The sequence below is a fragment of the Bos taurus genome, chromosome 1 (genome assembly GCF_002263795.3).
Source record: "Bos taurus isolate L1 Dominette 01449 registration number 42190680 breed Hereford chromosome 1, ARS-UCD2.0, whole genome shotgun sequence".
Lineage (NCBI taxonomy): Eukaryota > Metazoa > Chordata > Mammalia > Artiodactyla > Bovidae > Bos > Bos taurus.
The window spans coordinates 129,766,748-130,055,105 of NC_037328.1; the positions used below are offsets into that span (position 1 = coordinate 129,766,748).

General features: G+C 44.8%; 1 protein-coding gene, 1 long non-coding RNA gene and 1 other non-coding gene across 3 annotated transcripts; 2 read left to right on the forward strand and 1 right to left on the reverse strand.

Moving 5' to 3' along the window:
- The first annotated feature begins 35,152 nt into the window (after positions 1–35,152).
- On the forward strand, positions 35,153–35,225 carry TRNAG-CCC (transfer RNA glycine (anticodon CCC)). The gene has a single exon. It is a non-coding gene; the product is annotated as a tRNA-Gly (tRNA).
- A 31,974-nt stretch (positions 35,226–67,199) lies between these two features.
- On the reverse strand, positions 67,200–208,950 carry LOC112447798 (uncharacterized). Its single transcript, XR_003036028.2, has 4 exons — positions 208,692–208,950; positions 207,661–207,787; positions 82,527–82,593; positions 67,200–67,568 (listed from the first exon to the last, which is right to left on the reverse strand). It is a non-coding gene; the product is annotated as an uncharacterized lncRNA (long non-coding RNA).
- A 57,037-nt stretch (positions 208,951–265,987) lies between these two features.
- PRR23B (proline rich 23B) lies at positions 265,988–267,360 on the forward strand. The gene has a single exon (XM_002685069.6). The coding sequence runs from the start codon at positions 266,294–266,296 to the stop codon at positions 267,071–267,073; it is 780 nt and encodes a 259-aa protein (XP_002685115.4). The 5' UTR covers positions 265,988–266,293; the 3' UTR covers positions 267,074–267,360.
- The last annotated feature ends 20,998 nt before the right edge of the window (positions 267,361–288,358 follow it).

Consider the following 288,358-nt stretch of genomic DNA (forward strand, 5'->3'; position numbering starts at 1 on the left):
TTTATTTCTAATCAGTCTAACCAGAAGTTTATCAACTTTGATTTCTCAAAGATCCAGTTTTTGGTTCTTGTTTTGTTTTGCTATTGTTCTTCTGTTTTATATTGATTTCTGTGTTGATTTTCTGTTTACTCTCTTTATTCTGCTTCTTTTTCTAGTTTCTTAAGGTGGAAACTGAGGTTGTTTTGAGATCTTTCTTTTTCTCCAATATAAGCATTTCATGCTATAAGTTTCCTCTTAAGAATTGCTTTGTCAACATCCCGTAAATTTTTATATGTTGTTTTCTTTATAATTCAAATCAAAATAACTTAAAATTTTTCTTTTTAAAACTTCTTCTTTAATCATGGGTTATTTACTAGTATGTTACTTGGCTGCTCTATATTTGGTATTTTTCCAGATATTTGCCTGTTATTAATTTCTAATTTAATTCTATTATGGTCATAGAATATATTTTGTATGACTTGAAACTTTTTAAATTTATTGAGACTTGTATTTTGTCCCAGAATACAGTCCATCTTAGTAAATATGCAGTGTACATTTGATTATCTTTTTGTTTTTAACTTCTAGTTCAATTCCATGGTGACCTGAGAGTAGGCATTGTATGATTTCTATTCTTTTAAGTGTGTTAAGGTGTGTTCTATGGCCCAGAATGTGATCTATTTTGGTGAATGTTCCATGTGAGCTTGAGAAGAATGTGTATCCTACTATTGTTGGAGGAAGTAGTCAACAGATGTCAACTATAGCCAGTTGACGGATGGTGCTTTTGAGTACAACTATGTCCTTACTGGATCTGTCCATTTTGTTAAAGGGGTACTGAATTCTCCAACTATAACAGTGGATTCATCCTATTTTTTTCTTGCAGTTCTATGTTTTGTTTCACACGTTTTGACACACACACACTAAGGATTATCATGACTTCTTGGAGAACTGGCCCCTTTATCATATGCCATACCCTTTTTTATCCCTGATAACTTTTCTTGCTCTAAATTCTGCTCTGTCTGAAATATAACTATTCTCACTGTCTTTTGATTAGTGTTAACAAGGTGTGGGGTTCCCAGGTGGCACTAGTTGTAAAGAACCTGCCTGCTAATGCAGGTGACATAAGAGACATGAGTTCGTTCCCTGAGTCGGGAAGATCCCCTGCAGGAGGGTACAGCAACCCACTTAAGCATCCTCGCCTGGAGAATCCCATGGACAGAGGAACCTGGTGGGCTACAGTCCATAGAGTCACAAAGAGTCGGACATGACTGAAGCAATGCAGCAGCAGCAGCAGCAGCAGCAGCAAAGTGTATCTTTCTCCATACTTTTAATCTATATGTGTCTTTATATACAATATAAAGAGGGGTTTCTTATAGGCTACATGTAGTTGTGTCTTGCTTTTTAATCTACTCTGACCATCTCTGTCTTCATTTAGTATATTTAAACCATTGCCATTTAAAGCATTTATTGATAATGCTGGATTAATACCAACCACATTTTTTACTATTTTCTATTTGTTGCCCTTGTTCTTTGTTCCTATTTTTGCCTTCCAGTCTTTTTCTGCCTTTAATGATTTTAATTGAACATTATGTGTTTCCATTTTCTTTCTAAGGGTACAAGTTATATTTCTTTTCATAGTGGCTGCCTTAGAGTTTGCAATATATAGTTACAACTAATCTAAATCCACTTTAAAATAACACCACACAACTTCATGGGTAGTGTGAGTACATTATAGTAACAAAGGTATTTCTTCCCATCCTTTGTATCACAGCCATCATTCACTTCACTTATACATTAATCTACTATATTGTTGCTTTATTTTGAACAAACTGTCATCTGTTAGATCAATTAAGAATAAGAAAAAGGAAAGATTTTCTTTTACCTTCACTTACTCTTTCTCCAATGCTCTTCCTTTCTTTATGCAGATCTATCAAGATTGCCGGGAGAAATACCAATAACCTCAGATATGCAGATGACACCACCCTTATGGCAGAAAGTGAAGAGGAACTAAAAAGCCACTTGATGAAAGTGAAAGAGGAGAGTGAAAAAGTTGGCTTAAAGCTCAACATTCAGAAAATGAAGATCATGGCATCTGGTCCCATCACTTCATGGGAAATAGATGGGGAAACAGTGGAAACAGCGTCAGACTTTATTTTGGGGGGCTCCAAAATCACTGCAGATGGTGATTGCAGCCATGAAATTAAAAGACGCTTACTCCTTGGAAGGAAAGTTATGACCAACCTAGATAGCATATTCAAAAGCAGAGATATTACTTTGCCAACAAAGGTCCGTCTAGTCAAGGCTATGGTTTTTCCTGTGGTCATGTATGGATGTGAGAGTTGGACTGTGAAGAAAGCTGAGTGCCGAAGAATTGATGCTTTTGAAGTGTGGTGTTGGAGAAGACTCTTGAGAGTCCCTTGGACTGCAAGGAGATCCAACCAGTCCATTCTAAAGATCAGACTTGGGTGTTCTTTGGAAGGAATGATGCTAAAGCTGAAACTCCAGTACTTTGGCCACCTCATGCGAAGAGTTGACTCATTGGAAAAGACTCTGATACTGGGAGGGATTGGGGGCAGGAGGAGAAGGGGACAACAGAGGATGAAATGGCTGGATGGCATCACCGACTCAATGGACGTGAGTTTGAGTGAACTCCGGGAGTTGGTGATAGACAGGGAAGCCTGGTGTGCTGCGATTCACGGGGTCGCAAAGAGTCAGACATGACTGAGGGACTGAACTGAACTGAACTGAAGCTTCTGACTTAATTCATTTTACTTCTCTAAAGAACTTCTTTTAACATTTCTTGCAAGGTAAGTCTACTGGCAACAAATTCCCTCAATTTTTGTTTTTCTGAAAAAGTCCTTATTTGCCTTCATTTTTGAAGGATAATTTTTGAGGATACAAAATTCTAGATTTTTGCATTTTTCTTTTCCTCTTAACACAAATATGTCACTGCACTGTTTGTTTGTTTGCATGGTTTCTGAGGAGAAGTCTGCTGTAATTCTTATCTTTGCTTTTCCATTGGTAAGGTGTTTTTCCTCTGGCTTCATTCAAGACTTTGTATTCAGTTTCTGCAGTTTGTGTATGAAACACTTCAGTGTTAATTGTTGGGATTTATCCTGCTGGGTGTTTTATGAGCTTCTTGGATCTGTGGTTTGGTGTGACATTAATTTGGGAGAAACGCTCAGTCGTTATTGTTTCACATATTTCTTGTACTCCTTTCTTTTTCCTGTCCTTCTGGTATTCCTGTGACACGTACGTTACATGACTTGTAGTTTCTCCATAGTTCTGTGACAGTCTGTTTTTTTTTTTCTTCCAGTCTCTCTTTTCTCCTTACTTTTCCATTCTGCAAGTTTCTATTGACATATTCTCAAGGGTAGAGACTCTTTCCTCAGCCATGATAAATCCAGTCTACTTAGTCATCAAAGGTATTCTTCATTTTTGTCACAGATTTTTGATCTCTGGTATTTCTTTTTGACTTTTTCTTAGAATTTCCATCTCTCTCCCTACATTGCCAATTTATTCTTTCATGCTGCCTACTTATCTATCAGAGACCTCAACGTGTTAATCGTTGTTGTTTTAAATTCCTCTTCTAATAGTTCCAACATTTCTGCTGTATGTGATTCTGGTTCTGATGCATGTATTGGCTCATCAAACTTTTTTCCTCTTTAGCATGTTTTGTCATTTTTTCTTGATAGACATAATACACTGAGTAAAATGAATTGTTGTAAATAGGCCTTTAGTACTGTGGTGGTGAGGTGTGGAGGGAGAGGAAGTGTTCTAGAGTCCTGTGATTAGGGATTGGTCTCTAAGTGAGCCTGTGCCTCTGTGAACTTTACATGTACTTAGCAGTTTCTCCTCTACACTGTTAGGTGTGGCAGGATGGCTAGCAGGAAGCAGAGTTCCGTATTTTCCCTCCCCCAGATCATCTAGGCTCTGATAAAACCCTAGCAGGTTCAGTTCAGTTCAGTTGCTCAGTCGTGTCCGACTCTTTGTGACCCCATGAATTACAGCACGCCAGGCCTCCCTGTCCATCACCAACTCCTGGAATTCACTCAAACTCATGTGCATCGAGTCGGTGATGCCATCCAGCCATCTCATCCTCTGTCATCCTCTTCTCCTCCTGCCCCCAATCCCTCCCAGCATCAGAGTCTTTTCCAATGAGTCAACTCTTCGCATGAGGTGGCCAAAGTACTGGAGTTTCAGCTTTAGCATCATTCCTTCCAAAGAACATCCAGGACTGATCTCCTTTAGAATGTGGTTAGGTTCTGACAAAATAGTTTCTCTTGAGCTCAGGCCTCATAATGAAAACAATGGGATTCCCTAGTGGTTCAGTGGTTAAGAATATGTCTGCCAATGCAGGGGGCCAAGGGTAACTAAGCCCATGCATCACAACAATCATAGCCCATATGCCCTAGAATCCGTGCCCAGCAACAAAAGAAGCCACCACAATGAGAAGCTCATGCACTGCAACCAGAGAGTAGCTCCCACTTACCATAGAAAGGCCACAGAAAGGCCAAATACAGGAATGAAGACCCAGTGCAACCATAAAGAAACAAATAAATTAAATGTGAAAAACTAAAGAACACAGTGTTCTGGTAGATTTCAAAATGGTTACTTTCCCCATACCCCTGAAGGAAGCAGGTGGGGATTTTTCTCTGATATTTATTGTGAAAATGTAACAGAGAACAACTCTGACTCCATATCAGATCTATTTCATTAGCACCTACCTTTGTGCTGTCTTGCCTGGGCTTAGTCTGCCGTTTCTGCACCTTTGTAAAGGAAGGTTGATTATAGCCTGAAACACATAGGATAGTCCCTTCTCAAGGCTCCACCCTCCAGGATTGACCTTTAAAAGAATAACACTTCTCATTCATACAGAGATAAAAAGTTGCAGGTCTGAGGATAACATTTTTCTTGTTGGAAATTTACATGAACACCATGAACAGATCTACGTGGACATCTGCAAGAACAAAGGATTGTCACACCCTCTCTGAGTCTGGCTGACATCAAGGAGTCTGCAACAACCAGCCACACCCCTCCCATTTTAGTACAAAGCAAACCTGAATTCTAACTCAGGTAAGATGGTTCAGTGGGGCACGAGTCTACCACCTTGTCAATCTGCTGGGTTTCCTGAAAAACTCACTATTCCTTGTCCCAACACCCCGTCTCTTGATTCATGGTGAGCAGTATGAGCTTGGACTCGTAACAAGAACCTGGTCCAACTTCTGGAGGTAAAACTCACAGAAGTCTGAAGGTCACCCTATGATTCTGTCCACCTAGAGTTTTTAACCCTCATGCTTGTCCACACTGAACCTCCAGCCATTTTTCTGACTTCTGTGCTGGTTCCTACAGAAGTTGTGATTCTATGTATGTATCCACCTGTCTCTCCAATTTGGGGGTAGCAGTTTGCCCTGTAACCTCACTTCTCTGACATACCTAAGAAGATCTGTTGATTTTCAGTTTGTTCGGCCTTTTAATTATTAGGATAGAGTAATGACTTCCAAACCCCTTACACACTGAACCAGAAATCTGTTAGGTTTTATTTGTCTAAACTGTTCATGATCTTTCTTTTCTGCTTTTTTCCAAAGTAATAATTTTTTAATGATCCACTTTATATACCTTGTTGGCTTATCATATTTTTATTTTAGTAATCGTTTTAGGATAGTATAAATCTATTACACAGCACATTCGTGTGATGTTACCTCAGAATTATTTGTTTTCTCCCCTCCAGTATTTATGCTATTATGGCAACCCACTCCAGTGTTCTCGCCTGGAGAATCCCAAGGCCTGGGGAGCCTGGTGGGCTGCCGTCTATGGGGTCACACAGAGTCGGACACGACTGAAGCGACTTAGCAGCAGCAGCATATATTTTATGTATATATCTATATATATTTTCCATATAATGCATGGTTACTATTTTTCTTTATATTTTAATACTTTAGTTTTGAAAGCATTTTTAGGTTTATAGAAAAACTGTACTAAAAAGTACAGAATTCCCATATACCCTCTCTGGACTCCCACCACCAGTTTCCCCTATTATTAACATTTTGCATATGTTACCATTAATGAACCAATCTTGATACATTTTTTAAAAGTAATGCTCATAGTTTAAGGCTCACACTTTGAATTGAAAATTCTACGGGTTTTGACAAATGCATGTTACACACCCACCATGACAGCATCATTTAGGATAGTTTCACTGATCCACCTCTCCTCCTCCTCCCCCTAACCCTTAACACACAATGCGTTTTTCACAGTGTCCCATAGTCGGAATCATAAAGTATAGAGCTTTTTTAGACTGGCTTCTTTCACTTAGCAACATTCATTTAACATCCCTCCATGTCTTTCTGTGGTTTGATAGCTCATTTCTTGCCACTGAAAAAATTCTATTGCCTGGATGCACCATAGTTTTGTTTATCCATTCACCTATTTAAAGACATCTTAGTGAAATGAAGTCACTTTACCCTCTAAGCCACCGGGGAAGCCCTGCTGCTGCTGCTGCTGCTGCTGCTGCTAAGTCACCTCAGTCGTGTCCGACTCTGTGGGACCCCATAGATGGCAGCCCACCAGGCTCCCCCGTCCCTGGGATTCTCCAGGCAAGAACACTGGAGTGGGTTGCCATTTCCTTCTCTAATGCATGAAAGTGAAAAGTGAAAGTGAAGTCGCTCAGTCATGTCCGACTCTCCGCAACCCCATGGACTGCAGCCCACCAGGCTCCTCCATCTATGGGATTTTCCAGGCAAGAGTACTGGAGTGGGGTGCCATCGCCTTCTCCGAGGGAAGCCCTAAAGACATCTTAATTGCTTCCAATCAAGGATTCCCATATTAACATTCATATCCACATTTTTGTGTGGACATAAACTTCAACTACTTAGGTAAATACCTAGGAACATGATTGCTGGATAGTGTGGTGAGAATATATTTAGTTTAATAACAAACTACCAAACTCTCTTAGAGTGTCTATACCATTTTTCACTCCCAACAATTATCTTTTAAATATATTTAAGCAGTAAGAATATATAGATATATACACACATACCCATACATGCCATTTCTAGTGCTCTTCATTCGTTTGTGGATAACCAGATTTTCATCTGGCCGGTAGGAGGTGCTCTGGGTTCCGGTCCAGGGCCCAGCTCTGGAGGATGACGGGATGCACGTTATCCCGGGAAGACACTAGGTGGCGCTGTGGGACTGCTGTCGGGATCCAGGCCCCGGGCGATTGGTCTTCCCAGGCGGCACAGCCCTGGAGGAATCCTTTCCCACCTGGTCCTCTGGGAAGCCAGGGCGGCCCCTCTCCCTGTTTCGCTTCTCTCGGAATGATACAGCTCACGTCTTCCTTTTTCATGCAGCTTCTTTGTTCCTTTTCCACCGGTCCTGCGGGCAGAGACTCTGCCACCCTCCCTCCTTCCCGGAGAGACATGAGGTCTCTGAGGATGGAGGAGACAGTGGGAGCAGACAGGAGCAGCGGTTCTGGAAAAGCCAGAGGCACGTCTACTTCCTAAATGCCCAAAGGCCACATCCAGGCATAAGAACCCTCTTTCTAATTCTGGAGGCTTGGTGATTAATTTCTGCAACCCTGTCTTTGGGGAGACTTGCGTTTCTAAAAGGGTCTGTTCTGAGGAGCCAGAGGGCCACCTCCTCCCACCTGGCATCAAGGAACCCTGCTTCCACCCACAAGGCTTGGCTGTGGAGCTTTCAGTGTGGGTTAACAGAGAGAGTGGGGGTTGGGGAACGTCAGCCCTGGCAGCAAGTGCAACCTCTGCAAAGCGGGTCATTTACAATCAGTCAGCATGACGACTCCTCTGAGGCTCCTGTGCAGAATGGGGAGAGGAAACCCTGTGCTGGAGGGCTGCAGTGAGGAATGAGTGTGTCTCCTGGACTGCTCCGTCTGCTGGGAAACTCCGGACACCTATGTGATGTGGTTATCACAAAACAGTAATGAATTTGGACAGCACTGAGACGTGAACAAAATGGCTGGTGAGGGCAGCTGAGGGCCGGGGAGGCCACAGGAGGGTGGAAGGGAGAGGTGGGTCTTGAGCCAGGCAGTCAGGATGAAGGGGCTGGGGGTGAGTCCCCAGGAGCAGGGGGATTGCAATGTGTATGGTGAGTGGGGCCTGGTCCATAGGCTGGAAGGGGAGGACAGAGCCTGAGATGGGGCCTGAGTGCCTGGCTGCTGAATCTGAACCATCAGAGAACATCAACCCATGAAGGGCAGCCCTTGGAAAGAGCCGTCTGACAGCAGTGGAGTGAGGGATGGGAAGGCGGCCTGGAGGCTATGGTGATCGGTGGGCTTTTACTCTTTTCTTAATTGTGACTTTGGAAACACTGTCCCTCCTCTAACCTTTCCTGACTACGGAAACGAGCTTGAGAGTTGAGGCTTGCTGGGCTTCTCTGTCTCTGGGGGGCAGGACTGGCCGGGATGCGCTAGGCAGCCCTTGACAGATGACCCAGGGCTGTTCACGCACATGTTCCCATCTGCACTGACTCACGGACAGTATCTCTAAGGCTTCAGCCCCACGTCCCAGCAAGGCAGGGAGCCCAGCTGAGGCCTGTCTGGGTTGTCTCAGGAGACAGGCTGGTTATGGAACCCATGACAGTGCACCCCAACACACACACACCACACACACATACACTTGATGAAATTGGGCTATTTCTGCCCTGAGGGAAAGCCATACAAACCACAGGGCCACGTGATGTGCCAACACCCCTGGGTGTCACCTCTTCTGCCACCTACCAGAAGAAGGCACTGCAGCCACTGGCCCGTCCTGCGCAGTGTGGCGGGACGGCCTTCCTTGGTATCTCCTCTGCAGCAGCCTTATCGCTGAGCCTTGGAACTGCTGGCCACGAGACCTTGGCTGGCCAGAGGTCTGGGGCAGTGGGCTCTTCCCCTGGGGAGCCAAAGGAGGCACCTGAAATCGCTTGCCTTTCCCAGCCCGTGGCTGACAATTTTTCTGAAAGACCAGCATTCCCATCACTGTTGATGGCTTTGGGTAAAATGTCCCTTGAATGTTAACTCTGAACCTCAGCAACTCTGACCACAGGAGGAGGGGCTGGGCTGGCCTGAGGATGTATTTGAGAGCTACCTCCCTGGAGGAAACCTCAAATCTGAGTTTCTTTCTGTGCATCCTGGGCCTGTCTCCTTCATGGAGAAGACAGAGGAAGGTGGCAGACTCAGGATGATGGAAGAGTTGGTTAGGTGGGTTCTGGCTTACTGAGATTTAGGTTCTGAGCTCTGGGAGCAACTCCCTGTGTCATGTGACTTTCCCTCCCCAAGGGAGGCAGGCAAGACCAGAAACGAGGCAGAGAAGCCTCTGTGTGCACGGGACAGCCCCCTACAAGCCCTGTGCTCAATTTTCCCGTCTGTAATATGGGGACGACAGCACACAAAGGCACTTCATGGGGTCATCGTGGGGATTAATCAGTAGATGTAAAATAATTTGGAAAAGTGCAATGCACCATTTAGTGAAGGTAGTATTTATGTTTTCCAGTGGAAAAAAGCAGCAGTATCTTCTCACTGCAGAGAAGTAAAACCTCAGTCCCTGGAGCCAAGTGAGTCCAAGAAATGAAGCCAAAAGCAAACCTGGAAGGTGGTGGCTGGAGTTCTCCATGAGGAGGCCTTTGAAGTGAGAGCTGTCCCTCCCTCCAAGGGCTCCAGCAGCACCCCCCTCCGCACTTGATGAAAGGGGAGACGGGCTCTGTTGTGGTTTGACACATGCCCCAGATGTCAGGTTGCGACTCCACTTGGCAGTTAGCTCCCTGAGGTGGCAGCTGTATGGAGGGGAAAGGCCTGGGTTTGGAATCAGGGTGAATGGTGCCAGTGCTAGCCGTGCCCCACACAACTTCTCTGTGCTGCTTTCTTTTGTGAATAAAGTGGGTGTGATACCTGCTCAGGCCACCTCAGTAGGGCTGCCAGGTTTAGCAAATGCAAATCAAGGATACCCAGATCAATGTGAATTTCAGATAATGAACATATAATCTTTCAGTACAAGCATGTCCCATGCAATACCTGAGACATACTAACACTAAACAAATTATTTGATGTGTACCTGAAATTCAAACGTTCCTGTATTTTATTTGGCAACTCTAGTCCCTTGGGAGACTTTACTGGGGTCAACCTGGGTGAAAGTGCTTCGAACTGTAAATGCTTTGAAAGTACATGCTGGGAGGTATTCTGAAAAGAGGGTGGACAGTTAACTTTGGTAACCAAAATGGCCTTTTATCTTGAAATTCCTAAGGCCTCCTTCCTGCAACCACAGCTACCCCCACTGCAGTGGAATCTCTTGTTCTCTAAAGGGCTCTCCTGCCCTTCTAACCCCTGCTGTCCTCTGCTCTCGTGTCTCCTTCGTCCCCACCCACTGGAGAGGCTCCTTGGGTTCGTGGAGGCTGAAGTCATTTTCTGCTCTGAGTCCTGCCCACTGGGCTCAATCTACCTTGGGTTTGCTGTGACTTTGACTTTCAACCCACTCCAGTGTTCTTGCCTGGAGAACCCCAGGGACGGGGAAGCCTGGTGGGCTGCCGTCTCTGGAGTCGCACAGAGTCGGACACGACTGAAGTGACTTAGTGTGACTTTCATGGAGTGTGTGATGCAGTGAGAGGCTCCTGGGTCCATTCTACAGCCCTGGCTGGAGCGTGTGCTCTGCTGTGGAAGTAGAGACTGTGGGCAGGGTGCTTCTGTCTCAGCTTCAGAGTCCTCATCGATACAATGGGAAGCTGCTAGCCCGAGCTCATCTTTAAGACAGGAAAAGAAGACGATGACAGCAAAGCACCTAGGGTGGAGCCAGGCCCCCAGGGGCACACAGCAGGCTAGCTGCCACTTCCACCTGTTCACTCTGCCCTCCACCATGCCAGGCTGGCCTACTGGCAGCCCCCCAAGTGTTCCATTTGAGGCAAGGCTCTCACTCACCTCCCCTTATCAGTCTTCACACTCTCAAGGAGTCCAGGCCATCAGCTTTGCCGGCTTCTGTATCCCCAGTGCCCATCTGTCTGCCTTCCCCACACTGCACTGGACACCCTCACTTATGATGGGAACCTGGTCACCATTGTTGTCCCACACATGCAGCAGAGAAACAGACAAACTCAGGGGACACTGCCTCGGTCACACCACCAAGACTATTCCCTTCCCTCCCCTTTCAGAAATTCAGTCACCTTAGGGAAGCAGGGCAGGTGCCCGAGGTGGAGATGGGGCTCTCTGCCGCTTCCCTGTGGGACCCAAGTGGCTTTCAGGACAAAGTGTATCTGGAATGGGGGTCAGTAAAGGATGATGACAAGAAGGAGGATTCGGGGTCTCCTGTTTCTGTTCTCTCAGCCCCAAGTGCTGTGCTGTGCCAAGTCATTTCAGTCATGTCTGACTCTGCAACCCTATGAATGGTAGCCCACTAGGCTCCTCTGTCCATGGGATTCTCCAGGCAAGAATACTGGAGTGGGTTGCCATTTCCTCCTCCAGGGGATCTTCCTGACCCAGGGATCAAACCAGAGTCTCTCAAGTCTCCTGAAGTTGGGGCCAAGTATCCACTAGAAAGGGCAGGGTGAAGGGTTAGGAGCCCTGGCCCGTGCTTACCCCCACTGGGCTGCAGCATCTCCACACACATGGACTATCCTCCAGAACTGTTCACTCATTCACCCAACACACAAACTTCTGGTGGGACTGGGGCACACACGGAGGCGAAGGACACGTCACTGCTGTGGCGGGACCTCCAGGCCCCAGCAAGAGAGAGGGACGGAAATGAGGCAGATGCAATGCATGTGGGAAGAACCAGGATGGAGGGAGGCTTGGGTCCCTCAGGATAGTGTCAGGAGGATGGTGAGGCTCCCAACGGTGCACAGACCCATGGGTGTGCAGAATAATAGAGAAGCTACATATGCCTCGATCAGTTGACAAAACTGTTAAAGTTGGCCATCACAAATGCTAGTAAAGGTGGGGAGCAATAGGAATGCTCACACCTTGCCAGTGAGAGGCTAGTTTAAAACTATGCAAAAACCACTGGAAATGCCCATTTCCAGGACTGCAGGAGAAATTCCACTCCCAGGTCTGTGCACCAAGACGGCTGCATCAGGCCTCTCCTGGCTGCACAGTGCACCATAGCCTGAGATCCAAACACCCACCAGCGCCATCAGCACTAGTCACGTGTGGCAGGGTCACATGATGGAAGGCTGCACAGCTATGAAAATGCACAGGAGATAACAACCTCATGCAGTAGCAGGAACGAACCTCACAGACACAGACATAAAACGGGATACGCATGATTCCATTTCAACCAGATTTTAGCACAAGCAAAACAAAACCATGTTGTTTCAAGGCTGCACACATGGGTGTTACAACCCTACACACCGAAGCTGTGACTATCACTAGTCAGAATGGTAGCTTCCTCCAGGGCAGAGCTTTTGCACTGGGGTGAATTTGCCCTCACCTGCCCAGAGAAGTATTTGAACTTTGTGCGGGACGGGGGACTGTGCTACCAGTCAGAGATGCTGCTAAACATAGGATGCGCAGGACAGCCCGTCCCCCCATACACACATCCCCATAGAATTATCCTGCCCAAATCTCACCTTTCTGCTCTGGAGACACCCTGATCCAGGGGACCAGGGTGGCGGTGGGGGAAAAGGGGGCTCACCCAGGATTCTAAAATCCTGGAAATGTACAAGGGTGGTCATTTTATATATAACCCAGGTGGCACTAGTGGTAAAGAACATGTCTGCCAACACAGGAGACTTAAGAGATGTGAGTTTGATCCCTGGATCGGGAAGATCCCCTGGAGGAGGACATGGCAACCCACCCCAGTATTCTTGCCTGGGAAATCCCATGAACAGAGGAGCCTGATGGGCTATAGCCCATGGGCTCACAAAGAGTCAGACACTCAGTTCAGTTCAGTCACTCAGTCGTGTCCGACTCTTTGCAACTCCATGGACCACAGCACGCCAGGTTTCCCTGTCTATCACCAACTCCTGGAGTTTACTCAAACTCATGTCCATGGACTTAGTGCTGCCATTGAACCACCTTATCCTCTGTCGTCCCTTTCTCCTCCTGCCTTCTATCTTTCCCAGCATCAGGATCTTTTCCAGTGAATCGGTTTTTCACATCAGGTGGCCAAAGTATTGGAATTTCAGCTTCAGCATTAGTCCTTCCAATGAATATTTAGGACTGATTTCCTTTAGGATTGACTGGTTGGATCTCCTTGCAGTCCAAGAGAGTCTCAAAAGTCTTCTCCAACACCACAGTTCAAAAGCATCAATTCTTTGGCGCTCAGCTTTCTTTATAGTTCAACTCTCACACCCATACATGACTATTGGAAAAACCATAGCTTTGACTAGATGGACCTTTGTTGGCAAAGTACTGTCACTCCTTTTTACTATGCTGTCTCGGTTGGTCATAGGTTTTCTTCAAAGGAGCAAGTGTCTTTTAGTTTCATGGCTGCAGTCACCATCTGCAGGGATTTTGGAGCCCCGAAAAATAGTCTGTCACTGTTTCCATTGTTTCCCCATCTATATGCCATGAAGTGATGGGACCAGATGCCATGATCTTAGTTTTCTGAATGTTGAGCTTTAAGCCAACTTTTTCACTTTCCTCTTTCACTTTCATCAAGAGGTTCTTTAGTTCTTCTTCACTTTCTGCCGTAAGGGTGGTGTCATCTACATATCTGAGGTGATTGATATTTCTCCTGGCAATCTTGATTCCAGTTTGTGCTTAACCCAGCCCGACATTTTGCATGATGTACTCTGCATATAAGTTAAATAAGCAGGGTGACAATATACAGCCTTGACATTCTCCTTTTCCTATTTGGAACCAGTCTATTGTTCCATATACAGTTCTAACTGTTGCTTCTTGACCTGCATACAGATTTCTCAGGAGTCTGGTCAGGTGGTCTGGTATTCCCATCTTTTTAAGAATTTTCCAGTTTGTTGTGATCCACACAGTCAAATGCTTTGACATAGTCAATAAAGCAGAAGCAGATATTTTTCTGGAACTCTTGCTTTTTTGATGATCCAGCGGATGTTGGAAATTTCATCTCTGGCTCCTCTGGCTTTTCTAAATCCAGCTTGAACATCTGGAAGTTCACCGTTCACGTACTATTGAAGCCTGGCTTGGAGAATTTTGAGCATTACTTTGCTAGCTTGTGAGAAGAATACAATTGTGTGGTAGTTTGAACATTCTTTAGCATTGCTTTTCTTTGGGATACTAAGTGACTAACATGTTCATAAACTCTACGTAATGGTTTATACCTTTAAAAGAAGCACTTCCTGTAAACAATCTGCCTGCAATGCAGAAGTAAAGTGAAGTTGCTCAGTTATGTCCGACTCTTTGCAACCCCAGGGGCTGTAGATTGCAAGGCTCCCCCATCCATGGGATATTCCAGGCAAGAGTACTGGAGTGGGTTGCCATTTCCTTCTCCAGGGGATCTTCCCGACCGAGGGATAGAACCTGGGTCTCCCACATTGCAGGCAGACTCTACCGTCTGAGCCACAAGGGCAGCCACAGAAGACTTAGGTCCAATTCCCAGGTCAGGGAGATACCCTGGAGTAGGAAATGGCAACCCACTCCAGTAGGCTAGACTGGACAATTTCATGGACAGAGGAGCCTGGCAGGCTACAGTCCATGGGGTCGCAGAGAGTCAGACACGACTGAGTGACTAACACTACAACAATGGTTTATACAAGCCAAGAATAATTCCAGAGCATGCAGTTGGGCACTCGCAGGATGAGTGGGGAGGCCCATGAGATGAGGTCAGTCTTGTTGTCCAGGTGAAACAGGAGGCCAGGGACCAGTACTGTTGCTGGGATACCCTTTGGAAAGCATTTCGAAGACCTAGGCAGTCTGACATGTGTCCTCAACACTCCTCCAAAAAACCAGTACACAGAGGGGCTCCCCATGCTGAGGATGAGCGCCCTGCCCAATGAGGTGGGTTCTCCAGGCCCCACTGCACTGTGGGGTACAGCAGGGGAAACGGGGCCCTGGTGGACAGATGGCCAACCAGCTGCCTTCTCTCTGCTCAGGAGGGTCTGGGTTTCCTGGGCTTCATCAAGGCATTTGGGGGGCTGTGAGGAAGTAGATCTTTGTGGTGCTTGGATTCCCCCAGACAAGGTCTGAATGTTTACAACCCAAGATTAGTGAGGAAGGCAGCAGTAAAGTGTACTGGAATTCAGACTCAGACCTGGGTTTGAATCTGCGCTTGCCAGTTATAAGTGTGATGACCTTGGGCAAGCTACTTGATTTTGTTGAAATTCAGTTTCATCCTGTATAAAAAATAGAAAAAGAGGTGATTTAGTTATAGTGTTGGCAGAGAAAAAGATGAAATAACGTAGGTAAGAAGGCTAGGTCATTGAAGAAGATCCTGATACTGGGAAAGATTGAAGGTAAAAGGAGAAGAGGGCAGCAGAGGATGAGATGGTTAGAGGATGAGATGGTTAGACAGCATCACCAATGTGAGCAAACTCTGGGAGATAGTGAAGGACAGAGAAGCCTGGTGTGCTGCAGTCCGTGGGGTCACAAAGAGTTGGACACAACTTAGCAACTGAACAACAACAACACAGATGGCCAGACTAACTTCAAGGGCCCAAGTAGCAGCTGTTAAGTGGAAGCCATGACTGGCAGCTGGGAACCACTGCCGCCATACTGAGTAGCACACAGGTGATGGCTGTTTTGGGCTCCACCAACCTGCTCTGTGTCAACTGCCATAGTCAGGCCTCTTGTGTCTGCCTGTTTTCCTGCTAATGTCCCTTTTACTAATTTAAAAACCACTAGCCCCATTAACAGAGAAGGCAATGGCACCCCACTCAAGTACTCTTGCCTGGAAAATCCCATGGATGGAGGAGCCTGGTAGGCTGCAGTTCATGGGGTCACTAAGATTTGGATACGACTGAGCGACTTCACTTTCACTTTTCACTCTCATGCATTGGAGAAGGAAATGGCAACCCACTCCAGTGTTCTTGCCTGGAGAATCCCAGGGACGGAGGAGCTTGGTGGGCTGCCGTCTATGGGGTCGCACAGAGTCGGACACGACTGAAGTGACTTAGCAGTAGCAGTAGCAGCCCCATTAAGGAACCAAGGAAGGAGTTTGGCTCCAAGCCTGAGCCAAGACTTTGGAAGAAGACTGGGAACCAACTCCAATGGGTGGTGGCATGAGATCACACATTAATCGGAAATTTAGGGCCCCCTGGTTCTGCTTCCACCACCTTCACCTGCTCCCCAGACTCTAGCCGGTGTCAGAGCCTCTGTTTTGTTTTTACTAAAAAAATCTTGTGTTCTATTAGTCAAGATCCCAGCAGGCAAGATATGGAACACTCAAATTAAGATGATTTGAATGGACCATTCCAACAGACCATTCGAACATCAAACATCATGCACAGGTGTAGGGCCACCACAGAGACAGTGCAGACTCTGAAAGTGGGAGTATTGAATGGTCACCAGAACTTGGAAGGGAGAATAGTCCAGACAAGACTGCCTTGAGGAACCTGTGACCTAAGTCCAAAGGTACCCATAGCATGCAGCAACCCTACAGGATCTGCCAAAGAAATAAATACTCCCACTAACCTTCCTCCTCCTTTCAATCTTCTGCTGGTGCCTGGCATTGGCCAAATCTAATAGGAAGACAACTGGCAAGGGTATGTCCATGCAGCTCATTCTAGTCAGCCTCCTGGATGGGGAAGACAGTACCCAGAGATATCCAGTACAGGGGTGTGAGGAGCTCTACTTGGGGACTCTGGTGATGGGTCTCTGCCTCATATGTAGATCTTGGGAAGACTCTGTTTCGAGTCTGAGTGATATCTTTAAAATCAGCTTTCTAAAGGTATAATTGAGACACAATAAAATTATCTCATCCATGCTAAGTAATACATTGTGATAATAATGTATATCCATTTATATACCCATGTAACCGTGGCCATGATCAACATACAGAACATTATCATCACTTTAAAGTACTCTGTGCCTGTTCCCAGTGATGCTCACTTCCACTTTGGCTCTAAGCAATTGATGATCTGCCTTCTATCATTTCAAAAATTAGATTCATCTTTTTTAGAGATTCATAAATGGAAGAATACACTGTGTAATTTCCTGTGTCTGATTTCTTTCCCTCTGCATTATTTTGAGATTTATCCATGTTACCGTGTATACCAGCTGTTCGTCAGTGTCATTCCTGATTGGTATCCCATGTACTAATATGGCACAATTTATTCCTTCACCTGTTGATGGCCACTGAGGAAAAAGAAAGAGAGTTCCAGAAAAACATCTATTTCTGCTTTATTGACTATGCCAAAGCCTTTGACTGTGTGGATCACAATAAACTGTGGAAAATTCTGAAAGAGATGGGAATACCAGACCACCTGACCTGCCTCTTGAGAAACCTATATGCAGGTCAGGAAGCAACAGTTAGAACTGGACATGGAACAACAGACTGGTTCCAAATAGGAAAAGGAGTACGTCAAGGCTGTATATTGTCACCCTGCTTATTTAACTTATATGCAGAGTATATCGTGAGAAATGCTGGGCTGGAAGAAGCACAAGCTGGAATCAAGATTTCCGGGAGAAATATCAATAACCTCAGATATGCAGATGACACCACACTTATGGCAGAAAGTGAAGAGGAATTAAAAAGCATCTTGATGAAAGTGAAAGAGGAGAGTGAAAAAGTTGGCTTAAAGCTCAACATTCAGAAAACTAAGATCATGGCATCTGATCCCATCACTTCATGGCAAATAGATGGGGAAACAGTGTCAGACTTTATTTTGGGGGGCTCCTAAATCACTGCAGATGGTGGCTGCAGTCATGAAATTAAAAGACACTTACTCCTTGGAAGGAAAGTTATGACCAACCTAGATAGCATATTAAAAAGCAGAAATATTACTCTGCCAACAAAGGTCTGTCTAGTCAAGGCTATGGTTTTTCCAGTGGTCATGTATGGATATGAGAGTTGGACTGTGAAGAAAGCTGAGTGCCGAAGAATTGATGCTTTTGAACTGTGGTGTTGGAGAAGACTCTTAAGAGTCCTTTGGACTGCAAGGAAATCCAACCAGTCCATCCTAAAGGAGATCAGTCCTGGGTATTCATTGGAAGGACTGATGCTGAGACTGAAACTCCAATACTTTGGCCACCTCATGAGAAGAGTTGACTCATTGGAAAAGACCCTGATGCTGGGAGGGATTGGGGGCAGGAGGAGAAGGGGACGACAGAGGATGAGATGGCTGGATGGCATCACCGACTCGACGCACATGAGTTTGAGTGAACTCCAAGAGTTGGTGATGGACAGGGAGGCCTGACATGCTGCAATTCATGGGGCCGCAAAGAGTCGGGCATGAGTGAGCGACTGAACTGAACTGATCTGAGGTTGTTATTGTGTGTACACTAAGTTGCTTCAGTTGTGTCCAACTCTGTGCAACCTATGGACTGTAGCCTACCAGGCTCCTCTGTCCATGGGATTCTCCAGGCAAGAATGTGGAGTGGATTGCCATGCCCTTCTTCAGAGGAGGTTGTTTTTAGATTTTTACTATTGTGAATAAAGCTTCTATGAACATTTGCATACATGAGAGACAGATAATTTCATTTCTCTCAGGTAAATCCCTGTGAGTAGGATTGCTGGATCATTTTGTAAGTGTTGTTAAACTTTATAAGAAACTGTCAAACCGTCTGCTAAAGTGGCTGTATCTTTTTGCAGACCACCAGCAAAGCAGGAGCATTCCAGTTGTTCCACAGCCTCACCAACACTTGGTATGGTCAGTCTTTTTAACTTTAGGCTTCCTAACCAGGTGGTGGGGAGGGGGTGCAGTGATATCTCACTGTGATTGAATTTTAATTTCTCTATGACTAATGATATACAGCATCTTTCCATGTGCCTGCTGGCTATTTAGATATCTTCTTTTGTGAGGTATCTATTCAAATCTCTTGCTCATTTCTTTTTTTGTATACTTATTAGTGAGTTTGTTGCTCCCCATCTAGTTTGCTTTCTGGCCTCTTATCAATGCATTTGAAGGTCAGAAGTTTTTGATTTTTCGTTGAGTCTCTTCTTAAACATGACTTTGGCCTGGGTAAGAAGGTGGGTTTCTCTCAGCCGTGCTCTACTCCAAGGTGGAGACACACATGCCCAGGTCTCTCATCCCATCAGTTCTCACAGGACTGCCTGGCTGGAAAAACGGCCTCCTTGTCAGATGAGAGGAACCCAAGAGAGCACTCTGCTTCTTCCTTCAGCTTAAAACAGACACAAAGTGCTACACTGGGGGCCCTCAGGTGCCAAGGCTGCAGCACCCAGACCAAGTCCTCCTTGGGCGGTAGGCTTTGGTCCACGACACCCTTCACAGGCATCTCCTTCCTAAACCCTCATGACCACCTGCGTGTGGGGTCATTGTCTCCAGTGGGCAGATGCAGACACTGAAGTACGAGTGGGCATGTCCATCCAGCAATCCCACTACTCGGCATATACCCTGAGGAAACCAAAATTGAAAAAGACACATGTATCCCAGTGTTCATTGCAGCACTGTTTACAATAGCCAGAACATGGAAGCAAGATGAATGAATAAAGAAGCTGTGGTACATATATACAATGGAATAGTACTCAGTCATAAAAAAGGAACATGTTTGAGTCAATTCTAATGAAGTGGACGAACCTAGAGCCTATTATACAGAGTGAAGTACGTCAGAAAGGGAAATAGAAATATCATATACTGACTCATATTTATGGAATCTAGAAAGATGGTACTGATAAAATTGTTTTCAGGACCGCAATGGAGAAACAGACACAGAGAACAAACTTAAGGACACAGTGGAGGGGACGAGGGAGAGGGTGAGATGTATGGAGAGAGTAACATGGAAACTTATATTACCATATGTCAAATAGACAGCCAATGGGACTGTGCCTGTATGACTCAGGGAACCCAAACAGGGGCTCTTTGACAATCTAGAAGGGTGTGATGGGGAGGGAGATGGGAGGGAGGCTCAGGAGGGAGGGACATGGGTGTACCTATGGCTGATTTTTATTGATGTTTGACGGAAAACAACAAAACTCTGTGAAGTAATTATCCTTCAATTAAAAAAATAAATAAAGTGGCCAAAAAAAAAAAAAAAGAGAGAGAGATGAAAAACATCTTTTTGACAGAGCCAATTTAACATAAGCATTGTTAACCAGGAACTGCAGAACTGAAAAGGCAAAAGGAAATACTGAGATATCACAGAAGTAGTAACAGCAGGGATGTGTAAAGAACTCCTGCAACTCAATAACAAGAAAGCAATCCAATTTCTAAAAATAGGCAGTGGATTTCGACAGACACTGCAAGGAAAATATAGGAATGGCAAAGAAGCACATGAAAAAAATGCTCAATATTGGTAATAACCCCCAGGGCTGGGGAAACAAAGATGAGACTTTGGGGTTATAAAGATCTAGATACTTGGAGGAGGGGCCTCTGGGGTTGGGACCCAGACCTTAAGGGACACAAGGCCTGTGTCTGGGCCTGTGGAGGACACAGACAAGGAACCAGCAGTCGCTGCTGGAGTGCAAGGCCACTACTGATGGGAGTGGGGAGCCAGAAAAGCAGAAAGCACAGAGCTGGGCAACCTAGCTCCCCAAGACACGGCACCCTCTTCAGCTGAAGTCTTCCTGAGGCAAGGCTGTTAGGGGCCCTGATGAAATCTTTATTTGCAGTTTTCTCCTGAGACTAGCCTCTCTGTTGTAACAGCTGCAAGCAAGCCACCACTCCCTCCACCTCTGTGAGTCCTTTATTCTCAGAAGTTTCCAGAGGGTGGGGTCGCACCCTAGAATCTAAGGTGGACGGAAGAGCTGTAAGATGGGGAGTATGGGCTGCTCTACCAGGCATCTGCAGGCAGATCCAGCCTGGGTGGTCACTGGCAGGACAGCCCCCCACCCCCGCCACCCACTTGCTCCACCCCTTCCCTTCTGATCCACACAGCCGTGCAGCTGCTGAGCTGCACATATGGCGGCCTCTGAGCCAGCCTCCACTGCGAGCCCCGAACCCCAAGCTCTCAGGCCCTCTGACACCACCACATCTCTCTAATGAACCCACATGTGGTCTGATCTGTGAAGACTCAAGTGAGGGGCCCCAACTTTGGGCGCAACAGCCTTGGCCTCAAATCCTAACTCTGCTGCAAGCTGGCCGCATGAAGGTGGGCACGGCACTCAGCGTCTCTGCTCCTCCTTGTGATGTGTCACACTAGGGGACACTGGTATGTGTGGCCTGGTGGGAGGCCAGGTGTCACAGCTGGTGCAGCGCCAGGTGTATGGCTGATGCTCACGCAAGGGCACTGTGGTAATTAGAGCTACCTTCAGATTTAGGACTTCCAGGGCCTCTGTTGGTCCTCTGCCCACCTCCTGGGTCTAAACACCAGGTATAAATGCTTTCCAATTTCTCACCTAGCCCTGCAGTTGCCCCCTTGTCCACGGTTCCACACCATTCAGCCCTGCCAGCCACAGACCAGATGAATTCCCTGGCCCAGCCTAAGCTGCTGTGGTCCAGTTCTGGACAAGAGTCACTGACCCATCTCAGACACCTTGAGCAGAGGGCCCATCCAGGTGCCTACCTGGTCAGCAGCTCCTGGCCGTTCCTCTCCCCACCACAACTAGGGGCTGTAAGCCTGCAGCCCTGGCTGGCTCCTCCCCCTTTCCGCTCCAGCACCCACAGGCAGGGGACGTCTGCCGCCTCCACTTTGATCAGGACCGGGGGGTGCTCAGCAGTTGGTTTGGGACCATCTCTATGATGCATTCTGACAGCCTCGGCCAAGCATATGCTTTAAATCCTCAAGAGAAGGGGTCTTTTTAAGTGGAGAGGAAGCCCACCGCATACAGCCTTCAAAGGGCTCTCTGGACAAATCAGGATGCATGAAGAAGACCCCTGGCCCTGTTGCCTGTGTGCAAGTTCAAAGTGGCTCAAGAGAGAAGATTCTGGGCCTGTCTTCCAGTCCAAACAGCAACACTGGAATCGGGTCCCAGCCTTTCTTAGTCTCCCCGTCCCAGGGTTCAACCTCCTGAAACTGTCCCCATGGCCAGTCCCTTTGAGCTGGTCCCCCGATTCTCCTTCATCATCTGCCTTAAGCAGAACTTGCATTTCTTCTAATGGCTTTGGAAGGACTTAGATAACTTGTTACTGACACACCTGGAAAAACTTAATGAGATTTCAACTCTGTACTTCTGAAAATCAATGATATCCAGCCACAAGGACTTGGACAGCAGGCAAAATATTGCAGACAAAGAGATTTCACCCCCTTCTTTTTCTGTTATTAGTCCCCCTGTTCCTGTCAATAGGAACACATCATTGAGAGGCAATGCCACCTTGGGGTCACGGCTCTCCGGCTGACAGCAGGGTCAGCTGCTCCCATGACGGCGCTCAGAGCAAGGCCGGGCCTCCAGGAAGGCAAGGAAGGAACCTTCCCTGGAGCTGGCGTGTCCTTCTGTGTTTAATTTTCCCACAAGTCAGCTCTGATTAAGGGGGACGGCCTCATGTTTCGTGCAGTCAGAGCCGAGTTCTGAGAGCACCTTGCGGGGGCGGGGGAAGCCCCCTGGCTGGCGGGTGGGGGCCTGGGGGGTAGCTGCTCGCCGGGTCACCCCCGGCACACACGTCTGCTACCTATCAGAGCTCATCGGAGCAACGACCCTCCGGACGCTGAGATCATCTGACAGCTTTCTCCTAATGAGACCCAGGGCTGCTCCCAGGCTAGATTCGGGAGGCTGGGTGGAGAGGAACCCCCACCAACCTGGAGAAACATCCCCAAGGGAGGCAAGATGTCCTCCCATAAGCCTGTTTCTTGTGTGAAATGGACCCAGCATCCTAGGAGCAGTTGCCTTGTGTTCCCCTTTCTACCTAAGATCACTGCTCCTCGGGTCCCTCCAGGTGAAGACAGAACTCTCAAGGCCTACTGTTCCTGACACTTGGCATCTCTGTTGCTGGTTCACTCCCAATGACTTCGGGCGGCTGCAGGAGGAGGCAGGTTCAGTTCTTATCTCCAAGAACCTGCAGTCCTCCTGGAGAGTCATGATCAATGCCCACAGAACCAGGAGGGCCCATGTCACCACAGAAAAGGGGAGTTCTGTGCACAGTGGTACCCAGCTAAAAGCATACGTCAGACCATGCATCTTCCTCCCAAAGATGCTCTCCTGCATCTCATTTCACCCAAGAAAAAAATCCAGACTCTTCTCCAAGACACTCCAGTCCCTGCCCAGGTGGGTTCTGGCCAGGGTGATTTTCTTTAATTTTTTCAAATGCAAACTACAACCCCTGGGGCCAGCTCTATTGTCTGGAATTCTCTTTCTCCAGATCATCATAAGGCTATGCCATCTCATCATTAAAGTTTCAGCCCCAAATGCCATCTCCTCCAGTTATACTGTCACCCTGCTTATTTAACTTATATGCAGAGTACATCATGTGAAATGCTGGGCCAGATGAACCACAGGTTGGAATCAAGATTGCCAGAAGAAATATTAAGAACCTCAGATATGCAGATGATATCACTTTAATGGCAGAAAGTGCTCTTAAAGCCTCTTGATGAGGGTGAAAGAGGAGAGTGAAAGGCTGGCCTAAAACACAACATTCAAAAACTAAGATCATGGTCCCATCACTTCATGGCAAATAGATGAGAAAAAGTGGAAACAGTGTCAGATTTTATTTTCTTGGGCTCCAAAATCACTGCGGAGAGTGACTTGACTGCAGCCACAAAATTAAAAGATGCTTGATCCTTGGAATAAAGCTGTGACAAATCTAGACAGCATATTAAAAAGGCAGAGATATCACTTTATCAACAAAGGTCCAAATAGTCGAAGCTATGGTTTTTCCAATAGTCATGTATAGATGTGAGAGGTGGACCATAAAGAAGGCTGAGCACTAAAGAACTGATGAGTTTGAACTATGGTGTTAGAGAACTCTTGAGCGTCCCTTGGTCTGCAAGGAGATCAAACCAGTCAACCCTAAAGGAAATCAGTCCTGAATATTCATTATGATGAATACTGATGCTGAAGCTGAAGCTCCAATACTTTGGCCACCTAATGCAGAGAGCCGACTCATTAGAAAAGACGGTGATGCTGGGAAAGACTGAGGGGAGGAGGAGAAGGGGGCGACAGAGGATGAGATGGTTGGATGGCATCACTGACTCAATGGACATGAGTTTGACCAAACTCCAGGAGATAGTGACGGACAGGGAAGCCTGGTGTGCAGCAGTCCACAGGGTTGCAAAGAGTCAGACATGACTTAGCGAGTGAACAAAAGACCAACCCCTATACACAAAGCTCTCTCCCCAGGCACTCCTGGTAGCTCCAACTCAATGCAAAGGCCATGATATCTTTCCTACTGATTGCTTTCTGAATGATCTCACAGACTTCCTACTAGAATGTAGCTCCACGAGAGCAGGGACCCCATCTCTCTTGTTCTCTACCATATCCTAGAATGCAAGGTCGTTTGATGAGTCTAACAGGGGAGACTTATTAAATATCCCATGGGTATGTGATGGAAAATGGAATAAGGAAATCTATATACAGTAGCTGTTTTGAAATGCTCCCAACTACCCACATCAGCACCCAGAGTGCTGTAAAAGTGACCTCAGTTCCTCCATCTGACAACACATGGGAATGAGCCTCAATTCATTGTAAATAAATGGGACTGTTTCAAGATTAAGCATGGACCACTTGGTAAGGATCAAGTGTGACACATAGTGAGTGTTCCACAACTTGGAGTTTCATCTCTACCCCATAATCACCACCACCACCACCATCTAACTGCAGTTAGCACGGACCCACTCTAAACCCTCTTTGTTGTCACTGAGCATTTGCTATGTGAAGCTTCCTTTTCTGGCTCCCTCTCCTTGTTTCATCTCACTTGAACCACTAGCAAATACTGCTGGTTTCCCGGCCCAACCTTTCTCCCTGCTAATAGATCCCTGATTAGCTGACAATAGATGTCCTAATCTTAAGAAAAGTGGATGCAGAAATCGGTCTGAGGAGTGGGCACATAAAGCCATCTCTGGTCAAGCTTCTGGAAGAAGTTTCCTTACCAGAAAAGAGAGGCACATGAGCTAGACTTAAATAAAGTTGAATGAGAATGTGATGTCTGGAGTTGTAGCAGTGATCTTGTGACTGTGAGGCAACATGCATATGGGGACAAAAATGTTAATAACGTGCTGAGGACAAGGAAATAGAAAGCTAGACAGAGCCTTCTTGCTTGATGACATCTTAAAGCTACTGAAACGACTTTGAATACCTGTTTCTTCAGTCTTCCTGTTAAGTATCAACATTTTCTAGGTCACCCTTAAGTTGTTGCTGCTCTGCTAAGTCGCTTCAGTAGTGTCCGACTCTGTGCAACCCCATAGACGGCAGCCTACCAGACTCCCTTGTCCCTGGGATTCTCAAGGCAAGAACACTGGAGTGGGTTGCCATTTCCTTCTCCAATGCATGAAAGTGAAAAGTGAAAGGGAAGTCACTCAGTCGTGTCCAACTCTCAGCGACCCCATGGACTGCAGCCTACCAGGCTCCTCTGTCCATGGGATTTTCCAGGCAAGAGTCCTGGAGTGGGGTGCCATTGCCTTTTCTGAAGTTAAGTTGTTACTTCAGCCAAAAGATAAGATAGCAAATATCGCTTTAGGCCATCTACGGAGCTCTAATCTGGCAGTCCTTGCCGCAGTGTGTACTCCAGTGGCCGCACACCCTCTCTATGAGGCACATCCCTATGCCTCTATGAGGCAACCCATCCTTGCCCTCCCTCCACTCTCTGCCACTGAAGAAAGGAAGCACGCTGGAGAACATACAGTAATCAGAATGGGAGAACAGGGAGCATAGCACACCCTTCTCCCACTTGAAGGGAGAAGGATGTGGGGGATACCTGTCCTCAGAGACCTACTTCTGGGCATTTAAAATGATAAAATGATTAAAAATAATAAACGGTGAGTTCTCTGAGAGAAGAAAAGCAACTTTATATGTGAGATACTATGCCTGAAGCATACATTTATGACCAAACATGAGATAATCTTGCTTTGTGTTTACATGGTACACACTGCCTATAACCCCAAAGTGAGACTTTTATATTTTCTGTAATAGATTTCCTCTAGCAGGATAGTGGAGGGAAACATAGGTGACTGAGTTTAACAATGAGAGGAATCACAGTCTCTCAGTATATAGTCTTTATCTCTCTTTTTCTTCCTAAATCAGCTTCTAAGAGTAGGAGAAAGCTTGTGTCCTCCTTTAGTGGAGGGAGGGTCCTCAGGAAAGAGAGACATAAGGCCCGGAATTGTTCCCTCTATGTACTGCTGTCTTCTTCTGATGGTGCTTCGGGCTCAGAACTCATGGTTTTTCCTTCAGCATCATCAGTGCCTGCTGGGATTCCCTACCTCAGCCCCTGGTCCAGTTCTCAGTGATGCTGTGAGCCTGTGTCTCAGCCACGTGTGGCCCCAGCTCAACCTTCCCATCGTGGTCTCTCCTCTGGGGTCACTTTGACCCTCACCATGGCAACCCTCTGGCTGCCCCCCCACCCCCAACCGCCCACATATCTCAGTGGGAGCTTGTGAACAACTCCAAATTCCTCTAGAGGAGGCAAAGGAGACCGTCCACCATTTGCGTATTTGCCCTGAGGGTGTGATCAACATGGCTGAACTAGACAAGAAAAACTTCCTGGAGGAGGAGGGCCTGAAGCTTAGCCCTGAAGGGTGGTAATCCTTGGTTGGCATGCTCAATGACTCAGAGGCAGGATGAGTTTGCTGAGAACATGCCCTTGCCCTGGGGTCTCCCTGATGAGTCTCTACCTAAACCTCCAAGACTCAGATCCAAAGGTCTCTGACATTCTGTCAACATCGCTGACATGGACTCTATGACAATCATGGGAAAACACAAGCCCTCCTCCATCAGAGACTCTGGATGTCCCTCCCAGCTTAGCCCTGGCAGCCACAGGTTTGCACTGCAGTGGCCCTAATGCCTTGTAGCTAAGGCCTGATCCTTTGATTTTGAGTAAAAAGACCTCCTCATGGCCCTTTAAAATCAATCCCCTGGGCTTTTTTTTCCTTTAGCTGCAGCATGAGGAATCTAGTTTCTTAACCAGGGATCAAACCTAGGCCCCTTGTATTGGGAGGGTGGAATTCTAGCCACTGGACCGCCAGGGAAGTCTCCTCTAGGCTTTCAATCAGTTGACCTTGCGTCACTCAGGAGGGCTGCACCTCCAATCCTTGGGAGGCAGACCCACCCTTGTCCTGATTCATGCTTCCATATTCATCTCTCTGCTGTGTGGCCTTGGCAAGCTTCTTCACCTCTCTAGGCTGGTTTCCTCACTTCTGCTGTATCTCTCCCAAAGGTCTGAGGATTACAAATGTTCACACACATCACACATACAGCACAGAGTAAGAACTCAGCTAATGGCAGTTATTACTGTATCTCTTCACACCATATCACTGAGGCAGGTCCTTGTCCTTTTCTCCCTATGAGCAAGGCTGTGCCAGGCTGCAAGCAGTCATGACAGGTATATCACAGAAGACACTCTCTCTCTCGGCTTTGCAGGTGGCTCAATGGTAAAGAATCTGCCTGCCAATGCAGGAGACATGGGTTTGATCCCTAGGTTGGAAAAATCGCCTGGAGGAAGAAATGGCAACCCACTCCAGTATTTGTGTTCATGGAGAATCCCATGGACATGACTTGGTGAAAGAGCACACACGCACATCTCTCTCATGGAGGCATTGCTGTCCCCAGACCTCCAGGCCCTCTGCACCCTGCTGGGATGCCCCTGCTTGCTCTTTGTCCCTTGTGGGGAACAGCAGGGCACTCTGGGAACACTCGGCCTGTCTCGTCACCCAGAGTTCTGTTGTGCCCAGCACCCTCAGCTCCTCTGACTTGCCTCCCTGCTCTCGTCTCCCGTCTCTCCCCACCAGCATGGGCATACAGCCACATGCACACATGCTCTCGTACATGTACACAGATGCACATGACCACTGGCTCTCTCGTGCACGGAGTGACCTTCTGGAACCCATGGGCTGGGGACTGCCCACACTAAGATGCCTCAAACACACAGGGGGAAATGTATTTAAGTGGCATCCGGAGATGAAGAGGCCAGTCCCCTCACGCCAGGAGAATGAGAGCTGGCCGTGTGGGTGGCTTAGCTCAGAACAGCGTAGAGGTGAGGGATACTGGCTCCTTGCCATACACAGGAGGGTTCAGATCATATCCATTTCACTTCCTAGTCATGTGGCCTCCAGCACGTTACTCACCCTCCCTGAGTTTCCACCACCGCCGCCTCTGAGCTCTGAAGACACGAGGACCCACCTCTGAGCAGGGCTGCAAGACTCAATCCAGATAATGTGTATAAAATACCGAGCACACAGCAGGCATATGGCGAGCAATCAACGAGCAGAACAGCTTTTTACTATCAGAATCAGGCCCTCCAAGAACAGGAAATAAATGAAGGCCAGAGGAGCCAACAAGGGCTGTGTGGAGGGCCTAGATACTGACACCGCTTGCAAAGAGGTCAGAAGCTAGTACCATGCAGGTATGGGAAATGGAATTTACACACACAGTCCTGTTTGGCAAAGGGTTTGTCCTGCGGGTTGAAGGGCTTTCAGAGGATGTTCTAAGCCCGGAGGGAATCCTGTTTAAAATCCTCTTACCCCAAACTCCTTTGAAACTGGTCTGAGGCCTTGGTTTCAGTGAGCACATCTGGGAGTGTGACAAGGTCCCAGGCCGCAGGGCACAGTCCTACTGAAAGGCCCAACACTACCCACATCACAGGGGAATCCGGAACAACGGACCCTGAGACCCACAAACCTGGTCAGGATCCCAGCTCCCCACTTACTGGCCACCTGACCTTAGACAAAGCAATTCACCTCCTTGATGGGACAGGCAAACAGCAGGTGCTCAGTGATGGTTTTCAGTAGCCACCACTCCAGTACCAGCCCAGCTCCCGGTTCTGCTTCCCGCCCGGGATTTAACCCCCGCTCTGAGGATCGGGCCCCACGTGGTCACTGTCCGTGGTGTGCCTCCCCTCCATGTGAACGCTAACGTTCTACTCCTCTCCGGAAGAATTCAAAGGGCCCTGGAAACTTGTTTATTAGGAAAAGCTGTGGGAGTCTGTCCTGCTTGGTGGAGGCGCTGACCTCTCCCATCCTTCCCTGCATATTTCTCCCCAGCGACATCTTTTCATGTTCCCTGGCTCACTCGGGTGAGTCACAGATCTGTAAATCCCAACCACAGAAAGCTTGGCAAAGTATGTTAGGTGTTTATTGGAAGGGGAAGGAGGAAAATGATCAAAACATTGGCTGTAGCTCTCGTCTCTGAAATTTGCAAGAGCAAGTTTTAAAATCTGTGCTGGAAGCATCTAAACTCATGGAGCACTTTTTTTTTTTTTTTTTTAAACCACAATAAGGATAAGACCGTATCTATTCTTTCGTTACAATCAGATCTTTAGGCTGCCTTTGTATAGTGCCAGATATCCCAGTGAAATACCAAGAAATGCAGTTCTGTTTTTAGTTTCCCCATTTAGACAGAACCCTGGTGATACAAACACAGGCTGTAGTTCTCTACATACCCCATGCCTTTGCTGATGCTGTTCCCACCATCTGTAACTCCTTTCCACAAACACCAGTTCAGTTCAGTTGCTCAGTCATGTCTGACTCTTTGCACCAGAGGGGAGTGTTTTTACTCCATTTGCTGCTACTCTGTGTCAGGCCCTGGGCTAGGTCCTGGGACACAGAGATGAACCAGGCACTGATCTCAAAAATTAGTGAAGAAAAGAAGCTAATGGAGGAGGAGGCCCAGTTTGGGCTTTGATGGATGAATAGAAGTTCTCCAAACCAACAAAGAAGGGAAGACCCTTCTCATGTGAGCACATCAACTCATCCTCAAAGACCTGGATCCTGTCTCCTCCTTTGGGAAATGTCTCCTCTTGCTGAGTTGGTGACCCCTCTCTGTATCCACACTGACCTGGTACACCCCCTCCCTTGCCCACTCCTTCCTGAGTTGTTTATCTGCCTGGTGGTCTAGACTGGGGGGTTGGCAAGTAGACATTATTTCCTCTCTGCATCTGATGGCCACTCCAGACCTGCCACAGGGCGGGTTCATGAGATGTTTGGTGGTGGTCTTAAGCTGAGCTTCACCACTGTCAGGAGGCAAGAACTGACGCGGCCACAGGGCATTCTGAGAGCGCTGACTGCTGTTTTGTCAGAGAATCTACACCTGAACCCCACCCGCCAAGTCCCTGTGGCTTCAAGCATCTGAGCCCTGAAGGGGTCTGGGTGGGATTAACCCCTGGATCCCAGCCTCATTCCAGCATCCGTGGTTTGGGGGTGGTAGTGGGGGGGTCCTATTCAATCAAGGAAGAAAATATGCTTTGAAATGAAAACGCTTCTCTTTCTGATCTGCCTGGGTCTCCTTTCTCCAGCCTCCTTAGTATGCATGAATTCAGCCCCCATTTCGAGACGCCCCCTCAGCATCTTCTCCATGCGGATGGGGTTGGAGCAGGCTCCCTCCCCTTGCCCGCCTCTGGTTCTTTCCAAAGACAAATTGCTTACATCTGTCAAGGCTTTTCTGATTAATAGAAGAATACGCCATGGGATGTCATCAGGGGTTCGGAGGGTTTTGATCAAAGAGGGAGGGGGGCCGGGCCACACACCCCTGTTGGTTCATTTATCAGGTCAGTTCAGCGCCTTTCCTCCTGAGTGCCCCTGGCAAAGGCCTGCCCACCAGGCCACCATCAGCTCCCACGCCCTCTCTGGAGCAGAGAGGGACGCAGAGAGGAAACAGTGCTCCAGTGGGGGAGCCAGAGGCAAGGAGAAAGGGAGAGGAACCAGTCTAGGGTGGCTTGGGTATTGAACAGGGCAGTGGGTCCCAAGATCTTCCTCATTTCCGGGCAGCCACTGGGATGAGCATCTCCCAGGCAATTCCCCAAAGCAAGGGATGAGAGGGAGGGAGGAAAAAAGAAGGGGCCAGAGGATGAATGAATAAATCAAAGAGAGACTGCAGGAATGAGGAATCTAAGAAAAGAACAAATGCAGGAGGGGAGGGAGGGTTGAATTAATGAGTCACTAAGCATCTGAATGGGCGCAAGAATTTATAGTCCTCACAAAAGTTGCTTTTATAACACAGAGTCATCTCTCATTCTTTCTTCCATTTATCTGCTGGCTGGTGTCAACAAGACATGGCTTGGAGGAGCAACAGGAAGGCAACTTGGAGGAAATTCAGGCTTCCCCTGGGTCAGTGTATCTAACAGCCTCTGGGAGCTGGGTGAGGACAGGTGATGGGGGGCGGCTGGGTGACTGATGCCAAGTAAGGGCAGCACATGGGCCTGCCTCTCAGCTCAGCCCCCTCCTGCACAGCCCGGTCCCCGAGGGGTGGCTGGTGTCCATCACGGGCTCCGCGTGGCCTCAGCTGCAAGGTCACTGGCCACCATTCTCCCAAAGCTCACCTCTGCAGAGACTTTGCGATGGCAACCGCAGAGAGCCTTGTAGGGTAAGCCTTCGGTCGACTTTGGAGGCTGCTAAATTAGGCTCTGAGGATTTAGATTAGCCTAATTTAATGACACGGATGACTGGCTGGATTGAAGTTCTTGCTATAGTTTTTTTTTTCTTTCAACTTGCTCAACAATTATTCCCTCAAGTTAGTTGCAGATGCAGCCTGCCTGGCAATTATAATCCATTCCTTACTGAGCAGTGAGGAGACCCAAGATGCTGGCCACATCCACACGCAGACCGCCCAGGCAGGGGGGCCACAGCTGGAGGGAGGGCAGTGCCACCAGCCGTGACTGTGCCACAACGTGGAACTTGGGAGGGAGGGCCCAGAGCATCCTGCTGGGCTGGGCTAGCTGTCCTGGAGGCTGGCAGGTGACAGACATAGCTGCATGTTTCGTGACGGGGGGGTGACTCTCTCCACCCCCTGCTCTCAGCCCAGAAGGAGCATCCCACACAGACAGGCAATGCACAGGCACGCAGTCACAAAAGACAGATGGACACAGCCAGGATGAGACACACACGGGTGCTCAGTCACGGTCAGACACAGGCATATAGACCTGCAGATGCAGACTTAAACCACAAGGCAGGACACCCATACACAGAGACGCACCAGCTCTGCGACCCTGATATCCCCCTGTTCTAAGCCTAGCCGGGGAGGCACATGGGTAAACAGGCCAGAGCATCATCTCCTGTCAGGGCTGTGATGGAGGGGGCTGTGGAGTCTGGAGGAGATCAGGGTGTCTCTGAGTTCTTCCCAGAGAATGCATGCTAAATCACTTCAATCATGTCTGACTCTTCACGATTCCGTGGACTGTAGCCTGCCAGGCTTCTCTGTCCATGGAATTCTCTAGGCAAGAATACTGGAGTGGGTTGCCATGCCCTTCTCCAAGGGATCTTCCCAATCCAGGGGTCGAGCCCACGTCTCTTATGTCTCCTGCATTGGCAGGCAGGTTCTTTACCACTCATGCCAACTGGAAAGCCAGGGATTAGGTGAAAATGGCAGGAAGGCCATTGCCAGTGTAAGGAGGAACCCAGGTCAAGACCCAAGTACAACAGGGAGAAGCTATGTTCAGAGAAGGGAGGTTCACACAGTATGACCTGCCCACAAAGAGGGCATGTGAAGGGAGTCACATGCTGGTCCCTCTGCCCCAGCAATTCAGCCTCAACCTACAGGCACTGACGCCGCTGTGATTCACATTAAAAACACTCTTTCCCTCTGAGTAGGGGGCCAACTGGGGGCTTCCCAGGACTGGCCAACTGCACTGGCTGTGGCTGCCGACCTTCCTCACCACTGCTGGTTTCCAGTCCCTTCAGAGGCTGGATCAGCCCCCAGAGGAAGGGTGCTTTCTGGAAACACTCACGACTGTCTGTGGGGCCATGGCCTCACACCCTGCCTGAGCCCAGAACAAGGCTGCCAACAGGGTTTCAGAGTCTTCAGTCTTGATTTCATTTGTCCAGGGCACATGCCAGGGGCTCTGCCAGGTGTGAGGCCCTACACGATGGCCAGTTCCTAGAGGGATCTGTCGCTCACGTGCCAAGTGAGCAAAGCCAGGCAACTCCCCAACATCCATGTCCCAGGGACTCGGGCCCTAGTCCAGGCTCTCCCTGGAGGGCCCACTCCCAACACTCTTCCCTACCTTCCATCCTCCCCCTAGAGAACTCTTACTTGCCCTTCCAGACCAAGATAAAGTATCATCTCTTCCACAATGCTCCTCTGAACTCCCACCCTCGCTGTCCCCAAGGTAGTTCCTCCATGCTTCCCTCTGTCCAGCCTTATCTAACAGCAGACTCATTGTCTGGTTACTTGGAGGTCTCTCCAGAGACCCTGAGAGCTCTTCCTCTCTGGGGTCAGCTTCCTCTCTGCAGGGTCAGGAACTATGTATTAGCTATCTAGTGCTACATAACAAACTATCCCCAAACTTAGTGACTCAAAACAACGGTTATGGGTCAGTTTGCAGGTTTCCAGAAGTGAGAAATTTAGCACAACAAGGACATCTTGTCCACAGAATTTGGGGCCTCAGCTTGGGTCTGGAACTGTCAAAAGATCATTCACCATGGCTGGTGAGAACCAGCTGGGCGCTTCCATGTAGCTTGGGCTTTCTCTCAATATGATGTCTAAGTGCCAAGGACCAGCATCCCAGGAGAGGGAGACAGAGACAGACAGGAAGAAACTATATCATTTCTATGACCTAAAATTGGAAGCCATATAGCATCACTATTCTGTTGATGAATATGGCCTCACATATGTATCCAGAGTCAAGGGGAATAAACACTTCTTGGTGGAAGGAGAAATAGTCACACTGTAGGGAAAGCTCGTGGGGTAGGATAAACACTGAGGTGTGGCCATGTTTGGAAAATACAATTTGCAGTAATCAGTGTCCAGCAGGTGCTAAATGAAGGCCTGGTGAGTAAATGAATGAGTGAAAGGAATGAATGAATGACTCTTGTTCTGCACTTCACATCTCTTCTCTGTCCTCACGCAACGCTCAGTTAAGATGCCAACCAACTCTGACAAGCCTCAGGGCAAGTCACAGCCCCTTCTTTCATTCTGGAAGCTAAGAGGCCATGAAATCCCTTCCCAGTTCCGAGTTCTCAGACTTGTCCTAGAGTCTCAGTCACTGTGGCTTCAGGGAACAGGGCCATGGAGAAGAGGATTGGTGAGGCTGCCGGGGGTGGAAGGGATGTGATTTCCTTGCTGATCCACAGACAGGGTTTCAGGAAGCAGGTCTATAAAACTAAAATACTAGGAGAAAATTTCCTTTGCAAGGTCTTCAAGGTTTTGATAACTGTCTCTGTTACTTAATATTCTTAGGATAAAAAGTGTTACTTGTACAAGTTGATTGTATTTTCTGAACTTGAATTTTTGTTTTTCTCTCTTATTCACCTTTCTAGGCACTCTCTGTTCTCATCTTCCTAGAGGTAACCAGTATTCTGATGGTGACAGAGGAAGTGGAGTGGGGTTGACTACTTTAGAAAGTAACATTCATAGTAAGATCTAAAGGAACAAGATGAAGCTATTCAAAGAGGCAAAGGAAAAGTGTGAAGTACACAGGTCCTGAAGCAGGAATAAGTTTGCTATGTTGAAGAAAAAAATTGAATAATAGAATAAGTGATATAGGACACAGCATGAGTTAAAGGAGGGGAGTTAGACAATTATACAAAGTTCTATAATACAGGCCACGGTGAACTTTGGATTTTACTCTTAAGTGAGATCAGAAGCACAGAAGAATTTCAAACAGAAGGGCAACATTATTGAGCTTGAATTTTTATTACTGTGTGCTTCCTCAGCTTTTCTTACTAATAACAGAACACACTGAGACCTTAAAAGGTCAGGCTCTGAAGAAGGAAATGGCAGCCGACCAGTATTCTTGCCTGGAAAATCCCATAGACAGAGCAGCCTGGAGGGCTACAGTTATTGGAGTCGCAAAGAGTCAGACATGACTTGGCATCTCAACAACAACAACACCTTGTTTTCTTTGAAATCCTAACTCTATAATTACAATCACTGTATCATAACTAAACCTGCTGTCTTGCTTTCTGCGGGAAGGTTGATACCACACCACAGCTCTCATCAATGATACTTCTGATGCTATTTTCCTTAAGAGGCATATTGAAACAAATATGGGATCAAGGTTCCCTAGTGTAACGCCTCTGGGGAAAGATTTGGCCAGATCTTTGTTTTTTGGGCTGTAGGTGACTAGGGAATGTAGGCAAGATCCCTCCCAACAATCACCCAGCAGTTCCATCGTGTGAGCTGGTTAAAAAATATTTTCTTAGGGGACTTCCCTGATGGTCCAGTGGCTAAGACTCTGCACTCCCAATGCAGAGGGCCCAGGTCTGATCCCTGGTCAGGGAACTAGATCCCACATGCCACAACTAAGAGTTCATATGGGGCAATTAAGATGCAGCATAGCCAAATAAATAAATATAAAAAAATATACATACACATATACTTGGACATATTCTTAACCCATCAGAAACCTGGAACAAATAAAATATTTGATATTTAAAATAAGGCCAGGCTCTAGTGCTTTGCAAGCACTGTTTCTGTAATAGGGCAAATGTGACTCACGCATGGTCATCAGAGACTCCCTCCACCCGCCATACTATGATGGTAACCAGTGGGAAAGAACAGAAAAGCCTTTGGTGAGGGAGGAGCAGGCTACTGGGAGGGTTGAGGGGAAGAGGAAAGCAACTTTGAGGACCTTTCTGGTGAGCTATGGAACAGATCTCCTGTGACATTCTTGAAGAGAGAGAGTGGAGACTGAGATACTTTTCACAGTGACTTTCGGCTCTTGGACCGAGCTTGCTTGCACATGACTGCACAGAATCTGAGCCAGAGGGACACTGGAGATTGTGAGGGTTGCATCTCACTTTGACCTCACGACAGTGAAAGAAACAGAAACGCTCATCCTTTCCTTTCAACAGCTGAGAAGAGTCAGAGGCCGACCTTAAACAACATGCCTAAGGCCATAGCACTGAGGGGTGGCCAAGCCAGGGCTACAAACCCAAGCTCTCTGATCTGGAGGCTGATCTCTTAGTGATATGACCACTATGTGAGACCACCTCTTAAATGCCCTAAGTAGGAACTGGAGGAGCACAAACATTCCACGAGAAAGCCGGGCCAGGGGTTATTTCCCCGGTGGGAGAGGAAGGGCTTCCAGTCCCTACCTACTCAGGTGCCACCTTCTCTGGGAGTTACCTGTGAGTACCCCAGCTCACAACATATAGAAACAGGTGCTGATCTTGTCACCTCTGCCTGAACCTTATCTCCCTCAGTGCAGGGACCACACCTGCCCTGCTCTCTCCCCAACAGGAACAGCCAGCCCAGCCCCAAGCACATGGAAAGTGTCCACTAGAACCCTGGACTGAACTGCGGGGAGGGGGCAGGGATTAATCTGAGCTTTAGAGGGAGCTTTTAAGAAAGTCAAATCTGGTAACACAAATTCCAACATCCCAAATTTAGCCTCAGCTGCTCTAATGTTCTCAGCTCTCCCTTTTGCATTTGCTTTGTTGAATGAAAGTCTGGGGCATCTGTAAAATGAACTAGGATCATCTGATAGAGCCAGGGTTCCTGTCCCTTCCAGACCCAGGCCTCCTCTCAACTAATCATCGCATGCTCACACACACACACACACACACACTACACACATTCTAAGCCATGTTTCTGAGGGCCCCACTCTCAGTTCAGTTCAGTTCAGTCACTCAGTCGTGTCCGACTCTTTGCGACCCCATGAATTGCAGCACGCCAGGCCTCCCTTTCCATCACCAACTCCCGGAGTTTACTCAAACTCATGTCCATCAAGTCCGTGATGCCATCTAGCCATCTCATCCTCTGTCGTTCCCTTTTCCTCCTGCCCCCAATCCCTCCCAGCATCAGAGTCTTTTCCAATGAGTCAACTCTTCGCATGAGGTGGCCAAAGTATTAGAGTTTCAGCTTTAGCATCATTCCTTCCAAAGAAATCCCAGGGCTGATCGCCTTCAGAATGGACTGGTTGGATCTCCTTGCAGTCCATGGGACTCTCAATAGTCTTCTCCAACACCACAGTTCAAAAGCATCAATTCTTCGGCGCTCAGCCTTCTTCACAGTCCAACTTTCACATCCATACATGACCACTGGAAAAACCATAGCCTTGACTAGACGGACCTTTGTTGGCAAAGTAGCGTCTCTGCTTTTGAATATGCTATCTAGGTTGGTCATAACTTTCCTTCCAAGGAGTAAGCGTCTTTTAATTTCATGGCTGCAATCACCATCTACAGTGATTTTGGAGCCCAAAAAAATAAATTCTGACACTGTTTCCCCATCTATTTCCCATGAAGTGATGGGACCAGATGCCATGATCTTAGTAACCCCCAAACTTGTTGGCATGACACACACAACAGTCTTCCCTAAGAAGTGGGATCTGGATCCACTTCTACCCGTCCTCCATCCCCTCTCATCACTCCTTGCTTTGAGTCCTAAGGTAAGTTCTTAACCTCTCTAAGCCTCCATTGCTGCAACTTAGAACAGGGGCAATAAGAAAGCCTGGCATGGGACTTCCCTGGTGGTCCAGTGGCTGATACTCTGCGCTCCCAATGCAGGGGGCCCGGGTCCGATCCTGGTCAGAGAACTATGTACACATGCCGAAACTAAGAGATTACAAGCCACAACTATAAAAGAAAAGTCCCACGTGTTGAAAATCCCAAAGGTGGAAGATCCTGGGTGTGACAACTGAGACCCAGCACAGTCTAAATGAATAAATAAATATTTTACAAACTTCCCTGGTGGTGCAGTGGATAAGAATCCTGGCAATGCAGATGTGGGTTCAATCCCTGGCCCAGGAAGATTTCACACGCGTTGGAGCAACTAAGCCCATGTGCCACAACTGCTGAGCCCATGCAACGAGAGAAGCCACCAATGAGAAGCCCACACACCACAACGAAGAGTAGACGCAGCCTTTGGCAACTAGAGAAAGCCTGAGCAAAGCAGCAAAGATGCAGCACAGTCAAAAATAAATAAATCTAAAAAAAATGAATGCCTGGCACATGGTAGTAACTCATTCAAGAGTTGTGGAATGAATGAAAAATATTAATATCTATTTTGTAGGGCCATTGAAGGGGCCGTGCACACAGGGAGCACTCAATAAGTAGCAGTTGCACTGTTATAAAAGATGTGGAAGGACCAAAATACACTGCACTGAGAGTCTGTGTTGCCCCAAGAGTCTTCATGCCTTTCACAGCCAACATTCCTTACTGTTTCTGCATAACCACATCTCCCTGTGATCTAAGCATTATGAAGAAACAGTAACAAACAAACAAAACACAAAACCAAAGCAACCAGAGCCAAGTAACTCCATAACTGTCCCCTGTGACCACACACATGCCAAGCATAGCTTAGCGAGGCCGGTCCAGCCACCATGGAGAGGCAGAAGTGGCGATGAGATCCAGCCAAGGAAACCTGAGACTGCTCCCGGGGGGTGGGCACCAAGGCAGCCAGGGTGAGCAGGGTGACAGACAGGCCTGTGTGCACATCTGCCCAGCTAGTGCCAGGGGTACAACTCTGCCCCACGTGTCTGTGGGTAAGCGGGAAGGGGGCTCGGGAGTGAGCTGAACAGGGAATCACTGCACCAGAAGAGGACCATGCAGAGGTCAGGTTTCCACCCCATGGAGCCCACCATCAACCCCACCCCCACCCCCGCCACATGGTGGCTATTGCTTCTCCACTGACTCTTGGGGGTCTTGCTCTGCACCTGGGGCTCTCCTCTCTGCCTTGCCCCACTGCTCATGGTAAATTTCCCCAGGGGGCAGGCCAAGGGCTGGGGCAGGTCCCAAGTGGGCTCCAACTGCCCATCCTACCAACATCTGTGTGTACATCTGAGTGGTTCTTGGGAAAGGACCCACGATGACAAGATAAGCACTCAACAGAAAGGTGCTACCATCATTGCTGATGCAGTCCAGCCCCTCTGGAGCCCGCCCAGCTGGGGATCACAGTCTCCTGTGTGCAACTTCTGTCCACTCACTCCCTAAGCCAGCAGCCTGCCTGGGGTGCAAGTAGTGGGACCCTCAGCCCCCCAAGAGGTGGGTGTCTGTGTTGGGGATATAGCCTGGATTTGATGGACCTGCCAAAGCCTGGTGCTCTGGACCCGGCCAAGCATCCTGGACCATGCATGCAGGAGGCTTCTCCCAACTCTCCAGCCATCCCAATGGATCACAACCCCAGACCTGAACTCAGACCACTTCTAGCCTGGTGGCTTTGCTTTCTCCCACCTATTCAGCACAGCACTTTCTGGGTGACACGGACTTTATCTGGCTTTGCAGAAGGGACAAGGAGAAGGATAACTCTTGGCCAGCAGAGACATGCTTTTGGTGGGCCTGCTCCTTCCTTGGGAGTCAACTCGGAGGCCTGGAGGGTCTAGGCCCTCCCTGAGTAACTGGCAAAGTGGGCTCGGCTGGCTATGTGCAAAAGTACCCACCAGAAAAGTAGCACTCTACACCCCTACTCCTCTACACACATAGCTCTCTCCAGTGAGGGTGGGCTGAAGCACAGCCCCATGCCCCCACACCAGGGCAGAGTCTTCCAGGTCAGTTCAGTGCCTGGGCACCCATGACTGCTCCTTACTCCTCCCCTCCCTGGGCCTGTGAGAGTAGAGAGGGCTTGGGGCTGCCCCATCCTCCCAGCCTGGACAGGCACCAACCCCAGAATGTTCACTTCTGTTCACTGTTGCGGCTGGTTGATTCATTGCTTTTTTTTTTTTAATCAACTATACAAGTAGAGCTAAATCTGTAGAAAATTATGTAATCAGAAAAGTGCAGAGAGAGGCAAACACCATTATGGGATTTTCCCTTCCAGTCTTTAACCCCCCTGTTCTTTTTTAAAAACACAATTGAAATCCTAAGTATTTCTCATTCTGCTCTTCTATACCTAGTTCCCCTTTCCTGCACCCTTGGGCTTCACCTTATATCAGCAAGATTTCCCTCATCTCACCAAACTCTCTTTGTAAACACCATTTTTAGAGGCTGCATGGTCTTCCCTCACTGGGCTGACCAGGGTGTGTATGGACATTCCCCTCATGTAAGCTTTGTTCACTCGGTTTGTGGTATTGCAAAAGCAATGACATGGAAAGCTCTGCCTGCATTCCAAAATGTTTCCCTGGGATAGATTCCTAGAAGTGGCACTGTTGGGCAAGGTGTGAGGATATTTTTAGGGCTCTTGGTCTCAGTCGCCCAATCGCCTCTCAGTTTACACTTGATAAGCAGAGCCTTCAACACACTGTGCCTGGTGCCAGTGACCCAGGACCCCCGACCACAGACCTTGCTGCTCTGAACCCGTCATCTTGCCTCCACTATCAATTCTGGGATGTCTAAACCCTAAATAGCCTCCTTTCTCCCATACCCCCAAAGGCCACCTTCCCCCCACATAAAAAAAAAACTGTGCTTTATTGACTATGCAAAAGCCTTTGACTGTGTGGATCACAATAAACTGTGGAAAATTCTGAAAGAGATGGGAATACCAGACCGCCTGACCTGCCTCTTGAGAAACCTGTATGCAGGTCAGGAAGCAACAGTTAGAACTGGACATGGAACAACAGACTGGTTCCAAATAGGAAAAGGAGTACATCAAGGCTGTATATTGTCACCCTGCTTATTTAACTTCTATGCAGAGTACAAGATGATTGAAATGCTGGAAGAAGCACAAGCTGGAATCAAGATTTCCAGGAGAAATATCAATAACCTCAGATGTGTAGATGACACCACCCTTATGGCAGAAAGTGAAGAACTAAAGAGCCTCTTGATGAAAGTGAAAGAGGAGTGTGAAAAAGTTGGCTTAAAGCTCAAATTTCAGAAAACTAAGATCATGGCATCTGGTCCCCATCACTTCATGGGAAATAGATGAGGAAACAGCGGAAACAGTGTCAGACTTTATTTTTGGGGGCTCCAAAATCACTGCAGATGGTGATTGAAGACATGAAATTAAAAGATGCTTACTCCTTGGAAGGAAAGTTATGACCAACCTAGATAGCATATTCAAAAGCAGAGATATTACTTTGTCAACAAAGGTCCATCTAGTCAAGGCTATGGTTTTTCCAGTGGTCATGTATGGGTGTGAGAGTTGGACTATAAAGAAAGCTGAGCACCAAAGAATTGATACTTTTGAACTGTGGTGTTGGGAAGACTATTGAGAGTCCCTTGGACTGCAAGGAAATCCAACCAGTCCATCCTAAAGGAGATCAGTCCTGGGTGTTCATTGGAAGGACTGATGTTTAAGCTGAAACTCCAATACTTTGGCTACCTCATGCAAAGAGTTGACTCATTGGAAAAGACCCTGATGCTGGGAGGGATTGGGGGCAAGAGGAGAAGGGGACGACAGAGGATGAGGTGGCTGGATGGCATCACCAACTCGATGGACGTGAGTTTGGGTAAACTCCGGGAGTTGGTGATGGACAGGGAGGCCTGGCGTGTTGCAATTCATGGGGTTGCAAAGAGTCAGACACAACTGAGTGACTAAACTGAACTGAAACATGTTTGGAAAGCGTTCTTGGCCCAGGAGATTAGAATAGCAGTTCCAGAACCCCTCTGTCACCGGTGAGCTGGGAACTCAGGCCTCGGGTTTTCACAGGTCACAAAGGGCACCTGAACTGGATCATCCCCAAGGCCCCCGGCCAGGGGCACAGGCTGGAAGTACAGGAGTCAAGAGTCCTGACTGGGCTGTCCATTGGCCTTGGCTCATGTCCCAGCTTTCACCACTTGCCAGCGGCATGCTCTTAGGTAAATTATTTAGTAAAAGCCTCGATCCTATATTCTGTAAAATGGGAGGGAAGGAAATTAAATTACCTCTCAAGGTATTATGATGGTTGAACGTAATTATATACTGAAAAATTTCATATTGGGAAAATAAGAACAGTGCCTGGCAGAGAGGAAATACAACAGAAAAGGTTTGATGCTATTGCATTTGCAGACATGAACACAACCAGAGGGGTCCTCTGTGGTTGATATGAGCAGTCAGGAGAGGGTCAGTGCTCCCAGCCCACAGCAGCATGGTAACCTAGCAGCTGTCATCCCCATCTTGGTCTGACCAGAGGTCTGGCTGCGCTGCGCCCCTTGGGCTCTGAAACACGATGCTTCCCTGGGAGGGGAGTTGAAGGCCGCTACACCAGGTGGTTATCAAGGCCTAGGCCGCCAGGAGGCTTGGGAACATAATCTCCGGAAAGAGACTGAACTCACTCTCTGGGGAACAAGGACACCAGGCTCTGATAAGCCTGGTCGAGCAGATGAGAGGAACTGTACCTGGGGGCTTGGGAAGAACCTGGCTGACGTGGCCTGCAGGCATCTCCCGGGGGCTTCAGCGAGTTGGAAGCTAGATCCTTAAACCTAGGTGGTGGAAGGTGGCAGCGAGATGGGAACAGAATCCTCTCTGTGGGCTGGGGATGGAGAGAAAGAGCCAGGATCAGAAACGTGCTTTATCGCCAGGGTCCAGCCACAAGCCCAGCATCCAGCCACGGGGCGCAGCCAGGGCCTTCCGGGTGACTGGGTGGCTGGATCAGGGTGGCTCATGCTCTCAGGGGAAGGCGTCATGGTTTGAGCCAATGGGTGTCCTGCTCAGCAGCAACAGGAATGCTGCTTCCAGGACAGGATGTCCTCATGGGGGAGCGTGGGTGGGAGTGACCCTCCGCATTTTACAGATTCCAATGGGAAACTGAGGTTGAGAGCAGTCAGAAAAGGTGCCTGACGGGACAAAGTGAATCAGGGGTCAAACAACATGTGAACACAAGTCTCCCACGCCTCCTTTTCCTGAGCAGGGCTTGTGGCTTCACCAGCCTGTCACAAAAGGGAACAAGAACCCTGGAAGCAGTGGATGTGTTCAAGTTGGCAGCATAAATCAAGTGAAATGATTCTATGTCACAGGAATTAAGTTTCTGTGGCAAACTCTGTTTCTTAGTGGGGAACATCAGAAAGTAGCTGCTAGGAGGTATCTTCTTTCTCGCTGGCTGGAAACTCAACATTTAGGCAACAGCCATTAATGTCCACTTCAATGGGCCCTGTTACCTAGGGAGGTGCCACTCTCTCTCTCTCTCTTTCTCTTTGCTAAGAGAACCCTGGTTTTGGTCAAGTCTCCATCTCCCTCATGTCTGGCTCCATCAAGGCACGATCATTAGTCTAAGCCAGTGGTTCCCAAACCATGCACCAAGGCCCCTAAAGGAGGAGCAGTGAATTCACTCCAGCACCAAGTGATAACTGATATTTTTAAGGGAAATGCAGTGATGTCTGAGAGAATCATGAGAACTGCTAGCTCAAGGCACTTCACAGTTTTCACAGCAATAACACCATACCTTGTAAAGCCCGGTTCTCAGTGATTGCCATCATAAAAAGTACCACAAGAAATCTATATAAATAGGAAAACAGGATGTGGGGTCCAATCTAACGCCTAGATTGAGAAGGTATGCAGTGCCCATCAGGCACACACAACTTACTAGTAAATAGTTGTGGTTAATTAGCCAAAAAGGACCTACTGTACGGCACATGGAATTCTGTTCAATATTATGTGGCAGCCTGGATGGGAAAGGGGTTCAGGGGAGAATGGATTCACGTATATATATGGATGAATCCCTTCACTGTTCACCTGAAAACTACCACAACACTGTTAATTGGCTGAATACAAAACAAAAAGTTTAAAGTTTGAAAAAAACAACAAAAATAGTTGCAGTTAATTAGAAATGACATAAAAAGACTTTTTTTCAGTTTACTTTTCAAATGGCTACTGAGTTGCTAGGCCATAAATACTTATTAAATTGTTCATACCTAATTAATAAGGAAAACTGTTTGGTATTTCTTAATTTTTAAAAAAAATTTTTGGCCAAACCCATGGCATGTGGGATCTTAGCTCTCCCACCAGGGTTCACACCCATGACGGCTGCAATGGAAGCTCGGAGTCTTAACCACTGGACCGCCAGGCAAGTCCCTATTTATTGTTTTGTTTGTTTGGTTGGTTGGTTGAAGATGCCACGGAAAACTACTGAGGCACTACAGGTGCTATAATTGAGAAAGTCTGGAAACCTCTGTGCTCTGCTGTGCTTAGTCACTCAGTCATGTCCGACTCTGCAACCCCATGGACTGTAGCCCACCAGGCTCCTCTGTCCATGGGGATTCTCCAGGCAAGAATACTGGAGTGGGTTGCCATGCCCTCCTCGAGGGGATCTTCCCAACCCAGGGATCGAACCCAGGTCTCGCGCATTGTAGACAGATTCTTTACTGTCTGAACCACCAGAGAAGCCCTGGAAACCTCTGCCCTAAGCTAATAAGAATCGGCCACTTGTGCCTGGCACCTGTCCATGGGGGCCACTGTCCCCATGAGACTGAAGATAGGGACACATGTGGTATGGTTGGGGAACTGACTCTCTCACCCTCCTGCAGGGTGAAAACAGACTGGAACACACACACAAGTGCTACCGGGGAGCACCTTGTGAATTCAGGGAACGGCCCTCACCCTGGCACCTGTACGGAGGACAGCAGAGCAGAGGGACAGGAGACCTGAGCCCCTGATACCATCACTGAGCTGCGGGACCTGTCCCCCCTGCCTCTAGCCTTCCTGCCGTGGGAAACAAGACGTTTCCTACTGACTAAAGTATGTGAGTCAGACTGTGCTGCTTGCAGCGCATAGCATTCCAAGGTATAAACACAGGCACAGTGATTCGGGCCGCGTGAGAGGACCTAGGGATGCGGAGAGGGGCAGCAGGGCCCTCCCCTCGAGCAGTCACGGGGCAGGGAGTCGCTGCAAGACTCCCTGTGGTCAAAGTCTATACAAAGCTCTCCGGGGATGGGGCCCGGAGGACTGCTCTTCTCAGGGAAAGAGTGAGGGCAGCAGGTGCAGGAGTCTTTGGGGGGGCACTCTCTTCTGGCACCAACCATGCATGTGGCACTCTGCACTGAGCTCCCTGTTCCCACGTGTTTCCTTCACGCACCGGAGCTCCGTGAGGGCAAGAACTCAGAACTCACACAGTGCAACCTCAGCCAATAAGCTCCTGTACAACAGTGCATTAAGCAAACAGAAAGGACTGTAGGAGTTAAACGAAGAAGAGGGTTAGGGAAGAGAGAGGGCCTCCAGGAGGAGAGACCAGCATGGGTAAACGCGTGGATGTGTATTGACATAATATAGTAAGGGCCTGGCTGCTGCTGATGCTGACCATCAGTCCCTTCCCTGGGGCAGCTCTCAGCTTAGTGCCGACAAAGGCTTGATGGAGGCTGTATGTCTAATTCCAAACGCAGGGCCAAGGAGGATGCTCCGAGGGAGAATAACAGGGAGCCTGCTTTAGACTGGGGGTCAGGGAAGGCCTCCTGAGGAGGTGATACCCAAGCTTCATTGTGAAAGCACGAGGAGGAGCCAGCCAGGTGGAGCGGGGAAGTACGCTTCAGAGAGAGGGGAAAGGGCAGCAGAGGCCTCAAAGTGCAGATGCTTAGCAAGTGCAAGAACAGAAGAGAACAAGCCAGAGCTGCCAGACTTAGCGGCACCCATGCACACAAGTCAAATGTGAATTTCAAGTCACAAGTCACAAGCCAAATGAGGAAGCAAACACTTCCCCATTTTAAGTATGGGTTGGTCAAAAAATTTGCTCAGATTTCTCTATACAACGTATCAGAAAAACGTGAATGAACTTTTTGGCTGACCCAATATGTCCCAGAAATGGTATGGACCTAATAGAAGCAGAAGATATTAAGAAGAGGTGGCAAGAATATGCAGAAGAACTATACAAACCAAGCTCTTAATGACCCAGATACCCATGATGGTGTGATCACTCACCTAGAGCCAGACATCCTGGAATTCGGTCAAGTGGACTTTAGGAAGCATCACAACAAATAAAGCTAGTGGAGGTGATGGAATTCCAGCTGAGATACTTCAAATCCTAAAATATGATGCTGTGAAAGTGCTGCACTCAATATGCCAGCACATTTGTGGCCACAGGACTGGAAAAGGTCCGTTTTCATTCCAACCCCAAAGAAATTCTGCGCTGAAGAATGATCAAACTACCACACAATTGAACTAATTTCACATGCTAGCAAAGTAACACTCAAAATTCTCTAAGCCAGGCTTCATCAGTGTATTAACTGAGAACTTCCAGACAAGCTGGATTTAGAAAAGGCAGAGGAACCAGAGATCAAATTTCTAACATCCACTGGATCATAAAAAAAGCAAGAGAATTCCAGAAAAAAACATTTACTTCTGCCTCATTGACTACACTAAAGCCTTTTACTGTGTGGTCAGTGACACAACAAACTGGAAAATTCTTAAAGAGATGGGAATACCAGACCACCTTACCTGCCCCTGAGAAATCTGTATGCAGGTCAAGAAGCAACAGTTAGAACTGGACATGGAACAACAGACTGGTTCTAAATAGGGAAAGGAGTATATCAAGGCTGTATATTGTCACCCTGCTTATTTAACTTATATGCAGAGTACATCATGCAAAATGCCGGGCTGGATGACGATCAGTTTTAAGCAGAGTTGTGGCATCAGTAGAGCCAATGTGGCAATGTGGGTAACCGCAGGGACTGAGATCCAGAAAAGCTGGATCTGGTCTGGCTCTGCCACTGGAAGCTTCGTAGTCTCCACTGAGCTATCAAGCATTCTGTGAGTCTATTTCCTTATCTGTAAAATGGGCGTGATGCTACCCCCACCCCCCTCCACCGGGTTGACGTGTGCACACCCGTTAGAAGAGTTGCCAAACCTGTCTGCTCTCACTGGCACTGTCTCCAAAAGATCACCCTGGCTCTGTAGGGAACATTGCAGGGAGAGAGAGGAGACCAGAAACGAGGCAGGGAGACCACAGAGGAGGCTGTCCCGGGGGAGTGACACTGACTGTAAGGTGGAGGCATGGTGGAACAAGGCTCCACATGCATATCAGGAAGGCATGAAACCAGACGTTCCCTCTTCTCCCGACTGCTCTGGCTGCTCCGGGTAGGCAGAACAAACCCGTCCTGCCCTTCCAGTGGCCATTAGGGTGAAGGGGGGCCCTCCCAGACGCCAGGAGCCCTGGCCAGCTAGAGAGTGGCCTCTACCCTCCAGTGGCCTTCACGCTTCTCCCTTCCTACAGAGGCAGGAGTTGGCTCCGGGAGCGTCTGTCTCCATGGATCAAAAGGCACTCTACATGCAAATCAAGAAGGAAATTACAACAATGTGAAGCAGACTTGCCTTCTATTTCTGGCACCTTGGTAACTTTAGAAAGTCCTGAAAGATTTACATGGTTTGTCAGTTAAGGAGAATTCCATCCCCCTTTCAGAGTGAGCCACGCCTGCCGAGCTCCTGCCCAAACACTCATGCATTTGAGACGTGCATGGCTGCCAAAGAGGGTGCAGATGGGAAACCACAGCTCACTGCTCACTGCAGAGCCTCAGGCCCAGAGAGCCTGGCTGGCCTGCCAGTCCAGCCCCTCTCTGCTCCCCGTGGGTCACAGCAGCACTCCAGCCATAGCGGCACTCTTATCTGGGATCCAACAGGGGGCGCCAGAGACTGCTTGGGACAGTGAATACAGGCCAGCCAGGAAACTGGCTAGAAGGTTCCAGACCTGGGATCTGATCCCAGGAGCAGCAAAGATGATCACCGTACACTCACAGTGAGCCCTTTCTTCCCATCTGCCTTACAACAAAAAGCAGAGAGATACACACTCTCAAATGACTGGACGAACCCACCGTGAACACACCTTCATCCCCACATACACAGAATATTATAACAGCTTCCAGGTTGCCTCCCAGCTGAGATTGACTAGCAATGTCTGCTAGGGGACAGGAGGTGGGAGTGTGCTAGGCTTTACTCATTCACAGACAGGACAAATCTTGGAAAAGAAAGTTATCAGTGTTCATTAGTTCAAAGAGTTACAGTAGTCCCTGCAGCTCCATAAAAGCTAAGCTTGGTACTGAAGGCCCTGTGCAATCTGTACCCCACCTCCCTGGCAACCTTGATTCCCACCAGTCACCTGCTGGCCTGGCTGCCCCTTGGTGGGCCTCCAACATGCCTTCAATAGATCCAATGTAGCTCTGCCCTCTAGGGTCTGCCTGATGGGAACACATTCTCTTTGCCTTTCCAAAGTCCTCTAGCCCCAACTCAAGGCCAGGGACCCATCTGTGATCAGAAGGCCCAAGCAACCCACCTCTGATCGGCTTCTGGAGCACCTAACCATTCATGGCTTTTCTAAGCCACCGCTTGGTTAATGCCTGGAGAATCACTTGTCTTTTGTGCACGTGAAGTTTGCTTATCTAGACCATAAGCTCCCTGATGACAGGAATGCTGCTTTGTACTTCCCTGAAGAAAGGAGGCAAAACACTTAACTCTGTGCCAAGAACATTCCTGGGGATTTTCACCCATCCTTCCACTCAAGTCTGCTAATAATCTCATGATGTATGACCACCTTCATTTTACAAATGGTGAAATAAAGGTTATATGACTTATCCAAGATCATATATCTAACAAATGCCAGGGGCATGGATTCAGACTCTGAACCCCCTGATTTCAAATCCAGACCTCTTATGCCCTGTTCCAGGATTCCTCCCACCGAGAACCACATTTCCACAGGGGACTCTGAATGGGGCAGTGCTGACCCCCAACCAAAGTGCCTGACACTCAAAAAAAGGTTATGGTCTGATACAGGTCTCAATGCTGAATGGGACATGAGGAGGCAGATGGTGGAGGGGCTTATTGGGTGGTGGGATTTGCCCAGCTCTCTACCCATCTCACTTACCAGGTGTCTGCCAATTTCACCTGTTGAAACCTAACCTGGCTGGTAAGCCACCCAGACCATGCATTTCCTTCTTACTTTCCACCTGCTCCCTCCCTCTGCTCCCGAGCTTCAGTCTTCCACCATCCTGGTGATTCAGCCTTGAACTGCCTAGGCCATACCACTGCTTCAACCACACGGACAAGTCAGAACTACCCGTCACTTGTGCCCTCGGTTTATCTTTAGAAGAAGAATGACTGAAAGGACCTCCACTGGCCAGGATGATTGTTTTGACAGTTTTTTATTGTGCATAAAATTGCATCATTGTTTTGTTTAACATTGAAAGGAGTTAAACTGCTATGAACTTAATGCGCCACCCCCTGTAAACCATTAGGTCCCTTCTGTGTTCCTGACTTTATAAGTCTGTTTCCCTCAGAGGAACATCTGTTGTATACTTAAATGACCTTAGTTCAAAGGCACGATCAACAAAAAATTCTTAACTCCACTAGGAAGCATTTGAGGGTATCCGTTACTCCATGCTGGTCGCGGTATTAGGGGCTTCTCCACCAACAGCTGTGCACATCTGCCTGCGCGGGCCGAGGCCCCTCTCTTTCTGCACATCATTAAAGATGTTCAAGCCCGATTTTCGGCCTCATTCCCGCTCTGACCCATGCAAGCAAGTCTCGCCAAAATCTCCATTTTATGGGCATCGATAGCCAGGCCTCTACTCACATATAATTTCTACCCTGCGTGCGGAGGGAGTGTGATGAAAGATGAGCAAGGGGTGCTCTGCTAATCCTTGGAAAGAACATGAATGAGCATTAGGAATTTCGAGCAACTTGACAAATGTAGGAAAAACAGATTGTCCTGAGCCAAACGCAGAGGAATTTGAGGAGAAAAATGAGCCTGTTGCCGAGAAAGATTACAAGGAGACACCATCTTGGAGGCCATAAAAATCCTATTGGAAACAGAAATGGTGAGGCAGCGGGCTTTCTGGCTTTTGCCTTGATTAGCTCATCCTGATGTTATCCCCATTTTCCAGATGAGTTGACGGACACTGAGAGCTCCTGACTTGAGGAGCGGAGGGCCCAGGCATCTGCCTCCTGCCATCCAGTCTACGGTGGCTGCTGCGTAGGTTAAAAGGAACCTGACTCAGCTTAGAGAGAGGAAGACGATGATGGTGAGGGACTTTAAACGTCTCTTCTTCCAGTTCATCTGCTTTGGGCTCGGCTCTCAGTGAGTCTCTATGAAGTTAGCTGACTGTCGCTATTTTTCTTACTGTTTAGTCAGATTTTCCAGGGGATGTGACTTTTTGAGGATGTGCTGATGGCCACTGCACTGAGTATCAGGGACATTTTGAGCTGAGTTTCTCCAGGAGGCTGAGGACCGGTAGACTGTGCAGGTTGGCCTTGCTCTGGGGCCGAGCTGTCCAGTCTGGCTGGGGACTTGTCCTGGAGAAGAGGCAACTGGGCCCCAGCTCAGGTTTCAGGCTTTGTCTGGGGGCCCTTCCCTAAAAGGGTCATCGGGTTTTCACACACATGGGAACCTTCATGGGTTGTTGAAACTTTTCTGGAAGTTGGTGGATTTTTGCAAGGCTGGTTCACGGAATTATGCCTTCTTGCAGTTGGGAAAAGCACTGCTAAAAATAAAGGAGAGTTTGGGTTTCGCCTTATTTGGAGAGGCCTGGCCTGCACAACCTCCCTCTTCCTATGTTATCTTTTAGAGAAAGTTGAAGAGCTTTATTCACGCACATAGACGTGCACGCACGCACGTGCACACACACATACAGTGTCTTTAAAAGTATAGATCAAATTCCATTGCCAAGAGTTTCAGAGATTGCTGGAATCTCTTCACTGGACCACAGTGTTACAATATTTACTCTCTGATGCTGGTAGCATGTGGACCCATCTGAGTCAGAGGAACCTCAAGGGGTTTGTCTGCTTTGGTCACTAAAATGTTAGTTGAAAGAGAATAGGACCCATAGCCCTGTTACTCTTTAATTTGTCCATTCAGTTTATCAGTCAGCCAGCCAAAGATGATGGAAGCCCATCTGTGTCAGGCCCCATGGTGGGCTTTAAAGAAATGGAGATGAACTGAGTCAGGATTCTACTCTAAAGGAACCAAGGTAACAGTGACTGGAAGTGGAGATGGAAAGGGGAGAGCTGCAGACCACAAAAGCCTCCTGACCTGGCCTGGGGATAAGAGACGGGCTGCCGCAGCTGAGTTTTAGGATCCAGGTGAGAACAGAGACAGAAGAAGAAGAGACTTCCGAGAAGAGGGAACAGCACTGCAAAGGCCTGGGGCGCTTGGAGGATTGTAAGCGGCTCCCTGGGCTCAGTTGGCTGATGCAGGATGAGGTGGGCACATCCGGACACGTGGCCAGCACTCGGGTGAGGCAAGTGAAGACTAAATAGATAGGATCCAACCCTGCCCTTGTACGATTTCCCTTACTCCCCTCTAATCCTGGCCCTGTCCATGTCTTTGTTCAAAATTTCATTTATCATGGATTTTTTTGCATCAATTTTGATTCTAAAAAAGATGGCACTAAAACATTATTTATCTTGATTATTGGGCTTATGGATGCTCTCTTAAATTTTGTTCCAGAGGTGAACATCTTTCTCGTCTTCCCCTAGTTCATTCAAGAGAAGGGGCTTGTGAAGTGGGCAGGACTGCGACCCAGAGGGGGCCCTCTCAGTTCAGAACTTTGTCATTCACCCTGAAGGCAGCAAGGAGTCACTGAAGATTGTAAAGCAGGGAAGGCATGCCATTGGATGTGATGTAGAAAATCTTCCATGGAACTTCCTTGGTGACGCAGTGGCTAAGACTCTGTGCTCCCCGTGCAGCGGGCCCGAGTTCAATCTTTGGTCAGGGAACTAGATCCCACATGCAACAATTAAAGATCCCACGTGCCATGAACTAAAAGATCCTGCGTACCACAATGCAGATCGAAGATTCCATGTGCTGCCACTAATATCAGGCGCAGCCAAAGAAATAAATATTTTTAAAAAGAAAAGAAAATCTCCCAGCAGCAGCAGCAAGGTGGAGGGGGGCAGGGAGGTGGGGTGATTAGAAGCAAGAAGATGGTGAGGAGTGAGTCCTAGAATCCTAGGTGAGTGGTGATAAGGGCCCATGTCAAGGCTAGGGGAATGGGGTTTGAAAGGAAGAATTGAAGGGGAGCAACACACCCTGCAGACTCTCCAACAGTCCCAGCACCCAGCTTCCCTGGCTCCCCTGGACAAAAGAGCAGACAAAGAATTCCCAGGCCCTCTGGTAGGGAGAACAAGATGTGGGGCTTGGAACAGCCTGATGGCCTGGCTGTAGCTGCCTAGGGCTGCACCAGGCTCCTGCTATGCCCACCCCACAGGGGGTGCTGCCCTGCTTCCCGTGGAGTAGAGGCCCCCTGTAGGGCTCCCACCCCTCCCCCAGCACCCCACACCGCCCCCCACAGCCTACCCAGCAGGGGCCCAGGGACTGCAAGCAGGACAGGGGTCCAGTGGCAAGGCTCTGAGCCCCACATACAGGCATGCAGACACACAGGCAGGCAGGTGGGAGGAGGTCTGGTCCCCATTAGGAGCCATTTGCTTGTGGTATCAGGCCAGTGGGGCTGTGGGCTGGTTAACAGGCATGGCCGCTGGCTGCTGGAAGGGGCTGCTGCCTTGAAATTGCACTGATTATGCTCTAATTTCCCCTGCTCCATGCAGGGGGCCCTGAGGACGGCCTAATGCAGGGTGGCAGGCGTGGTAGCCCAAGACAGTACATCCCTCTTCACTAAACACACAGAGTTTCTTCTCTCCAGCCGCTTCCTACAGATAATGCAATTTACTGTCCCTGACGTCTGATTACATTTCACCTCCTCCAAGAAGCCTTCCTGCCCTGCCCTGACCCCAGGGCTCTGCCATTAGACACATCTGGGTCCCTTCCTTCTTCGTCTATGTCCCTCCCCCCACCAAGAACCTCTCAGCCTCTCTCAGATGCAGTTTCTGTAGCAGGAGAGGACTCCGCAAGGCAAACATGGGGTGACAATGACAGGGTGACATAATGAAGGGACACTTTGCTCAGGACAGCCCTGCCTTTCTAAGAGCAGGCTTGGCCTTCACATCCAGATGACCCCTCCACCCCACTCCCCACTGCCCTGCCAAGTTTGACTTATTTCTCTGAAACCACGGAGGAGGAACCTGTACCTTCCCTCACCTCCCCCACCCTCCACCTCCCTGCTCCCCGCCCCTCCCCGCCCCACCCCGCCCCGCCTCAACAAAGAATCCAGACTTCCAGACCGGCCTTGTAATTCCCACCATACCCACAGGAGAGGAAAGTGGAGATAAAGCCTGCTGGCCAGGCGATGACCTTGATGACGCTCCCACTGGGGTGGCGGTGGGGCTGGCCTGGGTTTCCGAGGTGCCCATTTGTAGCTGGGGAACTTGCAAATCCACCACCCCTCCACCAGCCCGGTCCTCTTTGCTCAAGGGCTGGCTGCCTCCTTGCTCTCTTCTCTCTCCCCCTCTCCATCACTGAGCTCCCAGTAGAACCTCACAGCCAGCTAGGCTCTCCTTTTCTCCCTTTGGCATTTCTCTGGCTGCTGCTTCTTCATCTTCTTTTTCTCCACCAACCCATACCTCCCAAGCTTCCAGCTCTTTTCCCTCTTCACTCAACAATACTCATTAAATAGTCAACATACATTTTTTTTAAGGGCCTACAGGCCTTATGTGTCATGGACTCTGCTAGGGGGTGGGCATGGAAGGGTGGGCTCACACAGGGGATGTTCTAGTGGGTGTTCTCCTGTCCTCTGTCATTTACTGACTTGTCTTAGGAGTCTTTCTTGGGCTAAGAGGGAGGTCAGGGCTACTCTATAACCACAGAGGGGAGCAGACAAAGCCAGGCCTCTGGAAGACCATCTTTTCCTCTCTCCCACATCTGCCCAGGGATGCAGAGGCCCCTGTCTGCCCTTCTCCTCCTCCCCCCTTACCACCTTCCAGGGGTTGTTCCTGCCCCAATAAGATTGGGAGTGAATGGGGAAGAGGAGACCTCCTTTCTCAGGCAACTGCTTCTTTGGGCTAGGATGCTGACTAGCCAGAGAGGAACACGAGGAGCGAGGGGCCGGGTCACCGCCAAGTCAGGCCCAGAAGGCACTGCTTCCCCCGCTGGCCTGGCCGCCAGCCGCCGACCGTTTCAAAGGGCCTGATAAACAGCTTGGCGGCCTTGTCTCCCCCACAGGCTGCTCAGGAGCACGGCTGGGAGAGGCAGCACCCAGGGTAAGGTGTTCCTCTGCTGGGTCAAGGTGCTCCAGGCTCCATTCTGGGCCCCCAGAGCTGGCCGCCTTCTGGCAAACAGCTGCGATCCCCGCCTGACCCCACAAGGCCCATCTGTTCACAGTTAAGGGTCAGCGCCCATTCAGGAAGCGGGGCCCAGCAGCACACGCTCAGGCGCCCATGCGTGTGTTCCAGGGCCTGGGTACACCCGGGCACACACGTGACAGCACACAGTCACCCACATGTGCCCACCGTCACAGAAACACATATACATGTTCAGATCACTGAGAATATGTTCAGCCCAGGAATTATACAGCCAAGTAGATTGGAGGAGGCAGGAGGAACTCTTTCAACTGAAAAATAAAATATAGGCTAAGGAGGTTCAGAAACAGCTTTGAAAGGAAAAAAAAAAATTGGAAGGAGCTAAGCCAACATCTTAGTGCTCTTGATGCTATCGGATTGAACTGAGCCAACACAGGGGCTCAGTCCTGCTCCTCAGAGGGGTGTTCCCTCAGGGGCACACCGCCCCTCCACCCTACAGGGCCCAGCCATGCATTCTATGAAAGTCGAGACCAAGCCTCAGCCTCCACTTCCTTCTTTTTTTAAAAAAATTCATTTATTTTAATTGAAGGATAATTACAATATTGTATTGGTTTCTACCATATATCCACAGGGATCAGCCATCACTATTTCCTTCTAAGGCCTGTGCCTCTGAGCATGGGTGGAGTAGACATGGGCTTCAGGAAGAGACCTAGGTGTCAAGAGGCCTGCCCAGCCCAAGGTGGCTAGTGCAGCCCCTTTAGGTCCCAGAGCAGGACGAAGCCTCTCCAGCTCCTCATTTCACAAAAGCAAAGGCTGCCGAGAGAGTGGCAGAGGCTGTCAGCATAGCCCAGCAGGCCTGCAGCAGTTAGGATGGTAACCAGGACCTCTTGGCTCCTCACCTCTCACCCTCTCCTCCTATAGTTCAGCTGGCTTTTGGGAGGCCCTGGCCTGGATCAGCAGCATCAGGGGGCAGAGGTGGCCCTGCCCCGGGCATGCCCAGGTCTATCTTGACCCTTCCATGAACAGGCTCTGAACTAATCCCATGGTTGCTGGCCACTTACTTGAGTATCCTGAGGCGTCCGGGAGTATGGTAGCCCAGCACACAGCCTCCGGGGCCAGACTGCCTGCATTCAAGTCCTAGTTCTGCTACTGGCCAGGGTGTGACCACCACCCTGTCTCAGTGTATCCTTCTTTAAAATGGGAGTGATAATCCCATTCGGCAAAGTCCTTGTAAGATTTCAATAAGAGAGAGTTCCCTGGTAGCCTAGAGGTTAGGACTCAGGGTTTTCACTGCAAGGGGCCAAGGTTCAAACTCCGGCCAGAGTTCAGTCCCTGGTTGGGGAACTGATCCCGCAAGCCATGCAGTAGGCCAAAATTTAAATTTCAGTAAATTAATGTAGGTAAAGTGACTGGGACCCAGTAAAAGCTCAGATGTCACTATAGTACTCCTAGATTCAACCCTGATTGGATCAGTGTGAGCCCCCTTCACTTCCTTTAGTGTACGCAGCCCAGCTCTTCCTGTGCCCCAGAGGGTGGAGAGCAAAAGGACTTCAGGCAGTGGTTTTAAAGTGTAAGCCCCAGACCAATGGCATCGCGTGGGAACTAGTCAGAAATGCAAATTATGGGTCCCACCACAGACCTATAATTTAGATGCTTAGGATGGGGCCCAGTGATATTTTAATGAGCCCTCCAGGTGATCTGATGACTGCTCAAGGTTAAGAAGCCCTGGTGAAGATGTACATGCCACTTGGGCAGCAGGTCCGACACCTGCCTTGTGTCAGCGTTTTATGGCTTTGCCCACAAACACTCATCACTGGGCCCTGCACTTGATCCCAGCACTGTGGTCACCATACCTGCTCCTATCCTGCAAGCACCAGCCTTGCGCCACCCACCATGACCTCTACCGCCCATATGCTGGGGCCTTGCCTGCTCCTGCCTCCAGCCACGTGCACCCCAACCTCTACCCCACACTCAGCCTTTGTCCAGCTGGGCCTGGCCCAGCCCTGGAGGGGGAGACTCAGGCACTTGACTTCAAAGCCTTGTCAGAGGGAGCCTGGTTTGCAGTGGAGGTCAAAGATAAACCAAGAAACAAATCGGCCAGAAAATGTGTGTTGGGGGAAGCTGCCCAGAGCTCCGGGGGAGGTGAGGTGGGGCGGGGGGAGGTGGGCTGGGCTTGTTCTGCACCCCTTCCTGCAGGAGCCCTTTCAGCAGTCCAGGCCACGCTGGACACCCTTCTGCAAGGCAACCTGAGGGGGAGCCTGGACCCCGCCGATCCCACTCCCACCCAACCCCCATCTGAGTCTGAACTGCATTTGTTCTGGCCTGATCTCCTGCATCCCCACTCAACAGAAACATGTGCTCAGAGCTGGACTGACACTTGCCTGGACCCAGGAGCAACTTGGTGGAGGAAACACAGCCAGGTGGGAGTAGAACAGAGTCCAGGTGGACCCAGGTGTCCAGGGCAGGCGCTGCCCTTTAGATGGCATGGAGCCGCCTGCTCCACCCACTGCCCTCCCGGGTTTCAGGCATCTGTCCTTCCCCAGTGTGCCACAATGCCCTGCGCTGCTGTGGCTATGTCCATAGCCCAGGCCCCATCTATGTTCTTCTGTTACAGGGGTGCCCCTCAGGAGCACGTGAGTGGGGTGAAGGCCTGTGAGTTCCATCCTACACCAGAGCAGGGCACAGCTGGTAGGGTGGGGGACCATTCTAGTGTTAACTGCCCGCACACACACCGAAATCTAACATGCTTGGCTACGGCTGGGGGCATGCCAGGGGCTGACAAGGACTCTGGGCTTGGTGGGGCCACCACAAGAAACAGGGCTGCCCCCCAAGTATCAGTGGGGAGGGAGTGGGGCCCAACCATGGGCTGATAACTTTGTGTGCACAGGTTATTGTGCTTAACCCTGGGACCCTGTTGCCAAGGTAGGCGCTGCTGTCCCCTTTCACACAAAGGCTGCGTGGGGCCCAACGTGGCTTGGTCAGAGAGCAGCTGGGAATGGAGCCTCAGTGCTCCCACTAGCCTTTGCTATGGTTGAGTGGCAACAGAGCAGCTTCCTCAGGCGCTGGCTCATCCTGCAGCCTACGCATTGACAGGGCTGGCACTGTCCTTGGCAGCTACATGGAAGCCCTGGACCTCTGGCTGCTCGCAAAGCCCACGCGTGACTATCACGTCCAAGGTGAGCCAGTGAGGAGAGCTTATCACCACCACTGTTCCCACTTTCAAGTGAGAAAGCAGGTTCAGGGAGGTGTCCTGCCCAGGTCTGCCCTACCGGCAAGCTGGGAAGCTGGAATGGGAGCCCAGCTTAGACAGAGAGACACCCAGGGTTCAGATAAGCCGAGATGGGAGTAGGGGCCAGGGGTCCTGAGGTGGGAGTGGGAGTGTGCTTTTTGCCATGAGAGTGTGAACCAACATTATTTAAAACAAACTACAAACTGTACAGCCCAGCACAAAGCATACGACACACACCCGGCCAAGTCCTCGCCCCCTCCAGGGGTAACCGCTGTCATCAGACGCTGCAGCGCCTTCCAGGGCTTTTCTCTGTACTTACACATATCCACAAGTGCCTCAGGGCTTCCCAGGGGGCTCAGTGGTACAGAATCACCTGCCAATGCAGGAGACGAGGTTCAGTCCCTGGGTCAGGAAGACCCCCTGGAGTTGGAAATGGCAACCCACTCCAGTACTCTTGCCTGGGAAATCCCATGGACAGAGGAGCCTAGCCGGCACTTTATCATGAATCAGGCGCCTTCTGAGGACTCTGCTATCTCTCACTCCTCAGAACTGACCAGTGGACAGAGGAGGGAGACCAGTAAATTGGCTCAGAGGCCCCATCCAAAGTCCTGGATCAACTGAGTCGAGAAGCCAAGCTGAGAGCCTGTCCCACACCTGCCTGTACCAGGCACTTCCCTTAAGAGGCCCACAACCCAGGGGAGAGGCGGGCCCACAGGCACATCTCCTGTCCTGGCTGCCAGAGCTCCTGGCAGGAAAGCCATCCAGAGCGGATGCCGCACACTCAGCATGCCAGCATCTGCCAGTGGCATGACCTGGCCTGAATCTCCCCCAGTGAAGAAAAGAGAGATGGCCCCTATCCTCACCCATTCTGGCTGTCTTCCTGCAGGCCCAGAGAGGGCAACTGCCATGTTCTGCCAGGATCTTGCCTCCAGGAGGCTCCCAGGATCTTCCTCCAGGGTGAATGGCTTCCTCTGGCAGGGCCCATGGGGCATGTCGGAGGCTGCCGTGGGGTGAGGGGTGGGGTGAGTGGAGACAGCTGCCGCCCCTCTGTTGTGGGGCTGGCGGTGAAGAGCCGGCGTGCAGATAATTGGGGTGACGTCCTGGTACACTGACAAGACCCACTTCCAGATGGTGCTGAGGGCCCACTTAGAACAATTAGCCAGGGGAGATGACTCCACCTGCTATTTTTAGAGGGTACCACATCTGGAGGTGGTATCTTTCGGCTGGAGATGTCTGCACCAAAGGCCGGGGGATTTGCATCATCTTCCGTGATGGACTCATCACGATTTCTCCACCACGTTTTCAGGCCTTCAGATGACAGGTCATTCTGGTGCTCTGTGCAGGGGGCCTGGCCTTGGGGCAGACTCTAGAAATATCCTCCGATCACTGCTCAGTGCTGTGCTAAGAGCAGAGGACAGGACCTGGGCAGACCGGCTTCCTTTGGAGACATGAATTCCAGCTCTGTCCACAGGGCGTGGTGCTGAGCAGCTGGGCAATCAGGCCTCCTGCGTGGCTAGGGGTGCTTATCTGGGTTCGTATGTTGGGATCTGTATGTTGGGGATGCAGCTGATATATCACCCCAGCATCCCCAAACAGCAGGCCACAGACAGTGAGACCTAGAGATCAGATGGGGACTTGGGGAGTCAGACAGATGGGAGCTGAAGCCCCAGCCCAGCTGTGGCCTTGGAGAGGCAATGTCACCCCCTGTACCTCACTTCCCACCTGTAGCAGGAGGAGACCTGCTACAGAGTAGAGCTAAACTAAACATATTGCAGAGGAAAGTGTGGATTTACACACCCAGACCCTAGGGGACAAAGTGGTGCCTTTCTTGGTCTTACAATCTAATTTGGCTCTTGACCCCTGAGTTCATTGCTGGTAAGCAGTCATCCAGCCATTTCACAGGAGACTCAGTCTCTGTGGGACTTTCTAGCTCCAATTCTTGGTCAGCCTAGCAGTCCTCTCCCTCTCTTCCTTCTCTGTCCTCGGGGGCAGTGGGGGAGGGGTGTGTGTGAAAGCTCCACCCACCAGCTGCCTCTCTTGAAGGCTGCTACTGGCCCTGGAGGTTCCTTATCTAGTCCTTGTTCACTGGCCTCTGGCCATGCTGTGACTGCTGGTGCCACCGGTCTCAGCTCACCAAGTACATGTGGTCACTCCATGTCCTTCTTGTTCTGACTCAGGATATCTCCAGATCTGCCCGCCCTGCTCTCACCCATGTGGGGCCCAGCAAAATCACAGATGCTCCCTCGTACCACCTCTGGCATCTTTCCGCGTCCCCTGCCCCACCTCTCTCCCCTTTCCCCTCATCACCCTGCTAACCCTCACCTCTCAAAGCCATGCTTGTTTCTGGCTGCCAGTCTACTCCAAACCACATCCTCCTCTGCAACAGCCTGGCGGAAGACCACACTCAGACAACCCATCATGCACAGGACTCTGGACATCTGTGGGCATCCTCTCATGTCTCACACTGGTGGACCCTGTCCTGTCCTCCAACCTTCCAGGACTGGGCCCCCAGCTGTGCCCCCTACAGTGAAGCAAAGGGAGTGTTTCTATGACCTTCTCATACTCTCTGGTATTCTCTAAGGTTTATAAATCAACACAGATAACTCAATTTTAACAAAAGTCTTTCTGATTTTTCTTAAAGATAAATATGTCTTTGACAAATAAGTATCCCTTCACTCCCTGGCCAGAAAGGTAGGACTGAGCAGTGGTTAAAATTAAGTAGAGATTTGATTAAACTTCGGAAAAGGAAGGACATAACAAAGATAAGAGCAGAAATAAATAAAATGGAGATGCAAAAAGCAACACAAAAGATCAATGAAACTGAGAGCTAATTTTGTGAAAAAATGCAAAACAGACCTTTAATTGACTCACCAAGAAAAAAATAAGAGAGGACTCAAATAAAATCAAAACTTTAAGAGGAGACATTGCAACTGACACATACCCAAAACAGAGGATCATAAGAGACTACTATAAACAATTATAAGCCACAAATTGAACAATGTAGAAGAAACTGATAAATTCCTAGAAACATACAAACTACCAAGACAGAATCATGAAGAAATAGAAAATCTGGACAGACCAATTACTAGTAAGAGATTAAATCAATAATCAAAAACCTTCCAACAAACAAAAGTCTAGGACCAGATGGCTTCACTGCTGAATTCTACCATTTAAAGAACAATTAATACCAATCCTTCTCAAACTCTTCCAAAAAAATAGAGGAGGAGGGAATATTTCCAAACTTATTTTACGAGGCCAACATTTCCCTGATACCAAAACCAGACAAGGACACTACAAGAAAAAAGAATTACAGGCCAATATCCCTGAGAAAGATAGATGTAAAAATCCTCAATAAAAACACTAGCAAACGGAATTTAACAACACACTAAAAGGATCATACACCACGATCAAATGGGATGCATTCCAAGGCTGCAAGGATAGGCCACATCTGCAAATCAATCAATGTGATATACCACATAGAAAAAATGAAGGCTGAAAATCATACAGCCATCTCAACAGATGCAGAGAAAGCACCTGACAAATTCAACATCTATTCATGATTAAAAAACACTCTCACCAAACTGGGTACAGAGGGAAAATATCACAACTTAATAAGTGCCAGGTATGACAAGCCCACAGCTAACATCGTATTAAAGCCAAGAGCTTTTCCTTTAAGATCAGGAACCAGACACAGATGTCCACTCTCACCAGATTTATTCACTCTAGTCAGGAATTTCTAGCAAGAGTAATCAGGCAAGAAAAGTAAATAAATAAAAGACATCCAAATTGGAAAGGAAGAAGTAAAACTGTCTCTATTTGCAGATGACATATATAGAAAACTCTATAAAGATGCAATCTGTTAGAAATATTAAGAATACATGAATTCATTAACATTGCAAGATACAAAATGAATATACAAAAATCACTTGTACTTTGACACATTAACAATGAACTATCAATCAAGGAGATCCAACCAGTCCATTCTAAAGGAGATCAGCCCTGGATTTCTTTGGAAGGAACGATGCTAAAGCTGAAACTCCAGTACTTTGGCCACCTCATGTGAAGAGTTGACTCATTGGAAAAGACTCTGATGCTGGGAGGGATTTGGGGCAAGAGGAGACAGGGACGACAGAGGATGAGATGGCTGGATGGCATCACTGACTCGATGGACATGAGTCTGAGTGAACTCCAGGAGTTGGTGATGGACAGGGAGGCCTGGCGTGCTGCGATTCATGGGGTTGCAAAGAGTCGGACACGACTGAGCAACTGATTTGATCTGATCTGATCAATTAAGAAAACAAACTAACTTAGAATTGCTTAAAATAATCAAATACCTAGGAATAAATTTAACCAAGGAAGTAAAAGGTATGTTCCATGAAAATTATAAGGCAGTGATGAAATAAACTAAAGATACAAATAAATGCAAAAATATTGCATGCTCATGGAATGGAAGAATTAATAGTTAAAATTTCCATACTACTCCAAACAATCTACAGATTAAATGCAATCCCTATCAAATTTCCAATGGCATTTTTCACAGAAACAGAACAATCCTAAAATTTGTATGGAACCTCAAAGACCCCAAACAGCCAAAGCAATCTTGAGAAAGATGACCAAAGTTGGAGGAATGACCTTTCCTGATTTCAAACTGCATTACAAAGCTACAGGAATCAAAATAGTATGGCATTGGCATAAAAACAGACAAATAGATCAATGAAACAGAATAATGAACTGAGAAATAAAACCATCCATATATTGTCAGTTTATTTACAACAAAGGAGCCAGGAATGTAGACTGGGGAAAGGACAGCCTCTGCAATAAGTGGTTCTGGGAACACAGGATAGCCACATGCAAAAGAATAAAACTGGACACCATCTTATATGACATGCAAAAATCAACTCCAAATGGTTTAAAGACTTGAATGTAAGGTCTAAACCACAAAACTCACAAAAGAAAAAAGGCGTAAGGTCCTGGATATTGGTCTTGGTAATGATTTTTTGGATCTGACACCAAAAGAAATGGCAATAGAAGCAAAATTAAACAAGTGGCACTACATCAAGCTAAAAAGCTTCTGCAGAGCAAAGGAAACCATCTATAAGAGGCTAATATAAAAGAACCTTATACAATTCAAGAGCAAAAAAATAGATGAAAAAAATTTTAAATAAAAAAACACAAAAACAAAACATTCAATTATAATTAAAAATGACCAAAGGAAGTGAAAAGGCATTTTTCCAAAGAAGATATACAAATGTGGTCCCAATGGAAAAGTGTGAAGTTTCCTCAAAAAAATTTAAAGTAGAACTACCATATAATCCAGCAATTCTTCTTTTAGGTATATATCAAAGACAACAAAATCACTATCCCAAAGAGATTTCTGCAGCGTTCTCTACAGCATTATTTATAATAGGCAAGACACCGAAGCAACCTAAGCGTCCATCAACAGATGACTGGATAAAGACAATGCAGTAAACACACAGTGGAGTATTACTCAGCCACATAAAGGAAGAAGTCCTGTGACAACACAGATGGACCTGGAGGGAAATATGCTAAGTGAAGTACCTCAGAGAAGAACAAATACTGTGTGATTTCATTTATATGCATAATCTAAAAAATAAAAAATTGAACTCATAGAAAAAGAAGACAGAGGCAGGGGTTGGAGGGAAATGGATAAATATGCCCAAAGGTACAAACTTCCAATAATGAGATTAAATTCTAGGAATGTAATGAACAGCATGGTGACTATGGTTAACAACACTATATTTATAGTTGAAGGTTGTTGAGAGTATATAGGAAAAGTTCTCATTATAAGAAAACAGTCTATAACTATGTGAGGTAAAGGATACTAACTAAACTTATTATGGTGATCATTTTGTCATATATACACCAAATGATTATGCTATATACCTTAAACTATTACAATCTTGTATGTCAATCACATCTCAAGATTGGGGGAAATAAACAGGTTACTCAACAATCCCACTTTTATGAAAAGAAAAAAAATGTATATATTAGTTACATTGAATCTAAGGTATCATTGATGATTAAATGCACCATTTTTATTCACCAAGAAAATAAAAACCAAAAAATGCTCCCAATTAAACCATAATGAACTACAGATTACAGGATACATCATGATTTCAGAGATGTTAAAATGACATGGGTATCCTCAAATTGGTAAAATGCTACACTGTCGTTTTCCTTTCATTCATTGTAAAATAAACGCCCTCCCGACCACCAGCGAAGAAAGTGTGGAATTTCAATTCAAATCCCCACTTGGCTCCTTACGTTGACCTGGGTGGATTCTTACCCCTCTTCAGCTTCAGTGTAGCAGCTCTAAACGGGAATACTAACCATGCCCCCTCCTAGGACTGCTGGGAGAGCTAACTGCACCCAGCGCAGCACCTAGCACTGTAGAGGGCTCAGCAGAGGACGAGCAAGGCTGTCACTACTACTGTTGTGCTTGTCCCACCGACAGAGCCAAGCCAGATGGACTCATTCCCAAGAGAATATGGCCTCTCACACGCCCTCCAACTAGGCCCTGAGCACTCTCCATCCATTTTTCTGTAAAAAATGCCATTGTCCTCCAGATGAAATGGGCTACTTTAGGCCAGGAATTTTTCTTTGCAAGAGACAGAAGGGAGACAGGAGTCTAGAAGCACCTGGTTTCCAGGCCACCAAGGCGGGAGGTGCCCTGGGGGCACACAACCAGGTTGTTAGAAGCAGCCTCCTGGGGGCTCAGGACCAGAGGCCATGAGCCTCCAGGGTGGCAAAAAGGGGGTGCCAGGCAGGCGGCAGTGGGATCTATGCCCCTCCAGGCTGCTACCCACAGTGGGTGCACAGCTGAGCCATCTCTGAGAGCCTGACATCACCCAAGTTAGGACCCGGCCCCAAACAGGAGGAAATAAAGAGTTACATTCTCACCCAAACCCACTGGAGCTGTGGAGAGACCCGGAAGTGGGCAGCACAAGGTGGAAAGAACTTCCTCACCAGTTCACACTTGCCAGTCACACCTGCTCTAATATCATCCACTCTGGGCGTAGGTAGGGCTTGTGAGCCCTGTAATCAGATGAAAAATCAGAAGCTCAGAGACCTCCAGTGATTTGTCTGTCACAATACAAGTGGGGGTGGGGGAACTGGAGTCCATGGGCACACTGGCCTTTAGGTATGTAATTTTCCCACTGAAAAGCCAGTCAGTAATGTGTCAGCAAGAAGGTGAGCATTCACTAACAGGAATGTAAGAGATGGCCATTTTTGTCGAGCAAAACTTGTAAAATACCCAGTAGTTTCTTATGTTTTAGCCAATATTTAGGGTCATATGCTGGAGAAGGCAATGGCAACCTACTCCAGTACTCTTGCCTGAAAAATCCCATTGATGGAAGAGCCTGGTGGGCTGCCATCTATGGGGTCGTGAAGAGTCGGACACGAATGAAGTGACTTAGCAGCAGCCATACACTACACTGCCCTCGATGCTCCAAAACTGAATTCAGAGACATCTTTTAGCCACCTCAGTTTAGTCACATCGCTTGTTTTCAGAAGCTCAAAGGCACTGGTAATCCTTTATTGTGAAATATCTATACAAAAGAGTGCATTAACATAAGTATATAACAATAGGAACAATAACAAATGTATATATACTTAAAAGTAACGTCTTTGATGTTCTGCAGTTTTACCAAAATACATGTGGTTGTGAATTATTACTTGTTTGAAATTTCTTGTGTTTCTTAGATCTGAGTTTTGGTGTCTTTTAGCAATTCTTGGAACATGTCAGCCATTATTTCTTTGAAGACTGCCATTGCCCTATTATTTCTACAATTATCTCCTTTTGGAACTCCATGGAAATATGTGAGCTCTTCACACCTATACTTTATGTCTCTTAACTTTGCTTTCCTCTTGTCCATTTCTGTGTCTGGATTGCATACTAGATTGTTTCTTAAGAATTATCTTATCAGTGCATTCATTTTCTCTTCAGCTGTATCTAATTTTATTGTGTCTACTTCTGTGTCTATTGTAAATTCATCCACTGAATTTTCCACTTCGATTATCGTATTTTTTCCTAGAAATTCTTTCTGATATTTTATAAATCTGCACTAAAAATAATGTCTTTGGAATTCCCTGATGGTTCAGGGATTAAGACTCTGTACTCTCACTGCCAAGGGCCTGGGTTCAATCCCTGGTTGGGGGACTAAGACCCATGTGCTGCACAGTGTGATTGGAAAAATAAATAAAAAACAAAAACAAACAAAAAAACTGTGCTGTGGTAATATTCCAAACCTTTCTTTTATAGCTTAAAACACACTGAGTGAGTGAGTGAGTGAAGTCGCTCAGTCGTGTCTGACTCTTTGCGACCCCATAGACTGTAGCCCACCAGGCTCCTCCTTCCATGGGATTCTCCAAGCAAGAGTACGGGAGTGGGTTGCCATTTCCTTCTCTAGAGGATCTTCCCAACCCAGGGATCGAACCCGTGTCTCCTGCACTCCTAAAACTCATTAGGCATAGTTATTTCTCACATCTGCTCATTTTAGTATCTTTAGTCCTTGAAGGTCTGCTTTTGCAGTCTGCTGTACCTGCTGATTCCTATTCAGGGTGCCTGTTTCCTGGTATGATTCTGGGACTTCTTGACTTGAACTGAAATGTTCCTGGGAACTATAATCTACCAAGAAATTTTTGAACCTGGGCTGAATTTGGCCTCCTACAGAGAGAACCAGTCTTTGTTTTTGCTGGTCACTTGTGGGAAGCATTAACATAGGACCATTTTAAACTAGATTCTCTACTTCAAGATTTCAGATTACACATGAATGTGTTGTGAGAGTCAGCTTTTAATTACCAGAAAGGGGTATTTTCTCCTACCTGCACAGGGCCAGGTTGTCCTTGCTCTCACTTCTATGGAGTGAAGTTCATTTCCTGGTTACTCTTATACTGATGGTATAGCCTTTGGGGCCCCGCTCCACATGGAGATTCTTTAAACTGCCCACTTGGGCAGGCCCTAGGATTTACCTATATTCTCCCATTCCCCACTCAGCATCAACAGGGAGCCTTAAGATCCTGAAACAAAAGCCAGCACTGTGCCCCATGCCTATGTCCACACTCTTCATTCAGTTTCAATCTCTGATTCCTTACTTTCTTGCCAGCTCAGTAGTATAATTTTAAAAACATTTTATCTGATATATTGTTGTTTTCATCTGAAAAGTTGTTCAGGACATTTAAGGCATCATTGGGACTCCCGGGCAGTCCAGTGGTTAGGACTCCATGCTTCCACTGCAGTGGGCACAAGTTTGATTCCTGGTTGGGGAACTAAGATCTCTCAAGCCACAGAGCAGCCAAAAAAAAAAAAAAGGCATCACTGCTTCAGAAATGAGACCTCCACAGACATTTTGGGTAAAATATAAAACATTCCCTGTCTCAAAGATGGATTTAAGCAAATTTGGGCTGCTGGCAAATATTTTTCTAAAATACCACTTTCCCTTCTCTTTCTTCTTTTCAGTAACTCTCCCCGATACTTAATTCTCATTGTTGCTCTTTCCCTCCCCTTGATAGAAATGAATGAATAAACTACTGCTAATGTATTAATGACTTAAAACAGTTGATCCCCATCCCTTGGAATATCACAGATCACACTTACTATGTAACATATTAGGAAGAATCTTAAATTTTTTCTTCCTTAAAGATTTACAATCTGATTTATTTGTTTATTTATTTAGGGGGACTTTCACTGCTTTTTTTCAATTAATTTACTTTAATTGGAGGCTAATTACTTTACAATATTGTAGTGGTTTTTGCCATACATTGACATGAATCAGCCATGGGTATACACGTGTCCCCCATCTTGAACCCCCCTCCCATCTCCCTCCCCATCCCATCCCTCTGGGTTGTCCCAGTGCATCAGCTTTGAGTGCCCTGTTTCATGCACTGAACTTGAACTGGTGACCTATTTCACATATGGTAATATACATGTTTCAGTGCTATTCTCTCACATCATCCCACTCTCACCTTCTCCCACAGAGTCCAAAAGTCTGTTCTATATGATTTATTTTTAATTGAAGAAAATTGTTTCACAATATTGTGTTGGCCTCTGCCATACAACAACATAAGTCAGCCATAGATATACATGTGTCCCCTCCCTCCCACCCCTTTAAGCTGTCACAGAGCCCCAGTTTGAGTTCCCTGAGTCATATAGCAAATACCATTGGTTATCTATTTTACACATGGCAATGGCACCCCACTCCAGTACTCTTGCCTGGAAAATCCCCCTGGTAGGCTGCAGTCCATGGGGTCGCTAAGAGTCAGACATGACCAAGTGACTTCACTTTCACTTTTCACTTTCATGCATTGGAGAAGGAAATGACAACCCACTCCAGTGTTCTTGCCTGGAGAATCCCAGGGACGGGGAGCCTGGTGGGCTGCCATCTATGGGGTCGCACAGAGTTGGACACGACTGAGGTGACTTAGCAGCAGCAGCAGCAGCAGTGTATATGCTTCCATGTTCCTCTCTCCATTTGTCCCACCTGGAGAGGACACAGTTTGAGTGAAGGAGTGACTCTGATTTCCATTCCAGAATACTGTCAGTCAGGGACTCCCCACACACACACTCCCCTCCCCCTGCCCATAGGCATAAAGACCACTCCCTTGAGAGAGCCCCCTCTGTACTCTAGAGACCAGGCTGTACAAGGCAGGTCAAGGATGCATATGTTCAGCTGTGAGATGGGCAGCCACACTCACAGGTTCCTAGGGGCATGCAGACCCCTCACCCAGCAGACCCACCATGGCCATGGAAGGATGCACATTAGCACAGCAGATCTTGCCAAAGCTGCCAGCACGGTGAATGCTGAGCTCACAGCAGGTGGCTTTTCACAAACCCGTGTACACAGCCTGCTCTCCTCCCCCAGCTCTGACCAGCGCTTCCCATCCTCTTGCTCCTGGCAGGGCCGGGGGGCATCAGAGAGGTAGAGTGACTGATGGATGCAGGAAGAAAAATGGATTCTAGTGTTCTCAGCATGGAGAGCTTTTAACTCTAGCTTCTGAGTCCTGCTTAAAGTACATGTGTCAATGTGAGAGCCAGGGAGAATGTACGAGGCCCTCACATGGCCTCTGATCCACACAGTGATGAGAGCCCCCAGTATTCTCTGCCCATCCCTGCGGGGAGCTGCCCTCTCATCCACCCTGGCTTCCTATACGAGGCAAATTTGCGGGTCCCAGACAATCTGCTCCTTCCCCAGTAGGAGGGATCCAGGGATGTAATCTTGGCAGACTTCCAGCATTCCCTTAAGAGACTTTAGCACTTCCTCTACATGCACTGAAGCTGCTCTATTTATATATTGCTGCATAATGAACCACCCCCAAACTTAGTGGCTTATAACAGCAATTATCATTAATTTTGCTTATGAATATGCAATATAGGTAGAGCTTGGTGGGGAAAGTTCATATTTGCTCACCAGCTGGGGCAACTCAACAAGGGCTGGAGGATCCACGTCCAAGATAACCTTCAAGGCTGGAAAGTCACTGCCACCTACTGGCTGGGGCTTCCTCATGGCATGGTGGCTGGGTTCAAAGAATAAATGTTCCCAAATGTCCAGGCAGAGACCACAAGACTTCCTATGATCTAGCCTCAGAAGTCCAGGACATCATCTCTGCTGAATCCTCAGTCACTAATGGCCAACCCAGACTCAAGGGAAAGGCAGTTAGACACCACTCTCAATTAGAACAGTAAGAAATGATAACCCTGTATGCGAGACAGCAAAAGAGACACAGATGTATTGAACAGTCTTTTGGACTCTGTGGGAGAGGGCGAGGGCAGGAATGATATGGGAGAATGGCATTGAAACATGTAAATTATCATATGTGAAACCAATCGCCAGTCCAGGTTGGATGCATGAGACAGGGTGCTCGGGGCTGGGGCACTGGGATGACCCAGAGGGATGGGAGGTGGGAGGTGGGTTCAGGATGGGGAACACATGTACACCCATGGTGGATTCAAGTCAATGTATGGCAAAACCAATACAATATTGTAAAGTAAAATAACTAAAATAACTAAATTATTTTTAAAAATAAAAAAAAGAACAGTAAGAAAGAAGATGTAGCCATCTTTAATTTACTACACAAGTCTGGGTGATGAGGACTGTTTCAGAATTTCAGTGTGAGTGTGTGTGTGACAGAGAGAGAGAGAGAGAGAGAGAGAGAGAATTGGGAATAGGCAATCATTTATTCATTTCTTCAACAAGCACTTTTGAGCATCTCCACAGGGTCATTCAAGACATGTCCACACTCTCCAGGAGCTCCCAGTCATGTGGGAGAAGCAGATATGGATGGATGAACGTGGATATTTATCCATTCAATCTACATTGTTTGAGCACCTATTAAGCACTAGGCCTGGTGCTGGGGTACAGGGTGACCAAGTTGGGCAGGCCCTATCCTTACAAAGGTCACAGTTTGTCAGAGCAGATAGACTTAAAAGCTGTTATTTCAGTGAGTATTGTGAGGGCTTGGAGCAGAGCTGCACGGGGCAGGGATGGTCTCTGGCAGGCAGGTGTGCTGCTGTCTTGCTGGGAAAGTGGCGTTCAGCAGAATCCTTCAGTAGGCGTCTATGCAGTTGAAGTGGGGGAAGCAAGTGGGTTGCTGGTAGGGGGGACCATCCACATGAAGGCTCATGTGCAAGAAGGGGTGAGAAGCTCTTCAGGGCTTCAGAGATGTTCAGTGTGGTGTGTGCTTGCATGTGTACAGACTGTATATGCCTGGGTGTATATATCCATGTGTGTGCACAAGGGAAGTATGTGAGAGTCTGTGTGTGTAAGTGTGCATGTAAGTGCATGCATGTGTGGGTTTGGAGGAACACCAGGACCTCCTCCCCTGCACCTGGCCTAAGATGAGAAGTGTGCCCACTCTGCTGAGGTCTAGGGAACAGCACTCCCACTCTGCTGCCATACATCTCAGGGCACCCATGGCCCATCTCTTTTTACACTCTGGCCTGTAGTGGACAGATGCCACTAGCTCCCCTCTCAGGCACCTGTTGACATGCCATGATTGGCATGTAGCATGGAAAAGGAGAGGCAAGCTCTGGGCCCAGCCTCAAGGTGACCAGTCCACCTTCTCCTCCAGCCTGCTGGAAGACCTTGGGACCTCCCACCTCCTCCACCTCTCACCACCTCCTGGAGCTGAATCTGACCCCAACTCATGGAAGTGACCATGCCTCTGATCAGACTGGCCTGCCAGTGGCAGCCTGGACCAGACCTTGTGCATCTCTGGGCTACAGAATTCTCCATTTTGAGAGAGGAGAACCCACCCTGTGAAGAAGAGGCTCATTCCCATGTGAGTCAGGCAACTCTACCCCAAAGTCATGTATATAAAAGCTCTTCAAGACCCATTCTCTAGTTTCAGGTCTATATCCCCCTTGTGAGTGGGGTGAGGAGCTAGAAAGGGGTAGGCAGAGGAGGTGGGAAGGTGAGGCACGAGGCTGGGTCTTCCTGGGTTCAGTCTGGTAGATGGCCCCAAGAGAAAGCTGTCCCAGTCCCACGTTTCCACTTCACTTACTCCTCAGCAGCACATCAGGGTGAGAAAGAAGAGGGGATAGATAATAATCAGAGTAGTAATAACAGTCTCAAAACTGTTCTAATCATTTTTCTTTTTTTGCCCTTCTATTACCCTACAGGCATTGTCTTTCTGTCTGGACTTGGTTCAACTGCATGTTGATCACATGATCAATAGCAAAAGTTAACATGACTTTCACTAAATAAAAGTTTCTCTCTCACACAAAAGAAACTCAGCATCAGGCAGCCTAGGTCTGATTAAAATGACTTCATAAAGTTGGCAGGGACCCAGGCTCCCTCCAGTTCACTGCTCTGCAATCATCTTCATGTCCAAAGATGGCTGCTAGAGCTCCAGCCATCACATCTGTAAACAAGGCAGCTCTTTAAGTTGTTGTTGTTAAAAAAAAAAAAAAAAGAATTTACTGAGGTATAATTTATCTAAAATAAAATGCATATATGTTAAATAGTTTTGTAAATTCTGACAAATTTAAATACCCATGTAATCACCACTGCAATTAAGACATACAACATTCCCATCTCCCTAGAGGGCTTCCCTGGGTGGCTCAGATGGTAAAGAATATGCCTGCAATATAGGGGATCTGGGTTCAATCCCTAGGTTAGGAAGATCCCCTGGAGAAGGAAATAGCAACCCACTCCAGTATTCTTCCCTGGAGAACTCCCTCAGACAAAGGAGCTTGGTGGGTTACAGTCCATGGGGCCAAACACAACTGAGCAATGAACACTTTCACTTTCACCTCCCTAGAAAGTTCTCTCATGTTCCTGTAGTCAGTGTCCCCTTTGACATTTCCTGTTTTAGAACTTTATACAAATGCAGTAATTTACTATTTACTCTTCTGTGTCTGAATTCTTTCACTCAGCATAGTGCTTTTGCGGTTTACCCATGTTGTTGTTTATATCAGTGGTTTGTTCCTTTTTATTACTGAGTGGTAGTCCACAGTATGAATGGTCCATTGTTTATTCACATGCTGGTAGACATTTGCTTCTTTCTTCTCCATCCTTTTTAGGAGACTTTCTAGAAGTTCCATGTAACATTTCCTTTGGATTTCAAAACAGTCACATGGCCACACCTAGAAGTACAGCTCTTTAGTTGGGTGGAAGTGGGATTTTTTTCTAGGAGGAAGAGGGGGTGGATGTTGATGACAGGAGTGGGCTCATTTGACTGACTGAGAAACCAAGATCCAAAGAAGCAGTGATTCCCCTAAGGTCACCTAGGTCCTCATGACACAGGTGGGTCAAAGCTCCAGATTTAGGGCCTTTTCAATCTGTCCAAGAAGACCACTTCACATCTAGCAGGTATTCCCCATTGGCCAATGCCCACAGAGTCTGGGGCATGGGGTGAGAGTACCATGAAGGAGCTAGCTGGTGTCAGGGAAAAGGGATTAACACTGATGTCAGGGAGCATTTAACTGGGCATTCACTAACCACCAGGCCCACATAACGGTAAAGCCATCCAGTAAGCTAGTCACTCCCGTTAGCCCCATTTCTCAGATGAGTAAACCACATTTAGAGAGGTTAAGCAACTTGTCTGGGGTCACACAGCTAGCAAATGGCATTGATAGGTTCTAGACCTTCAGTTCTGTCAAAGGCGGGATCCAACCACCGAGAGAAATATCCTTTCCAAGAGGTAGAGGAGGTTCTATCTTAGACCTGTAAACAAACAGCCCGTCCAGAGGCCTGCCTATGGGCCTCAGGGGCCTGCCACCGACTCCTACGCTCCTAATTCACTCAGGACCTTTTCTCATAACTCTGCTTTCCTCCATTTCATGCCTATAACGTATTAACATAAACAACGGTGCTGACAGCAGCTCAGTTCTAACTGGCTCATGCTGGAATCTGACTGATGATTTTCATCAGGGAAAAAGACTAAACAGGTTAAGATGATTAAATTTTCTTAAACCTACAGCTAAGCCTAATCAAAGCCATTTGTGCAGAGGTGTGTGTGTGTTTTCCTTTGCTGGAAGGTTGATTGGCAGTTTAGAATAGATGAGAATGACTGCTGGGGGAACTGAGTTAAAATAAAGCATTTTCCACAACTTCCAGACATGAGTACAGCCCACTTCCACTTCCCTGTCTAGGCTGGAAATATCATTTTCCCTGAGAAACGTCTGATGATGAAAATGAAATTCAGAGTCTACATTTCATCCTCTCCCTGTTTTCCCCCTCAAGTTGAATCCTTTTATAATTAGAGCTGTCTGTGTTGAAGGACCAGGGAAAGGCCATAGCTTCCTCATTTCCAGGAGCTGGAAGGGTAGGCAGCCTCCCACACAGCCTGCCCATATCGTCTTTGGCAAAGCCTTTCCCCTCTCTGGGCCCTGGCCACCCTGTCTATACAATGGGGAGGCTAGCCCTCAGGATCTCCTGTTTTTGATGCCCAAGCAGTGGAGGAGGGGCACAGCAACCAGCAAAATCAACCCCCTTCTGTATGATGTTCTTTGTCACGCAAAGTTCTTAAGAGGGCTTACTAATTATGTCATAACCTACCTGGATACTGAAGGGCCTGAATGGGCCACAGGGTCCACATAGGTGACGCAGAGAGAAGGAGCCTCTGATTGTGGTTCTAAGACATTACTGGCTGAACGTTTCACAGTCTATAACATCAGACATCAAAACATTAACCACCCCATCTATCCACTGGGAATGCTTCTGTAGGTGCTTACAGACACCCACTCTCAGCACAGTATAGCTTCCTAAGGATGGCTGTGCACCCCCTGACCTCTTCAACCCCTTTCTCAGTGCCCCCTAAGCTGTTCTCCTCATAGTCACATACTGCTCAGCTTCCCTTGTCCCAGAAGGCAGGTCCTGTCAAGAAAGTTTGAGTCCTGGTACCTCCCTCTGCATTCACATGGCCCACAGGAAACTCTCATGTGAGGCTGCTATACTGCCACTGCCCCTCCCCCCACCTCCATGGGCCCCTCCAGCTAACCTTCAAGTCCTTGGGAAAAAGGCAGCAGTCTCCATGTTCAAAATCATCCCCCAACTCCAGGGGATGTATGCCATAATCAATCTCGCTGCCTTCCCTTTGCTTCATGAAGCAAAATAGCCTATGGGTTTCTGAAGCTTGGCAAATATTTCGCCAGGGCCTGGTGTTGGACTTTCGCTCCGACAGCTCATTCCTAACTTCTGTAAGTACTTCTGAAGCCCTATTAACCTGTTTAGGGAGGGCACTCCCACTGCCCCCATGGAGTAGTAGACAGGACACAAAAACTCCTGAGTTCCTTTCAGATCTAGATGCTCTTTTACATAGGCTGGAGGCAGATAATGAAGGTGAGTGTTCACGGGACCATTTCTGCTACCTTTCAGTAATCTGCACAGGTGTGACTCCCATCTTACCTTGTAATGTATTTTTTTCAACTTTGGGACTTAAATCAATCTTCTAAAACATATTATATTACATAGTTTTGAGGGTATTTTCCAGTACTTTTTCCTGGAAAAAGAAAAGCAAACTAAACCCAAAGCAAGCAGACGGAACTAAAGACAGTGAAGACAGAGATTAGAAAAACAATAGAAAAAAATCAACAATCCAAAAGTTAATCTTTGAAAAGATCAACAAAATTGGCAAACTTTTAGCTAGCCAGGCCAAGAAAAAAAGGGAGAAAGCTCAAATAACTAAAATCAGAAATGAAAGAGGAGACATCACTAACAGGTTACCTTACAGAAATAAAAAGGACTCTAAGTAAATACTACAAATGACCATATGCCAACAAATTAGATAATTTTATTGAAACAAATTCCTAGAAAGACAACTATCCAAACTGACCCAAGAAGAAATAGAAATCTGAATGCTGCTAAGTCACTTCAGTCATGTCTGACTCTGTGCGACCCCATAGACGGCAGCCAACCAGGCTCCCCCATCCCTGGGATTCTCAAGGCAAGAACACTGGAGTGGGTTGCCATTTCCTTCTCCAATGCATGAAAGTGAAAAGTGAAAGTGAAGTCTCTCAGTCATGTCCGACTCTTAGCGACCCCATGGACTGCAGCCTACCAGGCTCCTCCGCCCATGGGATTTTCCAGGCAAGAGTACTGGAGTGGGGTGCCACTGCCTTCTGAATAGACTATAACAAAAAAAGAGAGTTAATCATTTTAAAACTTCTCACAAAGAAACATCCAGCTGCAGATGGCTTCGCTGGTGCATTCTACCAATTACTGAAAGAATAATTAATATCAATCCTTCACAAAATCTTCCAAAAATAGAAGAGGCAGAAACATTTTCCAATTATGTGAGACTAGAATTTCCTCCGGAGAAGGCAGTGGCACCCCACTCCAGTACTCTTGCCTGGAAAATCCCAGGGGCAGAGGAGCCTGGTAGGCTGCAGTCCACGCGGTCACTAAGAGTCAAACACGACTGAGCAACTTCACTTTCACTTTTCACTTTCATGCCTTGGAAATGCATGAAATGCATTCCCACTCCAGTGTTCTTGCCTGGAGAATCCCAGGGACAGGGGAGCCTGGTGGGCTTCAGTCTATGGGGTCGCACAGAGTTGGACATGACTGAAGCAACTTAGCAGCAGCAGCAGCAGAATTTCCTCAATACCAAAACCAAGTTTTCACAAGAAAACTATAAATCACTATCTCTTATGAATACAGATCCAAAATCTCTCAACAGAACACTAGCAAACTGAATCTAGCAACAAATAAAAAGAATTATACATGACAATCAAGCAGAATTTATTCCAGGAAAACGAAGTTAAATATGTCAAAATCAATGAATGTAACACACCATATTAATATGGTTCAGTTCAGTTGCTCAGTCGTGTCCCACTCGCTGCGACCCCATGAACCACAGAACTCCAGGCCTCCCTGTCCATCACCAACTCCTGGAGTCCATCCAAACCCATGTCCATTGAGTTGGTGATGCCATCCAACCGTCTCATCCTCTGTCGTCCCCTTCTCCTCCTGCCCTCAATCTTTCCCAGCATCAGGGTCTTTGCTAATGAGTCAGCTCTTCGCATCAGATGGCCAAAGTATTGGAGTTTCAGCTTCAACATTAGTCCTACCAATGAACACTCAGGACTGATCTCCTTTAGGATGGAGTGGTTGGATCTCCTTGCAGTCCAAGGGACTCTCAAGAGTCTTCTCCAACACCACAGTCCAAAAGCATCAATTCTTCAGCACTCAGCCTTCTTCACAGTCCAACACTCACATCCATACATGACTAATGGAAAAACCATAGCCTTGACTAGACGGACCTTTGTTGGCGAAGTAATATCTCTGCGTTTTAATATGCTGTCTAGGTGGGTCATAACTTTCCTTCCAAGGAGTAAGCGTCTTTTAATTTCATGGCTGCAATCACCATCTGCAGTGATTTTGGAGCCCAGAAAAATAAAGTCAGCCACTGCTTCCACTGTTTCCCCATCTATTTGCCATGAAGTAATGGGACCAGATGCCATGATCTCAGTTTTCTGAATGTTGAGCTTTAAGCCAACTTTTTCACTCTCTTCTTTCACTTTCATCAAGAGGTTTTTTAGTTCCTCTTCACTTTCTGCCATAAAGGTGGTGTCATCTGCATATCTGAGGTTACTGATATTTCCCCTGGCAATCTTGATTCCAGCTTGTGCTTCTTCCAGTCCAGCGTTTCTCATGATGTACTCTGCATATAAGTTAAATAAGCAGGGTGACAATATACAGCCTTGATGTACTCCTTTTCCTATTTGGAACCAGTCTGTTCCAAATAAATAAGTTCCATATACAGTTCTAACTGTTGTTTCCTGACCTGCATATAGGTTTCTCAAGAGGCAGGTCAAGTGTTCTGGTATTCCCTTCTCTTTCAGAATTTTCACAGTTTATTGTGATCCACACAGTCAAAGGCTTTGGCATAGTCAATAAAGCAGAAATAGATGTTTTTTTGGAACTCTCTTGCTTTTCCATGATCCAGCAGATGTTGGCAATTTGATCTGTGGTTCCTCTGCCTATTCTAAAACCAGCTGAACATCTGGAAGTTCATGGCTCACATATTGCTGAAGCCTGGCTTGGAGAGAGGACCAAATTTAAAACACACACACACACACACACACACACACACACACACGACTATTCAACAGACACAGAAAAAGGATTTGGTAAAATCCAAAAGTGAGGGGACAAAAAAGGTGATCTAGGCAGAGAAAATAATCTAAAAAGTCACAAGGGAAAAAGTTTTATTGAGGAGATACACTAGAAGTAAAGGAGATATTTTCAGAAAGGAGATGAGAGGGCCAATCTATAGAGAATCTTAAAATCCAGTTTAAAGGATCAAGCGGGGACCCATGAGGGTTTCGAGTAGAACTCTGACATAATGCAAGTGGCATTCTAGTAAGCTAATCTAGACCAAATTAATCAATGATAAATTTGCATACACCAGTGTGACTCTAAGGTACAGAACAATAATCACAAACATTTTCTGAAGGATGAGTTGCAATCTAATTAAGTCCCAGAGAGGATCCATGCTTTGAGGCTGGAAGGATATATAAGTTTCAAGGCCCTCTTTAGAAAAGGGAAATAAAATTACAAATCAAAATTAGGTACAAAAATGAATTTATATTTAAAATGAACAAAGTAATTACAGTATGTTCATGGGCTACTCCAAGCCATCGGATACAAGCCAGAGTGATGAGGGAGGAATCTTAACCAAGGCCGTTATTATATCTAACTTCTGGAAACTGTACAAACACATATCAAAATGAAAACACACTGTATGGGATCCCCACAAGTGAGACAACCTGGAGCTTGAACCTCCTCTGCCTTCTGGTGAATCTGCCCACAAGTGTGCTGCAGCCAGTGTGTATGGGCTCCTGAGAAGTAGCTACTAGCACCCAGCTTAACATTGAGTGATGTCGGGGTGGTAGCTTGTGATCAGCCTTGGTGGGAGTATTTATATTCGTGAAAGAGAAAGTCACTCAGTCCTGTCTGACTCTTTGCAACCCCATTGACTATACAGTCCATGGAATTCTCCAGGCCAGAATACTGGAGTGGGTAGCCATTCCCTTCTCCAGGGGATCTTCCCAACCCAGGGATCGAATCCAGGTCTCCTGCATTGCTGGTGGATTCTTTACCAGCTGAGCCACCAGAGAAGCCCAAGAATACTAGAGTGGTTAGCCTATTCCTTCTCCAGGGGATCTTCCCGACCCAGGAATAGAGTTGGGGTCTCCCGCATTGCAGGCAGATTCTTTACCAGCTGAACTACCAGGGAAGCTCATTTACACCAGAGAAATGGCCAAATGCTACAAATTAGAGCATCTCCCCATCCCCAGAAAGTTGCTGTTAAACATTTCCCAGCACTCCACTGAATCTACTTCTATTTATAGGTAAAGTATATATCCAGTTCTGGTCCTTGGCACAAACTCTCTGTCACTGGCCATCATAGCTGGACTATTCAGAGGTCAGAGTCATTAGATTTAATATCAGGAGAGATCTCAGAGCCTTCTGTTTGTGCAGACTACTCACCGCACTGTAGCCCCTTCACTCTCTCATCTTCTCTGTCCCTCACCCACAGAACACCCCAAGGCAGCCCCATCAGCATTACCATGTGGGTGAAATGAGAACACTTCAGATCAGAAGTGTGAGCTTTTTCTCTAGGGCCAATAAGATCAAGGAGACAGGATCACAGGGGAAGGAGACTCTTTAAGCTTCTGGCCTTGGATTCCTGCATGACAATGATCTAAAATTGAACCATGCCCTGACCCATCATAACAATGCCATGGCCCTATGCGTGAGGTGACCTGTGTCTCCTGGATTAGGTGCCATTTCCGGCCTTCAGCACTGTCAGAGCAGTGAGGCCCTAAGTTTCCACCTCTGTGCCCATATCTCCTCTCATTTTCCCTAAATATGCTCACCTCCAGTTCTAAGGAGCCCCTCGTTCCAATATGATGGGCTAAGGAAAGGAGGCCGTGCTCCCCTCCCTGTGGTCTCCACAGTTCACAGGCTTTGACCCTCTCCCTACTCTCCATCCCTCTCCACAGAGAGAGGCCTCAGGTTTTACCGGGCCTCCATACAGCCAGTCTTTTCCATCCTTCCTCTGGACCTGCAGGCCCATTTCACAGTTAGGGAAACTGAGGCTCAGAAGTCAGAAGTCACACTGAGGCCTGTCTGACTCCAATGTCCATGCCCTTTCCATTTTACTAAGTTGCCTCTTAAACAGATATGAATTCTGTTTCCTGCCAGCATGGAGCCAGATCTCTATGTAGAAAGCATTCCCAACCTCACCACAGGGTCCAGAATGCCCACAATTCCCAGGGTGGTCACCCACAGCTTTAGGGCTGTGGGATGAATAGGTGGGAAGGAGACGGGCTTCCCAAGTGGTACAGTGGTAAAAAATCTGCCTGATAATGCAACAGATGCAAGAGACATGGGTTCAAACCCTGGGTCAGGAAGTTCCCCTGGAGGAGGGCAAGGAAACCCACTCCAGTATTCTTGCCTGGAAAACTCCATGGAGAGAGGAGCCTGGAGGGCTACAGGCCATGGGGTCACAAAGAGTCAGACGTGGCTGAGCGCATGCACGCACGCGCACACACACACACATACACACAACCACACACACATGAATAAGCAGGAGAGCACACAGGATAAAGACAAGGAAGAAAAGGGGTTAGGTAGGAATAGGGAAGTGTCCTGGGTTTGTAGCCTGAAGACATAAATGAATGGTACTCAGTGGGCCATATCTGGTTCCTGCCCATCTCTAGGGATGCTCACATCTAGGTGTGTGCAGCATCTATCAGCCTGAGCTATGACTACCTGTGAGTACAGCTTCCGAGGACCCTTTGAGAATAAGCACTCAATACTAGCAGCAGAGGGGCTTCTCTGGTGGTTCAGTGGTTAAGAATCAATCTTCCAATGCAGGGGACATGGGTTCCATTCCTGGTCAGAGAACTAAGCTCCCACATGCCGTGGGGTAACTAAGCCCACAGACTGCAACAAAAAGATCTCACATGCTGCGACAAAGATCCCGTGTGCCACAACTAAGACCTGACATAGCCAAAATTAAAATTAAAAACATTTTTTAAAAATATCAGTGGTTAAGGGACTGTGTTTTGAGCCAAAAGATGTAGGTTTGAATCCTGTCTCCACTACTAACTAGCCATAGGACCAAGGGGAAGTCACCTAGCCTCTCTGAGGTTCAGTGTCCCTCCCTGTAACATGGAGACAATAGAAGCACACACCTCATGGGTTATCAGGGGGGTGAAGGGAGATAATGCACATAAAGTGCTTAATAGCTGGCATAAAGGACCCATGCTGCTGCTGCTAAGTCTCTTCAGTCGTGTCCAACTCTGTGCGAGCCCATAGACGGCAGCCAACCAGGCTCCTCCGTCCCTGGGATTCTCCAGGCAAGAACACTGGAGTGGGTTGCCATTTCCTTCTCCAATGCATGAAAGTGAAAAGTGAAAGTGCAGTTGCTCAGTCGTGTTCGACTCTTCGCCACCCCATGGACTGCAGCCTACCAGGCTCCTCCACCCACGGGATTTTCCAGGCAAGAGTACTAGAGTGGGGTGTCATTGCCTTCTCCAAAAGAAGCCATACACAATGGTTATTACTATTATCATTAAGCAAGGAGTATACCTGACAAATGTTTGCTGGCTGAATGAACAGCAGTTATCCAGCAAGCCAGGAAGGAGAGGCCAGCTCACATGGCTATGACTTCCAGGTGAGGTCATGGCACACAAGCCCAAACTCCCAGCTCAGCCTGGTCAACTTACTTAACCCCTGTGCTTCAGTCTCCTCATCTGTAAAATAGAGTCAATAACAGTATCTAAGATAGAATCCACCTGCCATGTGTGAGACCTGGGCTCGAACCCTGGGTTGGGAAGATCCCCTGGAGAAGGGCATGGTAACCCACTCCAGTATTCTTGCCTGGAGAATCCCAATGGACAGAGGAGCCTGGTGGGCTATAGTCCATGGGGTTGCAAAGAGTCAGACATGAGCAACTAAGCACATCAACTAACAAGATAGAAAGATAGATAGGAAGGCAGATAGATATAAACACGTACAGACGGAATATTTTTAAGGATTAAATTAATTAACATTTGTAAAGAACTGAGAACAGTGCTTGGCACATTTCAAGTGCTATTCAGTGTGAGATACTGCTGTGACCCAGGTGTCAGCCTATGGCTATCGGCCAAGAGGACACTGGGCCTCGAGACAGAATTACTCCCTCCAGAAACTTTGTCCCCATACAGGTCTCCCACAGCTGCCAGACCTCTGTCATCCATACCACTGGCCCTACCACTCACCCTGCTCAGATTTCCAATTATTTGTCCTGTTTTGAATTCAAGTGGGATATTAGTGGCGAGTCTGGCTTTATTAATGGCGGTGTCTTTAGTGTGATCGACTTTCTCCTTCACTCCTCGCTCTCACTCTAAGAAGCTCTGTTTCCTTTAATTAAGCCCCGTGCTAAGTGCTGAGCAGGTGACGTGGGTCTGGAAAGGCCTTTGTTCTGGGCTTAGGCGCTTTCTCATGGGCTGGAGATTGGAGAGACAGTGCGCTGCAGCCTTTGAAGTCTGACATCCATCCCCACAATCAGAGGAGTGGGACAGTGTGGAGAGCCAGACCCAAGAGGCAGGAGCCCGGCTCTCTCCCCAGTCTGCCTCCTTAGATCTGTGAAGTGGGGGTGGGGTGCAGGAGAGTGTCTCTGCTTCTGCTCCCAGCACCATGACACTTGGCATCTACTGAGGATTAGAAGATGACAAGAAAACAGGAGTTTCAATAGCCAAAGATATCCGAACGGAAGTGAGGCTTAACGAAAGCAGCTCAAACGTTGCATTACCCAGCCTGGGGTTGAATCCTAGCCCTGCTGTGCCTTGACAAGTTGCTCAGGCATACTGAGCCTCAACTGCCTTCTCTGTATAATGGGGTGATGGAATCTACCTCATACAGAGAGCATTCAGGAGCCACCTTAACGCGACCTCTGCTGTGCAACAAGTTTCCTGTTTGAAGGACACCGTTATTTCCAGTCTCCCCTGTCCTGCAGGGCTGCCAGCACCTCTGCTTCTCCTGATCACCAAGACAGAATTAATCCTACTGTTCTTTGCACATGTCTCTGTGCCTTTCGCGGATGGATGCATGCACATATCATCACATGCATCCCACACTCTATCAAATGATGGTGACGTGTCTGTTTTTCCAGCCACAACCTGCTTCTTTACCATCTCTGGCAGCTGAGTGAAGAGGGAGGCAGGCTCTGTAAACAGTAGGCACTGGAAGACTGAACCAGGTGAGTTGAGCCCTATTCATTGTCCAGTAAGCCATCACCACAGGTGCCAAGCAGACTCTCTCACCTAGGTGAGACAGACCTGCACTTGTTGTAGGGCTTTAAGCCTTTCTAAGCACCATTAGAAAAATGAGAGCCAAGGTGGGTGATTCACTGTTAAGTGAAGACACAGAGGTTGAGTGTAAAGCCCCCAGCACAGAAATACCAAAGAAATGTCTCAAAATTGGTTTTGATGCCACAAAGGACTCGGATAATAAATGCCAGGGTGAACACGACTGTCTCATGAAGACAAGCATTGGCACCTGTGTGCCCTCCCTCACTGTGTGGTGGGAAAGCTCCATCACCCTCAGCTGGCTCCCAAACGCCCACAGGTGTCCCCAGACAACCACTGCCTGAGTCCACCTGATCTCCCAGCTGAGAGACCTGCTACAGAGTGGACAGGACGAGAGAGCCAGACCTCTGTCAGGTGCTGAAGAGCAGCTCTGGACCCTCTTTCCCAGAGTTCTGGGGCAAAGGGCCTCAATGCTCCTTATTCCGATTGGCACTGCCACCAAGTTCACCATTCATCCCGTCACCCTCCCCTAGTGGCCCTTCTCACTGCCTCCACGAAGTCCTGCCCAGTCTTTTATCTCTCGCCCGCTCCTGCACCAGAGGCTTCTGGAGCCCTGTGGTTGTAGTGATTCTCCACGGCACATGGTATTTCTTCCTCTCAACCCCAGAGGGCAGTTTGGCACAGCTTCTCTTACCTTCCCTCCAAGATTGTGAGCTCCCCGGGGCTAGGTCTGCTCCGATTCTTCTGTGTGTCCCCACCACCTAGAAGAGCCAACACAGAGCAGGCCGTTGGGGAAAAGCCAGAAAAACTGGCTTCAGTCACAGAACTATGTCCAGAAATATTCTTTCGGTTTTGGTTTTGATAGTCTACAAATTTCATTCAGTTCCGAAAGTGCTTACTCGTCTAGAAGTGCCTAGACATCAGTCCTGTGCCTACTGTGCAAGTTAGAATGATAGGTTTCTGTAAAAGACCGAGACTCAAACTGGCAAAACAAATGAAAGGAGGTAGGTTCTGGACTAAAGTGTGTGTGAGTCACCCACCGCTGGATTCGGGTGCTTGACTGCGGATCTTCTACGTTCCTCTCTCCATTTCCTATGGTATTGGCTTCACTTTCAGGGGAGCTAATTCCACAGAATGACCAGATGGCCACCAAGAGCTTCAGCTTTTGATTCTACCACTTTAGCAATTCCAGATAACTTAAAACTCTCGTAATAGCTAAGAGTAGCTGCCATCCAAGGAGGCCTCTCATTGGCCCAGCATGGACCCGCCCCTGAACAAATCACTGTGGCTGTTGGGAGTGGTTCTCTTGATTGGCCACATCTGCATCACGTGCCCACCCGCTGCTGGGAGGACCCTGGTCTGCCCTGCCCACGTGGACTGAAACTCGGATGGGCAGTTTCCCCAGGGGAAATCAGGTTACTCTTTCCATAAGGAGAAAGGACCATTGTCAGGCAAAAGCAATTATTACTCACCAGAGTGCCTACATTAAATAAGGCAAGTAAAGTAACAAGTCTAGATTGCAAATTAACATCCAAAAAACTTTAGGAAAGAGCACACGAGGCAAAAATAAATAAATAAATAAAAAGCCAAGCTAATGAAAGTCTAAATAAGAGCCAGCTCTATCTAATGGAAGCCTGATCGTGTGTCACAGACCTTCAGAATCGTTGGAACTGAAGTGAAAGCAGGCTGGAGCAGTCGGGAAGGCTTCCTGGAAGAAGAGGTGGGGCTTAAAGGACTGGCAGGCCCAAGATAAACAGGGGATGCTGCTGGCCTTCCATGTCCTAGGAGGACACTGAGCTGTCGCAGGACTGTGCTGGGGCCGGGGAGGGAAGGTGGGTGGATGAAGGGTTAGAAGGGATGTAGAGGGCTGGAGAGCCTCGGCCCCTCCAATGGGCTTGGCTCCACCCACAGGACCTGGGCCAGCGAGATCAAAATCTAATTTACCCATTAGACGCGTTTCTTCTGTACAAATCAAATCACGAGCTATTTTTCCACATCGTAAATATTGTTTTAAACTCTTGCTCATAGGCAATTAGATTACAAGCATCGCCTGGTGAGCTATACGCCAGTGTGTTTGGCGGGCCTCTGGTTGCTTTGCGAGCGCTTTCCTTTTGAAATGTTTCCCAATGATTTTTAAAGGTCTTTGAAATCCTCTCCCTTACTGATGCGTGAGGGCTCTTGTCTATGGCCATTAATCTCCATAACAGCCCAAGAGAGACTGTCTCATCTGTGTTCATTTCCAAACGGCTTCGTTGAACTCCACACCCTCCTTATTTCTCCCTGTGGAGAAATAAGTTCCGTCACTCCTCACTCACTAGCTCTGTCCCTCCCCGACCCCAACCCCACCCCCTATCTTTGTGTGCCCAGGGAAGTACAGACCTGAGCATCAGCCCACAGGAGACCTTCATTCCAGCGCCAAGACCTTCACTCATTTTGAGCAAGTTAGTCCACTTATCTTCCCTGACCTCAGTTTGACTTCTGTAGAATGGGTTTTGGTGGTGGTGTTCAGTCGCTAAGTCATGTCCAACTCTTTGGGAATCTAGTGGGCTGTTGAAGGCAGGCTCCTCTATCCATGGGATTTCCCAGGTAGGAATACTGGAGTGGGTTGCCATTTCCTTCTCCAGGGGATCTTCCCCACCCAGGGCTCAAACCCTCACCTTCTGTATTGGCAGGTGTATTCTTTACCACTGAGTCATCAGGGAAGTGTAGTATGGAGTTAATTCTTGCCTAACCCTGCTGCTGCTAAGTCGCTTCAGCCGTGCTGAATCTGTGCGACCCTATAGACAGTAGCCCACCAGGCTCTTCCATCCCTGGGATTCTTCAGGCAAGAACATTGGAGTGGGTTGCCATTTCCTTCTCCATGCCTAACCGTGCTGCTGCTACTGCTGCTAAGTCGCTTCAATCATGTCTGACTCTGTGCGACCCAATAGATGGCAGCCCACCAGGCTCCCCTGTCCCTGGGATAGCCTAACCCTAGTGGCCCCTTTTTCTTCTTTGCTGGCCTTACTAAGCTTGCACAGCTGACTAGGCTTTTGTTCTTTCTTTTCTCACCAGTGCTTCCTTCCTTTTCAGACCAGCCCCTCAACCTTTTATATGCCTTCCACCTTGGCTCCTCTTGGGCTCTGCCCCAGGGGTGGGTGCTCCTTCCTTGAGACCCACATAACCCCAGCCTGACCTGGCTGAGCTCCCAGCCACCTCCTCCAGAAGTGCAGCGCGATGACCTTGGCCCTCTGTTATCTATCTCTTTTCTGGACATCCACCCCATGCTGCTGCTGCTGCTGCTAAGTCGCTTCAGTCGTGTCCGACTCTGTGTGACCCCATAGACGGCAGCGCACCAGGCTCCCCCGTCCCTGGGATTCTCCAGGCAAGAACACTGGAGTGGGTTGCCATTTCCTTCTCCAATGCATGAAAGTGAAAAGTGAAAGTGAAGTCGCTCAGTCATGTCCGACCCTCAGCAACCCCATGGACTACAGCCTACCAGGCTCCTCTGGCCATGGGCCATGCAACACAGTTTAGTTCCTGATGATAGGAATAGCTATAACCACCTTTTACTGAGCACCTACTATGTGCCAGGCACAATGGTAGAGACTATGTACACTACACCTTTCAGTCTTCCCAACAGTCCTGCACTGTATGTGTTATTATTCCTATTAGGAAACTGAGGTTCAGAGAGGTAAAGTACCATCCCTAGTTCACACAATCTATAATGGCTGAGCCAGAAGTTTCTGCCTAAGAAGAATGATCTTGTACTGACCTTCTGCTGTGTCAGGCAGGGGCTGCGCCTCCTGTAATCCCAACAGCACCCATAATGAAGTAGGTAGTGTTACCCTTGTTTCATAGAAGAGAAAACAAAGTGGCATCTCCCATCTGTAACTCCTCAGCTGGAGTGAGAGTCAAAGTCAAATCTGCTGACTCCTCCTTCTCCTATCCTCCCCCCAAACCACACAGAGCCCCAGAGGTGTAGTTGCCTTGTTCCCAGATGGGAAGACAGCCCCACCTCCCAAGCTACTGGCCAACCCTCCCAGAGACAGTGCACCCTCTCTGAGCTGGGAGGTCAGAAGCCCACACTCACAGAGAAGGGTCCAGAGAGCATGACAAAATGTGCAATCTCTTCCAAAGGGCTTTTCCTTCCTTCCTCCCTTCCTTCCATATCTACTTAAGGAGCAGGACTCTGGACAAGGGTGTATCCAGTTCTGTGTCTCTCCATGTTTCAGAAGGACAAAGTTCTATCTCCCAGCCAAGAGCTTTCTGGGGAAGTGCTCCCAGGGCTGCAGTTCTCCCGGAGAAGATGTGCCTGAGAGGCAGCAGTGACACTGACACCGTGAGGCCGTACACCAGTGGGCCAGGCTGGGGACAGAGTCCGGGGGCTCCCCAGCCCCTGCACCGAATGGAGGGACAGGAACAAGGGTTTCCACAGTAGTATCTGTCCCCAGGGAATGTCAGCCCAGTCCTGAGAGGGCGGATGGTCTGGACTTTGTGGGCTTTGTAAAGTTGTGAAAGCAATAAAGGGCCTCCCCCGCCCTGCTAGTTCATGGGTCTCCCGTGTCCCTGGTGGGGCCCCTCTGTGTGCCTGAGTTTGCAAGATGACCTCCTTGTAGCAAAGGCAGCCTCTTCCCAAAGGTCTGACTCTCGCTACCCCGTTTATCCCTCCCCGAAGTTGCTTTTCCTAGGCTGAGCTTTGACCTCCACTAAAGGGCACTATGAGAAGCTGCCTCATGGAACCTCCTTTGGTCACGGTTGAGGGATGTTGTTCCTGAGGGTAACACAGATCACATCATCTCATCCTCACAATACTGATTTCCAACAGTCCTCTCAATCCCAACATCAGGAGCTCATAATTTTTAATTTAGTGGAAATTATGAATCCTATGGGCTTCCCAGGTAATGCTAGTGGTAAAGAACCCACCTGCCAATGAAGGAGACATAAGAGACTTGGGTTTGATCCTTGGGAAGATTGGCTCCATTTCTCTCCAATTAGAATCAGAAAACACCAGAACTGAAAGGCATTGTTTAGATAGCATCTAGTCCAGCCCCTCTATTTTGCTCATGGGACGCTGGAGGACCAGGAAGGGAAAGGGTCTGGACTGTGGTTGCATAGCCATCTAAGAGCCTTCATGACTCCAGCTAAGACCTCTCTCCTCAACTCCAGACTCATCTCTGACTTCCCACCTGACACATCCAGTTAGGTGGCTCAAATTGAGCATGTCTTGGTCTTTCCTTCAGACTGTTGCCTGATGCAGTCTTTCTGCCTCTCTTGTTAATGTGAACTCTACATTTCCAATTGCAAAAATTGAAAAATTTGGCATCCTTAACTTACTCTCCCCCTTTCTTCTTCTTCTCTAATTCTCCTTCCCCCTCCTTCTCCTCTTCCCTCTCCTTTTTATTCTCCCTCTGTCCCTCTCTCTTTCTTTCTCTCCCCTCCCCCCAATCACCACATTCGGTCTATGATCAGATCCTATCATCCAGATTTTCACCACTTGTCACCCCCTGGCTCAGGCCACCATCTCCTCTTGCCTGAGTTGTCTCCTCACTGTTTCTTTTGCTTTTGCCCTCAGCCCCTCGATCTATTCTGAACATGAAAACCAGAGTGGAAACATAAGTTGCCCTCTAATACCTAGATAGCATATTAAAAAGCAGAGACATTACTTTGCCAACAAAGGTCCATCTAGTCAAGGCTATGGTTTTTCCAGTGGTCATGTATGGATGTAAGAGTTGGACTGTGAAGAAAGCTGAGAGCTGAAGAATTGATGCTTTTGAACTGTGGTGTTGGAGAAGACTATTGAGAGTCCCTTGGACTGCAAGGAGATCCAACCAGTCCATCCTAAAGGAGATAAGTCCTGGATGTTCATTGGAAGGACTGACACTGAGGCTGAAACTCCAATACTTTGGCCACCTCATGCAAAGAGTTGACTCACTGGAAAAGACTCTGATGCTGGGAGGGATAGGGGGCAGGAGAAGAAGGGGACGACAGAGGATGAGATGGCTGGATGGCATCACCGACTCGAAGGACATGAGTTTGAGTGAACTCCGGGAGTTGGTGATGGACAGGGAGGCCTGGCGTGCTGTGATTCATGGGGTTGCAAAGAGTTGGATACGACTGAGCGACTGAACTGACTGAACTGAATAGCTTCCAGTTTTGCTCAGGAAAATGCAGAGTCCTCTTTATGATCCACAGACCCTCTATGATTTGCTCTCTGCTTCCCTCACCTCTCTGACCTTATCTTGTACCCTTCTCCCCTCATCCACTCCCCTCCAGCCAAACCTGCTCCTCTTGATATCTCCCCTTTACATCGGCTGTTCCCGCTGACAGATGTTCTTCCCCCAACATCCACAGGGCTAGCTCCTCACTTATTCTAGGTCTTTACTCAGAATTTACCCTCTTATCTCATATATATGGTAACACAATTTTCAACAAGCATCCCAAGACCATTCAGTGAGGAAAGGGCAGTCTTTTCAACCAATGACGCTAGGAGAGCTGGACATCCACCTGCAAGAGAATGAAGTTGGACTGTGACCTTACATCATATATTAAAAGTAACCCAAAATGGATCAAAGACCTAAGCCTAAGAGCTAAAACCATAAAACAGAAGAAAGTGAGAGAAAAGCTTCATGATGTTGAATTTGGCAATGATCTCTTGGATATGACACCAAAAGCACAAGCAATAACAACAACAAAAAAAAAACGATTAACTGGACTTGATCAAAATTTAACACTTTTGTGCATCAAAAGACACTATCAGTTGAGTGAAAAGATAGCCCATAGAATGGGAGAAAATATTTGCAAGTACATATCTAATATGGGATTAATACCCAGAATATATAAAGAATTCCTAAAACTCTGCAATAAAAAAAGCAAACAACATAAAATGAGCAAACAGCTTGAATAGACATTTCTCCAAAGAAAATATGTGTGCCAATGAGCACACAAAAGATGTTCAATATCATTAATCATTAAGGAATGCAAACCAAAGCCACAAAACCTACTTCATACCCATCAGGATGCCTCTCATATAAATACACACATATTTTATAAAATTTATAAACTTCTAATATAGATATACATATATATTGTATATGTAAGTAAGTGATAGTCATTCAGTTCAACTCTTTGTGACCTCATGGACTGTAGCCCGCCAGGCTCTTCTGTCTATGGGATTTTTCAGGCAAGAATATTGGAGTGGGTTGTTGTTTTCTCCTCTAGGGGATCTTCCTGACTCAAAGATCAAACTGTCTCCTGTGGCTCCTGCATTAGCAGGCAGACTCTTTACCACTGAGCCACCTGGGAAGCCCCATAAGACCATGAAAAGAAAGAAAAATGAAAGTGAACAGTCATGTCTGACTCTTTGCGACCCCATGGACACCAGGCTCCTCCGTCCATGGGATTTTCTAGGCAAGGGTACTGGAGTGGGTTGCGATTTCCTTCTCCATGGAAACTTCCCGACCCAGGGATCGAACCCAGGTCTCCCACATTGTAGACAGACGCTTTACCATCTGAGCCACCAAAGAAGTCCATACGACCATATGACCAAGCAATTCTGCTTCCAGCTATATACACAAAAGAACTAAGATCAGGGACTCAGAGAGTTATTTGTACTCTCATGTTCATAGCAGCAGTATTCTCAGTAGCCAGAGGCGGAAGCAATTCAAATGTCCATTGTTAGATAACTAGATAAAAAAAAAAAATGTGGTGTATCCACACCATGGAATAAGAGTTACTATTTAATGGGTACAGAGTTTCAGCATAAGGTGATGAAAAAGTTCTGGAGATGGATGGTGGTACCATGTAAATGTACTGGATGCCACTGAACTGCACACTTAAAATAGTTAAAATTTTATTTTAGGTATATTTTACCTCAACAAACCAAATACATTCTAAAAATTACCTCCTCACCGAGGCACTCCCTGGCCACTCTCTCTAAAATTTCTACTCCTCCCCTGACAGGATATTTCACATCTCCTTTCCCTGCTTTATTTTTTCTTCTTAGTGCTTATGACTATCAAATAATTACCATTTTGACCTCTTTTGTTGTTTACTGCTACCTCCCCCACCCCATCAGAAACTACTAGCATATAAGCTCAGTGTAGGCAGAGATGTTTGTCTGTTTACTGATGCATTCCAGCACCCAGACTGGTGTTCGGCAGGTACATAAATGTGTGTTGAATGAATGTGAGGCACCAAGGCTGTTGGAGGCCAAGAAGAAGATGCCTCAGCTCATTTCTAGCAAATTCACAGTTCCCTGGAGAGGCTCTGACCCTATAAAGGGGTCAGGACCCTGGAGGCACTTCCAAGCTTCTACTCCCCTCAACTCCTCCCTGCCTAGGGAGCTCAGCTAGGAGACTATCTGTGTGATTGCCAGAAGTGAGGGGTGGTTATGGGAACAGAGCTTATTGGAGCCTCAAGAGAAACCAGGAAGGATCCTCCCCTCCTGCTTCAAACACTTCCCAGTCCCCTGTAGGAGGTGGCTGATCAGCCAACCTCTGAGCCAACAAGATAGCTATGGGCATTTACTGGGCGCTCACTGTGTGTCCAGGTCCTTACTGAGGTTAGCGGACCAACAAGAAAACTACTCAGCCTCTCTTGTTGTACTGGAGGATGGACACACACGGACACACAGGCAACTGATACAGGTGAGAACTGAGTGCTCCACTGTAGGGCGTAGGCCAGGCAGCCTTTCCCGCGGTTCTTATCCCCTTGTATGCAGTCAGAGGACGTACACTCCTGTTTCAACTTGTCCGCATCTGTCCCCAGGTAAACATGCTCTGCTGGCCATTTACACCTTAGTGAGAAGTTAACCTAAATGTTCTTTCTTACCAAGGGGTTTCACATCTAATATTTATCTTCTCAGTAAAATTTCTCATGTCCTAAGAAGTGAATCTGAGGCCTTAGGTGCAGTTGAGGCAAGAACTATTCATGGAGAGTTCTCCTTCTTGAAATGGGACCCTGGGGGACCTCTGGGTGCTAGTATAGCCCTGTAGTCAGGGAAGAGGTGATCACCATGAACTGGGGCAGAGTGGGATGTACCCAAGGAGGAGGTTCCTGTCCCAGAACAAGGCAAATGAAGACAACTGAATACAGCAGTGAGAGGTGGTGAGGTCATAAGCCAGCTGGTTAAAGCCAAGATTTAAGGGAAGAGGCCATGTTTTCCTCCTAATAACTCAGGTTTCTGGCCTGATCAATGGATATCCATGGAGCCTTCTTGTGCCAGGCCCTGAGCTAAGCACTGGGGTCACCAACACATCAGATGTTGTCCCCACCCAGACACAGCCCTCAGCCCAGGCATAAGAGGCCATAAGCAAAGAGGAAGGCTGAGGCAGGAGAGCACTGGGGAGCCCAGAGAAGGAGCTCCTTGCTCAGCCTTCAGGATCAGGGAGGACCTCTCGGAAGGGGGACAATGTCCAGGCTGGGTCCTGAAGGCTTAATGACAATTGGGCAGTTGCAGAGGTAAAGAAGGAAAATCCCAACCTGGAGGTTAGCATGTCCAGAGGCCTCATGACCACTGCTTGGTGGCTGGGGGTCCAGCGGGGTGCAGGGAGAGAGAATGATGAGATAAAGAAGGTGGTGGTGGGAGCTAGATTGTGGGAATCTTGGGTGTAATGTTGATGATGTGAGCTTTCTGCTTGAGTCCAGAGTTTTAGGCAGGCAGGTGCTATAGTCAGACACACGACTTGCAAGGTTTTTCCTACTGCTCTATGGAGAGTGGGTGGAGTGGGGGTGGGAGAGGAGACTGGAGCTTATGGAATCATTTGGGAAGTTACTGAGCAGTCTAGCCAAGAAGAAATCAGATGTTGGTACCTGAGGTGGAGGAGACTGTTAAGGACAAGCCTGAGTTTGTGGGTCGGGCAGCTGAGTGAGTGATAGCACCAGTCCCTGGGTCTAAGGTGAGGAGGAATTGATGCAAATGCTTTTGAAGTGTGGAGGTAAGATATCTGCTGGACACTCAGGTGGAAACCTATGAAGGTTTGGAGCTCAGAGGAAAGAGCTAAAATACAGGTTTGAGAGCTACCCGCGCATCAAGGGTAACAGAAGCCAGGACTAGGAACGTGATCCTACAAAGAAGGTGGAGCAATGGGAAGAGAGTTCAGGAAGCACTTCTAGGAATCCCACAACTCGAGACTGGGCAAAGAAAGACCCCCAAAGCTGATGAAAGAGCAGCCAGAAAGGCCAGTTCTGGGGGTGAAAAAACTGCACAGCCATTGGCAGGGCTAGTCATTCAGTCATTCAACAAACATGTATTTGGGAGCTTGTGATTGAAAGGCATGCAGAGCAGAGCTGAGAACTGCTTCCTGCCTAGGGAACTCAGTCATCCACTACAGCCCGCCTTGGTCAGAGATCACTCCAAACCCGGTAGCAAAGGGGCTCCCACAGCCCTTCCGCCCACTCTCCTTCCTCCCCAGACCATTTGTCCCCTTTGTGCCTGCAGATGGTGTAGCTTCTGGAGTTAGACTACATGGACTGAATCTCATCTCAGCCACTTGCAAGTTCTGTGACCCTTGGCAAATTACTTAACTTCTCTGAGCCCTAATGATCCCATCTATGAAATGAGGACAATGGCTGATTCTCCAGGTGTTTAGATGATCAAGGATTATATATATCAGATCAGATCAGTCGCTCAGTCATGTCCAACTCTTTGCGACCCCATGAATCGCAGCACGCCAGGCCTCCCTGTCCATCACCAACTCCCGGAGTTCACTGAGACTCACTTCCATCGAGTCAGTGATGCCATCCAGCCATCTCATTCTCTGTCGTCCCCTTCTCCTCCTGCCCCCAATCCCTCCCAGCATCAGTCTTTTCCAATGAGTCAACTCTTCACATGAGGTGACCAAAGTACTGGAGTTTCAGATTTAGCATCATTCCTTCCAAAGAAATCCCAGGCTGATCTCCTGCAGAACGGACTGGTTGGATCTCCTTGCAGTCCAAGGGACTCTCAAGAGTCTTCTCCAACACCACAGATCAAGAGCATCACTTCTTCAGCGCTCAGCCTTCTTCACAGTCCAACTCTCACATCCATACATGACCACAGGAAAAACCATAGCCTTGACTAGATGGACCTTTGTTGGCAAAGTAATGTCTCTGCTTTTGAATATGCTATCTAGGTTGGTCATAACTTTCCTTCCAAGGAGTAAGTGTCTTTTAATTTCATGGCTGCAGTCACCATCTGTAGTGATTTTGGAGCCCAGAAAAATAAAGTCTGACACTGTTTCCCCTGTTTCTCCATCTATTTCCCATGAAGTGATGGGACCAGATGCCATGATCTTCGTTTTCTGAATGTTGAGCTTTAAGCCAACTTTTTCACTCTCCACTTTCACTTTTATCAAGAGGCTTTTGAGTTCCTCTTCACTTTCTGCCATAAGGGTGGTGTCATCTGCATATCTGAGGTGATTGATATTTCTCCCGGCAATCTTGATTCCAACTTGTGTTTCTTCCAGTCCAGCGTTTCTCATGATGTACTCTGCATATAAGTTAAATAAACAGGGTGACAATATACAGCCTTGATGAACTCCTTTTCCTATTTGGAACCAGTCTGTTGTTCCATGTCCAGTTCTAACTGTTGCTTCCTGACCTGCATACAAATTTCTCAAGAGGCAGATCAGGTGTTCTGGTATTCCCATCTCTTTCAGAATTTTCCACAGTTTATTGTGATCCACACAGTCAAAGGCTTTGGCAAAGTCAATAAAGCAGAAATAGATGCTTTTTTGGAACTCTCTTGCTTTTTCCATGATCCAGCAGATGTTGGCAATTTGATCTGTGGTTCTTCTGCCTTTTCTAAAACCAGCTTGAATATCAGGAAGTTCACGGTTCACATATTGCTGAAGCCTGGCTTGGAGAATTTTGAGCATTACTTTACTAGCGTGTGAGATGAGTACTATTGTGCGGTAGTTTGAGCATTCTTTGGCATTGCCAGCACCCAGTAGAGCTCCTGGCTTCATATCCTCTCTTCTTTGTTTGAACAAACATCCACTGAGTGTCTCCTACGTTTCCAGACACTGGACCAAGCCTGGGAATACAAAGATGAAGACCAGGATTGCTTCTCGTAGGGAACTAACAGTTCAGTAAAAGAAACAGCAAATAACCGACAATGGATGTCCAGTGAGATCTCTGCCCTGGAGCTGAAGCTTGGAGCGGAGGTAGGGGGGCCCTGGGCTCTACTCCAGTTCTCCTCTCACTTGCTGTGCGACCATGAGCAATAACTTAGCCTCTTAAGCTCCAGGTTCATCTGTAAAACAGAGATAATCACACCTGCAAGGTACTGGCCACTGTGAGGAGATTCACAGGAAGGAGAGGTGGTTGAAATGTCCAAAATTCAGGACATTTATTTCAGTTTCTGGGAACTGTGAGGAGACGCTGAAATGGAGGCAGGAAGTAACAAACAATTGGAAAGAGAGAAACATAGCCAGCAAGAGAACAAGCCAGGGATCATTGCCCTCTGGCTCCCACGGCCTCTGTCCCCAGCTCTATCGACATTAAAGGGAGAGCTGAGGACTTCCCAAACCAAAAGGGAAAACAAGTGCATTCTTGAGATTAGCTGAGGCAAACAAGAGCCAGGAGAGCCTCACGTTCCCATGGACCCCGCCCAGGCCATCCCCAGGAGAAGGCCTGGGGCAGCAGCAGGGTGGAGGGAGGCCAGGGTTGTGGAGGGGCCACACCGGTGAGAGAGTACCTCTGGCACCCACTCTGGCCCCAGGAGCCAGGTTCTGAGCTTCTGTTCTGTTTTCCATGGCCCAGGGCTCCGTGCTCAGCTGGGCTCAGCAAGTATTTCCTGATAGCTAGACTCCTTCAGCCTCCAGACACCTGTCGTGCCTGCCGGGGACCAGAGCAGAGCTGGCAACAGTCTAGGGGGACACAAACACAGCAACCAAGCCATGGCTCTTTTCAGTTCCCTGAGTCCCTGTGTGCCTGCGAAGTGGGGTGGGTCTGGCCTGAGATGGGTTTAAGAACCTGGGATCAGAAGGAGCCCCAAGGCTTACTTCCCAGCAAGGGCAGTCACAGAAAACCCCCAGACCCCAGACAAGTAGAGGACTGCTGGTCAAGATGGATGGTCAAGGAACTTTCCTGGTGGTCCAGGGTCTAGGACTCTTCACTTGCAACGCAGGGGGCCCGGGCTCAGTCCCTGGTCAGGGAACTAGATCCCCCATGCCACAGCTAAAGGTCCTGTGAGCCTCAATGAAGATCAAAGATTCAGAGTGCTGCTGCTAAGACCCAATTCAGGCAAATATATATATCTATATATAAAAGATGAACAGTCAAGGGTCCACTGCTGACCCAGAGGTCAGCACCTCTGGTCTCTGAAGGGCTACTGCAGCCCTAGCAATTGTCATCTCTGGCCATTTCTGGGCAGGGCACCCTGTCTGGGGTGGGAGGAAGAGGGCTGAAGTGGGGAGTTTTGACCCTGGCTCCTCTCACCTCTCCAGATTCCAGCAGTGCCCCAACTCAGCAGAAAAGTCAGAACTATCATATTTCTTCCCCCGTAAAAAGGGTTAAAGACTTCCCCAGCTCCCCTCTCAGGATGTAGTGTCTGAGAAGAGCACAGGCCCTTCTCTATGGGCTGTCATGGAAGGAAAGGCCCCTACCTGTTATTCTCTTGAGCCAGAATGGAGCCCTGAGAATCCCAAGAGAGCTGAAGGGGCAAGCCCCATCCTTGAGTGACCATACAGGCGACAGACAACAACAGACCAAGGGGCTACCCTATGTCTCTAGAAACAGCCTTGTGCCCATGGGGAAGGTTGGGTGGGGCAGCCTGAAGCACATCTCCAAGACAGCAATAGTAACAGCAGTGCCCCAGGAGAGTAACAAAGAACTAAGGGCATGCTGCCTTGGCTGTGGTGAAGCCATTAAAAGAATTCTAGCGTGCTTCTCACAGGCAGGTAGCAAACCTTAAGCTTCTGAATGCTGGGTTTCTTCTCCCATGGGGAATTCAGAGTTGTGTGGTAGGAAAACCAAAGAGAGAGATGTTGCCTGGAGTCAACATCAAATAAGCTTTGTTTTTAAAGGTCCACATTTATGGAGGTGGACATGGGATAAAGAGGAAGAGGAGAAAGAAGTATAGCAGAAGGGGAGAAAGAAGAGGGAAGGAGGAGGAAGGGAGGAAACGAGGAAGGAGCAGGGCAGGAGGGGAAGGGACATGAGGAGAGATTCTGAGACCTGGTGATCAGAGTTCTGTGGGTAGAAGAAGGAAGGCGTTCAGTCCACTGGTGCACAAAGCTGTTGTGACAGACCATGGGGTGGCCATAGGGCTGTCCAGACTTTGAGTTCTAAGTCCTGTGTCCTTGCCAAACACAGAGGAGGTCCCTGTGGTAAGGCTTGCTGGGGGAGATGGAAGCATCTGATACAAGTGAGCAGAGCTGCTGCCTTTGAACTGATGTGGCGGGTCCTTTCCCAGGGGGTGTCTGGGCAGCTGCCATGGGATCTGCAGAAAAGAGGCCTTGTCACCATAAACTTCTGGGGCTGCAGAGCCCTGGGGTCCTGCTTCTCTCAGGGGAGGGAGAAGGAGCCTGAACCCATAAAAAGTGATCTTTCTTGGTTCACAGGTTTTGTACATCAATTCACAGGTTTTGTACATCAATTCACAGTTGTTTTATACTCAGTGGATACTGAGTTACTATTCTGTGTGGTTTCTATCTGCTGGATATTTAATAAAAATATATTTAAACAATAAATTAATTTTTAATGATAAAATAATAATGGAGATTGCATCAAGATGGCACATTGAGCACATGTGTCTGCCTGTCCTTCCATAAATCCTTAAAATGATCAACACACACATGTGCACACATGCACACACACGCACATCACTAGAAGTGGTGCCAGTGATGACCAGAAATGAAGATAAATTTTTAAAAGACAGAACACAGACGGGATTAGACCAGTGGAAAGAAAACCAGTCAAAGACATTCAATGGGGGACCACTGTGAAACTATGGCACAATTCCAGGGTTGCTCCAAGCTCAGGATGAGTCTCCATATTCCTGTCTGTTGTTGTTCAGTCGCTCAGTCATGTCTGACTCTTTGCAACCCCATGAACTGCAACAGGTCAGACTTCCCTGTCCTTCACCATCTTCCAGAACTTGCCCAAACTCATGTCCATTGAGTTGCTGATGCCATCCTACCATCTCATCCTCTGTTGTCCCCTTCTCCTCCTGCTTTCAATCTTTCCCAGCATCAGGGTCTTTTCCAATGAGTCAGCTCTTCACATCAGGTGGCCAAAATATTGGCGCTTCAGCTTCAGCATCAGTTCTTCCAATGAATATTCAGGATTGATTTCCTTTAATATTGACTGGTTTGATCTCCTTGCAGTTCAAGGGACTCTCGAGTCTTCTCTAGCACCACAGTTCAAAAGCATCAGTTCCTTGGCATTCAGCCTTTTTTATTGTCCAGCTCCAACATCTGTACATGACTACTGGAAAAACCATCGTTTTGACTGTATGGACCTTTGTAAAAGGCAAAATAATGTCTCTGCTTTTTAATATGCTGTCTAGGTTTGTCACTGTTTTTCTTCCAAGGAGCAAGTGTCTTTTAATTTCATGGCTGCAGTCACTGTCCACAGTGATTTTGAAGCCCAAGAAAATAAAGTCTGTCACTGTTTTCATTGTTTCTACCATCTAGTTGCCATGAAGTGATGGGACCAGATACCATGATGTTCATATTTTGAATGTTGAGTTTTAAGCCAGCTTTTTCACCCTCCTCTTTCACCTTCATCAAGAGATGCATACCATTTTTACACACCTCTCTTCTCTGTACTCACATTTATCCCTCCTTCTGAAAAGAAATTACCAGAAGCAGAACAAACAGCATCTACAGGTCAGAAGACAGGAAATCTCAAAATCAAAGAAAAGTACACATAGAAGAATCACCAATATATGAAAGAAAGACACCAAAGTCAACAAATGGTATGATATCTGAGGAAAGACAGTTAACAAGCAATCTGAAAGCAGCCATAAAAGTATATAAATGTCCTCAGAGGGATAAGAGAGGATAATTGAAATAATTAATAATTATTCATTGAAATAACTGAAAGCAAAGTATTGAAACATAAGCAACAAAAGTGACCATTACAAAAGACAATCAAAGGTTTTGGAAATGAAAAATATGACCATCAAAGTTTTAAAACAATTAAACACACTAAGTCTAAATCCAAAACGGACAAAGCTGAGGAGTAAATTTGTATGCTAAAAGGATGTTCTGATTTCACAACTTAGGACCAAAGTATAAATGACAAGAAAGTATAAAAAGAATCATTATAGTCAATTCTTATATTTAATATTATTGTATTGTACACTTGAAAGTCGCTAAAAGAACAGTCTAAAAAACTCTGACAAGAAAAAGATGTTTTTGGTAAATATGTATGGTGATGAATGTTAGTTAACTAGACTTACTGCGGTGATCATTTCACGCTGTGTTCAAATATCAATTCATTACATTGTACACTTGAAGCTAATGTGAATTAAAAAAGAATAATTAAGAAATATGTATAAATTCCAGTATCTAGTAAGAGTTCTAGGAGAAGAGAACAGAGGCAAAAAGGGGGTGGGGGTGAGGCAATTGTTGAGGAAGTAGAAGATACAGCATCCTTCTAAAAAGGCAAGCCAACACAGATGCAGGCTCATGCTCTGGAACCCACCCCTGGAGACACCCCAGAAGTCAAACAGCAGGTGGTAAGACTTCCAAACTGATGTATAAACTCTGAGATGACCACACCACTCCAGGGCAACAAAAGGCAGTTACATTATGAAGTGTGTGTTGGGAGAAGGGGGATGAAAACTGGCAGCTCAGAGCATAAAAGTGAAACAACATGAATGGGAGACAGGATGGGGGGAGGTTTTGGACTGTCCTTTTCTCTCTCCCACATTTCTCTGGAAATAAAACGTCTTTTCCTTGACTCCTATAAGGCAGAAAGACAGGAAAGTGAAAGTGAAAGTGTTAGTTGCTGGGTCATGTCCCACTCTTTGCAACAGTGGACTATAGCCCACCAGGCTCCTCTGTCCACGGAATTTTCCAGACAAGAATACTGGAGTGGGTTCCCATTTCCTTCTTCTGGGAATCTTCCTGATCCAGGAATAGAACCTGGGTCTCTTGCTGTTCAGGTGGATTCTTTACTCTCTGAGCCACCAGGGAAGCCCAGAAAAACAGGAACGAGGTACTACTGAGATGGCTTTCAAGTCCCACTGGGGTGTGGAGTAGTAGTAGAAATGGGTGAAGAAATACTGGCTGGCTTCTGCTTTCTCTCCTCCCCTCCTAACCTCCACAGCCAAGTGGCCAGATGGTTGCAGTTTATATGGTCAGGTTGGCACAAACCAGCAGTGCCAGGGTACAGATGGAGACTGTAACTCCAGACATCCCTTGCTCTGTAACTCACCCACCTCATCTCCCCCTGTCCAAACACATTAGGAGAAGGGACAGAACTACTCTCCTCAGTTACTATCTCCCCGTTTCATCAGTGTAGCTAAATAATACTCCCAGGGATTCATAAGGACAAATACGAAGGCGTCTAAGGAGCATGACTGCTATAAGGAAAAGACTGACCAATCTCTACCAGGTACAACAAAATGATGGGAAAATAAAATGACTTGAAATAGATATATTAAACTTCTTCAAAGACATGTGGAAGATACTGGAAACAAAAAGCAGGAACTAGATGGCCCAAATGAAAATCACCTGAAAATCTTGGGTAAGACACACATAGTAATTGGAACAAAGAACTCAATGAACAGATGGGATAGCAGAATAGTTACAGCTGAAGAAAGAATTTGCATATTCAGTGACCACGTTGAGGAGCTCACCCAGAAGGTATCATGAAGGAATTGGCAAATATGAAAGATAGGTTCAGAGATTAAAAAGTAAGAGGAAAAAATATCAACCTATACAACAAGTGAACGCCCATAAATAAGGACAAAAATAAACAAAGGAAGAAATACTTGAAGAAATAATGACTGAGGATTCCACAGAATTAGAGAAAGATAAGATCTCAGGTGGAAAGGACATGCAAATTGAAAGCAATGTAAATAAGAAAAAAAAAACTTTTCACATTACAATGAAAATAAAGAATACCAAAGACAAAAAGAAAAAAATTTTAAGTAGCTAAAGAGAATAAACAAATTATCTACAAAGAAACAAGAATCAAACTGCCATTAGCCTTCTCAACAACAACATGGAATGCAAGAAGATAAGAGACCATTATTTTCAAAGTGCTGACATCAAAGAACTTGAACCCAGAATAATATACCTAACAAAACTGTCATTTAAATGTGAGGGTGGGGACTTCCCCGGTGGTCTAGTGGTTAAGACTTCACCTTTCAATGCAGGGATGTGGGTTCAATACCTCACTGGGGTGCTAAGATCCCACATGTCTCATAGCCAAAAAACCAAAACATAAAACAGAAGCAGTATTGTAACAAATTCAAAAAAGATTTTTTAAATGGTCCACATTTTTTAAAAAAAATCTTAAAAAAAAAATGTGATGATCAATCATACAAAAATCTGCATACTTTACCACAAACCCTCACTGAAATAACTCCTGGAGAACATACTCAGAAATAGAGAAATAGGTACTGGAGAATTCTATAAAATATGAATAGAGTTGTCAAATATAAGAAAAAACACAGAAACAACAACACCACATCTGGCTAAATATGAATTTCAGATAAGCAATAAATATTTTTTAGTATAAATATCTCATATGCAGCATTCAAATTTAACTGGGTATCCTGTATCTTATCTGGCAACCCTAGATATGGGATATAAATATGGATAAATAAATTAATAAAGTTAATTATAGTCTAAATAAGAAAAGCTCTAGTAAGTCAAAAGGGGTATTCATGGAACTCCAGAATTAAAATTCTAGATGAAATATATGATGAGAGGTAGAGGGAGACAACCAAAAGGTAGTAAAAGAGGACTAAGGAAATTGTCACATTCAGGGGAAAGATGGAGAAGACTGGCAATTAGCATAAGTTGACAAGTTAGAGGCAAACACATAAGAATAAATATAGGATGCACAATATTCACATCAGCAGCAGAAAATTCGACTTATCCAATGGCATTCAGGAAAGGAGAAAACAGAAACAATACAAATGGAAAGTAAATAAAAAACAGGACACACAAAAGTCAAAATAAGTCCCAACATAACATTAGTTGTAGTAAGCTGTGTACTCAGATTAAATTCATCAATCAAAAGACAGACTATCAGAATGGATCTCTTAAAAAAATCAAATAATATATTTCTCAGAAGAAAATATTTCAAACAGAAGAATATATAAAATTTGAAAAAAACAGGGTTGAACAAAATACTATATGCAAATATGAACCAAAAGTAAATCAGACTGTCAACTTTAATATGAGATTAAGTAGATGTTAATACAAAAATTTCATAAACAGAAAAAAAACTACAAGATAGAAGGACTATTAAATCTATAAGATTATTAAAGACTATTAAATCTATAAGAAATTATATATATGTAGATAAAGATATACAAAATATATCAATGACCTCAAAATATACAATGACCAATAGAGAAAAATAGATGTCAACAATTTTAGTTGGGAGATTTTGATATACTCTTCTCAGAAACTGATATATCAAGCAGAAATAAAAATATTAGTATAACTAAAGATTAAAATTTACAGTTAAATTTTATGGAAGACTTGTATCTGATTTCTAGTACATGTAAAACCCATAGGCCATAGCTAACTGGTACTTAGAAAAATTTTTAATAGATTTAAATACATTCATCAGACTACAAATGAAGTGTAGGCATTAAAATTAAGAAGCTTGAAGAATGTATATGTACTTTCAAAGCAAAAATAAGAAAAATAAGGGTAGAAATCAGTAATAGAAAATACAAATAAAACAATAGAAAATATTTAAGCTGGTTTTTAAAGACACAAATAAAATGGGCAAACTCATCAAGACTAATAAAGGAAAAAAGAGAAAAGTATAAGCAAACAGGATGAAAAAGGAAGAAATAATTACAGTTACAACAGAGATTATTATTATTTTTTTTAATCTTTTGGCCATACCACATGGTATGCAGGATCTCAGTTCCCCGATCAGGAATCAAATCCTCAACCCCTGCATTGGCAGCATGGAGTCTTAACCACTGGACCGCTAGGGAAGCCCCAAAATAATTTTTTAATAAAGAAAAATATGTGACAGCAATACAGAAAGTTGGAAAGAATTTACATTGTCAAATGCGGTAAAAGACAAACTGAAAATAAAATAGACGTTAAAAAACAGATATTATATAATGAAAGACTACTTTCGTTGCTACTGCCTTCTTCAACTACCAAGAAAAATCTGAGGCTTACATGACTTTAAGAAGAGGCCAACACAATTAAGAAATTGTTAAAGTCTGTATTATACAAGTTGTTCTAAAAAAATAGAAAGAAGGAAGGGCTATCCAACTCATTTCGTGAGACTGGAATCATTTATCCATGATTTCAAAGCCAGATATGGACCTTATAAGGAAAGAAAATAAGACAGTAATAGCTAGTACTCTGAATCCAAAAATGTATTTAAAAGAATACATTATAATGAAATAAAATTTTAAAATTAATGTATCCATACATTAATGGACTGAAAAAGAAAATTACATTATTCTGTACTTAGGTGCAAAAAAAGCACAGCCTAACCATTTATGATAAAAGGCCTCAGAAAACTAAGAAGAGCTGGAACTTCCTTACCCTGACAATTATTATAGATTATAACATGGAGTAAACCTTAAACTCCATTGAAAACATTTAGACACATCCTCTCTAATACCAGCAAGCAATTAAAGATGTCCATCATCACTGCTTTAACTAGGTATTACCTAGTTCTGGCAGTCCCAGCCTGCAGAGTAAAACAAGAAAAAGAAATGAGGTAAAAGACAGGAAGAGAAAGAATAAGACTCATTATTTGCATATACCTTGATTATCAGCATAGAAAATGCAACAGAACTAAATAAACAATAGAAATAATAGGAGAGTCTGGCAAAGTTGCCAGATACAAAATCAACTTCCAAAAAATCAATACTATTCCCTACAGCAGCAGCAATCAACTAAACTACAATAATAAAACAAGATGCCATTCACAGTAGCAGCAGAAAGAGCAAAGTATCCAGGGATTATCCTGGCAAACAATATACAGCAAAAGATACCCTGGAAAAAGTGAATATGCTGGAAAAAGTGGCAGGCTGGGAGGAGATATTTGTAGCGATTAATATCAGAATTTTAAAGGAACTATTGCAAATTAAAGAGAGCAATTAAAACCTGGTTGACTAACAATTTTATGAAAAGATATTTAACCTCATTAGTAATTAGAAAAAGATCAATCAAACAAAATAAGAGAGGCAACAGAGTAGTAAAAATCATAAAATTGAATAATAACAAATAACATAAATGGTGTGCACAGGAAGAAACTCGGTTTCAGCACCTACACTTGGGTAGTACACTAATGCTGAAGAATAATCTGGAAGCAATTAATGAAATTTGGTATGCATATTCCCTATCAACTATCAGCTCCATTCCTGATACTTCTCTGGCAAAGTCGGTGCACAGCTCCATTACACATTATAGGAGTGTGTACACACTGCTATATTTAAAACATATAACCAACAAGGACCTACTATATAGCACAGGGAACTCTGCTCAACATACTGTAATAACTTAGATGGAAAAAGAATTTGAAAAAGAACAGACACTTGTACATGTATAACTGAATCACTTTGCTCTGCAACTGAAACTAACACAACATTGTTAATCAACTACACACTAATATAAAATAATTTTTTAAAAATAAAGTTAAAAAAAAACATATATAAGGATGCTTTTTCACACCGTTATTTCTCATAGGGGACAAACTAGGATTTAACCACTAAGAAAATGGACAAACAAAACATATGCAAATAGCAAAAGGAACCATGTTGGGATACATATGTTTGAAAATGTGTTGAGTGACAAAAAAGAAAAGAAACTGAAAGAGGTCTGCACCTTATCACTTATGTAAATTTCAAATACACACATACACACAAAATACACAGCAACTGTTAAATATTTCAAAAGCTTATCCTTCCAAAAGCCCCAGGCAAGGACAACCAACAGAAACAATAGACAAATATTAAAACTAAAAGAGAATTTAGCAAGTTAGATATAATATCAAGTTACAAAACTCAGTAGCATTCTCTAAACTAGAAACGTGACAATAAAATAAGACATCACTCAGGATTGTAACAAAAACTCTCCTTTAAGAATTATCTTAACAGGAAATGTACAATACCACCACTGAAGGACATGCAGAAGATCTGAATAAATACACGTCCCACACTTGTACTTGGAAAACTATAAGACACTGAAAAAAGAAACTGAAGATGACATAAACAGATGGAAAGACATATTGTGTTCATGGATTGGAAGAATTAATACTGTTAAAATGCCATACAAATTCAATGCAATCCCTATCAAAATACCAATGGAATTTTTCACAAAACTTGAACAAATAATTTAAAAATATGGATGGAAACACAAAAGATCCCGAGTAGCCAAAACAATATTGAGAAAACAGAACAGAGCTGGAGATATCACAGTCCCTGGCTTCAGACCAAACTACAAAGCTATAGTAATCAAAATAGCATGCTGCTACTGCTGCTGCTAAGTCGCTTCAGTCGTGTCTGACTCTGTGTGACCCCATAGATGGCCTCCTACCAGGCTCCTCTGTCCCTGGGATTCTCCAGGCAAGAACACTGGAGTGGGTTGCCATTTCCTTCTCCAATGCATGAAAGTGAAAAGTGAAAGTGAAGTCTCTTGGTCGTGTCTGACTCTTAGTGACCTCATGGACTGCAGCCTACCAGGCTCCTCCGTCCACGGGATTTTCCAGGCAAGAGTCCTGGAGCAGGGTGCCATTGCATGGTATGGCATAAAAACAGACACAAAGATCAATGGAATAGGATGGACAGTCCAGAAATAAGCCCATGCACTCAGGCCCAATAATCTATGAAAAAGGAAGCAAGAATATACAACGGAGAAAGACAGTCTCTTCAATAAATGATGCTGGGAAAGTTGGAAAGCTACGTGTAGAAGAATGAAATTAGAAAATTTTCCCTCACCATTTACAAAAAAAAACTCAAAACTGATTAAAGACCTAAATGTAAGACCTAAAACCATAAAATTTCTAGAAGAAAACATAGGCAGAACAGTCTCTGACATAAGTGTAGCAATATTTTGTGGATCTGTCTCCTAAGGCAAGGGCAACAAAAGCAAAAAATAAACAAATAGAACCTAATTAAACTTAAAACTTTTTGCACAGCAAAGAAAACCACTGACAAAACAAAAAGACAACCTACTGAATGGGAGAAAATATTTGGAAATTATATGACTGACAAGGATTTAATATCCCAGCATGTATACAGCTCATACAACTCAATATATAAAAAATAAGCAACCCCATTAAAAATTTGGCAGAGGACCTGAATAGATATTTTTCCAAAGAGGATATACAGATGGCAAACAGGCACATGAAAAGATTCTCAATGTTGTTAATCATCAGAGAAACGCAAATCAAAACAAAAATGAGATACTTGTCAGAATGGCTATTATTAAAAAGACAAATGTTGGTGATGATAATAAACACTGGTGAGGATATAGAGAGAAAGGAACCCTGTACTGTTGGTGAGAATGTAAATAGGTATAGACACGGTGGAAACAGCATGGAGTCTCCTCAAAACACTAAAAAATAGAATTACCATATGATCCAGCAGTTCTACTCCTGGGTATAAATCCAAATAAAACGAAAACACTCATCTGAAAAGATACATGCACCCCAATGTTCATAGTAGCATTATTTACAATAGCCAAGATAGGGAAGCAACCTAAGTGTCCATCAACAGATGAACTGATAAAGAAGATGTAATATATCTGTACAATAGAACACAATTAAGCCATAAAAAAAGAATGAGATGTTCCCATTTACAATAACATAGAATGACCTGGTGAGTATTACACTAAGTGAAATAAATCAGACAGAGAAAGACAAATACTGTATGCTATCACTTATATATGGAACCTAAAACATAAAGCTAATTAGTGAACATGACAAAAAAGTTTAAACAGATTCACAGATACAGACAACACACTAATGGTTACCAGTGGGCACAGGAAAGTGAGGAGGGGCAACATAGGGGCATGGGACTAAGAGGCACAAGTTAGTACGTATAAAAGAAATATGCTATACGAGTATACTGTACAGCACAGGGAATATGGCCAATACAATAACTATCAGTTCATTTCAGTTGCTTGGTCTTGTCCGACTCTTTGCGACCCCATGAATTGCAGCACGCCAGGCCTCCCTGTCCATCACCAACTCCTGGAGTTCACTCAAACTCACATCCATCAGGTCGGTGCTGCCATTCAGCCCTCTCATCCTCTGTCCTCCCCTTCTCCTCCTGCCCCCAATTCCTCCCAGCATCAGAGTCTTTTCCAATGAGTCAACTCTTCACATGAGGTGGCCAAAGTACTGGAGTTTCAGCTTTAGCATCATTCTTTCCAAAGAACACCCAAGACTGATCTCCTTTAGAATGGACTGGTTGGATCTCCTTGCAGTCCAAGGGACTCTCAAGAGTCTTCTCCAACACCACAGTTCAAAAGCATCAATTCTCCGGCGCTCAGCTTTCTTCACAGTCCAACTCTCACGTCCATACATGATCACTGGAAAAACCATAGCCTTGACTAGACGGACCTTTGTTGGCAAAGTAATGTCTCTGCTTTTGAATATGCTATCCAGGTTGGTCATAACTTTCCTTCCAAGGAGGAAGCATCTTTTAATTTCATGGCTGCAATCAATCTGCAGTGACTTTGGAGCCCCCCAAAATAAAGTCTGACACTGTTTCCCCTGTTTTCCCATCTATTTCCCATGAAGTGATGGGACCAGATGCCATTATCTTCGTTTTCTGAATGTTGAGCTTTAAGCCAACTTTTTCACTCTCTTCTTTCACTTTCATCAAGACGCTTTTTAGTTCCTCTTCACTTTCTGCCATAATGGTGGTGTCATCTGCATATCTGAGGTTATTGATATTTCTCCCGGCAATCTTGATTCCAGCTTGTGCTTCTTCCAGCCCAGCATTTCTCATGATGTACTCTGCATATAAGTTAAATAAGCAGGGTGACAATATACAGCCTTGACATACTCCTTCTCCTATTTGGAGCCAGTCTGTTGTCCCATGTCCGGTTCTAACTGTCACTTCCTAACCTGCATACAGGTTTCTCAAGAGGCAGGTCAGGTGGTCTGGTATTCCCATCTCTTTCAGAATTTTCCACAGTTTATTGTGATCCACACAGTCAAAGGCTTTGGCATAGTCAATAAAGCAGAAATAGATGCTTTTCTGGAACTCTCTTGCTTTTTCCATGATCCAGCAGATGTTGGCAATTTGATCTCTGGTTCCTCTGCCTTTTCTAAAACCAGCTTGAACATCTGGAAGTTCACGGTTCATGTACTGTTGAAGCCTGACTTGGAGAATTTTGAGCATTACTTTACTAGTATGTGAGATGAGTACAATTGTGCGGTAGTTTGAGCATTCTTTGGCATTGCCTTTCTTTGGGATTGGAATGAAAACTGACCTTTTCCAGTCCTGTGGCCACTGCTGAGTTTTCCAAATTTGCTGGCATATTGAGTGCAGCACTTTGACAGCATCATCTTCCAGGATTTGAAATAGTTCAACTGGAATTCCATCACCTCCACTAGCTTTGTTCATAGTGATGCTTTCTAAGGCCCACTTGACTTCACATTCCAGGATGTCTGGCTCTAGGTCAGTGATCACACCATCGTGATCATCTGGGTCATGAAGATCTTTTTTGTACAGTTCTTCTGTGTTTTCTGAGTCCCTTGGACTGCAAGGAGATCCAACCAGTCCATTCTGAAGGAGATCAGCCCTGGGATTTCTTTGGAAGGAATGATGCTAAAGCTGAAACTCCAGTACTTTGGCCACCTCATGTGAAGAGTTGACTCATTGGAAAAGACTCTGATGCTGGGAGGGATTGGGGCAAGAGGAGAAGGGGACGACAGAGGATGAGATGGCTGGATGGTATCACTGACTCGATGGACGTGAGTCTGGGTGAACTCCGGGAGTTGGTGATGGACAGGGAGGCCTGGCGTGCTGCAATTCATGGGGTCACAAAGAGTCAGACACGACTGAGCGGCTGATCTGATCTGATCTGATCTGTGTTTTCTTGCCACCTCTTCTTAATATCTTCTGCTTCTGTTAGGTCCATACCATTTCTGTCCTTTATCGAGCCCATCTTTGCATGAAGTGTTCCCTTGGTATCTCTAATTTTGTTGAAGAGATCTCTAGTTTTTCCCATTTTGTTGTTTTCCTCTATTTCTTTGCATTGATCGCTGAGGAAGGCTTTCTTATCTCTCCTTGCTATTCTTTGAAACTCTGCATTCGGATGCTTATATCCTTCCTTTTCTCCTTTGCTTTTGGCTTCTCTTCTTTTCACAGCTATTTGTAAGGCCTCCCCAGACAGCCATTTTGCTTTTTTGCATTTCTTTTCCATGGGGATGGTCTTGATCCCTGTCTCCTGTACAGTGTCACAAACCTCTGTCTATAGTTCATCAGGCACTCTATCTATCAGATCTAGTCCCTTAAATCTATTTCTCACTTTCACTGTATATTCATAAGGGATTTGATTTAGGGCATACCTGAATGGTCTAGTGGTTTTCCCTACTTTCTTCAATGCAGTATAATGTATAAAATTTTTGAGTCACTATCTTGTACACTTGAAACTAATATTGTAAATCAACTGCACCTCAATTAAAAAAAAATTAAAACACCAGTGCTCAGAGAAATTAAGACACACAAGCTTTGAAGTGTTAAGGGTATAAGTTGAAAACATCTTCACAGATGAACAAGCCTACACATTTTATAAGAGCACATAGAAATGTCCAAAGATGAGGAGAAAGGAGTTGAAGTAGTTGAGGGAACAAAATGGAATAAATAAAAGAAGAGGGGTGCCCTGAAGAGACAAATAATGATAATGTTCATGGACTGAGGAGTCTGATAAATTCACTTCTGCATTTGAGGTCTAGAAAAAGAGGAAAAAATATGCACAGAAACAAACACACTGTATAGGACAGGGATACACACCAAAAGCAGTGGAATGTATGCCAGAGGAGAGTGGGGGTGGGAGTGTACATTAGTGATAGAAAGTGAAAGTGGAAGTCGCTCAGTTGTGTCCGACTCTTTGCAATCCCATGCACATGCAGTCCACGGCCAGACTACTGGAGTGCGTAGCCTTTCCTTTCTCCAGGGGAATCTTCCCAACCCAGGGATCGAACCCAGGTCTCCCACTTTGCAGGCAGATTCTTTATCAGCTGAGCCACAAGGGAAGCCCAAGAATACTGGAGTGGGTAGCCTATTCCTTCTCCAGGGGATCTTCCCAACCCAGGAATCGAACCTGGGGTCTCCTGCATTGCAGGCAGATTCTTTACCAACTTAGTTATCAGGGAAGCCCCCAGATTAGTGATAAGAGAGGGGGGAAATGGTGAAACTAAACACCAAATGTTCAAAGAAAAGGAAGAAATAGTAAAAGACAATTTCCCAAAGTTAAAGACCCCAAAATTAAAAAGATAAAGCAAGTGCTAAATTGGCTGAAAATGAGTATCAGTGAATGCAATGATAAATAGTAAATAAGTGGTAAATAATTCTCACATCATAGTTTCACAAAGAATTCTTTTTATTTCTAGATACTCTCAGAGAAGAAAAAAATAATACGTAGAGGAATAAAAACTGTATTAAGAAGAGACTTTTTACAAGCAACACTAAATGCAAGAAAATAATGGAGAAATAATGTATTGTGGATTAAATTAAATCAAATAAAAGATGTTGAATCTAAAGTTGTATACCTAGCCAAACAATTATTCCAATGTGAAGGCAGACTACAAGCATTTTCATATATCCAAGGATTCAGAAGGTATTTCATCTATAGAGCCCTCTCTAAATAATAGAAGATGGACTCCAGAACAAAAGAAAGATGTTACCAATGCTATACATGAATGGAATATCTTTACATGTTGGCAATAAAAATTTATACACAACCACAGAATAAAAATGAAGCTAAGGAAACTTTATCAGTACAACAACAAATAAGGAAGAAAAACACACACACAAAAGACAAGATGTTAGGAATGCATTCATAAATTTAAATAATTTGATAAATTTTAAATAATTTTAATAAATTAAAATATTTTCTTCAAAAGTACAGATCTGATGGCAAAAAGAAAAGGAAAGTATCAAAGGAATGGAAAAACAACATTCCCCTCCACATACCCTGCCCCAAAAGAAGTGAAAAAGTGAAGAAGTGAAGTTGCTCAGTCGTGTCCAACTCTTTGCGACCCCATGGACTGCAGCCTCCCAGGCTCCTCCATCCATGGGATTTTCCAGGCAATAGTACTGGAGTGGGTTGCCATTTCCTTCTCCAGGGAATCTCCCAGGCCAGGGATTGAACCCCGGTCTCCCGCATTGTAGACAGATGCTTTACCATCTGAACAAGAGGAAAGTTTAAAGGCCAATAAGCATGTTCAACTCCATGGAAATGCAAATGAAAACAACAAACAATATTTTGTTTTTCATCTGACAGATGGGCAAATATTTTAAAGTAGTAACAAAATCGAGTACTGATGAGGAAGTAGAGAGAAGGGTCTTGTTTTGCTGGGGGGACAGTGGTACAGCCATTAGCAGAATTCACTAGAAGTGCAAATACAAAATATATTATTACATGATTCAGAGATTCCACTTATTGGTACACACCAAAGAGATGCCCTCCCATGTGTAATCAGAGAGGTGAATGATGCAGTGTCTGGAGAAAGATCTAGCAATATTTAGCCATGTACAAGGATGTATCTGGCAGCTTTGTTTTTAATAGTAGAAAAATGAGAAACTACGTAAATGTCCGTCACTGAGTAAATATACAAATAAAAGGTGGTGTTTTATTATAAGAGCATTCTGTGTGCTGTGTGTTGTGCTAAGTCACTTCAGTCTACATAGATGTTAAAATAAAAGAAGAAGATCTATATATACCAACAAGGTGAGTTTTTTAAAAACAGAGTGTGAGTTTAAAATGAAATGGGCAGAATGCTACATCAAGTATAACAACACTTATGTAGACTTAAAACTATAAAAATCTTACTGTATACTATTTAGGAATGGCCTGAATACTGTAAAAGTGCAAGAAATACATGGAAGGAGCATCCACCAAATTCATGCTAGTGGGAGCTTCAGGTACTCTGGGGCAGACAGGGAATGTAAGTGAAGACACCCTTTAGGTCTAACTGTGATGTTTTATTTCTTAACATAAAAGAAAAAGGAAGATGTCAATGGTTATTGATTATGGGTTGTGTGAATCCGTGTGCCCTTTATATCTTTGTACTCTTCCATTTTCTTTTAAAAAAGAAACCTTCTCAAGAGAAAAAAATATATATAAAGCAAATTATAAAGAAAACAGATGTGACAGTATTAATATCAGAAAACAGAATGCTTGACCAAAAAGAAAAAAAAAAAAAAGGGACATTTAAAGGGACAAAGAGGGATGTTTTATACTGATTAATAAATACCTTGAAGATTTATATCATGAATCTTTATACACCTAACTCAAAAATTAAAAACACATAAAGCAAAACCAGAAAGCAAAAGGAGAAACAGACAAATTATCAAAATAGGAGACTTTAGTACTTTGCCCTCAGAAATCAACAAATTGAGTAGAAAAAATAAGTAGAGGCATAAATGAATAACTTTCTTGCTCTAATAGTTATAAATAGAACTTAATAATCAACAAACTAACAATATCCATTTTCCCCAAACATACATGAGCAATTAGAGGAAATTAATCATCATGCTACAGAAATTTTTTTCACAATTCCAAAAAGCAAAATCATATGGATCTCATTCATTGGTTTACTAGTTACTGGAAAAACAAAGTGAGGAAAAACAGAAGACGGAAGAAGAGAGTAAAGCAGGAAAGAGAAGCTACACCATAATTTAATATGGGTTCCAGGAGCTTCAAAGAGGAGGGCTGATACTGTGCACAACTTCACTGTTCCTCCTGAGGAGCCCTCTCTTAGCACCATCTTGGTCTGGGTTCTGGGGACACACGTATGGACATGATACAGTCCCTGCCCTCAGGGAGCCCACAGGCTAGAGTAGGAAGAGAAAGCAGTGCCCCACACGGCACAGGGACCAAGAAAGTCATCTTCTATCCCCTGAAATTGACAGCAGAAAAGCAACAGTAGAGATTCTGTTGTGGTCCTCACACAGGAGCTCCAAAATAAACAATTGGAGCTTGCCTAAACACTGCCTCCTCAGTTCTTACTTAAGATCTAAATGGTTGTTGGAGAAAGGCAGAAAAGTTTCTAAACTCTTAATGAAAGTTAGACTTTCTAAGGGAAGGGGTTTGGAGGTGGAAGGGTGGAGAGAGAAGTGATAAGAGAAGAAACAGACTTATTGATACTCTAACAAGAAATAAACAAAAATTTGGATTGGGCTCCATTCCAACCACCTCCCACTACATCTCTTCCTGTTGGGGAGAATTTTCTGAGTAAATGTACCTGTAAACAGCTAACAATTTTGGTTCTGTTCTAAATGCCTGAAATATTCTCTCATTACTTCTTGACTGGTTCAAGAATCCCAAATACTTCACGGTGGTCTAAGATTCAGACACGATGGGAGGAGCACTTTATGGAAAGGACACTGGGCAATTTCTGGACTTAAAGAAAGTAGCCCATTCCTTCAATTCTGGGACGTCTATTCCACACTTCAGTTCAGTTCAGTCACTCAGTCGTGTCCAACTCTTAACGACCCCATGGACTGCAGCAGGCCAGGCTTCCCTGTCCATCACCAACTCCTGGAGCCTACTCAAACTCATGTCCATCACATCGGTGATGCCATCCAACCATCTCATGCTCTGTCACCCCTTCTCCTCCCACCTTCAATCTTTCCCAGCATCAGAGTCTTTTCCAATGAGTCAGTTCTTCACATCAGGTGGCCAAACATCAGCCCTTCCAATGAATATTCAGGACTCATTTCCTTTAGGATGGACTAGTTGGATGTCCTTGAAGTCCAAGGGACTCTCAAGAGTCTTCTCCAACACCACAGTTCAAAAACATCAATTTTTTGGTGCTCAGCTTTCTTTATAGTCCAACTCTCACATCCATACATGACTACTGGAAAAACCATAGCTTTGACTAGACAGACCTTTGTTGGTAAAGTAATGTCTCTGCTTTTTAATATGCTATCTAGGTTGGTCATAGCTTTTCTTCCAAGAAGCAAGCGTCTTTTAATTTCATGGCTGCAGTCACCATCTGCAATAATTCTGGAGCCCACGAAAATAAAGTCTGTCGCTGTTTCCATTGTTTCCCCATCTATTTGCCATGAAATGATGGGACTGGATGCCATGATCTTAGTTTTCTGAATGTTGAGCTTTAAGCCAACTTTTTCACACTCCTCTTTCACTTTCAAGAGGCTCTTCAGTTCTTCTTCACTTTCTGCCATAAAGGTGGTGTCATTTGTGTATCTGAGGTTATTGGTATTTTTCCCAGCAATCCTGATTCCAGTTTGTGCTTCATCCAGCCCAGCATTTTGCATGATGTGCTCTGCATATAAGTTAAATAAGTAGGGTGACGATATACAGCTTTGACATACTCCTTTCCTGATTTGGAATCAGTCTGTTGTTTCATGTCCAGTTCTAACTGTTGCTTCTTGACCTGCATACAGATTTCTCAGGAGGCAGGTCAGGTGGTCTGGTATTCCCATCTCTTTCAGAATTTTCCACAGGTTATTGTGATCCACACAGTCAAAGGCTTTGGTGTAGTCAATAAAGCAAAAGTAAATGTTTTTCTGGAGTTTGCTAATTCACAATAAGGCCCCATGGCATGAGGCCATATGTTCCTGACATAGATTGACACAGAGACACAGAGTAGGTACTCATCAATGTTTTATGTTGTTGCTGCCTTTTTTTTTGGTGTGGGGGCGGGGGGGCGTTGCACCTTATGGTATGCAGGATCTTAGTTCCCCAACCAAGGATTGAACCCACACACCTGCACTGGAAATGCAGAATCTTAACCACTGGACCCCAGGAAAGTCCCTGAGGGAGGAATGAAACACAGATTCCAGAAACAACAGTCTCTGATGTGGCCTAATGACTTGGCTGCAACCTAGTCTGTCTTTGTTTCCCAGGAAGTCTGTGCCACTAAGACTTTTGCTCCCTCTGACTTGAGCCCCGCATCAGAGACACTCACATCACTAGAGAGACTGAAGGACCAGATTGATCTTAGAATGGGAGATGGCATCAGGCTTGTAGGGTCATAGCTTCTCTGGGAAGACCTTCCCATGAGGACAGACTCATGCTCTAAGTCTTGGTAAAGAATTATCTTGGTCACTGAGAGCCCAGGAGAAAGCAGTGGGTGAAACTGGAGGAGATTCTAATGGAGTCATGGGTCTTTAAGTGTTTCTCCATGGTCACGTTTTTTTGATATGGAATCACATGCTTTGATAAGGAACAGCCCCAGGAGGCACTGGGGCAATGAACTCATCTTGCTCTCCAGCTGCCTTTGCAGAAGAACCTTTATTTTCTTCTACCAAAGCAATGTTATACACATTGAACTAAAATATTTCTCTGCTGATGGAGCTAATGCCCTATCACAGACAAGATCCACCAGTCTGATTTGACAGAAGGTCAGTAAGTAGAGAATAGCTTACATGGCAATAAAGTTATGGGAGAAATTGATTAAAGTCAGTCCTACACATGTGCAGTTACAGACCAAAGTTTAAAAAGAAAAAAAAAAAAAAAAAACTCCCCTTGGAATGAAACCAAATGATCGCCTGGATCCTAAAGTGAAGCGATATTGTTCCAATTTTTCCTTTATCAGACAAAAGGAAAGGTCTTTCCACATAGCCTTTTGACATAGAGCTAATTTAAAGAAGATTTGGGAGTATGATGCCGGATCAGATGCCTTTACCAAATTCCTTGCTGTTTTCATTTGAAATCTCTCATTTATGCTCAAATTTCCAATTGGAAATTTAATGACTTTTTCTTTAAGGGAAGTTGGCAAGCTGAGTTGGTTTAAATACAAATCTCCCAAAGGTAAAAGATCAGACATCATTATAAAAATAGAAAATATTCCCATTGTCCTTTCGAGATGTTTCTCCTAGAAGACGTGAAGATGTTTCTGAACAGCAGATGCGTTTTGGTAAAACAAAGTTGAAAAATATGTGAAACTCTTGACACTGGAATTGCTTCCTGAGCTGTGTCAAGTTATGTGGCTGCCCAGAGTAACTGAGACCATTCTCTTTGTGACCATCCTATTCTATTTATATAAACTCATTGGAAAATGCCCCAGTTCCCTGGTGGTTCAGACGGTAAAAAATCTGCCTGCAATGCAGGAGACCCAGGTTCCATCCCTAGGTCAGGAAGATCCCCTGGAGAAGGAAATGGCTACCCACTCCAGTATTCTTGCCTGGAGAATTCTATGGACAGAGGAGCTTGGCAGGCTACAGACCATTGGGGCACAAAGAGTTGCACACAACTGAGAGACTAACACACACGACAGAAATACTGGTCATTTGCTGCCTGATGATTCACACTGCCACTCCGCAGAAGTCCTTTCCCTCCAGCAGCCCCATGTGTCAAATGGGAAGGCTGGTCCATAACATTTAGGGGCTCTTTAAGCATGGACATCCTCTGAGTTCATGGCATTTAACATATCAAATGAGTTTTGCATTCATCTATTATGGACCTTTTTATTTTCAACTAGCAAAATATTAAATTGTTCTATAAATAAACAAATATAAAAAAAACTTTAAAAGTCAAATTGTTGACTCTTTTCTCAAATTAGATATGGGTCATTCGGAGCAATCAAATAACAACCAGTCTTCCACTAGCAGCTCAAACTGTCCTGAGATGAAGTGTTTCTCTGCCTCTGCCCCACCCAAGCTGGTTTAAGCCCAATTCAAAACCCTGATTATTTTAAAGAATAAGGAAATAAATGAGATATGTTGAAATGGCCATTCTAGCCCCTTATTAACAGAGACTGCCTCAACATTTATACAGAAGAGGATCAGGGCAGAAATTTGTTAAGAACACAGGGAAGTGGCTAGGAGATTTGCCTCAGAGCTAAGGTTGCTTAATAAGGACATGGAATTGTCTTAGATTGTAATTTACTTCTTTATTTATTATTTATTTGACCTATTTATCTACCTGAGACTTTACTTTCGGTGGTTGGGAGGAAGGTGCTGATGGAAATTTGGAAAGTACTCTTCCCAAGCCTCCCCTTGACTCCACGCATGATAATTGATGGTGAGGTGGCTGAGGATTTCCTCGCAGGGTGTCCCACCCAGAGATATCTAGGACAGATAGGAAATGTCCTTTCTTTTCTGTCTGCATAGTTCCAGATGGCACAGTCATCGAAGTCAAAGGGAGTGCTGTGTTGGGGGTGACTGTGTGCGCATATGTGTTGCCGGCAGGGGCCAGTGCACAGTGCTTGCTTGGGGGGCTCAGTGGAGTAAAGGACAAAACAGAAGGAGGGCTGCAGCGGTGGGCAGAGCTGGGTTTGATCCTAGGTATTGGGGGCAGGTTCTGCTGAAGACCTTTATGCCATCAATGAGCCACTTAATCTTCTCATCTGAAAGAAGGGAGTCCCCTCCCTCCCCCACAGGCTTGTCTGGTTACCTAGATCTCCACAAATGGTTGAATCGTGTCCCACGTTCCTCTCTTTGTTATATGGGCCCGTCTCATGCCGGCCTCCCCAGCCTCGTGGCAGGCTCTGATCTCCTCCCACAAACACAAGGAACACATTTTCTCTGTCCTCCCAAAGCAGTCGAACAAGTCCATGCAAGTGACCCCTGACTTTACCTAAAGTGGAGCCAGGGATAATCACAGTCACTCTGTACCTCCATCAGGGGACACCGGGCACCCGTGCACAGAAGAGGGGAGAGTCAGTGAGGGTGGAGGAGTCCTGGGGCAAATGTTAGGTCAGGACAGACAGGACCTCAAATCGGTTTTGCCACTCAGACACCAAGGATCCTTGAGTCCTGACAAACCTGGCCTTTTCAGACCCTGCTGATGATGACTGGGGTTGGGAGAGTCAGGTTAAATTTCCTGATCTGCTTGTCCCAGCCTGACTGGGGCCCTTTCTCATTCAAACTGCAAGTCCCAGCGAGGGTTGTTGGTGTGTCCGTGAGAGTGTGTGTATGTGTACAAACACACATGTGCAGACACCCGTCTGCACACAGATATGACAAACATGACAGCTTCTCAGGTCAAAGCTAGTTTCAACCTGTTAACAAAAGAGGGAGAACACAGCAAAGATAACCCAAAACACATTTGCACTTAGTGCTTATTTGAAATGAAATTAGAAAATCGGCTTCAAATATGAAAAACACCTTTGTGAGATAAGAGCTTTAAAAAAACCCCTCAATTTTAAAGAAAATAATTCCCTGATAAACTGACCAAACAAGAATACTAGAAGCCATAAAACAGCAATATTTTGAAACGTTAGGCAAAAGGTACGTTTAGAATATATCCACGGAATTTACCAATGTCATATATACCACATATGTACCAATTAAATACAATAGCTATTAAATAACACTGAGATCAATAATCACATCATCCCTTTCTTCTGCTGTACTTTCATTTTGTGGGGCACCTTTTCATTCGGCATCTAGTAAACTTTTGCAGCCCTCCAAAATGCAAGCTGATCAAATTAATATGATGTAAAATGAATGCAATATCCTTATAAATATTTATATGTAAAGTCTGAACTTGGAGGCCAGAATAATGTTACATCGACTCTGAAAAACCACTGGGTTTGCATCTTCCCAGCTCATTCTAGTCTTCTAGCACCGTGTGGCAGCAATGTGTTTTCTCAGAAAAGTCAACTAATTTTAGAGAAAATTCATCTTTTTTCATTTCTTAACCTGGCCCATGAGAGATAACAGTTCACCTAGGTTTCAACATCTGCTGAGAGGAAGATTAAAAACAAAATCCTAATTTCTGGTGTGTTCTTGTTGTTGGAAAAAAATATCAGCTAGCGAGTATTATTAGCTATCTTCGAGTTGACAAGAATGCAGGATTAAGTTTCTTTAAGGCAATTACACTTTTGATGACCCCTCTGCATATAAAACATGTTAGCTAATGGGGGTGCAGAGGGGCAGCTTAAGTGTTTGATCAGGAAATCCTGCGTGAGCATATTGGATGGAAATTTGATTAGTGGCCTTAGTGACGGGCGATCAGATCCTCCGGGTCTGCACAATCAGATCTGGCAGCACTTGCCTTCTTGCCTCTTTGAAGGAGGCGAACATTTGTACAGAATCAAGACAGTGCTGGGTCCTTGGGTTTTGGTTTTTTTTTTCTTCTGGGTCCTTTCCTTTAAGTTATTGCAGACTAAAGCCTGAAAAGTACCTTTTATTTTCTTTGAACAATATGTTTGCAGTTACCTTCATGTTGTAGAATAAAATAAAAATCGGCCTTTCTCTGAAAATTTGAGGTCAGAGGAAGCAGAAATGAAAAATTGAGAGTCAGAAGGGACCTCAAAGAACATCCTTGTAAGCAAAGCTAACACTCACACAGTACTCATTACACCTCACTGCCACCTTGCTGCAAAGATATCCACACATTCATCCTCACAACGCCCCTGTTTTACCGAGGAGGAAATTCACACAGTACAGTGAAGTGACCCAGGGTCATCTGGTGGGGATTCGAACCCAGGCAGCTGGGCTCCTGACCCGGGCTCTTGACCACTCCACACATTCTGCACTTCTGCTTCCCCAGTGATATAAGTGGGAAAACTGAGCTCCCAGAGAAGATATGAATCTCCCAGAGTGAATCAGCTATGATTTAAACTACAATCTTTTTTAATCGTTCGATGTTCTTCTCTCATGCCACCTGAACTTCTAAATTTCACCTTCCTCTGTTAACCTGGACAAAACAGAATCTGTTCTAGGTGCTTTCCATCCATCACGCCAGACAGTGTGCAAATGACCCCCAGAAATGGATACTATTTCTGTTTTACAGATCAGAGAAGCTGTGTCTTAGAGAGGTTACGTGACTTGTCTGTGGTCACACAGCAAGAAACAGAAAAGAGATTTCATCTCACATCCGTCTCACTCCTTTCCACTTTCCTTCTGAGAAAAAGTGAAGCTGGGAGGAAAGAATAATCCCAGCAATATTTAGGGGTCAAACAGGAGCTAAAACAGTTAGTTTGCATTGTGCAAATTTCATGCATTTGTTTAGCATGAGGAATAGGACTTCACGTTAGGTGTATTGTTTTTAGTTAAACCAATAGGTATTCTCCATGTGCCTAAACCCCAGTCAGCCAGGTGAGGCATGGCATTAGCAAGAAGTAATGGCCAGATTCAGCCTTTAAAAGATGCATTTAAAAAAATGCAGGAAAAAAAGTCACATGCGCATAGGCACGCAGGACGTGACACATAAACATCATACAGTCTATGTTTCACTCTATTTTTCATATGGACTCTAAGCTTCCCAGATCCTCCCCTCCGGTGTGAACCATATAACTGGATACTTTTACAAAGGAAATGAAACAAAACAATCCTGAAATCTCTTAGTAACAAAAACGATCCAGGTAGGTTCTGGCATCAGACTGACCCTGAGTCACAGAAAAGTCAATTAATTGTGATGGCCATAATGGATCGATTATTCTGGGAAATCTCCGACATGACTTCAGCCCAGCAGGCTGACAAGGAGACACACATCAAATGAGCTAGCCCTTTCCAAGGGAGCAACAGCAGGGGGTGGGAGACCCACGAGCACGGCCACTCACCTCAGACAGTGTGGTCCCGACACTCAGGGAGATCGGCGCATGTCCCTTCCTCAGCTGGGAGGCTGGATTCTGCCACTTTCAAATATCTTGCTTCTTGTCAGTTAATAATTATGCAAGTGAAATATATTTTGCAAAACCAATACAATATTGTAAAGTTAAAAAATTAAATTAAATTAAAAAATTTAAAAAAAATACAATACGAAACTAAAACAGCAACTTGTATTTTTTGCAGAGTGATGGGGCAACACATAGATTTTAATCCATGCCCAAATGACTCAAATTCATTTTCTTCAGATTTCAATGTTTCACTTTTCTTTAATGTTTTTTATCTACTATAAAAATAACTCAAAGAGCAAAAGATGAAAGGCTCATCCATCTAGATACCCAGAGAGAACCACCATTAACATGAATAGTGCATTTTACTCTGGACATTTTCAGTCTAATATATAATTATAATCATTGGGCATAATCACAATTGCTACACTAATTTTTGAAAAAGCATTGTTGATATTTTTCTGATTATAAAATCAATATAAGCCCTTAGAGGATGTTCAGGGTAAGTAAACAGAAGAGTATAAAGATGAAAATTCCCTGTAGCCTACCCCTCTACAAGAAGCCCTCCTAATGAGAATCCCTGGCTCTGAACCGCTCCCCTCTCCAGCCCTTGGGTCCTCAGTTCCGGGGCCTGGCTGTGCCATCCGTCTCCATGTCCTGGGACAGGGGACAAGGGGGCTGTCCTCACATCAGTGCTCCAAGCGCCTCCACCAGGTCCAGGCTGCCAGCCCCTCAGCCCTGGGGCCACACACCCGCCCTGCGGTCGTTCATCTTCTTGGCTACCTTATGTCAAAATATTCATACTTGTTTTTGCCTTGTTAGCTAATGTCCTTTGCCGGCCACTACCCCCTCTGCGGTCGTACCCCATTTTAAATATTATGGTCCTAATTACAGCAGATGATTGTTGAATGACCAAACAGGGCGGACAGACCGTGATCACACTCCAGAGGCCCAGCCTCTCTCTTACAAAATGGGACTCTTTTTTTTTTTTTTTTTTAACACCATCCAATGATGTCACCCGTTTGCGGTTTCTCTGGGACTTTATTAAAATGTTTGTGACGGAGCCAATGTAAACCATCCTAAATCCAACACAGAGCTGAAAGGACTGATTTTAGGGAATGTGAAGATATGGATCATTGGGCCTGTCGAAGCCCCATCTTGAGCCAATTATTGGTGTCATCTTGAGCCAATTTAATCAATCCAAGAGGGATTGGGGGGTAGAAGGGGGCTCGGGCAGGGGTTGTGAGCGTTGGTCAAATGTGCTGGCTCAAATGTGTGTGTCATGAAAGCAACTGGGCCCCCACTTTGTGGATTTCAGTCCCTGCTTTACTTGCACTTTCATCCCAGGGTACCCGCTGATACCCAGTTTCAGCCTCATTATGGGGTCAGTTTGAAATCCTTGAGTAGTCCTGGCCCAGATTTGAGAAAGGAAGCCCCCAAATCTTCAAGACCATTTCTCATTGGGGAGAGAATGTCAGGGGTGCAGAACCCACTAGACACTACCGACATTCAGGTCATTGAGGGGACCCAACTGGACCACAAAAGGGCCTGCAGCGCTCACAGTGGAAATGCTTAGAAACAGAACCCAGCCGCGAAGCAGCCTTGAGTACTTACCTATTGTTGAGTTGCTCTTTCTTTTTATCTTTTTTTTTTTAATTTTTATTGAGGTACAGTTGATTACAATGCTGTGTTAGTTTCAGCTGTACAGCAAAGTGAATCTGTTATACATACACATAGATCCACTCTTTTTTAAGATTCTTTCCCCATATAGGCCATTACAAAGTATTGACTAGAGTTCTTTGTGCTATAGAGAGAGTCCTCATTAGCTATCTGTTTTATATGTAGTGTTGTGTATATGTCAAGCCCAATCTCCCAATTTACCCCTCCTTCCCTTACCCCAGTAACCATAAGTTTATCTTCTATTGTCATATTGAGTGAAGTCGGTCAGACGGAGAAAGACAAATATCATATGATATTGCTTATATGCGGAATCTAAAAAAAGGCTACAAATGAACTTATCTACAAAACAGAAATAGAGTTTCTCTTTATCTTTTAATTGAGTGGCCAGCACTACAAATCATAAACTGGATGGTTATCTTCACTTAAAACAACAACAACAACAACAAAAAAAACATTGACTGGAAAGAAAAGACCCTGAGACACCAGTACCAGAAATATTTGGTGTCAGGAGCGGAAGCCACATCAGCCTCCAGTTTTACACTCTGTGCCTTGAGTGGGTGACATAAATACAGGTAAGACAATTTTACTTTTTTCTTTGCAAATCCACAGAGAATGATCAACATCTGTGGCATGCAATTATTACTCATATCTTATTTCTCCACAGATATATTTTTACTTCTCCATGCCCCAGAAAGGATGTAAAGAGGTGGTACCCAGACCTGGCATATTTGATTAGCTGCCCCATCCTGAGTTCTCCCATCTATCTAGGTTTCAAAGGGCTGCTTCTCCTTCTTCTCCAGAGGCAACTCTTCACATTTTTTTATGATATAAAAAGAGTGCAGGCTGTCTAGTGTGTGTACTTTCTGTGTTTTGATGGCTAACATCCGTGAGTATGCTCAGTCAGTTCTCCAGAACCGGCTATTTGTCTTGGATATAACGCTGTGCGAGGCTGCGCGGTTTGGAAAGGTTACCACGGCAGTGAGCCTTGTCACAGTGCATCTCTGTGCAAGCTCGAGTCGATGGTGTGGAATGTGCACCGATAACACAATTGTTTTCAACCCACAAAATTGACGAGAAAGGCGCTCTTCAGTTCTGGAATGCAGGCTTGCTGTCAGTTCACAAAGGAGGTATCCAAAATCTTACGCCAGGAATGAAAGAATACGAGTCAGACAATCGCCTTGATGTTCCCAAATTTAATTACTTTAAAGAACTCTGCTTCCCCATCACCAAATTATTTTTCAGAAAACAATGGATATTGGATTCATCTCTTCCCATCATATGTATTCTGAAAGCTGTTTGGATTAAAACTGACTTTCCTTCTATTTTTACTTGTTTCCAAAGACTTTGATTGCTAAAGTTTTCATTTTTGTAAACCTAATGGGCTTCTGGAACAATCCAGGAGCATTGTTTACTCTGAACGTGCTCAAAACAAATCCCAAAGCAACTTTAATCGTTGCCACCTCCAAGGAAAGATGAGGAAACACAATTCTGGGATGGGCTGGCTTGGTTCATCAAATCAGTATCTCCACTGGAGAATGTGTTAGTCTGTTTAGAAGTCAGGCTAATCCTACCTTTCAGTTATGGAAGGAAATGGATTTTAGATTCAAGACTCAAGGTGGGTCCTCTAACTGCAAGATCAAATGTTCTGGTGCTTTCAACAAGCAAATGCTACTGCCTTTCTCAAGGCAGAGGCCAGCCGGGACTGCGGGCTTCATAAACAACACTCTGCTATTTATTGGAGCTGCCCACCCGAATCCAAATCTTCCTCTCTTCAATCGCGGCCTGTTTACCGCAGCTTAAACGGGGTTCTGCAGCCCTGCCTGGGTCTGCAATTTATTACTTGCTGAGAGAGCTCAGACCCAGAGTTTAAATGTCCCTAGCTGAAAGTTTATACCAGTCAGGACAGAAAATTATTCTCTCTGCCTAGGTTGAAGCACATTACTTCTTTATTGAATTAATTATGATAAGGATCATAACTTTAAACGAGGGGTGAGGTGCTGGCTTTCCGCTGGGATTGCTTGGAGCAATTTTCATCCAAGCATTTTTGTGGAGTTATTGAGTCTGGCAGGTCTGAACTTTGGAGAGGAGTAACTTTCTCCAGAACTTGAAAGGGCTTGGACATTGATCCAGGCAAAGCTGTACCAGATTCCATGTTTTGAGACAGGGAAATTTGCACTGCATGCTGAACAAATAACCGCGGGACCGGATGAAAGACAGCTCGGGAACTCCTCATGTGGCCTTGAGCTTGGCCTTTCCTTGACAGAGCTGGCCTGGGGAGGGCAAGGACAGACAGGGACAGGCAGGTCCCCAGCAAGCCCATCTTCCCCTGCCTCTTAATTCTAGAAGGGCTGCAGGGCTGTGCAAGCAGCGGGCTGGTCCTGATGCACAGACGATGGTGGGCTGAACAGCACAGGACGCTTGCTCCAAGGTCAAGTGGATCTGGGTCTAATTCTGCTTTGGCCACTCTCTAGTGCCGGAATACGAAGAGTGTCCCTTCCCTTCTTTGTTTCACCCCACATCACTGGACTATTTACAGAAGTCAGTTTGTTTATGTATAATATATGTTTTTTAGAATATATGGGGCTTCCCAGGTGGCTCAATGGTAAAGAATCCGCCTGCCAACTCAGGAGACACAAGTTCAATCCCTGGGACAGGAAGATGCCCTGGAGGAGGAAAGGGCAACCTGCTCCAGTATTCTTGCCTGGAAAATCACAAGGACAGGGGAGCCTAGCGGGCTACAGTCCATGGGTTGCAAAGAGTCAGATACAACTGAGCACGAACACACACAATATAGAATACATAGATGTTCTGTATACACACACACGCGCACACACACGTATATCTAGTACTTATTTGGGATTATTTAAAGGTAGTCATGGTTACTACTCTCATTATGTTCAGGAAAATGGAAAAGTTCAGCCAGACCAATGTCTCATATCTCTTCCAGCTAAAATCTTCCACTCCCACCCAGGTGACAAAGCTTTGTAGGTCTCTGGCTCCCAGTCCAGGAACACGCTGTCCATAGTCCTCACCCTTGGGTCCCTGCCTTCAGTAGTTCGGGGCCTGGCCTTGAGTTCCAGCCTCCTCAGAAGCTCAGCTCTACTCTGAGAGAGGAGCCTGCCACCCCAGGAGCTCAAACCAGCAGATCCTGACCGTGGCAGTTCCATTTTGGAGAGGTTTTATTTCTGCTGCTTCTGAGGGGCGGTATACCTCCAAGTCCCACCCGGAGACCTGCCTGCCGCGGATCCACCAGTGTTGTCCAGAGCAGGCCAACCAGGCAGTCAGCCAGTTAGCCAATCCAGGGGCCAGTGGGCGGAGCGGTCTGGGGTTCTAGCTGCTCAGCTGTGAACAAGTCCACCCTGAGGCCCCCTGCAGGCAGGACATACACTGTTGCCACAACAGCTCTTCCCTGTACCCCCACCCCACCACCTCAAAGCGCACTTTTCATCCCATAATTCATGCCCCCATCTTTGGAGTCTACATGGGTTATTGGAGCCTTCTCTGAATGGGGTGATCCATGGTTTTAATCTGTCAAAAGGAGGGTACCACAGCTGGGATCATGGCAAGGGCCAGGGACAGTGAACAGGGGCTAGGCTCAGGTGTACTGCCAGCAGCCTGCCCGGCACCCCCCGCCACTCCCTCAGGGCCAGGCCCTGGCTCCTCAGGCCTGCCCCAGCCAAGCCTCTGAATGAGGAGGGTCCCTTCCCCTCCACAGGGTTAGCCAGGGGTGAATGTGGGACAAATATCAGATTTCTCAGTGTCCTGCAGTGCGAGGCAGACGACAAGATTATTACCTCTCCAAGGGGATACAGGCTGAAAATATCAGCAGGTTCCAGGAGGGTTTTGAGAGTTTTGTGGAATGCGATAGCGTAGGAACATGACTGATCCTGGACGGGGTGTCCTGCCCTGTCTTTTAGCACCTGTTCTCATTCAAGGGTCCAACCTTCTTTGAGAAAGAAACATATAAAGGTGTTCACACTAAAATGTAAATGATTCTTCATGTGTTACACTGCATAAGGGTTTTTCACAGAAAACATATAAGTAGAAATTTTCATTGTAATTCTGCAGTCACTGCCTTCTCTGATATACAAATGTGCAGAGACACACACTGACATACACAAACCACACACACAAACACATATGCACATACAAACACACATGTCTCTCCATCCAAACCCTTACCCCAACCCTGAGTACCCTGGACCCTCTCTCCCTACTGGCATTTACCCCATGGACTGTAGCCCACCAGCCTCCTCTGTCCAGGGAATTTCCCAGGCAAGAATACTGGAGCAGCTTGCCATTTCCTCCTCCAGGGGATCTTCCTGACCCAGGGATCAAACCCACGTCTCTTGCATTTCCTGCACTGGCAGCGACAATATGCCCTACAATCCACTAAAGCACCCCCCTACTTGGTTTCCCTAATTTTCTTCAGTGCATCCTTCAATCCTAGCCCAGTTGCCATTTCCCAGGAAGCTCTCAGAGACTCTCTCTCCGTCTCTCTGGGCTGCATTAGCAGTTGTTCCCAGCCCGCTATGCTCATCCAGTGCAGCCCTCCCCACCCTGAGTGATCATCATTTGGTTCCCGGCCTCACTCTCCCATGAAACTGTCAGCTCCTGAAGGCAGAACCGGGGTTTCATTCTGCATTTCATCCCTAATGCTTCTTTCTTCCTAAGAAATAAAGTCAGAACTCCTGGCAGGGATGTGGAGCAAGGCACACACAGAGGCACTCCTGAGTGTGACACAGTTATGCACCCAGAGGCACCCCAAAGACAAAAAGGCACTCACCAATTTCCTAAAAATCTTTCCGACCATAGCTCTGACAAAGAGAACGAAAGCTTGAAGAAGGACTGACGCTGAAGCTGAAACTCCAATACTTTGGCCACCTGATGCAAAGAACTGAGTCATTGGAAAAGACCCTGATGCTGGGAAAGATTGAGGGCAGGAGGACAAGGGGACGACAGAGGATGAGATGGTTGGTTGCCATCACCGACTCGATGGACATGCATTTGAGCAGGCTGTGGGAGTTGGTGATGGACAGGGAAGCCTGGCATACTGCAGTCCACGGGGTCACAAAGAGTCAGACACAACTGAGTGATTGAATTGAACTGAACTGTGCCTCTCAGCATGTCACTGGGGCTTCCCTGGTGGCTCAGATGATAAGGAATCCACCTGCAATGCAGGAGACCAGGCTTTGAATCCCAGGTTGGGAAGATCCCTTGGAGAAGGGAAAGGCAACCACTCCAGTATTCTTGTCTGGATAATCCCACAGAGGAGCCTGGTAGGCCACAGTCCATGGGGTCACAAAGAGTTTGACACAACTGAGCGACTAACACTTTGCTTTAAAAAATAAATTAGCTGAAAAATGTGAAAATTGGCCAGTGAATAAATATGTGGTACTAAGCTGTGACCTCTCAGACCTGTGGCAGCTCCCACTCCTGCAGATGGAGGGCTCCCAGCCCATCCACCTCACTAAGTATCCCTAGAGGCAGATGGACAGCTTCTCAGGCCACGCGCGTTAACTCATGATTTCACAACAGCACAGCCTCCCTTGTTCTGTCACCTGGACCTGAAACTTCAGCTCCTTCCTTTCTGCCACCCTCAGCACAAGGCCTGCTCAGAGCCATCCTCAAAGATTTTTAGGATGACGGGCTGCCAGGGCAGACCTGCCACAGGCCACCTTTGGCCATGCCCACCTGCCCACACACCACACTCAGGCCTGGGAGACTGTAGGGTAAAAGGGCCAAGAGCATTGGCCCTGGAGGTGCTCTGCTGCTGCTGCTGCTGCTGCGTCACTTCAGTCATGTCTGATTCTGTGTGACCCCATAGACCGCAGCCCACCTGGCTCCGTCGTTCCTGGGATTCTCCAGGCAAGAACACTGGAGTGGGTTGCCATTTCCTTCTCCAATGCATGAAAGTGAAAAGTCAAAGTGAAGTTGCTTAGTCGTGTCCGACTCTTAGCAACCCCATGGATTGCAGCCTACCAGACTCCTCCGTCCATGGGGTTTACCAGGCAAGAGTACTGGAGTGCGTTGCCATTACCTTCTCTGAAATAAAGATCAAACACCCCATAAGGTTGGTTCTAATATGATTCCCATTTTTCAGATGAGGAAACAGAGGTATATAGAAAGCATCCTTGCTCAAGGATGTTCCACAGCTAGTTGTGAAACACAGCAAGGGTTGTCTAGCCAAGACCCTCCCCACTTAGTGAAGATTGGCCCAGAGGGACCTCAAAAGCCAGAGCAGCTGCTCCTTCATATCCCTGTAAAGGACCAGGTCATAGACAATCAGTGGAAGCTCCTCTCCAAGTGAGCTCTGCAAGAAGTGAGCAGGGTGCCCGCTACCTCCTCCCCGCCCCCACCCATCCTCATGGCTCTTGGCCCAGCAGCCTGTGTTTACATTTCTCCCTCAATCTGGAGACTGCAGATTGAAATTATCTCCTCTCGGCTATGTCAGCCTGTCCTGAGCCTTGCTCCCAGCCCCAGCACCTCCCAGTAAGCCCAAGGCAGCCACAGCTGGGGTCTGATAAAGTCAGTTCTGTCTCATAGGTTTCTGATGGGTTGGGAGAAAGAAGACCGCCCCCCCTTTCCCCAACACTGCAAACGTAACTTCTCAGCCAGCAGCCCTCCCTGCCTGGGGACTGAGGGGAAGCAGAGGGCCACCCACCCCACCCCAGCCCCAGCACCCTCTGGGAGCCACAGAGGTGCTCATACCAGGACCGTCAGGAGAGTAGTCTGTGGCTGGCCCCAGGCCCCCATACTGCAGCCCAGGTCACCTAGTGGGCAGGTGATTTCCAGGGAAGTGGAGAGATTCAGTGCCCCCTCACTTTAGATTCTCTTTTCTCATGACCTTTCTCACTATCTCTGTGATACAAGCACTTGCTGTGAAACCTGGAGGCAGTTCCCTTCCTTCTCTGGGCCTCAGTTACTTTATCTATTCAGTGAGGGACTAGGGTAGATGTTTTGGGGGAATGTGAAGGGATCTGCCTTGAGCCAGGCTCTTTTAAGCTCCCTGAGGTCGGTCTTCATGCCCAACACCTAGCAAAAAACCTGGCACTCAGTAGGTGCCCAAGGAGTGTTTGTTGATGGAATGAATAATGAATGTCCTACCTGTTCCCCTCCTCTGCCAGCGATGACTTCTCTTTCTCTTCTCAGCACTCTCATGCACCCCACTATACCTTGGAACCCATCTCTAGGCCATATCTTGATCTATGGAAAGATCTTTTCCCATTTCTGTTCTCAGTATGGGGTCTCAATAAAAATCATTTACTGCATTGTGGGAACTTGATACACTCTGGCTGTTACCATCATTAAAATGTCAGATATGCTCGTCCATACTAAAATTTTAATAGTTAATAGACAATGAGCAGGTCTCTCTTTTTTATTCTTAGTGTTTATTCTTGTTGTAGAGTTTCCAAGTCAGTTCTATTTATTTTCTTTCTTAAAATTTTATTATCGGGGTATAATTGCTTTCAATGTTGTGTGGATTTCTGCTGTACAACAAAGCAAATCAGCTGTGTATATACATGTATCCCCGCCCTCTTCAGCCTCCTTCCCACCATCCCTCCATCCCACCCCTCTAGGTCATCACAGAGCCCCGAGCTGAGGTCTGTTTTCTACAAGGCTTCTAAGAAGGGCCAGTCCCAGAGAACAAGTCTCTAAGCACATCTCTCATGTGCTACAGCAGGCTCTAGCCTGGTTCCCAGGTGTGGGAAGGAAGGCAGGCTGGTGTTCCTGCGGGAACACAGGGTCCTAAGGCTAAGGTCCATGTCTCAGAAAGCCAGAGGAGGCAGAGCAAGGGCAGAAACTTGTCAGCCAGCCAAGCTATAAGGAAACGTCCCTGTGATGAGAGACCACATACTCACCATCCCCTGAAACAATGATGATAATAGAGCCAATTGTGGAAATGCAGGCAGAGAAGCCTAGGATGGGGTCAGCCCAAGCTAAGCCAGGCAAACAATTTGTAGCAGGAACCTATGCCTGACCTAGAACCAGGCACCAAGTCTGAGGAATTTGCAAAGAGCTAAACCAGGCTCCCGAACAGCTTCTCAGGTGGCGCAGTGGTAAAGAATCCGCTTGCCAATGCAAGAGACACAAGAGTCGCAGGGTTCAATCCCTGGGTCAGGAAGATTCCCTGGAGTGGGAAATGGCAACCCGCTCCAGTGTTCTTGCCTGGAAAATCCCATGAAGAGAGAAGCCTGGTGGGTTACAGTCCATAGAGTAGCAAAGAGCTGGACACAACTGAGCATGAGCACACACACAAACCAGACTGTTTGCCTGGCTCAGCCCGGGCTGACCCCATCCCAGGCTTCTCTGCCTGCATTTCCACCATTGGCTCTATTACCATCACCGTTTCAAGGGATGGTGAATACATGGCTTTCTGAGACATGGACCTCAGCCTTAGGAGGAAGGGCCATGGTGAGTACATGGCCCCTCAGCACAGTGATGGTAATAGAGCCAATGGTGGAAATACAGAAAGCCATTCATTGTAGCTTGGCTGGCTGGCAAGTTTCTGCCCCCGCTGTGCCTCCTCTGGCTTTCTGAGACACAGACCTCAGCCTTAGGACCCTCTATTCCTGCTGGAACGCTGAGCAACATGTCCATAATATAAAACAATTATAGATGCAATGGTTGAGTGCTAGACTACGGCATGGTTGGTACTGAACTCCTACCCTTACTTCAAAATCCTGATAAGGATTCCTGCTCCTGGAGGTATTATGGATTTGATATTCTAAAGATAAACAAACTTCTGGTTTTAAAAAATAAGTAATGGATGAAATATATCAAACAATCTTTTTAAAAGCAGAGCTGAACTTGGCAAAAAACAAAGACTCTCCAAAGGTCAAAGGAGAAGAGAGGCTTCCAGCCTGGAGAGCCAGTGCCACACCAGGCCAGCTCCCCAGTATTTGCTGATGCCAGCACACTGGAACCTCAGGGTTTACTGGCAACAGAGGGGACAAGGCCTTGGGCACATGTGTGATTGGATCCCCTACGCCACTCCTCTCCCACACACAGAAGTTGACGTCTTTGAAAGGTTATACTCTCAGTGAAAGGTTAAACTAGAAAAAAAAATCTGCCCACCATCAAAGAGAGACAAGATAGCTTAGGCCCAAGATTTGATCTTAGGCTTGGATCCAAGTGGACAAAAAGGAAAAGTAAAAGAATAAAGGCTGCTGACAATTCATAACCATATCCCTGAACTCCACAGGTCTGGGTCAAATTTATACTATCTGCTTGGTCCAGGAAACCCCAAGTCAAGAAATTAAAGTAGTCCCAGACCAGCAGTGCTCTGTGGCAGCTGGCAGAGGAAAGCAAATTCCTCTGGAGGAATCAGTCATCAGTCCAGGCCCCACAGGTTCCTCCCAGGTTTACAGTGGTCAACAGAGCTTGCACTCAGTCAGAAAGGTGTTAAGACACATGAGAGACAGTAAGTGGGAATCATCAGAATCTGGAGTAGAATTATACTCAGAAGGACTTGAGACATTGGAATGATTAGGTACAACAATATGAAATAAGTAAGTCTAAAATGTTCAACAAAGTAAAACAATGAATTGAAAACTCAAGCAGAGACTAATAAAAATGGCCAGTCTATTTGATAAACAGATGGATGAATAGACAGATAAAATTTCTTAAACCGGAAATTCAAATACTTGAAATTTAAAGCCCAATGAATTGGTTAAACAGTTGAATGGAGAATTCCTGAGCTGTAAGACAAATCTAAAGAAATGTTATTCTGATTGATTTGTGGATAATGGAAGAATCCTTGCATCCCTGGGATGATCCCATTCAATCGTGGTGTATGATCCTTTTAATGTATTATTAGACTTGGTTTGCTAGTATTTTTGTGTCTATGGGCCTGTAATTTTCTTTTCTTTTGTAATATCTTTGTCTAGTTTTGGTATCCAGGTGACAGTGGCCTCATAGAATGAGCTTGGGAGTGTTCCTTCCTCTGCAATTTTTGGGAAGAACTTCAGGATACGTGTTAACTCTTCTCTAAATGTTTGACAGAATTTGTCTGTGAGGCACCTGGTCCTGGACTTTCGTTTCTTGGGAGTTTTCAAATCACTGTTTCAATTTCAGTACTTGTGATTGGTTTGTTCATATTTTTACTTCTTCTTGTTTCAGTATTAAAAGGTTGTATCTTTCTAAGAATTTGGCCATTTCTTATAGGTCATCCATTTTATTGGCATATAGTTGCTTGTAGTAGCCTGTTATGATCCTTTGTATTTCTGTGGTGTCAATTGTAACTTCTCTTTTTTGATTTCTAGTTTTATTGATTTAAGCCTTCTCTCTTTTTAACATCAGTAATTATTAGAGATTGGAGAAGGAAATGGCAACCCACTCCAGTATTCTTGCCTGGAGAATCCCAGGGACAGAGGAGCCTAGTGGGCTGCTATCTATGGGGTGGCACAGAGTTGGACACGACTGAAGCGACTTAGCAGCAGCAGCAGAAATTATTAGAGAAATGCAAATCAAAGCTACAACGAGGTATCACCTCACACTGGTCAGAATGGCCATCATCAAAAGTCTACAAACAATAAACACTGGAAACGGTGTAGAGAAAAGGGAACCCTCCTGCACCGTTGGTGGGAATGGAAATTTGTACAACCACTACGGAGAAGAGTATGGAAATTCCTTTAAAAACTAAAAATAGAACTGCCTTATGATCTAGCAATCCAACTCCTAGGCATATATTCAGAGAAAACACTAACTTGAAAAGACACATGCACCCCAGTGTTCATAGCAGGACTATTCACAGCAGCTAAGACATGGAAGCAACCTAAATGTCCCTCGACAGAGGAATGGATAAAGAAGATATTGGCTTCCCTGGTGGCTCAGGTGGGAATCTGCCTGCAATGCAGGAGACCCAGGTCCAATCCCTGGGTGGGGAAGATCCCCTGGAGAAGGAAATGGCAACCCACTCCAGTATTCCTGCCTGGAAATCCTATGGACAGAGGAGCCTGTTGGGCTACAGTTCATTGGGTCACAAGAACTGGACACGACTGAGCAACTAACACACACAGTGGCATATTACTCTGTCCTAAAAAAGGATACAGTAGACTTCCCTGGTGGTCCAGTGGTTAAGAATCGCCTGCCAATGCACGGGACACAGTTTCAGTCTCCAGTCTGGGAAGATCCTACACGCCTCGGGGCAATGCACCACAACTACTGAGCCCCTACTCTACAGCCTACAAGCCACAACTACTGTGCCCAATGCCTGGAGCCTGTGCTCTGCAACATCAGAAGCCATGGCAACGAAAAGCCTGCACACTTATCAAAGAACAGCCCGCACCTGCCACACTAGAGAGCCCACCAGCGCAACTGATCCAGTGCAATAAAAGAAAAAAGAATGAAGTAATGCCATTCATAGTCACACAAATGGATGTAGAGATTGTCACATTAAATGAAGTCAGATAAAGATAAATATCATATGATATCACTCATATATGGAATATAATTTTAAAAAATAATACAAAATGAACTTATTTTTAAAAAAGAAACAGTTATAAATTTTCAAAACAAACTTGTTACTACAAAAGGAGAAATGTGGAGGGGGGAGAGATAAATTAGGGGCTTGAGATTAATGTACATACACTACTATATATAAGATAGATAACCAACAAGGACCTATAGCACTGGGAACTTTACTCACTATTATGTTATAACCTATATGAGAAAATAATCTGAAAAAGAATGAATATACATATACATATAACTGAATCACTTTGCTGTACACGGGAAACTAACACAACATTGTAAATCAACTACACTCCAATACAATTTTTTTTAAAAAAGAAATGTTATAGTGCAGCCCAGAGATTAAAAACATGAAAACTATAAGAGACACTTAGAGACATGGAGGAAAAAATAAGAAGATCTAAAGTATGGCTAATTAGAGTTCCTGAAGATACAATTTAGGGGCAAGCAATACAAGAGAAGACTCTATACATGGACATCACCAGATGGTCAACACTGAAATCAGATTGATTATATTCTTTGCAGCCAAAGATGGAGAAGCTCTATACAGTCAGCAAAAACAAGACTGGGAGCTGACTGTAGCTCAGATCATGAACATCAGATCATGGCATCCTTATTTCCAAATTCAGACTTAAATTGAAGAAAGTAGGGAAAACCACTAGACCATTCAGGTATGACCTAAATCAAATCCCTTATGATTATACAGTGGAAGTGAGAAATACATTTAAGGGACTAGATTGATAGACAGAGTGCCTGATGAACTATGGAATGAGGTTCGTGACATTGTACAGGAGACAGGGGTCAAGACCATCCCCATGGAAAAGAAATGCAAAAAAGCAAAATGGCTGTCTGGGGAGGCCTTACAAATAGCTGTGAAAAGAAGAGAAGCCAAAAGCAAAGGAGAAAAGGAAAGATATAAGCATCTGAATGCAGAATTTCAAAGAATAGCAAGGATAGATAAGAAAGCCTTCTTCAGTGATCAATGCAAAAAATAGAGGAAAACAACAGAATGGGAAAGACTAGAGATCTCTTCAAGAAAATTTGAGATACCAAGGGAACATTTCATGCAAAGATGGGCTCGATAAAGGACAGAAATGGTATGGACCTAACAGAAGATGTTAAGAAGAGGTGGCAAGAATACACAGAAGAACTGTACAAAAAAGATCTTCATGACCAAGATAATCACGATGGTGTGATCACTCACGTAGAGCCAGACATCCTGGAATGTGAAGTCCAGTGGGCCTTAGAAAGCATCACTACAAACAAAGCTAGAGGAGGTGATGGAATTCCAGTTGAGCTATTTCAAATCCTGAAAGATGATGCTGTGAAAGTGTTGCACTCAATATGCCAGCAAATTTGGAAAACTCAGCAGTGGCCACAGGACTGGAAAAGGTCAGTTTTCATTCCAATCCCAAATAATGGCAATGCCAAAGAATGCTCAAACTACCGCACGATTGCACTCATCTCACATGCTAGTAAAGTAATGCTCAAAATTCTCCAAGCCAGGCTTCAGCAGTACGTGAACTGTGAACTTCCAGATGTTCAAGCTGGTTTTAGAAAAGGCAGAGGAACCAGAGATCAAATTGCCAACATCTGCTGGATCATGGAAAAAGCAAGAGAGTTCCAGAAAAACATCTATTTCTGCTTTATTGACTATGCCAAAGCCTTTGACTGTGTGGATCACAATAAACTGTGGAAAATTCTGAAAGAGATGGGAATACCAGACCACCTGACCTGCCTCTTGAGAAATCCGTATGCAGGTCAGGAAGCAACAGTTAGAACGGGACATGGAACAACAGACTGGTTCCAAATAGGAAAAGGAGTTCGTCAGGGCTGTATACTGTCACCCTGCTTATTTAACTTCTATGCAGAGTACATCATGAGAAAGGCTGGACTGGAAGAAGCACAAGCTGGAATCAAGACTGCCAGGGGAAATATCAATCACCTCAGATATGCAGATGACACCACCCTTATGGCAGAAAGTGAAGAGGAACTCAAAAGCCTCTTGATGAAAATGAAAGAGGAGAGTGAAAAAGTTGGCTTAAAGCTCAACATTCAGAAAACTAAGATCATGGCATCTGGTCCTATCACTTCATGGCAAATAGATGGGGAAACAGTGGAAACAGTGTCAGACTTTATTTTTGGGGGGCTCCAAAATCACTGCAGATGGTGACTGCAGCCATGAAATTAAAAGACACTTACTCCTTGGAAGGAAAGTTATGACCAACCTAGATAGCATATTGAAAAGCAGAGATATTACTTTGCCAACAAAGGTCTGTCTAGTCAAGACTATGGTTTTTCCAGTGGTCATGTATGGATGTGAGAGTTGGACTGTGAAGAAAGCTGAGCACTGAAGAATTGATGCTTTTGAAGTGTGGTGTTGGAGAAGACTCTTGAGAGTCCCTTGGACTGCAAGGAGATCCAACCAGTCCATTCTAAAGGAGATCAGCCCTGGGTGTTCACTGAAGGACTGATGCTAAAGCTGAAACTCCCATACTTGGGCCACTTCATGCGAAGAGTTGACTCATTGGAAAAGACTCTGATGCTGGGAGGGATTGGGGGCAGGAGGAGAAGGGGACGATAAAGGATGAGATGGCTGGATGGCATCACCGACTCAATGGACATGAGTTTGAGTGAACTCCAGGAGTTGGTGAGGGACAGGGAGGCCTGGCATGCTGCGATTCATGGGGTCACAAAGAGTTGGACACAACTGAGCGACTGAACTGAACTGAATAAGTACGGCATGAAAGATGGGATGAGGGTGATAACCTTCAAGCTTGGCTATCTGTTAAAAGTTTAAGAGTAGCCACTAAAATGAGAGTCAAACTTCCTAAATCAATTGAGAAAGAAAGCAGAATTTTTAAAAAAAAATTTGAATAAAAGTTAAGCAAGACACGAATAGTCCTGACCTTGAGGAGTTCAGAGCCTCCTCAAGAGGACTCTGAGTACAAGGGACAAGCAAATAAGGACATAATTCTGCTGATAATATTTTAAATGTGTAAGGTCAAGTGTTGATGAGAACATGGAAACTATGGGGAAGTAGGTTGTGACAGTCACAGCCCCCATGCGTATAAGTTGTTCCGGTTGCTTGCGACGGTCATTTGCCATTTCATCCCTGGAATCCTCCTCTCACTGCCTGGCCCCAAAGCCATTCACCCACTTGCAGTTGTCTGAAGGGGGCATACTTAGGCATTATGTGAATATCAAAGCCCCTGAAACAAGCTAAATACCTGTGAACAAAGAATGGACAAAACTGTAGTTTAGCTATAACATAGAATATTTCTCCACAGTGAAAAGGAAGACCGGATAGATCTACTATGGTCTAATATTAAATATCTAATATCAAATACTCACCCGATACACACACACACACACTCACCCGCCATACCCCACACATCACATGCCAAACAGCACTCTCACAGGCCCAGGACAGGACCCTAGCACTTCACAACTGTGCAATAAACATGGATGGACTGAACTGAACTGAGTTGGGGGAAGTACCACAGAGAGGAATCAAGAGAAACAGATTATGAGCCAGGAGGAGCCTCCAGCAGCAATAGAACAAGACGGAAGAAAGTCCCCGGCTGGCACTACAAGGATGCTTCATCCCCAAGTGAAGGGGCAGAAGCAGAGGAGAAACCCACAGACCCAAGCACATCTGGTGCCCAGGTGCTTATACTCCCCCCAAGCCCACATCCGAGGTGATCTGGAGTTGGGGACGAGTCCCAGGCTGGCTGAGGCTGGGAGGAGAAGGCTGGAAGAGGCTCAGGCAGCAAGCCCCAGCCTTGCCTCCTCCCTGCACTATCAGCCCTTGTCTTCCTGTTTGACCAAACTTGTCAAGTATGTTTTTGAAAGCCCCTATCTTTGGGAAGACTTATGGGGAATGAGGGGGTCCAAATCTCTCAGCAGGCCACTGTGACCACCCAGCCCACGGCTCTGCACCTCTGCTCTGAGCTCCCAGAGGCTGGAAGGTCTGCAATACTTGGACCACAGTTCCTAGCAGGCTTCTCTCCCGAGGGAAGCCTGCAGAGTTATATAAATCAGGCATGTGAGTGTGAGCGTGTGTGTGAGTCTGTGCATGGGTGTTCACGCACACTCTAACTTGGTTGCTACCCAACCACATAGAAAATAATACCACATTATGTTCTGGGCACATAGTGGAGATGAATCAGCTCCTTTCCATGTTCCAGTCCTGACTACTGGTCATGACTTTTCACTCACCGTTCTGTACATCCTATGGAACATTATTATATCCATACACATAACAGACTGTTTCTCATTGCTAAGCTTTTACTCAGAGCTCTTTCTCCTGCCTGGAACTCCTTTCCACTCTTACCTGGTTAGCATTTACCTGTCTTTCAGGTTTGGCTTCTGGGAGGTTTTCTTTGTCACCCCTCCATGCCTAGTTGGACTAGATGTCTCTTTAGGATTTCCATCATGCCCTGGATTATGTCTACTGTGAAACTTACAGCAATACTAAAATCAACATTTATGCAGCACTTTCTGTGTTCCAGGAGTGGTACTAAACAGTCAACATGCATTAATATTTTTACTCTCCATAACATCCCTGTCAAATGGGATAGCTTCTAGTTACCTTCCTGAGTCATTTTCTCTCCTTCTTTACTAACTTAACTCTAATTCTGTTGAGAATATGAATGTGCCCAGCTTAATAATCAGTTAATAATCACCAGTCCCATCACTTCACGGCAAATAGATGGGGAAACAACGGAAACAGTGAGAGATTTCATTTTCTTGGGCTCCAAAATCACTGCAGATGGTTACTGCAGCCATGAAATTAAAAGACACTTGCTCCTCATGAAAAAAAGCTAACACAAACCTAGACAGCATATTAAAAATCAGAGACGTTACTTGACAACAAAGGTCCATCTAGTCAAAGCTATGATTTTTCCAGTAGTTATGTATGGATGTGAGAGTTAGACCATAAAGAAAGCTGAGCGCTGAAGAATTGATGCTTTTGAACTGTGGTGTTGGAGAAGACTCTTGAGAGTCCCTTGGACTGCAAGGAGATCCAACCAGTCAGTCCTAAAGGAAATCAGTCCTGAATATTCATTGGAAGGACTGATGATGAAGCTGAAGCTCCAATATTTTGGCCTGATTGGAAGAACTGACTCATTGGAAAGGACCCTGATGCTGGGGAAAATTGAAGGTAGGAGGAGAAGGGGATGACAAAGGATGAGATAGTTGGATGGAATCACTGACTTGATGGACATGAGTTTGAGCAAGCTCTGGGAGTTAGTGATGGACAGGGAAGCCTGGCATGCTGGAGTCCATGGGGTCTCAAAGAGTCGGACACAAGTGAGCAACTGAACTGAATAGCTTAATAATAACATTTCATATTCATAACTCTGCAATTAAATTCTGACAATGAGATGCAGGTAGAAGTTGCTGGGGGAAAATTATGGGACTATCTTTTAAAGGGTGGCTGATGCAGCTGGAAAGCACATGTTGCCCTTCCTCTTTCATAGTCCTTGCAGCCTAGAATGCTAACATGATGGCTTGAACCACGACAGTCATCTTGAAACCATGAGACAAACACTCTAAAAAAGGTGAAGGAGAAAAAGAGGACTTTCACCTTTGATACAACCAAGTGAACTCTTACTGGACCCAGTGATAATCCAATAACCATTAATTCTGGACAAAATTAAAAATATTAATACAACTATCGAAAGGTACTGGAGAGTGACCAAAAGCAAGCAGATTCTAGAGGAGAGTTGGCATGTGGAAGAAAGGATGGGGCATAAGTCATTTCCCATTTTTATGGCTTTTAGCTTGAAGACAGTTCAAAGTCAACTTGAACAGACACTGAGCCATGTCTGAGCTGTGATGAGCCATAAGCACCATGAGATGTGACCAAATTTCTTAAGGAAAATGCATAGTTTTCTGACTTAAAGAATCAGAAGATACAGTTCAGGAAGACCTTAGCTGCTGCAAAGTGAAAGGGGAATCTCCTTTCTAAGGATAGATCTGAAGACAAGGAGCTGAATTCTATACATAAATTCTGTCAAACCATGGGTCACTGCTGACCCATGCACTCATGGAGCCGGATCAAAGCTGCCTAGTTGAGGATAAAAGAACTCAGTGAGATTTGTGTTGCTGCCCCAGAAAAAGAGTTTGCAGTTTGAATCCAACCCAGTTAATGACTAGCTAAAACAAACAAACAAACAAAAAAATCAACATTCTCCATAAGAACGTAACAAAATCCAGTGCCTCCACAATATTATACTCACAGGGTGTAGGATACAATTAAAAATACATTACTTAACATATGAAGAACAGGAAAGTGTGATCAATTCTCAAGGAAAAAGACAAATAATGGAGATGTGTATGTTGGGATTAGCAGACAAGGATTTTAAAGCAACTATTATAATTAGCATGAAAGATGTAAGAAGTATATGCTAGTAATGAATAAAGATGGGAACAGAAATTTGCACTGTTGCCTCTGGCCTGAGTGACTCTGAGCAGAGTTGGGACTGAGAGAAGACAAAGGGAGAAAGATAGGGGAAAGAAAAAGAAAAGGAAGGAAAAGGAAAAAGGAGAGGTGAGGAGTAGAGAGAGCAAATTGGAGAGAAAAGTGCAAGGACAGGGAGCCCATCAGTTGCAGTGGCCGGAGAATAGTGTCCTGGGAAGGGATGGCCAGTCCGCCACAGGTCTCCTGACCCCTGTGACCTGAGAGTCGCCCCTCATCAGGATGCCTCTGTCCTCATCCTGTCACCCTGTACCACGCTCAGGAGCATTGCTTACTCTGTGACCTCCAACTCCACCTTCCTCTAATATTGCTACACCCAGGCAGGGACATTCCAATACTCATCCAAGTGCAGGGAGAGGAACAGGGAAACAAAGGCAGATTCTACTATGAACTATGAGAGCCACAAGACAGGACTCATTCTGTACAGCAGCAAAGCCCCTTCTCATCCTTGCTTCTAGCTCCCATCTATGAGGTGGACACCATCAAGCCTGAACTCATGTAGACTTGCTCCCAGGAGGGCTCTATCTGGACAGCTGGACCCCCAGCCAGCACTACCCAGACATGCCTTCATTGTGAAGGGCAACAAGACTACAGTGTTGACAGGGGTCTTGGGGTTCTGGGAGGACTCTGGGTCTACTCAGAGAAATGAAGAACCTCAAGGTATGTTTTCTCCAAATGCAGTCATAGCCCTTTGTCCACTGGCAGTAGCAAACAGAACAAACACAGACATCAGCACCTAAGCCATGTTTGCATCCCCTTCTCCCAGGCAACTTCACAGCTGATTTCTGTCCCTCATAATGGTTCCAGAGGGTTGCCAGAACACAGGGGTTCCCTCCCACTTTACATAGGTGAAAACTGAGGCCCTCGGAAGTTAAGAGGTGAATATCAGTTTGCACAGTGATGTATAAAACATAGCAGATGTAGGCCTACAACCTAGAAGTCCTGTGCCCCAGCCTGAGCTCTGATCCCACTAACCAGAGAGTCAGGCACCTCCCCTCCATCCCATTTCCCCACACTCCTACTACTGCATGCTCATTTCCAGTCAGCTATGAGCTCTGAGGGCTTCCCTGGTGGCTCAGTGGCAAAGAATCTGCCAACGCAGAAGATGCAGCTTCCATACCTGGGTTGGGAAGATCCCCTGGGGAAGAAAATGGCAATCCACTCCAGTATTCTTGCCAAGGAAATCCCATGGACAGAGGAGCCTGGTGGGCTACAATCTATGACTCGCAAAAAGAGTCAGACATGACTTATCAACTAAATTACACCAACAACATGAGCTCTTAGAAGGTAAAGACTGTGTCCCTTCACGGCTGTCTCCAGCAGCTAGCATGGAGCAGACTGAGACTTTGGAAGAATGATATAAAAGCTGAAATCAGCCTTGGAAAGAGAAGACTAAACTATAGTGAAAGGTGGACATTTTCTAGTAGTCACTCCTTCTCTCCAAACGAGCATTTGACTGCAACCCACTCCAGCACTGGAGACCACCAGCATGAACACAACACATGACATCTTTAGGCAAAAGAAATTGAAACCAACTCATTCGGTTGGCCGCTTTCTTTTTTTTTTTTTAACATCCCTCTAAAAACAGGCAGGCAAAGCAATTGGCTCAGAACCTGGAGAGCTGGAATGCATTTAGGGACTCTGAAATTGTCCGACCGGAACCTACACATCTAGAGACCCCACCTCGTTTCCCAGGCCCTGACAAGCTGATTGAGCTGCGACAGGAAGAGTATCTGGCGGGTGATTGCAGACTATCCAGTGTCAGCTCATTGTTCCGGGAGGAAGCTGTCAGGACCAGACCTCCCGGGAGTGCCCGGGGCCTCTGGTTCTTATTTTTCCCTTTGTAGGTGGGAAGATGCTAGAGGTGGCAGTGGGGCAGCCATCATCCTTTCTCCCACCCAACTGGACACTCCCAGTCAGATGTCATCAGGCCAGGGTCTCCACACTCCCAACTCCCAGAGACATCAGATAATGGGAAGAGGGGTGACCTACGCTGTTTTCCCCTGGGTTCCCTTAAAAACAAAAGTGGTGTGCTATTTTATTGTGGTAAAAAAAACCACCGTCTTAAAATGTTAAGTGCACAATATAATACTGCATTGTTGACTATAGGTACAATGTTGTGTAGCAGACCTTTAAAACTTGTTTATCTTGCTTAACAGAAAAATTTATGACTGTTGATTAGTAATTCATTTCTCCTTCCTCAAGCCCCTGGCAATCTCCATTCCACTCTTTGATTTAAGTGGAATCAGGCAGCATTTGTCGTTCTGTGACTGGCTTATTTCACTTTGCATAATGTCCTCAAGGTTCACCCGTGTTGTTGCACATTGCAGGATTTCCTTTTTTGAGGCTGAATAATATTACATTGTATGTGTATACCATATTTTCTTTATTGATTTACCTGTAAATGAACATTTAGACGTTTTCACATCTTGGCTATTTTAAATAGTGCTGTGGCAAACACTAAAGTGCTAATATCTTGTCAAGATCCTGATTTTAATTCTTTTAGATAAATACCAGAAGTGGGATTACTGGTTCTATTTTTAAAATATTAAGGAATCTCCATACTATATCTTGTAGTGGCTGCATTGTTTTGCACTTCGAGAAACAGTATGCAAGGGTTCCAATCTCTCCACATCCTCACCAGTACTCAAATTGCCAGCATCTGTTGGATCGTAGAAAAGGCAAGAGAGTTCCAGAAAAAATCTACTTCTGCTTTACTGACTACACCAAATCCTTTGACTGTGTGGATCACAACAAACTGTGGAAAATTCTTAAAGAGACGGAATACCAGACCACCTTACCTGCCTCCCAAGAATCTGTATGCAGGTCAAGAACCAACAGTTAGAACCAGACATGGAACAATGACCTGGTTCCAAATTGGGAAACGAGTGTGTCAAGGCTGTATATTGACACCCTGCTTATTTAACTTGTATGCAGAGCACATCATATAAAATGCCAGGCTGGATGAAGCACAAGCTGGAATCAAGACTGCTAGGAGAAATATTAATAACCTCAGATATGCAGATGCCACCATCCTTATGGCAGAAAGCGAAGAAGAAGTGAAGAGCCTCTTGATGAAAGAGAAAGAGAGTGAAAAAGTTGGCTTAAAACTCAACATTCAAAATACAAAAATCATGGCATCTGGTCCCATCACTTCATGACAAATAGATGGAGAAACAATGGAAACAGTGTCAGACTTTATTTTGGGGGGCTCTGAAATCACTGCAGATGGTGATTGCAGCCATGAAATCAAAAGACACTTGCTCCTTGGAAGAAAAGCTATGACCAACCTAGACAGCATATTAAAAAGCAAAGACATCACTTTGCCAACAAAGGTCCATCTAGTTAAAGCTATGGTTTTTCCAGTAGTCATGTATGGATATGAGAGTTGGACCATAAAGAAAGCTATGCGCCAAAGAATTGACGTTTTTTACCTGTGATGTTGGAGAAGACTCTTGAGAGTCCCTTGGACTGCAAGATCAAACCAGTCAATCCTAAAGGAAATCAGTCCTGAATATTCATTGGAAGGACTGATGCTGAAGCTGAAGCTCCAATACTTTGGCCATCTTATGGGAAGAACTGACTCATTGGAAAAGACCTTGATGCTGGGAAAGATTGAAGACAGGAGGAGAAGGGGATGCCAGAGGATGAGACGGTTAGATGGCATCACCAATTCGATGGAATTGAATGGACTTGCTTTTGGCAAGCTCCGGGAGTTGGTGATGGACAGGGAAGCCTAGAGTGCTGCAGTCCATGGGGCTGCAAAGAGTCGGACACAACTGAGTGACTGAATTGAACTCACCAATATCTTTTGTCTTTTTTTTAATATATATAATAGCCATCCTGAAGGTGTGAAGTGACATCTCATTGTGGGTTTGATTTACATTTCCCTGATTAGTGATGTTGAGCATCTTTTCATATACCTGTTGACTATTTTTATGTCTTTCATATATAGCAAGGATACCCCCTCTCACCACTTCTTTTTTTTTTAGAGAGTTAAAGATCAAATATCTATTTTCACTTCAATATTAAAACATTCTAGGTTCACAAAGTTTTCATGTATTTTTTAAACATTTCTCATTCTTTCTAAAAAATTTTTACTGGAGTAGTTGATTTACAAGTTGTGTTAGTTTCAGATGTATAGCAAAGTGAATCAATTACCCATCACTTCTATTCAACATAGTACTGGAAGTCCTCACCAGAGAAATTAGTCAAGAAAAAAAAATAACCCAAGGCTTAAATGTTGGGGGTTTTGGACAAATATGTTTTTTTGTAGTTTTCTGTGTCCTATTTAAGAACCTTGTCTTATTCCAGGGTCATGCAAATCTCTATTTTATTCTAGAAGCTTTTGTTTTATTTTTATTGACTGATAATTGGCATGCAGTATTATATTAGTTTCAGGTGTACAACACAGTGATTCAATATTTTTATATATTACGAAATGATCTCCAAATATCTAGTTACTGTCTCTCACCATGAAAAATTATTACAATATTATTGACTATATTCCTTATGTTGCATATTATATCCCTATGACTTCTTTATTTATTTTCTAACCGGAAGTTTGTATCTCTTAATCCCCTTCACCGATTTTACCTGTCTGCCTCCTTCTGTCACCTCCGGCAACAACCCATTTGTTCTCTGTATCTATGAGTCTGTTTCTGCTCTCTTGTTTGTTCATTTGTGGTTTTTCTTTTATTCCACATATAAGTGAAATTGTATGGTATCTGTCTTTCTCTGTCTGACTTATTTTACAGAGTACAATGCCCTCTAGGTCCACCTACATTGTCCCAAATGGCAAGATGTCATTCATTTTTATGGTGGAGTAATATTCCATTTTATACATACCATAATTTCTTTATTCACTCATCTAATGAGAGACACATAGGTTGTTTTCAAATCTTTGTAAATAATGCTGCAATGGACAAAGCTCTCTCTATATATATATTTGAATTGTGGTTTTGTTTTCCTTGGATAAAGTACCAGAAGTAGAAATGCTAGATCGTATGGTAATTCAATTTTTAATTTTTTGAGAAACCTCCATACTGTTTTCCGTGGTGGTTCCATCAATTTACATTCTCATCAACAGTGCATGAAGGTTCCCTTTTTCTCCACATCCTTTCCAATATTTGCTATTTCTTGTCTTTTTCATAACAGCTATCCGACAAGTGACATTGTGATATCTCATTGTGGTTTTGACTTGCATTTCTCTGATGATTAGTGACTTTGAACTTCTTTTCATGTGTCTGTTGGCTATCTATATATCTTCTTTGGAAAAATGTCTCTTTTTTAGGTCTTCTGCTCATTTTTTAATTGGGGCATTTGGTACTTTGCTATTGAATTGTATGAGTTCTTAAATATTTTGCATATCCATGCCTTATTGGATATATTGTTTGCAAATACTTCTCCGATTCACTAGATTGTCTTTTCATTTTGTTTTGTTCACTTTGCTTGCTTTATTGATTAACTTTCCACCTTTAGGTCTGTCTTCCTTCTTAATTTTATATAGTGTGATGTGTTTTTTTCTTTTGCTTTTGTTTTAATTTGTGCTTTCTATACAGACATCCAATTCCTTTAGTATTAGTTATGGCAAACATGATCCTTTCCACCACCAAATTGCAGTGGCATCTTTCTTGTAAATCAAGGAACCACATATTGGGTCTTTCTATTTTGTTCCATTAGTTAATTTTTCTATCCTTAAACCTGAACTGGGCCTAAAGAAGAATCAGGAAAGAACCCTCCCACACACACACCTCTCCCTTTCCTCCCAGCAGGTCTCTGGGACCTCCAGGTGTCCCCTTAGCATTCAGAATGGACTCTGCAAGCCCCATCCACCTACTTCCTCACCTCCCTTCACCCAGAGCAGGACATAGGAGATGGGCATCACTTATGTGGGGTGGGAACAAGAGTGGGATGGGATGGTATACTGCCAGTGATCTAGAGGTCGAGGAAAGCTGACCTCACAGGGTGCCCCTCCCAGTCCAGACCCAAGGACCTGATACTTTCTTCCCTGGGATCATGTCATACTTGACAGAATTTCAAACAATCCTGTTTCAGGGCTTAAGAAGTATAAACTAATAAACACTTTAACACCTTCAGATGCTGCAATCTGGGTATAAAGAGTCACAGGAAAGACCAAAGAGGGGAGACAAGGCCTCCTGCCCAGACAAATCAGAGCTCTTTTGTAGATCTTGCCAGTTCAAGGCCACCACTCTAAACTCACTCTGAGCCACTGGGAATTACCCCATAGCACTCACTCTATGTCCAGTAACTTAAAACTACACCCTTTGTCATCCTCATTAAGTCTTGACCTAAAAAGCCTCTCCCTCCAGACACAGTTCAATACAATGCCTGGACCACATGGATTCTACCTGGGTGTTACAGAAAACAGCTTGGTATCCAAACTGAACCAAACCAGATAAGCTCCTTTTGGAGCTGATGGTCTTGCTGGTATGTTCTATATTTTCAACCATGGAGCCTGGGACTGGGAATTCTTCTCTCTTATCACCATCCCTTCTCCCAAATCCCAAACCCATACCTACACTGAACCAATGGTCCCAACTGGTAGCTGACCATTCTCAGCAACTGAGCCCCACTCATTCGCCCAGACACTGGAAAGTGACCCATCCTTCAAATGTCTGTCTCCCCACAAAGCTTCTCTGATGACTTCAGTGGGGGCAGCAAGCCACTCCCTGAATTCAGGGACCATGATATTCCTTTCTCATAGTACACACTGTCCTGTAACTATCCTGTTTGTTTTGTTCTGTTTGTGCTTCTTGAGACTAGGGGCCAGGTCTTCCTATTCTTAGTAACAACTTCTGCTCCTTGAACATTTCTTGGAACATTATGGAAAGACTGACAGACTAAGTACTACCTCCTGGATCATTCCTGCCCCCTCACCATGCCTGCAAGGTCCTGTGGGCCGGTCCCTTGGATCCCCAGCAACCCTGGATAGCAAGGTCCTTTGACAGTCAGTGGGAAGCTGTTAGTCTAACTCTGGGTGAGGAACACCTTTGCTCAGGAGCAAACTCAAAGAGTGGCTATTTGGATAAGCCTTTGTCTAGGTCTGGCAACTCCAAGGAGCTGGGCCAGAGGAAACCCCCCAGGGGTGTGTGGTATGGACATCGAATTTGGCATACAGCATGCTGGAGGAATCCAGCCAGAAAGGCAGCCTGCCTGCCTGCTCACTGGCCTCTCTCTCCTAAGTCCAGAACATTTGCAGAGTCAGGAGCTTTGGCACAAGGCGGCTCCCACCCTTGCCGGCATGGGTTTATGGATATTAAAAATGTGCTGATGTGAATCACCATGCAAACACGCTTCACTAGAAGCACTGCGTGCGGGAACACTGGTCCTTTTATCGTCTCCTCCACCTCTGTTGGAAACACTCACCCACGGATGATGCGGAGATTAGTGGGGCGTCAGGCTGCTCCGTGTATTTAGGCCGCCTGTCAGCTCCCATCAGCCACGGCTAGGAGGGCAGAGAGGCTGGGACACACCTCAGTGCCCCTGCCCAGGCCCCGCGGGCAGAGTCTGGGGCAGGAGAGTGGCTTGGGAGTGGAGACAACATTCCTAGTCCAACATTTTCTCCGGTATCCAGGCTGCAGCCATTGACATAGTAACATGGCGGCCGGCACCTCTAAAACACAATCTGCCGGCTTGGCAGAGAGCATCAGTAAAAGTTCAAACCCTTCTTCCTATGGGACAGCCACTTGGACCCTCCCTTCTCTGTGAGGTTGCCAGATACAACATAGTCCCATGAGAAGGGTGGAAGATGGGCTAGACAGCCCTGCCTTCCAGGAGGCCTCAGTGTATGCAGGAAGGTGTCAGATCGGGACACAGACATTCTGAGAATGCTGCAGTGGAGGATTTAGTTGTTCAGAGGTCCCCTCTGCTGGGAAATCTGGGAAGGCAACATGGAAGAGGATGTGCTGGAACTGAGTCTTGATCCACAGCTAGGTTTTAAACAAACTGAGACAGGGAGATGGCATTCCAGGTGGCAGGAAAGGCCTGAGCAAATGTGGGGAAGTGGGAGAGCACCGCATCAGGGACCAAGGGCTTTCCCCTCTCTGTGCATCCATTCTCAGTACCACCTTGGCCCCAGGCTGCCTGCCATCATCCTGAGCATCATATCCAAGCCCAATCATGACCAGAAGCAGAAGAGATTTCTCTTCCTGTGCATCCTGGAGCTGCCCCACAAGGGCCTAGAGCTTCTTACCCGCTGGGAAAGGAGGCCAATCTGAGGGAAGAGTCATGGGCAGGGGGAAGGGGCCTGTCTGGACCTATCTCTGACTAGGGTCCTCCTGGACCATCTTGGACCAGGGTACTCAGGGAAAATCTGGCCCACGCTGTCATGCCTTATCTAATGCCTTCCATATTCACGCTGTGGTCCAGACTCCCCAGGTACCCTGCTGAGGGCACAGGCCATGTCTCATCCATTGTTGTTGCTGTTTTAGTCATGAAACCATGTAGTCTGACTCTTTTGTGACCCCATGGACTGTAGCCTGCCTGGCTCCTCTGTCCACAGGATTTCCCAATCAAGAATATTGGAGTGGGTTGCCATTTCCTTCTCCAGGGGATCTTTCCCACCCAGGGATCAAACCCACATCTCATGTATTGGCAGGCATATTCTTTCCCGCTAAGTCACCAGGGAAGCCATGTCTTATACATATCTGCCCACAGTGTAGCATGCTGTTTGGTTCATAAGAGACTCCAAGGACCTCATCTGGAAATCAGGGGGTCATGATGCCCATACCCATGGGGTTGCTGTTAGCCGCTACTAGGGGTCACTGTATCACACGGCTGCCAGAGCCTGTATCCACAAGGAGGAAAATGGGAGCTGGGGTGTTTGCCACACGTAGCGGTCAAGTGAGTGGGGGCCAACATTTATGGGGCTCTTACCATGTTATATTGCAGCCAAACTATTTCAATCAACACTTCCAATCCTTAATAGAGAGGTGGGGCTCTATATTATCGCCACCTGAGGAAACGGGCACAGAGAGTTAAATATCCTAATGTCACACTGGTGGCCAGGGGCAGGGTGGGATGAAAACCCTGTTGGTTGGCCTCGGAGCCTGTGTGCTAAGCCATTGTACTCCTCAACCCCAGAGAAGACCACACACTGGACATGTGTAGAAAGTACCTTCAAAATCCAGACCCTCAGAAGAAGCAGACATACAGCACAGCAGAGCCAGCAAGGGCACCCTCCTCACCTGCCTAACCTGCCGCTCTATTTCTCAAAGACCCCCCACACTGGTCCTGCCCAGCTGTCTGTCTTGGGCCCGGTGCGCTTGCTCTGTGCCCCCTGCCTTTCCGAGAGAGAGGCCCCACCTGCCCTCCATGAGAGACATGGGGATGGTTGGTAGCTACATCAGGGAGGTGCCCACAGGGTTGATACAGCTCTGGGCATGAACCTGGCCAACTCTCTTGGCCCTTTGCTGATGACTGGGTACAAGCTGAACTGAGGGCTCTTTTTAGGATCTCCATATAGAGTGCCCCTTATAGGAAGCACTAACCAGACTCTTAGAGAAGCCAATGGCACCCCACTCCAGTACTCTTGCCTGGAAAATCCCATGGATGGAGGAGCCTGGTGGGCTGCCATCTATGGGGTCACACAGAGTCAGACACAACTGAAGCGACTTAGCAGCAGCAGCAGCAGCAACCAGACTCTAAAGCCCCTGCAGGGAAATGAATCTCCCTCCCACCACCCAAAAGGAGGGAAGAGGAGGAGCTAAACCTCAGAGTCCAGAGGGGGTTCATCAAACGTCTAGAACTCCCCTGAGGGCTTGCCCTGGGCCCAGGGACTATCATGGGAAGACCAGGGCATCCAACATTCACCCTGTATGTGTTAAGTTGCTTAGTCATGTTCAACTCTTTGCAATCCCATGGATTGTAGCCTGCCAGGCTCTTCTGTCCATGAAATTCTCCAGGCAAGAATACTGGAATGGGCTGCCATTTCTTTCTCCAGGAGATCTTCTGGATCCAGGGATCGAACCGGGGTCTCCTGCCCTGCAGGCAGATTCTTTACCATTTGAGCCATCAGGGAAGCCCTAACATCCACCATAGCTAGAAGTAAACACATACCCCTTGGTCGGCAGAGAGGAGGGGATGGGAAATTTCACTATGTGAAATTCTTTCCTTTGGGTTAAACCCAATGCATATCAGTTAGGGTCTTTTCTTTAAGGTAATTTTGAGGCATTAGAGAAAAGGTTGGGCTTTCTAGGTGGCACTAGTGGTAAAGAACCCACCTGCCAATGCAGGAGACATAAGAGACATGAGTTCAATCCCTGAGTTGGGAAGATCCCTTGGAGGAGGGCATGGCAACCCACTCCAGTATTCATGCCTGGTGAATCCCATGGACAGAGGAGCCTGGCAGACTACAGTCCATGGGGTCGCAGAGAGTCAGTCATGACTGAAGCGACCTAGCACACATGCAGAGAAAAAGTGAAGGGCCAGTGCATTTTAAAAAGGACAACAAGGTCTTCAAACATTCCAACATAGAACTTAGGTTAAGTTTTAATAGAAAAATCATGTTTTTAACTACCTACCAGTTAATGAACTTTCAACCAGACATCTCCAGGTACATATGATACCCTAGGCAGATGAGTCCTGTTAATAACTCTTGGCTTCCAGAACTCCTCCACACTTGGTTGTGCATCTCTGGTGGTGCGGCCAGAGTTCAGAACCAATTTTAGGACTCAGAATCTCAGAAACAGAAAGAATCCCAGGGGTCACTCAATACAATAGTCATCATCTTGTCACCATTTTATTCCTGGGAAATCTGATGACATCAATGCCAATCACCACTGGTTGGACGAGGACAGGCTAATCCCTGGGACTGTGCAGAGCTGTGGTCCAATTTCAGCCAACCACCAAACTGCCTCAGATAACCTGGTGCTCCTCGTTTGGGTTAAACACAGGATTTCTGATCAGTTTCTCAAAACATTAATACTAAAAACAGTTTCATGCTACATTTATTTCCATCTAGCAACCCCAAAGCATCTTGGACCTGGCCTAACCAACTCCAGAGACTGCCCAGCAGCCCTGGAGCACATCAAGACTGTGTATGGAAGCCCTGCAAACACACCATGTGGCCATGTGGCCCACAGAAAGAGGTTGATTTCAGGCCATCAGCCGCGGCAGGGACAGGAAGGGACTGGGCGTGGGGTCAGACACAGGCTTCCCGGAGCTTTCTCACTTGAGACCAGTTTGGTCCCTTTGAAGTCTATGACTGCTGAATTTCCCTCTTCATCTGGCTTCCTGGCCAGGCCACTGAGATAGACCAGGTGGTGGGGCTCTGTGACTGTCTTCCAAGCCAACACCCAGCAGCCGGGGCCAAGTGTGAGAGAACAGGCTGTGGAGGACCAAAGTCAAAGCTGCTTAGGGACCCAAGTGCAGCAAGGGGCATTCCTTTCATTCTAGGAGAGAGCAGCTCTGGAATGGCTCAGAGACACATGGAGGGAAGGACCACCCGAGGCTAAGGGCGGACTGTGGGAAGGCCCCCTTAAAGGCAGACCCAGGTGATACAAACGTCTTCTCAGCCTTTCCTGAGGCCCACTCCTCACCCTGCCCCCAGATGCTGTGCCAAGCGCCTCTGGTACCTTCTGTAAGTTTCCCAGGCAGTTTGCTGTGTGGATCCCAGGTCTTTGCTACAAGCCAAGAAACCTGCGTCCAGGTCTTAGATTTGCCCCCACTCTTACCATGTGACCTTCAGAAACTCTCTTTTCACTCTCCAGGCCTCAGTTTCCTCAGGAATCAAATACAGGAGTGAAGGAAGCAGGTATTATACATATCAAAGTATAGGTATTCTCTGTTAGATGCATTCGCTGTACCTGTTGCTTCACGTGCATTATTTTTTTGATCTTGATTAAAAACTTTCTTTGTATTAAAAACAAAAGAGATCTTCATGACCCAGATAACCATGATGGCATAATTACTCACCTAGAGCCAGACATGCTGGAATCCAAAATCAAGCAGGCCTTAGGAAGCATCACTATGAACAAAGCTAGTGGAGGTGATGGAATTCCAACTGAGCTATTTCAAATCCTAAAAGATGATGCTGTCAAAGTGCTGCACTCAATATGCCAACAAATTTGCAAAACTCAGCAGTTCCAGAAAACTGGAAAAGGCCAGTTTTCATTCCAATCCCAAAGAAAGCCAATGTCAAAGAATGTTCAAACTACCACACAATTGCACTTATCTCACACGCTAGCAAAGTAATGCTCAAAATTCTCCAAGCCAGGCTTCAACAGTACATGAACCATGAACTTCCAGATGTTCAAGCTGGATTTAGAAAAGGCAGAGGAAGCAGAGCTCAAATTGCCAACATTCGCTGGATGATAGAAAAAGCAAGAGAGTTCCAGAAAAACATCTACTTCTGCTTTATTGACTATGCCAAAGCCTTTGACCATGTGGATCACAACAAAATGTGGAAAAGTCTTCAAGAGACAGAAATACCAGACCACCTTACCTGCCTCCTGAAAAATTTGTATGCAGGTCAAGAAGCAGCAGAACGAGACATGGAACAACAGACTGGTTCCAAATTGGGAAAGGAGTACGTCAAGGCTGTACACTGTCACCCTGCTTATTTAACTTATATGCAGAGTATATCATGCAAAATGCCAGGCTGGATGAAGCACAAGCTGGAATCAAGATTGCCAGGAGAAATATCAATAACCTCAGATACACAGAAGACACCACCCTTATGGCAGAAAGCAAAGAACTAAAGAGCCTCTTGATGAAAGTGAAAGAGAAGAATGAAAAAGCTGGCTTAAAACTCAACATTCAGAAAACTAAGATCATGGCATCCGGTCCCATCACTCCATGGCAAATAAAAGGGGAAACAATGGAAACAGTGACAGACTTTAATTTTTTGACTCAAAAATCACTGCAGATGGTGACTGCTGCCATGAAATGAAAAGATGCTTGCTCCTTGGAAGAAAAACTATGACAAACGTAGACAGCATATTAAAAAGCAGAGACAATGCTTTGCAACAAAGGTCCATCTAGTTAAAGCTATGGTTTTTCCAGTAGTCATGTATAGATGTGAGAGTTGGACCATAAAGAAAGCTGAGCACTGAAGAATTGATGCTTTTGAACTGTGGTGTTGGAGAAGATTCTTGAGAGTCCCTTGAACTGCAAGGAGATCCAACCAGTCCATCCTAAAGGAAATGAGTCCTGAATATTCATTGGAAGGACTAAGCTGAAGCTGAAACTCCAATACTTTGGCCACCTGATGGGAAGAACTGACTCCTTGGAAAAGACCCTGATGCTGGGAAAGATTGAAGGCAGGAGGAGAAGGGGACGACAGAGGATGAGATGGTTGGATGGCATCACTGACTTGATGGGCATGGATTTGAGCAAGCTCTGGCAGTTGGTGATGGACAGGGAAGCCTGGGATGTTGCAGTCCATGGGGTCACAGATTTGGACACAACTGAGCAACTAAACTAAACTGAAAAACTTTCTATTAATAGAGCTTGATATTTTATGAGGGTTTACCATTAGCCAGATACTGTGCCAGGCACTTTATATGTATTAACTCACTTCATCCTCACAACAACCCTCTGATGAAATCCTATTTTTCTGTCCTTTTATAGAGAGGAAACTGGAGCACAGACATTTCAGTGACTTTCCAAGTCTTACTGATATGGGTGGGGAACTTGAATCTGGGGGTACAACTCCAGAGCTAATGTATATGACATGGACCAAAAAAGAGCGCCCTCCTCAGGTAGTCGTGAGCATGAGATGAGTGGTAGAGAACTTCATACAAGATACAGACATGCTTAATGGCTGTGATCTCTTTGTCTCATTGTTATGCTCATTTTCCCCTTCCTGTTCAGAGGGCAAGGCAGCAGACCCAGGTGTCCAACACTAACAGCAGTGCCCTCTTACCTCACCTGCCTCCATTCATTCAGTTCTAGGTTTGGTTCAGTCATGTCTGACTCTTTGCAACCCCATGGACTGCAAAACTCCAGGCTTCCCTATCCAGAACCAACTACTGGAGCTTGTGCAAACCCATACACATCGAGTTGGTGACGCCACCCAACCATCTCATCCTCTGTTGTCCCCTTCTCCTCCTGCCCTCAATCTTTCCCAGCATCAGGGTCTTTTCCAAGAAGTCAGTTCTTCCCATCAGGTGGCCAAAGTATTGGAGCTTCAGCTTCAGCTCAGTCCTTCCAATGAATATTCAGGACTCATTTCCTTTAGGACTGACTGGTTTGATCTCCTTGCAGTCCGAGGCACTCTCAAGAGTCTTCTCCAACATCACAGTTAAAAAGCATCAATTCTTTGGCGCTCAGCCTTCTTTATGGTCCAACTCTCACATCCATATATGAGTACTGGAAAAGCCATAGCTTTGACTAGATGGACCTTTGTTGGCAAAGTAATGTCTCTGCTTTTTAATATGCCGTCTAGGTTGGTCATAGCTTTTCTTCCAAGGAGCAAGTGTCTTTGGATTTCATGGCTGCAGTCACCATCTGCAATGATTTTGGAGCCCAAGAAAATAAAGTCTGTCACTGTTTCCATTGTTTCCCCATTTATTTGCCATGAAGTAATGAGACCAGATGCCATGATCTTAGTTTTTTGAATGTTGAGTTTTAAGCCAGCTTTTCACTCTCCTCTTTCATTTTCATCAAGAGGCTCTTTAGTTCCTCTTCACTTTCTGCCATAAGCGTGTGTCATATGCATATCTGAGGTTATTAATATTTTTCCTGGCAATCTTGATTTTAGCTTGTGCTTCATCCAGCCTAGCATTTCGTATGATGTACTATGCACATCACCCTAAAGGAAATCAGTCCTGAATATTCATTGGAAGGACTGATGCTGAAGCTGAAACTCCAATACTTTGGCCACCTGATTTGAAGAACTGACTCATTGGAAAAGACCCTGATGCTGGGAAAGATTGAAGGAAGCCAGATAAGGGGACGACAGAGGATGAGATGGTTGCATGGCATCACCGACTCAATGGACATGAGTTTGAATAAACTCTGGGAGTTGGTGATGGACAGGGAGGCCTGGCATGCTGCAGTCCACAAAGAGTCAGATATTACTGAGGGACTGAACTGAACTGAACTAAACTCTGGATATAAATTAAACAAACAGGCTGACAATATACAGCCTAGATGTACTCCTCTCCCAATTTGGAACCAGATTTCCCATTTTGGAAACACAATAAAGGATAGAAATGGTATGGACCTAATAGAAGCAGAAGATATTAAGAAGAGGTGGTAAGAATACACAGAACTATGCAAAAAAGATCTTAATGACCCAGATAACCACGATGGTGTGATCATTCACCTAAAGCCATACATCCTGGAGCACGAAGTCAAGTGGGCCTTAGGAAGCATCACTATGAACAAAGCTAGTGGAGGTGATGGAATTCCAGTTGAGCTATTTCAAATCCTAAAAGATGATGCTGTGAAAGTGCTGCACTCAATATGCCAGCAAATTTGCAAAACTCAGCAGCGGCCACAGGACTGAAAAAGGTCAGTTTTCATTCCAATCCCAAAGAAAGCCAATGTCAAAGAATGTTCAGACTCCACACAATTGCACTTATCTCACACGCTAGCAAAGTAATGCTCAAAATTCTCCAAGCCAGGCTTCAAGAGTATGTGAACCATTAACTTCCAGATGTTCAAGCTGGATTTAGAAAAAGCAGAGCTCAAATTGCCAACATTCACTGGATGACAGAAAAAGCAAGAGAGTTCCAGAAAAATATCTACTTCTGCTTTATTGACTATGCCAAAGCCTTTGACCATGTGGATCACAACAAAATGTGGAAAACTCTTCAAGAGATAGAAATATCAGACCACCTTACCTTCCTCCTGAGAAACCTGTATGCAGGTCAAGAAGCAACAGTTAGAACCAGACATGGAACAACAGACTGGTTCCAAATAGGGAAAGGAGTACGTCAGTTCAACATACCCCCAGCTAAGACCAGTAGTGTACCCCACTACCTGCCTGATTTCCCCATTTTCTACCCTTCTGCTTTGGAGATTCCTCCTGGGTTCACTCCCTCTCCCCAAGGTCAAAGGCCCTTCCACCAAGGAGACACATGATTACCACCCACTCTGGTAGAGCAGACCTCTACCAGACTGACCACAGCTTTGAGAGATCTTTCTATAGGAGCACATCAGTCCTGGAGAGAGGTACTGGTGAAGTTCCAAGAGAGGGCTCCCAGGAGCAGCAAGGGCAGAGGTGGTAGGGAGGTCTCCTGGGAATGTCGGTGACCAGGGTCATCATCTGAAAGCCCAGCAGTCCTTGAGCCTGGGAAAGCACTTGGCTTCAGGGTTTTTGGTAGAGGAAGATTTTCCAGTTTGGGATTAAAAAAAAAAAAACAAAACCAACTCCTTTTGTGTTTGTGTGTGTATATAGGCAGATGGATTGTTATTGTTGTTTTTTAGTTGCTAAGTCATGTCCGACTCTTTGCAACCCCATGGACTATAGCCTGCCAGGCTCCTCTCTCCATGGGATTTCCCAGGCAAGAATACTGGAGTGAGTTGCCATTTCCTTCTCCAGGGGATCTTCCCGACCCCCCTAGGGATCAAGCCTGAGTCTCCTGCATTGGCAGGTGAATTCTTTACCACTGAGCCACCAAGGAACTCATATAAATACACATGCCAAGAAAGAGAGGAGAGAGATCTTAAAAATCACTATAATCTTCTTTAATATTATCGTGTATATTCTCCTAGACTTGCTCCATGATAAAAAGGAAACCTCAAAAAATTAAAAATAGGACTACCATATGACCTAACAAGTCCACTTCTGGGTATTTATCTGAAGGACACAAAATTGCTATCTTGAAAAGACACCTGCATCCCCAAGTTCACTGCAGCATTCTTTACAATAGCCAAGACATGAAAACAACCTAAGTGTCCACGGACTGATGAACAGATAAAGAAAATATGGCATTCATATACAATGGAATATTATTTAGCCACAAAAGGAAGGACATCCTGCCCTTTGCAATCACACAGGTAGAACTTGAGAGCATTATGCTAAGTGAAATAAGTTAGAGAAGACAAATACTTTATGATCTCACTTGTACGTGGAATCTAAAAATAAAAAAAACTGAACTCGTAGAAACAGATTAGTGGTTGTCAGAGTCGGGAGTTGGGAGGTGGACAAAATGAGTGAAGGTGGTTGAAAGGTACAAACTTTCAGTTACAAAATGAGTAAGTCCCTGGGATGCAATTACAGCATGGTGACTACAGCTAACAGTACCACACTGTTGACTTTAAAGTTGCCAAGGGACTCTCCTGGTGATCCAGTGGTTAAGAATTTGCCTTGCTACTCAGGAGACTCAGGCTTGATCCCTGCTCAGGGAACTAAGGTCTCACATGCTGCAGAGCAACTAAGCCACACACCACAACCAAAGAGTCTGTGGGCCACAAAGAAGGATCCCACATGCCACAGTTAAGGCCTGACACAGCTGAATAACTAAATAATATTTTTTAAGTCCATAAACAATAAATGCAGAGAAAAGGGAACTCTATGCTATGCAAACTAGTATAGCCACTATGGAGAATAGTGAGGAGATTCCTTAAAAAGCTGGAAATAGAACTGCCATATGACCCAGCAATCCCACTGCTGGGCATACACACCAAGGAAACCAGAATTGAAAGAGACATGTGTACCCCAGTGTTCATTGCAGCACTGTTTACAATAGCTAGGACAGGTAGGCCTTGCATGCTGTGATTCATGGGGTCGCAAAGAGTCAGACATGACTGAGCAACTGAACTGAACTGAACTGAACTGAGGACATGGAAGCAACCTAGATGTCCATCGGCAAACGAATGGATAAGAAAGCTGTGGTACACAAACACAATGGAATATTCAGTTCAGTTCAGTTCAGACGCTTAGTTGTGTCCGACTCTTTGCGACCCCATGAATCACAGCACGCCAGGCCTCCCTGTCCATTACCAACTCCCGGAGTTCACTCAGACTCACATCCATCGAGTCAGTGATGCCATCCAGCCATCTCATCCTCTGTCATCCCCTTCTCCTCCTGCCCCCAATCCCTCCCAGCATCAGAGTCTTTTCCAATGAGTCAACTCTTCGCATGAGGTGGCCACAGTACTGGAGTTTCAGCTTTAGCATCAGTCCTTCCAAAGAAATCCCAGGGCTGATCTCCTTAAGAATGGACTGGTTGGATCTCCTTGCAGTCCAAGGGACTCTCAACAGTCTTCTCCAACACCACAGTTCAAAAGCATCAATTCTTCAGCGCTCAGCCTTCTTCACAGTCCAACTCTCACATCCATACATGACCACAGGAAAAACCATAGCCTTGACTAGACAAAACTTTGTTGGCAAAGTAACTCAGCTTTAAAAAGAATGCATTTGAATCAGTTCTAATGAAGTGGATGAAACTAGAGCCTATTATACAGAGTGAAGTAAGTCAGAAAGAAAAACACCAATACAGTATAATAAAGCATATATATGAAATTTAGAAAGATGGTAACGATGACCCTATATGCGAGACAGCAAAAGAGACACAGATGTAAAGAAGAGACTTTTGGACTCAATGGGAGAAGGTGAGGGTGGGATGATTTGAGAGAATAGCATTGAAACATGTATATTATCATATGTGAAATAGATTGCCACTCCAGGTTTGATGCATGAGACAGGGCGCTCAGGGCCGGGTGCACTGGGACAACCCTGAGGGATGGGATGGGGAGGGAGGTGGGAAGGGGATCAGCATGGGGGACACACGTATACCCATGGCTGATTCATGTCAATGTATGGCAAAAACCACCACAATATTGTAAAGTAATTAGCCTCCAATTAAAGTAAATACATTAATTTACCAAAAAAAAAAAAAAAAGTTGCCAAGAGAGTAGATCTTAAAAGTTTTCATCACAGGGGAAAAAGTAACTATATGAAGTGATGGATGTTAACTAAACTTGCTGTGGCAATAATATTGCAATATGCTGCTGCTGCTGCTAAGTCGCTTCAGTCGTGTCTGACTCTGTGCAACCCCATAAGACAGCAGCCCACCAGGCTCTGCCGTCCCTGGGATTCTCCAGGCAAGAACACTGGAGTGGGTTGCCATTTCCTTCTCCAATGCGTGAAAGTGAAAAGTGAAAGTGAAGTCGCTCAGTCGCGTCTGACTCGTAGCGACCCCATGGACTGCAGCCTACCAGGCTCCTTCATCCATGGGATTTTTCTAGGCAAGAGTACTGGAGTGGCTTGCCATTGCCTTCTCCAATATTGCAATACATACATATATAAAATCATTATGCTGTATACCTGAAACTAATACACTATTATATGTTAATTACATCTCAGTAGAACTGGAGGGAGGGATAAAGATATCATTTTTTTTAATTAGAATAATATTGTGGTTACAGTTTTGTGTCCAATTTTTTTCTTCAATAAATTTCACATTGCCTGAGATTTTTCATATTACTTAACAATTTCTAGAGTCTGCTTTGTTGTGGCAGACACTACAGACTGGCTATTCAACAGTCACTTGGTTTAATGACTACCCCTCTACTCCCTTAACTTCCTCATTAAAGAATCTGGAAAGCCACAAATTCTTACCTTCCCAGACTCCTGCAGGTAGGATTGGCCATGTGACACAGTCTGGCCAATAGGAATAAGCAGAACTCACTGAGTGGGCCCCTTATAAAAAAGACATAGACTCGTTCCCATCTGTTTCCTGTTTCTTCTTTCTTCCTTTCTGGAATGCTAGTCATATCTGGAGGGGTGGTAACCATCCCATGACAATAAGGATGAAAAGAAGGGAACTAGATGGAGTCTGGTTTCTTAACCATATCCTTGGGCTGCTGCATTAGCCTGGAACTGCCTACTTCTAGACTTCTTGTTATCGGGTGATGAAGACATCCTAGGTGTTAAAGCTACTGTTAGTCACATTTTCAATCCCTTGCAGATGAATGCAACCCAAGTGCATAGCATTCTATCATATGATTGTATCACAAGGTAATATTAAAAATTCCCTGCTGATTTACTGCTACTATAAATAACTTTGTAATGAATAACCCTCAAAACATCTTTAGGTGTTTCTCCAATTATTTACTCTGGCTTTGTTCCTAGAAAAGGAATTACTAGTCTAAAGGGCAGGTACAGTAGTCCCCCGTTATCTGCAGTTTCACTTCCCATGGTTTCAGTTACCTGTGGTCAATGGTAGTCCAAAAATATTAAATGGAAAATTCCAGAAATAATTCATATGTTTTAAATTTCGCGCCATTCCGAGTAACAAAATGAAATCTCACACCCTCTAGCTCCATTCTACCCAGGATGTGAATCATTCCCTTGTCAAGGGTTTCTCTCCCATTAGGGATTTACAGGAGAAGGCAATGGGACCCCACTCCAGTACTCTTTCCTGGAAAACCCCATGGATGGAGGAGCCTAGTAGGCTGCAGTCCATGGGGTGGCTAAGAGTCGGATATGACTGAGCAGCTTCACTTTCACTTTTCACTTTCACGCAATGGAGAAGGAAATGGCAACCCACTCCAGTGTTCTTGCCTGGAGAATCCCAGGGACGGCAGAGCCTGGTGGGCTGCCGTCTATGGGGTCTCACAGAGTCGGACACGACTGAAGTGACTTAGCAGTAGCAGGGATTTACAGGTGGTACCGTGGTAGGAAGTGAAGAGGAACTAAAGAGCCTCTTGAGGAAGATGAAAGAAAAGAGTGAGAAAGCTGGCTTAAAACTCAACAATCAAAAAGCAAAGATCATGGCATCCAATCCTATCACTTCATGGCAAATAGATGGGGAAAAAGTGGAAACTGTGTCACATTTCATTTTCTTGGGCTCCAAAATCAATGTGGACAGTGACTGCAGTCACGAAATTAAGACTCTTCCTCCTTGGAAGAAAAGCAATGACAAACCTAGACAGTGTATTAAAAAGTAGAGACATCATGCCAGAAAAGGTCCTATAATCACAGCTATGGTTTTTCCAGTAGTCATGTATGAATGTGAGAGTTGGACCGTAAAGAAGACTGAGTGTCAAAGAATTGATGCTTTCAAACTGTGGTGCTGGAGAAGACTTGAGAGTCCTTTGGCCTGCAAGGAGATCAAATCAGTCAATTCTAAAGGAAATCAACCCTGAATATTCATTGGAAAGACTGGTGCTAAAGCTGAAGCTCCAGTACTTTGGCCACCTGATTCGAAGAGCCAACTCATTGGGAAAGACCCTGATGCTGGGAAAAATTGAGGGCAAGAGGAGTGACAGAGAATGAGATGGCTGAATGTTGTCACTGACTCAGTGGACATGAGATTGAGCAAACTCAGTAAGATAGTGAAGGACAGGGAAATCTGGTGTGCTGCAGTCCACAGGGTCACAAAGAGTCGGATATGAGTGAGCAACTGAGCAACAATACAGGAATGCAAGAGACGATCCTTGGGTCGGAGAGATCCCCTGGAGAAGGGAATGGCAAACCACTTCAGTATTCTTGCCTGGGAAATTCCATAGACAGAGGAGCCTGGCGGGCTACAGCCCATGGGGTCACAAAGAGTTGAACACAGCTTAGAGTCTGAGCACACGCAGTCATTTAGCAGTCATCTTAGTGGTCAAGTCAACTGCCATGGAATCATAGGGCTTGTGTTCAAGTAACCTTTAATAATGGTCCCAAACTACACGAGTAGTGATACTGACTATTTGGATATGCTAAAGAGAAGCTATAAAGTGCTTCCTTTAAGTAAAAAGGTGAAAATTCTAGACTTAATAAGGAAAGAAAAAACTCCCATGCTGAGATTACTAAGATCCATGGTAAGAACAAGTCTTTTATCTGTGAAATTGTGAAGAAGGAAAAATAAATTTGTGCTCGTTTTGCTGTTTGCACCTCAAACGGAAGAGTTATGGCCATGCTGCATAAGTGATTAGTTAAGAAGGGAAAGGTGGTGGGGGGACTTTTATTACAGTATACTGTTATATTGTTCTATTTTATAATCAGTTTGGTTGTTAATCTCTTACTATGCCTAGTTTATAAATTAAAGTTTATCATAGGTATGTATGTATAAGAAAAAAACACAGTATGTGTAGGTGTCAGCACTTTCCAAGGGTCCATGCATCCACTGAGGATCTTGGAAAGTATCTCTTGTGGATAAGGGGGGTTACTGTAGTTTGGGGGATATTTTGTTTATTTGTTTTTACCTCTTAATCTTTCAAATGGCCACGCAGGCATATTGTGCCTATGTGATTCCTACCAGTTGTAGGTCAGTCAGGATGACTTCTAGGCCACTTACTGAAGCAAGAGTTAAGGCAGCCCTGCCTGTTTAAGGTGAGTGTGCCCAGGATTGCCCTGACAAGGAAGCTTGCTTGTTATCTGAGTCATGGATGGGCTGGTTCTGACTGCAGAAGGCCCCGTGCTCCTCCTGCTACTGCAGCTTCTGCTAAGGTTTCCATCCCCAAAGGCTGAAAAATCCTAACCCAGGGTGTCTCAATCTCTGCACGTTGAGGTTTGAAAATGGATAACTTTGTTGCAGGGGCATCCCATATGTTACAGCATGCTTAACAGCATCTCTGGCCTCTATTCAATAGATGCCAGGTGCTAACCTGCTTCCCAGGTATGAAAATCATAAATATCTCAATAATGTCAAACATCCCCTGGGGGTGCCAATTCAGCCCCAACTGAAAACCAGTGGTCTAACCAATCACCCACATAAGGAATAGCTGTGTGTGTGTGTGTGTGTGTGTGTGTGTGTGTGTGTGTGTGTGTTGTGAGCATGCACGCATGTTAAGTCACTTCAGTCATGTCCTACTCTTGGTGACTCTATGGACTGTAGCCCACCAAGCTCTCCTGTCCATGAGATTCTCCAGGCAACAATACTGGAGTGCATTGCCATGCCCTCCTCCAGGGGATCTTCCTGACCCAGGGACCGAACCCACATCTCTTACATATTCTGCATTGGCAGATGGGTTCTTTACCACTAGCACCATCTGGGAAGCCCTAAGGAATAGCTCAATTCCCAAAAAAAAGAAAACCTGGCTCAGTGCAGAACTAGGTAGATTGTACAGAGGTAGAAAAAGCTGTAAATGGTAAGAAGGTTGTCTGGCAGGCTGGCATCAAAGAAAGATGGAGCATCCAATGACACCCACGGTAACTGCGTCTGAGACTAAGAGGTCCCCAAAGGCACACCTGTAAAGCAGTGTGGCATGAAAGGAGTCCAGAGCAGTCTGCTCTGGGGCCCACACAAGCATTCGAGGACACCTCCATAGTGACTGATGGAGTTACTACAGGCATGTTTAGTGTGGTTTTGAATCTTTTAACACCTCCAATGTGTTGCCAAAAGTTCTTGTGTTTAAAAGCATATTGGGTTGAAAACCAAAATTTCAGCTTGAGCTCTGCTAACCACCTTCCACCCTTTGTAATGAGGGGTTATCTTCATCAGCGAATGAACAAATGTTCATTAAGGGCTCTGGGCTGGGCTGCAGCACCATACACACCTGACATGATCCTTGCTTCCCCAGAGTCCACAGTGAGTTGAGGAAATTGGAATATTAAACAAGAGACTGCAAGGATGAGACAGATGATCTGGGTTTTGGTTTGCTCATTCATCAAGTAGCAAGAACAGTTCACAGTTCACAGTTCTCCACCTCACGGGGTTTCTGGGTTGCATGGGGGTGCTCTGAGACCTCAGTAAGGGATGCTATACCCTGAAGAAAAACAGACTGACAGAGATGAAGCAGGAAGTGGGAAGAGACCACGGCTACCAAACTCTGCGAACACAAAGAAAAGGTCAGGCCTGTTCTCCCCATGAAGCAAATGAAGCCAAACCCAGATCTGTCCCTGATCCCTGGTGTTAGGGTGTGACTAGGTGCATTTTCTGAGTATCAGCATCTCTCCAGAAACCTGAAGTCTGGTGGAATGATAAATTACAAGCAATTAGAGCAACAGAGTGTATTGAGACAGAAAGTCAATGTTTGCCTGTCCCTCGATTTCTCTTTCCCCAGGCCTGGCCCTAAACCTGGTGTCCCCTTTCTACCTTCAAGAGAGGTGTGTGTTGCTAGATGCCAGATACCTAGCAGAGGCAGATGTCATCAAAGATAATCTCTCTTTCTGACTCTATGGGCTCCTAGGTGAGTTATATTTCAAACTTTCAGTTGTGCATGAGAGCCTAAAATCTAAATGACTTAAATAAAATAGACGTTTATTTTGCTTTCATCTAAATGTCTGAACCCAAATGGCCTCTCTGCTCCCCAAAGTCACTGGGACCCGAGCTGGTTTTCTCTTTTGGTCTATCACTCCTGGGGTGTTGCCCTCATCTGTCTGGTACAAGACAGCTATTGATCACGTCTTCATTCTAGTCAGCTGGGAGGAGGAGGAGGGACAGACAGTACCCCTGTCATTACCTTAAAGGAATGAGCCAGAAGCTGATCTAATGAAGTGCGGGGGCTGGATCCCACTGGTTCCCAGAGATGACTGTGCATAGCATCAGCCATGGTGGGAGTATTTACACCACAGAAATTGGCAAACACTGCCATCAGGGCTTTATTTTCCCTAAAGAACTGGTTATTAAACAATAACCAGCATAGCCCTCATGCATCTTTTCTGTTCATAATCCCTTGGTGAGAACTTAGTGACAAGGTTACTCCTTAGCTGCAAGGGAAGCTAAGAAATACAGTCTCCACCAATAGGGTCGTGTCGCCAGCTACAAATCTTATTGTTGTGGAATAAGGGTAGAGCAGATACTAAGAGCAACTAGCAGCCTCTGTCCCCAGGCTTGTTTAAGGGATTGTGCCCAGGAGATGAGGTCTGGATTCCACATGTGGAGCTGGTTTCAGAGACGCCTCCCAGGCAGACCTCTTGGGCAGCAGTCCAAATGGCTGCAGTCAGGTCCTCGTGCACATGGCACAATCTGGCCCATGGGAAGCACTCACAAATCCTGACCTGACACTTCCAGACACACACCCCTCTCACTGCCACAGGCCACATGGCCCTAAGTTCTCTCAATGAGACTTGAAGCCCTCCTGCCAGCTCCAGACATGCCCTACTATCCTGTTCAGGGTTCACTCACTCCAGCAGCCTTCTCCAAAATCCTCCATTCTGAAATCTCCCTTTCTTTTCCAACTTCCTCCTCCAGGATGAAGTGTTTTAGAGCAATGAAACCAGTTCTCCAATTCCTTTTGAAAAACTCATACACATCCTGGGCTGCCTCACACTCAGTTTGGTATTTGTCTCCTTCCTGGTCCTCTGTTATTGTCAGCAGTTCACGAGACCCAGTTATTACGGACAAGTGTACATAAACGATTCAAGCCCTAGACACCACTGGTAATACTGAATGGTAATGCTGATGACCAGTTTGGGGGTCAACCCCCAAAACTGACAGTCACCACAGTTTCTGGATCTCCCAGTCAGAGTCTCTGCTTTCTGAGGGTCTCGGCTCTGTCACCCCAAGTCCATCCACCCACGTGAACAGACTGCTCTTAGACTAAGGCAAGGGGGGCCTCCTGCCCTGGGCCCCACCCCCTAATTCAGATGGCACTGCTCTGACCCTTCTCTGATAGCAGCCCTGCTCCCTGAGTGAGGGGTCCACAGGTTCAATACGCCATGATGTCCCACACGTGACTCCCTTCCAGAATACACTTTGGGCCCCTAAGACTCTAGAATTCTCTGAGCCTCCTTGCAGGGTCTGAGTAAGGGTTTTCCCTGGTTCTGTCCTCCAACAGTAAAATGAGCCTCTGGTCTGTATACCTCTTGGCCCATGAGATGATCAAGTGTGGCTGTGTGAAGGTGTCCACAGAACCTGGACACCTGGACTCTGGAAGGTCCACAAGACTGTATGCAAGGCCAGTCACAGAGCAAGGCCAAGCAAGGGTGGGAAGAGAAGAGGGGTGGGCTGTGGGTGCAGGCTGGCTTGCCCTAGGCTGCTGCATTCCAATGCAGAATTCTAAGGAATCTGAAAGTTCTAAATTTAAATCTAGCCTTCTGGATCATTACAAAGGGGCAATTGTCAAGGCAGAGGAGAGAAACATACTTTATTTAACTTTGTTAGCTTGATTTATAACTTATAAACATAAAGACATGTGGAAGAAGGACCACCATTTGTACTCTGACCATAGGCTTCCATAGGAGCAGCCCACCCCTCAGAGCTCCTTTCTTTTGGCCCCATGTCATTCAGACCAGAAAATGGCATTTGCAAAGTATTGGGTTGGCAAAAAAATTGGTTCAAGTTTTCCATAACATCTTATGGAAAAACCCAAACAAACTTTTTGGCCAACCCAATACCTACATCTCCAAGTAACTTATCTATCAGGCCATGTGAAGGCAAGAACCAGTACCCGGTTTGTGCTTATACTAAAAGGGGTATTTCTTTTGCATCTGTAAGAATATTTGCAAAGCATGAAGCAGGTGGGTCCATGAGGGTGAGGGAGGGCAGGCTTGGGTCTATCTTGACAGAGACATGAAAGCCAGCAGGATCACTTAGGAGAAGAAGGACAAGCCAGAGTCAAGACAATGGGAAAAGCAGGGTTGAAGATTCACTATTTAAACGTGCCCCTCATTGAAGAAAAGTGTTCACTCTGGCATAATCCATTAGAATATTCTAAACAGAAACCTTAGCCATAATCTTGTCCAATAGTTTCCAAGCTTCTATTTAAAATCAGCAAAATTTTTAAAAATTACCAAAATGAAAACTTAAGTGAAATCCTAATATTAAAGGAACCAAAAGTTCCTCAGATCATTTAAATCCTTATTGACTTTTGGAAAATCCTTTATTGCTTACAGATATTCCTGAAGTTGCTCCTCAGAGGTCTGGGCATCCCAGAACAGAGATGCAAAACCACTAACCTAGCAGTGGTGGGTGCCAGTCGTTGGGCTGCCTAACCTAGGTCTGCTCACAGCCCTTCCTCCCTCCACCTGGTTGCAAAGGAGCATGTCTCCATAGCCCCCACTGCCCAGCCAATCAGAAGGCACATGACCCAGGCCTGGCCAATCATTATGTTTCACTCTTGACCACAGTGATTGGTTCAGAGAAAGAAGGTGATCATAGAAGGGTAAACTGGAGATACTCCCAAGACTTCTGCCATAGGGATAGGATAGGGAGAGTTGCTCTCTTCCTATTAGGTCTTCTAAAAGGATAGGCAGTCAGAGGAAAGCAGACACAGAGATGGAGTGAGACCTGATCACATGTGGGAACCCCTGATCCATCCATGCACGAAGCCAGACTGCCCTTGATTTGTCATTTACATCAGTGACTGCAATTTCCTTCTCCAGGCCAATTTGGCTGGACATTGCCATTTGCCAACAAGATTGTCATGACTGACCCAACCCCTGTGTTTTACACATGAAGATACTAAAGCCCAGAGTGGGGAAGGAGCATTCCCCAGGGCCAGCAGGATCTCAGCCAGGGCTAGGACCCACCTTTCCACATAAATTATGACTTGTGCATATTTAACTTCTCCATGTCCTTTTTTGATTTGCTAACTCTGACTATGAATTGTGCGTGTGAATGAGAACTCTAGGCAGGGGAGAAACAGTGAAAAGAAGCTTCCTGAAACTCAGCCAAAGGAGGCCAGCCCACACTCAGGAATAGACTAAGCTTTCCATGAAGGTGGAATGCTTTGGTGTCATCTGAGAGCCTGGGTAAGTCACATGTCCAAATTAATCTCTTCTACCTTTCCTGCTGCCTAAAGTTCCACCAATAAGATATCTTTCTACTAGATTAAGCATTGCACCCTTCTTCAGACTTATCTTTTAAAATGCTACCCTGCTGGGCAGGAGTGACATCATCTACCTCTGATTCCCTCATGGGAAGAAGCTGTTCAATACCCTCCCAGACCAGAGGGCCCCAGGGAAGCCTCAGATCTACCATGCTGGGGGAGAAAAGGCACCACAGGGGGTACTCGCAAAACTTGGGTAAAGCAAGCACAGACAACATGGAAGAAGACAGATTTCCCCATTTCTTCTCAAATGACAGCTTGACAGGCTATCAGATAGTCCCAAAGAAGCAACAAGGGATAAAGTGAGGCAGACCTGGGTTCAGACCCTATTCCAGCCAATGTCTTCTCAGATAATGCCAGGCAAATCATACATTTAACTTCTCTGGGCCTCAACTTTCTCACTCATGAATTAAAATACAAATATCTGTTTGGTGAAGGATGCAATGAGTGTAGAAAGACCCAGAAGATAGAAGGTGTTTAATAAATGTGTTCCTTTTGCTCAAAAGAAGAAAGCAACCATCTCCACCATAGTGAGTCATCTCTGGAATTCTAGCACTTCTATTATACAAAAATGATGAGTTTTCAGGGTAAGAGCTGCTTCCCAACCAGCCCCAGCTCTGCACATCCCATGGACACCAGAGCAGCCAGTCTGGCCAGGGGCTTGTGGAAGGGGCTGGTGGTCACCACCATTCTCACATCAGCCTTCTTGCACTCTTCAGGCAGCATGCCTTCTCTCCGGCCCAGAAGGCAGAAGGGTTCCCCATCCATAAGAAGCAAGGTGCCCTAGGTTCATGTGTGCTAACAGGTGGCATCCAAGGGCCCCAAGGCACAGACAGGAGGGGTCTTGGCAATGGTGATATGGTAGCTTGAGGAACTAGGGCTCAGAGAGGTTAAGGACTTTGTTGATTGCCATCCAGCAAGTAATAGCCAGATAAGGCTTAAAAACAAACGTATCTATCCTTTCCCTGGTCACCCTATCTAGGGTGCCATTTTCAATACTTCATAATAGACCATCTGGGAAGGACCTTTTATAAATAAGTCTGTTGGAATCAGAAGTAAAAATATGGTTGTGTTATGGAAAAATGAAAACCATAGAGTAGGCCTACTAGTCTCTTCCTTTCTAGGGCTCCCTCATCTTCCCACAGTTGGAGGAAATGACAGAAAATTCTTCTCATGCTCTGATATTGAGAATTTCACATGTCACCCTCATCTGTTACTCTCCCAAGGAATCTGCATTGGAAAAAAGAGCCAAGGACAGTGCTTATGCCAAATGAGGGTGCCAGGGGCTTCAGGGGACAGTCCCTATGCCTCAGCACCTTCTCTTTCCACTGAGGAACCAGCCTAGGGCTGAGCACTCCTCCAGCGCTCCCCTAGTATCTAGACAGCTCTGTGCCTGGGATGGGGCCTGAGCTGGGGCTGCAGGAATTGCAGCATGTTCAAAGATGTGTCACCAAAATAATGGAATGCCCCAGCCGCGGGCCAGGCTGACCTCCCAAAGTATGTGTTTGGGAGTTTGCAGCTGGAGCCCAACTGCTTGAAGAGAGCCAGGCCCACCCGGATGCAGGCGGGCGGCAGCCCTTTCTACTCCCGCCCCTGGGCCAGGAGCAGACGGGGCAGGGGAGAGCAGGGGACCCGACCTAGCTGGGGGCTGCAGTGGGCACGGGACGGCACCGCGTGGGACACCAAACAACCAGAGCAGACCCAGATCCTGAGTCAACAAGGCTGGCTGAGAGGAGGATGCAGGGGGTGGGGGCCCAGGCCCCTAGACAGCAGGGAGGACTGATGAGATAAGAAAGGACAAGAGGGCCCTCAATGGAGCTGAAGGCAGGCCTGCCCGGGATCACTGGGAGCCCCCATGTTCCTACTCCTAACACCTCTCTTACCCCACCTTCTATTTCTCCACAAGATGGGCTCTCATGAAGTTTAAGTTCACTGCTGAATAAAGGGGGTTTACCTGGAAAATTCCATAGACAGAGGAGCCTGGCAGGCCATAGTCCACAGGGTTGCAGAGAGTCAGACACTACTGGGCAACTGAGGATACACACACACAGTCCCAGGAAATGTTCTGGATAGTTGGTCATCACAGGCAGTGGTGTTCTTAAGAAAGCAGGATTCAGCTGTGTGGGTCTTTGACCCAGCGGACCTCCATGTGGGACAGAGATCTGCTGACAGAGGTGACCTCAGGAGCCACTGCTCAGACCTGGGGGACTGAGGTGGGCTGTAGGGACATCACCCAACATGCAGTTCCACGGCTACCCTCCCTGCCCAGGGCCTTGGCACCAGGACCGCCGCATAGATCTCATGTCCCACAAACACTATGCAGCTCACTTCTGCCACAAAGGCCATGCAATTACTCAGACCACACAAGAGGCAGCCTTGGAGCCATCGGAGGAGCAAAGGCTGATGAGAGGGCGATGGTTTGAGTCACAGCCCAAAGATGGGCTCCACCAAAAGATGGTGGCTCTGAGCCCCTAGGCTGGCCTCTCTTCCTTCTCTGGGGTCCCCCAGGGTGTCCACCAGTCACTGCAAAGGCCAAGACTTCAGAGGCTCTCAGTTTCCGGGCAGAATATGAGGCTCACCTGACCAAGCAGCCCTCCCCTCACTCCCAGCCCACAGCAGCACCTAAGCTCAATGCCAGAAAGGGCAGGGCGCTCAGCCCTTCTTCCCAGGGACCGGCAGAACCGTCTCACCCTCCTGCCTGCCTGCCCGCAGCTGGCCTACCCTTCCTGCCTCACCAGACAAGGACTCATACTGCTAAAGCCCCACAGCACCCTACAAACACATCTTCACACTTAACAAAGACTGACAGACACACTAACATATCCATATACACTCACACACGTTCCCAGAGCTCACTCTAATGCTTAAACACATTCACACCAACACACATTCACACGAACACACAAATATTTGCGTGCTCTCACACAGACACATAAAACATCCCCACCCAAGTGGTTATTTAAATGTTTGCATAGAATCTGGAGAAGGAAATGCAACCCACTCCACTGTTCTTGCCTGGAGAATCCCAGGGACAGGGGAACCTGGCGGGTTGCCATCTATGTCGCACAAAGTCAGACACGACTGAAGCTACTCAGCAGCAGCAGCATAGAATCTTACATAGGAACATAAATTCACATAAATATACATGTTTACTCATAAACACACACAAACTCATACCCTCACATGTTTGACCATTCAAGGTATCTACTGCTATCTTCACAAAAAGGGGTCATGGAGGGCAGGAGCCATCAGCTCCTAGGCTCCAACTTGGTAATGGTCCCTCCTCCCTTTCTCCTACGACTGCCTTCCCCATGATTCCCTCCCTCCCCCAGTGGCCCTTAGTCTGGGTTCCTCTTTGCTATCCCCTCATTTCTGCCCCATCTCACCTTCATCAAGCTGTTCCCCTTGCCTGAAAGCCCTCCCCATGGAGTCCCACCTAGCGACTCCTACCCAACCTGCAAGACCCCAACACAGCCCTGTCCCATGAAGCACCACCACCAGCACTAACCTTCTAGGGGGAACCTTGTACCTGTGGTGAGAGTGCTCACCCATGCAGGTGTGCCCTGCCCCCAGGTTCCCCACGTTTCCTGGGCGTGAATCCTGTGTCACTGATGAGACAGCAAGAGCCTTGAGGCCCGAGGAAAGAACTGAGCCCCACTCTCCTTACCCTCACTCTTGTGGGCCTGGAGCATACAGTAGAGAGCTAGGCCCTCAGCTCAGCTCTGCCTGGGTGTGCTGCCCCGACTCATTCTATTATCATTTAGGCCCCTCCAGTTGAAAGGCATCCACTCTGGGACAGACATACCTTGCTTCAAATCCCAGCTCCACCATTTCTAACAGTATAACTTGGGCAACCTCCTTAACACCACTTGGCCTTAGTTTCTTCATCTAAAGAAGTATGAAGAGTAATTCCCCCTTTGTAGATGTGGAGTGAGGAATGGCTACGAAGAACCCTGCATGATGCACAATGGCTGGCACACAGTAGGTGATCCAACATGGCACCCCCTTTGTTGCACCTCTCAGCTCTCCTTGTCCGAAATTCCAAGGGCCTCAACCCCTAGGATGGAGTGGTCAGGGTGGGATCAGGAAAGCTAGGGGCACCTGGCTCCAGTCCACATCCCCCTCTCCCGGCTGTGTCTAGGTCTGCTCCCCTCATGTGGAGGCCCAGAGCTTCAGGACATCTTTGATTAATAAGAAGCGGAAAGATAAGTCTCATGATAATTAATAAATCATTAGCAGTGTTACTTTTCATCAGATAAGTCCATTAATTGTTCCCATTTCCTTAAGAAAAGCCCAGACTCAGGGGCCTCTTGCAGTGGGTTGATTTTATGAGAAACCCAAACTTATAAAGAAAAGCAGGTCCCACCTGCAGAGGCACCGGAGACACTGTCTGCCCAACCCACACCTCTGAGCTTTGGAAGAGCAGAAACCAGAAGACACACAACAACCCCTGCCCCATAGGAAGGGCCCCAAAGGAGCTCGAAGACCCCTAACCCAGAGCTGGCACAGCACCAACTGATCACCAGTGTTTGCTGCAGCCATACTCAACAACAACAGCAACAAAGCCACATCCTAAATGAGAGGGGGAAAGCAATGCCTGGCAGGGCCACGGGGCCAGGAATGAAGGCACAAGAGGGAAGTCCATCCATTCATCCTTCATCAAGCAAATGATGAGTGAATGTCAAATGCCATGCAAGGGGCTGGGATACTGTGCAGATCAAGAAAAGACACAGTTCCTGCTCTCATGGAGTTTATATCTGCCTTCTCTAAAATCCCTTGTCAGAGGAGGAAACTGAAACAGAGAAGGGACTTCCCAAAACCATACTGAGGGTCAGTGGCAAAACTGGCTACAGCTCCTCACTGTCCCCTTCCCAGCCCATCCTTCCCTCAAAGAAGCAGCAAAGGGATCCTGGCTCTCTATTCCCCTGACACCCAAACACAGATGCTCTGCCAACTTCTCACGCACTGATCCCCAGACTCTGAGGATGGCAGTGTGTTCTCATTCACTCGGAGAAATGTTTTGAATACCAATCATGTACAGAACACTGAACTGGGGTGCACAGAAACTGTCCCCAGAAGCTGGCTGGCTAGTAGGATAGAAAAGGCTTCTTTAAAAATAATGATAACAAAGCAAAACAATTAGGCACAATAGGAGCACTTAATAACGAGCTCTGAGAAATTGAAGGCAAAATGCTTCCTTGCAAGTTGGAGAATCTTAGAAGGCTCTCTGAAGGTGGTGATAGCTTAGGAAGGAATCAGAAAGAAGGTGTGGAGACAGATCCTAGAGGGCTTAGAAGGCACTGATTGGAAGCTCAAATTTGTTCCTTGGGGCTTCACTTGTCCCCTCTGAAGGCATACTAAGAGGGGACCACTGGATAAATAAATGGTTTATCTTCGATGGTTTATCTTCCTATATGCCCACAATGGGAATGGGAAAGACTAGAGTCGGAGACGACGGAAGCAACTTAGCAGCAGCAGCAGAGATCTCTTCAAGAAAATTAGAGATACCAAGGGAACATTTCATGCAAAGATAGGCTTGAGAAAGGACAGAAATGGTATGGACCTGACAGAAGCAGAAGATATTAAGAAGAGGTGGCAAGAATACACAGAAGAACTGTACAAAACAGATCTTCATGACCAAGATACTTACGATGGTGTGATCACTGACCTAGAGCCAGACATCCTGAAATGTGAAGTCGAGTGGTCCTTAGAAAGCATCACTACAAACAAAGCTAGTGGAGGTGATGGAATTCCAGTTGAGCTATTTCAAATTCTGAAAGATGATGCTGTGAAAGTGCTGCACTCAATATGCCAGCAAATTTGGAAAACTCAGCAGTGGCCACAGGACTGGAAAAGGTCAGTTTTTATTCCAATCCCAAAGAAAGGCAATGCCAAAGAATGCTCAAACTACCACACAATTGCACTCATCTCACATGCTAGTAAAGTAATGCTCAAAATTCTCCAAGCCAGACTTCAGCAATACGTGAACCATGAACTTCCTGATGTTCAAGCTGGTTTTAGAAAAGGCAGAGGAACCAGAGATCAAATTGCCAACATCTGCTGGATCATGGAAAAAGCAAGAGAGTTCCAGGAAAACATCTATTTCTGCTTTATTGACTATGCCAAAGCCTTTGACTGTGTGGATCACAATAAACTGTGGAAAATTCTGAAAGAGATGGGAATACCAGACCACCTGACCTGCCTCTTGAGAAATCTGTATGCAGGTCAGGAAGCAACAGTTAGAACTGGACATGGAACAACAGACTGGTTCCAAATAGGAAAAGGAGTACATCAAGGCTGTATATTGTCACCCTGCTTATTTAACTTATATGCAGAGTACATCATGAGAAATGCTGGGCTGGAAGAAGCATAAGCTGGAATCAAGATTGCTGGGAGAAATATCAATAACCTCAGATATGCAGATGACACCACTCTTATGGCAGAAAGTGAAGAGGAACTCAGAAGCCTCTTGATGAAAGTGAAAGTGGAGAGTGAAAAAGTTGGCTTAAAGCTCAACATTCAGAAAACGAAGATCATGGCATCCGGTCCATCACTTCATGGGAAATAGATGGGGAAACAGTGGAAACAGTGTCAGACTTTATTTTTGGGGGCTCCAAAATCACTGCAGATGGTGACTGCAGCCATGAAATTAAAAGATGCTTACTCCTTGGAAGGAAAGTTATGACCAACCTAGATAGCATATTGAAAAGCAGAGACATTACTTTGCCAACAAAGGTCCATCTAGTCAAGGCTATGGTTTTTCCAGTGGTCATGTATGGATGTGAGAGTTGGACTGTGAAGAAGGCTGAGCACCGAAGAATTGATGCTTTTGAACTGTGGTGTTGGAGAAGATTCTTGAAAGTCCCTTGGACTGCAATGAGATCCAACCAGTCCATTCTGAAGGACATCAGCCCTGGGATTTCCTTGGAGGGAATGATGCTGAAGCTGAAACTCCAGTACTTTGGCCACCTCATGCGAAGAGCTGACTCATTGGAAAAGACTCTGATGCTGGGAGGGATTGGGGGCAGGAGGAGAAGGGGACGACAGAGGATGAGATGGCTGGATGGCATCACTGACTCGATGGATGTGAGTCTGAGTGAACTCTGGGAGTTGGTGATGGACAGGGAGGCCTGGCGTGCTGCGATTCATGGGGTTGCAAAGAGTCGGACACGACTGAGCAACTGAACTGAACTGAACTGATGCCCACAATGAGGGAGACCTGGGTTTGATCCCTGGATTGGGAAGATCCCCTGGGAAATGACAACCCACTCCAGTACTCTTGCCTAGAAAATTCCGTGGATGGAGGAGCCTGGTGGGCTACAGTCCATGGGGTCACGAAGAGTTGGACACGACTGAGCGACTTCACGACGATCTTCCTATACAATCAAGCTTACTCATAGATTTGAAAGTGCACTATTTTTAATTAGAAAGTTCTTAAAAGTTTTGTCATACTGACACAAAAATAAATTCCACATAAAGAGCTAAACACTGAAATGAATAAAACTATGAAAATACTAGAATAAAATATAGGCGTATGTTTATATACACTTTGGATAAGAAAACTTTCCAAGCATGGGACAAAATTAAGGTGCCCTAAAGACAAAAACAAGTAGATTTCTCTACATAAAAAATTTAAATTCTCTGGTGCAAATGACCTGAAAATTTGAATTAAATATAAATATCAGATGGGGAAATATATACTAAAAAAAAAGATTAAGCCCTCCAAAACATAAAGAGTTCACCAAAAATAAGATAATCAATAGGTAATTCACAGAAGAAACACAAGTAACTAATAAAGCAGGATTTCTAAACCTCAGCACTATTAACATTTGAGGCCAGTGATTCTTTCTACATACTAAATGTCAATAGTACCCGTGCCCTCACACCTCGGGGTCTTAAGAATCAAAACATCTCCAGACATCACCAAATGTCGTGTGAGGCCAAAATCAGCCCCAGTTGAGAACCATTGTTAAAAAATATATGAAAATAGACTTGATTTCTGAATAAACAGATCATCACAAATTAAAACAACAATAAAATGTCATTTTTCTCTTATCAGATTGGGAAGATTTTAAAGACAGACAATAACTACAGATGACAAGGGTTTGGGAAGAATGATGTTCTCATTCTATGTTGGTAGGACTATAAATAGATACAATGATTTTGGAAGACAATCTGGTGCATATATCAGTTTCTTAAATCTGCAAACTCAATGACCTCACAATTTCACTTTTGGACTCTACCCCATAGCGGGGGAAAGAATGCATAGAAGTACACAGGACATGCAAACAAAGGATGTTCACTGGGGACTCTTCTGTAATAGTGAAAACTTGGAAACAAGTGTCAATGAGTTTTTAAAAATTGTTAAATTCTGGTACATCGATACAAATCAGACAATAAAAAAGAGTTGCCAAGACATATAGCTGAGAAAAAGAAAAGAAAGCTGCAAAATCATATGATCCTGTATTTGTTTCGTAAGTTAAAATGACATATTTGCACGTGTTTGTGTATACCATTAAAAAAGAGTGGAGTGATAGAGGATCTGGGTAAATAAATAGTAAATTATTGATAGTGGTTAATCTTAAGGAGAAAAGGTGGTGGGGAGAATGAGAGTAGTATGTATAAGGAGAGAGAGGAATTTCATTTTTTGCCTTACAGAGTTCTGTATTGAATTTTAACAGTGAGCATGTATTCTTTTTCAAAAACTTTACTGCGCTTAAGTCATCTTTTCCAAAGTCTAGATAACAGAAAAGTGGCATGTGCAGTGAGACACAGGACAAGTTGGTTGTCTCGGTTAGCCTAGCTTTCTCCTGGAAAGCCAATGCCTTCTAGTTAAAGTGGACCAAGTTCACTGCTGCAGCAAACCAGACATGGCCGAAGTCTCAAGCACAGGCTAGGCCGGGCAGGGCATGTGTTTTCTCAACAATTCTCTGAAATGCTTTGAAAAAACTTAAAACCAATCATATTTTCACTGTGACCCTATAAATCCATGAACCTCCTAAATCTGTTCAGCCGCCTGCTATTGTTGCTCTTGATCACATATTCTGTTTACCAACAGCACTGGGCATCTTTCCACTTCCCACCACAGCAAACTTTTCCCAAACACAGAGAGACCAGAAGGTCTGGGGTGTTGGTTATTTTTTCATTTCTCTTTTTAAAAGTATAGTAATTTTCAAATTATGTTTTCAACATAGAACATGGAACTGTGGTTAAAAATAGGACATCGGAAGCATAAATGTGTAACCAGTGAAACTATGAAGCTATCAAGGCAAATTCTGAATAGAATGAGTCAAGATAAATGTGCTGCTGAGCTTGCAGTCCACCACATGACCATGACAGCTATCGGGGCCAGAGCTCCGCCCCAGCTCTGTCTAGTGAATTGGTGGCCAGCAACTCCCTAAAACCAGAGAAGGCAATGGCACCCCACTCCAGTACTCTTGCCTGGAAAATCCCATGGACGGAGGAGCCTGGTAGGCTGCAGTCCATGGGGTCGCTAGGAGTCGGACACGACTGAGCGACTTCACTTTCACTTTTCACTTTCATGCATTGGAGAAGGAAATGGCAACCCACTCCAGTATTCTTGCCTGGAGAATCCCAGGGACCGAGGAGTCTAGTGGGCTGCCGTCTATGGGGTCACACAGAGTCAGATACGACTGAAGCAACTTAGCAGCAGCAGCAGCAACTCCCTAAAACAGGGAACAGTGGGAGTTGAGGGTTTTATTTTAGGGGAGTTTTATTTTAATGGAGTTACAGATGAGCACATGAAATAATGGACGAAAGCCACCTCCCTGCCATGACATTCAAAAAGTCAAGTATGTAATTTCAAAGAAAAAAATCACAAAATAATTTTAAAGCCTAAAAGAGAAAAGACTTGACTAAGAGCAATAATGCATAGGAACTGTCCAATGCTGTAAAGACCAATATTGCATAGGAACCTGGGATGTCAGCTCCATGAATCAAGGCAAATTGGAAGTGGTCAAACAAGAGATGGCAAGAGTGAACATCGACATTCTAGGAATCAGCGAACCAAAATGGACTGGAATGGGTGAATTTAACTCAGATGACCATTATATCTACTACTGTGGGCAGGAATCCCTCAGAAGAAATGGAGTAGCCATCATGGTCAACAAAAGAGTTTGAAATGCAGTACTTGGATGCAATCTCAAAAACAACAAAATGATCTCTGTTCATTTCCAAGGCAAACCATTCAATATCACAGTAATCCAAGTCTGTGCCCCAACCAGTAATGCTGAAGAAGCTGAAGCTGGATGGTTCTATGAAGACCTACAAGACCTTTTAGAACTAACACCCAAAAAAGATGTCTTTTTCATTATAGGGGACTAGAAGGCAAAAGTAGGAAGTTAAACACCTGGAGTAACAGGCAAATTTGGCCTTGGAATATGGAATGAAGCAGGGCAAAGACTAATAGAGTTTTGCCAAGAAAATGCACTGGTCATAACAAACACCCTCTTCCAACAAACAAGAGAAGACTCTACACATGGACATCACCAGATAGTCAACACCGAAATCAGACTGATAATATTCTTTGCAACCAAAGATGGAGAAGCTCTATACAGTCAGCAAAAACAAGACCAGGAGCTGACTGTGGCTCAGATCATGAACTCCTTATTGCCAAATTCAGACTTAAATTGAAGAAAGTAGGGAAAACCACTAGACCATTCAGGTATGACCTAAATCAAATCCCTTATGATTATACAGTGGAAGTGAGAAATATATTTAAGGGACTAGATCTGATAGACAGAGTGCCTGATGAACTATGGACGGAGGTTCATGACATTGTATAGGAGACAGGGATCAAGACCATCCCCATGGAAAAGAAATGCAAAAAAGCAAAATGGCTGTCTGGGGAGGCCTTACAAATAGCTGTGAAAAGAAGAGAAGCAAAAAGCAAAGGAGAAAAGGAAAGATATAAGCATCTGAATGCAGAGTTCCAAAGAATAGCAAGAAGAGATAAGAAAGCCTTCTTCAGTGATCAATGCAAAGAAACAGGAAAACAACAGACTGGGAAAGACTAGAGATCTCTTCAAGAAAATAAGAGATACCAAAGGAACATTTCATGCAAAGATGGGCTCAAGAAAGGACAGAAATGGTATGGACCTAACAGAAGCAGAAGATATTAAGAAGAGGTGGCAAGAATACAGAGAAGAACTGTACAAAAAAGATCTTCATGACACAGATAATCACGATGGTGTGATCACTGACCTAGAGTCAGACATCCTGGAATGTGAAGTCAAGTGGGCCTTAGAAAGCATCACTATGAACAAAGCTAGAGGAGGTGATGGAATTCCAGTTGAGCTATTTCAAATTCTGAAAGATGATGCTGTGAAAGTGCTGCACTCAATATGCCAGTAAATTTGGAAAACTCAGCAGTGGCCACAGGACTGGAAAAGGTCAGTTTTTATTCCAATCCCAAAGAAAGGCAATGCCAAAGAATGCTCAAACTACCGCACAATTGCACTCATCTCACACGCTAGTAAAGTAATGATCAAAATTCTCCAAGCCAGGCTTCAGCAATATGTGAACCGTGAACTTCCAGTTGTTCAAGCTGGTTTTAGAAAAGGCAGAGGAACCAGAGATCAAATTGCCAACATCCGCTGGATCATGGAAAAAGCAAGAGAGTTCCAGAAAAACATCTATTTCTGCTTTATTGACTACGCCAAAACCTTTGACTGTGTGGATCACAATAAACTGTGGAAAATTCTTCAAAGGATGGGAATACCAGACCACCTGACCTGCCTCTTGAGACACCTATATGCACGTCAAGAAGCAACAGTTAGAACTGGACATGGAACAACAGACTGGTTTCAAATAGGAAAAGGAGTACATCAAGGCTGTATATTGTGACCCTGCTTATTTAACTTCTATGCAGAGTACATCATGAGAAACGCTGGGCTGGAAGAAGCACAAGCTGGAATCAAGATTTCCGGGAGAAATATCCATTACCTCAGATATGCAGATGACACCACCCTTATGGCAGAAAGTGAAGAAGAACTAAAAAGCCTCTTGATGAAGGTGAAAGAGGAGAGTGAAAAAGTTGGCTTAAAACTCAACATTCAGAAAACAAAGATCGTGGCATCTGGTCCCATCACTTCATGGGAAATAGATGGGGAAACAGTGGAAACAGTGTCAGACTTTATTTTGGGGGGCTCCAAAATCACTGCAGATGGTGACTGCAGCCATGAAATTGAAAGACACTTACTCCTTGGAAGAAAAGTTATGACCAACCTAGATAGCATATTGAAAAGCAGAGACATTACTTTGCCAACAAGGGTCCGTCTAGTCAAGGCTATGGTTTTTCCAGTGGTCATGTATGGATGTGAGAGTTGGACTGTGAAGAAAGCTGAGCGCCAAAGAATTGATGCTTTTGAACTGTGGTGTTGGAGAAGACTCTTGAGAGTCCCTTGGACTGCAAGGAGATCCAACCAGTCCATTCTGAAGGACATCAGCCCTGGGTGTTCTTTGGAAGGAATGATGCTAAAGCTGAAACTCCAGTACTTTGGCCACCTCATGCGAAGAGCTGACTCATTGGAAAAGACTCTGATGCTGGGAGGGACTGGGGGCAGGAGGAGAAGGCGACGTCAGAGGATGAGATGGCTGGATGGCATCACTGATTCGATGGATGTGAGTCTGAGTGAACTCCGGGAGTTGGTAATGGACAGGGAGGCCTGGCACGCTGCGATTCATGGGGTCGCAGAGTCGGACATGACTCAGCGACTGAATTGAACTGAACTGAACTGAAGAGCAATAATGAGAAACAAATGAAAAAAAGCAAATTAAGGATCTCTTAAAGATTTCTCTATCAGCCCCGGTGGCCTAATGGATAAGGCCTCCTAAGCCAGGGATTGTGGCTTCAAGTACCACCTGGGGTAGAAGGAGTTGTATTTTGGGGGCTTCCCTGGTGGCTCAGATGGTAAAGAGTCAGCTTGCAGTGCAGGAGACCCAGGTTTGATCCCTGGGTCAGGAAGATCCCCTGGAGAAGGCAACAGCAACCCACTCCAGTATTCTTGCCTGGAGAATCCCATGGTTGGAAGAGCCTGTTGGGCTACAGTACATGGGTTGCAAAGAGTCGGACACAACTGAGCAACTTCACTGTTACTTTCAAAGATTTCTCTAATCTGTTTCAGATATCTCTCAGAAGTCACAGCTTGAATATAGGAGTGAACTTTAAGGGCTTCAATGTGGATAGAATCACACCTCTATTTGCCTCAAAAGAAGCAGCCAATCTGGAAAAAGTGTCCTTCAGACTGGCATTGTCTACCAGTGCATTTTGTGAGTGCTCAGTCACTCAGGGGTGTCCAACTCATTGCGACCCCATGGACTGTAGCCTGCTAGCTTCCTCTGTCCATGGGGCTTCTCCAAGCAAGAATACTGGAGTGGGTTGCACTTTTCTACTCCAGGAGAATCTTCCTGACCCAGGAACAGAACCTGCGTTTCTTGCATTGGCAGGCATATTCTTTAACGTGACTGCAGCATCCCAGGCCTCCCTGTCCATCACCAACTCCCAGATCTTGCTCAAATTCATGTCGATCAAGTTGGTGATATCATCCAACCATCTCATCCTCTGTCACCCATTTCTCCTGCCTTCAATCTTTCCCAGCATCAGGGTCTTTTCCAATCAGTCAGTTATTCACATCAGGTGGCCAAAGTATTGGCGTTTCAGCTTCAGCATCAGTCTTCCAGTGAATATTCAGGACTGATTTCCTTTAGGATGGACTGGTTGGATCTCCTTGCTGTCCAAGGGACTGACTCTCAAGAGTCTTTTCCAACACCACAGTTCAAAAGCACAAATTCTTTGGCACTCAGCTTTCTTTATAGTCCAACTCTCACATCCATACCTGACCACTGGAAAAACCATAGCTTTGACTAGACAGACCTTTGTCAACAAAGTAATGTCTCTACTTTCTAATATGCTGTCTAGGTTTGTCATGGCTTTTCTTCCAAGGAGCAAGCGTCTTTTAATTTCATGGCTACAGTCACCATCTGCAGTGAGTTCAGAGCCCAAAAACATAAAGTCTCTCACTGTTCCCATTGTTTCCCCATCTATTTGCCATGAAGTGATGGGACTGGATGCCATGATCTTAGTTTTTCGAATGTTGCATTTTAAGCCAACTTTTCCCCTCTCCTCTTTCACTTTCATCAAAAGGCTCTTTAGTTCCTCTTCACTTTCTGCCATAAGGATGGTGTCATCTGCATATCTGAGATTATTGATATTTCTCCCGGCAATCTTGATTTCAGCTTGTGCTTCATCCAGTCTGGCATCTCGCATGATTTACTCTGCATGTAAGTTAAATAAGTAGGGTGACAATATATAGTCTTGACATACTCCTTTCCCAATTTGGAACCAGTCTGTTTTTCCATGTCCAGTTCTAACTGTTGCTTCTTGACCTGCATACAGATTTCTCAGGAGGCAGGTCAGGTGGTCTGGTTCCCATCTCTTTAAGAATTTTCCAGTTTTTTGTGATCCACAAAGTCAAAGGCTTTGGCATAGTCAATAAAGTAGAAGTAGATGTTTTTCTGGAACTCTCATGCTTTTTTGATGATCCAACGGATGTTGGCAATTTGATCTCCGGTTCCCCTGCCTTTTCTAAATCCACCTTGAACATCTGGAAGTTCACAGTCCACATACTGTTGAAGTTCAATATGAACTTCATATGAAGTATGATGTTTAACATACTGTTGCTCCCCTGGATCATTGCAATTATCTCCAAAAGGTCTCCCTCCTTCTATCCATGACCCCTACAGTCTGAATGCACACAGCAACACACAAATCCCATCAAACCATTCCTCTCTGCCCCAAACCCTTCCAGTGTTTCCATGTCAGCATAAAGCCTTATCCTTGAGCTAAAAGGTCCTACTGAGTCTGGTCCCTGCTTGCCTGCTGACATTGGAAAAGCCAAGGGATATGGGTGTGACAAACTGTGTCTGCTGCCCCCAGTAATATGGGAAAGAGACTACAGGTGCATGTCCCAACCAGAGCCAGAAGGGCTCTGAGCATCCTCCTGCCCCTCTTCCTCCTCCCTGACATCAGAGGTCACCTTAGGACCCTCCCCAGGATGCTCTCCCTGAGCTCTCAGTCTTCCCAGAGCCAGAGTCCTAACTTGTGCCCAAGGAAACCTCTGCTTTTCTGTTATCTGGTGTTCAAAGTGGCAATTCCCAGCCCCTTGGCAGTCAGGCCTCAACCATCCCATCCTTAATATCTCTGCCCAAATGAGCTTTCTAACATTTCCAATTTTAAAACTTTATTCCCCAAGAGAATAGATTTATTTATCCTCTGAATTTTGAGCACCTCCCATATGCCCCACAACTGCTGGCTATCTTGGAGCAGGAGATGTTTCAAAGAGTAGAGGATAAGCTATGCAGACAAGGGAAAGTAACTAAAGGTTTCTGTGCCTCAGTTATCTTATCTGAAGATGAGCAAACTTTCCCCAAGAAGATCATAGGCCTCCATTGTCCTCAGTGGAACAAGTTGCCAGAATTCATCAGTTATTTAATATGCATGTTAGTCCATGAGGATATAGTGGTCATTTCTTTTGAGCACCCAGTAAACACAGAGAAAATGTTATTTTATTTATTTCAGTGATTATTCAGTATTAAGTATTATGTGCTACCTGAAAACCATAGAGGAAGTAGAGATGAGTTAGACTGTCTCACCTCCAAGAAGCTGACAGCTTAGTGGAGATGATCAAGGCACATCAAGCCTATATAATGTCTGTAAGAATGGGCTACCACTGATGGATGAACCAACCTCACTAGTACTCAGAAGGGATCATTTAGCTGCCTGGACAGGTCAGCCTCCTCAGGGGACAGGACACTTGGATCTGGAAAGATGAATCTACTTGCCTCTCAATCCCTCCTGAGAGAAGAGCCTGCATGAAGGCAGGGTGGTATGAAGCAGCACAGAGGCAGAGGGAACCATGAGCAGGGAGGTGGAGGGCTGAGGGTGAGGAGAAGCAGAGTGAGGCCAAAATCCCAGGCACAGTTGGGTCATGGAGGGTTTGGGGGGGCGGGCAGGCTAAAGAATTTGTGCATCAGTTTGAAACTGTTGAGTAACCCTGGGGAGGCTTATGCAGGAGTGATTCCCAAGGAAATGGAAGTATTATACAACAGTTAAGACCACAGGTACTGGTAGGACATATTTGGATTCAGATCTTAGCTTGTGTCACCTACAAGCTGGGTGAACGTGGGAAAGTTATTCTGTGCCTTAGTTATCTTATTTGTAAAATGGGCATAATAATAGTATTTACCTCAAAGGGTTATTATCAGGATTAAACTAGTTAATTCTTATAAAGCTGCTGACCTTAAGAATGTGCAACATGAGAGCTATGAATTAAGTTTCATTTGGGGGAAAATGAGGACTATAGCCCGGGAGACAGCATTTCAGATGTCTCTGAGAAATTCCAAAGAGGTAGGAGGGAAGGTCAGTATATACACAATTTTGGTGAAGGGGGAGTACATGTAATCAAGCACATACTTTTTGCAGAAGATTTCTGACAGTCACAAGGAGCAGTCATCACCATGAAAGATCTAGTGCTTTTCTAGATGTGAGAAGGTGTACGAATTGGGCTCATAAAATTGACCCCTTGAATATCTATCTGAAGACCTGTTCTGCAAGTTTTTCCCCAAGCACAGAGTGCCTCATTCCTGTTCTCTACCTTGAACTCCTTTCAGCGGGTGTTGAAGGTCAGCAGCTACAGCAGCACGTGATTTAATCCTTGTAGAGGTAGATGGCAAGCGCCAATTTGTAGTCAACAAACTGTTTAGAACTGTGCCTAGTATGTAGTAACCATTTAATATATTTTACTATTAGCATCGGCTTCCCAGGTGGCTCAGTGGTAAAGAATCCACCTGCCAAGGCAGAAGATGCAGGAAATGCAGGTTTGACCCCTGAGTCAGGAAGATCCTCTGGAAGAGGGCATGGCAACCCACTCTAGAATTCTTGCCTGAGAATCCCCATGGACAGAGGAGCCTGGCGGGCTGCAGTCCATGGGGCCCCACAGAGTCAGACATAACTGAGCACAGCACAGTGGCAGTACTAGCATTATCACTTATTTAATTATCTAGATCTCCTACTAGACTGCCATCCAGTTCATCAGGACAAGAAACTGTTTGTCTTGCTTATCTCAGGGCCCCAGTGTCTAGCAAAGGGCCTGGCACATAGTATGCGTTCAATTAACGTTCAATTAATGAAAAGACAACAGGAAGCCTGGATGGGCTGGTCCCTCTGTGCCATGGGGCTTCTCAAGGCCCTAGAGGCCCCAGAGGCAGGTCCAGGTGAGGCTGTCACAAGGGAACAGGTCACCCATTCGTCCCTACAGACTATCTCAGCTGTAGATACATACCTACCAGGGCCTGCCTACCCCAGGACACAGCCTTCATCTGGGCCGGGAGTCTGGCCCTCAGGGCCCTCAGATGATCCTACGGCCACCTATCTCCTCACTCAGGAGTCTAAAACCACGTCATTCCCAGGAAACTTCTGCTTTCCAACAATTCTTAATCCTTTTGCAGTCAGTCCTTTCCCTAGCTCTCCCCAAGTGAGCCTTTCACATCTAAATCTATACAGGTCACTCCTGTACTTAAAACCCAACCCTGCTTTCATTTGTCTTGAAGATAAGGTCCAAACTCTAAAGTACTAAGCTACTTAGCAGACCCTACACAGTCAGCCCTAGACACAGGTTCCCAGCCTCCCTCCTTCCCGTTATCACCCCTAGTCCCCTCCCCCGCTTAGCCAGGGCCTACATCTCCCCCAAATACTCCAGTCTGTACACCTCTGCCTCCAGCTCCCTTCTCCCCTGTGCTTTCTGGAAAGCTCTTCATTTTGTAAAACCTGCTTCAGTTATGATCTGCTCTATGGGACGTCTCCCCAGACGCCCTGCTAACACTAAAGAAATCTCATAGCTTCTTACAGTTGTCCGTTTACATCTCTGTCTCTGCCACAGGACTGAGAAGGCTTGAGGGCTGGAACTGTCTTTTTTTTTTTTTTGGATCCTTAAGTCCCAGCCCAGAATCTGGGATGCAATATAAGAGTCCATCAGGAAATGTTTATTAGTTGGTCAGTCCATTGGCAAAATGAATGAACAAGTGAGTGAATGAATGAACAGCAGGTTCTCTGTGCCCCAGTGATCCAGGCATGTAGTTGGGGCACAGGGAGTTAATTATTCTTGTGTGAAACCCTGAATAAGATACAGCTCCACTGACCTTCTATATTTATTTTTTCAGCACCAGCTCCTCTCAACACATCACACACACACACACACACACACACACACACACAGCTCTTCCATCTCTCCTCCAACTTTTTCTAAAAGAATCTCTTTATAAGCATTGACTCATAAGATAAAAAATTCATATATATATTCAAATTTATAAAGTTTCCAGAAGTTCTTCTCAAAAAAACACGGACCAAGAATTGCCAAACAGTCCTGTGAAATGCCACACCAGGACAGCCTCTGAGCAGATGTTCTTTCTGGGGAGACCCAGGTGCCCTGCCTCTCCCCATCCTGCTTTATGCATGGGAGGCCCCAGTCCAGCCTCCCTTCCTTGGCATTGAGTGGACACCTGCAACTGGGCTGTAATCCCAGGTAAGCCGCCTACACACAGCCCAGCACCACCCCCACTCCTGGTCACAGGGACTTGAATAGCCGGGTGCACCTGTGGGCCAGGCAGCCACTGATCCGAGGGTGGAGCCCAACAGGACTGAGGCCTCAGCTTTTGAAGCACTGACAGGGTTGCCCTGCCGAGCCTGACCTATGACCTACAGGTGGGCACAGCCATTGTCCCCACAGGTCCCGACTGCTGTCTGTCCTGCTGCAGGGACCCGTGAAAGTATCCATTTCAGGTCCGTGCAAAGCAAAACAAACAGAGGGGCCAAGGGGCAGGGGTTTGTGTGAAGGGCTTTGCCGGGTGGGAAACCATTGTTGCAAGTACAGGTATAATCCGCGCCAGGCAGGCCCCACCAGCTGGCAGGACTCCACCTGCCACTGGGCTATTTATAAATACACGGCCAACCTGGAGCTCCAAAACAAGAGCCTCTGGAAATTAGGGGGCTTCACAGGATTGGGAAGAGGCCTCAGTATCAGAAACCAGCACCTGCCTCTCACTGAGCCTGTCAACCAGGAGGAATGAGGTGAGGGGTCCCTTCCTCCCTGCCATAGAGTGGAGGCTGGGGCCAAGCCGGGTCGGGCGGGATAGAGCTGGTAGATGCCACAGGAGCAACAGTGGCAGACAACAGCACTGTCAGACCACCTGCCACTCGCAGAGGCTGAGGCAGCTACGGTCATCACAGCTCTGGCGACTGAAGGTTGCTGCTGACAAACAGGAGAGTATTTGTGAATGGAGGCTTCAGGGGAGTTTGTGTTATTGTGTTACTGTGAACAGGTACAGACCTTGGTTAGATTCTAATTGTGGTACAGCTGCAGACTCTCTGTGTGAACTCAGGCAAATGACCTAACCTCTCTGAGACTAGTTAATTCACCTATAAAATAGGCATGTTGATAACCAGCCTGGAGGGATATTGTGAGGATCAATTTTGTGCTAAATCTCTTGGCCCCACCTCCAGCCTCCTACTTCCTACAGTCCACCTGGCTCAGGCAAGCAAACAGGATTTTCTAAAACACTGAGACTTTTAAAACATTTTTATTGTTAAATAAAATACACATTCAGAAAATACTCCAAGCATCAATGTATGACTTAACAAATTACTGTAAAAAGAATATCTATGTGCTCCTCACCCAAGTGAAAAAAAAGTGAACATCTCCTGGACTCCAGAAGCCATCACAGATGACTTTCCAAACATGAAAGTGAAGTGTTAGTCACTCGGTTGTGTCCAACTCTTTGTGCGACCCCATAGCCTGCCAGGCTCCTTCGTCCACGGAATTCTCCAGGCAAGAATACTGGAGTGGGTAGCCATTTCAATCACAGTCATCCCTTTCACCCTAATAGTATAAATATTTAGACTCACACAGTCCGTATGGCTTCTAAAGGCTGCCTTATATATTTTAAATTGATTGGTTGTTATGTGTAACTTAATTCTTTTTCATTGTTTTATAATATTCCAGTATATGGATTTACCATACACAGCTGTTATAAGGATTCTTACATCTATCGTAGAGCACAGTGAAAGGAAAAACTATTTTTTCTCTACACAGTCATAGAACATTTCTGGACACTCAACATGCAGGGGTTTTTCCCACACCAACCAATTCTCCAACACCAGCTTAGTGTCCTACAATTCAATTCTAATCCTACTTACCTTGAGTTAGTATTTAGTCCCATAGATTAAGGACCCAGTCCCACAAGACTGCCCCCACTTTAGACACCAAGTGGGTTACACTCACTCACGTCCAACTTGACTGCAAATCAAAGGTTCCCCGGAACCCCTCCTCAGATTCAATAATTTGCTCTAATGGCTCATAGAACTCAGGGAAATGCTTATGTTAACCAGTGTGTCATATGATAAAGGACACTGTAAAGGATACAGATGAATAGCCAGATGGAAAGGTTTATAGGGCAAGGTCCAGAAGTGGCCTGCACAAGTGCTGTTTCACTGGTGCTGGAGTGCCCCACTCTCACAGCACAGAGATGTGTTCACCAACCCAGAAGCTCTCCAAAGCCATTAAGAGACTTGTCCATGGATTTTTATAGAAGCTTCCTCACACAGGCATGACTGATTATTCACTCAATCTCTAGTCCCTCTCCCCTCCTCAGAGGATGGATGAGGGATGGACAGCTGAAAGTTCCAAGCTTCTAATCACAATTTGGTCTGTCTGGTAACCAGGTCCCATCCAGGAGCTCAACAAGAGTCACCTCATTAGAATAAAACATGCTGCTATTACCCAGGAAATGCCAAGGACTTAGAAGCTCTGTTATCAGGAACTTGGTCAAAGACCAACTGTTAGAACAAAAGATGCTTCTAACACCTTTATGGATTAGGAAATCATAAAAGTTTTAGGAGCTGTGGTCAGGAACCAAGGATGAAAAACAAAATAAGTATTTATTATATCACAATGTCACACACAGGCACACGTTTATTTTGGATATCTATGGGAAAGGAACTTCTAGGTCATAGGCTGAGTATCTTGCATTCTCTGGATAATCCCTCACTCTTTTCCTCAGTGGTTGTACCAATACATCACTCTTTCCGAGTGATATAAAGAGTTCCCATTGTCCCACATCCTCACTAAGACTGATGTTGCCAGATGGCTTAACTTTAGCTATTTTGACTGAGTATCTAATTGTGGTTTAAATATCCATTTCCCTTATTATGAGTGAAACTGACCAGCTTTTAATACATGTATCAGACATTTGGATGTCAACATTTGAGGGGTACTTATTTAAGTTCTTGGTTCAGTTTCCTACTAGGCTGTTTGTCTTTTTCTTGTTGATTTGTAGAAGTCCTTTATCAGTTTTAGAGATGGACTGTTTGCTATATGTCAGGTATCTTCTGTTCTGTCACTGCATTGACAGAATATTCTGTTTCTTACAGTATCTTTTGATGAACTGAAGTCCTTGATTTTAATGTAGTTTTTCCCTTAATGTCTAGTGATTTTTATGGGCCATATAGAAAACTCTCCTTATCCTCAAAGTCATGAAGACATTGTCCCATTTTATTTTCCCAAAGCTTCTTTGTTTTACACTTATCATTTAGATACACAGCACATCTAGATTTTATTTTTGTGTGTGATATGAAGTAAAGGTCTAGTTTCTTTCTTTCTTTTTTTGATACCCAATTTCCCCAGCACCATTCTTTCTTGCTCTGCAGTATCACTTTTATCATAAATCAGTGTCTACATATGCATGATCTCTTTCTGGATTCTCAAAATCTCTTCCATCACCATATCTGTCTATCCTTGTGCCAGTAACATTGTCTTATTATCACAGATCCTAATAAGTGTCCAGGAAGTATTATATACTTGTTTCTTTCTATAAGATTGTGTTTGCTGCTCTTGTCCTTTTACATTTCCATATAAATTTCAGAATCACCTTGTAAAGCTCCACAAAAACAAAACACTTAGGACCTTCGTTGGGACTGCATTGAGTCCATATATCACTGTGAGAACTGATTAAGTCTTTCAATCCATGAACATTGTATGTCTCTAGTTTTTATTCTTTACTTCTTTATTTTCTTTCAATAATATTTTCTAGCTTTCCCTATAGAAGTTTTGTCTATGTTTTGTTAGGTTTGTTTTAGGTATTTGATATTTGTTGATATGTTTAAAGTGGTAGTTTTTATTATCTGTTTGTTGCTGGTACACAGAAATAGGACTGATTTTTTTTTTAACATTGTCTTTACGACCAGCTAAACTTTCTTATTAAGCCTAATGTTTTATCTGCAGATTCTTTTTGGATATTCTACACATACACTCCTATCCTCTTTAAATGTTGAGAATTTTGTTTATTCCTTTCATTCACTCTTTCTTTTCTTACCATTCTGCTTTGGCAGCATTTTCAAAACTTACTTGACTACAGATGCTTCGGTTATAGACCTCCTATTTAATCTCTAAAAAGCTTCCCACTAAACAAAGTCTTGGGAAAGGTAGAATAAGGGGGAAATAACAAGGAAATGACTTAGAACTCAAAGACCTACGTCTGTCTCACATTTAGTAGTTATGTGACCCAGGAAAGCTACTTAAGGACCTATCAGAGTAAACTTTTAACACAGATGGAAGCAAAAGGTGACAGCAACTGTGAGAGATTTCTCAGAAGTAAAATCAAGTTATGAAATCAGTGCTTTTATAAATCCTGGGCCCAACATTGCAGAATACACATTATTTTCAAGTATCCATGAGATATATATGAAAATTGTATACACTGAGGCTTAAAGTGAGTCTGAAAATTTTTAAAGAATTGAATTTTTTTTAACGAAATGCAATTAAGCTAAGAATCAACTTAGAAAAGGATAAATATATTTGTAAATTAAGTAATATTATTTTAGACAAACTAAAATCCACAGTGGAAAGTAAACAAAATATCTTGAACTGAAAATAAAACTTATGGAAGGCAATTAAACATACAATTATAGGGAAATATATCCTTAGAAACATATAAAGACTGAAATTAATGCACAACATCTACTCCAAGAAATTATGAAAACATCATCAATAGCAACATTAAAATAAACCCAAGATTCAGAAGGAAAAACTTGTATGTTAAAGATAAAAGTAGAAATGAATGAAAGAGAAACCAAACATAAAATAGAAAGGATCAACAAAGTCAAATTTGGTTATTGAAAAGCATGCTAAAATTGATAGTGCTCTGGTTTTTAAGGAGATGTAACGCTGGGCTGGAAGAAGCACAAGCTGGAATCAAGATTGCCGGGAGAAATATCAATAACCTCAGATATGCAGATGACACCACCCTTATGGCAGAAAGGAAAGAGGAACTAAAAAGCCTCTTGATGAAAGTGAAAGAGGAGAGTGAAAAAGTTGGCTTAAAGCTCAACATTCATAAAACTAAGATCATGGCATCCAGTCCCATCACTTCATGAGAAATAGATGGGGAAACAGTGTCAGACTTCATTTTTGGGGGCTCCAAAATCACTGCAGATGGTGATTGCAGCCATGAAATTGAAAGACACTTACTCCTTGGAAGGAAAGTTATGACCAACCTAGATAGCATATTCAAAAGCAGAGATATTACTTTGCCAACAAAGGTCCATGTAGTCAAGGCTATGGTTTTTCCTGTGGTCGTGTATGGATGTGAGAGTTGGACTGTGAAGAAAGCTGAGTGCCGAAGAATTGATGCTTTTGAACTGTGGTGTTGGAGAAGAGTCTTAGGAGTCCCTTGGATTGCAAGGAGATCCAACCAGTCCATCCTAAAGGAGATCAGTCCTGGGTGTTCATTGGAAGGACTGATGCTGAGGCTGAAACTCCAATACTTTGGCCACCTCATATGAAGAGTTGACTCATTGGAAAAGACTGTGATGCTGGGAGGGATTGAGGGCAGGAGGAGAAGGGGATGACAGAGGATGAGATGGCTGGATGGCATCACCGACTCAATGCACATGAGTTTGGGTGAACTCTGAGAGTTGGTGATGGACAGGGAGGCCTGGCATGCTGCAATTCATGAGGTCGCAAAGAGTCGGACACGACTGAGCAACTGAACTGAACTGAACTGAACTGAACTGAAAACAATGTTAGGAATGAAAAAGAGGACATGAATTTCAGAATCACAGACATTGGGGAAAATAAGAGAGAGGAAATCATAAATTCTATGACAAAATTTTCAAAGTTTAACTGAAATAGATAAATTCTTATTAAAAACACAACTTTCAAATGTATATAAGAAATAAAAATGCTAATGGTTCTATAATTATGAAAAAGTTGAATCCCAAATAAAAAATATGTCCAATAAGAAAACATTACAGACAATTTCTACCATTTAAGCTAGAAATTTCATTAATCCAATCAGAACACAGCTCTCTTTACAAGGTTAGCTATAACTCTTTTACAAAATCTGCCTCCACAAATGAGAAAAACGAGCCAAGCACACTTTTGAATGTAGAAGTAGAAATCCTCAATAATGTATTCTCAAATCTAATTTGGCAGAATACTAACAGAATAACAAGCAATGAACTCTTGGCAAGCATGCAGGAGAGCTGGGGGAAGCTGAAATGAGAAGCTGATTTACCACTATCTATCCCAGTACCCTGGGCATAAGCTCCTTTGTTTATAGAAAAAATAGAGAATGTGAGCTAACCCACCTCGTCAGTTCAACTGAATGGTCAGTTAAATGAAGGTCTATAAATACAGACTGATGGTGTGAATGTGTGTATGATGATGGAGGTGTGAGAGACACAGTTGAAAGAACTCATGGTACATAAAGTGTTTTGTATCCTTTTTTAACTTAACATTTTCCCATAAGTCTATCTTTCATAAAGATCATTTGAAACAACTGACTACCATTTCTTTTTACGAATATACCACTTTTGAAATTAGTAACCTTTTAATGTTAGGCATTTAAGTTTCTCTTTTCTAATGCTAAAAATTATATGGCAATGAACACACTCCTGCCTAATTCTTTGTCTACCTTTCTGATATCTCCTTAGGAGATAGAAGTATTAATCCAATTACTGTCACATTTTAAAATTCTTAATACTTATGAAAAATCTTAATGCATTTGATGTAAGTGCTCTCTAGAAAGCTGGTCCCATTTATAACTTGCAGCAGCAATTCACAAGCACACTTTTCATCCTCAGTACCCTTTAAGCTTTCTCTTTTCTTAACCTGTGTTAATGTAATGTGTTAAAAATGGCACATCACTGTTCTTTTAATTTAGCACGGTGTGATGAACAGTGACGGTAAATCTTTCCATTTGTCAGCCAGTTCCTTTGCTGGACATTAGCTTTACTTGAGTAAAGACAAACCCTGAATTCTCCTGCCTTATAGATATCTCTGAGGAGGGCGTGGCTACCCACTCCAGTATTCTTGCCTAGAGAATCCCCCATGGGCAGAGGAGCCTGGTGGGCTACAGTCCATGAGATCACAATGAGTCGGGCATGAATGAGCAACTAAGCACAGCACAGAACATAGATATCTCTACAGGTGATTTTTTCAATACAAAGTCTCCAGCACGTGTGCTGTGGGACACATGGTCTGGGGCCGGCCCTCAGCCCGGTACCTGGCTGGCCTAATGACGGAGAGCTGGAAACCCGAGCACCTCCTTGCAAAACCACTTTCCTAATGACCAACCCTCTGAATAAGCCAAGAGAAGGATAAAGTGAAAAGGCCATATGTGAGGTCTCTGAATTGCCACAGGACTGGAAACACTATTACACTTGTCTTTAATCTCCCCACCCTCCGTTCGTCTCTCTCCTTTTAATTTTCCTAAATGGCCCAGCCGCTGCTGTTGAGGAGAAGGTATTTAATATGGGTGAGGATTTAGCTGCTCTTCCAGGAATAGGCTGGGCCACTGCTTTCGAAATGTCATCTTGATTTGCTGCTTCCGCACTAAGTAAGAGACTTACTAGGGCTTAGGGGATGAATCTGGACACAAACCTCCCTAATGAAATGGCCTGGGGCCTCGCCCATGGCTGTGGCTCTGGGGACAGCTGCCAGCTGTCCGGAGCAGGAGCATCTGACAGGGAAGGGCTCTGGGGCTTGAAGGCCCTCCCTCACAACCCCTTCTGCATCCCCCACCCCAGCTCCAGCCACTCAGAACCTCATCAAGTGCCCTTCATTACCTCTCTCTCTCCCTCCACTCCTCCCCACTCCCCCCCACTCCCAAGTTCCCCCAGCACCCTATACTGACACCTCTGCTTTCATTTATTCCTAGCACTGTGGAAAATTCTGAAAGAGATGGGAATACCAGACCACCTGACCTGCCTCTTGAGAAACCTATATGCAGGTCAGGAAGCAACAGTTAGAACTGGACATGGAACAACAGACTGGTTCCAAATAGGGAAAGGAGTACGTCAAGGCTGTATATTGTCACCCTGCTTATTTAACTTATATGCAGAGTACATCATGAGAAATGCTGGGCTGGAAGAAACACAAGCTGGAATCAAGATTGCTGGGAGAAATATCAATAACCTCAGATATGCAGATGACACCACTCTTACAGCAGAAAGTGAAGAGGAACTAAAAAGCCTCTTGATGAAAGTGAAAGAGGAGAGTGAAAATGTTGGCTTAAAGCTCAACATTCAGAAAACTAAGATCATGGCACCCGGTCCCATCACTTCACAGCAAATAGATGGGGAAACAGTGAAAACAGTATCAGACTTTATTTTGGGGGCTCCAAAATCACTGCAGATGGTGATTGCAGCCATGAAATTAAAAGACGATTACTCCTTGGAAGGAAAGTTATGACCAACCTAGATAGCATATTCAAAAGCAGAGACATTACTTTGCCAACAAAGGTCCATCTAGTCAAGGCTATGGTTTTTTCAGTGGTCATATATGGATGTGAGAGTTGGACTGTGAAGAAAGCTGAGCAACGAAGAATTGATGCTTTTGAACTGTGGTGTTAAAGAAGACTCTCGGGAGTCCCTTGGGCTGCAGGAAGATCCAACCAGTCCATTCTAAAGGAGATCAGCCCTGGGTGTTCATTAGAAGGAATGATGCTAAAGCTGAAACTCCAGTACTTTGGCCACCTCATGTGAAGAGTTGACTCATTGGAAAAGACCCTGATGCTGGGAGGGATTGGGGGCAGGAGGAGAAGGGGACGACAGAGGATGAGATGGCTGGATGGCATCACCGACTCGATGGACGTGAGTTTGAATAAACTCTGGGAGTTGATGATGGACAGGGAGGCCTGGCGTGCTGCAATTCATGGGGTTGCAAAGAGTTGGACATGACTGAGCGACTGAACTGAACTGAACTTCCCTTCCTCCTACACCCATTCCACACTGAGCTCAACAACACAGACTGGGTCTACTTTGCCTGGATAACCTGGTATTCGACTATTTGGAAGTATATTTGGAAGTATCGCTTCCAAAAAGTGTAAGTGTTAGTAGCTCAAGTACGTCTGACTCTTTGCAACCCCATGGACTGTAGCCCACCAGGCTCCTCTGTCCATGGAGTTCTCCAGGCAAGAATACTAGAGTGGGTTGCCATTCTCTTCTCCAGGTGACCTTCCCAACCCAGGGATAGAACCCAGGTCTCCTGCATTGTGCACAGATTCTTTACCATCTGAGCCACCAAAGAAGCCCTTGCTTCCAAAAGTTGCTCAGTAAATAATTGGTGAGTAGGTAGGTGCACAACTCACTAGATGATCCTTAATGAAACTCTTAACGTCTGTATGTTACAAGTCAGTTATGCCTCAATTTCCTTAGCTAAGTGGGAATGCAGATCTTTGCTGTACCCCCCTTACAGAGGTGCTGTGAAGAGCTAACAGAGGGTTGTGAGCACTTTGCATTTAGAGGATACAGTAGCATCTTTCGCTGTACTTCTCAAGGGTATCCAAATAAGAGGGTGAGTGGAATCTGGGATCAGACCTGAGCCCTGCCTACCAAGCTCTGCCCCCCTAAGATCTGTCAACTCTCTTTATCCTGCATAAGTGGATCATGCTAGTCTTCACAAATGCACTGTATGCTACTTCCAGAAGCCACAGAAGCTCGCCAAGCACTGTGCTGCTTTTGCTGGATACAGTAAGTGTCCTTTGCAAAGAATATTCCGGCATGCTCTCAGTGGTAAGATACCACTTAACCCTTAAGAATTTCACAGATACAGAAGTTCCTGTGTCTTCACAGGATTGATCTCCAACCATATGGAGAATGCACATCATCCTAACAACACCTCCAATGTACCTGCTGTTTCTTGATCATCTAGTTTCATTAACATATTTCATCAATCTAGTGAACAAATATGACATTCTTCAGAATGTCCAGAAAGAGACTTCCCTGGTGGACCAGTGGTAAAGAAACCACCTGCCAATGCAGAGGACACGGGTTCTATACCTGGTCTGGGAAGATCCCACATGATAAGAAGCAACTAAGCCTGTGCTCCACAACAAGAGAAGTCACCACAATGAGAAGCCCACTCACTGCAACTAGAGAAAGTCCATTGCAGCAGTGAAGACCCAGTACAGCCAAAAGTGAATAAAGAAATGAGGAACGTCCAGAAAGTCCAGGTCCCCTTTATACTATATTGTAACATAAAGTAAGAGAAATAGCATCATCCTGGGGTGTACTGTTGCCTATCATCCCCCATGAATCTAAACTTATCCTGCTCCTGCTTCATGACATATATGGAAAAAGTGAAAGGGTTAGTTGCTCAGTCATGTCTGACTCTTTGCGACCCCATGGACTGTAGCTCCCCAGGCTCCTCTGTCCATGGGGATTCTCCAGGCAAGAATACTGGAGTGGGTTGCCATTCCCTTCTCCAGGGGATCTTCCTAACCCAGGATTGAACCCAGGTCTCCCTCATTGCAGGCAGGTTCTTTACCATCTGTGGCACCAGGGTATGGACCAGAACACAATTGCCAGATTGATGATCATGTATCACCCGCTGGAGACGGTGCTGATCTTCAACAAGGAGAGCACATCTGGTTCAGCACCTGCACAGGGCCGTATCTCGGTGCTAAAATAAGGCTAATCAAGACCAGAACTTGATGGCTAACTGAAAAGGCTTAACTGCCAAACAGGGAACCTGACTCAGCAGATATTCTAGGTAAGCTATTGGGAATAAGGTCCAAGGAAAGAGAATTAGGGAAACTCTGTCAAAAGCCAACTCAGAGTTGGTTTTGTCCCATATTGGGAAAGCAAAAGCTGGGAGTGGAACTGATTCACTGACAATGATTGGACTTTTCTGGTGTGTGTGTGAGCACTGGATGTGGTCTGCTGCATACATGTGGTGCATGTTTTGGAATTACATCTTCCAGGTGCCTCTGCTGAGTATCTGCGGTCCCTGCCTCAGGACTACAGTGTCCAGCTGTTCTGTGATGTGTCTGAGTTAGGCTTACGTCACCGAGTCTGGTGAGCAACATCAATAGGCCAGGTAGACAGCCTAACTGGCCAGGTCAGAGTCACCATTGGTTAAGTATGGGATAGTCCACAGTCATCCACCAGAATCCAAGAAGGGGTTGCAGGTGCCAGGTTGCTGAAGGAAAAGGGAACACGACACCCTTTAGGTCTTAGAGGGTAGCAATGAGTCATACATTTCCAGTAGTCATGTATGGATGTGAGAGTTGGACTATAAAGAAAGCTGAGCACTGAAGAACTGATACTTTTGAACTGTGGTGTTGGAGAAGACTCTTGAGAGTCCCTTGGATGGCAAGGAGATCAAACCAGTCAATCCTAAAGGAAATCAGTCCTGAATATTCATTGGAAGGACTGATGCTGAGGCTGAAACTCCAATACTTTGGCCACCTGATGCAAAGAACTGACTTATTAGAAAAGACCCTGATGCTGGGAAAGAGTGAAGGGAAGGGGGTGACAGAGGATGAGATGGTTGGATGGCATCACCGACTCAATGGACACAAGTTTGAACAAGCTCCGGGAGTTGGTGATGGACAGGGAGGCCTGGCATGCTGCATGGGACTGCAAACTGTCAGACAAGACTGATCGACTGCACTGAACTGAACTGATGAGTCTCTGTGGCCCTCCCCGGATGAGGCATGAGTGTTTTAGGTACCATCTCGGCCGGGAGGAAGGTGGTTTCAGAGCCACCATTTAGCTTTGCTCACTGCAATTGCTCTTAGCCCACAGGACAAGGAGCTGATGTGAGGGTTCTGCAGACCACCAAGCAAGTCCACTCCAACTGCACATGGAGGGCCTTGGGAAATGCCCATCAGGTGGACCTGTGGGTCCATGGGATCCCCTGTGAGCTACATCAGGACCAGGAACCATCTATTATATGGACCTCACATGCCCCCCTTCTAGGAAAGCCATGATAGCATTTTGGTTCTGGTGTCAATGTCAGCTCAGACTCTGTAAAAAGTCTGACGCTTCATTCATATTTTGGAACTATCAGAGTATTGTCTCCTGTGTGTGGTTACCTAAGTAAATGACCATAAGCAACTTTGAAAAAGATCTGGGCTATTATTACTGATGACAGTTGCTTCAGAGTTTCAGGGTCCTTCCTCATAAAAACCTAGCCTCCCTTTGTTGCCTGTCCATCTGTCTTGTAAGGAAGACTGAGGTCCTTTGACCATCTCCATAGTATTACGCACGTGGGGCTCCACTACCTTCCTCAGACTTTAGTCATGCCCCACCCTTGCTCCTGAGATTTAAGCACTGTGTTTGGCCTCTGGCATTTGGGATTCTATCATTCCCCATTGCTACAGAAAGCCCAGTACTATTGGGCCAAAAAGTTCACACCATCTTACGGAATAATCTGAATGAATTTTTTGGCCAACTCAATATAACAGCATTTCTTACTAATGCCAGCCCAGGTCCACCGATCTTTTCAACGATCTCAGGGCCTCTCTCAACGCCTTCCCGATAGACGCTCTCAGCCCTCGTGGAACACAGCCAACTTTTCCCAACCTTATACAGCACATCCACTCTATTCTCTATGCCTTTTGGTTCTTTCCACAGTCTGTCGTGTCTGCTTCACTTTGTGGGGACCATCACTTTTGCCAAGTTTCCAGAAGCCATCCCAGGAGCATATTAGCACATTTCTCCTGAGATTCTTGCCCGGATGTTAAATCCTACCTGTGTTTCTGTATCACTAAACACCTGTCTATCTAGCTTTCCATGCCACTTCCTTTGATAGAGCACCTTGACCCAATCCCACATATACCCTCCCAACTCCTTCCACTCATGTAACAGATAAGCCAGTTTCTGCCCCCTGCAGCAGGCCCAGTACCTCCCCAGGCACATCTTCTGGGATTTGATGTTTGCTGTTAGTCTGGTTGCCTGGAAGAGAGCTGGGGATAAATCCCAAGATAGTTAGGCATCATTTTGTAAAGCACCTGCCTTATTTTCTTTGAGGCCTTCACATGATCTTCCAACAGGCAGTGGAGGTGGGGAGAGGACAACTGTCTCTTAACAATGGGGAGGGATTTGGGAGCTCAAGGTCCTCAATAGTATCTCCCCAGACATCCCTCTCTCAAGTGCCCTCGACGAGTTGTGTAGCACTCTCTGGAGCTGAGAAGTCAGCTCTGAGGTTCTACTACTCTTAGTTAAGCCTAGTCTTCTGCTCTGTCTGGCCTCTGGCTACGTAAGACTATAGTGAAGTCACTCAGTCATGTCTGACTCTTTGCGACCCCTGGACTGTAGCCTACCAGGCTCCTCAGTCCATGGAATTTTCCAGGCAAGAGTACCGGAGTGGGTCACCATTTCCTTTTCCAGGGGATCTTCCCAACCCAGGGATCAAACCCGGGTCTCTGGCACTACAGGCAGATGCTTTACCGTCTGAGCCACCAGGGAAGCCCGCATAAGACTATAGTGTTTCCTTAAATGATGCCAACGATGACTCTGCAATTCTACCTCAGGGGGCACGGGTTCAAACTCTAGCTGGGGAACTAGGATCTCACATGCACTGTGCAGCAAAAAAAATTTAAAAAGAGAGGCCAAGGAGGCTCTCTTGCCTTCCCATTTGCCTTAAATTAGTGACTAATTATCCAGTGCCAGCCATGATCTCTTCTTGTCAGATTGGTGATACTCAGCAATATCTACCTCATCCTATAGTAACCATTTCCCTCTTACTTCCTTAAATGCCACAGATAATATATCTGCCTGCATTGCCTCCCATCAGCATCCCCACCCAGTTCACAGAGGTAAAAGTTTTAGCAACCGCACCTCTCCAGCACCACGGGCCATCTGTGCTGGGTTCTCATTGCCAACCAGCTGGCAAGTCATCTTAGCTTAAAGCCTGATTCTCAAGACCATTCTGGATACCAACTTAGATTGGGCTCCCTAAAAACAGACTCCGAGACAGAGACCTACATGCAGAAATTCTACTATGGGTGCTCCGGAGAGAGACAGGAGTAGGAAGTAAGGAAGGCAGGAGGAGACAGGGGGAGACACTGATCCTTAGTACAGTTTGCAACTGAGACCTCGGCTGATCGTGCTTGTGGGTCCTCAGCACCCCCACACCCATCAGTCATTGGCCCATGGGCTGTCCCTAAGAGGGGCTATCACTTCAATGGGACCCTTTTCTGCAGAGGACAAGGCCCACTGAGGGAGGTGGCTGTGAGCCATCAGTCAATATTCCTAGCAGCTGGAAGATAGCGATGTCCTCCCTGGAGAGGAGATCTGAGCGGGGCACCATAGTACCAAGTTTTTCCTCACCCCATTCCCTAAAAGCCCCACCCTCACTGTGAACTCCTGGCACCAGAGGCCTTGCTCCGTCCACCACAAGATAACTGCAAACTTGACTTTGAGGATGGATGGGACTTCCTGAATGGATCCCTAAGCAGCCACCACTCAGACAGGGATACCAAAGCCCACTCTTCTCCGAGTTGAATCCGAGTGGGGAGCGCAGATGAGTCTGTGCTTCCCCTCTGTCCATTGTGAGGGCGAGCAGAAGCTCCTCCTCTAACCCCTTCCTGCAGAAGATCCAGGCTAAGGACGCCACTCGCCCACCCGGATACCCACCCCTCTAACACTGTCTGTGCTCTCCCTCCACTGTCTCCTGCCAAAGGACAGGGCATGCCTTTCCCACAGTGTCCAAGTTCCACTGTTCCCCAGACAGTGAGCACCCAGCTCGCCACTGACCCTCCACACGTGACCTCATTAAACTCCTATAATGACCTTTTCAGAGAACTCTGAAAGCAGTTATTACTGTTCCCATTTTAGAGATGAAAAAACTAAGATTCAGAGAGGTAAGACGACTTGCTTTACTGCTGCTGAGGCAGTAAGCTGCAGAGCCAGCATTTCAAGCCTGCATTTTTCTCCCTGCTCCCCTCTGAAGCAAGCCTCAGCAAAGCTTTGGAGTGGAGTTTAAGAGCAGCCCAGGGGTCCCTTTCATAGTGCCCACTGCAGCCTGCCCAGGAGAGAGGAGTTCTCCGGGGATCTCACCCAACTCTGATTCTACTCTTGCTTCTGTTTTCAGGAGAAAGAGGGCAGCAGTAGGTCAGTGATCATGGACGTGTTGGCCTTGGCCATCAAGACCACTGATCCCTACTCCCATCACTGCTCTCCCTCCAACACCTTCCCTCTCCGCAGCCAGCCCCAAATCCAGGTCTGTCTTTAAGGTTCAACTCAAGTGTAGGCACCCCGGGAGACTCTGCCATCTGTGCCCACGAAGCACCCGTGCTTCTGTCTACTCCAGCATGAGTCACACATCCACCCCAAACTCCTCCGACCTGTCTTCTCCACCCAGCCAGCCTTTGGCACACCTTACCTGTGCCAAAGCTGGGGTGCAGCTCAGGGCATTCAAGGGAGATCCCACGGCTATGACCATGGTTGCCAGTAGGAAGCCCTGTTTCCCCAAGTTGCTCTTCCCTTGCCTGCTTGCCTATCGTGGTTGACTTGAGCATCTGAAATGGGCCAGGCACCATGCCAGAAGCTTTAAACCCACCACATCATTTGGCACTCAGGAGTCCACTGTGTCTTAGCTCCATTTTGTAGATGAGGAGACTGAGCCTCACAGAGGTAAAGTGACTTACCCAAAGGCACACACTAGTGAAACCAGGATTCAAACCAGGTCCTCCTGTCTCGATGCCCACTTTCTGACTCATGCTCTAATTACATTAAGGCACATAATGGCCTTCACTGCCTTCTTGTCCATAAGACTTCTTTACTTCCCGTTAACCAAAGCCAGGTGGCAGCCTTGACCTTGACCCCTCCCACACCTCGGTCAGTCCCTGAGTCCTTTCCCACCACCTCCCCAGTTCCTCCCCCATCAGTTCCCTTCTCTCCATTCCCAGTGACCCTCCCCTGCCTGGGACAGTTCTCACCATCCCTCACTGGATTCCTATCCCAATCTATGGTCCCCCTCCCTTCTGATCTTGTCACTTCTTTATCTCCTCCCCACAAAATCCCAACCTGCCTTTTGGTCATGGTTCTGCCCCTTCCTAAGTGAGCCTTGCTTTCTCACAACGCTGCATATCCCAACAGTGCTGCCCACACTCCTGCCTGTAAACTCCTGGTCGGCCTCAGAGACTCAATTTAAATGTCACCTCCACTGAGAAGCCCTCCTAGACCTCCCCTAGGCAAGGATAGGTGCCCTTCCTTTGACCTTTCACGGAAATTTACAGCCCTCTTTCATGTCCTTTGTCACTCACTAGTGCAAGAGTTTATAGTGTGTGCATTTATCTCCTCCACTAGTCTCTGAGCTTCCTGGAAGCAGGCACTGTCTCTTACTTATCACTGGCATTTTGTTTTGTGTGTGTGTGCACATGTGTGTGAGTGTGTCTGTGAGTGTGTATGTATGTGTTTAACCTCAGGTGCAGAGGGCTGCATGCGCTTGTAAGTTTCATGGAACTTCATCATCACTGGTCCACAAAGGCCTCTCTGCCTTTTATCTCCATCCACATTCCCTCTCCCTTCCTCCTCCTGTGTCTCTCTGCATGCCCAGACCCTGGCACAAACACAGAGCACAAAGGATGCTCAGCAAATGTAGCTGGGTGCAGGAGATGGGTGACAAATTAATCGTGAATCCTATGTAATTTCACTCTTTGCAGGCTCCATTGGGCAGCCAAAGTGGAAAAAGATATGGTCTAGCTGATGCAGTCTAGAAACCTCATACTGACAGAGAAATGAGAGTTACTGAAAGATGAAGTCTTCACTGTTGAGGGCCTGGCTGCGGCAGAGAGAAATAAAAAGCAATATGTTTTAATACACCAGAGGCTGGGTTATCATTTGGGGACTGCAAGTCAAGATTTTCAATGCAAATTCAGTTCAATCCAACAAGCCCAAGGTGAAACTCTCATCTCTTCATCCAAAAGGGCACTGTCTTCCCCAGAAGTCACCTCAGGGCTATACCCTTCCTCCTAAAGATGCCACTGTTGTCACAGATCATTTGGAATTGTCCCCTCAGGCAACTGTCTGGAATGCTTGTCTGGGGCAGTTCACTGACTACCTAGAAGATCACTGTCAGATCTTGAATCCATGAAAAAAAATTAAAAACTGTCAGATCTTGAATCCATGAAAAAAAATTAAAAAATAAGTAAGGTAGAAAGTCTCTTTGTTGCTGTTGTTTAGTCACTAAGTTGTGTCTGACTCTTTGCAACCCCATGGACTGTAGCCCAACAGGCTCCTCTGTTCATGGGACTTCCCAGGTAAGAATATGGGAGTGGGTTGCCATTTATTTCTCCAGGGGATCTTCCTGACCCAGGGATAGAACCTGCATCTCCTACATTGGCAGGCTGATTCTTTACCACTGAGCCACCTGAGAAGCCCAGAAAGTCTCCTTAGAAGTTGAAAAAAAAAAATATTGTCAGGATTCTGAGGCCACAACTCCCTCTGGAACAAAAATACGTTCCAATTTAATCACCATGATAGATGGCAAAAAAAAAAAAAAGTCACAGTCTTCATTCCTCCTTATATCCGTATCATTTGCCTTATGACTTGCTTTGGCCAATGGGGTGTTGGCAGAAATGATGAACAGGCCTGAAATGGACTCACAAACTGAGGTTTCTTTCTCTTTATGTCTCTGCCATCACCATGAGATTGTGCCCCAGCTAGCCTGCTGGAGCGTGAAAGACAAGTCAGAGCTGGGGCCCCCAGGTATTCCAGATGAGGCCGTTAAAGACTAGTCATCATCCAGCGGCTCTCTAGACATCAGAGGAAACTCAACTGAGATCAGCTGACCACGCACACATGAGCAAGCCAAGATCAGCCAAACCCAGCCCAGATCAGCTAAACCTCTGCAGAGTCATAAGCTAAATTACATTCACAGTTGCAGGTCCCTGAGGTTTCTGCATTTGTTTGGTTCCTCTGCAATAATACTGCAGCAATTGATAACATCTTCAATTATTTATACACACACATTCCATTGATCAGAGCTTGAATTGATTTGGGGATTTTCTAAAGGTCACATCTGCCCCTAAGAACAAAGAATTGCCTTAGAGACACTGAATGAACATGTATTTTGTTCTGAAGGCAAAATATCCCAAAGCATGGAGCAATGATAGTATCTCTGGAATAAGTGAAGAACCCTCTGGGGAAGTGCTTTTGAAAAGGCCACACACATGTGGACATGTAAATGCTGGCATATTTACCCCTTTACTTGTGGTCATAATTTCACAGTTGCTGAGTATTTTCTAGTGTGACTGCTGGAAATGGTAATATTTTTTTCTGTACAGGAGATGGTCCCATTTAGAAGTTTTGTGAATTCCGTGAATGGATATTAACTATTTCCAAATCATGGGCTACTGTTTTTCTCTTTGGAAATGATAAATGCCTATGAGTATCTCCAGAGAACTGTTGGGTTCATGGAAAATTGTTTGAAGATCTGTTAGACTACCATGAAGCTCAGACAAGCATTATCTTTGGGATTCCGGGCACAAGTGGCAGAAACGAGGCATATGTTCATATGTTTTCCATCCCTACCCCAAACGCACACAAAAAGGGAAGGTCCTTGTGACCTAAAAATACAATTTGCAAACGTTCAAAGCCTGCTTGTCATTAATTCTCCTCTGAAGATGTGCAGAGCTTGTGCTTTTAAGCACAAATGTCTAACAGGTCTCCAGGCTGGGGAGAGCAACCTCTCCACCAGGCTGCAGGCACACACAGACTGGCACCCTCACTACCGGGCAGCCGTCCCCACGAGCTGAGCTGCCAGGGCCTCGTGCCACCACACCAGGACAAGGTCCACACACTGGGGGTGGGGGGATGTGCATTTCCTGAGGAGCCAGGGTTTATAGAGTTGCACAGAACTCTTCCAAGGGAGGGCTGATGACAAAGAACACGGGCTTTGGCGTCATCACACCTCGTTCTATCCTGTCTCAGCCACCTGCTTGCTTCAGTGCCCTCAGAAAGTCACCACGTCCTTGCAGCCTCAGCTTCTTCATCTGTGATGGGGACCAGCAGCACCTTCCTTGGAGGGCTATCAGGGTAGTTAAGTCGGACGACGAATATGGAGGGCTGAACACAGTCCCTGGCACAGAGTAAACTCTCAGTAACAATTGTTATTAGTGAATTAGAGGCAGTCGATTTTGGCCTGACTTGTGGAAGTTGTTGCAAGCAACAAAGCTGCTAAACTTCTAACAGCTTCAGAACAAGCCAAGGAGTCACACATGTGTCCTGTGGCTAATGACATGTTGACTGTGTCCATCGACGGGTTCCCCAACTATCTCCTGTGCATTTATCAGTTGACACACAGACTAGGAAAACAGCAAAATGAACAAGAAACATGCCAGTAGAACTGTGTCTAAAGTAGGAGTAAAGTTGTTTTGAATGAAGGTCTGAACCTGTGAGAATGGTGCCCAGACCTCAGATGTGGACTCAGCTCCACCTGTTTTTTCTACTTCTTCCTCAAGTCCACTGCTGTTTATTAAGCAGCTGGTATATCCCAGGCACTCACAGGGACACTTTAAGATGTACAGTAACATCCCAGTTCTGCAGATGAGGAGACAAGGCCCAGAGGTGGAAAGCCATTTGCCAGATGTCACAGAGCCATTACATGACCAAGTCAGAATCGAAACACAGTCTGTGTGTCTCAGAAGCCCAATTATGTCATGCCCCTCACACTGAATCTTCGAGATAAAGGGTCCCATAAAACAGCATATACTCAGAGTAATAAACATGAGCCCTTTCCCTTCATAGCTTTAACGATATTTCCAAAACTTCAGCAATTCAGTTTCCACCTCCATCATGTCTGACATATTCACGTGTTTCATCCTCTCCCATTATCTTCTTAATTCCTTTCATCAAATCAACTTGATTTTTCTCCTTAACTTTATTTTAAAAGGAAACAGTCTGCATTATCACAGCCCATATCACTTGCAATTATTAATTAAATTTTAAATACATTATTATTCAAATTTAAAAGATCATTGGCAAGAAGATCAGTTGCTCAGTCGTGTCCAACTCTTTGCGACCCCATTAATCGCAGCACGCCAGGCCTCCCTGTCTATCACCAACTCCCGGAGTTCACTCAGACTCACGTCCATCGAGTCAGTGATGCCATCCAGCCATCTCATCCTCTGTCGTCCCCTTCTCCTCCTGCCCCCAATCCCTCCCAGCATCAGAGTCTTTTCCAATAAGTCAGCTCTTCACATGAGGTGGCCAAAGTACTGGAGTTTCAGCTTCAGCATCATTCCTTCCAAAGAAAGCCCAGGGCTGATCTCCTTCAGAATGGACTGGTTGGATCTCCTTGCAGTCCAAGGGACTCTCAAGAGTCTTCTCCAACACCACACTTCAAAAGCATCAATTCTTTGGTGCTCAGCCTTCTTCACAGTCCAACTCTCACATCCATACATGACCACTGGAAAAACCATAGCCTTGACTAGACGGACCTTTGTTGGCAAAGTAATGTCTCTGCTTTTCAATATGCTATCTAGGTTGGTCATAACTTTCCTTCCAAGGAGTAAGTGTCTTTTAATTTCATGGCTGCAATCACCATCTGTAGTGATTTTGGAGCCCAGAAAAATAAAGTCTGACACTGTTTCCACTGTTTCCCCATCTATTTGCCATGAAGTGGTGGGACCGGATGCCATGATCTTAGTTTTCTGAATGTTGAGCTTTAAGCCAACTTTTTACTCTCCACTTTCACTTTCATCAAGAGGCTTTTTAGTTCCTCTTCACTTTCTGCCATAAGGGTGGTGTCATCTGCATATCTGAGGTTACTGATATTTCTCCCAGCAATCTTGATTCCAGCTTGTGTTTTTTCCAGTCCAGCGTTTCTCATGATGTACTCTGCATATAAGTTAAATAAACAGGGTGACAATATACAGCCTTGACGTACTCCTTTTCCTATTTGGAACCAGTCTGTTGTTCCATGTCCAGTTCTAACTGTTGCTTCCTGACCTGCATACAAATTTCTCAAGAGGCATATCAGGTGGTCTGGTATTCCCATCTCTTTCAGAATTTTCCACGGTTTATTGTGATCCACACAGTCAAAGGTTTTGGCATAGTCAATAAAGCAGAAATAGATGTTTTCTTGGAACTCTCTTGCTTTTTCCATGATCCAGCGGAGGTTGGCAATTTGATCCTCTGCCTTTTCTAAAACCAGCTTGAACATCAGGAAGTTCACGGTTCACATATTGCTGAAGCTTGGCTTGGAGAATTTTGAGCATGACTTTACTAGCGTGTGAGATGAGTGCAATTGTGCCGTAGTTTGAGCATTCTTTGGCATTGCCTTTCTTTGGGATTGGAATGAAAACTGACCTTTTCCAGTCCTGTGGCCACTGCTGAGTTTTCCAAAGTTGCTGGCATATTGAGTGCAGCACTTTCACAGCATCATCTTTCAGGATTTGGAATAGCTCAACTGGAATTCCATCACCTCCACTAGCTTTGTTCATAGTGATGCTTTCTAAGGCCCACTTCACTTCACATTCCAGGATGTCTGGCTCTAGGTCAGTGATCACACCATCGTGATTATCTGGGTCATGAAGATCATTGGCATATGACTTAAAATCAGCTTGAGCACTGCTCACTATACATCATATCCAGTGGAACTCTGCCATAAACATTACTTTACACATGCATATATTTTCCATAATTTTTTTCTTACTTTTTATCATGAAAAATTTCAAAACAAAAGTAGAAAGGATAATATACACATGCATATAATTTTCCATAATTTTTTCTTACTTTTTATCATGAAAAATTTCAAAACAAAAGTAGAAAGATAATATGATGAATACCTGTGTACCGATCACCCAGTTTTAATAACTGTCAGCTATAGCTAGTCCTATTTTATCTGTACCCCAACCCACTTCCCAACATCCATGCTGTTTTTTAAATTGGAGGGTAACTGCTTCACAATGTTGTTGGTTTCTGCCATACAACAGTGTGATGCAGCCATACATGTGTGTGTGTGTGTGTGTGTGTGTGTGTATACATCCCCTCCCTCTTGAGTCTCCATCCCACCCCTTCCCATCCCATCCCTCTAGGTTGTCACAGAGCACGAGGTTGAGCTCCCTGTGTTATACAACAACTTCCCACCAGCTATCTATTTTACACATGGTAATGCATATATTTCAATGCTACTAGTAAGTCAGAAAAAGAAAAACAAGTATTGTATGTTAATGCATATATATGGAATCTAGAGAAATGGTGCTGATGAACCTGAATTTGCAGGGCAGGAATAGAGCAGCAGGCATAGAGAACAGAGTTGTGGATACAGCAGAGGAAGAAGAGGGTGGGACTAGTTGAGAGAGTAGCACTGAAATACATACATCCATGTTATTTTAAGTACCACCACCATCAGCTTACCTAACAGGAAGGCAGGAAGGATGCTGTCCACAAGGCAGGAAGGATGGGCCCCCAGGTATCTCTGGAGCCTCTGCTAAGGGCAGAGTGCAGGGCCAGCATTCATGGCGTGAGCCTCCAGTACCTGGGACTAGGGAGAAAGAAGACAACATATTGCAGCTAAAGAAAGCCATATACAAGTCAACCCTCGACAATCATTCACAACGTGACATCCCAGTGATGTTCTTTTTAGCCTTCAGTCTTCACACAAGGCACTGATATCTCCTAGGCCATGCTTCCCAGGAATGTGTCTACTGCTGAGGTTGACCTTGGCCACACTGGGACCAGGCAAGGAGGGATGTCTCATCTTAGTTGAAACCCTCCACCCATTTGTTTTAGCACAAGCAGGTTTTAATAGGAGGTGAAAAGGCTAAAATGTCTCCAAAGGTTTCTGAAACATGGGATGTCTCAAGGGAGACACGTGATGGTTTCAGGGTAAATGAATCAGGAGCACATACACTGTCTTTCTCCGTGTACACAGAGATACTTAAAAACGAAGGAAGGAAAGCGTTAGGGGAAACAGTTTTGAGTTCTGTTGAACCGGCATTAGAAAAATGCACAAGACAGCTTCCAAACAGCTTCCCAAAACAGAACCATGTCTTTCCACCTCTGTGGCAAACTCTTCTGGTCTGGAAGCCAGGTCTCCTGGGGTTGCCAAAAGTCCCCCAGCCTCAGCACAGCACCCCTTACCCAGTTCTTTCTGACCAGAAGCAGAGAGTCTCTAGGCCATCCTCTCCCACCCAAAAGCCCAATGAAGGGCGAGTTGGAGATGATGCCAAGGCTGGTGATTCTCCTTGGCAGGATCTTCTCTTTCTGCTCATCTGTGGTGCCCAACAAAACCATCTCCACCAGCAAGAATGCAGGTGGGCCCTTGTGTGGCTGGGCTCCACTAGTGAGCAAGAAGATAAACAAGTTCAAAGAACCTCCAGGGATGCGTGTTTGAGTAAGGCTACTTGGAGACATGCAAGTGCTCAGCTGTGAGGAGCAGGAACTACCTTCAGGAGGCCAGTGTTTCTCCAGGGATCTGACATTCTCATGACTCAGTTATCTCCCATCTCCTGCTGTTACCAGCCAACCATCCTCTCAATAGTCCCTGCTATCCTGCTGTCCCAGGGCTTCCAAGACTCTCTTGACTCCCTTTTCTCTGCTTGCCTGCTGGAGTCTATCCTTCCTCTCTGATACCCACAGAGGAGAAGATCTGATTGGGCTCAGTGGCCAAATCCTGAATCTCTATTGGTAGTATCCTGCAGAAGACCATCCCACACACCATTTGGTAGCCTATGAGAGACTGTCTTTGGCTGAGCCTCAAACTCTGGTCCAATCATGCAGCCAGAGGGCAGGAACATATAGTTCAACTCTAGGCAACCAATGCAAAATGAGCTGCCTCCAGCCACTCTGATTGGACCAGGGACTTGGGGATGGGGGAGTAAGGGGAGTTCACCTTGGAAGTTGAATGTTCTTTGTTGCCCCAGATCTTGAAACTAAGGTTTCATGGCCCTGGGCAGAGCATGAGAAACTAACAACAAAGTCTACAGCCTGAGGGAGGCACTCACATATGTGAGTGTTTCTGTGTGTGGGGGTGGGTGTGTGTGTATCACATGCTAAGAGCAATGCTAAGATTCATTAAGTTGCAAACCTGTTTTGTAACATGGCCTGGGCTTTTAAATCCTGACTCTCACAGAGGCCTCTGCTTTCCAGGAAGGTATTCCCATCAGCAGTTGTTTCTGCAATCATGGTTGTTATGGAACCCTTTATTTTGAAAACACGTTTCAAAACAAGGCTTCTTACACACTCCACTTTCTCTGGTCCGTTCAGAGCAAAACAGTGCAGATGTTTTCCTGTGGCCCATACGCTTGTGTGTTATCCCTGCAGGCCAGTCAAGTCCCCAAACCCATCCTGCAGTCACCACGGAAAAATGCAGAGGCACTGCAGGGAACGCATGTCAACTCATCCCAAACACTCCCCTTCAGCCTCCTCCCTGCCCCACATGTGGCTGAGCCATGACACAACGGCCTGCTCCTCAGAGAGTAATTCATTATGTAGTTAAATTTTTTTTCATCAAAGTCGATTTCTAAAGCAACTGCTGAGATAATACCAATTAGCAAACACTAACAGAAGAGGCGCCGGCCCTGACGTCAGGGCTCACGTCCGTTAGAGTTTACACGACTTGTCAGATGCTCGTGCCAGGGACCCTGACGGAACACTGGTAAGACACAAACAGCACATGCTCTTCAGGCTGGAATGGACCTTTCTGGAGGGAGCTTGTTCCCACCGACCAGACTTGCAAAGCCCTGGGTGGAGCCAGGAAAGAAATGGACTCTGAGACAAGACTGATATGAATTCTAATCTCTGTTCCAAAAGTCCCCAGGACTCTGGCAACTCACTTAAGCTCTCTGAATCTCAGTTTCTTCTTTGGAGGGATGTTTTTATACTACATACCTCACGGCACTCTCATCTTAGAGATGGAAACCAGGGCTGGCACACGGTACGTGCCCCATGTGGAAGCCCAGTGGCATTGCCATCTGCCTTCCCACGCTAGCGGGTGCTTTGAGTCTATTGGCCCTTCAGTCACCTGGTCTGCCCAGGGGTCCCAGGACAGGCAAAGGCGGAGATGGACAACATTCCTCTCCTCAGATCGCTCAGCGATCCCCTGCTGCAGAGGGCTTCCCCTGACCATCCTTGGTCCCAGTCATGATGGGTCTGGTTCAGAAAACCCCTCCTAAGCCCCCATTCTTAAAGTGCTCACTCTGAAAGGAGACAACAGACAGGTAACCCCAGTACGTCCTGATCAGGGCAGTGTGCGTCCTTATGCTTGGGGAAGCACAGAGGAGAGATCAGGGACAGCTTCCTGGAGGAGGAGAGAGAGGAGTGAGGGGAAGTTTCTAGGCCAATAAGATGGGTTGAGCAAAAGTTCAGAGGTGGTGAGACATGAGCTGTGGACAGGGCCAGGTCTCCAGCTGCAGTGTTAAGGAGCTCATGCTTCCCAGTGCGTGTTTACTTTAGGAAGATGACCAGCCAGAGTGAGGAAGAGGGAGCCCACAGGTGAGACCCAGGACTCCAGAGACCAGAGGGAGGTGGAGGCAGCCACTCAAGGGAGAAGGGCAGCCTGGTGCCCTGCTGACAGCTGGGCCAGGCTTATCTTCACTCTGGAGCCAGAGGAGAAAACCAATTTGACAAATGGAAAAAAGTCTCATGTCCAGGAATCAAGTTACCTAAGAGGCAAGTTGGATAAGCCACCGCCTCCCCCTGGCCTGCTTCCTGAAGCAGGTTCCCTCTGAGGCCCCGTGAGCCCAGCTCTGGGTGGATCCGGCTACACAGGCCCTGGCTACAGACCCTCACGCTGGGCGGGAGCTGAGACAGGCTTCAGAAAACAGCAGAGGGTGGGTCACATCTCAGAAGTGACCCAGGACCCTCCTGTTCTCCTCCCACCTGCCACTCCTCTGGGCCAAGCAAGCCCCTAGCCTCTCCCCAGGTGTCAACCCTGCTCGTGCCTTGTGACACAACTGCCATCCACAACCACCTAGGCAGTACACTTTCCACTTGTGGACTTGGGGCTGGAGAGAAGTTTCCTGCTGACAGTCTTCATGACTGGCCATCCAATGATTTCAGCCCTCTCTGAGGTCCCCGTGCATGCCCCTAACCATACCCAGATCCTGGAAGGCTGCCTTGGTGACGGGGTTTCTCCTGGCCCAGGCTGAGAGGCCTTGGGGAGAATGTCAGGTTACCGAGCCCGGATGGAGATGTGCTGGCGGAGGCAGCTCTCCCAATGGACCTGGGAGTCCTTCACATCCTTCATCCCAGCTGTCATCTCTAGAGAAGAGCTATGCCCCAGCTACGCTCACAAGAAGAGCTATCCCTGGGGATCCAAAGTCGCCTGCCTCAACTTGTGATTCAAAATGAAAAGTGTACCCCCAACCCCTACTCCTTTAGAATCAGAAATGTATAATTTGTACATAGTAGACTTCAGAACGGCTTCCCAGGTGGCACTAGTGGTAAAGAACTTGCCTGCCAATCAAGGAGATGCAGGAGACATGGGTTCAATCCCTGGGTCATGAAGATCCCCCAGAGAAGGAAATGGCAACCCACTCCAGTATTCTTGCTTGGAGGATCCCATGGACAGAGGAGCCTGGTGGGCTACAGTCCATGGGGTCGCAAAGAGTTGGACACGACTGAAGCAACTTAGCGTGCATGCAGACTTAGGAGAATATATAAAGAAACAATACCTGATTTTGGCAGTTTACACACCCACACATATATATACCCACTCCAAAAGCCTATCTCTCCCTACCCATCATTCCTGGCCCAATCCTTGTCTCCTGCCCCTCACCCATCATGGACAACACCCCCTCTTCCTTTCCTTCATATGAGCATTGGACAAGACTTGCCTCAAGGTGCCCCTCCTACCTGAGGCATCCTTAACCCTCTAGTCCACACTACCCTGTACCTTCCCTAAGCTTCCAACCAAACCAATGTCTAATAATTGGGTGCCACCTGTAGGTCTCCTAATGTGTCCTTCATGAGAGCTGTTCTCCCAGTTCACTCTAAACTCACTGCAGCTTCCCCTGCCCCCAAGCCCCAGAACCCAGCATAGTGACAGGCACATAGTAGGCGCTTCATGTAAATTTTGCTGACATGCAATCCCCAATCCCAAGACTTTCCAACCACCAGGTAACAATTCAGAAAAAAATCTCTGAGAACAGCCTAATCAGCAGGAACCCAGCATCCTCCTGGAAGATGCAACAGCTCTTGGGGTGCCAGAGCCAGGGGGTAAGAAAGGGCTCTGAGTGCCATGGAAGGGCAGCCTTTGTGTGGCCCAAGTGCCCTGGCAGAGCCGTGGCATGGCAACTGAACTTGCCCAGTGCTACATACCAAATCATCCATCCCTGAATCAGGACCCCAAGCCCAGACCAATTTTGGGGCTCTATGCCAAGGAGCTGACATCAGCACTCTGCAACCTGAGTCAAGCTCATGTTTATGAAATGAGCCATGAAAGTAAGAGGACTCGGGGGAGCAGGACGGGTGCCCCTGGGAAAAGGAGCCTAACCACCTTGAAAAGTCAGTGGCCCTGCCAAGAAAACACTATCATCCCTTAACTGGTCCCCAAGCTAGAGGCCCAGCCTCCAGCAGCCTTGACTGCTTATCACACTGCACATGCTCCGTCGGTCACCTGTATACCCCATCCATGGCATCCAGTTCTGTCCCCTCAACCAGGCCTCTGTGGCCACAGTCCTCTTCTCAGTGACCACCACAGCTGCCTCATGGCTGCTGGCCCCCAGCATCACCCCATTCACTCCACACTGTGCCCTCTCGAAAACTTACAGCTGCCAGTACCGCTGCCCATAAATGGGGTCTAAATTCCATTGGCTTGTGCCCTGCACACCTCAGAGGCTGCTCTCTGTCCTGCCTCCCTCTGCCTCTCTTCTCCACAACTCCAGGAGCCCACCACATTGAGCCACTCACAGAGCTCTAATGGGGCCATGCTCTTTCTCGCTTCAGGGCCTTTGCAAAGGACACTGATGCAAACACTCAGACATGTACAACTTCACCTGACCACAACTGTCTCTTTGTCTTCCTCTCAAATGTCCTTCCCTGAATCCCCAGGTGGCACGAGGTGCCTCCCTTCTATGCTCTCAAAGTTCCCCGTGCTCCCACACCCAACTCTCAAGAGTTGAGCTTATGGGGGTAGATCTCCCCCTGGGACAGAAGACTAGTAGGCTGTGCTGGTCTCCTCCAGATGGGACCCAGTTGAGCCTTTGATCAAAGGCATGGCATCTATGTGGCCTGTCCAGTCTTCACTGGGCTCAGAGAACCAAAGACACTGGGCTTGGCTGTGCAGGCAAGGTTGTAGACATCTCCATTCTCCAGAGCCAACACCACAGCCAAAGTTCTTCCCCACTATTCAGGCCATCTTCTCCTGCTGAGAGGGCTCTGGTCATATTCCTGTAGAAGCACCAGTCAGTCCTTACAAGAGCATACCAGAGTCAGAAGGGCAGTGCCCATTAGAAAATCTTAGCAGACTCACAGCCACCAATTGGAAAGCCTGATGAATATTCTGGAAAAAGGACATCCCAGGGCTATAAATCTCATGTGCTTTTGACCCTTTGTAGTCCAGGGACTCTACACCATGCCTGCTCCTGGGAGGGGCTGTTCCTCCTGACGCCTGGTTACAGCGTAGCTCTTCCCTGAGCAGTGGAGGGTCAATATATTGTTTCATTTGCTAGCTTTTTGTTTGTAGAGGGAGTCCCCTCACAAAGAAGAGGTTCCCTAAGACTCCCAATGACCAGGATGGAGAGAAGCCAGTTAGTCCCTGTGATGGTTCTTTTTGTTTTATTATACCTACATTTTTGACTGCATGGATATTCAGTGCCCCTGTCCCCCATGTTGTTCAAGGGTCACTTGTATTGAGAATGTCCTATTGGAAGCAATCAGGCTCTGCTAGGTACTCTATCTTGTTGAACTCTCCCAATAATCCTTTGAGACAGGCACTATAATTACTCCCATTTTCCAGAAGAAGCTGAGGCCAGAGAGGTCAAATCACATGTCTAAGAATGTACACTCGGTAAGTGGCAGGGAGATTAATCAACCACCTGCCTGCCCTCAAGGAGGTTGCCATGTGTAAATTAGTGTGAGGGAGGGCCGGCTTGGGGCACCCATTTCCAACTGTATATACTGTCTGGACTCATCACAGGTGTCCTGCAGTGAGTTAGGGCTTTAAATTTACCCTGGTGGGGTCAGGGGTGTCACGTGTGTGTGTCACATGCACACATGTGTTTTAGAAAATGATGCCCAAGGTAGAATCTTCCATGAAGCAAGACAATCTCTGCATGGTACCCAAGCTGGAGACCAGACCTCCATCACCCTTGATGGACTGTATAATCAGGGTTCTTCAGAGATGTCAACAGGGGGTGGATATACATATATAACACAGGTGTAATTAACAAAACAAAAAGACAACCTACGTCATGGGAGGAAACAATTGCAAATGATGCAACCAACAAGGGCTTAATTTCCAAAATATACAATTATCTCATACAATTCAACATAAAAAAAAAAACTCAATCAAAAAATGGACAGAAGACCTAAATAGACATTTCTTCAAAAGAGACATACAGATGGCCAACAGACATTTGAAAAGATGCTTAACATCACTACTTATTAGAGAAATACAAATCAAAACTACAATGAAGCATCACCTCACACTGTCAGAATAGCCATCATTAAAAAGTCTACAAATAAAAAATGCTGGAGAGGATGTGGAGAAAAAGGAACACTCCTGCACAGTTGGTAGGAATATAAGCTGGTGCAGCCACTATGGAAAACAGTATAGAGATCCTTAAGAAACTAAAAATAGAGTTACCATATGGTAACTAAAAATAGAGTTACCATATGATCCAGTCTTACTCCTGGGTATATGTCTGGAAAAGATGATAACTCTAATTTGAAAAGATGCATGCACCCCAGTGTTCATAGCACTACTATTTATATCAGCCAAGATATGGAAGCAACCTAAGTGTACATCAACAGTGAGTACTCAGTCACTCAGTCATATCTGACTCTTTGAAACTCCAGGGACTATAGCCCCCCAGGCTCTTCTATCCATGGGATTTCCCAGGCAAGAATACTGGAATGGGTTTCCATTTCCTCCTCCAGGGGATCTTCCCAACCCAGGGACTGAACCAGTATCTCCAGCGTCTCCTGCATTGGCAGGTGGATTCTTTACCACTGAGCCACCTGGGAACCCCAATACATCAACAGATGAATGGTTAAAGATGTGGTATATACTATATATATGTGGGAATGTTATGCAGCCATAAAAAATGAAATAATGCCATTTGCAGCAACATAGATGGACCCAGAGGAAAAAAAAAAGATGGACCCTGAGATGATCATACTAAGTGAATAAAGGCAAATGTGGACTCCTTCTCTCTTAAGATTTTTCCCCCACATTTAGCCCCACAATCTACCTGGAATACAACAAAGACATGAAAAGGAGATCTAACTTGGAGCTTTCTCTTGGCAATGAGGTCTAAAAACCCCAAAACACCAGATAAAAGAGGCTGATATGGTATAGGGGACTTTGTTTGAACACAGAACTGGGTCAACTGGAAAGGCAGAGTGTGACCGGCAAGACACTGGCTCTGGTGGTCAAAGACCCACATTCTTTCTGCACTAGCCATGTGTCTTTGGGCAACTCATTATGTCTGTGTATGCCTCAGCTTCCCCATCTATGTAAAAAATGAGTTGGATAATTTCTAAAGTGCTAAACATGTAGGATTCATTGACATACAGCTGCATCTTCATAGATAAGTGACCACTTACATCAAGAAAAAATATGTCATGAGTGCTACTCTTGCCCCAAGCCTCTGCAGGCATCATTGACCTAAAACCGCCTTCTTTCCTGAAGCAGATCCAGCCCCAGAAGCCTTCTCAACATAACACTCCAATACCTACTACCAACCATTAGCATTAATAAATATTATTAATATACAAGATAACATTTATTTGCATTAGAAACATTCAAGCTTCTGAAAGTTTATCCCAATCCAAACCCCCAGTACTGTCCACCCAGGGCCTATCAGGGCTCTGCACTGTCTCTGGACGTGGATTTCAGGAGAACTCGCCAGCTGTCCACAGATGGGTGGGACTGAGGAGAAATGGACCTGACCTCGTCACCCTAGAACTCCCTAACGTCAGGTTCCCGCGTCCCGGACCCACAGGAATCCTGAAAAATGTATCAGAAGTAATAACTTCTATTCTAAGGAACATTCCAGAGAAGCAGAGGCATAAAGCAGAGGCTTGGGGGTATTGGAAGACCCAAGCCAGGGATGCCCAACACACACACACACACACACACACACACACACACACACACACTCCAGCTCAGGTATTCACTGGAGCGCATGCTCATACAGGCACCCTGAAGGACTCCTGGGTGGAAAGGACCTGCAACAGTGCCATCTAGTGGGAGCGGGGGCTGTCCTGCCCTCAGAGGTTCCAGAAGGAGCCCCAGAGAGATGGACGTGAGGTCAGAGCCCTGAGGGCTGGGCTGTGTCTCATGGGGAAGTGTACAAAGGAAGTTGTAACGTGAGACTCTGTCCACCTTGAGACTTCTCACCGCCCGGCTCGCCACCCCCACATGGTGCTCAGTGACCCCTGGCCCTACATACCCAAATGCCCGCAGCCCGTCAAGTCCTGGCCCCTGGGGCCCCGCTACAGGATCTTCTACCCTAGCACACTGTCTCCAGCTCTGAAACACTTTTCCAACAAATGTGGGCAAGGCTCTAACCAGACTCTGGCTTGGTTATTCCCCGGTGCTTCATTTCCTGCATCTGAACCTCAGTTGACTCCTCTGTATAATGGAAGAATCACCACTCCTTCCTGACTGGCTGCTATCACCATGGTGCCCAGCAGCACCCAGGAGGGTCATGGCCCTGGGTGGTTGGGAAGGCCATCGGCTAGAGGTCAGAGTACGACTCACTCCTATAGGGTCCGGGAACACCTGGACTGTCCCTCTCCCCACCACAGGGGACTCTGCCCCACTCCTCTTCTGCGAGGAGTAGGACGTCACATTTTAAATAATTAAATCTTACATGGGCTCCTGGCCAAGAGGACCACTCCTTCTTTTTAGCAATTTATTGACCAGAGACATATTAATACACCTTTTGTTACCCAAACATTATGGACTAGAGATGGTTTAGTGATCGCTTACAAACAAAGCGCAGGTCACAGGCATGAGTTTCTGTAAAAATCCCCCTGCCAATATTGTGTTAGAATCTGTAGGAAGAGTGGCTGTACCTTAACAATCTTGTTTGGATGTTCCAGGCAGTGTAACCAACAGAAACATTGTTAATGATCATGTAAGGGGACTCTGAGATGAGCAGGAGCCTTACTGATCCTCTCAGCAAGGGGGGAGGGTGGAGCAGTTTCCCAGGTTTTCCCAGAGGCTGGGAGACACCAATAATGGGAGACTTTTGTAGGGAGATGAGGGGACAAGGAGGCCCTGGAACCAAGGAGGCCCTGGAACCCAGGATGCCACTAGGGCTGAGCAGGAGATGCAAGGGCGTCCATGAGGCCCCAGCCAAGGGAGATGGCCCCAGGGGGAGCATCCGGCCACTCAGCTTACTGCGAAGGCATGAAGGCCTGGCCTGTGAGGAAGGAAGCCCCAAATGGTATCTAGAGTAGCAGCATGACCCAAGGCCCGGCCTTTCCCTATGCTGGGTCTCTGAGCCTAGAGCATGTGGGCTGAGGTGGAGACCAGCTCTGATGGCACCAGGGACCCATTTACCAGTGGCTCCTGATCCCTCCTCTTTCCCCTGGCCTCCAGACCTGCAGCTGCTGCAGCCAAGCCTCTCCTCCAGTGACCGAGCTCCATTCAAATCCTCCACTCTCCTATTTCTTACACTTCGCTAAAACAGAAGGATCGCTTCCGAGTGTTCCCTCATCATTCCAAAGAGGCAGGACAGTTCCCTTTGGGGTTCCTCCTGGACCCATTCAACCTCCTGCATCTAGTTCCCGTCCACTTGTCTCCCCATATTCCCACCTTCTTTGGGCCCAGACCCCAGCCACAGGAAGGCCAAGACCAAAGCAGGGGCCAGTGAGAGAGCACCAGAACAGCACTGGCTGGCCCAGAGAAGGGTACAGATCCACTCAAGGGCAGAGTCACACATGCATCCTTTGGAGTGGAAGGAGAAGGCTGGGTGGGTGGCAGGGCCTGTGAGGTGCTGGCCACGCTGCCTACCTCCTGTCTCTTCTAAATGGCATGAGGGGCTGTGAGTCAGGTTCCGAGATGCCTACCTCACAGGGAGGACCCTCAAGATTAGGGGACTCACCTGGCCTGAAGCCACCAACATAGAGGACTTTGGATCCTAGGGACCCAGGTCTGTGTGGTCCTACGTCACTTCAAATATCACTCCAAGTCTGTGGGCATGGTCATGGGGAGTGGTCTAAGCTGGAGGCCATGTTCATGGTAGTGAGGTGCCTATAGGCAGAGGAGAACCATCAATGACAAATTCTGGCATGGGCTGGGTACATGGATAGGAGACCTTTCTTTGCCCCAGAGACAAGCGGAGAGAAATGGACAATGACACCCTCGTTGATCTGTAAAGTTGGGTGGGGTGGAGCAGGACAGGAGTCGGGGAGATCACTCCCAACCTCCTCCTGCCCCGGCTCACACTGGACCTGCTCTGGCCCCATGAGAAGGTCAGAACTCCCAGCATCACCCCGCCCACTGGGAGGCTGCACAGTGGGAGGAGGACACCTATATCATGGGAAATGGTACAAAGAGAAAGGACTCTTGCTTTGGTTTGGGAAAGGATTCAGGGACATCTCACAGCATCTGCAGGTAGAAAGTATAAGCAGCCCTCAAAGGAACTAAAGTCATATCTACTATATTGCTGGGGGCAGTGAGAGTCTGTCTGTGTCCGTCTGTCTGTCTCGGCTTTTTCTGCTCACTCACTCGCTTGCACATGGCCCCATAATGGCCACACAGAATCTAGCCTCGGCTCTTGAGTCTGCGGTTATACCTTTCTCTGTATCTTAGTTCAAATCTCAAGAGAGGATCTGAATAATTTAGTCTAGTCTATGATTTGAGTCCTCTGGAGTCAAGTGATCTTCCTTATCCAATCAGCTATAAACTGGCCCCAGGGGGTGCTGGCATGGGGCAGGTGTTTAAGGTTAGGTCACATGGCACAAACAGAGCAAGTGGAGAATGTGATGTGAGAAGTGACGGGGGCAGGAGGAATATGATTAACATCTCTCTATATAATATATAGATGTAAAGATGTTTCATGTGGAATTGTTTATAATAACAAAAATCAGGCTTCTCACTCACTGGCTCACTCAACATTATTAATTCTCTATGCATTTGCTGAGCATGTGCAGCTTTCCAGACTCTGAATGGAACCCTGGACACTAAGACAAGGAAATCTAGCCTCTGCTCAGGAAAAAAGCACAATCACTGTATACGTAGGGGAACAGACACAGGCTTCTCAAAGGGAGGTGATAGGCAAAACCTGGAAGGTATCTCTAGAAAAAAAAAACATAATAAATAAATAACCAATGAATCAAATAAACTAAGCCTCAATGAGAAACCTGCTAAACAACCAAGATGATGTGACAAGCAATAGTCAGGCCCTTCCTGGACTGGAGGCAGATGACGATAGAATCAGAGCCCTCTGGGCCACTGGCCAGAGCCCTGGAATCTGGCAGAAGAGGCGATTCCTCTCCAGAATTGGCAGGCCCAGTCTCCCAGTTTGAACCTGCATTTTGGCCCAAGAGTCAGCAGCCCCAGCCGACAGATACAGTGTCCTTGCCTCTACCTGAGCTTAATTCAAACCATTCTGTCTGCCCCTAATTCGGAGCTTTTATTGGGTTTTAGGTTACTCTATATATGGCACAATAGAAATATTTTTTTAATCTTAAATTAGAAACATACCACAGGAGGATTTTTTGAAGCTTTTTAACAACACTGCAGAGTGAAATGTCTTCAACTCTGCAACAGAAACCTACCCGAGGTAACCTTCCACCGGAGAGACTTTGATATCAAGTGTGGCATGTGTCCTCTGGAATGCGCTTTTCTCCCCCTGGTCCAAAAGCAATCCACAATGGTCCTCTAATTAGTCTGGGGTGTGTGAGTGCTGAAAGCAAGGCTACTCCAGGGGCATTCCTAGAAGGACCAGCAGTAGAGATGGACAGAACAAAACCTCCGCTTCGGCCGGCCTATCCAATGGAGATGCCCGTCACCACCATCTCTTGCTATACAATGAGGCCTAGAGACAAGACTGTGTCCAGATGGGTCAGGCCAAGATTCCTAGCTTGCCTGGTATATTTAGACACTTGAGGCAAGCTGTAAAGGTGACCATTCTCATGAGAGGAGGGGATTTTAGAGATCAAGATACTGGTCTGAGCTGGTCTGAGCTCCAGGTAGCCCACAAGAACTCAAGCTAGAAAGTGCTTCTGGGCCCTGCTAAGAACAGCTCTGCCACTGGGTACTCCTCCAGTGAACACACTGAGCTCGCACCAGGAGCTCCTTTGCACTCTGGCTCTACTACCCCTGATGGACATGGTAAAAATGGCCTATTAAATGACCACAGACCCAGGCTCATGGCTTGGCACATGGCACAGCCCAATCCTTTGACATTTGGGGTCCTACTTAGAATTTTGGAATACATCTAATTGTTTTTTGGAAAGAAATCATAGCAATGAATAAGAGGCAGCCGACAAATGCTAGGAAAGAAACAGGACAATCATGAGACTATGCATATATTTGTCTTCTATGGGGTAATCTAATTTCCTTGAATTGTGCCAAGAAGCCCTAAAATCTAAAAACCAGAGCATCACTTTCCAAGGCTGCTCTCTGGCCCTGTGATCTGACCGCCATCTCAAGGCCAGAGCAGTTAGCCAGCTTGATGTCACTGTCACCACAGTGGTGGGCAATGCAAGCCTTGGTTCTCCCTCTGGAGAACTGGGGAGTGTGCGTTCACTCCTGTTTTCAGTGGGGAGGGATGGGCTGGTGTTTGCTATCTACCCTCAGGAGCCAGCCAGCTGGGTTGAGTGACAAATGCCAAATAGATTAAACCAATCTGGCTCCTCCAGGCTGTGGGGCCCAGGTTGCATGAAGCACCCCACCTCCATTTGAGGACAGCCCACAGCTCAGCCAGCGGTCCCTCTGACGCCGAGGCTTCCTGCATACCTGCACCCAGCACTGGGTCTGGTCGCGGCTCACCACTGTGCGTTGGGGAGGAAGTGGCGTAGGCCCTGCAGGCTCCTGCCAAGTAGAAGAGACTGAGCTTCATGCAGAATAATGAGGGACTACACAGGCTGTGGGTCGGGATGGGGTGTCCTTTGGGCACACATTACGGGAGGAGCTCTGAGGTGAAAAGGCGTTGTTGGATTGGAAAAGGCACAAAGGTTTTCCCAGAGAGACAGACCTGAAGTTGGGCCTTGAGCGATGTACAGAAAAGGGGCAGGCATTTTAGGCAGGTGGTATAGCCAGTGATAAGACAGAGATGGGAACAAACCCCATGCGTTCAGAAATGGCCAAAGCAGGACAGAGGGCTTGCTCTGTGGAGGAGCAGGAGTAAGCAAAGTTTCATCCTCCTAGGTTTATTTCCTCGTGTGTCCTCATCTCTGAGAGTTCTCAAAGGTGGCTCTTCGGCTCTAAAATGCCACCTGACTAAGAGAAAGCAGATGGGGCTGCCTGGAGGAGTGACCGAACCCTTGGGAAATTCTGTTGGCCCTATTGCCCCCTCCCCAACATCTGGCCCCTACACTCGTGGGTGTCAGCTTCTACCATTGATAACTCCCCAGGATCAGGCTCGATCAGCCCCGCCTGGGAATCCAGGGGTCCAAGTGAGCTCTGGGCCTTGGGTACAGCCCCCAGAGGCTGGGCAGGTTGAAGTCCAGACAGGGGTCCATCTCCAGCCTGCCCTCAGCCCTGGGGATGTCACTCCACAGGACAGGACACTCAAGGAGCCTCGGTGCATTAAAGGGTGGGCCAGGGCAGCTTTGGACCTCCAACCTGACTTTCAGCTGCCCTCTGGAAGTGGAAAAGGTCACAGGCTTTTCTTGTCTGAAGTGACCCACTGCAGGGCCTGTAGCCATCCAGCTTCTCGGCTCTGCCAGGCCTCCGGGCTTTCTCAGCAGCATGAGTCTCCCTTAATCCACCTCCACCGCATATCCATTAACTCAGCCTGGGTCCATCTGCTCACTCCCTCCAATTTCCTCCCCTTTCAGCAGAAAGAGGTGCTAGGGGAGTTCCCCCGGATGCTGCCTTATAGGCTGGCTCCTGAAGCAGGGTCAGATCAGCCAGAAGCTCCTGCCCCCTCTCTGCTCAACAGGGAACTGAGAACTGCCCATGAACTAGCCTAGACCAGACCAGCCCCAGTATAACCGATCCTAGAGAGCTGCTGCCCCTTGTGTGGATAATTGAGGCTGAACAGGTTCCCCACCTCCCGTGACAGTCTGGTTTATACCCATCTTCCCCACTCAATTCACTCTCAGAAGTCTTCCAGTTGAGACAATAAATTATATGGTCACCCTGTTTTACCACGTCTAGGGGTAAGGGGTAAGTAAGTGGTCAAGACAGGGCTGGAACTCAGACCTGGCTCTCAAGTACCAAGCTCTTATATCCTCAGGCATTAGGACCAGCAAAGGCTTAAGGAAGGGAGCTGGTCAACAATGTCTGTGGTGCTGTCATAAAGCAGCCCGGAAGCGGCACAAGCCAGGATAGAGAAGATCCCAGATCTCCCGGTGGAGGAAATGTGGCCACAGGCTGTGACCGGTGAGCAGAAAAAAGGAAAAGTGTGTACAAACGTGGCCGCCAGCTTGACCCTGGTGGCTGGGAGAGATAACTCTGCCCGTGGTCCCTGTTAAACACTAAGATGGCTGTGAAGAGAGCATGGGTTTGCAAGGAAGGGTCTGTTGTCTAAAACATCTGCATTTGGCTTGAAAGAAAAGGTTTGATCTCTGAATAGAATCTGGCTATCTGGGCCAGCAATCAAAGCCAGGCATCCAATGTCAGACAGACAAGCGCTTAAAAAAAAAAAACCCGGGGGGTGGAGGACAACTCGTTCTTTCCCTGAAGCATCAAGGACATCTGCTGGGCAGGTCACGGGCAGGCCAGGGCAGGATGTGCAGCTGGGAGACATGGGGAGTCGGCGGCACCGTCTCTGGGTAACAGTAACAAGTGGCACCAGCAGTTTGCGTATTAACCCCCAGAATCCTGCAGCCTTCAGCTGAGGTGTAAACTGGGAAGGCTCCGTGCAGGCAGGGGCACCATGCAGGCTCATGCAGGCACCATGCAGACCTTGGCCTTGGCCTGTGATGAACAGTCAGAGCCAAGGAAGGCCTGCAAGCTTGGACATTTTTCCTGTCTGGCCCTGACTCCTCATCCAACTGTTTAGCTCCTCTGAAATGTCTTCCAAATTCTTACTCCTAAGTGGGAGCAGGATCCCCTCAGTTTAATTAGGATCTTCTGTTATACCATATCACAGAATCTAAAATAATATTTCTGTCAAGGAATTGATCACAATTCATAAATAGAAATGTGCTTGTTTGCTTATTATCTGATTATCCCCACTACACCAAAAGCCCCATGGCAGGGGGTCGGGGGTGGGGGTAGCACTGTGGCTCTTTTATCCACTAATACATCCTCAATGTCTGGCACACAAAATAAATGTTTGTAGAGAGGCTGGATGCATGAGCACCCAACTGAAAGTCCATTAGGACATCACTCAGGTCCTTTCACTTATCCAATCAACCAACTTTTACTGAGAATCTACTGTGTCAGACTCAAAGTTGGGGAAAGCAGAGTTTTAAAAAAAATCTTTTAAATTACAAATACCCATGGGAGAGCTAAACTATCAGTTATTCACAAACTGATGGGAAATTTGATTGGCCAGTTCATTTCCAAGGTGATAGCTGGTTCAGAGAAGGTCTTGGAGGAGGACCCTGGCAGCAGGACTGAAGAGGACTGAGGGTCTGGAGAGACCAAAGAAAAGCCTGACTGAGGCTCTAGGTGAAGGGCAGGACACGGGTGCCTGGGGAATAAATGGGTGAATGCTAAGCAGCTGGGTGTGGGTGCATAAAAGGAGATGACACACAGGAGATCCAAATAGGAGGCCTATCTGCCTTTACACAATAGGCCCGTATTATATGTTTATATAAGTCAGCCCAATTCACTTCACAGCAGCACCTAGAGGTAAGCAGGGTTATCACATTTTAAGAAGAGGCAGCTGATGCCAGAGGGGCTGAGTAACCTGCCAAAGGACACACAGTGAATTGAGAGGCAGAACCTGTATTCAAACGCAGGCCTACTGACTCCCATCTCTTCATCAGCCCAGGCTGCTTCTGTGGCAGACCCTGTCCAGGCGCTGTCCATGTGAGGGTCTCCAAGATGGAATTACAGGCTGCAGTACAGCTCAGACACTGGGCAAAGGAAGCACGCTCGCCTTCTACCACAGAAAGCGGGAGGGAGCCACCCCCTCCGGTGCTAATCTCGCCCGTCAAGGTCCCAGGCCTTGCTTCACAGCCCAAGGACCTTGAGAATAAAGAGGCAGGGCTGAAGATAGTAGAGTTCACACACTTGCCACCAACAGTTCTTCCAGCTTGGGACAGGGCCCAACGCTGATCCTCAGCCATGTCAAAACCAAAGTTCTGGGGTGGGGGAGACCCCAAAGTAGAGGGCAGGGCCTGGGGCTCCCCTAATCAGAGAGGGAAGGTAGCCTAGCAAATCTCTGTGCAGCAAATAACAGCCAGCTCCCCATCACGCCCTCCATAGGATACTTTTCCCCCCACCTCTAGTTCCCCAGCCACACAGAGAGGGCTCTAGGGGGCAGGGTCACAGGTGCACAGGGCAGCTCTCTGCTGTTCCACCCTGTCTCTATACAGGAGCGCTCGACAGGAAGTGGGGAGAAGGGCCAGGCCTGAGGGGTGTCAGGAAGCACAGAAGGGATGTTTGGGGAGGAAGCTGGAGCTCAGTGAAATCAGTCCAGGGGCTGGGCCATGCGACCTCACACTCTACCGCTGGGGAAATCAAGGTCAGAGAGAGCCAGGCTGTGCTCCAGACCACAGAGGGAGGGCTGCTCTGTAGCTGGGTTTCCAGGCCTGGATCCCCCCACACCTCTCTGAAATGTGTGTGTCTCTGTGACTGATGGTACCCCAACCCCGCCCGGAGATTGGACAGAATGAACTGAGCAGGACTGAACTGAAGCAGGCATTTGGGGACCTGCGGTTTTGAGCACCGCCACCACCGCCACACCCCCACCCGACCAGGGGTGCGTCTCCCTCACCCCTGTGAGCCTGTGATTTGACCTCCTCTCACCCCTCAGGGATGTGATCACAGACCGGAAGCCAAGTTCCCTGAGTCCTTCTGGAGAGGCCATCCCCCATTTCTCGGGTTCTGACAGAGAACAAGTGGGGAGCCACAGGAGAGTGCAGAAAGCCAGGTTCGGGCGGTGTGCAGACCTGCATTTATCTAAGAGCGCACTCCATACCTGCTGGCTCTCCAGCCTTCAGTCACCTCAGCGGTGTTTCCTCTTCTATAAAGTGAACGCAGTGCCAGGGCCTCAGAGGACTGTGGGGAGGCCAAACAGGCCCGCATGCAGGGCTTCATTTGGGATGGGGTCTTCTCTTCCTGCCTCCACCCCCATGCAATCCCTCAGCTTCCAGAAAACACCTCTATGGATTCTTCCTTCCTTTACAATGTGGCTCCAGCATATGGAGTTGAGATCCAAAACCTGGCACATCTTTGGAGAGTCCCTCTGTGTGTCAGTGGGGACACCGTTGTGGGGGTGGGTATAGGATTCATAATCTGGCGAGGAGACTATAGCTTCAGTAGGCACATAGCAGCCCCTCAGTAAACAGCTGCCCAGAGAACTGACAAACAGCTCATACAGTCAGTCAACAGTCATGGTCATCCTCTTCTCCAACCATGGGTTGTCTGACCCAGAGGATGTGATGAAAACACAGAGATGTTCAGGGACTTGCTTTATGTCACCACAGACAGTCAATGCCAGAGACCTGGCCAGGGGACCAGCAGAGCACATTTATTCACAGAATAATCCCTGACTTGAAAATCAAATTGGCCGGAATCCCATTTCAAGCTCTGGCTTTACCACTAAAGGCTGTGAGACCTTGGGCAGGATACTTAACCTCTCTGAAATCAGTTTCTTCTGCTACACAAGGTGACACTTTTCTCTCAGAGTAGAAGCAAGATGGGTTTGAGATCTCTGGATGTAAAATGTGATGTAAGGCACTGGGAGGGGATCAGCACCCGCCCACGGTAAGCCCCCCTAAAATAGTCACTGGGCAGTAACAATAAAAGGCATGAAGTACCAGTGAGGTTCAGTTCTAGAATGTCCTTAGAAGAGCAGCAAGAAGATGGAAAACCACACAGGAGCTTGTTTTTAAAGACAAAGAAAAATATGATTAAGCCTGAGAATGATATAATGAAAGAATGAAAATATTTTCCTTACCAGGGCATTTGTATGTCAACAGCTGATAGGGGGTGGGAACGGCCACCACAAGGCTGCCAAGTGCTGCCAACAGCACCACATGAGGATCCACCAGCAGAGACGGAGTAGGCTATGGCTGCACAGTGGGGAAGGGAGGCCTTGCGAGGGCCTCAGTTCTCCAGCCTGTGAAATGGGACTACCCAATCTGGGCTCAGTCTGGCCATGTGAAGTGAAAGTTGCTCAGTTATGTCCGACTTTTTACGACCCCATAGATATACAGTCCAAGGAATTCTCCAGGCCAGAATACTGGAGTGGGTAGTCATTTTCTTCTCCAAGGGATCTTCCCAACCCAGGGATTGAACCCAGGTCTCCTGCATTGCAGGTGGATTCTTTACCAGCTAAGCCACCAGGGAAGCCCAAGAATATTGGAGTGGGTAGCCTATCCCTTCTCCAGGGGATCTTCTCAACTCAGGAATCAAACCGGGGTCTCCTGCATTGCAGGCGGATTCTTTATCAGCTGAGCTACATGAGAAGCCCCATGGCGCCCTTCTTTTATTTTTTAAATAAAAACTGTATGTGTGTAAGATGTACAACATGATGATTTGTTATACATAGTAAAATGACTACTACTACAGTCAAGCTAATTAACATATCACCTCCTCACACAGTTACCTCTTGGTGTCTGTGAGAGCACCTGAAATCTACTCTCTTAGCCAATTTCCAGTATTCAGTACAGTTTTTTTTTTTTTTTTTTTTTTTGGCTGCACAGCACAGCATGTGGAATCTTAGTTCCCCCACCAGGAATTAAACCTGTGCCCCCTTCAGTGGAAGCGTGGAAACTTCCACTGAACCACCAGGGAAGTCCCAATACAGCATCATCAACTATAGCCATCATCCTGTACGTTAGATCTTTAGTCTTATTCCTCCTACAGAACTGCAGGTTTGGACCCTTTGACCTGCACCTCCCCCATTTCCTTTATGCCCCTGCATCTGGCAAGCACTGTTTCACTCTGCTTCTATGAAATCGACTTTTTAAAATTCTACCTATAAGGGAGATCATGCACTATTTGTCCTTCTGTGACTGGTTTATTTCACGTAGCATAATGTCTTCCAGGTCAATTAAAGTTGCAAATGGCAGGATCTCCTTCTTTCCTAAGGCTGAATAATATTCCATTGTATATATATCCCACCATATCTCAATCCATTCATCCGTAGCTCCTTTCTGTCTGCCCTCTTTTTGGTAATCCAGGCTGCAGCAGCTCTAGGTTGGTCTCAAGGTCCGGGAAGAGGAGCTGGTATGTTACAGTTAGGCTCAGAAAAGTTAGGGATTGCTCCTGAGGTCACACAGCTAAGAGTGGTGCGGTGAGGCTGGACCAAGCCCCCGTGGTCCCACTCTGTCACACTGCCTCCCCGTCCTGGGTTGCGGGTAGGCCTCCGCATTCATTCACTTGGGCCCTGTGACAGCACTGACACGTGTCCCAGGCGCCCTCTGGCCAAAGCATGCCCTCTCAGCACCCCCACCACACGCTCTCACGGAGGGCCAGCCGCCTGGTCCCAGCAGCCCTGCCCTCTCCCCACACCCAGACACAACATCTGGGGATTTTCTTTCGGGCTGTCCTCACCCTTGCTCCTCTGTGCTCAAGCGACCATGACCCGAGTCCTATTCTCAGATTCCCTGCCTAGCCCTGTCACCTTCCGTTCACCAGTGGCCAGCCTAGTCCAACTTGTTCTCACTTGATTTTTGGGTCACAGACAGCACCCTCCTAACCTTGCACATTCTAGCTTGTCGCCCCTCCCAAATGCCCCTATGGAAATCAGCCTCTGAGGAACACCAGTAAGCCTAGCCCCTGCCCTTCCATTCTGACTTTGAATCCTTCTACCCTGACCACCTACCTGATACAGTTCCCAGCTTTTCCTATGTGCCTGTTTCTGGAGCCGCATTATCCCCAGCTGCACACAGGAGGTGCTCAACAGATGTGTGTTGATGATACATATTTCTGGACAGTGGTTTGATTTATGTCACTAGGATCCCCTTTGACTTCCAGATTTCACCCAGAGCTCCTGGAGTCTATGATCCTACAGTGGGTGCTGCACGGGGTCTGGCCCTTGGATCCTCCATCCACCCTGGAAGTGGGCCCTGTCACGCCTTTCCCCAGCCTTATGCACTGACCTCAGAGGCCAGAGGGCATGAGGTGGTCCACCCCTAGTCTGAGTGCTGAGGCTGTCAGCAGGTAAGAGATGCAGCCTGAGGCTCCTCTGCCACCTGGGCCACCATGGTGTTACTCCACCAGCCCAGCTGATCAGACCAGGTGGAGAGTGGCCCAAGAATGACCAGTCTACGAGCTGGTTGTTGAAAAGCTAAAGAGGACCATGGAAAGTCTGGCTTTGGAGAACTAGAGCTTCAAAAGCTAATGAGTTTAGGACTTCCCTGGAGGTCCAGAGGTTGGGAATCTGGGAATAGAGCCTTACAGGACTGAAAACACCTCCATGCCCTCAGGATGGAGCATCCTAAGTGAAGAAACTGAGGTTCTGAGGGGGATGTGCTTCAGTTGCCCAGAGCCCAGGCTCAAGCCCTGTCATTCTGTCCCTTTCCACTACCCAGGCCATCCCTCTCCATCCAAATCCCCCAGGAGGGAATCACACTAAACCTTCATCCCCAGGGGACAGCCAGTTTCAGATCCTCCTCCTCTGGGCCTGAGGAGACAGCAGTTCCAACCAGGTCCACCTAGGAGGGATTCTTTCACAATAGAACTGCCCGGGAGCAGGCACAAGTGCTTGGGAAGGTCTCCCCCAGGTCTTCTCACATGCCGTCTGGGGGTTAGGTGATGATGAGGGTGAGTAGAAGCAGCCCATCTGGTTTCAGGACAGGCACTCCCTTCCACTCCCTGCAGGTGGCAGACAGAAAAATTTGCAGTTCCTGGGCACATTCTCAGAGCAAAAGGGGGAGTGTTTATGAGAAAGGTAGCTGCTTCCACCATGCAAGTTGTGTTCTGGGGAGCCTGGGCTGGGGGGTTTCCTGTGCCCCACAGCCACAGGCAGGGCAGGACCTGTGTGGACTGAGAAATAGTACAACGCCAAGCAATGGGATTTTCCTGAACAATAGCTGCCACTTTTAAAGACTTCCCAGGCCCAGGCCCTGTGCATCAGAGCTGGGCCTCTGATTGCTCACAGTCAGGTGGACCAGTCAAAAGCCGACTCTTCTGCCGAGTCGCAATTTGGGTCTTTGTGAAACCAGCAGGAGAATATGTGGCCCACCCTGCCATAGTTCTCAAACCATGTGGGCCAGGCCAGGTACCAAGCACTGAAGATCCAGATGTAAACAAGATGCAGGCCCCACTTCCACAGACCTCAGGCTGCTGAAGGAGGTGAACAGCCCTGAGTCTGAGTGCTGAGGCTGTCAGCAGGTAAGAGATGCAGCCTAAGGCTCCCTTTGCCACCTGGGCCACCATGGTGTGGGCCACATGACTCCACCAGCCCAGCTGATCAGACCAGGTGGACAGTGGCCCAGAAATGACCAGTCTACTAGCTGGCTGGTGAAAAGATGAAGAGGGCCATGAAAAGTCTGGCTTTGGAGAACTGGAGCTTCGAAAGCTAATGAGTTTAGGACTTCCCTGGAAGTCCAGAGGTTGGGAATCTGCCTACCAAGGCAGGAGACACAGGTTCTATCCCTCGTCTGGAAAGGTCCCACATGCTGTGGGGCAACTAAGCCCGAGTGCCACAACTACTAAGCCTGTGCTCTAGAGCCCACGAGCCGAAACTACTGAAGCCTAAGCGCCCTACTGCCCACGCTCTGCAACAAGAGAAGCCACCATAATGAGAAGCCTGTGCACCACAAGAGTCACCCCACTCGCCACAACTAGAGAAAGCCTGCATGCAGCAATGAAGACCCAGCACACCCCAAAATAAATAAAAGCAAGTGAGTTAGACTGGGAAGGACCACATGGCACGGTCAGGGCCAGAGATGCCTTGACAGCCACACATAAGCTGAAGCTGCAGAAAACACACAAAGCCTGCGCTGAGAGACACAGCGGGCCAGACAGTGCCAACTCTAGGATCGGAAGGGCTGGAGTGGGCAAGAAAGGCTGCCCAGGAGGCTGTTTAAACCTCAGCAAGTGGGTGACCAGACTGGGAACTTAAAGGACCTTCAGGCCACAGGACTGGGGCTCAAACTTATTCAGCTCATTCAAGAAATATTTATGGGTCACTTTCAGGCCCCATGTCAGGATGACAATGACTTAGTCTGTGTCCCCAAGGAGCCCACAGCATGAAGGAAAACATAAAAATTAGTCAGATGACAGCAGCATGGTGGAAGCCCTGCTGTGAAAGCAGGAAGCCGAGCAGGCTGTATGAGGTTTTTGCAGACCAGTGGCACAGCCTGGTTTTCACAGGGAATTCATCTCCAAGTTTGAAGCTACTAAGACGATGGAGCAATTCTGGACAGGGACCAGCACCGTCAGGCAATGAAGGGCTCTGCTTGCCTGGGGAAGCTCCGGGATACACACACACAACTGGTTTATTCCAGCCACAAGCAATCACAAAAAGCTGACTCTAGGACATTTGTCATGTCCATTCCCAGGGCAGTGGGTTCAGAGCAAAAAGATACTCTGCCTCTATACACATAGAGACAGAAGCCAGGGAAGCTTCTACAATTAGCCTAGTACCTGCCCCCACTCTGATGGCAGGCACAGGGGTCAGCAGGCATTTGGAAAAACCAATCAGACCAGCTGGACAGGGCCTACAGAAAAGGGAAGTAAACAACTGATCAGCACTCTTGGGCTTTGGATTCTTTTTTTTTTTTTTCAGCCTATAAATAACAGACTAGAAACCTAAGATTAGGGTACCAGCATGGCCAAAATCACTTCAGACAGTAATTGCAACCATGAAATTAAAAGACTCTTCTCCCTGAGGAAAACTAAAACAAACCTAGACATTACATTAAGAAGCAGAGACATCACTTTGCTGACAAAGGTCCGAATAGTCAAAGCTACGGTTTTTCCAATAGTCACGTACGGATGTGAGAACTGGACCACAAACAAGGCTGAGCTCTGAAGAATTGATGCCTTCAAATTGTGGTGCTGGAGAAGAATCTTGAGAGCCCCTTGGACAGCAAGAAGATCAAAGCAGTCAATCCTAAATCAACCCTGAATATTCATTGGAAGGACTGATGTTGATGCTGAAGTTCTACCTTCAATACTTTGACCACTTGATGGAAAGAGCCAACTCATTGGAAAAGACCCTGATGCTGGGAAAGGTTGAGGGCAAAAGAAGAAGGGGACAACAGAGAATGAGATGGTTGGATGGCATCACTGACTCAATGCACGTGAGTTTGGGCAAACTCAGGGAGATAGTGAAGGACAGGGAAGCCTGGCTTGCTGCAGTCCATGGAGCTGCAGAGTCCAACAAGACCAAGTGACTGAGTGACTGAACAATGAACAGTAACAACGGCTGGGTAAGGACCCTCTGAAGTGAAGTGAAGTGAAGTCGCTCAGTTGTGTCCGACTCTTTGCGACCACATGGATTGTAGTCTACCAGGCTTTTCTGTCCATCAGATTTTCCAGGCAAGAGTACCGGAGTGGGTTGCCATTTCCTTCTCCAACTTCCTTGTTGTATCTTCACATGCAGAAGAGGCTAAGAATCTCAGAGCTTTTTTTTTTTTTTTTTTCACTTTTTATTTTGTATTGGGATACAGCCAATTAGCAATGCTGTGAACAAGCTTCAGGTGAACACCAAAGGGATTCAGCCATACATATACATATTTCTATCCTCCCTTGGGCCTTGGATTCTTAATCTGAAAGGAAAACAATCTGCTCCATAAGGCTCGTGTCAGGATTCAATGAGAGCATGTGGGTAGAGCTCCCTCCAGTAAATGCTCTGCTGCATTAGAGAGCTGGGCTTGCAGCACAGTCCTCCACACCAAGAGCTGTGTCATCTTCCCCTTGGCATCCTCACCCCAAAGAAGGCTTGTGGAGCTCATGCATCAATGAAGCACTTTTCTTCCCCTACCAAGGTATTCTTTTTTATTTCCTGCCTTGTTTTAAAAACAATTGGTTAAACCAGTATTTCTTTTTTCCACACCCTCTTCAGCATTTATTCTCTGTAGAGTTTTTGATGATGGCCATTCTGACCTGTGTGAGATGATATCTCACTGTGTTTTTGATTTGCATTTTTCTAATAATGAGTGATGTTGAACATCTTTTCATGTGTTTATTAGCCATCTACATGTCTTCTTTGGAGAAATGTCTGTTTGTCTTTTGCCCACTTTTTGATTGAGCTGTTCATTTTTCTAGTATTGAGCTGCATGAGCTGCTTGTATACTTTGGAGATTAATTCTTCATCAGTTGTTTTGTTTGCTTTTATTTCTCCCATTCTGAAGGCTGTCTTTTCACCTTGCTTACAGTTTCCTTCATTGTGCAAAATCTTTTAAGTTTAATTAGGTCCCATTTTTTATTTTTGTTTTGATACCATTAAATAAAATAGTGAGAGAAAGAACATTCTGTATAGCACAGGGAACTCTACTCAACGTACTGTGGTGACCTGAGTGGGAGGAAGTCCAAAAGGGAGGAGATGTATGTATATGTATGGCTGATTATTTTTCTGTACAGTAGAAACTATCACAACACTGTAAAGCAACTATACTCCAATAAAGATTAATTAAAAAAAAAAACAATACCTCTTAGAAACAAGAGGTTATCAGTCTTTGCATTTGGTTTCTTTATGGCTGTTTTTGTTTCAATTGACATGGAATTAACATTAATTGAGCAACTTCCATTGACAAGCTAGATGATTTACAGATACTAACTTATTTGATTCTAGGATATAGTGGAAAGAAACATATTACTTCAAAAAATATGATAAAATATCTTTTAGGAAGAGACTGTGTTGACCAAATGACTTAACCTCCCTAAGTCGCATTTCCTCAGTTTCCCTAGCACAAAAGTGATTGTAATCATACTTATCACGTGTGGCTGCTGTGAGGAGTAAATTAGATAATGCATGGCTTCAGCAATATGTGAACCGTGAACTTCCTGATGTTCAAGCTGGTTTTAGAAAAGGCAGAGGAACCAGAGATCAAATTGCCAACATCTGCTGGATCATGGAAAAAGCAAGAGAGTTCCAGAAAAACATCTATTTCTGCTTTATTGACTACGCCAAAGCCTTTGACTGTGTGGATCACAATAAACTGTGGAAAATTCTGAGAGATGAGAATACCAGACCACCTGACCTGCCTCTTGAGAAACCTATATGCAGGTCAGGCAGCAACAGTTAGAACTGGACATGGAACAACAGACTGGTTCCAAATAGGAAAAGGAGTACGTCAAGGCTGTATATTGTCACCCTGCTTATTTAACTTATATGCAGAGTACATCATGAGAAACGCTGGACTGGAAGAAACACAAGCTGGAATCAAGATTGCCGGGAGAAATATCAATCACCTCAGATATGCAGATGACATCACCCTTATGGCAGAAAGTGAAGAGGAACTCAAAAGCCTCTTGATGAAAGTGAAAGTGGAGAGTGAAAAAGTTGGCTTAAAGCTCAACATTCAGAAAACGAAGATCATGGCATCCGGTCCCATCACTTCATGGCAAATAGATGGGGAAACAGTGGAAACCGTGTCAGACTTTATTTTTTGGGCTCCAAAATCACTGCAGATGGTGACTGCAGCCATGAAATTAAAAGACGCTTACTCCTTGGAAGGAAAGTTATGACCAAACTAGATAGCATATTGAAAAGCAGAGACATTACTTTGCCAACAAAGGTCCGTCTAGTCAAGGCTCTGGTTTTTCCAGTGGTCATGTATGGGTGTGAAAGTTGGACTGTGAAGAAGGCTGAGCGCTGAAGAATTGATGCTTTTGAACTGTGGTGTTGGAGAAGACTCTTGAGAGTCCCTTGGACTGCAAGGAGATCCAACCAGTCCATTCTGAAGGAGATCAGTCCTGGGATTTCTTTGGAAAAAATGATGCTAAAGCTGAAACTCTAGTACTTTGGCCACCTCGTGTGAAGAGTTGACTCATTGGAAAAGACTCTGATGCTGGGAGGGATTGGGAGCAGGAGGAGAAGGGGACGACAGAGGATGAGATGGCTGGATGGCATTACTGACTCGATGGACGTGAGTCTGGGTGAACTCCGGGAGTTGGTGATGGACAGGGAGGCCTGGCGTGCTGCGATTCATGGGGTCGCAAAGAGTCGGACACGACTGAGTGACTGAACTGAACTGACTGATGGGATGCATGAAGCACAGTGTTGAGGGAAAGCTACCAAAGTGCCTGGAAAGTATCAAACCTCCACTGCAGCAAGCATTAGGGACCAGAGAAATAAATGCACACTACACATTGTAATCCACAGGATAACCTCTAAAGGAACAGGGGGGAAAATGGCATAATCAAATAAATCCCAAAGAGAAAGACAAGAATAGGGAAAAAAAGAAACAAGAAACCTCATGTGGGACAAATAGAAAGCATATAGTAAAATACATACAGATTTAAAGACATTAAGTGTAAATGGACTAAAGATTCCAACTAAAAGATTATCAGAAGCATTCTTTTAACTAACTGAAACATATCTGCTTAAAAAGAGAAACATAGGGGAGGAGGGAGAAATTTGGAGTTTGGAATTAACATATACACGATACTATATATAAAACAGATAACCACAAGGACATACTGTCTAGCAGAGGGAACTAACTATACTCAGTATTTTGTAATAACCTATAAGCAAAGAGAATCTGAAAAACTTAGGTACACTTAATGGAATCACTTTGTTGTACCCCTAAAACTAACACAACACTGTATATCAATTTTACTTCAATTTTTTAAAAATTTAAAATAAAAAGAAAAACATATAAAACAGAGGTATATAGAAAGGGGCTATGGTTTAAATGTTTGTGTACCCCCAAAATTAATGTTGAAAAGTGATAATATTAGGAGGTGGGGCATTTAGGAAGTGATTGGGTCGTGAGGGCTCTGCCTTTATAAAAATTATTCCCTTTGAAGGAGGCCCCACAGAGACTTCTACCATATGAAGTTACAGTGAGAAGACAACCATCTGCTGAGGAGTCAGGCCCTCATCACACCATCTAATCTGTCTGTTCCATGATCTTGGACTTCCTAAGCCATGAGAAATTCCTGTTGTTTATAAACCAGTCAGTCTATGATACCTTCTTATAGCAGGCCAAATAAACTAAGATAGAAAGCTTATAAGTAAAAGAATAGAAAAACACACTATGCAATCAATAAGCTAAAGAAGCAGTATGTCTACACTATTATTTGTCAGTCAAAGTTTTAAGGCAAAAGCATTACTAGAAAATAAGAGAGTCAGCTCATGGTGACAAAAGGTTCAGCTCCTCAGAAAGATAAAATAATTCTAAATTTGCACACACTTGATAATATGCCCTCAGAAATACAAAGCAAATATGGACACATCTACAAGAAAAAGAGACAAAGTCTCAAAATGAGAGATTTAATAATTGGAAGCTATTAAAAGAAGCAGATTAAAAAATTAGTAAAGATAAAGATATGTTAACAACACTTAACTAATGGAGAATTATGAAATACTACACCCAAGATCTGTAGAATAAAATTTACTTTCAAGTATACACAAAACAATGATAAAACTAACACGCTGGACCATGAAATAAGTCTCAACAAATTGAAAAGTACTGAAATCATATCAGTATGTTCTCTAACTATATTCTAAATTATAATCAATAAGAATAAAAATGAACTCTAAAACCTATTTACATGTTTGGAAATCAACAAATGTATTTTGAAATAACCAGTGGATTAAAGAAGTTCCAAGAGAAAACAGACAATATTTTGAACTGAAGGATACCAAAAATAATATGCATCAAAATTTGTCAAATACAGCTAAAGCAGTGCTTAATGGAAAACTCAGAGTCACAAATGCCTATGTTTGCAATGAAAAAGGGATGAAAACAAATGAATTAAGCATTATCCTCAAGTAGTTAGTAAAAGAGATTTGGGGAAGACAGCAGCAGCAGTGAGAGCGTTACTTTCTAACATTTCCCTTCCCCAAATAAAAATAGGAAGCATTCAATTAGCAAAACCAAAAACATTTACATGTACAATATTTACAGCAAAAGTGATAAGACGTAAATAAATGAAGAGATATCCTATGTTCATGGATCAGAAGTCTCAATCTTGTTAAGATGGCAAGTGTCCCCAAATTGGTTTACAGATTCAAAACAATCTCAATCAAAACCCAAGCAGGACTTGAAAAAATAATTTGCCAAATTGACTCTAAAATTTAGATGGAGATGCAGAATGACCTAGAACAGTCAAACAATTCTGAAAAAGAAAACAAATTTGGAGGACTTACACTTCCTAACTTCAAGACTTACTACAGTAATCAAGGCAGAATGGCACTGGCATATAGACATATAGATCAAGGAACAGAATAGAGAGTTCAAAGATAGATGCACATATGCACAGCCAATTGATTTTTGACAAAGATGCCACAGTAACTGGATACAGAAACAAAATGTTTTCAACAAACAATGCTGGAGAAATCAAAAAGGAAGGAAGAGACAGAGCAGGGATCAGAATTCGTGCCTGTCCAGCACTAGATCCCCAAATCTAGACACTGTCAAACAAGGAAGAAAACTATAAAAGAGGGTAGAGAAAAACAAACATGGAAATCAGGCCCTCTAGGTTATCTTATCCCTCACCAAAGAGAATGGAAGCCAGTATCACAGCGCAGGCACAAGAACAAAGAGCTGGAAAAAGAAACTTTATAGAAAGGTAGAGAGATGCCCTGAAAGACAGCTCCAAGAGAGGACCCTGACCTGACCAAACATTCCCCCACCTGCAAGTCTAACAGTGGATTCAGTGATGGCACCTTGGGCCAGAGGAGTCTGGGGCCAAGATGGGAGCACTGTTAATGTTCTCGTGCTCTCAGATGGAGCTACTAGTGGTCAGAAAGCAGAATCTATGCAGCCAGAAGAGACAGCCTTCTACCCGCGTGTGTGCATGTTAAGTCACTTCAGTCACGTCCGCCTCTTTGCAACCTTATGGGCTGTAGCCCACCAGGCTCCTGTGTCCCTGGGATTCTCCAGGCAAAAATACTGGAGTTGGTTGCCATGCCCTCCTCCAGGGGATCTTCCCAACCCAGGGATCAAACCCTCATCCTTTACATTTCCTGCATTGGGAGGCAGGTTCTTTACCACTAGCACCATCAGGGAAGCCCTGCATTCTACCTAAATGGGTATAATACCTACCTCACCAGGTTGTTGCAAGAATTAAATGAACCTGGTATGGCACTAGCTGCTTTCTGTACATTACAGCATTTAACTCCCTCCTCCCATTTCCCCAGTGCCCAAGAAGAAAGACTGGGGACATATGCTGTATGTTCCCTCTCCCTGCCTCCTCTACATCTATCCTGAACTGTGATATCTGGGTGGGAAACAGCTTCAGGCTGCAGATGCTATGACAGCGTTGCTTAAATTGAATTACGAGGAAACCAGAGAAGGCTTCAGCTCTCCCAGGGAGTTCAGAAGTGTTCACCCTGAGAGTAACTGCACACTGCACAGGAAAAGGCATTCAAGTTGATAAGAAGTCATTCGGATCACCATCTAAGGCAGATTTTGCCTTTGAAATAAACTCATTCCTTATTAGCACACACTTGGGATTTCCAGGACCGAATATTATTTTTATTACACAAAGGCCATTTTGAAGGCATTTTCTCATGCTGTCAGGGTCCTATGTAATTTCATCTCTCCACAATGTTACTCTCTTTCACATATATAGAATCACTGGTCCTGATGAGAAGAGAGAGAAAAGGAACAAGAGTCATGATTCAGCTAGGGCTAGAAGCAGGGCAGCAGTGTATAGTGAAGGGCAGCAGTGTATAGGATAGGCAAGTTCACTTCATTGAGAGCCTTCTTGCCATGAAACAGATTTTGAACTTTTCCTGAAAGTAATAGGAAGTCACTGAAAGCCAACTAAGAATTTAAAATAAGAAATGACTGATAAATTTTTCTTTTAAAATGATCACTTTGATTATAACGAAAAAGACAGATGTGAAGATGGCAGGCAGGGAAGAGTAGTTAAGAAGCTACTCAATTGGCTTCCCTGGTGGTGTAGACATTAAAGAATCTGACTGCAATGAGATCTTCCTGCCTTGCAATCTGCCTGCAAGAGACCTGGGGTCGATCCCTGGGTCGGGAAGATCCCCTGGAGAAGGGAATGGCAACCCACTCCAGTATTCCTGCCTGGAGAATTCCATGGATAGAAGAGCCTGGTAGGCTCCATGGAGTCACAAAGAGTTGGACACAACTGAGTGACTAACACCTTCACTTTCACTTCAATAGATAATACTGTACTATAAATATGTGATATGATAAATATCATTACAATCACAACCCTATTACAATCCATACCTGTACCAAAATAATATGCTTTACATCCTTAAATTTACACAGCTGCTGCTTCTAAGTCACTTCAGTCATGTCTGACTCTGTGCGACCCCATAGACTGCAGCCCACCAGGCTCCCCCGTCCCTGGGATTCTCCAGGCAAGAACACTGGAGTTGTTGGGTTGCCATTTCCTTCTCCAATGCAGGAAAGTGAAAAGTGAAAGTGAAGTCGCTCAGTCATGTCTGACTCTTCAAGACCCCATGGACTGCAGCCCACCAGGCTCCTCCATCCATGGGATTTTCCAGGCAAGAGTACTGAAGTAGGGTGCCATTGTCTTCTCCAATTTACACAGCATTACATACCAAATTCATCTCAAAAATTTGGAAAGAAAAATACTCTTAAGTTTAAATTTAAAAGCAAACAGCTTACATAAATGAGGTGTTTTAGATTGTTGTTGTTGTTGTTTTACAGTCGTATGACCCATGGACTGCAACATGGCAGGCTTCCCTGTTTTTCACCATCTCCCAGAGCTTGCTCAAACCCATGTCCATTGAGTTGGTGAGCCATCTAACCATCTTGTCCTCTGTCATTCCCTTCTCCTCCTGCCTTCAATCTTTCCCAGTATCATGGCCTTTTCTAAGGAGTTGGCTCTTTGCATCAGGTGGCTAAAATATTGGAGCTTCAGCTTCAGCATCTGTTCTTCCAATGAATATTCAGGATTGATTTCCTTTAGGAATGACTGGTTTGATGTCCTTGCAGTCCAAGGGACTCTCAAGTCCCACAGTTCAAAAGCATCAATTCTTCAGCACTCAGCTGGTCCAATTCTCACATCCATATATGATTACTGGAAAAACCATACCTTTGAGCATACAGATCTTTGTTGACAAAGCAGTGTCTCTGCTTTTTAATATGCTATTTTTGTCACAGCTTTTCTTCCAAGGAGCAAGTGTCCTTTAATTTCATGGCTGCAGTCACTATCTACAGTGATTTTGGAGCCCAGGAAAATCTCTCACTGTTTCCATTGTTTCCCCATCTATTTGCTATGAAGTGATGGGACCAGATGCCATGATCTTAGTTCTTTGAATGTTGAGTTTTAAGCCAGCTTTTTCACTCTCCTCTTTCATCAGAGGCTCTTTAGTTCCTCTTTACTTTCTGCCATAAGGGTGATGTCATCTGTGGTTACTGATATTTCTCCCTGCAATCTTGATTCCAGCTTGGGCTTCATCCAGCCCAGCATTTCGAATGATGTACTCTGTATTTAAGTTAAATAAGCAGGGTGACAATATACAGCCTTGACATACTCCTTTCCCAATTCTGAACCAGTCCATCGTTCCATGTCCAGGTCTAACTGTTGCTTCTTGACTTGCATACAGGTTTCTCAGGAGGCAGGTAAGGTGGTATGGTATTCCCATCTCTTTAAGAATTTTCCACAGTTTGTTATGATCCACACAAAGGCTTTCACGTAGTGTTTTCAAAATATTTTCTAATATTGATAATAAGTGTTTAAACATAAAAAAGAAACTATTCAAATATTTGCTCAATTTAGATATGACACTAGAAAAATAAAAGTGATAAAAGAAAAAATAGGGAAATAAACTTCATCAAAATTAAAAGCTTTTGTGCTTCAAAGGAAAACATGGAGAAAATATAAATAAAAAGACAGCCCATGGAGAAGGTTTGGGGAATGGACATGTACACACTGCTATATTTAAAATGGATAACCGACAAGGACCAACTGTATGCCACATGGAACTCTGCTCAATGTTATGTGGCAGCCTGGATGGGACGGGAGTTTGGGGGGCAATGGATACATGTATATGTATGGCTGAGTCCCTTTACTGTTTACCTGAAACTATCACCATGTTGTTTGTTAATCAGCTTATCCCCTCAATACAACATAAAAAGTTTAAAAAAGACAACCCAAGGAATAAAGGAAAATATTTGCAAATAATATATCTGATAAGAGAATTTCCTCGAAAATATAAAAAGAACTCTTGCAACTCAACAATAAAAAGGCAAAGAACCCAATTAAGACCTAGGCAAAGGAACTGAGTATACATTTTTCTAAAGAAGATATACAAATGACCAAGAAGCATATGAAAAGGTGTTGAACATCACTAGTCACTAGAAAATGCAAATCAAAACTACAATGAGATTCCACTTCATACCACTCGCTGTTGTTCAGTGGTATGAACAACACAACCAAGTCGTGTCTGACTCTGTGACCCCATGAACTGCAGCTTGCCAGGCTTCCCTGTTCTTCACCATCTCCGACAGTTTCCTCATATTCATGTCCATTGAGTCAGTGATGCTATCTAACTATTTCATCCTCTGTCATCCCCTTCTCCTTTTGCCTTCAATCTGTCCCGGCACCAGGGTCTTTTCCAATAAGTCAGCTCTTAGCATCAGGTGGCTAAAGTATTGGAACTTCAGCTTCAGCATCAATCATTCCAATGACTATTTAGGGCTGATTTCCTTCAAGACTGACTGGTTTAGTCTCCTTGCAGTCCAAGGGACTCTCAAGAGTCTTCTCCAGCACCACAAGTAGAAAGCATCAATTCTTTGGTGCTCAGCCCTCTGAGCAACTCTCACATCCATACATGACTACTGGAAAAACCATAGCTTTGACTAAATGGACCTTTGTCAGCAAAGTGATGTCTCTTCCTTTTAATATGCTGTCTAGGTTTGTCATAGTTTTCCTTTCAAGGAGCAAGCATCTTTTAATTTCATGGCTGCAGTCACTGTCTGCAGTGATTTTGGAGCCCAAGAAAATAAAATATGTCACTGTTCCCACTTTCTCCCCATCTATTTTCCATGAAGTGACAAGACCAGATGCCATCTTTGTCTTTTCAATGTTGAGTTTTAAGCTAGCTTTTTCATTCTCTTCTTTCACTTTTATCAAGAGGCTCTGTAGTTCCTCTTTACTTTCTGCCATTAGTGTGGTGTCATCTGCATATCAGAGGTTGTTCACATTTCTCCCACCAATCTTGATTCTAGCTTGGGCTTCATCCAACCCAACATTTCATATGATGTACTTACTCTGTGCTGCTGCTGCTGCTAAGTTGCTTCAGTCGTGTCCGACTCTGTGCGACCCCATGGACTGCAGCCTACCAGGCTCCTCCATCCATGGGATTTTCCGGGCAACAGTACTGGAGTGGGGTGCCATTGCCTTCTCCCACTTACTCTGTACATAAGTTAAATAAGCAGGGTGACAATATACAGCCTTGACATACTCCTTTCCCAAGTTTGAACCATTCCATTGTTCCATATCTGCTTCTGACTGCTGCTTCTTGACCCTCAAACAGGTCTTAGGAGAAGGTAAGGGTGATCTGATATTCCCATCTCTTCAACAATTTTCCACAGTTTGCTGTGATCCACTCAGTTAAAGGCTTTAGCATAGTCAATGAAGCAGAAGTAGATGCTTTTCTGGAAACCCCTTGCTTTCTCTATGATCAAACTGATGTTGGCAATTTGATCTCTAGTTCCTCAGCCTTTTCTAAATCCACCTTGAACATCTGGAAGTTCTTGGTTCACATACTGTTGAAGTCTAGCTTGGAGAATTTTGAGCATTAATTTGCTAGCATGTAAAATGAGTACAGTTGTGCAGTAGTTTGAACATTCTTTGGCGTTGCCTTTCTTTGGGACTAGGATGAAAACTGACCTTTTCCAGTTCTGTGGCCACTGCTGAGTTCTTCAAATTTGCTGACATATTGAGTGAAGCACTTTAACAGCATCATCTTTTAGGATTTTAAATAGCTCTGCTGGAATTTCATCACCCCCACTAGCTTTGTTTGTCGTAATGCTTCCTGAGGCCCACTTGACTTCACACTCCAGGATGTCTGGCTCTAGGTGAGTGACCACACCACTGTGGTTATCCAGGTCATTAAGATCTTTTTTGTATAGTTCTTCTATGTATTCTTGCCATTTCTTCTTAATATCTTCTGCTTCTGTTAAGTCCTTACCTATCAAGCCTGTCTTTATCATGCCCATCTTTGCATGAAATATTCCCTTGACATCTCCAAATTTCTTGAAGAGATCTCTAGCCTTTCCCATTCTATTGTTTTCTTCTATTTGTTTGCACTGTTCACTAAAGAAGGCCTTATCTCACTTTGCTATTCTCTAGAACTCTGCATTCAATTGGGTATATCTCTCCCTTTTCCCCTTGCTTTTCACTTTTCTTCTTTCCTCGGCTATTTGTAAAGCCTTCTCAGACAATCACTTTGCCTTCTTGCATTTCTTTTTCTTTGGCAGATGGTTTTGTTTATTGCCTCCTGTACAATGTTATGAACCTCCATCCACAGTCCTTCAGGCACTCTGTTACCAGGTCTAATCCCTTGAATCTATTTGTCACCTCCACTGTATAATCACAAGGGATTTGATTTAGGGCATACCTGAATGGCCTAGTGGTTTTCCCTACTTTTTCAATTTAATGTGGAATTTTGAAATAAGGAGCTCATAATCTGAGCCACATTCAGTTCCAACTCCTGTTTTTGCTGATTGTATAGAGCTTCTCCATCTTTGGCTGCAAAAACCTAATCAGTCTGATTTCAGTATTGACCATCTGGGGATGCCCATGTGTAGAGTCATCCCTTGTATTGTTGGAAAAGGGCGTTTGCTATGACCAGTGTGTTCTCTTGACAAAACTCTGTTAGCCTTTGCCCTGCTTCATTTTGTACTCCAAGGCCAAACTTGCCTATTACTCCAGGTATCTCTTACTTTCTACTTTTGCTTTCCAATCCCCTATGATGAAAAGAGCATCTTTTTTTGGTGTTAGTTCTAGAAGGTCTTGTAGGTCTTCATAGAACCGTTCAACTGCAGCTTCTTCAGCATCAGTGGTTGGGACATAGACTTCATTTACTGTGATACTGAATGGTTTGCCTTGGAAATGAACAGAGATCATTCTGTCGTTTTTGAGACTGCACACAAGTATTGCATTTTGGACTCCTGTGTTGATGATGATGGCTACTCCACATCTTCTAAGGTATTCTTGCCCACAGTAGTAGATACAACAGTCATCTGAATTAAATTTGCCCGTCCCCATCCATTTTAGTTCACTGATTTCTAAGATGTTGATGTTCACTGTTGCTATCTCCTGCTTAACCATGTCCAATTTTCCTTGATTCGTGGACCTAAAATTGCAGGTTCCTATGCAATGTTGTTCTTTACAGCATCTGACTTTGCTTTTACCACCAGACTCATCCACAACTGAGCATCATTTCTGCTTTGACCCAGCCTCTACATCCTTTCTGGAGCTATTTCTCTGTTCTTCCCCAGTAGCATATTGGACACCTACCAATCTGGGGGGAGGCTCACATTCCAGGGTCATATCTTTTTGCCTTTTCATACTGTTCATGGGGTTCTCACGGCAAGAATACTGGAGTAGTTTGCCATTCCCTCCTCCAGTGGACTATGTTTTGTCAGAACTCTTCACTACGACCTGCCTATCTTGGGTGGCCCAGCACAGCTTGGCTCATAGCTTCACTGAGTTATGCAAGCCCCCTTGTCATGACAAGGCTGTGATCCATGAAAGAATTCATACCACTAAGACGGTCATATTCAAAAAGATAGATAACAAGTGTTGGTGAGAATATAGAGTAATTGGTACCATTATGCATTACTGTTATGAATGTTAAACGGTATACACATTTTGAAAAATAGTTTGGTGGGTCCTCAAAAAGTTAATCATAGAATTAACATATAATCCAGTAATTTGACTTCATTCCACACAAGAGAATTGAAAGCATACATTCATACAAAAATATATACACATAGCATAATTATGCTAAGGATGAAAAAATTTATTTGAAGCCCATTATAAAAGATTTGGGTTTCCTAAGCACAGAGTACTTTGACTTTCACACCAACCCACTGCAAGGGCAGCATCCACTGCAGCCAACTATGTCATCCCCATGGCTCTTGCAGAGCAGGGGGAAGGGGAACTAACTGAAGCTTGCACAAAGTACTGAGTCCTGAGTAATAAAGTCATTTGTCTCTGATCTAGGAGTATCTTATCTTATCGTAAGGAGTATCATATCTTTTGCCAGCTTCCATGAGACAGTGACAGGTTCACTTGTGAGCTTGAAGTCAAGTAAAACCTTAGAAAATCCCAGTTCTTGACAGAGAGGTCTTGAGGCAATCAACTGGGTAAATGGTCAGGGAGACGACAGGAAGAGTAAAAAGGTGCCATATACGCACATATCAACTCATTATGCTATTCACCTAAAAAAAATACAAAGCTACATGTCAGTTATATCTTGATTTTTAAACAAAGTTAGACTAGCTTCATTTTCAGACACAGTCAGGGACTCTAAGGGGTTGAGAAAAGCTTTTATTTCCCTTACACTGGCTTCTTTCACTTAGCATGTTTTCAAAGTTTCCACAGTGTGGGAACTCTTCCTACAAGCTATGCAACTGCTCTGTAAATCTAAAATTACTTCAAAATTTTAAAGTTTATTTAAAAAAATAAAGTAAGGAAGGTCAAACATGACTTTATTTTACCCCCTCTTCCCTCAAAGAAGAATATTACATAATAATAATGGGGTCAATTCTCTAAGAAGTCATAATGATTATCAATGTGTATGTGCCTAACAAGAGAGAGTTAAATACTTGAGACAAAACTGATAGAACTGCAAGGAGAAATAGAAGAATTCACTCTTACAGTTGGAGACTTTAACATCCCTCTATTAGAAGTGGCCAGATCCAGCAGGCAGAGACTCAGTACGAAATACCTGAACTCCACAGCACCACCAATCAACTGGCTGTAATTGACATCTATCGACTACTTCAGGCAAAAACAGCATAATCCATATTATTCTCAAGTTCACATGAACACTGATCAACAGACCACATTCTGGGCCATGAAACACACATAAACAACTTTTAAAATAGAAAACATACAGTGTATGTTCTCTGATGATGAAGGTATCAGTAACAGAAAGGTAGTCGAAAATTCCAAAAATAATTGGAGATTAAACAACATCTTCTAAATAAGATACAGGTTATAGACAAAATCACTAAAAAAATTTTAATATTTTGAACTAAATGAAAATACCACTTATCAAAATTTGTGGGATGCAGTGAAAGCAGTGCTTAAGGGAAATTTATAGCACTGAATGTATATGTTAGAAAAGAAAAAAAAATCTAAAATCAATATATAATCTTGATATCTTTTGTATATCATTTTATATACCATTTTTATGTATAATCTTTTATATATCATTAAACTAGAAAACAGACTCCAGTACTCTTGCCTGGGAAATCCCATGGATGGAGGAGCCTGGTGGGCTGCAATCCATGGGGTCGCTAAGAGTCAGACACGACTGAGCGACTTCACTTTCACTTTTCACTTTCATGCATTGGAGAAGGAAATGGCAGCCCACTCCAGTGTTCTTGCCTGGAGAATCCCAGGGATGGGGGAGCCTGGTGGGCTGCTGTCTATGGGGTCGCACAGAGTCAGACACAACTGAAGCAACTTAGCAGCAGCAAACTAGAAAAAGGAGGGCAAATTAAATCCCAAGTAAGCAGAAGAGAATAGAAATTGGAGCAGAGATCAATGAAATTGAAAACAGGAAAACAATAGAGAAAATCAACAAGCCCAAAGCTGTTTTTTTTAAAATATCAATAAAAACTGATAAGCCTCTAGCCAGGCTAAGAAAAAAGAAGATAAGATACAAATGACTTATATCAGAAATGAAAGAAGAGACATCATTACAGTGCACAGGGACATTAAAAGGATAAGCAACTCCTACAGCTCAACTCCAGAAAAATAAATGACCCAATCAAAAAATGGGCCAAAGAACCAGATAGACATTTCTCCAAAGAAGACATACAGATGGCTAACAAACACATGAAAAGATGCTCAACATCACTCATTATCAGAGAAATGCAAATCAAAACCACTATGAGGTACCATTTCACACCAGTCAGAATGGCTGCGATCCAAAAGTCTACAAATAATAAATGCTGGAGAGGGTGTGGAGAAAAGAGAAAAGGGAACCCTCTTACAGTGTTGGTGGGAATGCAAACTAGTACAGCCACTATGGAGAACAGTGTGGAGATTCCTTAAAAAAACTGGAAATAGAACTGCCTTATGATCTAGCAATCCCACTGCTGGGCATACACACTGAGGAAACCAGAAGGCAAAGAGACACGTGTACCCCAATGTTCATCGCAGCACTGTTTACAATAGCCAGGACATGGAAGCAACCTAGATGTCCATCAGCAGATGAATGGATAAGAAAGCTGTGGTACATATACACAATGGAGTACTACTCAGCCATTAAAAAGAATACATTTGAATCAGTTCTAATGAGGTGGATGAAACTGGAGCCTATTATACAGAGTGAAGTAAACCAGAAGGAAAAACACCAATACAGTATACTAACGCATATATATGGAATTTAGAAAGATGGTAACAATAACCCTGTGTACGAGACAGCAAAAGAGACACTGATGTATAGAACAGTCTTATGGACTCTGTGGGAGAGGGAGAGGGTGGGAAGATTTGGGAGAATGGCATTGAAACATGTAAAATATCATGTATGAAATGAGATGCCAGTCCAGGTTCGATGCACGATACTGGATGCTTGGGGCTGGTGCACTGGGACGACCCAGAGGGATGGTGTGGGGAGGGAGGAGGGAGGAGGGTTCAGGATGGGGAGCACGTGTATACCTGTGGCGGATTCATTTTGATATTTGGCAAAACTAATACAATTATGTAAAGTTTAAAAATAAAATAAAATTTTTAAAAAAAGAAAAAAAAGAAAAGGATAATAATGAAACATTATAAATAATTATATGCCTACAGATTTGATAACCTAGATAAAACAGACCAATTCCTTAAAAGCCACAATCTGCCAAAACTCACACAAGAAGAAATATACTGAAATATGTTCAGAAATATCTGAATAGACATGCATCTATTAAAGATACTGAATGTATAATTAATAACCTTCCCCAAAAGAAAGCACTAGGCTCTGAAAGGCTCAAATGTTTGGTGAGTTGTACCAAACATTTAAGAAAGATAGTAAACCCATTCTCTATAATGTCTTCAAGAAGATAGAAGCCAAAGGAATATTTCCAAACTCATTCTATGAGGCCAGCAGTAACATAATACTAAAACCAGACAAGGACATTACAAGGAAAAAAGAATACTACAGACTATATTTCTCATGAATAGGAATGCAAAAATCCCCAACAAAAAGTTAGCAAATAGAGTCCCCCAATGCATAAAAAAAAAAATTATATATCACAACCAAGTAGGATTTATCCCCGGTATGCAAAACTAGTTCAACATTTGAAAATTAATTAATGTAATACATCACATAAACGGCTAAAAAAGAAAAATCACACGACTATAGCTGAAGATGGAGAAAAATCACTTGACAAAAATCTAACCCATTCATGATTCTTTTTAAGTTAAAGCAAATTAGGAATAGAGGAGAAATTCCTTAATTTACAAAAACATCTAACATCATACATAAACCTACAGCTAACATCATGAGAATCTGGAAGACTTCCTACTAAGTAAGGTCAGGATCAAGGCAAGACTATCCCTTCACCACGCCAATTCAACATCATACTAGAAGTCCTAGCTAATGCAATAAGAACTCCCCCAAAGGGAAATAAAAGGTACATATCCTGGGAAATAAGAAATAAAACTGTCTTTGTTCTCAGATGACATGACTGCCTATGAAGAAAATCCCAAAGAATCAACAAAACACCACTGGAACCAATGAGCAATTATAGCAAGATCAATATAGAAGAGCCAGTCATTTTCCTATATGCCATCAATGAACAAATAGAATTGGAAATTAAAAAAAAATAATAATAATGCCATTTGAAGTGAAGTGAAAAGTGAAAATGAAAGTCACTCAGTCATGTCCAACTCTTTGCGACCCAATGGACTCCACAGTCCATGGAATTCTCCAGGCCAAAATAATGGACTGAGTAGCCTTTCCCTTCCCCAGGGGATCTTCCCAACCCAGGGATCGAACCCAGGTCTCCCGCATTGAAGGTGGATTCTTTATGAGCTGAGCCACAGGGGAAGCCCAAGAATACTGGAGTGGGTAGCCTATCCCTTCTCCAGTGGATCTTCCCAACCCAGAAATCAAACCGGGTTTCCTGCATTGCAGGCGGATTCTTTACCAACTGAGCTATTAGGTAAGCCCAATGCCATTTACATTAGCACCAAAAAAAAAGAAAGAAAAGAAATAGTCAGGTATAAATCTAACAAAATATCTATTAATATATTAAAACCATGAACAACCTGATTTAAAAATTGGCAAAAGAGCTGAATAGACGTCTCACAAAAGAAAATATACAGATGGCAAGTAAGCATATGAAAACGTGCTTCCACATCATATGTCATCAGAGAAGTGAAAATTAAAACAACAGTGATGTACCACTACATACCAATTAGAATGGTGAAGCTCTAAAACACCACTCTCACCACCAAATGGCAGCAAAGATCTGGAACACTCATTCATTGATGGTGAGAATGCAAAATGGTACAGCAACTTTAGAAGACAGTTTGGCACTTCCTTACAAGACTAAACGTATTCTTACTATGTGATCCAGCAATTTCACTACTTGGTATTTACCCAAAGGAGTTCAAAAATGCAAGTCCAGGACCTCCCTTGTGGTACAGTGGGTACGAATCTGCCTACCAATGCGGGAGATACAGATTTGATCCCTGGGTCCAGGAGGATTCCACATGCTGTGGAGCAACTAAGTCCCTGTGCCACAAACACTGAGCCTGCGTGCAGCAACTACTGAAGCCCACTAGCCTAGAGCTTGGGCTCCACAACAAGAGACCACCACAACAAGACGACCACACACCACAACAAAGAGTTGCCCCCGCTCTCCGTAACTAGAGAAAGCCCGTGCACAGAACGATAACTCAGTGCAGCCAAAAATAAACAAACAAATGCGAAAAAATGTAAGTCCACACAAAGACCTGCATTCAGATATTTATAGCCACTTTATCCACAACTGATGAAACTTGGAAGCAACCAAAATAAACTTCGGTACACCCATACTATTCAATAATAAAAATAAATGAATTATCAAGCCAAGAAAAGACCTTAAATACACATTACCAAGTGAAAGAAGCCAATCTTAAAAAGCTGCAAATTGAATAATTCCAACTATAATAATATAATAATAATAATTCCAAAGCAAAATTATGGAGACCATGAAAAGATCAGTGATTGCCAGGGCTTAGGAAGGAGGGAAGGAAGAATAGGCAGAGCAGAGAATTGTTAAGACAATGAAACCATTCTGAATGATACTATAATGATGGATATATGCATTTGTCAAAACCCGTAAAAGTGTAAAAATAAATTTAAAAAATTATACCTAAAAATTATACCTATACACTATGAACTTTGAGTGATTATGCTGTGTCAGTGTAGGTTCATCAACTGCAACAAATGTACTACTCTGGTCTAGGAGGTTGATATTTGGGGAGGCTGTACACAGCGGGGAGCAGTATATGAGTTGTTGTTCAGTTGCTCAGTCGAGTCTGACTTTTTGCAATCCCATGGACTGCAGCACACCAGGCTTCCCTGTCCTTCACCATCTCCCGGAACTTGCTCAAACTCATATTCACTGAGTCCATGATGTCATCCAATCAGCTCATCCTCTGTCATCCCCTTCTCCTCCTGCCTTCAATCTTTCCCAGCATCAGGGAGAATTCTTCTTAATTTCTGCTCAATTTTGCTGTGTACCTAAAACTACCCTAAATAATTAAATCTATTATTTAAAAATGCAATAAACATATTCTCTCATTTGTTCTCTTAACTTTCTTAAAAGACAAAAGATTGTATAATGCAATAATTTTAACACTATATTTTTGGATTCATAACACATACAGTTGACCCTTGAATAACATGGGAGTTAGCGGCCCCAATTCCTACAGAACTGAAAATCTGCATACAGTTGGTCCTCCATATCTGCACTTCCACATCCAAGGATTCCATCAACCCCAAAATGTGTAGTAATGTAGTACATATTTATTGAAAAAAGCCCATGTATAAAGGGAATCATGCAGTTCAAACTTACATTATTCAAGGGTCAACTGTATAAATATAATACAGATGAGAGTATAGAACAAAGAAGAGGGAATGGAATTACATTAAAGCCAAGTTTCTATATGTTACTGAAATAATGTCAGTATTAATTTTAAGTAGATTGTGATAAGTTAAGATGCATACTGTGGTCCCCAGATATCAAACAGAAAGAAAATAACAAAATAATACAGTTTAAAAATCAGTTTTAACTGACACACACAAAAAATGTTTAACACAAAAGAAGTCAAGGAGCAACAGAGGAAAACAAGAGAGAGGTCAATTAGAAAACAAATATTAAAATGCTACGTGTAAATTAAATCATATCAGTGATTACCATAAATATCAATGGTCTACATATACCAAACTAATGGTAGAAACTGTTAGAATGGATGAAAAAGCAAGATCCAATGATGTATTGTCTATAAGAGACACACTTAAGATCAATAGTTATAAATGGATGTCTTAATAATCCATTCTCAATAATTGACATAACAATTAGAAAATCATCAAAAATAGAAAACACTTGAACACCACTATAAACCAGCTCAAACCTAATATATATGGAACACTCTATCCAATGAAAGCAGAATACACACTCTTTTAAGGTACGCATGGAACATTCTCCAGGATAGAACATATGCTAGGGCATAAAATAAGTCTCAGTAAATTGTAAAAAAGCTGAAATCATACAAAGTACGTTCTCTGAATGAAACAATTACTATAATAAACAACAGAAAGAACCCTAGAAGTTTTCCAAATATGTATAAATTAAGCACCTCACTCCTAAATATCCATGAGTTAAAGAAGAAACCAAATGAAATTGGAAAATATATTAACTAGGCAAAAACAAAATTTAAAGAATTATAGAAAATATTATAAACATCTTTATGGCAATAATAGGTAACCTAGAGGAAGTGTACATAGTCCTGCTGCTGCTACTGCTGCTGAGACGCTTCAGTCTGTCTGACTCTGTGAGACACCATAGACAGCAGCCCACCAGGCTCCCTCGTCCCTGGGATTCTCCAGGCAAGAACACTGGAGTGGCTGCCATTTCCTTCTCCAATGCATGAAAGTGAAAAGTGAAAGTGAAGTCGCTCAGTCGTGTCTGACTCTTAGCGACCCCATGGACTGCAGCCCACCAGGCTCCTCGGTCCATGGGATTTTCCAGGCAAGAGTACTGGAGTGGGGTGCCATTGCCTTCAAGACACAAATTACCAAAACTGACATAAGAGCAGATAGAATGTATAAATAAACCTACCCTGTAGGCTCCTCTGTCCATGGAATTTTCCAGGCAAGTGTACTAGAGTGAGTTGCCATTTCCTTCTCCAGGGGATCTTCCCGACCCAGAGATGGAACCAGGGTCTCCCACATTGCAGGCAGGTGCTTTACCATCTGAGCCACCAGGGAAGCCCAAAAATGGAATTAACAATTTAAAATCTTCCCACAAAGAACACTCGTTTCAAACAGACTCATTAGCGAATTATATTAAATGATTTAAAAAGAAATAGTATCAATTCTTCTCTAATTTTCATAAAATAGGAGGATAAAACATGTCTGAACTCATTGCATGAAGCCAGAATTATCCTAATATCAAAGCCCAATGAAGACATCATAAAAAAGGAAAACTACAAGCCAATATCTCTCCTAAACACAAATGCAAAAATCATTAAGATAATATTAGAGAAGAGAATAAAACAACAAATAAGAGTGATTTTTACACCATGAGCAAGTGATAATTATTCAAGGAATTGAATAATTGCTTCAACATCCAAAAACTAACTAAATATAATACAGAATAAAGAACAAAACCCATATGATACACTTAAAAATACAGAAGAAAGCATCCGCCAAAATTCAATACACATTCATGATATAAACTCTAAATAACCTAAGTCTGAAAAGCAACTTTATCAACCTGATAAAAGAAAAATCCACACCTAACATCATACTTCCCTGGTGACTCATATGGTAAAGCCTGGGTTCGATCACTGGGTTGGGAAGATCCCTTGAAGAAGGGAATGACTACCCTCTCCAGTATTCTTGCCTGGGGAATTTCATGGACAGAGGAGCCTGGCAGGCTACAGTCCATGGGGTCACAAAAGGTCAGTCATGACTGAGCAACTAAGCACAAAGGTTTAAGGTAAACAACCATACTTGGTGCTAAAAAGGATACAATTGACTTCTCCACTAAGATCAGAAAATTACATCCATAAAGGCTACAGATGTAATGCACAGCATAGGGGAAAAAACAAAGAAAGGAATAAGGCAAGAATTTCACTATGGCCACTTTCATGAAACATTTCACTGGAAGTGTTAGTCAGTACAATAAGGAAAGAAAAATAAATTGAAGGCATCCAGATAGGAACATGAGTACTAAACAACTATCCTTGTCTCAAATGACAGTATCTTACATGTATAAAATCCTAAAGAATACACAAAAAAATTTCCAGAATAACAATTATAGCATGGCTTCAGGACTTAAGATCCATGTAGAAAAATTAACTATATTTCTATATACTAACAATTAACAATATGAAAATGAAATTAAGAAAATAATCCTATGCACAGTGAAGGAAATAGTAGTCGATACAAGTGGACAACCTACTGAATGAGAGCTGCTTAGCTGCTTAGCTGCTGCTAAGTCACTTCAGTCGTGTCCGACTCTGTGCGACCCCATAGACGGCAGCCTACCAGGCTCCCCCATCCCTGGGATTCTCCAGGCAAGAACACTGGAGTGGGTTGCCATTTCCTTCTCCAATGCATGAAAGTGAAAAGTGAAAGTGAAGTCGCTCAGTCGTGTCTGACCCTCAGCGACCCCATGGACTGCAGCCTACCAGGCTCCTCCATCCATGGGATCCTCCAGGCAAGAGTACTGAATGAGAGCAAGTATTTGCAAATTATATGATGTATATAGGGTTAATATCCAAATATATAAACAGCTCATACAACTCAATATAGCAAAAAACGAACAACATAATAAAAAAAACATGCAGAAGATCTGAATAGACTTCCAAAGAAGACATAGAGATGGCTAACAGGCACAGGAAAAGATGCTCAACATCACTACTTATAAGAGAAATGCAAATCAAAACAACAATGAGATATCACCTCACATCTATCAGAATGACTATCACCAAAAAGTCTATAAATAACAAATGTTGGTGAGGATGAAAAGCAAAGGGAACTGTAGTACACTGTTGGTGGGAATGTGGATTAGCACAGACACTATGAGAAACATTATGGAGGTTCCTAAAATAACTAAAAATAGAAATATCATATGATCCACCAATTCTACTCCTGCTTATATATCTAAAGTAAACAAAAATGCTAACTCAAAAGAAATAGGCACCTCAATGTTCATAACAACACCATTTACAACAGCCAAGATATGGAAGAAATTTAAGTGTCCATTGACAGATGAACAGAGAAAGAAGACGTGGTATATATACACAGTGGAATATGACTCAACCATAAGAAAGAATAAAATTCTGCAAGTTATAACAAGATGGAGGGACACAGAGAGTATTATGCTTAGTGAAATAAGTCAGAAAGAAAAAGACAAATACTGTATGTTTTCACTAAATAAAACAAACAAGTGAATATAACAAAACAGAAACTGGCTCAACTGTATAGAGAAAAAACTCATGGTAACAGTGCAGAGAGAGAATGCAGAGGGGATGGTCAAGATTGGGGTAGGGAATTAGAAGCCAAAACTACTATGTATAAAATAAATAAGCTATTAGAATAAAGTTATAGCACAGGGAATATGATCAATATTTTATAATAACTTTCAATAGAATATAATCTATTAAAAATTGGATCACTATGTTGTACACCTGAAACTAATATAATATTGTAAATCAACTATTCTTCAATTTTAAAAAATCCAATCACAATACCACCCAAAATGATAAACTGCATAGGAATAAATTTAACAAAACAAGTATAAGGCTTATATACCACCAACAATAAAACATTGAGGAGATTAATTAAAGATCTAAATAAATGGGGAGACATTTATGATTCATGGTTGAAATCATGCTCATATTTAAAAGACTCAATACTGTCAATACAGAAATTCTTCCCAAAATTGATTTGTACATTCAGCATAATCCCTATGAAAATACAGCAGATATATATCAGAAATTGACAAACTGATCTTAAAATTCATATGGAAATACAAAGGACCTGGAATTACCATGACAATATTTTAAAAGAAAAAAGTTGAAGGGCTTATACTACTCAGTTTAATTCTTACTCAGAAGATACAATAATCAAGACAGTGCAGTACTGACATAACAACAGTCATACAACAATCTCCATAATAAAAGGCCTAAAGACTCCACACAAAAACTTATAAATAAATTCAGCGAGGTAGCAGGATACTACATTAACATAAAGAAATCAGTTCCATTTCTTTACACTAACAATGAAATATCAGAAAAGGAATGTAAACAAATAAAATACCTTAAAAAACTGCACCAAAAAATAAAATAAAATACTTAGGAATAAACCTGAGTCAAGGAGGTAGAAAACTTATATGCTAAAAAACATAAAACATTAACAAAGAAAATTAAAGACAATTCAAAGAAATGGAAATATACCCCATGCTCTAAGACTGGAAGAAGCAATACTGTTAAACTGTCATACTATCAAAAGCAATGTATATATTTAATGCAGTCCCTATCAAATTGTCCAGGACATTCATCAAAGAACTAGAACAAATAATCCTAAAATTTATATGGAAATATAAAAGATCCAGAATTGCCAAGCAATCTTGAAGAAAAAGAACAAAACAGGAAGCATAACCCTCCCAGACTTTGGATAATACTATAAAGCTACAGTAATCAAAACAGGATGGAGTTGGCACAAAATTAGACATACAGATCAATGGAACAGAATAGAGAGCCCAGAAATAAATCCAAATACCAAGAGTCGGACACAACTTTGCAACACAACAACAACCTATGGTCACTAAACCTTTGACAAAGGAGGCAAGAATGGGAAAAAGACAGTCTCACTAGCAAGTGGTACTGGGAAACTTGGACAGTTACATGTAAATCAGTGAAGTTAAAACACACCCTTACACCATGCACAAGAATACAGTCAAAATGGCTTAAAGACTTAAACATAAGACATAACACCATAAACCTCGTGGAAGATTTCATAGGCAAAACATTCTATGATACATACTGTATGAATGTTTTTCTTAGGTCAGTCTCCAAAGGGAATAGAAAAACTAAACAAACAAATGGGATCTAATCAAACTTATAAGCTTTTGCACAGCAAAGGAAACCATAAATTAAATTACAAGACAACTTACAGGATGGGAGAAAAATACTTGCAAACAATATGACTGAGAAAATATACAAACAGCTCATACAACTCAACAACAACAAAAAGCAAACAACACAGTTGAAAAATGGGCAGAAGACCAAAGAAGACATGCAGATGGCCAACAGGCACATAAAAAGATGCTCATCATTGCTAATTATTAGAGAAACGCAAATCAAAACTACAGTGACGTAGCAGCTCATACAGTCAAACTGGTCATCATCAAAAAGTCTACAAATAACAAATGCTGGTGAGGGTGTGAAGAAAAGGGAACCCTCCTACACTTTGGTGGGAATATAAGTTCATGTAATCACTATGGAAAACAGTATGGAAGTTTCTCAGAAAACTAAAAGTAGAATTACCATATGATCCAGGTATCTCACTTTTGGCTATATACATCCAGACAAAACTGTAATTCAAAAAGATTCATGCAGGACTTCCCTGATAGGGCCAGTGGTTAAGACTCTGGCTTTCAATACAAGGGGTGAGGTTCAATCCCTGGTCAAGGAACTAAGGTCCCACATGCTGTGGGGTGTGGCCAAAAAAAATTTTTTAAAGCTACTCACGCTCCTACGTTCATAGCATCACAGTTCACAATAGGCAAGACATTGAAACAATGTAAATGTCCATCAACAAATAATGGATGCAGAAGATGGAATGGAATACTACACACACAATGGAATACTACTCAGCCATAAGAAAGAGTGAAATAATGTCAGTTGCAGCAACATAGATACAACTACAGATTATCATACTATGTGATCTAAGTCAGAAAGAGAAAGACAAATACCACATGATAGCACTTACATGTAGAATCAATAAGATACAAATGAACCGCTCTATAAAGCAAAACTCAGAGAACAAAGGCAGTTGCCAAGGGGGAGGAAGATTAGGGGAGGGATGGACTGGGAGTTTGGGGTAGATACAAACAGTTACATATAGAATAGATAAACAAGGTCCTGCTGTATAGCAGAGAGAACTATATTCAGTATCCTGAGACAAACCATAATAGAAAAGAATATTTTAAAAGTATATATGTGTATAATTGAATCACTTTATGGTACAGCAGAAGTTAACATAACACTGTAAATCAACTATACATCAATAAAAAAACTATACTTCAATTTTTTAAAATTCCATTCACAATACCACCAAAACAAATAAAGCACTTAGGAATAAATTTAACAAAATAGGTGTAAGGCTTATAAACTGACAATAATAAAACATAAAGTAAAGATGATTAATTAAATGGGGAGACATTTATGATTCATGACTGAAGTCATGTTCATGATGGAAAGACTAAACATTGTCAAAATAGCAGTTCTTCCCAAAATGAGCTATACATGAATCTAGCAGGCATTAATCAGAAAATAACAAACTGATTCTAAAATTCACATGAAAATGCAAAGGATCTAGAATTGCAACAAAAATGTTTTTTAAAAAAACAAAGTTGAGGGACTTACACTAGCTTCAAACCTTACACAAAAGATACAATAATCAAAACAGTGTGGTATTAGCACAAGTATAGTCATACAACAGGTAAATTAAACTGAATTATGAGACAAAAGCAAATCTTTAAATTTATGGTCAATTTATTTCTGATAAAAGTTCCAAGACAATTCAATGTAAAAGGTATAGGCTTTCTAACAACTGAATAAATACATTCAAAAACTAAACTTAAACTATTAGTTCACACCATAGACAAAAAACTAACTCAAAATGGATCAGAGACCTAGATGTAATAACTAAAATTTTTAATTTCTTTAAAAAAGCAATGGCAAGAATCTTTATGACTTTGGTTGAATAAGCGGTTCTTAGATACAATACCAAACTTACAATATATTTTTATTTGGTATTTTGAGGGTCATAAAAATGTAAAATGCGTGCAATTACCAATAAATCACCAATAAGAATTTTATGAAATACACTTAACACTAATACGTCATTTATACCTCAATAAAACAATGGAGGAAAGTCCATAAAATGAGATAAAAATATGTGCAATTACATATAAAATAAAGGATTTACATCCAGAATATACAAAGAAATTTTATAATTCAAAAATAAGGCAAAAAAGATAATTTTTAAATAGACAAAATATTTGAGCAGATATTTAACCACAGAAGATACATGATATAAGCTCAGCTTAATAAGCTCATGAAAAGATGTTCAACATCATTAGTCATTAGAGAAATGCAAGTTAAACCACAATAACATAACACAACACACTCAACTAGAGTGACTGTAATCAAAAAAGACAGTATCAAGTGCTGGTGAGAATGAGGAAAGACAAGAACCTACAAGCATTGCTCGTGGCAATGTAAAATGGTACAACCAATTTGGAAAACCATTCCTTGTGAAAGCTGCTCAGTTGTATCCAACTCTTCATGACCCCGTGGACTACAGCCTGCCAGGGTCCTCTGTCCATGGAATTCTCCAGGCCAGAATACTGGAGTGGGTAGCCGTTCCCTTCTCCAGGGGATCTTCGAAACTCAAGGATCAAACCCAGGTATCCTGCATTGCAGGTGGATTCTTTTTACCATCAAAGCCACAGGGAAGCCCAAGAAAATTGAAGAGGGTCGCCTATCCCCTCTCCAGCGGACCTTCCCAACCCAGGGATCGAACCCAGGTCTCCCACACTGCAGGCGGATTCTTTACCATCTGAGCCACCAGGGAAGCCCACAGTTTGGGGGATTTTTTAAGTAAAACATTCCATAGTTTGTTTTTTTTTAAGTGAAACATAAACCTGCCCTTCGACCCAAGAGTCACATTCCTTGGAATCTATATGCAATATCTGAAAACATATGTCCCCACAAAAACATGTATATGATTGCTCATAACAGTATTATTCCAGAGAAGGCAATTGCACCCCACTCCAGTACTCTTGCCTGGAAAATCTAATGGATGGAGGAGCCTGGTAGGCTGCAGTTCCTGGAGTCGCTAAGAGTCGGACATGACTGAGCGACTTCACTTTCACTTTTCACTTTCATGCATTGGAAAAGGAAATGGCAACCCACTCCAGTGTTCTTGCCTGGAGAATCCCAGGGACGGGGGAGCCTGGTGGGCTGCCGTCTATGGGGTCTCACAGAGTCAGACACGACTGAAGCAACTTAGCAGCAGCAGCAGCATAAGGAACAAATGGCTATGATATGTCTCCAGAGCAAGACATAGGATCACTTGCTGCTGCTGCTAAGTCGCTTTAGTCATGCCCGACTCTGTGCGACCCCATAGATGGCAGCCCACCAGGCTCCCCCGTCCCTGGGATTCTCCAGGCAAGAACACTGGAGTGGGTTGCCATTTCCTTCTCTAATGCATGAAAGTGAAAAGTGAAAGTGAAGCCGCTCAGTCGTGTCCGACTCTTAGCGACCCCATGGACTGCCGCCTACCAGGCTCCTCCGTCCATGGGATTTTCCAGGCAAGAGTACTGGAGTGGGGTGCCATTGCCTTCTCCGATACCATCACTTAGTAGTGTTCAAAAACATTTAACTTTAAATAATTGACTTTAAATATTCCTTATCTTGAGGAAACCTCAGAGAATCCCAAATAATGACCTATAATTTTCAAAAATATTAATAGCTTGGAAAACATCAAAAGGCTAGCAACTGTCCCACGTAAAAGTTAATGGAGACATGACACCTGAAAGCAATACATGATCCTGACCTGCATCTTATAGGCCAACCTGCAGAGGGCAGATTGGATGAAAGCTGTCAAATGGTACAAACTTCCAGTTATAAGATAAATAAGTACTACAGATGTAATGTATAACATGATAAATATAATTAACACTGCGTATGTTATACATGAAAGTTGTTAGGAGAGAAAATTCAAAGAGTTCTCATCACAAAGAAAAATTTTTTTTCTATTTCCTTAGTTTTGCATCTATAAGATGTGAGGGATTTTTCTCTAAACTCACTGTGGTAATCATTTCATGATGTATATAAGTCAAATCATTATGCTGTATACCTTAAACAGTGTTGTGTGTCAATTAATATCTCAATAAAGCTTAGGGGGAAATACTAATAAAATTAAAATTTTTTAAAGTAGATACAAAGATATATAGATTGAGATATATTTAAAAAGGACATTATTGGTACAGTTGACAAAACTGGAAAATGGACTGCAGATTAAAGTATGGCATCAATGTCAAATATCTTTAATTTGATAAATGTTCTAAAGATATATAAGAATATTCTTGTTAGCAAATATAAACTGAATTAACCTGAGGTAAAGAGTCCTAATGCATAAAACTTACTAATGATTTAAGGAAAAAAATATATATATATCATCACATACCTCCTGTGATCTTTCTGAGAAACAGAAATAAAGACTAATAAAGCAAGTGAGGCAAAATGTTAAAAGTTAATAAAGGATAAATGGAAGTTCTTTATATTATTTTTGCAATGTTTCCATAAGTTTGGGAATATTTCAAAATAAAGCATTAAAAGTTCAATAAAACAGCAAGAGACCAATACTTATTTGACATGACATTTATTTCTGAGCAACAGCCAGTATCATGCTCAATAGGCAGACACTGGAAGAGTCCCACCAAAGTCTAGAATAGAAAAAGATGCCATTTTCCACTAGTATTTGACATTGTATTGGAGATACTAGCCCACAAATTAGACAAGAGACAGGAATTAGATGTTTACGGTTTTGAAGGGAGGGAAAATAAGACCATTTGCAGACCATATGATTGTAAATGTAAAAAATAACTGAGAAAAAAAGAATACCATAAGAAAGCTGAATACAAAATTAATATGCAGAAATTACTGCCTTTCACTTATAACAGAGAAGCCCAAGTATTCAGTTAAAAACAAGCCAAACAAATCGCTATTTAGCTCCAGCTTCAGTTTCAGCCTCAACATTTAAAAGCCCAAATAACTACTTTAAGGACAGTTTTGCCATTCTTAAAATGGTAAGACATTAATGATCTTGTGATCACTTAGTCCGTCATCATACCTAATCAGTGGAATACTTCAATAATAACAATGCTATTCACTCCTCAGTAATGTGTTTGGGAAGTAACAGAAAGCACAGCCTAATAAATCAGAATTATCCAGAATTACTGTGAGCTAAGCAGAAAGTGAGTGGGCCACTATCATCATTCTGCTTCAGGCAAAGACAAAGGTGTATAAGAGATATTTGAAGTTGCCTTTTCTTATACAACGTTTTCATATAAAAGCCAGTATTGCACACTGGAAAAGTTCTCTCCAATAACAGAAAAAGAGTTAATGTACTTTGTGGATAACAATTCCAAATAGCAATAAGCTCTAACATTTTTCAGAAAAAAAAAAAAAAAAAACACAATATTTTGCCATTTCAGGAAGAAAACAAATCCCCTGTATTATGTGTGTAAATACATAAAAAATGATCTTGTCACATCACCACTGGATTGGGAGCTGATGGAGAGTTGAAGGGAGCTACAGCTTTAACTATGCTATTTAGATTTTCTAAAATATGTAACCAGGTATTAATCCTGAAGTGAATAAAAATAAATAAGAATGTTTAAAAGCTAGTTATGCATTCTTAGAGAATAACACAATGGCCCTCATTAGTGCCAATGTCAAGAGAACTGTCAGGCCTGGACCTCTGGACCTGTGTGGCTCAGAGTCTTAAATGAAGGAAGAAAGCATTCACAGTGCTCAGATGCCCAATGCTGAGAAAACTCCTGAGTTCCACTTGGTGATGTCCGTCTTTTGCCTGTCTTCCTGTACCCAAGTTCCCTCACTCTTCTTCCCCAAATGGGACGGCAGCCACCCTGTACCCTACCCAGAACCAGGATTTATTTGCTAATTCTGCACCACAGAGGTTGAAGCAGTTTATACTGACTGGATATTCCATGTTGATTGATACCAAGAAAGCCCAACGAGTGGGCCTGATAAGGTACCCCTTTGGGTCTCTTAAACAAAAATGAAGCAGAATGAAAGATATTTAATCTGGTGCAAGCCATTCCTGAATTATACAGATTTTATGCTGTGAAAACACCTAGAAAAGTACTTTCTAACAGATCAGACCCCTTTTTAGGATGATGAAGAGGATGATAATGATGATATTTTTTACCATTCATTACCATGTGTCAGGGATTGTTCAAGAGACTGAAAACAGCACTGACAATGTCAGGTGGGAAAGACGTACTATAAATATTATAAACTATTCACTAAACACTCAACCAGGCTCCAAAAACATCTTATGTAGATTATTTCACAACCCCTCTGCACAGTAGATGGCACTCTCCCCACTTCACATGTAAGGAAACTGAGGTTAGTGAAGGTGCAATGACTTGCCCATGATCACTCAATTAGAAAGAGGCTGAGCAGAAGAGGACATCGGGTGCATCTATGCCAGGTCTCCAGTAATTGCCTTTGTCTCAGTCCAGGTCCTCATTCCCTTGGAAGGGAAGCTCACAGTGAGGAGTCACTGAGGTCTGGACAATGAACCCAGATGTGAAAGTGCTGAGGTCAGGAGAGCAGCAGACACAGGGTGGCACCAGCTAAGGACTGGTACCTCCACATTCAAAACTGCAATACCCATTATGCCAGGAGCCCCAAGCCCCACCAGATGTCCTGGCCAGCTTTCAGTTGTTCCATCTGTCTCTTAGAACATGGAACATCCACACTCTCTCCTGAACAGAGCCCCCACTATTCCCAGACCATGGAGTATTCAAATATCACCAAAAGAACTCTCCAGGACAAAGGAGTTGTTTCCTGCAAGTTCCCATTCTTTCCCTCCCCACCCCACCTTCTGTGCAAATAAAAGTAGCAGCGCAGACGCTCCTATTGCTTGGGAACATAGAGGTTGGTGACAATGGCATCCACCTTCACCTCATGGGAATTCAGGAGGGTCCCTCAACACTGATGTAGAGCTGGCCCAGGTTCCACCAGCCACAGCCCAGACCTGAGTCACCACCACAAGGGAATTTCTTAGCCAGTAGCCAAGAACACCAGAAAGCCAGCCATAAACTCGGATGCAGGCCAGAAGTGCAGAGAAAAGCACTGAATTTAAGCCCAGGAAGTTTCAGTTCCCTTTATAACTTTGTCACCAATAAGCAGGGGCCTGACTTCAAGCACAAACTGCCCTCTACCTAAACACCTCAACTGCTGAATGAAAACAATTTTAGTGATCTTAAACTTTGGCATAACACAGAATCTTTGTGGAGGTACTTAAAAAGAATTCCTCCATCCGTGGCTTCAGGAACTCTGTTCAGTGGTTCTGGGATGGGGCAAAGAATCTGCATTTCACAGTAATTGGCCAGAGAAGGCCGGTGTCAGCCAATTCACACACCAGTAGTTTAAATGAGCATCAAGAGAGGCCCGATTTAAACAGAATTCTGTATAAAGGAATGCTATGCAGCCCTCAAAATGAGAACACACAAGCTATTTTGTTAAAAAAAAAAAAAAAGAGTGAGAGATCACATGGACATGGGTGGAAGGAAATCCTTTGAGACCATATGACAGTGTTGTTGCTGCCGATGCTGCTGCTAAGTCACTTCAGTCCTGTCCAACTCTGTGCAACCCCATAGATGGCAGCCCACCAGGCTCCCCCATCCCTGGGATTCTCCAGACAAGAACACTGAAGTGGGTTCCATTTCCTTCTCCAATGCATGAAAGTGAAAAGTAAAAGTGAAGTCACTCAGTCATGTCCGACTCTTAGTGACCCCATGGACTGTAGGCCACCAGGCTCCTCCATCCATGGGATTTTCCAGGCAAGAGTACTGGAGTGGGGTGCCATTGCCTTCTCCGATATGACAGTGGTGCTGCTGCTAAGTCGCTTCAGTCATGTCTGACTCTGTGCGACCCCATGGACTGCAGCCCACCAGGCTTCTCCGTCCATGGGATTCTCCAGGCAAGAACACTGGAGTGGGTTGCCATTTCCTTCTCCAATGCATGAAAGTGGAAAGTGAAAGTGAGGTCGCTCAGTCCTGTCTGACTCTTAGCGACCCCATGGACTGCAGCCTACCAGGCTCCTCCATCCATGGGATTTTCTCGGCAACAGTACTGGAGTGGGGTGCCACTGCCTTCTCCCTTGACAGTGTTACCTATCCTGAAATCATTATTGGATGTTTTCATCCATTAATACTGGAGAAGCTGAGCCATACCTTCCCTTGGTCACCAAGATCCGCTGCACAGATTCACCTTTGAACTGATCTTCAGATCAAAGGCGCCGACCTCTTCATTATCTTGAGGGGAGCCTGATGTCGCACACTCAGCTAGGCTAGTTTCTGGCTCCTGAGTAAACTGGTTCGTCCTTCGGCAAGACGTTTCATCAACAGAAAATTGCGCTAAAATGGATACACCTCTCCCATGTAGTTTACGTCAAAATTGCTGCTGCTGCTGCTAAGTCGCTTCAGTCGTGTCCGACTCTGTGCGACCCGATAGACGGCAGCCCACCAGGCTCCACTGTCCCTGGGATTCTCCAGGCAAGAACACTAGAGTGGGTTGCCATTTCCTTCTCCAATGCGTGAAAGTGAAAAGTGAAAGTGAAAGTGAAGTCGTGTCTGACCCTCAGCGACCCCATGGACTACAGCCTTCCAGGCTCTTCCATCCATGGGATTTTCCAGGCAAGAGTACTGGAGTGGGGTGCCATTGCCTCCTCCGACGTCAAAATTAGAGACAGTAAACTCAGTTCGGGCTTCCCAGCTGGCTCAGCGGTAAAGAATCCGCCTGCAATGCAGTAGCCGCAGGAGACATGGGTTCGATCCCTGGGTGGGGAAGATCCCCTGGACAGGGGACCTTATTCCAGTGGAGAATCCCATGGACAGCGGAGCCTGGTGGGCTAGTCCACAGGGTCGCAAAGAGTCGGACAAGACTGAAGCGACTTAGCAGGCACACAAACTCTTGGTTCAGTGAATGGAAATGTAAAGATAACCATCGTCGTGCTAGCTATATATCGTGATAGATATATAAGCTGATCCTGCAGGGGCTGCTATTAAGACAGTCAATTCTAACATTGCTTTTCCTTTTTCAACTCCGCTGCAAGGATCTGACAGTCATTGACAACGCAGGCAAACAGAGGCTTAAGGATGTCATCCAAAACCTGCTTCCCTCCAGGCTCAGCTGGTAAAGAATCCGCCTGCCATGCGGGAGACCTGGGTTCTATTCCTGGGTTGGGAAGATCCCCTGAAGAAGGGAAAGGCTACCCACTCCAGTATTCTGCCCTAGAGAATTCCATGGACTATATAGTCCATGGCGTCGCGAAAAGTCCGACACGACTGAGTGACTTTCACTTTCACTTTTCACTTTCCAAAACTTCACCTCACTATTGGACCAAAAGAAGATAAAAGGTCACTGCCAGGGCGAGGTCTCAAGGGATGAGAAAACTACATCTCAGGGTCCTGGTGCAGCATTCCTCTGGTGGGACTTGAAATTTAATCGGTTTTCCTGTTCAGCCTTTCCGCTTCTGAGGTCAACACGGGGAAAGCCAAACTCTTGACCCAGGAAGCCTAGTCCTAGAGCTGCATGATTGCTCCGCCCTCTTCAGGCCTATAAAAGTATTTGTCTACCTTGAACTACCCACCACAGCTACAGCTCTTGCGCAACACAGACGCCTCCATTTCTGTGGGCGGAGCCTAGGAAGGGGCAGGAATAAACGTGAGGCTGCTTTCCGACTCAAGTTCCGCCGGCGTCGCTCACGACATCCTTTGCCCACTCCTGTGCAAACCCGTCCGTGAGAGGTGCGGAAGGCTCAAACACGCAAGGCCAAATCCAGCAGTTCCCCTAGACGCCAGGACTGAGTGACTCCCCAGAGGCAATCCGAGTTCCGAAGACTCGTTCCTCATCCCACGGTCCTGCGCCCCACCGCCCCGCGTCGGCCTGTCATTACCTGTAGGACAGAACCCTTCCTCTCCCTAGGCCCGCGGCGACATTGAAATGATGGGCAGCCGGCCCCACAGCTCCAGCGCTTCCTCTGCAGACCAGTGGGAACAGCAGGCCGAAGGACCCGGCCCTGCCAAGCGCCGTCGAACGGAGGAGCCCACGGACCACGAGTTCGAGGTAGCGCCCAGAGTGGACAACGTGATGGGGACCCCAGACATGGGAGCGCTCACCTCCCTGGTGATTCTGGCCGACGGCTATGCCCTGCACCTGCCCCTGGACGATGTCGACCTGGTGCTGGAGCCCGAGCCCACATCCGTGCTGCAAGTTTCTCTCGGGGATAACACCCTCATACTGGTCCCTGGAGCCCTCCTCGAATTCCTAGAAGGGGAGAGCCACTCAGCCCTTGGTCTGGAACAGGGCTCTTTCCTGAACGCTCCTGGGGAATGTGTCGCCCTCGAGCAGGGATTCTATGGACCTGTCCCAGAGATCGCTGGCCAAGAAGAGGTCTATCAGGAGGACGCAGACACTGTGTTCCCACCGGCTGGGATGAATGCAGCTGCCAGCTCAGTTGCTGGGCTCCTCCTTTCCCCTAGAAGGGCATCCGACCCAGACTTCGTGGGCCTAGCCCCAGAGCCCTGGCCTCAGGCGCCCAACCCTACTCCAGAGAGAGGTTCTCCTCACCACCAAGACAACCTGGACTTGCACGTTCCCGAGTTCTTCCCCGACTCACCACTCCAGCCTCTACCTCCCTCTCCTTGTCCAGGTTCTCACGAGCGCCCCCAACACCCTCCTGTTCCTGCTCGAAAGGCCCAGAGACGCCTGTTTCAGGAATGAACTTCCTCCCACAATTCTTAGCCACCGTCTGGGACCAGGATGGACTGTTCTGGTGACTGCTGTGTGTATGTTGCCCACCCAGCCAGAATCACAAGGTCGTGATGGGTTTTGGATGCACGCTGTCTTGCAGAATTTTGGAGCAGTTGCAAAATTTACATCTAGCTGGCTAGATCCCTGGGAAGGAAGCTCACCTGGGCAAAGAAAAGCCTCTTGAAACACAGCGTGTTTTAAGACAGCTACTTAGGTTTTTCTCTAGGGAGGTCACCCCTAAGCAGCTCTAAGCCCCCCCAACCCACCCCGCCTTTCTCTTCAAAGTCAAGTGCCAGCACTTTTCTTTAAAATGCCATCCTTTCCCAGGCACCCTACGACTGCCCCTCCCCCTTGTTTTCCCCCCAATAGAGTAATTACTAGATGTGTTTTGTTCAATGTAGTTTTTGGCCCTAGTGTCCCAACTTTTCTAGATGGTGGCTCTAGCCCGTTTGGGGGATCTAGCCAATTGTTGTATGTGCACAAATGTTTGTTGGATACAAAACAGAGAATGGGGAACAATGATTATGGCCCTTCTTTTTGAATGACTAGGTTGGCAAGTGGTTTACTTCTATTGCTAGCTTTGTAAGGGTAGTTTCCAAAAAGAACCAACTGTTTTTCGTTTTTCTTACATACTTTTAATACAATTCTGTTGTCATGGAAAAGTTTCTAATTCTAAAGATTCTGTGTTTTTGTACTTGTAAGATCCTAAAAATGTTTGTACATTGCTACTGGCATATAGAAAAAATTTGCTCTTATGTTGGTCTGGTATCCAGAAAAATTATTTAATTTCTGCAATCATTTATCTGTAAATTCTTATGCTTGACTGATAAAGATAATATCTTTATCAGATAATAATAAACATATATCTATCTTTATAGATATTTTTTGTGCTAAGTCGCTTCAGTCGTGTCCAGTTCTTTGCAACCCTATGGACTGTAGCCCTCCAGGCTCCTCTGTCCTTGGGATTCTCCAGGCAAGAGTACTGGAGTGGATTGCCATGCCCTCCTCCAGGGGATCTTCCCAAGCCATGGCTCAAACCTACATCTCTTATGTCTCCTGCATTGACAGGAGGGTTCTTTACCACTAGCACCACCCTGGAAGCCCAAGAAAGAAAGTGTTAATCACTCAGTCGTGTCCGACTCTTTGCAACCCCATGGACTGTAGCCCAGCAGGCTCCTCTGTCCATGGAATTCTCCAGGCAAGAATACTGGAGTGGGCTGCCGTGCCCTTCTCCAGGGGATCTTCCAAACCCAGGGATCAAACCTGGGTTTCCTGCATTGTAGGCAGATTCTTTACTGTCTGAGCCACCAGAGGGCTTATCTTTACAGATATATCTATATCTATCATATATATATGTAGACATATCTCTATATCTATCTTTATGGATAATAGTATCTCCAAATAATGATAGTACTGTCTCTTTTTTATTTTTTGACAAGCTTCTTACATCTTATTTTTCCTTAATTTTTTTTTTATTGGCTATTACTTCAAATACAAATTGAATGGCATGGTTAATTTGATTTGCTTGGTGGCTCAGAGGTTAAAGTATCTGCCTCCAATGTGGGAGACCCCGGTTCGATCCCTGGGTCAGGAAGATCCCCTGGAGAATTGTTTTTAGGAAGTATAGTTGATTTACAATATCAGTTTCATATATACAACAAAATAATTCAGTATTTTTATGGATTATATTTCATGTGAAGTTCTTACAAAATAATGACCATATATCCTTGTGCTTTGGCCACCACATGCGAAGAGTTGACTCATTGGAAAAGACTTTGATGCTGGGAGGGATTGGGGGCAGAAGGAGAAGGGGACGACAGAGGATGAGATGGCTGGATGGCATCACTGACTCGATGGACATGTGTCTGAGTGAACTCCGGGAGTTGGTGATGGACAGGGAGGCCTGGCGTGCTGCGGTTCCTGGGGTCGCAAAGAGTCGGACACGACTGAGCGACTGAACTGAACTGAACTGATCCTTGTGCTGTATAATATGTCCTAGTTGCTTATCTATTTTATACATAGTAGTTTGCTTCTCTCTTTCTCTCTGCACTGGTCTTGTTGCTGTGAGCAGGCTTTTCTCTAGTTGTGATGCATGGGCTTCTTATTGTAATGGCTTCTCTTGTTGCAAAGAATGGGCTCTAGGCACATGGGCTTCAGTAGTTGTGGTGCGTGAGCTTGGTTGTTCCCCAGTATGTGGGATCTTCCCTGACCAGGGATTGAACCAGTGTCTCCTGCATTGCAAGGTAGATTCTTAACCAGTGGACCATCAGGGAAGCCCCAATTTGTTTCTCTTAATCTCATACCCTGTCTTTACCCTCTCCCCACTGTTAAACCACTGGTTTGTTCTTTATATCTGTGAGTCTGTTTCTGTTTTATTATATATATTTAGTGGTTTTATATTTTTAGATTCCACATATAAGTGGTAACAGAGTATATGTCTTTCTCTGACTTATTTTATTACCATAATGCTCTCTAGGTCCATCCACATTGTTGCAAATGGTAGAACTTCCTTCTCTTTGTGGCTGAGTGACATTCTCACATCACCTTTATTAATTCATCTAAAATGGAGAGATGACAGAATGATTGAGCCCTGAAACATTAGATGGAGACAACTAAGTAGTTATATATTAATAACTTGAATCCCCAGATCTCTTTTAATCTTTGGCCTACAGAAGTGGCCCACCACTCTATGAAAACTTGCACATCTACCTTGCTCTAAGATGATGCAGAAGCCTCTGCCTGGCAAGACAACATGCACCAACCTCATTTACCCCCATCCCCTCTCTTTGCCACCAGATGGTAACTAAAGTTAAGCATAATACGATACAATGGAAAATCAGAAGGTTCAAAGCAATGGGTATGGTACACTGATATAATACCTAAAGTAGAATAATACATCAGCTAGTAGGGGTCTGGAAGGGCCTACAGGGACACTGTATAACTAACCAAAAGTAATGCGCTGGGGAGGCACCAGCATCATGAGTTCAGTGGGCCAGGTTGGCCAGTGATAGCAGGAGATGCCATTAAGAAGCTAGACTCCTTGGTAGCCTTAGATCTGAGTGACTGAATGTACAAACTAACAGTGGCCAGATCACTTATGATAACAAAATTCTGACCCACAAACTTTGTAGCAAGCAGCCCAGAAACAAAACCATAAGCCCTGTGGTAACTGGCCCCACTGATCAGGACTTGGTCTAGAACTGACAGCTTCCCTAATTTTCATCCCTCTTTCTGGTAGTTCAGATGGTAAAGAATCCCCCTGACAATACAGGAGAAGCAGGTTCAATTCCTGGGTCAGGATGATTTCCCTGGAGGAGGGAATGGCTACCCACTCCAGTATTCTTGCCTGGAGAATTCCATGGGCAGAGGAGCCCCACAGGCTACAGTCCATGGAGTTGCAAAGAGTCAGACAAAACTGAGCAACTCACACTTTCTTCCTTCTTTCCAACTCAGGACCATTTTAAGAAAGTCAAATATATTATGCTTAAAATGCAAAATCTACAAATCAATTGTATAGGATTCCCTGCATCTAGTTAGCCTTCCTCTAGCTTTCCCCTGCCAATAACCTCTATTCAAACACAACAGAAGCCCTCCCTTTTTGCACTATAAACCTTTCTCGCTCCCTTACCTGCCTATCAGCTCTCAAATGCAAATGACAGGGCTGACTCTCTTGCTATATATCAAGCTCTGAATAAGTAGCCCCTACTGTCCTACTTTGAACAGCCTCAGTTCATATTCAGTTTTTCTGGGGGTCCCAGTGAGGCAGTCTCCATTTCCCATGGCCATAACTCTCAGCCTTGGACTAAGTGTGGTACTCATAGAACACCTTGTGCTGTAAGCTACCCTCAGCTTATAGTGTCCACACCAGTGTGTAAAGTCCATGCCGTGTCTGAAGTCTCTCATTGCATTGAGTTCCTTAGCTATTTATTCTCAGTTTGGTACCAGGTTTTGTTACTGGTTCTGTTTATTTGGCATTGTTGGTGACATCCAGACATTCATTTTAATGCCCTTTCATTCTCTTTCGTGATTCCATTTTCTGCTATGATGAATAAAAATCTTGTTTATCACAAGAAAGGGAATCACTGGGCAGAACACAAAATTGTGTCCTATAAGCCTGCTGTTCAAGTCAACCTCACAGTCTTGTGAGTTTGAAGTTCTCCTCAGACTGGCATCCATTTGCACATACTTGGCAGTTGAGTCTTCAGTAAAACCAGATGAGGTTCTCTTCTCATTTTCTTTTGCCTTGAAAGTTTGGCTTTAATCCAAAAAGAATTTTCTCTTTGGTATCAGGTGGTGGAGTCTGCATTCAGAGAAGTCATGTTGGGACCTAAGTCACAAGGTACACAAACACCGCATTTACCCACCATCACCAACTCGCACGGGGTAGTTGAAATGTAGAACTTCTACTCTTCCAGGAAAAAAATGTGTGCTTCTTCCACTTCATCTCGTTCAATTCCTCATTCCTGTGCCTATCTCTAAGTGACATAACTTCACTAAAGATGACCTGACATGAACAAAGTTGTTCATTTGAAAGTCTCCTTCAATAAGATGGAAGATTTCTCAGTTTCAATGGACAGCATATTTTGATTTGGTATAAGGAGGTTTCCACACAAAACTCTGAATCAAAAGTTGCTTCATTAAAAAAAAAAGTTGCTTCATTAAAACATTCTCTAGCCAAAGCTAATGACCAATTTGAAAAAAAAAAATCTAAACTAAACTTACTTCTCTATTAAGTCCTCCAGTTGCCTCTCCTAGATATAAATCTACCTCTTCACCTGCCATTCTCTCTCTTTCTGAATTTCCATTGACTCTTCTTTCCAATTCCCCTTGTCCAGGTGCCCAAAATGCAATCTGCCTCTGAAGATCCATGCACCAGGTATTCAGACAACTTCAGAGTTTAAACCTTGGACCTGAACTTAATTAGGAGTTATTTGTAAGAGTTCCTCTAAATCATGACATAAACCAACAAATATTCCTGGAAGAATTTAGCATTCTTTCGGATGCATAAGCCCTAGGATTATCTGACACATATTACTTATGCATGTATGGGTCAGAGCTGCCAGTGCTCATTTCTGGATTCAGAGAAGACTGAATTGATCCAGGAAAGGACATTCAGGATCTCTCTTCCTACAGTAAATTTAAGAATTTAATAACAAGCTTGAAAAGTTGGGTAGAGTCTCCTAAAAAAACAAACCTGAACCATTTCCAATAAAAATCAATACAACTGCTACTCTTTCCACATTAAACCCTGCTACCTTCGCTCAGTCACTTCCTTGACATAAATGTACCACACAGGTGGTTGGTATTTTAAATAAATCACAGACTTCCCTATCTCCCAGCCTTTGTATGTAACCTTTCCTTCCTGCTCTGTGATAACACTCTTGCAAATTTAAGAAAGTAAAACTTTCATTACTCATAAAATTATTATATATTAAAAGCACACCAAAGGGACCATTTCTTGAAATTTCAGAAGACTCTCTGTTTATAACCAATTGTATTTGTTCTGAATATATCTTTTCTTTTCTCACTATGTGACACATAGCCCTGATAAAGATCTGGACACCACACCTGAGCTTGCAAATCCAGCGAGAAATTTCACTGACATATGAAAAATAATTGGGGCAGAACCTATTAAAGTTCAGACACAGTCTACCAAACCATTATCCAAATTCCTCCTGATATCCCCTGAATCCAAAGAAAGAGTTCAAACATATAGTTGAATGCTTTACATACAAACGTCTTTCCATACACTGCCCTGTAACTCTCTCTTTCTGTAAGAAAAGGATCAATTTGTTCAAGACCTTAAGACCATCCACAAAATATATATACCTCACTTTCTGACAGAAATTAACCCAAATACCAGCCTTCCACCAATTCCACCTGAGGCCACTTGCTTCACTCTAACCCTAACCTGTGTCCTGTCTTTTTTCAGTGTGCCTCTGGACCGAAACAGTCAACACCTTTTTGCCTTTACCTGGAGAGCACAAAAACATACCTGGACAGTCATGCCCCTGGAATACACTGCAGCCCCCTTCTATTTTTGCCTGGTCCTTGATCAAAACTTAATGGATATAAATTTCCCTTGTGATTTAGTCCTAACACAATGTGTAGATAATCAACTCTGTTCAAAGAACAAGAAAGCCTGTAAAAGGATTCCACTGACTTGCCCCACCCTTAGCAAAAAAAGGGACATAATGTTCCAAATATAAGTAATTTTTGCCAAAATACAGCCCATTATTTAGAGTATGGTGCATCTCACAAGAGAAAAACATTCTCTCCTGATAGACTAAAGACTATCCAAACATATCCTAGACGCCTTAACAAGAGACAACTTAGTGTATTTCTGCTTTTAACTGAGTATTGCAGACACCATGTGCCAAGTTTCACTGAGACAGAATGACCTCTTAATGAGTTCGCTAAGCATTAAGAGACCCTTTCCTGTGGACTCCAATGGGAAGAGGACATCTGAAACCTAAATAAAGCTATTTAACAGCCTCTTTCTCTAGTCAGGTCTAACTACTAAAATCTTGTGTCTATCTGTGCATAAGCAATCAGACACAACATTGAGATTTTACCTCAACTTGATGAGAACTATCAAAAACCCATTGCTCCAAAAACTACAAGCACCTAAGATGCCCCTCAACAAGCAGATGAACAGTTAAACTGGGGTATATGCATGTGATGAACTATTACTCGGAGACAAAACAAGAAAAATAAAGAAACTACCAAGACATGAAAAGATGTGGAGGAAACTTAAGTGAATGAAGCCAGTCTGGAAAGTCTATGTGAATCCAATTATATAACTATCTGAAAATGCTAAAAGGATCAGTGATGCCTGGGGTTTAGAGGGAGAGTGGTGAGTAGGTGGGGTACAAGGGACTTGTAGGGTAAGGAGCTACTCTGCATGCTTCTATCTGGATGGATGACATTATGCATGTGTTAAAACTCATAGGACTACACAACACAGTGAACCTTAATGTAAACTATGGACTTCAGTTAATTATAATGTACCTGATGATTTATCAGCTGTAACATGTATACCATTGTAATACAACATATTAATAATAGGGGGGAATGTATAAGAGAGGAATGAGTGGTATATGAGAACTCTGTGGAATCTACTCAATTTTGTGTAAACATAAATTTGTCCTAGACATAAATATATTACTTTTTAAGGATGTGTAATGACACCACCCTTATGGCAGAAAGTGAAGAGGAACTCAAAAGCCTCTTGATGAAAGTGAAAGTGGAGAGTGAAAAAGTTGGCTTAAAGCTAAACATTCAGAAAACAAAGATCATGGCATCTGGTCCCATCACTTCATGGGAAATAGATGGGGAAATAGTGGAAACAGTGTCAGACTTTATTTTCTGGGGCTCCAAAATCACTGCAGATGGTGACTGCAGCCATGAAATTAAAAGACACTTACTCCTTGGAAGGAAAGTTATGACCAACCTAGATAGCATATGCAAAATCAGAGACATTACTTTGTCAACAAAGGTCCATCTAGTCAAGGCTATGGTTTTTCCAGTGGTCATGTACGGATGTGAGAGTTGGACTGTCAAGAAAGCTGAGCACCAAAGAATTGATGCTTTTGAAGTGTGGTGTTGGAGAAGACTCTTGAGAGTCCCTTGGACTGCAAGGAGATCCAACCAGTCCATTCTGAAGGAGATCAGCCCTGGGTGTTCTTTGGAAGGAATGATGCTAAAGCTGAAACTCCAGTACTTTGGCCACCTCGTGGGAAGAGCTGACTCATTGGAAAAGACTCTGATGCTGGGAAGGATTGGAGGCAGGAGGAGAAGGGGACGACAGAGGATGAGATGGCTGGATGGCATCACTGACTTGATGGGCGTGAGTCTAAGTGAACTCCGGGAGTTGGTGATGGACAGGGAGGCCTGGCGTGCTGCGATTCATGGGGTCGCAAAGAGTCGGACATGACTGAGCGACTGAACTGAACTGAACTGAACTGAAGGATATGTAATAAGAATAAACCATTTGATAAGTTAACTTCAGGGATATATTTTTTAATGGAGATACATCAAAAACAAGTTGATATCCTCACAATATAAAGGAAAGAGGAAACTGCTTAATGCACAAAAAAGGAGGATTTTGTTAGTAGAAGTCTGTCAAAGGCAAGTTTTATACATCGATAAAATGGCCAGTTCAAAGTTTATCCACTTCCCTAACCTCTAACAACTAACAAACATCCAAAAACATTACTTACTATACTCTTACTCTTGACCCTCTTGGAATGGAATATTATTCAACCTTTAAAAAGGAAGAAAATTCTTACACACCTTACAACAGGTAATAATACTGAGGACACTATGCTAAGTGAAATAACAGTCACAAAAAGATAAATATTGTATGATTTCACTTACATGAGATATCAAGAATAGTCAAACTCCTAGAAACAGAAAGTAGAATGGTAGTTTTCAGGAACTGGAGAGAGAAGGAAATGAGAGTGGGGTTGTTTTTGTTAGTTTTGCAAGATGAAAAAGTTATGGACACTGGTTACATAACAGAGCAAATATATTTAATACTACTAAACTGTACACTTAAAATGTTTAGAGTAGTAAATTTTATGTTATGTGTCTCCTATGAGAGACATAATTTTGTTTAAGACATGTGAGGTTTTTTTCAGGTCAGGTGTCACCTGTCTAGTATTATGTTACCCTGCTGCTGCTGCTGCTAAGTCACTTCAGTCGTGTCCGACTCTGTGTGACCCCATAGATGGCAGCCCACCAGGCTCCCCCTTCCCTGGGATTCTCCAGGCAAGAACACTGGAGTGGGTTGCCATTTCCTTCTCCAATGCATGAAAGTGAAAAGTGAAAGTGAAGTCACTCAGTCGTGTCTGACTCTTCATGACCCCATGGACTGCAGCCCACTAGGCTCCTCTGTCCATGGGATTTTCCAGGCAAGAGTACTGGAATGGGATGCCATTACTTTCTCCATATGTTACCCTAGAAAAAGTATAAAATGGGACATAGCAGGAACGAAAGTTGCAAGGGACCTTTAAAGACCTTCAGATAGATTTTTTCCAGTTTTCACTCTCCATGAGATTTTAACAAGTTTTTGTTTTATATGTCTATTTTCAGGATGGGTTAAATCATTCCCTGACTGAACATTCCCTTACAGTTGCTGAAAAGTTGCCAGATATTGTGATTCCAGCCCAGAGCATACCAGTGACCAAGGGACACACTTTATGAAAACCAATATAAAAGGCATTCTGTAAGGCATTCATTCTTATTCAAATACTACACTGTCCATACCACCCTCAATCTCCTCTTAGCACCAATGACATCTTTAAATTAAAATTAGCAAATCTTTAAGAAATCCTGAGATCCCTTGACCAGTTGTAATCCTGTTGGATCTTATGAGGACATACTTTGCCACTTCCTTGGGAACACATGGCTTATCCCCCTATGAATTGGTAAATGAAAAATCCATGAATTTAGGAGTTTCTCCTCCAATTCTAGATTATACCCTATTATATACAGACTCAGAAAAATATTGCAAAAGACTCATACTATACCCAGTTCTGAGGCTTCCCTGGTGGCTCAGCAGTAAAGAATCCTCTGGTTAATGTCTGCCAGCACAGGACATGTAGGTTTGGTGCCTGGGTCAGAAAGATCCCTTGGAGAAGGAAATCACAACCCACTCCAGTATTCTTGCCTGGGAAATCCCATGGACAGAGGAGCCTGGAAGGCTATAGTATGTGAGGTTGCAAAGAGTCAGACACAATTTAGCAACTGAACAGCAGCAGCAGCAGCATACCCAGTTCTAACACCAAGAGGTTAAATCTACCTTCCAACTACACCTTCCTAAAAAGCCTCTTTATGATCTTTAGCCAAAAGATTTTATTTATTAAAAGAGATATCAGAAAAAAACTGTTCTTGAACTTGATTGGAAGGGAACTTACCAGATACTGTTAACAATAAATAGAGCTCTGAAACTCCAGGAAGTTAATCCTTATGTTCACATTTCACAATTGAATCAGCTATTAGAATTCCATAAAATGAAAAGTCTACCCAAAATGGGGTGTCAAATTGATGATTCTGAGAGTTCTAGAAGCATTGAAACTTTAGAACCAGAAACCTCAGGGGTGACATCAGCAAGAAAACAGAACAAGAAGTGCCAGCATTCTTCCCACATTGAAACAATTATGTGATTGCCACCCATGGGAAAAAGTTTTTTTTCTAGAAGCCTTATAACTAGGTAGAAGGCTGAGAAACCCCAGCAGAGCCCGAGATCAGGGAGGGTACTTTTACAAAGAAGGCCCCAGTGGCAGACGCACTGACTATGGTGTGGTATTATGTTGGTGCAAAAGTAATTGCGGTTTTCGCATTGTTGAAATTTGTTATTTAATTTTGGAATACACTCTTACATAAATGTGGTTATGTTATATGTCATTTTAATATGCATATCCTGCTTTATTTTTTGCTTATTATTTGCTGTTTATTTTATATTAATTTTAGAATATGGAAATGATGTTAGACAAAAAGCAAATTTGAGCAATTTTCTTATTTAAGTTCAAAATGGGTAATAAAGCAGCAGAGATAACTCACAACATCAACAACACATTTGGCCCAGGAATTCCTAACAAATGTATAGTGCAGTGGTGGTTCAAGAAGTTTTGCAAAGGAGACAAGAGCCTTGAAGATGAAGAGTACAGTGGCCAGCCATCAGAAGCTGACAATGACCAATTGAGAGGATCATCAAAGCTGATCCTCTTACAACTACATGAGAAGTTGCTGAAGAACTCAGTGTCAACCATTCTATGGTCATTCAGCATTTGAGGCAAATTGGAAAGGTTAAAAAGCTCAATGAGTGGGTGCCTCATGCTGCTGCTGCTGCTGCTGCTAAGTCACTTCAGTCATGTCCGACTCTGTGCGACCCCATAGACGGCAGCCCACCAGGCTCCCCCGTCCCTGGGATTCTCCAGGCAAGAACACTGGAGTGGGTTGCCATTTCCTTCTCCAATGCATGAAAGTAAAAAGTGAAAGTGAAGTCACTGAGTCTTGTCCGACTCTTAGCAACCCCATGGACTGCGGCCTACCAGGCTCTTCCGTCTGTGGGATTTTCCAGGCAAGAGTGCTGGAGTGGGGTGCCATTGGCTTCTCCAGCTGATGTCAAATCAAAAATATCATTTTGAAGTGTCACCTTCTCTTTTTCCATGCAACAACAATGAACCATTTCTCAATCTGATTCTGACATGTGATGAAAAGTGGATTTTATAGAACCACCAGTGATGACCAGCTCAGTGGCTGGACTGAGAAGAAGCTCCAAAGCAGTTCCCAAAGCCACACTTGCACCAAAAAAAGGTCAGGGTCACTGTTTGGTGGTCTGCTGCCAGTCTGATCCACTACAGCTTTCTGAATCCCGGCAAAACCATTATGTCTGAGAAGTATACTCAACAAATCGATGAAATGTACCAAAAACTGCAACACCTGCAGCCTGTCATTGGCCAACAGAATGGACCCAATTCTTCTCCATGACAACACCCAGCTGCATGTCACACAACCAACGCTTCAAAAGTTGAATGAATTGGGCTATGAAGTTTTGCCTCCTCTGCCATGTTCACCTGACCTCTCACCAACTGACTATCACTTCTTCAAGCATCTTGACAACTTTTTGCAGATAAAACACTTCCACAACCAGTAGGATGCAGAAAGTGCTTTCAAAGAGTTCATCGAATACTAAAGCATGGATTTTTAGGCTATAGGAATAAACAAACTTATTTCTCTTTGGCAAAAATGTGTTGATTGTAATGGTTCTTGTTTTGATTAATAAAGATGTGTTTGAGCCTAGACATATTGACTTAAAATTCACGGTCTGAAACCACAATTACATTTGCACCAACCTAATACCAGCTGCCGGAGAAGGTGATGGTACCCCACCCCAGTACTCTTGCCTGGAAAATCCCATGGACGGAGGAGCCTGGTAGGCTACAGTCCATGGGGTCGTGAAGAGTCGGACACGACTGAGCGACCTCACTTTCACTTTTCACTTTCATGCATTGGAGAAGGAAATGGCAACCCACTCCAGTGTTCTTGTCTGGAGAATCCCAGGGACGGGGGAGCCTGGTGGGCTGCCGTCTACGGGGTCGCACAGAGTCGGAAGCAACTTAGCAGCAGCAGCAGCAGCAGCAATACCAGCTGCATATTCAAAAGACGTCCCCATCCCTTAGTGAGCTTTGTTCCAGCCCCATCTGTCTATAGTCCTCCCACCAACCCCATCCACCAAGGGACACAGGAGAAGTCACTCCATCAGTGCCCCTGCTAACAGGCCACTGACCATAGACGCAAATGCAGACCCTAAAAGCAGTCCTGTAATCCAGCTTCAACTCTGCTTCACCACAGTCTTGTCATTTCCCATCATTAGAGGAAACCTGTAAAAGAAGGTCTTTACCTTCAAAACCAATCTATAAAGACTAGAAAAGTTTTCCACCTCTTCAAATGCAGAGAATTCAATGCAAAGGGGTAAGGAAAAAGAAGAATTAGGGAAACATGACAAGACTAAAAGGGAACTAATACAGTTCCAGTAACTGACCTTAAAGAAATGGTAATCCATGAACTAACTGACAAAAAAAATTGAAAATAATCATCTTAAAGAAATTCATTAAGATACAAGAGAACATAGGTAGACAGCTAAATGAAATCTGGAAAAAATACAATAAAAGCTTTGATAAAAAATAGAAACCATTAAAAAAAGATTTAAACCAACATCCTAAAGCTAAAAACTATGACAACTAAACTGAAAAATTCAACACAGATCTTCACAGAAGATTCAACCATGTAGAAGAAATAATCAAAAAGAAATTATCTAGTTAGAGAAACAAAAAGAAAAAAAGTATAAAAGAGTAAAGAAAGCATATGAGACTTAGGTGAAATCATCACATGAAATAAGATACACTTAATGGGAGTTCCAGAAGGATAAGAAAGGAGCAGAAAGCTTATTTAAAGAAATAATGGCTGAGAACTTACCAAATCTAGGGAAGGAAGTAGGTATCTTCATTCAAAGCTGAAAAGTCCTGATTGGTCTATGATGAGACACATTATAATTAAATTATCAAAACAAAGAATTTTGAAAGCAACTTGTCATGAACATAGAAGTCCATCAGGGTTTTTTCAACAGAAACATTATAGGTCATGAAAGACTATGATGATATATACAAAGGAAAAAAAACTGCCAAACAAGAATATTTTACCTGGCAAAACTCTCCTTTATATGTTTGTATTTTTAATAGTTTTTTTTCCTGTAATTGACATCTAATCTTACCTCATTGTGATCAGAAAAGATGCTTTACATGATTTCAATTTTTTTGAATTTACCATATGTAGGCTAAACAACATGCTTTGGAATAACCAACAAATCACAGAAGAAATCAAAAAAGAAATTAAAAAATGAAAACACAACAACCCAAAACCTATGGGATTCAGTAAAAGCAGCGCTGAAGGGAAGATTCATAGCAATACAAGTCTACCTCAAGAAATAGGATAGAAATCAAATAAATAACCTAACTCTACACCTAAAGCAACTAGAAAAAGAAGAAATGAAGCACTCCAGAGTTAGTATAAGGAAAGAAATCATAAAAATTAGGGCAGAAATAAATGCAAAAGAAACAAAGGAGACCATAGCCAAAATCAACAAAGCTAAAAGCTGGTTCTTTGAGAAGATAAATAAAATAGACAAACCATTAGCCAGCCTCATCAAGAAAAAAAGGGAGAAGAATCAAATCAACAAAATTTGAAATGAAAATGGAGAAATCACAACAGACAACACAGAAATACAAAGGATCATAAGAGACTACTATCAGCAACTGTATGCTAATAAAATGGACAACTTGGAAGAAATGGACAAATTCTGAGAAAAGTATAACTTTCCAAAACTGAACCAAGAAGAAATAGAAAATCTTAACAGGCCCATTGCAAGCACAGAAATCAAAACTGTAATTAGAAATCTTTCAACAAACAAAAGCCCAGGACCAGATGGCCTCACAGCTGAATTCTACCAAAAATTTAGAAAAGCGCTAACACCTATCCTACTCAAACTCTTCCATAAAATTTCAGAGGAAAGTAAACTTCCAAACTCATTCTATGAGGTCACCATCACCCTAATACCAAAACCAGACAAAGATGCCACAAAAAAAGAAAACTACAGGCCAATATCTCTGATGAACATAGATGCAAAAATCTTAACAAAATTCTAGCAAACAGAATCCAACAATATATTAAAAAGATCATGCATCATGACAAGTGAGCTTTATCCCAGGGATCCAAAGATTCTTCAATATTTGCAAATCAATCAATGTGATATACCACATTAACAAATTGAAAGACAAAAACCATATGATTATCTCAATAGATGCAGAGAAAGCCTTTGACAAAATTCAACATCCATTTAGGATAAAAACCTTCCAGAAAGCAGCCACAGAAGGGACATACCTCAACATAACACAAGCTATATGTGATAAACCCACAGTAAACATTATCCTCAATGGTGAAGAATTGAAAGCATTTCCCCTAAAGTCAGGAATAAGACAAGGATGTCCACTCTCACCACTACTATTCAACACAGTTTTGGAAGTTTTAGCCATAGCAATCAGAGCAGAAAAAGAAATAAAAGGAATCCAGATTGGAAAAGAAGTAAAACTCTCACTTTTTGCAGATGACATGATCCTCTACATGCTGCTGCTGCTGCTGCGTCACTTCAGTTGTGTCCGACTCTGTGTGACCCCAGAGACGGCAGCCCACCAGGCTCCCCCGTCCCTGGGATTCTCCAGGCAAGAACACTGGAGTGGGTTGCCATTTCCTTCTCCAGATCCCCTACATAGAAAACCCTAAAGACTCCACCAGAAAATTACTAGAGCTAATCAATGAATATAGTAAAGTTGCAGAATTCAAAATTAACACACAGAAATCCCTTGCATTCCTATACACTAACAATGAGAAAACAGAAAGAGAAATTAAGGAAACAATTCCATTCACCATTGCAATGAAAAGAATAAAATACTTAGGAACATATCTACCTAAAGAAACTAAAGACCTATATATAGAAAACTATAAAACACTGATGAAAGAAATCATAGATGACACAAATAGATGGAGAAATATACCATGTTCATGGATTGGAAGAATTAATACAGTGAAAATTAGTATACTACCCAAAGCAATCTATAGAACTACCTAACGATCCAGCAATCTCATTTCTGGACATATATCCAGACAAAACTGTAGTTCAAAAAGATATACGTATTCCTATGTTCACAGCAGCACTATTCACAATAGGCAAGACATGGAAACAACTTAAACATCCATCAACAGGTAAATGGATAAAGATGTGATACATACATACAATGGAATACCACTCAGCCATAAAAAAGAACAAAATAATGCCTTCTGCAAAAACATGAATGCAACTAGAGACTAAATAAGGTAAATCAGAAACAGAAAGACAAATGCTATATGATATCACTTAAATGTTGAATAAGATACAAATGAACCTCTCTATGAAACAGAAACAGACTCACATACAGAACAGACATGTGGTTGCCAAGATGGAGGGGTAGCGGGGAAGGAATGGACCGGGAGTTTGGGGTTATTAGATGCAAACTAGTCCATATAGAATGGATAAGCAATGAGCCCTGCTGTATAGCACAGGGAACAATATTCAATATCCTGAAATAAACCACAATGGAAAAGAATATAAAAAGAATATATATATATATATATGAATCACTCTTTGTGGTACAGCAGAAATTAACACAACATTGTAAATAAACTATACTTCAATAAAAACTATACTTTAATAATAAAACACTGAGGAGATTAAAGTGATCTAAATAAATAGGGAGACACATATGATTCATGACAGAAGTCATGTTCCTGACTGAAAGACTAAATACTGTCAAAATAGCAATTCTTTTCAAATTGAGCTGTACATGAATCTAGCAGGCATTAATCAGAAATTGACAAATGGATTCTAAAATTCATATGGAAATGCAAAGCACCTAGAATTGTAATGACAACATTTAAAAAGAACAAAGTTGAAGGACTTAAGCTAACTTAAGTTTCAAATCTTATTCAAAAGATACAATAATCAAGACAGTGTGGTACTGGCAGAAGAATAGTCATACAACAGGTCAAAGGAACTAAATTGCAAGTCAGAAACAAATATTTACATTTATGATCAATTCATTTCTGACAAAAGTTCCAAGACAATTAAATGTAAAAGGCATAGTCTTTTTACAAATTGAATATTCACATTAAAAATCTGAAACTATTATTTCACATTACATGCACACAAAAAAACACAAACTGGATCATAGATCTAGATGTAAAAACTAGAACTAATTTCTTTGAATTCTTTTGAATTAATTTCTTCAAAAAAAAGAGAAGGAAATCTCTGACCTTGATTAGGCTGAAGGTTCTTAGATATAAAATCAAAGTTACAATTCATCTTTTCAATTTGGCATTTTGAAAGTGATCAAAATTTTAAACATATGCAAATCAAAAATCACTAGTAAGAATTTTTAAACACACCCAAAACTAATATAACGTAATATGCCAATTATATTTTAATGAAACAATGGAAGAAAGTCCATAAAATAGGAGAAAATATGTGCAATCAGGTATCAGATAAAGGACTGTATCCAGAATATACAAAAAACTGTAACAATTCAAAGATCAGGCAAATGATAGAATTTTTAAATGGACAAAAGATTTTAATACATTTAACCATAAAAGATGCACAACACAGGCTTAGCTAATACACTCATGACAAGATGTGCACTATTATTAGTCATTAGGGAAATGCAAGTTAAAACCACAGTGACATACCAAAACACACTCACTAGAATGGCTATATTCAAAAAGACAGACCATACTAAATGCTGGTGAGACTGAGGAAAGATTAAAATCCCCATGCATTGCTTGTGGGAATATAACATGGTACAGCCACTTTGGAAAACCATTCCACAGGTTTATTTTTAAGTAGAACATAAACTTGCCATTTGACCCAAGAATTCCACTCCTTGGAATCTTTGTAAGAGACTTAAAAACATATGACCTCACAAAGACATGTGTATGAGTGTTCATAGCAGCATTATTCCTAACAGCCCCAAAATGGAAATAATCCAAATGTCCAAATACTGATGAATGTACAAACACGTGGTATTTCATACAATAGATACCATTTCTCAAGAAAATGGAACAATTAGCAATATAATATTCTATAACATGGATAACAATTGCTAAAACAGGAATAAACTTCCAAAATAGTACACTAACTGAAACAAGTCAGATGCAAAAGACTACACCCTGAATGATTCATTCTATGAAATAACTAGTAAAAAGGCAAATTTAAAGAAAAAGAGGCAATTACCTATTACCTTGGTCTGGGGTTTCGAGAGATGAAACCTTAATGCGAATAGGCATAAAGGAAATTTTGGAGGTGAAAAAGATATTCTAAAACTGCTATGGTGATGGTAGCCCACCTCCATAAGTTTATTAATAACCACTAAATTGAAAAAAGAAATATTAAAATCACTGTAAGGAGCAAATGGATATGATGTGTCTCTAGAAGACACAGGATCACCTATTAATATTCAAGGCAAAAAAATATAATTTTAATCTTTTTATGAGGAAACATCAGAGAATCCCAAATTGAGGAACACCAGCAAATAACTACCTATAATTTTCAAAAATATTAATGGCTTGAAAAACAACAGAAGGTTAAGGAACTAGCCCAGATAAAAGTTAACTAAAGAGACATGACACTTGAATGAAATGCATGATCCTGACCTGACCCACATCTTCTAGACAAAAATAAAAATGGACAGTATTAGATAAAAGTAGACAAAAGTACAAACTTCCAGTTATAAGATAAACAAGTACTAGGAATGTAATGTATAGCATACTATATGTAATTAATACTACTGTACATCATACATGAGAGAGAAGAGAATAAATCCAAACAGTTCTAGACACAAGAAAAACAAACTTTTTCCTATTTTTAAATTTTCTATCTATAGGCTATGAGGGATTCTCACTAAACTTATTGTGGTAATCATCAAATGACGTATGTAAGACAAATCACTATGCTGCACATCTTAAACAGTGCTGCACGACAATTATCTCGATAAAGATGGAAGAAAAAATAATGGTAAATTAAAATTTTTAAATTGATAAAGAGTGATATATAATAAAGAACATTGACAGTACAATTGACAAAATTGGAAAATGAACCGTGGATTAAAGCATGACAGCAATTTTAAATTTTTTAAATTTGATAATTGTTCTAAAAATATATGAGAGAATATTCTTATTAGGAAATATACACTGAACAATTCTGAGGAAAAGAGTCTGAATATATACAACTTGCTCTGTAATGATTCAAAGAATATAAATATAAATATCAATATCAATATATCCTGTGGTCTTTCTGAAAGACAGAACTAAAGAATGATAAGGCAGATCGATGTGGTGTGGTAAAAAAAAAAAAAAAAAAGAATGATAAGGCAAAGTGTTAAAAATTAATAAAGGATAGATGAGAATTCTTCATACTGTTTTTATTGTTTCTGTAAGTTTGGAAATATTTCAAGATAAAGCATTAAATATTCAATAAAACAGCAAGAGCTTGATAATTCTTTGACATGACACTTACTTTGAAGCACCATGTTTAACAGGCAAACATTAGCAGGAGTCCCACCAAAGTCTAAAACAAGAAAAAGATGACATTTTTCCAATATTTGACTGGAGATACTAGTCAACAAAATTATACAAGAGAAAAAAAAAATGTTTAAAATCTTAAAGGGAGGGCAAATAAGACCATTTGCATATGGTCATATGATTGTTAACCAAAGAAATAACCAGAAAAAATGAGAATTCTATAAGAAATCTAAATTCAAAATTAAGATACAGAAATCATTGTCTTTCATATCACAGGGAAGCTGAAAAAAAAAGTATTTGGTTAAAAAAAAAACCCTGTATTTAGCTTCAGCTTCAGCCTCACCCTTTAAAATGCCAAATAACTACTGCAATAACAGTTTTGTCTTAAAAACTCCTTAAAAAGTAAAAGATTAATAATATTGTGACAACACAGGCCATCATAAAATATTAAATCACTGAGACAGCATCAATTGTTATTCAGTCGCTCAATCGTGTCTGACTCTTTGCAACCCACAGACTGCAGCACGAAAGGCTTCCCGGTCCTTCACCATCTCCCAGAGCTTGCTCAAACCCATGTCCATTGAGTCAATGATGCCATCCAACCATCTCATCCTCTGTCATCTCCTTCCCCTGCTGCCCTCAATCTTTCCCAGCATCAGGGTCTTTTCCAATGAGTTGGCTCTTCACATCAGGGGGCTGAAGTATTGGAGTTTCAGCTTCAGCATCAGTCCTTTCAATGAATATTTAGGGTTGATTTCCTTTAGGATTGACTGGCTTGATCTCCTTGTTATCCAAGCATCACTAATCCAACAGAATTCATCACTGTGACACACTCAGAAAGCACAGCATAATATGCCAGGATTACTGAGTTAAGCACAGAGTGAGTGGATCGCTACCTTATTCTGCTACAGGCAAAGACAAAAGTGTTGCTGTACAAGAAATGTTTGAAGCTGCCTTTTCTTATACAACATTTTCATATAAAAGCCTGTATTGCATGTTGGAAAAGGGCTCTCCAATAAAAGATAGAAGAGATAATGTATGTTGTGGATGACAATACCAAATAGCAGTAAGCTCTAACATTGTGCAGAAAAAGACCCACAATACTCGGCCATTCCAGGAAGAAAACATCCGATGTCATGTTTGTACATACACAGAAAAGGATCTTGACATAATAAACACTGAACTGGGCTGTGGTGGGGATTTTCTAAAATATGTATTCAGGTATTATTCCTAAAGTAAATAAAATAAATGAGAATTTTTAAAAGCTACTTACGTATTTTGTGCTTCCCTGGTGGCTCAGATGTTAAAGCAACTGTCTGCAATGCAGGAGACCTGGGTTCAATCCCTGGGTCGGGAAGATTCCCTGGAGAAGGAAATGGCAACCCACTTCAGTACTCTTGCCTGGAAAATCCCATGGATGGAGGAGCCTGGTAGGCTACAGCCCATGGGGTCGCAGAGTCGGACACGACTGAGCAACTTCACTATGTATTCTAGGGGGACAACAGGATGGCCCTCATTAGAGGGAGGAAAGTGAAAGTGTTAGTCGCTCAATCGTGTCTGACTCTTTGCGACCCATGGATGTAGCCCACCCAGGCTCCTCTGTCCATGGGATTTTCTGAGCCACCAGGAAAGCCCTCATTAGAGGGAGGATCTGCAGGGAACCAGAATTTATTTGCTAATTCCTCCCTCACAGTTGTTCAATCAGTTCACGTTGATTGGATAGACAGTAATGACTGACCCAAGAAAAGCCAATGAGTGGGCCTGATAAATCATTCTGACAGTCTCTGTGCATCTTAGAGTAAAGAAAAATAAGGCAAAATTAAAGATTTTGTGATTTTCTGATCTGGTGCCCAGCGAGCCATTCTTGAATTATATAGATGTTACGCCACGAAAAAACCTGAAAAATTACTTCCTAACAGATCAGACCCCTTTTTAGAATGATGATGATGACAACAATATTTTTTTTTACCATTCACTGAATGTTGGCTACTTGCCAGGCACTGTTTAAGATGCTGAGAATACAGCTATAGTGTCACATGAGAATAGACAGATTATAATCATGATAACGAGTGAATAGTTACTATTCTCTGGTGGCTCAGACACTAAAGAATCTGCCTGCAACATAAGAGACCCAGGTTCAATCCCCAGGTCCAGAAGATCCCCTGGAGCAGGAAATGGCCTTCCTTGAAAAAGCAAGGAAATACTTGCTTTTCCAAGTATTCTTGCTTGGAAAATCCCATGGACAGAGGAGCCTAGCAGGCTACAGTCCATGGGGTTGCAAAGAGTCAGACATGACTGAGTGACTAACACTTTCACTTTCACTTGGCACTTACCCTATTCCAAGAACATTTTATATACATTATCTCACAACCCTCCTGCACAGTAGATAGCATTCTGTCCACTTCATGTGTAGGAAACTGAGATCAGAGAAGGTGAAATGACTGGTCCATAATCACCCACTTAGAAAGGGGCTGACCATGGAAATTACTTGGCAATCCAGTTGTTAGAATGCTGCGCTTCCACTGCAGGGGTCTTGGGATTGATCCCTGGTCCAGGAACTAAGATTCTGACAAGCTGAGTTACACA

What these genes read in the sequence shown, in the direction of transcription:
- PRR23B (XM_002685069.6), top strand. Translation starts at nt 266,294, where the DNA reads ATGATGGGCAGCCGGCCCCACAGCTCCAGCGCTTCCTCTGCAGACCAG.